This window comes from Pleuronectes platessa, chromosome 1 (genome assembly GCF_947347685.1).
Source record: "Pleuronectes platessa chromosome 1, fPlePla1.1, whole genome shotgun sequence".
NCBI lineage: Eukaryota > Metazoa > Chordata > Actinopteri > Pleuronectiformes > Pleuronectidae > Pleuronectes > Pleuronectes platessa.
This window is the reverse complement of record NC_070626.1, coordinates 19,541,450-19,829,807: the sequence shown is the minus strand read 5'-3', so window position 1 is coordinate 19,829,807 and position 288,358 is coordinate 19,541,450. Positions and strand designations below refer to the sequence as shown.

Sequence of the window (288,358 nt, the reverse complement as noted above, 5' to 3'; positions counted from 1 at the left end):
AGATGCGCCCCACCGGAGAGCGCGCGGAGCCTCTGGTGACACACGGGCTCTGTTTGCTCCGCACCACCCGCGCCTCTGCGCTCCGGGCTCCGTGGTTCGCCAGGGACACTTCGCTCTTCACCAGCACGAACTTCACGTTCTTCTGCTCGTCTCCCCACGCGACCCACAGCCGTAGCATCTTCGTTTTGTTCGGTAGAATCCTCTCGAAGCCCCTCCACTTCTCCACGATACAGCAGGACTGTGCCGCGGAGAGGCCGCGCAGGGAGTCCTGCTCCTCCACCAGCACCTTGACCACATCGGCGCAGGTCGTGCGCTTCGACAAGCCGAGGACGAGCTTCTCTTCTCGGCAGACCCACACTGATATCGTACTCTCCTCCATCGTGGGTTTATGTTAAACTTGAAAATAAAGAAAGTAAAAAGTCACTCCGAGGACATGTTTGAATCCACATGACTGGAGAAAAGCGCGGCGGTGTCCAAACACACTTCCTCCATGTGCGTAATGCGCAGTGCTGCTGCGTCCTGGGCGCGTGTGAGTGGTCTGGAGGTTTGCAGCTCCATGTGTCCTCCGGTGCACTTTGCTGGGACCCAGTCAAAGAAACACTTCTCCCTCATAAGTACTGCCTCTGGTCACATGACTCACACCAGTGACAGAGGAGCTGATAGTGTGGTGAAGACATGAGGGACTTTAGTAAACAATCAGTTTGTCTGACGTGTTGGTGATGAACTGCGGGAGTCTCAGTTCCTTAATGAAAAATAAAAATTCAACATTTTTTTCTTTCAATGGTACTGATCTGCATGATTACCACAATCACTTCCCCAAATTATACTCAAATGACTGATGAGTATTTGTATTAGCTGCATATTTATTCCTTGCATACTTGACACCAACAGTTGTGTTTTAGTTCATCCAGATCCTGATATAAATCCCATTTAATACATTTAGTATCTGGTTTGGTGATCCAGAAGAGGGAACCTGTGTTTTATACATTTAACATAGTAACAAGTTGGGATTTGTTTCACAAAATTTTAGTCAATGTGACAGCTTGAGTATTTGTTCAGTCCATAACCTGAGATTCTTTTGGAGCTAAATCTTTTCTTATAGTGGAAATGATTTCACCACCTCTGATTTAAGAGGTTTGTGGTGAAACTGAGTCGGGTCAAGACCCAACCATGTCTTAATCAGTGATGCAGCACTAAATGATAATAACATTGAAATTTAATAAAGGTAAAGTATATCACAATCAGAAATCTGAGCAGACTAGTGATCTGGATGTTCAGTCCTTTCTTATGAGTGAGAAAGCTCAGACTCTGGATTGTGTAAGTTATTTAAAGGTTTGTAATAATAATAATAATTATGATAATAATGATAAAATGTTTTATTTCACAGCGTCCAGACACCAAGAACACCTCACAATATATCAAAGATAAACGTGAATCATTAATAAAGGTAAACCAAGTGTTAAATTACAAATAGGAGACACAAATACTGTTCATTACAATATTTAGTTAAAAAGTAAAACCAAGGTAGACACTACATCATATGTGAACACATCAGTGAATGAAAGAAAAACCAATGGTTCAATTCAGGTTACATCTTATGATGCATGGCTGAGAATGTAATTAATGTCGTACAATGATGCTGTGAGTAAAACGTCACTGATATGTGGTGAAAGGTGTTGTCTTCTTTTGTCTTGGTTGGCGACGCTCCCGTTAATGAAAGATTTGACCTCATTAGCTTTTAGTTTCTCATCTTGTTTCTTCTCATTGTCTGTTGCCTGATTCACATTCAGATTTCATTTCAGCCATTATGCGTAATGGACTTTTGAGTCTTCGTTACAAAGCAAGAGAGAAAAGTGCATCATCTACTCACCACTATGCCGCTGGAGGGGTGGGGAAGTGTTTGAGTCCACGAAACACTTCTCACATAGCATGAACCGAGTTTCGAGTTAAATCTGAATGGCAGGACTTACACCATAGGATGACACCATAGAGGATTAATATGGAGGTATTTTCTTTTTCTTTTTAATTTTTTTTTACGTTTGATGAATCGGTTGGATTGGATTTGGCTGCAACACTATTTACCCCTGAAACCTGAAAAAAGTGTTTTGCGGACTCATACATTTCACCCACTCCTCCATTGGCATAGTGTTGAGTAGATAATGAGTGAATTTAAATTTTTGGGTGAACTATCCATTTAAAGTTTGTTACAGTTATGTTGAGTCAGTTCTCCCGATCAGGGGCCTCCACCTCCACCTCCACCTATCTGACTGTTTCGTTTGCAGAGGTAGAAACTGAGTGAGTGAGCAATAGGTCAGAATAATAATGGTGATCAAATTAAACAGTTAGTTTATGTAGTGGACACTGCTGCCGCCTGCTGTTCATATCTAGTATCAGCAACACACTTACCTTAAACAAAGCAGAGCCATAGTAATAAAAATACAGGTTAGATATTAAGACGTTCAACCTATAAAACCATCATAAATCACGAAACATTTATTAAACGCCTGCCCAGTACATAACCCTGATAATTCACTTGAATAAACTGTGATGTTATGAAGAATCTCGAACACTTGAAGTGAATTTTAACCTGGTGTCCGCCAGCTTTCAGTTAAATCACATTGTCTAGCACTTATAGTTGATATGCGCTCAAGATAAAAGCAGCCTTGAACCACAGAGCTGTTGTACCCCTCACAACTGTGAAGATGCAATATGCCTTAAGTGTCCACATGGTGGCGTAATGCACTACAAAATACTGAAACATCTTTTCACCGTAAAGGGGGAATCTATGCACTACACAAACATGGCTGAAAGTAAATCTTTTGGTGACACATGGTCAACAACATTAAATCATTTACACTTAATGTTGTAGATTTGAGATAATTTCTGACCTCAATAATCTGCTCCAGTTTCCTCCTGTAAACAGGGTCAGTGTTTCAGTGCAGGAACTTAATTGATTATATATGACATTATATTTTTTACAATGCTGTCAGTAATAAAGCACAACATTTGTACTTTTATTAGATAGTGATCAATCACTGAGATATCAGGCTGAATCAAACACCTGTAACTCAAATTGTCTCCAGCAAGGACTTTTACTTTTTTTAATCTAAACTATTATTGCTTTCATTATAAAATAATTGAAATGCCGCACCAGAGGTTTGATCTCAGATTATTAATGTGGTGACGCTTTCTTTTCAGCTGAGCAATATTTGAATTCTCAGATATTTAATGGTTTACATTTTCTTGCTTTTGTACAAATACACTTTGACTACAGTTATATATACATACAGACACATATAGAGTACATACTGGTATCTCATGTATTGACGTATACTTTGACAGTGTCTCCCTTTGGTGATGGTCCGTGTTTCAGTGGTCTACATGAAAAAGTGTTAAATAAGGACATGGACAGAAGAAACTGAAGTGACTGGCTCTACCTGCTGTTCATCTGAGGTGCTTGCAGATTGTGAGTTAACATGTTGCCTCCGTCCAGCATGAATCAACCAAAACAGTGTGTTGGAAAACGCTGAAACTTAAATGCTTCTTTACAATAATTATGTTTAAAGTTTTTTTCTGAAGTGACAACAAAAGCGCGACATGTTTCAAATTTATTTAACTTCAGTATTTGCATACATAGAAAGTATCTAGAAAGCTACAAAATAACTATATTATCAAGAAGGCATCATAATGTTACGGAGCAAAGACACGACCATATGCAGAACACAGAAACATAGCAGAGCTTCTTTCTCTCCTCCTGCTCCAACACTTTACTGTCATGGATATGAGAAGATATCACGCATCTGTACCAAGAAAAAGCTGAGATATTGTTTTGTACAAAGCCCCTTTTTACAAAGAATAAAAGTCTGCACACAAAACCCAAATGTGTGCATGACAACTATATGTGAGCCGTGTGAAGAATCACTTCAAAGTCACCGACGGAGAATGGTCATGAAACAGAAAGGTACCAGTACCTACAGAATTACAAAACACAAGAGCTAAACTGCTGATTTGTATGTAGCATGATTCCTCAACTTAGCAGATTTTTTTATTTGACATTTTTTGTGTCCATTTCCTCTTGGGATGGTCCACCTGACATTCACGCCACTGGAGGCCTCAGCCCTGCTGTTTCTTCTACGTGTTGGGACGACATGTGGAAATGTACCAGCAGTGCAGCAGTAACATCATTAACCATCTTATTGGGCTTGCAAAATACAGACAATGTCATCACAAAACCAAGTACAACTGTATACAAGTACAATAAGAACATCTCACTAAGTAATAATCAATAAATGTGAACAGATACACAGGGTAAACATAAGAAAAGGCCTGTTTAACACTCCAGTGTCCACGGGACTGTGGCAGAAATACTGAATGATTGATTTTATCTGCATCCACCAGAGACATCGTCTGCATTCATCCAGAGCTCGATTAAAACACATCAGATGATGAAGTTGTAAGAAACAGTGAGAGTCGGAGTATTTATAGTCCTTAACGGCGACACGCAGTTTAACCTTGACGGCCTCGTCCAAAAATTCAGATTTTGCCGCGTTGAAACAGATCCAAATTATTGTCTGGTAATTGTTCTACAGACTTACTGATAATAATTAATTATAATTATATATATGATAATAACGGCTCGTTGGTCCCTGCAGCGTTGACATCCCAGCTGTGTCTGCGTCGTCAAAGGTAACATTAAGAAGGTCGGATGTTTTCTGTGGTTTTCACATTGTGATCGCGGGAAAGAGGAATCTTTAAAGTTTCCAAAACACCTTTTTATTTCCTTATAAAATAAACAAAACACTTGAACCTGCAAGTGTGCGAGGAGCAGAGGGCTGCAGTGAACTAGAGCGGACATCCTGCGTGCAGTCAGCGGCTGTCTGTATCAGCAGGTCTCTCAGTCTTTGACCTCAAGCAAAGAAAAAAGGTTTCCTTCAAATACATCATCATGAGTGTGAAATCAATTGAAAATAAACTGTATAGATCCTTTACTTTACCAGTATCCAGCTCTCCCCTGCTGACATTACAATCAAAAGGCAATGTGGTGATCGGTCTCACTTGTGTCTCCCTTTTTGGTCTAGCAACATTAGAATTTTTGAAGTTTGTGTTTCGACTTTTTGAAGCTGTAAATTTCAAACCGAAGGCACTTCCTTGCTACCATGCAGGACAGGACAGAAGATTGACAGTATCTCTGTTTTTTTTTTTGGTCTGTTACAACAGGAAAGGCAGTTTAAAGTACACTCTCAGAAAAAGACTGAGATTTTAGGACACATATTACAGAGTTTAGAGAAAAATAGAACCTGTATCACAACAGATTTGGACCTTAAATTTCCGCAACCGGACTCACAATTGAAAAGTATTCTGCCTCTGGAAAGACCAACAATAAACAAAAGACTGGATTTTTTTCGGAGTGTACTGGTGAGCCTATTTTCCTGTCTCATCCACAAAATACATTTTTTCGACTTGAAACAGAGCAAAGGGTGATGTCAGGATATAATCTAAGGCACTGTACACTTACACTTTGGCTGTTTGTAATATGAATTGTCTTCCACGATGCAAACTTAGAAAGTGTCTTCCCACGTATAGAGATCACAGTATTTGTGGCATGTTTTGGAGTTCACACACAGCTAGAAGATGCTTAAGGCTCGGGATCAGTGTAGGCCACAGAAACATGTGAATATGAAGGAGTCATTACGCGGCAGTCTCAGAAGGGGGGAGGAGATTCTGAACAACGTCTGCTGTCTACAAGTGACTTACACTGTTACGATTATAGAAACCACAGATCTAAAAGAGAAAGATATATCAGTAAGGCGAATCCATGGAGGGGAACAAAGTGCTTTTGGACAAGTTGAGTCTGTTTGGAGGAATTTTTGCAGAGGAAATTCTCAGTTGTGGCAGAGGAAAGACTTGTTTGCAGCAAACAGATGAATAACAGGTGGAAAAGATTGACTTCCTTTATGTAATAGACTCAGGCAAAACATTTGTATTGTATTTTTTCTTTACAGTGCATTCATTCTGCTCGTAGTGTTTGACTTGGAGTGCTTCAGTGGGGATAAATATACGTCTGTTCTTTCAGAGACTGTGAATGTAGTGTGTTACTTTTGTTTCTTTGGAAAATCTATTGGCTGTGGGTGCATGTCTGTATATCTACAGTATATATGCTCACAAATCATAAACTACCGAAGTACGAAACACACGCAAACATCTTACACAGACCACATGAGGCTGCTGGTAGAAAAGGCCAGCATCCAGGGTTTTTCCGTTTTTTTCTTAGTCTACAAGACGAAGCAGAAGACGACGCACAGATTTCCATTTACCAAATGAATCAAGTAAATTCATTATGAACGGCCACATTTATGCCCAACAGAGACCAACTCAACATAGTTTAAACATCCCGTATTTAAACATAAAACAACTGTACCGCAATTCACAGCTGCAGTCAAATAACAAACACTTATATTCAAACAAAATTCATAGCGAACGACTTCACCCGATACCATGACCAGAAAGCGTTTTAGGTGTGACTTTCAGGTTGAGGCACTGCCACTTGTTTTTGAGGTTGGTAAGTCTGTGAAAAGAAGGGGCTTCTCATTCCTTCACCAGTCTGTAGATGTGATGCTGGGCGCCGTGCTCGCTGTTTGAAACCTCAAACACACACGCCATACAGAGCAGCGTCTCCTGGGTGTCCCTGTTCGTCACCACCTGCAACAGAAAGGGCCGTCAGGAGTGGAGTCAGTGTGGGCTGAAGTCAGGGCGAGAACAAGGACTTGACTTGTTCAAAACCATCAACATCTATAAAATCAAAAGGACCAGAGGTCAGGTGTACCTAAGGCTCAGTGCGTAGAATTTAGCGATATCTAGTGGTGAAGTTACATATTGCAGCTGAATATCCCTCACCTCAGCCTGTGGCAGCCTTCAGTTGTCATAAAAACTCAAAAGGTGTTTAGTTTGTCCAGTCTGGGCTACTGTTAAAAAACATGGCTGCCTCCATAGAGAAGACACACTTCTGAAGTAAATATAAAGTATTTAAAAACAAAGGGCCAGTTCAAGGGTAAAGAAACAATTTGTACAATTTAGATGAAACACAATAGTAAAAACATCACTAGGATTATTTTTATATTCAATCTCTGCCACTAGATCCCTTAACCCTAATCTTACACACTGAACCTTTGATAGCTCAAACTTTAACTTAAGTCAGAATTTTGCTTTCTTCTCGTAAGAGTTCAGCCTCAGTTCCATTGCAGTTTACATATTAATAATTTTGCCTGTGAGATCTGTCAGTGACAAAGAGGCACAATTTTACAGACTGTGTCATATCAGTGGGCTTCCTCTGAATTACATGCAATTACATCTTCTAACTTTGAACTTATATTGTATTTTTGTAAAATCATTAGAAAGAAAAGGATTCAGAGGAATCTGATGTGAATATCAAAACACACTTTTGTGTATATGTTTGTCTACCAGACCTTGCAGCACTGATATAGGTCGTTGCTTTGAGTCTCTCTCTCTCCAATAAAGGTTTAAACAACATGAAGTCATTGATTAATGAAACAAAGTGTAATGCTGAGTCCTCAGTCTGAGCGGTTGGCTCTCTGCCTGTATAATTCCTGGTAGTAAAGGATTAATTTATCCATGGAGACAATGATGACAGAAAATTGCAGACTGAGGGAGCAAATTGATGAAATACATTTTTGCTAATTCCTTCAAACATCATTTCTCACCTTATATTAAAAGTCACTTAGAGCATTAGCGGTTGATCAAAGTATAAACCTAAAATTGGACAAAAGCTTTTTTGCTTCCTCTTGCCGCTTTTGTTCCTTAGACACTCTTGACTTTCTCTGAGTCAGTCAAAAGAATTTGTTAATTTACACTAATTTAGGAGGAATCTCGTGTTGGTATTGTTCACAATCATCCTCGCCTTGTATACTTTTGAGAAATGGGGCCCGGTTGACATCCTGAGTGCACCCCCTTCCACATGGGGATCTAGGTCTTTCTTTTTTCTTTGTCAATAGTGGTGAATGACATTTTAAGACCCCATGTGATGGCTAATAACAAGGGGTTCCTCCTGCCACCTCCCTTTCCCCCTGTAGATAATGAGGCTCCACACACGGCGTTTCATCCTCTGTGGAATGAGAGGAATGTGAGACCAGTGAGAGGAACTCATCTCCACAGAACACCCCCTCTTTCTTTTTTTTAAAAAGCTAGCCGGAGCCACCAACACGTCCTGACAGCGGCGGGGAGAAGAAGAAGAATGAGGGTCCTGCAGAGGGACCTCACCCACTCAGGTCAGTGGAGTGATTACCAGTAAGATGGTGAAGTTCTCCAGCACACTGTTCATCATGTATTTCTCTGGTAGATGTTTTAGCTTATGGATGAAGTTGATCATGTATTCACACATGGGAGACCGGCTTATCCTGTAGACGAAGCGCCCGTTCTCAAACCGTGCGTACTCAGTCTGCGGAGCAAGAGATACAAATACACACGCTCAGAAACATGTACATGTAGTAGTGCACAATCACAGACTTTTAATCATCGCTCTGATTAAAATAATGTAAAGTCCGTACCTCAACTTTCTCGACGACCTGCTTGCCAAAGGAGCAGACCTTCGTAGAACATGTGATGGTCATGTTCTCTGCGCTCTCGTACTGGCTTGAGACGCCATAGAAAGAGCCGGTTTCATCCTGAATGTTGCAGTTCAAGTCGGCCTGAGGAGCAGAAGGGAAAAAGGACATTAAGTGTCAATGAAGATTACTTGTATAAAGTCCACATTAGAGGTTAAAACACACACAAAAAACAGCAAACAGATAAATAAAGTGTATAAAAGTGTATTCTGACCTGGCACATCTGTATACAATTGTTGTATAAAATACAATCTCTGTTTAACCAAAGGCAGACTGTAAACACCTTTAATAAATTTGTTTAACAAGACCAAACATATAAACACTTTCATGGTCCCCGGGTTTCATCAAATAATTAATTATTTCATATAAAACAAACCCTTGGAATGTAATGTTCCCACTTAAACCTTGAAGGTAAGATGATTTTTAAGATGAAATCTGTGAGCAGTGTCAATAAACCTAAAACCAAGAGCAAAATCGAATCAGTGGCCATAACAACAGGCATCCAAGCACTAACAAAAAAGCGAACAGTGCAAAGAATCCCCACGTCCAAACTCAAGTTAAATCAAAACCATATCTGGCCCTTTAGAAGCTGAATGCTCCACTAAGGTCCACATTGAGTCGCTAACTGTCTGTTTGGTGCAGAGTGGACAGTTTACAGTGGGTTTTTAGAGGGTTATTCTCTGTAAACAGTTGAACAGGTGAAGAAGATGCTCTGAGAGAAGTGAGTGAATCAAAACAGTGAAGCCAGAGAACAGACAGGGAAACGAGCTGAAACTGAGCAGATGGAAGCTGCAGATTCAAGCGATAACTGTCTGTGCATTTATCACTATGAAAAACACACACACACACACACACACACCATCGTCTTTTCACATTGTCCTTCTCATAAAAGTATTGATTATAGAAGCTTTGAGAGCAGCTTAGCTGACACTGGCCTTGTAAAGACTCACAACAAAGGCATTACAATTAGTTTAAAACACTTGTATCCACATACACAAGTGTCTGGATTTGTTTTATACTCAGTGTAGAAACATGAAGACAGAGTACATAGCTTAGTATTGATCTGGGGACAGTACATATCTGCACTTTCAGAGGAAGTCAGACTTTGGATTTAACATCGTAACCGTAAAATGTATCAAACTCAGCATTAAGAACTTCTGATCAAAGCGCTGTCGAGATGGAAAATCAAATTAGAAGATCTCAGGCAGCATCTGAATCAGTATGTTAATGCGTCCATATTGGAAACAAGATTGTAAGCAGGATTAAATGAAGTTACATTAAAAGACTGATTTATAATGTTGAACCGGTCTGCTCCCAGAGGGCAGCCTTTCTATGCCCTGAACATCCTGTTCATTATGGACACAAAGAGAGGAGACGTCCTCCTACAACATTCTCCTCCTTCATTAAGCAAAGCAGTTATACGTTCATTATTGTGCAGATTCTGTCTTTCATTTGAAATTTAGATTGGTCGCTCACTTCAAAAGGAATTTGAAGGGACTTGGTCCAAGTGCATGCGGTCTCTACTTTGTTGGCTGCCGCTAGTTAGCATTTTGCATCAAGGAGGAAATACATGCAATGTTTAAACAGCCATTAGGAGTGCAACTAGGTCACTCCATTGTTTGGAGATATTACACTGAATTAGTGAGTGCTTTGATCAAAAACTCTCCTGCTATGCAAGTCCAAATATAGCAGGGTGCATTCTGCAAACATTAAGAGAGCAGTCATGACTGTGTAGAGTGATAACACCCAGTAACTAAAGGTGAACCCTCAACAGGATTCTGCCGTCAAACATCCCACAATGTGCAAAACATTACTAATGATATCAAGGAATGAATCTGCAATGCTGACATATTGTATATTGCTTTGGCGAATCCATGACAGATAACACTCACCCAGAATTTTATAAGAAAGAAGGAGTTCTGTGGACCTTTCGCATACAGGTCCTTCAGTCCGCCTTTCTTTTCAGGGAATTTATCATAAATCTGACGGATGTCCACCGACTCCAGCAGGGCGTCGCTGTAGGAGTGGTTTGTCTGGCCGATATGTACAAATAGGTGCTTGTTGTACTGGAAAAGGAAACAAATAAATTACATTAGAACCAAATACTAAAATATGTATTTCAAGTTGTATTATTGTCATTTAGAAAAGCTAAATAAATATAAAAACATATTATAGCAACTTACTACCACCTATAGCCGGAGTTAGATTGGTAACAATATACTCTGATGATGTGAAAAAACCCTTAGAATAAAATAAGGCAAAATTATTCTGCTCACAAACAAAAAAAATCCCCTTATGTTAATCAAGGATGGGATGCTGGATATTAAAGTCTGATATTATTATGATAAGCAAGAAGATCAATCATGAGCTTTAAATTAGGTAAAATAATTCAGGCTGATGGTGGAGGAGTACAATTCAGTCTTCACTCACATGAAAAGCAACATTTCTGTATCAAAGCAACAATCATCTAAATTGACAATATGAAATAACACTGAGGTTGGATCTCTTGCTTTTAACATTTTTAACCGAGAATATTTGAATTATGTTTTTACAAAGTGAATAAAAACTGCTCTGTTCAGCCTAAAACCCATGATGCATTGCCACCAGCAGAAAGAGAAGCAGCAAATCAGAGAATAACATTTGATTTCCAGAGGTTTGTTGCCTTCACTGGGAGCATATGAAACTGTCATGTGGCAACTGTACTTCAGTCTAAAAGCTCACAGAGCAGCTGCTGTAGCGTGTGGCCTTCAGGGCACGGCTGCCTGTAAGATTAATGGCCGTTGTCATGACATATCGATACCAGAAGAGAGCGAGTGCACAGGAAAATGTAGACAAACATTAAGGCAAGTATGAAATGTGAGCTGCTGATATGTGAACTCATAGTGAGTCTGTGGATTATCCCGCTGAGCTGCAGTCTGCAGTTTAAATATAGTTTTGGCAGATCTTTTAAGGATCTGATTAATATACAGTATTCCTGCAGGTTTTCCTGCTGTGCGACTCTGCACGCCAGACGTTACCCTCCTCAGCTTGTCTTGGCCTCGTCTCGGCTGACCCGTCTGCCTGGGAAATTGTCCCAATGTATTCACAGAGGAACGGCCTGGACGATAAGAGGTGTGAATCAACACCACAAGATAGATTTCATGCTGTGGTTTGATGCTGTACTCACTGAGTCTGGGTCTCTCTGCTGCTCTAGGAAAGCGGAGAACTCCACCTGTCGGAGTTTAGATGTGCCGATGGAGCGGCCCTGCCATGCTGGTGCGGTGGGAGCTGGAGCTGCCGTGGACTCGTAACCTGAAGTAAAACCAGAGTAAGGTTCATCCTCTCACTGGATTGTTTTACAGCAGGAATTGGGTCATTTTAGAATAAATAAATCCTTTGTCCTATTAGATTAGATTAGTACAGTTTAATTAGGAACATCTGCTGGGAGTCAGGTTCAAGTGCACCAAAATAAGTAGTTAAGTTTCACTCATAGCAACACAACACTTTTTACCTCAATTTGATCTTTACTTGTTTGAAGCTTTGTGGGATTCGTCGGTACTTTCTGATTTTTAAAATGTTACTTCTGTTGTTTGTGCCAAGTTCAATGCAGAAAGTGTCAAAACACTGGGGCAAAACATTGATTATCCAAAAAGTTTAAACCCAACAACCTTGTCATGTTTATGATAATATTACATCATAGCACGAAGTCTCCAGCATCTCCAGGAGTTCTGTATCCACAGGCAACAGATGTTTTTCTCTACCAAGGAGGTTATGTTTTCACCCCGGTCCGTTGGTGGGTTGCTTTGTATGTTTGTTAAGATTACACAATAACATTCCTGGATTTCCTCCAAACATGGTGAGGGGAAGGAACATGGGCCAAGGAATCCATTAAATGATGGAGTGGGATCACAAAGGAAGGTTGAATGATCAGGCCATTTTACCATTTATGTCGATTTCCCAGAGAATAAACATGAATATTAATATTAAGAAAATCAGGCTCAAATCAGTGAAGATCCAAATAAAAATCTGGTTCTATTGAATTTAAGTGGTTTCATAATGGGACGGTTGGGCCTTGGTTGAGGTATGCAATTTAATAAGCAAGTTTCAAATGGCAAAAAAAAGAATTAGAACAAATGTTGCATAACAGGACATTTTGTTGATTTCTTTCTTGTGATAATGTTTGTGCAACATTCACTGATGAAAACCTTACAAGAAAAAATAAACCTTAAAAAGGTTATAGAAAGTAATGTAAAAAATGTTATATATATACAGCATATATACATAATATGGATTGGCTGAATCTGATTAGATTTTTAGTCTCAAACCAGATCCTCAAATCCTGATTGAGCAAAAAGTGACAACCAAAGAGGTTCCGAACTGCTTCCAATCAAGCAGGGAAAAGACAAAGCGACAAAGAGAGGTTCATTTTGGATAATTTTTCCTTGAACGTTTTTAAATTAAATAAATTCTTACTTGAAATGGCTGTTGTGACTGCTGGCTGCGTGGAGTAGGCTTGCTGGGTGAAAGGCTTAATACTGGAGCAGAGAAAGAGAAACAAGATGTAAAAAAAAAAAGAATTGTAGGCTGCAGTATTCTACTCCGAGGTCAACGTGTCATACTTACTCTTGTGACGATCCCGGCTGGCCGGTCGATATCATACCCTGCCATAACTAGAGAATAAGATGTATAAATAGATAACAAAGTACAAATTACAAACAACATCCAATTGTGAGCAGCTGTGAGCTACAAGATCAAACTGGCTTTTAGCTCCTTGTTCAGTGGATGTAGTTATCTTGACTACCACTTCTTTTGATCATCTGCTTATCTGATAGGCACAAATAAGATGCAGTGTGTAATGTGATTTGGCCTGGGTGTCGGTGTGTTTGGCCCCGTGGCTGCCGGGGGTGAAGCTGGCCTCAGGAGGATCAAAAGCGGGGGTGGAGTGGTGGGCGCTGCAGCCGACGAGGCTCTTACCCCTGCTCCGGGAAAGGCTGGGCGCGGGATGCCTGGCAGGCCGAGCTTGTTGTGAATCGCCGTGGCAGAGACGATCTGAGCCGAGGACATGGAGGCCATGCTCTGGAGGGCTTTGTCCTTCACGGCTTGGTCCTTTAACAGCAGTCACAAAAGGCTTAGCAGCCACACAGAGAGGGGGGGGGGGGGTGCAGAGGCAGCAACAACCCGACTAAACAACACACTGAAAGCACCACTGACCTCTCTCACAACAGCAAACAGCAAGCAGGTTAAAAAGAAGATGAATCAGCATTGCTATTTAAGTATAGGCTTTTTTTTTTATGGAATGTGTCAAACAAATACCATTGACTTCCGATATAAATACTGAGCCATGGTATGCACTTAAATGACAGTTTGCTTGTTGATCTACTTCTAAAATACTTTAAAAACACTAGTTCAGCAGCCGTACTATCAAGACTGCATTTATCTGTTTGTCAAAACATCGTAAGGAATTTTTCCTGCAACACCGAAGGACACTTATGACACTTTGAGAGTCTTACTGCAGGTCCGGTTAGGTTTTTTAATTATTATTGATTTAATTAGCCGGCTGTATACAAATCCATTAAAATTCGACATGCTAAATTAAGAGGATAGTAATTTAAGAAGAACCAAAGAAATCCTGTAGAAGTGCACTGGGACGTAGTCACTTGTTAAAGGTCGGGTTGCTACGAGATGTGCAGGTGTCTTTTGTATTTAGCTCTTCCAAATTTAACAAGCCTAGCTTTAATGTGCATTAATATAGTTATTTCATGTCGAGCTGAACTTGCAAAAAAACTAAAAGCTGCAGCAGAGTGCAAACACACACACACACACACACACACACACACACAAACACACTCACACACACAGACACATACACACACACACACACACACACACACACCAGTAAACACATGCATTCTTACTGGTGACAGAAGCTGAAGGTGAGCATGCTGGCAGAGCAGAGTTAAGCTGCACTATAACAATAGTATGATGAAAAACAGACGCCAATACACTGGGAAAAAACTGGGCAGCAGCTATTGTGTCACTATGAGCACAAACACATGACGAGCAGCTACAGGACAACAAATGAAGGAAGTGACTACTTACCATGGATGTAACCTAAACGCAAACAAACAGGGCTTTAGTGTTCATTCTGTAGCGTAATTCAAAAAATTTCAAAAATGCTTTTATCGGTAAAAAACTATTTTAATTTGAGTGTCCAGGCGTCTTTTCACAGTACAACTAACAAATGGGAAAAGAACATGTCATGACAAAGGATTATGACATTTGTATTTACAAATCATTCTTGGTTTCTGTGGCAAATGTCTTGTCCTTTATAAATTTCACAATCTGATCAGGGGTCTTCGCTCCAGACAGAACAACAGAGCAGTAACATAATGACTGTCAATTCACTAAAATGCCATTGACAGGGCCAGAAACAGCAGGTTTTCATTGATGCCCCCTGAAATGAGGGGCACACTTCTTGTACTTCTCTTTGCCACTGAACTCTAATTTGCTTTAAATGAGAAAAGACAGGGATTCATACAAAAGCTGTCTGTTTTTCTTCAGACTGCCGCCTGTGCCCCTGAAAGACCAGGCATTCATGTGGCTAGCAGCCTGTGTGACTCTGTCTCAACACAATCACACACACACACACTAACACACACATTAACACACACACACACACATGTTTGTACTTCTATCTTAGTGAGGACACTCATTGGCATAATGCATTCCCAGCCCCTTACACTAACCCTAACCATCCAAACTAAATGCCTAACCCTAACCCAAAAACCAAGTCTTAACCCCCAAACAGTCCATCAAAGGGGGGATCTCAAAATGAGGACTGGCCAAAAAGGTCCTCGGTTTCCCAAAATGTCCTCACTCCGTATGTTGTAGACTCAAACGGGTCCTCACAAAGATAGCTGTACAAGAGCACACCCACCCACACACCCAGTCATAGATCACTTTTGGGGACATTACATACACTTGCATTCATTTCCAGCAGAATTACGCTAACCCTTAACCACTACTTGCCTCACCCAAACCCTTAACCACTGTAAAAAATTATAATTTTCCCAACTGAGGTTTTTATTCTGAAGCTTTGTCCCCTTTTGTATGAGCAATCCCCAAATAACTGGTCTTTAAGTCTGAAATGTCCCCAAAGGTAGCCTAGGACAAACATACACACACAGAGATTAATGAGGCCTCATTAATTTGAGTTGAAGTGTGAAAGTCAAAATGCAAAATGTATAGCAGGCTTCCCGAGATGAGAAGACATGAGCAGGGCACATGGGTGAAGTATCTTTCATGTCTAAACATTACTTCATAGAATATCTTGAAATACAAATCAGAGTTATTCAAGAGTTCATTATTCACAGTGATTTCCATTTAATAAGCCTTTCTGAAAAACTTTTTACAGACGTCACTGTTGCTGTAATAACTGACAGGAACGCTCCGAACTGACGACATCTGAACCAGGAGGAAGCAAAGCGACAAACAGCCATGGCATTGTGAGGGTCGGAGTTATTAACAGACTGAAGGGAGAACAAGAAAGCAGAGAGGGCATTAAAAAGTTGGGTTACTTTGTCAAAGGAGATGGAAAAGTAATCACCTTTTTTCCTATTTAACACAGACCCCCCCCCCCCCCCCCCCCCCCCCCCCAGCTGTATCTACTGTCAATCTGTCCACTGCTTAGTTTGAGATCGCTCAATAAATTTTTAATGTGATACAAAATTTCATAATCTCCAGACGATGAGTCGCCCTGACCTTTAACTATATTTTTTAACTGTTAATATCTGTAATGGCTTTAAAAAAATGAAAATCCAGCCGCGGTCAGTTTGTTGTATAATGGAAAATCTAACTACCAGTACAATTTTTATTTAGATTGCTAACTATTTATGTATTAGATTAATTATAATCACCGGAGAGAACTCTCTATTCTGTCTATGTCACTATTTTCACAGCATAGTCGTTGAAATGATTAGCAGCCACGCTTAAAGCAAAGGGCCCATACAGAAAAGTGAATAAAAGAGATAAAGTCACGTAGACAGAAGGAGTGAGAGATGGAGCGAGAGGGTGGAGGGGGTTAAAAAATGTGAGATGGACACAGTCAGCAGAGGATTAGGGTTTAGGGGGGTAAATCAGAGCACCAGGCATTCACTCTGTCACCACAGGAAACAGGAAGTTAAGACGCACGGCAACCGACAAGCCCAAAAGCAGAAAAGCGCATACCTTCAGCTTGGAATGAAACTCACGAGATTTCCTTCTGGCAAGAACCTGAATGTGACTAGACACCTGCGGGGTAGGGGAGGGGAGGAAAACAAAGGAAGAGCCTGTAACCATGGCAATGAAAAGCCCCCTACAACTGGGGAAAGCCAGACGTACCTTAATGGCAGCGTGGATTTCTCGAACTTTCTTTCTCGCTAAGACCTGTATGTGACTAGACACCTCCATTAAAACAGAGAAGAGGGGGTATAAAAAAAACAGGCAAAAACAAAAGGAAAGTACAAAGTGGAATACACAGGTCTTTGTTTAGAAACACTTGAGGGAGATAAGGTGGGTAACAGAAGCATGTCCACACCACACACCAAGCTAACAGCAAGGAAAGCATTATGCTGTGTGTTGTCGTTACTTAAGTGAACTGATTAAGGAGGATGCAGGCCCCTTTAGCTCACATTAAGAAATACAGATGTGATCTGCTGTGTGCTGAATGAGAATCGGCTCGTCTTGTATTCTTTCGGGAGCCGAACGAGGCATTTCCCCAGCCAAGTTCACCGCTGGCGTTCCCACAGTTCAAAATGATTTCATGTTCTCTGGTTATTATGATCAGCATTGTATAAAAATTTAAGCAAAAATAATTCAAGAAGTTTTTTTAGAAAATATTTGTTAATATTATAAAAAATTGTAGATTAAAAGGAAATTGTAAGAAAATCCCAAAGTAAGACGTTTTCTAAAGCCGAAACTGAACTATTAAAAGAGTTTGTTTTCTCCAAGCAACATTAAAAAATCCAAAGGTTTTGATTTTAGAATCATAGAACACTCAGTGGACAAGGACAAATCAGAATTTTAGAGACTATGACTGGGGAATTGTTTTGAAAAGATATCTTATAAAATTATTTAAATGATGATTCAATCATCAAAAAGGTTGCGGACTAATTTAATCTCAGCTCTGATAAAAAAGGACTGCTTGTTGTCAGCATTAACATAAATAACACATACATTCAAACAGCAGAAACAAATGTGTAGGTGTTGCTGTAGGGCATCAATTCATTTGTCTTTCTCTCTCATTCTGATTGTGTGTTGTGGAGAAGAGTCACAGACTGATCAATCCACACAAACACACACACACACAGTGATCGAACGTCATTCTAGACGCTGGCCTGTTTATCATTGTTATTCAGGTCAGTGGTCAAGTCTTGGAATTTTCTGTTTAGAGGGAACATCACTCATTTGTTACTGAAGCCTGGCGGAGCTGGTCATAACCAGGTCATTTGAATACAAGAACTAGCATCCTTCTCATTCTTCTTAGTATATACACATAAGAGAAACACCGAGAGCCCTTAATTCTGATAGATTAACGTAAATTTTATGACGTATTACTGCACAGATGTATTTATCTATCTGAATCCGAGCTCATCTCTTTAGAAGGAGAAGCGTGATCCAGTGTGTTGCAGAAAGCAGGATGCACTCACTGCCCATACTCTTTGATCAGAGATGGTACCAATCCATTAAGGCTTCGACCTTCCTGTTAATAAAGGCCTCTCTTACTGCAAAGTGCATGACCTCTGTGATGTAGTCACAGAGGAATACTTGCAGTGTCAGGCTCCTCTCTCTTCACATAACAGCACTGATCTTAGACTTGTATGTACAGGACCTGCTTTACTGTAGATATCGGCAGGTTGCATTTCAGGTAAAAAGGTTGATAAACTGTATGAAAGCTTTTTAAAGGGAAAACTGCACAAACCTAGTAAAAGCTACATGTCATATCTATGCATATTTCGGAAATGTAATAATCCAGGGATTTCTGATTTCTGTCAGCTTCAGACGCGCCCTGGACAGCTTAGTATTGTGTTGCTCTCTGTCTATCTTTGTTGTTCTCCTGCAGTAACAAAGGCGACAGACTGCACACATTCACATCTGATAGAGACATCTCCTCTCTTGTCGTACCTGCTTCCGAGTCCTCGTCTTCCCTGTCCGAAGCTTGATGTATCTGGCTATCAGCTCATTTCGACCTGTGTAAACAAGAAAACAAAGGGAAATGTGTTAAATGTAAAAAAAAAAATGCCATCGGAGGAGTGGAAATTTAGAAAACATTCTGCAAAAAACCCACTATGGAGTTTACAGTTGTGTGTGTGTGTGCTCCAGATAATGTGTGCAAGTGTCTGTGATTCTTTAGGCTCAACATTCATAATCTTATTTTTTTATGTTGCTTCTGGGTTTGATTTTTAGTTTTTTAATTAAGAAAAACTCAAAAATGGTGATTGAGTTTATGACTTTAGGTAAATGTAGGGGCATTGATCATTCAGCAGCGCTGATAAGCTCCAGAAAAAGTCATATATAGATTATTTCCTTCAACTAAATTAATGAATACCTTTGTATGTAGGGTACACAACCCTGAACATACAAATTGTGAATGAGGAAAAAAATTAATTTTTTAGGTAGTGGTCATGGATTTATTTAGACAAAGCACCTATAGCGTGTGCAACCGTACAAAACAGAAGGTATGTATATCTTATAAGCAAACCAGTTCTAATTTCCCTATGAAAACAACATGTGATATTAGCATTATAAAAAAAACTGGCAGCAGCAGCAGCAGCAGCACAGCCTTTCAAATTAATCTAATTCAATCTCATTCTCTTCAAAGCCCGACACTTTGAAAGGAAACAGTCCTAGCTGTTCATACTATTACAGAAAATAATGGCTACTGAATATATTGGGTTTAAAACAGTGCAGCTCTGACTAAATTATAATTAAAGCATAGCTTTGTAGAGATTTCCAATTAACGACGGCTCCAAACATTCTTCTGCCCTCAGCTCTGCTCTTATTGCTGTAGCAATGCACATGACCCCAGCTTAGCCCTTTCATATGGTAATAACATGCCGACAACCAAAACTATTACACAAATTATAGGTAAGGAGGCTCTCTAATTATGTGTCCAGCTGTAGTCCACCAATGCCATGGATCCTGCTGCTCCTCTATGAAACGGACCAAACCCTCAACATAATGACACATTTTTCTACGTTCACTTCATTATCAATTAATGATCTTACTTTATTATTAAGACACAATGGGACCACAACGTGTTGCACATGTGCTAATAAGCTGTATCTCAGGTAATCAGAACAAAAGGCATCTTCTATCAATGGAGGCACAACAGGGATCAAAGAATGTGATGGAGAACAGAAACAGACACCTTTGATGGATCCATAGAAAAGAGAACAAAGGAAATGTAACTAGAACGGTACTCGGTATAGCGCATAACTCAGCCAAGAGCCAACAGTCACCTTTAAGCCTCACGACATTATACACCCTCGTGGATTTTTCAATATCATATGATTTTATTTTCAAGACCCATGATCCAAGTTTCAATAAAGTCGGACCAGTAGTTTTTGCATAATACTACTAACAGACAAATAGACAGAATAACATCAACTCCCTGGTGGAGGTAATCGCCCTTAAGCATCATCTTGTGTGGCACCAGCGATCTTATGTTCTACTCATGCTAGCAAGGTATAGCTAGCTTTCATCAAAAACCTAAAAACTGCTAATTCCATGTCTTGCAAGTGATGATTGATTGACCAATTATGATAAATTAATGGTTTCATTACCATAATAAATCCCTAAAAAACGTCATATTTGTTGGAGTTTTTTGAAGGTGGACCCGAGGCTCTTTTCACACTGAACATTTAAACCAGGCCAACCCACATGAACCAAGTCATGTGACCACACTGGACATATACACATCAACATCTGGCGAGTGACAGGTCCAACCACCTGCAGTGTACACTTTACTAGATGTAGTAGAGGAGGGGGAGGGCTGCACTATTTTCAATAATTCACACACTATGGAAACATGACATGACAATACAGGCATTCATGCAAACTCCTGATTCGTAGATCAAAGCACACAAATGGCCAGCTGAAAGCTTGCTTACTGTTGAATAATTCATTCTTTTCACCAGGCTGGAAAAAAGCTCAGTGGGTCCTGGCTGGCCCATGTTCTTTTTTTTTTTTCTTTCTTCTTGCCTGAGTTGGCTCTGCAAAACAACAATTTCCGGAAAAAAGATGTGGCGGTCCACATTCACGAATAAAACTCAGCTTTTCCTTCCTGAAATCCAGGTAGTACCACTCTGCTACATGACCAACTAATAAATCAATGATATTCCACAAAGAACAAATTGCCGACAGTTTTTGTAAAAAAGTAAGTCTACATGATAAGCGGATTTTGTTATTTTTGATTTAAATTTGTAGATGTATGTATTTCAACTCAACTGTGCTTCCCAAAACTAGTCATAAGACTATAACCATTTTCAAAGAAGAAGACTAGTACAAGAACAGTTTAATAAAAAAGTCTTCAGTTTTTCAGCTTTCATGTTTGGTTCAATGTGAGCTCACGTGCATTAAGGCTTGATTAAAGCATACCTTTATGAACTTTGTATACTGTATTAATGATTAAACTTTCAGAGCCAATCTGTTGAACAATTAACACAACTGAAATACAGAGTGACACTGATCTGATTTCAGTCGGGGCAGAGCTTAAGATCTAAACTTTGAATTTGGGAAAGTCATCTTCTTGTGAGTGCTGGCTATTTTTTTCAACAAAGCCCCGAAAGATTTTCTTCCCATTAGTTTTGAATGATCAACGTAGCTACAGCTGAGACAGGCGCTGAGGGTTAAATAAGGTCTTGCTGTCGAATCAGTGCCGGGAGAAGGCTAAGAAAATTAACTCTTTAAGGGGTGTTCCCGTCACTCAAAGCAGCAGGAAGGGGATTAAATATTTATAGTGTGACCCCTGAGCAGGTCTGTGTTTTTCAGCAGCTAGAGGAGCCCTCCACCTGGCCAGAGTAAACTCTCCTCTGAATTTCAATGAGTGTGGAGGATCGGCGACATGTGAATGGCACTCCAGCAGCAGCCCCACAAAGAGACGCTGGCTCGTCTTTCTCTAGACCGTCTCCAAGCAGCTGATTCCTCATTCAGTCAGAAATCCAATTTGGCCCTCAGCATCCTCTGTCTGAGGAACCTGGGACGGGCTCCCTCTGTTGTGAATGACAATGGAGTGAATTGTCCCCAGTCGACATGTGGACCAACCTCAGAGGTACCACACCCAGAGATAACTTCCCATTTCCTCCCATTAGACTTTCAATGTCGAAATCAACAGTTGATAATCCTGACTGAAGTTTATTGTCTTGATTATTTGATTATTGATTTGTTCCATTAACTAATGATGAAAAGATGCTGATGACAATTTCTTCAAGCCTATAATAGCTTGTTTTATTTGAGCAACAGTCCAAACTCGAAGACAAAAAAATGACCGAACAGCCTAAATTCCAAAGATTCTGTCTTTACGATAAGGCTATGACAACTAAAATCTTCAGGTCATCACATCTGAGAAACTGGAAAATTTGAGTGTGTTTTGCTTTAAAGGCTACCTAAAGATGATCGACAATTGTCAAAATAGACGCAGATTAATTTTCTGTGAAAGTTGTAGACAAGTATGTAGTTGGTTCAAAATCAATCCTGCATTGCTCATTTTCTGCTTCACTACGAACTCCTGCTAAAACCAGATTTTTTAAAGAGTGCAATCATCCTTTCTGCTGATAAATATGGGATTCCATGAACTTTGAAAAATACATGTGTACCCTTAAATTCTGCATTAGTCAGTTCAAGTTTAAGACCTATTTTGGGTACTACAGCGCTTTGTGCTACTTTAAAGAGCAGGAGAATGATATTTTCCAATAAAGGAAAAGTGAAGAGATAGTTTTGTCATTTACTCTGAGCACAACATATTTCAGGTTTATATTGTATTCTGGCTTTTAAAACCTTCTCACAGAAACTGGTATATCCCGACCTCTCTCTTGATGGATTACACCCTGTATGATTGTTGGAACATCAGTTTAAACCACGAGTGTAGATAACAAAGGATTCATCTTTAGGTTCATTTAAAAATGAATCAGTTTATTAGATGGATGAAAACACATATTGTCCTAGTAATAAATATCATCAATTTACTTTTAAATACATAAAATACCACTTATTCTTACAAACGGAAAGCTGAAACTAGTAAATATTTTTAGTGAATATAGATTGTTTTAGCTCTACAAATGATATCAAGAATGTTTTTTGAAATCATGCCGAGAGGCTAGAGACATTTAAAAAATGAATAAATCATCTTACAACTGTACGATACAGCATCTTAAATCTTATTTCTAGTAATGGGCTTCAGTGACAGTCCACAAGAACTCCTTGAACAGTGATTAAATGCAACACAAACAATCTACAATTTCTTCTGTACGTTCAAAGATGTTTTCTAAAATCAATGTAGTATAAAATAGAAGCAACATACAAGGCTAATAAATATGACATGACAATTAACATGGCTTGTATTTCATGTTTCCAATTTTCCACTTTACTAGAGTACCACTAAAACATTGTTGAATCTCAACTGGCATGCAAACCCAAATGCTTGTCATTGAATTCACTACCAATGCCTTTATACACCTGTGTAACACACACAGTCTAATTTAAGTAATGGTACATTAAACAATTTAACTGGCTTGGTTACATCCTCTGAGCAGCAAGAACAATACTCCTACTGCTCGGTGCAGTTTTTTTTCTTTTCCTCCTTTTAAAAGCATCCATTTCCTGTAACAGCACTTTTTCCTAATGCAGGCACAACCACAGTCACATCTGGCCCAGCACTCTGCCATGAGACAGTGAGACAGAGCCGGGCCTGGCCAAGAATCAGTCGGCAGATTGCCGACATGTGTGGCTCCTACCACTCAGCTCTGTGAGCAGGGCCTGACAGAACCGAGGACGAATCTGTGACACTGCCCAACACAGTATAAGGCACGTCTATCATCAACCCTTCATTCAATTCTTTGTTTTTTTTTAATGTTCACATTACAATACCTTTAAACTGTGGTTAGACCAGAGGTGGCTTTGGTACAACACGGTGGAAAGTATCATTCATTAATTTGTTCAAATCATTTTTCTAGCAGAACTGACAAATATTTGATAGTTCAAGTTTGTAAAATGTGAGGATCAGATTTTCCTGGTATTAATATTCCACAAAACTAAATATCCTTGGAAACTGTGCAAATTTCCATTGTTTTTCAGATATTTTGGGGGAATTTGTACATTTATTGTTTGGACCGTGTGTAAGCGTGACATGGTGAGAGCGAGCAGGGAAGACATGCTGCAAAAACTTATAGCTTCAGCCTCATATATTTCGGACATCTTATAGACCAGGCAATTAATCAAGAAAATTAAAGGCAGCTTAAATATATAGATATTTAATAGTAATTCAATGCAGCATTAGACTTCTAATTTATTAAGTAGAGAACTAATATATAAAATACTGTTGAAGCTACAATGTCATGCTCCTGTCAATCAACAGAAAATTAAGTTTGAATAGTTTCAGTAAAAAAACAACAAATATTTCCCAGTTTCATTTGAAATGTGAATTTTTGTTTTGTTATTGCAAACTGGTTATTTTTGTTCTAGAATGAAAATGCGACCTTGAGCTCCTGAGACTTGGGATGAATGCTTTTCACCATTACTTAAGACTGATTCATTATATAAAATATGATATTAAAATGATAAACAACTTAATCTACTATTTATATAACAGTTAGTTGAAGCCTAAATTGCAACTCTTCATATTAACCCAAACAATAATTCGATTTTAATCTGTTGATTCAAACCTTTCTTTTGGTTTACAGACCCTAGCCTGTTGTATGTTGATTTCTCTATGTGTGTGCACGTGTCTGTGCGTGTAGCAGGCCGACACAATGGCCCCAGCTTTCCTGTCATCCGTGATAGATGACTCAAGGGTCTCAGGCAGACATTAGCATCACAATAGACTCAACGAACAATATGAAGGCATTCGGCCCAGGTTTTTGGGAAGAGCAGGCAGAGCCAGGAAGCCTTTCACTCGCAGTATCAATGGGAAATCACTGCTTGCCAAGTGGGGAAGAAGCTGTGACTTGTGACTTGAAAGAAAACTGACAGTGGCATTTTTGGAAGGAAAACGCCACGCTCCCTGTTTAGCATTATTTAGCATTGTTAGCTGTGGGTAAAAGGCAAAAGGCTGCGCTGAGGACAAGGATCCTGTGGGATGAATCATTTTACACAGGACTAAATCACAACCAACTCTTGGAATAAAAAAAAAAAGTATGTCAGCTACATAAGCATAAACAATAACGACTAAACACAAAAGGTGTAAAGCTAGCCCTGCAGGTGATTTAGCACCAACATGTATAAGTCTCTTCTCTCTGTTCAACAGTGAAATCTCATGTTGGAGTTAGGAGGATAATCTCTGCTGATCATAACATCTGACTCCAAACCACCTGCTGCTTGTGACAAGTGCTTTAACTTCCAGTATTGTTGGGCCTTTGTACGAGAAGCGTGGGTCCATAAGAAAGACTCCAAGGCCGGTTGTATGAGCGACGCCACGATGATCACAAGCACTAATGCTTTTCTCTGAGAGACAATAGAAATCCCTCCTCCTCATTGTGCACACATACACACACACAGACACACATGCCTGCAGGCTGGAACAGAAAAGTTCATAGACCATATATCTTCTCGTTACTCTGGCTCTGTATTTATGTATCCTTTGTTCTATTCAGGCAGGAATGATTTCCAACCAGGAAGTAAAATGTACATAATAGAACTTGTCATTGTTATTGTATATGAGGTCATATTGTTTTAATGTGTAAAAGCTTCTACATTGTTGGAATTTCTCACTTTTTCGGACTCAGTGCTGATTCAGGATTTCCATACAGTGGCTCTCTAACCGTCACATTGAATTTTCTCAGCCTCTCTCAGTTCTGGGCTCACTTGCACATGGGTGTTCCTCCCGGATCCGCAGGAAACGGCTCTATTCACTTCTCACTTAGACAAGAAAGGCTGGGACATAAAATAAGAAAGACCTTCAATTAAGTGCAATTTCTTTATTTATAATCGTGAGAATTTTTGAACCGAAGACAGAGAGAGACGAGATGATGAGAGGGTTTTCAAACATGTCTCTATTTGATGAACGTGAAGGAACTGTCAAATGTTTTATTCTTTACAAGACTATATGTATTTATTTACACAGAAGGCCAATGTCAATGTCTCTTATGGTACTGAACTGGTTAGGAATGCAGAAGTGAATTTTTCTATTGTAATACCTGTGCTAAGAGTAGAGTCCGGTATGATCAGCTACAGTTTGCGCAAATGTAATAACAAAATTACAAAATCTCAAATGAATTTCCACGAAATAAAGTCATATAAACAATAACAATGTGAAAACTGTGATAAAAATATCATTCATGTCTGGTTATAGGGTCACTGGTGCTCACAGATCTCTACAGTGGAAGTAACACTCTTCATGTATGTTGCGATTAACACACCAGGTTTGCTTCCATAACACCTTGCTTAAATCAATACAACAACCTATCTTCCTAAACCAGGTGGATATAAATATTAAACTCATAACCTGTCAACATTTTCTATGGACAGAATGGAAATGTGCATCAAAGCAGGTGCACAAAAATATACTTAGTGCAACCAGAAATTGTATCCACTTCTGACCTAAGTCAAATTAGTATATTTTTTCATATAGCTTGACAGTATCTCAAATATATGTTCACACATATATAAAACATGTTTCGTGAAGTCAACTGAATGAAGCCCTGCTAACACACATTACAGCTTTCAAGATTTTAATTGATGACTGCAGGTATCACTCAGGGTTTAAAAATCCAGCCCGGGCTAAATTAAGTTCTCCAGATAATGCAGTGTGCAGCTGTAATTAACAGCTCTTTAAAAATCCATTTTTTCTCTGGACACCATAAGAAATCAATACTTAACTTCAAATGACCTTATCGAGCTGGATAAAAGGCTTTATCGCAAGGGCTGGGTCAGGAGCGGTTGAGCTAATGTGTTAGTTGAACAGTGGGGGATTAAAGGTGAGGTGTTCTCTCAAAATCTTACAAGACATCACAAAGCAGCAGGTCACTAACCTGAGCCTTCCTGGAGACACTGAGAGGATTACAGCAGCCAACCTCTGCTGAACTGTGCCTGTATTCAGACGGGGCTGAGCAGGCAAAGACAGCCTCTTTATCACTCAGCGGGGTCGGCCCCTTCTATTTCCTCTCTCTCTCCTCTCTACGTCTCTCAAACCACGCCAGAGCTGAAACCTGTTAGTCCCAACTCTTTGCAACGTACTCACAGGGGACCAATTTGCACAGCCAGAGCTTGTCTGAATCACTCTATCAATTAGGAGCCACTGTGTTTATCATCACATACATTATTGTAGAGGCCGGGCCTGGTCATTGTGCTGAGGTGTGCCTCTCAGGAGAGAGAAACAGCTGAAATAAATGACCAGGGAGTGAAGCCACAGTTGGACAGGCTGCTGGACTAATCTGAGAGGACGGCTGTGATTATGAGTCCCCCGAGGAACGGGCTGTGTGGCGAGTGCAATGTGTGAACGTTGGCTCCAACAGTCAGAAAGGTGCACTGCTTATGCCCCCCGCCTCCTCCACAACAAAGTAAGACACTGAGTCAAATCAATACTTTCAATCTCTCAGGATCAATTCAGCTTCCGAGCACAAAGGGAGAGATGTTGGCTGTGACCAATAAATGAAAAGTCAAACTTAGAGGACATGAAGGGCTCTATTGTCGCATTCTTCCGTAATCACGAGCACAAGCCGAGTGAGGCTGGACTGAAAAGTAAATCCAAATTTTTGGAGACACAGGAGGTTCTAAATAGTTAATGGGAATACTCCAGATAGTGAGAACGTCATAAACATGCACTTACTATTTGATTGCAAGATTAATAATAGCAATGATCATATACATGGCATGTTAAGGTCAGACCATGAGACAGCATTGAGTATGATCACTTTATGGTTCTGTCTGTCTGAGTTTAATGCCGTTCAGGGCTGAGGGACATTTCTCTTTTCCACAAACAGCACAGACACAAATGACAGTCTGTGTTCGCACTGCAGTGTCGTCCCTGTGTACTGGACGAGAGAATAACTCTGGCATTCAGATTCCATTCATATGTTGATTACACAAAATGGTTCCATCAGCATGAGATGATCTAGTCGGAATGGAATATGATGTAATCAGCACGAAACTGAGGATTTTTCCCTTGAGGAGAGCGCACACAAAAAAAGTGACACTGCATCTTTAAGAAGACGAGGGTCTCGCTGTGTTTTAGTCAAACAAAAGCAGCCAATTGGGAACATGCAACCTGAAACCAGAAGCCCGGCTCAGAGGGCCTCACACAGTCCTCAGAGCAGGGACACACCCCTCGCACTCCTGATTCAGGCAGGCACAGAACCACAGGCTGTTGTCCAACCAGGCAGTGCAAACACTTCCACACAGTCGGAAAATCACAAACACACACTCACGGATCAGTTTGTTTATCCTCTTTCCAGCGCTGATCTGGAAACACGAGCAGTAAAAATCTAAATGACAAATATGTCGCGCAACATTTTTAGGGTGATACATTATAATATTTGACAGTGAAAGCATTACTAGATCCTGTTTAGACTCTGTAAACTTGCTGCGTGAGATGTTCTTTCCATGTAATGTTGCAGTGCACATTTGATAAACATGAATATATCATAAACAATATGCAAAGCAACACACAGAATCTCTTTTTCAGACAGCCCACTTTCTGTTTTCAAATCTATCTCTCTCTCTCTCTCTCTACAGAGTCACACTCTGCTCTGAGCCCCTCTAGCACCACAGTTCATGATAAGCAGCCATGTGAGGCAAGAACAACCCAGACGAGGTGAGGTTGCGAGAGTGGAGATCTGACACGAGCGACAACATGTTATGCTTGGTCACCACAACATGGACACGAGCTGGAGCAGAAATCTGCCCCCTGGAAAGACTGCCATGAAATAATATGCACTTCAAAATCAATTCTGCTGCTCAGCAACAGAGGAGCATAAAAATGCAGAGCCATTTTGGCTCTCATTAATTGCTTGTTCCCCAAGCCACAGAAACACACGTGGATGATCAACTTAAGATATGTAGGAATTGATCGATGCAAAACAAGTGTGGTTAAAACAAATCACAGTGATGTTAAGGTAATCTTTTTTCTGGATGTTTTTGTCGGCTCCAGGTGCTCTGACTAGAGTCTACTGGGCATATTAAACCCATGAGTGCAGCTCATTGCTTTGCAAAACAACACGTGCAGAAGGATCATCCAGGCTCTTTTCAACACACATGAAGGGATCGTTAAATATATATGCATTCTATATAATCATGCATGCATCTATATATTACTATTTAAATTGCATCAGTCCAAATTAACTTTCACAACAGTGGAAGGACAGGAAGATAAAGTGATATACCCGACATGCCTCATGTATGAGACTGCTATCATAGGCTGGGACGAGGCAGGCTGGAGGTCTGCGAGTATTATTCCTCTCCATATTACTAGATAAAATGAGTACAAAACACAGCTAAGTGTCAGCTCCTGTCCACAGTACTGCAGAAGTTTTTGACCACATATTTTCCCCTTTGTTTTATATAAATATAAATATCTAAGTCCAGAAGAGAACACAAAACGACTACAAATGCTCAAACAAGTGGGCCGTACCAGTGGGCGGCGACAAAGTCTACATCAACGATCCATCAAATATCAAAGAAGAACGCTGCCATCCAAGTATTAGGATCGGCAGAAGCCTGTGATGCCGTCAAAGATGATTCAGCGACAAAGAGTGCTAACCAAACGTAGAGGAACCATTATACAGGCACCATTTCTTCTAGTTGTTTCTGGTCCATATTTATTGCACAAAGCAACACTGGACATGCATCTATTGTACGCTGAAACCGGAGTAAAAGAAAATCTGAACTTTGGAGGGCATTTGTAAGAATCTTAGTTTTAGTGATTAAAAAAGCTGTTCTCGTTTGGACGAGACTAAATGCAGAGGAAAAGGCAAAGTATAAAATATAACATTCACTTAATTTCCCATCCGTTATCCACGTTGAGGAGAGTAAAATGTGACCATTGATGCACCATGTTGGAGGGAAGCGTCATGAAACAAGGTTGATTTGTGGTTATTGACCCATTCACATCCACCGTGTTTGATCCCTTTCACTATCGAGCTGGAAGAAGTATGAGGCATCTTCATCGCTACTAGTGATAAAATAACCTGTTCGACACAACCCTATCTTCAACTATACCTCAAAATGGCTTCCTCCCTCCTCCATCATACCTGCATCAGGACTATTTACACGTTCTACACTTACCCCTTTTGAGGAAGACATAAAATAATTGGACTTTTTTCACTACCATGTGTGTGAAAACACTGCAGCCTTCCACTGACAATGGCAGGGGAACAAATGACGGATTATTCTGGAGGTGTGTGATGTCTCTCCTGCGATGAAGTTCCTCACACTCCATTCTGAGTGAATGCAGGTGACTCGGGGAGCCTGAGCTGATCCCAGAATTCCTCATTATCTGCCCAGCAGGGAGGATCAGATCCGCTCGCTCTGTCTCAGAGCATGCTCGGCCCGGTGAGACGAGACCCAGAGGAGCACAGTGCTGGGCCATCGGGGGCAAGCCAGGTCTGCTCATTATATCTAACTCATCCTTGGCATCTCTGCAAACCAAGTGCCACTTAGTTCCCACAGGAGGGGTCTGGGCTGGATCACTGACGAGATGGCAGAGCAAACAGCAGAATGGTAACAGGAAAAGCTTTACATCCAAAGTAACATGCAGCCACAGGCCAGCAGTATGCGTTTGCAACAGGAATATTACAACATGTATGTATTTTAATAATTTCTGGATTGTAAATATTATTTCAGGTTAAATATGAAACATTTGCAGTGTAATTATTGATATTTCTTTAGAACCAGACTTATAGTCCATCACAAAGTGCCATAAGGTGATTATGTCTCCATCTTTATTTAAATAGACTTTAAAGCTCACACAACAAATACAACTGGTCGCCTGAGCAAAAACACGAGATGGGAGTGGTATAGGCTAAGAAGAGTATGTATTTACATATTTATTTGTCAGTAGATGGAATAAAAAGCAGTTTGCTTTTTTATAGCCAGTAACTGCGAAAAATTCACCACTGTCATTTAGCGTTTGGGGCAAGTGCAAATACATAACTCAATGAATAAACATGCAATTTGAGAGAAACGTGTTGTTTCATTTATCAACTCTATTTCTGGGATAAATGAATGCAGCCTAGCACAGCAGGGGAATTATGCAAGTGCAGAATCTCGGGCCTGTGGCTGGGGGCCAGCGCCCTCCATTTCCCTTTACTTTTTAAAATATTCTAAATAACTGTGGGGCCGAGGAGAGTGCCGCGTGATGCAGTCTATGTAGATGTAGTGTCTTCCATTGCAGTCACAATTAGCCTCAGAGAAAGGGCACAGCGCCAGCCAATGCTGGTCTCAGCGTATCCGAAACACTTCAGGTAAACACAACAATAAGCTAAGAAGCAGAAATTAGAAATTGTTTTGTACCGCAACACAGTTGCTATAGAGACTGTTGCTAATTAACTGCACTCTACCCCAAGATAACAAAGGGCTTAAGGGCACTCAGGGCGGCTCCTCTTGTGATGAGCTCTGTGTATGGAACACTATGCCTTCCCCAGGGTCTCTCAACCACAAAATACCTGCCTCCTTGTATACAACTTTCATCTCAGATGCCATGAGAGTCTCTGTGTGATGTCAGTAGGTGCCTGTTATAAACCCTATGGACCTGGACCACAGCACCATATCAGCCTCACCGTGGTTAGCTGAACCCTTTTAAAAAGCCAGATCACTGGATGTTTTAGACAAATCAATCCCTTGTAACAGCACGGAGGACCATTTCAGCGGTATATCTCTGACGGTGTTTAAAGAAGCACGAACGGCATGGCCTGAGGCATCCTACAAAGAATTTATCTTTACATGGCAATGAGAGCGTCCATTTTTTCAGACGAGTTCTTTAAATAGCTAAATATATTTTACCTGTTTTTTAAATTATATTTTTAAACTACACATTCGCAGGATAACTGAATAGTATTTATGGTTACTAAAATGCATTGTTTTGTTTGCGACATTATAAATGCCTAACACTTACCATTGATTTATTATACGATATGTCACACATTTAAACATTAGCTGCAGTGACAGAGAGGAAGTAGTGACATTTTTCCTTCTTACAGGGACGCTCATGGGTTGAATGGACCAGACACAATCCTTTGTATTGAGCGGAACATGTACAGCTGCCTTTGCATAATACCGCCCTGCTTATAGCAGGTGTGGAAATTTAGTTGCTTATTTTCACACAAAGAGGAATAAGGACGTGAATCCTTTTGCCTCTAAATGTCCAAGTGCCCAATAGTAGCATGGGTTAGTGTTTATTCTGAAAATGCTGTGTTGCACCCATAACCATGACAACCCCATTGAATTATTCCTGGTCCAACTTTCATATTCGGTAAACAATGTATTTTAGTACTGAGCTGTCTCAATGCACTTTCAGAAGGACCCATGGCACCCTCCTGTCTTTGTGAGATTGTCATAGTTCATGGTATGATGGAATGGGCACTGGGACGCAGCACAGTTGCAGGACTGAGCAACAAGCACTGTCCCACGAAACACACCCATGTTAAGAAAGAGGGAGGAATCCACAATTCTGCCTGAAATCTCAGAAAAACAACAATAACCTCTGTAGCTGCCAATAACTGACAATGTACCTCCATTCTCTGCCACAATTTCACAACATATAATCATCTGTTGCATATTTTATCTGCTTCTACACTTGGAGTTGGGTAAATATGTAGTATTTATTTCAAATCTACCAGGTCTGAATTACTATGACTAGCCAGTGGAAGGATTCTGCCACTGGTGAGACAGCATGAAACCAGATATGGAACACATCTGGCAGGACGGACTTCTATTCCACCCTACAGTCGTCTCCTCAGCAGATTTGAAGGTGGATTCAACACCGCAAACACAAAACGTCTCGTCGGGTTCATTATTAGGGTTTTGAATCTCTCTTGAGTAACAATCATTGTAAAGTGCAGAGTAAGACAAGTTGAAACACAATATTCTCTATGACTTATATTTTTTGCCTATAAATCATTTTCACGAGGCAGATGTTGGTGGCTTGTCTTTTGTCATTGCATCAATGTCAGTTGTGATAATTATCATCTGCTTATCTTATTTGATAGTAATATTTGAAAGCGAGGCACCTTCAACAAACAGCTCATGTTTTACATTTGGCTGCTTGCAGTAAATCAACAAGTAGGACTAACTCTGAATTTTAACTTGCTCAATAACTTGTCAACTACATATATTCTTAATGTCAGTGTGACAGAAAGCTTAACATTTGCATGACATTGAGAACGTCCGCTGGGTAATGAGAGGTCTGCGGTTAGCAGTGCTCATTTAGAACTTTAAAAGAGCGAATCTTCATCCTTTAATTTAATGGGGACGGGGGAATCAGAGGAAGCAACAGTGGGGAGGGTCCTGTTGTCTGAGCTCACATCTTTGTACTGGCAGCCGAGGGGTTTCACTGCGACTCCTAGAATTTACATTTTGTTTGGCCGGAGGGGTCACATGACAGCTGCGAGCGAATGCTCTGAGGGGCTTTCTGCCTTCACTTGACACTGACAGGCTGTGAGACGGTCCAACACCGCAGAGAGAAAATATTCCCTCTTTCCATGACATCACCCAGCCAGGAATCGGAGGAAGAGGAGGGAGGAACGGGGGCACAGCTGGTGGCAGCCGCAGTACCATCTGCTACTGACTAATAGTTCATGCTGCTTTACTTATAAACTTGCACTTCTGTGAACCAGAGTCGTAGCTGTAAGGCCATCATCACAGCACACATCAGAGATACGAGACTGACATAAGACTAAACCATGTATCGAGTCTTTTTCTAGGAAAATGCATTTATTCACTCTTTCTGCCCAAATTATCAAATTAGATTAATATCATGTCTGATGCCAGGTTAAATATGAAACCACCAACTAGTTGAAAAAAGGGCTGCACATTGGCCAGGTGCCGTTATTTTCCTCACACCAAGAAATGACACCTGCAAAACCGCAAATAGATGTTTTTACACTTTAATTTTGTGTATTTATTCAGCATAAAAGGTATAAAAAGGTAGTTCTTGAGCCACCGGGTGATGGTTTCATAACCTTTTCCCCCTTTCGTTTTAAATATGGCGTTAAAAAGGAAAACAATCCCTGTCCAAATTAGTGTTTTAGCTCCACTTCACTAACAATCCCCATCCATACTTACACAACATATATCATCTGATCATTTAGGTATGTACTGTAAACAGGAAGGAGATTGTCTACTCTGCTGTCGGTGGCAAACTTGTTTGTTTTGGTCAGACGATGAGGTGGAACTGTGACTGACAGTAAGTGTTTACAACTGTTTGCCTTCACCGCTGATAGTCAGGTCGGGACTGATAAGAACCAACAATCAGGAAACGAATGCAGCCGATTGTGTCATCGTGTCCAAACGTCTTTGACCGTTCAGACCACAACGCAGCCCTGGATTTTTCGAACTAAAGCGGGGCCAACATTGCTAGTTTTAAAACTAAACTTAGTAACAGGATGTAGCCAAATGCAGGCTAGATGTTTTCAGTCGCTTTGCTAAGTTCAACTAACCAGCTTCTTATACTAGCTTCATATTTAAGGACAGACATGTGAGTGATATTGATTTTCTCATTCTAACTCTAGCAAGAAAGCAAATATTCACCAAAATTGCCTAATGATTCTTCAGTTCTAACCTCTTAGTAAAGTATGAAAAGCAGATATTGTTTGGGTTAAACCGCATCTGTACCTACCGTACATCTTTCCCTCATCAGAGAGGATGATCTTCCTGCGTCCACATGGAGGATAGATGGCCAGTGCCTCCTGGAAGCTCTGTTCAATGTCAGGGCTCCACACTCCCTCGGCATCATTGTCTGTCGGCTTGTCTGCCGAGTCGCTCATCCTCTCCAGGTCCTCGGCAGGGCTCTCGCTGCCGCTCCAGCTGCTGGGATCCATCTTGGCGGTTGGGCTCTCCAAGCTGAAGCTTGGAGCAGACTAGGGAGAGACCTGGAATTCCCAAATAAACAAACACAAGCAAACTGTCACTCTCCGCAACAGAACAGTGGAAAGAAAGTGCACGCTGTTAGTGGATAGCCAGATGTGGAACAAAAGGAGGCAAACTAAAATGGACAGGTGATATACATTTTAACAAATAAAATATTTAGAGCTGTGAAAAATAACGCGTTAACGCGTTATGATTAAATTACAGGATTAATTCGTTGTTTTTTTTTAACGCATTTAACGCATGCGCAGAAGGACCTTCCAATTCCGCCGCCTCTGCACTAGTTGCCGCTCGCCGGGTGACGCGGAAGCGACGCCGAAGCGAGGCGTAAGCGCAGCGCCAATCCTCTGGCTCCCATCCACTCCCATGTTAAACCGCAGCGCTGAACACACCGGAGGCTGAAGCGTAGCGTTGTGCCGCGGCTGCCTAGCGCCGTGAAGCGATCGTTTCGGCGTCGAGTCTATTTTTTCCGCTTGACGCGAGCGTATCGCGACAGGAAACACACTGAAAAATGATTTTAAACGATATAGATGACATATTTTATATGATATAAATGATCAAATATGCATCCCATACTTTGTATTCACGTTCTGTTGTCTTGGAGTTTTAATTTTACCACTTTTACCAACCACATTATTTAATGTCCCCCTCTGCCCATCCACTACAGCCACACAAGCAGTCATAAAGATAAAAAGAGAGGGGGGGGCTACGTATTCTCCACATAGGCTTGAGTGGAGAATACGTAATTTACCCTCGACACCCGACATTTACCGGAGCTAACAGCGGAGAAGTTCTTCAACATGGATGACATTAAATTAATCATTGAAGTGGAGAAGTAACTTGAGTTGTTGATTCTCAGCATATGTTGTATAAAGACAACACCAAAAGAGACACATGTTGGGATGCTGTTGCTTAATGTTGGAGCAACAAGTAAGTATATGCTTGAAAAAAATGATTAAATGCCGATTTTACTGCAGGCTGATAACAGCAGAAGTATGTGATATTATAAGTAATGCGCGGCGCTTCGGCGTCGCTACCGCGTCGCTACCGCGTCCGGTGTGACCAGCCAAGCGCCGGCGCGCCAGGGATTAGCGCTTACGCCACGCTTCGGCGTCGCTTCCGCGTCCGGTGTGAACCCGGCGTAACCACCGCAACGCGAAGCATGTGTTGGTCGGCGAGGGGCGTTCAAGTGCAATGCGCCAAACCAGACTCACTCGCAGGACACATTGTGCAAAAGAAGCGGTTAGCTTTACTGTCAGAGAATTTGAACAAGTTAGTTTGCCTCACCAACTGGCTAAAGAACGAGTAGCTAAGAGGGCCTTTAGAGGCATTAGATTGTATCATGGTGTGGTTAATGGTTGTGTGACAAAAAATATAAAAAATGTCAACCATCCTATGGCTAAGAAGCTCAAATAATTTCTGTTTGATTTAAAAAAAAAAAAGTTTTATTCAACCACACAATGGCTAAGGAGCCCGAATATTGTTTAGGATGAAGATTATATTAATGTTCCATATGGAAAAGCAATGATAACTGCTGAAGAACTGCTGAGTTGCAGCACAAAAGAAAAGTTAAATGTCATAAATCTTGTTTTCACAAAAATATTCCGAGAAAATCGGTAATGTGATTAATCATGATTAATCCATAGAAACCTGTGATTAATTTGATTAAAAATTGTAATCATTTCACAGCCCTAAAAATATTATCTCTCATCAACCTTTTGGTTCTTACTCCTCAATAAACGAGAGAAGTTGGGTTTGAAAAAGGTTTAAAAAGTAGATGTCAGATTAAATGAACCTGATGCCTGAAAACACTTTGCTCCTACACATAAAAAGGCCATGGAGAGATTAGCAGTTGGTCAACCATGACTTTTCAATAAAATGTGTCTGGCCTGGAGCCATAAATCTGGGACGGGAAATAAGAGAGAAGCTTTGGACACTGAGGTGCCCTTCAGCAAACACACTTGGTCACCAATGTAAACGCAAGTCACTCTGCAATATTAAAAGTGAAAGACATCAGACTACATAGAGACATTAGACATGTTCTTTTAAAAAGAGACTGGAGACCATCCACAGTTTGCAGACTATGACACGGTCCAAGAACTCAGTCCTCTTCGACCAAACTGCTCAAATAACAGGAGAATGTCTCACCAGCAACTACTGACAAGATCAACACGCTAAAGGGTAAATCTGCAGCTAAGAAACAGAGGACTGTGTCATTATGTGGTGGCGGCACCAGGAGCCGAAGAAAAAAAAAACAGAACATTATATTATAGGAAATAAGTATTACACAATGCGACTTCATGAATGCACAGATGTAACTGAAGCATGTGGGTGGTGAAATGAGATTCAGAGGGGCTGTGGTTGATGTACAGTGTTTGGCCTTCGTGAATGGAAAGCGTTCTGTGTACAGTGGCATTACAGTCCATCGCTGGACTTCAAGAGAGTTTTGATTAGATTAGATAAAGAGCAGACATCAGAACGTGCTTCGTAGGTTCTGTGTTGCGCATGGCCAGAGAGAAAATGCCTCATTAACGATGTAGAGGTTGAGTACATTGAGTACATGGCATTGAGGGCTGGATGAAACACAAGAAACCGACATAATCACCAGATCTACTATGTATGTACACTGACAAATTTTGGGAGACACAGACCCTCATGGTAATAGACGGATGAGGACAATTCTTTATGCAGTACTTTGTAGATTTAACTACGCAGATACAGAACCTATAGATTGGACGTTACAAGGTAATACTTGTTATTATGCTATAGAAATACTGAGAAGTTATTAGTTTTTCTTAGAACATGCCACTCCCAGATCTGTATGTCAAATGGGTTATCTCGCAAATGCAGATGAGCAGGTGTTGCAACAGGAAGTCAGTTAGTCAGTTAGTTATAGGTTAATAATGGTTGCATAATCATAACAGGAAATGTTTCAGATAAATCGCGCCAAGGTACTAGCCTGGATGCCAGACGAACTTAGCCCCGCCCACAACAGATTTGGTCAGGCAGTTCGGTCTGGGGTCGCTCCATTGGGAAAAAATTATGGCCGGACCGGGCCAATCAGATTGTCAGGGCGGGCTTTATACGATGATTGACAGATGATCAACGGTAACGTAATCAACCACGTCATCACAGTGCCCTCGGGTTGAATTCTTTTTCAACAAACATGCCTGCCGCTGGCGAGCTGAGATGTGTAGATGCTGCCATTGAGTCTGTTTTAGAAGACATCGACAGCGCATTCATTTTGAAAGAGGAACACAGAACGTGGAGGCGACGCCAAAGCACAGCGCTAATCCCTATCGCCCCGGCGCTTGGCTGTTCACAACGGACACTGAAGCGACGCTGAACCGCCGGGCAGCGCTAATAATATCACCCGTTGATCCAGTAGATCGCTGCACGGCTTTGTGCCAGTCACACCGGAGGCCTCGCGGTGCTTCAGCCTCCGGTGTGACCGGCACAAAGTTTTAACATGGGAGTGGATGGGAGCCAGCTGTTATTTAAGGCTTGGCGCTGCGCTGAAGCGTCCGGTGTGAACCCGGCGTTAGTAAATAACTCACAATGCGTTGCTTAGCATACGTCACATACTACGTTGCTCTGATTGGTTGTAGGTCTATCCAATTGAGCGAAGAGGAATTTTACTTCCTGGTCAGTTGAAACACGCCCCATAATTTTTTCATAACTGCCCGACCAAAATGTTGTGGGCGGGGCTAAGTTCGTCTGGCATCCAGGCTACCAAGGTACAGCACCTAGACACAAAGGTATGGAAGAAATTAAATACAGACACATCTTCTGAAAGTTCCCAGAGAGGAATATACAATAAAACTAGTGTTTTGTTTGGCTTTATGTTGTTTCTTCAACTTAAATATAGCTTGAACATGATTGTATATTGGGCACATGTCAAATGTACTGAAGCTGAGTTTTTCGAGGGTTCACGCTGGGACTCCAGCTGTTGTTGCTGAGATGCTGATGTGCTGATGTGCTGCTGTCACTGCAAAGGGTAATTTAGCCCAAGATGTAAAGAGACAAATCCACTCTTCAAAGTCACTATAACTTTGATGCTTCCTGTGTGTAGTTTTTATCTATCATCTCAGGACAAATCACAAATTGGACTGTCAGTAAAAAGTGTCTCAATCTTAAGAGTGAGTGTCAAACTGTCAGGCTTCTACTAGCTGTACCCTTAACTCACTATTTAAACTACAGTAGCTTGACGTTTTACTTCCTTTAGAGAAAAATCCTGGAGGTTTCTCTCTTTTCTTAATCTCTCTTCTCTTCCCAGACAACTGCTTCCTCCCTGAGCAAGATCCCATTCAAGCAGCACAAGCTGTCAGGAAGTGGGAATAGTAGCATATGTTTCTTCCAGCATGTCAGTTCATGAGGGGGAAAGGGGGGGATGGTAGCAAGCTGTTTGTGGGGGGGGGGGGGGGGGGGGTTGAATTCCGTGTTTGTGTGCCGACTGCTGACACTGCAGAACGAACTCACAAACTGATGAGGGAGGGGGAAAATAAATTCCCATTTCAACCACTAAAAGGCTGGGACTCTTTATAGCTGTGCTCTTCTCATCCCAACCAAATGATGAACTGTGCCGGTAATCATTTCCAGCTTACATTCTCATAGCAAGATGAAGAAAATAAAATCCTCCTCCTTTCCAAACCCTGAATTACAGAGGTTTCCAGAGGCCCACGTAAAGTAAGATAGATATTTTTGCTAAAGTTGTTTTCAGTATGTTTCAATAAAGCTTTATAATGTTTTATCTACTAAAACATCCTTTAAATTATAAGTCTAGTGCTTTTTAACAAACATTATTTGTAAATCCCTCTTAATCTCTTAAGAGACAAACAATTCTCTCTGAATTTCTATAAATGTTGGATGAGCACTGGTTCTGTTTTATTTCTATGGTATGTTAAAGTTGATAAAGTGGGACTAATGTAAGTAGTCCTCAGTGACTTGTGGCTCCGTCCATTACAGGAAATTGATTCTTACACATTCGGCTCTGTTTCCTTCCTCTGCAGGTGCTTTCCTCCAACACCACACCAGGACCATTATATCACTGTTACAGTCACATGCAATGAACTACATAAACTTCAGCTCCACCCACTAGCCTCTCTGACAAACATCGATATTAAGGAAAAGCTGCTGCTGCGGAAATGTGTTGCTTACAAGAATATCTTTAAAAATTAAATTTTGAATTGTTAGGTCAAGAATGATGAAGCCTCTACATCACCATGTCCCAAATCACGCTGCAACAGAAAAAACATCAATACTTTGCTTCTACGAAAATTTCTCCGGAAAAATGAAACAAATCAACCAAGTACAAATAACACAACAAACCCCACGACATAATACAAACCTGACTTTCAACTTCCGTCCCACTGACTGTTAAATGTATTCACCATCGCAAAATCTCAAAATTTTCCATCAATAATGTGAGAATGAGTCGTGAGGCAGAGCCATCGTGGCAGACCCCAGGTATTTAACCTTTCTAGATTGAACTGAAGCTTCACTCATAAATAAAACAGTACAAGTTAAACAATTCACATAAAACTTCTGAAAAGAAAATTATCCCATAGTCATGCATCAACTCATCAGTTCAGGTCATCCAGAACTCGTGACATAGGTTATATGCAAACTTACACCCAAACCTAACCTAAATAACTTCAAGGTTTTCTGGTTATTTAGAGTTACTTTAATCTCCTTTAGTGATCTGAATAATGTTTTCTATGAATATCTCCTTCATGTCTTTAGAAAAACTAACATAATTGAAAACTTATGTTACCAAAAATATTTTGGCCACAGATCCTTTGAATAAGCAGCACATGCGCATCTGCTTGTTATCACTTCAAGAATACACTACACTGACCAAATTAGAACTATATCGTGCAAATGTTGTCTTTGCTATAAAACACTGTTAAGATTCCTTTGATCTGTAAGACGCTGCACTGCACAGAACCTATCACCCAAACTCATTCAGCTCCCGTTCTTTGATGCTACTCTGTCAAAACTACACAGTTGTGTTTGAGTGTTAAACTATACCAAAATATGGTGCGATGTGGTAAATGAGAAAAGAAATTAGGTGTTTGGGGTTACATTTTTCATGCATGTGTATGAAATTAGTTTAAAGAAGGCAACAGATATCGATTTATAAAACTATGTCTGATCATATTTAGTTTTTTTACCAGACAGTCCAATAATTGAGCATAAAAACTAATCCCTGTGTTCAACAGAATTGTTTATTCGAATCCCATGACACCGATCGGATGTCTCTGCCATGTTCAGCATGTGAGTAACCCTGCAGAGCTGTCAATGAAGACAGTCTCTTAGTGCCTGAGAATCTGCGGACTAATTATGTCTGTCCAAAGAAGGTATGAATGTCACCCATAGACACACTTGTGGCTCACAGATAATTGCATACTTCTGTCTTTGCAGGGTGCACACCATAGAAATGGTCTTATTTGTGAGGTGCAGGGCGAAGATGGCTCACAATGCAATGAGTGAATGTGGTAGCTAAGCAGAGTAGTAGCTCTGACATGGCATTATGGGAAATTACACTTACCGTGAGATTACATAAATCACTCACCAAGCTGGAATCCAGCTCCTTAAATTAAGAGAACCCATTTCACCCATCAGAAAGAGCAAGGTAATGAAATAGCAGATGAGAGGTCTCAAATGTAATTTTCCACGTGGAGTTCTTTTGTGCCGTTATCTCAGAGGGCGCAATAATGATGCTGTGAATGACTTTTGTGCACCCCATAATGGCCCAGTAGTTAAGGCCACAGTGTGTAAAACTATAATTACCTTGTGATTTCCAAACTCCACATTTTCAGTGTGTTGTAAAGACATATCCTGGCTTTTGCATAATTACAACAGCGATGTCAAAAGTATTCGGTTTTGAGCCACGCATAACCAGCTATGAACATTTACAATGAAAGACGTTTCTGAAATTCCATTTAGTTTTTTATCATTAAAGCAAATTAATTACCTCGTGAAAAACATGTTTATGAAATGAGGGCTTTGGCAGCAGGTCTCTGGAGACCTTGAGTGTTACAAGGAACACACAAAAAAATTAAATTATCTACGGAGATACTTTTTGAGGTTATTTAGAAAGCTTTACCACTCAAGGTGGAGCGGAGGCATGCAGCCACTGTTTAAAAGAAATTAAAATCAACAAAACCTGCACAAGACTTTAATTGAAACACATTTTTGAAGCATACACTTAACCTCCTGCATTTCATTTAGGAAAAGGAAATGGGCTGGATAGCAGGGGAAATTTGAACTACCGCAGTCATGTCAAAAACATTTCCAAACTGAGGAGCATGTCTCTACACAATGCAAGAAATTCAGGACGTAACGATTGATGCTGTGTAAGATTTCCCTTTAGGTTTCATTTATAGTACGGCCGAATGCATAAACAAGGTTTTCAATACCCATTTCCAAAGGTCCGCTGGAGACGCGCGAAAGCGTACTTATGCTGCTTCTTATTATTGGCAGTGGCCTAGTATTTATTTCATGCCTCTTTGAACCAGAAGGCTTATGTGCCATGAATCTGTCTGATATCATCCCACTCAAATCCGAGGCCTGGATCCCACCACCCAGCAACCGACAGGCCACTGAGGGATCAATCTTTGTTTGCCAGAGAATGGGATTGATTTACAGGTTCTGTCAAAGCAGCCCCTTCTTTTTCTACCTGCCTCAGACCGAGAAACAGGTAGCAACAACATGACCTGGATAACATCAGACATGTGGGCAGTCCAGAAAAGAGGCATAGCTAAAGGTCTTCCACTTCGAACAACAGAGGGGAAAAAAATCACTGTAATCTCAGAGACAAAAATCTTTCCTTCTGAGGATACAATTTACCATTCAAACATGAAATGTAATGAAAGCTCGGGGGACATTTGCCTATCAAAAAATTTGCGGTGCATTCCAGACGGCGTTCGCCCATGTCACAGTGGTGTGGCGTGCGAGCGGAACACATAAAGCTCAGGAAATTAAAGCTGTAAATAAAGGTCCGTCAGATAAAGGATCTCCTGACAGTTATGAGAGCAGAGCAGGCCGAGGGCTGGCCACTGGCTCATTCAGGACGCGTGTGGACGGTCATGAAAAAACAAATCATGGTGATGAGCATGAAGGCCACTATTTGCATTTGGCTCTGCCAATTCACACCGACTTCCATCTTTTCTCTCCTGCATCTCTAGTCATCATTTATCCCCTTGTGTACTTCTTTCTTTCTTGTCTCGTCTCATTCTTCTTTTCCTCTCCTTTCTTTATTTTTCACCCTGGCAACTATTTCATACCATGGAATCATCTGCCATGAAACAGCCTCTTGAAAGGTGTTGTATCAACAGGTGTTATTAAAAACGTATAACGATATTTTCTTTTCTTATACTACAAACCAGTTTCTGTATTTATAATGAGACTTTAGCGATGACTGTGGGTGCATTGAGAATCTTTTTATACACAATTATTTGTACAAAATGATCAACAGTTACATAGGACAATTCTTCATTAATCTATAGACAGTAAAGACCAAGCCACCGCATGGATAATGCTAAATTTAATTTTTTTAATAATGTAAAAATTTAGAGAACTGACCATTTTCAAATGAAGAAAGTGAATATTCTTAATGTGTTTCAGAAATGTGAACACAAAGTGTAATAATTCTCCACTAAAACAAATTTTTTTACGGCTGGTTGCCTTTTCAACCTTTTAGCGATGTTCAGTTTCTTTCATTATTGTTTGGCAATGAAAGAAGATCAAGTAAGTTATGAAGGAAAAAATTAAAAAACGTTGGCTTATTTGTGTTAAAGCTACTATATTTAATATTAAGGCACACGTTCCGCTACACAACAGTACTGGTATGATCACAAAAACACAGGCCAAACGGAGCCAAATTAAAATTCTTCTAACACAACAAAAGAAAAGACATATTTTACCAATTTTCTCTTTCACCTAATTCAATGAAGGAGAGGCAGGCTCTACATGTGGGAGCAGGAAACACAGATGGATACAAAGATCCTGTAAAAGTAACAGAAATGTAATTCGACTTCCAACTTTTCATGACTACTTGTATGTCATCGCAAAAGAAAGAAATTCAATTTTGAAATGAATCTACAAATTAAACACAAATACTAGTTATCTTGACTGAGTTTTAGATACAAAGGAGAAATACGGATCCAAGGCGGATATTTTTGCAAGATACTAATTCTGGGCTGGGCTTTGGTAGTCAAACTATAAGAGGCAGATGAGTAAACGTTTTGCTTTACTACACAAAGAGCTGCAATCGTTTTACTTGTAATAGAATATTAGTGCATGCTAGCATTTTAAATTAATGTGTTTGGGTTTTGGAGCATTGGTTGGACAAAGTACATCACCTCTGGAATCAAAACATAATGGGTAGATTCATCAAAAATAATAGCTGGATGCAGCCCAAACTAACTTATTCTCTAAAAAAAATATAAAAAAAATAAAGATGATCATGCAATTATCAAAGAAAAGTGAGTCTATTGAACGGACTAAACAGAGAATTAAAGTTTAAGGTTCAACAATGTGAGCTTTTCACCAACAATTGTCTCTGAAAACAGATTGTTTTAACTTAAGCTGCAAAATGTCTGAAGTAGTTGTGAATAAAAGGCGTTGCAAAATTCTCCCCAAGCAGCCGTCATTTCTTCCCCTATAGAAATGTCAATAACACAACAACACTGACACGGTCACAGCGCCGAACCAATGTTCAACAACAGCAGTGAACCAGCAGTGAGACGACGAGATAGCTACAAATACCAAAACATACAAAAAGTATAAAGCCTGTTAGTCATTATATCCAAAGACTGAGAGAAGCACACAAACTTAAATCTCCGACATTACGACGACGTAACGTTACCTGAAGCCCCTGGAAGTTCATCCTGACCAATTTGGATTTTTGGGGCTTGATGTCGATACAGATAATAAAAATTGATAAATTTACCCCACCGGTAAATCAGCTGGCACAAACATTTTAAAGCATTTACCAATGATTCCCAAAAATAATCAAACATTTATGACAAATAGATGTAATTGAGACTTAATATTTAACAGTTTATCTTTATACTTTACTATAGAAACAAAACTACAAATACAAGAAGAAAACACAACCACCAACAAGTATACAGAACTTGGACTAGGAAATGAAAATATTCTAATAAATGCAAATCTTTTCTGCATGGTTTATTTTGTATAATAAAGGTTTTCATATAGGAAATTAGCGCTAAACATTAACAGTGATACCAATGTGTCGTGAAAGGCTCATGACGGCGGATCACTAAACCTGTCTCTATAAGGGTCTCCTCATATTCTTTGATTATAAATAAACATCTTATTTTTAAGCATTTAAGGTTCTTCATGCGTTCCTACAATGTTCTACTGTACAATGCCGCTCTCTGATGCCGTGTCCCAGCTCAGATCCCAAACTTATTTACCAGGCACAGCCTGCATATCACTGTTCGGAGCTCACCCTCAAATCAGTCTGAATCCAGGGCACCCTCAGGGCAGAGAGAGTCTGCCTGATCTGTGTCAGCCATGATCAAAAACACAACGACCATTGATAAAAGGTCTTGTGGGAATTTATTACAAGCAACGACTGAATACGTTGCCTGAGAGACTGAATATCCCACATTTGTATACGAGCCGCAAATTATACACACTTTCAGTAAATTAAGTGACTGTGAGCCTTTGTTCCCCGGTTTCTTTTCACCAGTGGAGAATCTGAACGCCACGGAGGCTCCTATGGCCACCAGAGACAGGAAGTTGTTGAAACCGAGATTTCCTGCTTTCATTGTGGTCAAGAGCTCCAAATGTTTATAGTGGTTTCAGAAAGTGACTCATGTAATGATTCATGGAGAAAATATTGCTTTTCATCTGTGAGTGATCATGAGGCCGCTCATTTATTTGTCTTTGTGTTCAAATAAAAGTAAGAAGAAAAAGTGCATGTCCCAGTGAACAGCTTCTAAGGCACAGCCCTTCAGTAGTAATGGGTTAGGACATTATACAGACATTATACTGTCTATATGCTCCTTTCTCCAGTGCAAATGATTGAAACTGCCATATGGTTCACATTAGAAAGGCTATATTAATGTGCTATGACTTCAAAGGGTGAGAGAAGCTGAGGGATTTGATGCGTTTATGAAAACCTGGAAAGGCTCAAACACGACTTGTCCTTATGAATGAAAAAGCCCCAGTCTGCTACTACAACAGAATGACACTAGACTTAAAAACAAAGCGTCTTTCATGAGTATGCACATGAAGAGAGAGAAGAAAAAAAAATTACAGTGTTGCACCACTAAGGTAGTTGACAAGGCCAAAGTGCATTCGGTAGCTGGCAGTCATTTTATGGCTGCAGCAGCGAAGCAGATTTACTTAGATGACGTCAGTGGCTTTGAGCCAGCTTTTCCTTTTTGGTGGCTCTCTCCACTGGCCTCAGTGGGCCCTGCTCAAACTGCTGAGCAGCAGCACACACTCTCAAATTCCCTTTCTAGATCAGAGTTTACCTCAGGGCACACACAGTCTGGACGCCTGCAGGAGTGTCCTCTTTTAAAAGCGCGCTTTGACCGTGAACAACACTGATGTTTTGATGTGATTCTAGCTCCGCCACATCTCACATCTAATTACACAATTAGTGAGCATGTGTCCAGATTCAATTAGAGATCACACATTGTTTTTCTACTCTGGAATTTTCAGAACAAAAACAAATAATAATATTGCGTATTGTTGTTTCAATTAAAATGTGGGACACATAATGTGTTGACATTCCCACAAGGGATTTAACAGGCCCATAAATAGAGAAGATGCCTCGTTACACATACGTTTATATTTTCAGGTGAAGCCTTTATTTCTACCATCAATGTGTCTATTCACACAATGTATGAAACGGATAAATGCCCGAACACTGTAAAAAACTTAGAGCTAACAAAGCCTTTATTCACCGACATCAAACAGCTTAGCAAATATTACCAAAAATATTGCATGGATTGAACACCTCATAATAATGTAATTCAAACCAATCCGGTTGGAATTTTATAAAACGTAGATAATTTGACCCTCAAGAAAGGATCGCATCACTCTAACACCTGTTGCAGAGAGCACCGAGGACTCAGGTGCTTCCTACTCGAGACTGTTGCTCTGAATGTGCTATAAATCAAAATACCATTAGAGGTTATTCTAAAAAATAATGGATTTTTGCAATGTTTTCATGTAAATCACAAAATGAGCAAATACAGCTTACAAATGGCCAAAACAATAGTGAGTATGGACATCCAAGGAAAGTACAGTCTCACTTAACTCCAAGAATTAACTAAGTCCACTGTGTCCTTCACAAAAGCACAATATTCTGTCCACACTCTGTAGTCCTGCCCTCAGACCTCAGCAGAGGAACATAAAGGAACAAAACCTGAGCCATCAAACCACTAAAGTTAGACATCGCCTGTGTTGTCTCTGACGAGCCGTGTACAAAACACAGTACGTCGCATCCAGATATTTATCGGCATCTACTTAAATGTACATCTCATTCCCATTTAAAAAAAGCATTTTCAAAGAAAAGCTACATTGGCTCAATACTAATTCTACATTATTTTAAAGAATAGACTAGTTATAGTAGAGTGCTCCATGTAATCACAGCAGTGAACACGTCTATGTAGTCTCTTAAACAAACTAGTTTGGAAACTGCTACTTGCAGAAGTGAAGTCTCATTGGGTCAAACAAAGACAACATCCTATTCTTGCTCAAATGTTATGCAGGCTTCCGTCCAACAGGTCCACTGGTTACATAAGCCGAAAACAAAGCATCTATTTCTACTCCTACTTTTTTTCTCCCAAGCAAGGAGATTTACACTGTGACATGTCTGGAGTTACGCCTGACTGCATTCAGACTGTTTCCTGTAACAGCCCGTTAATTACATGACAACGTTTTTTTTTTTTCAGCTATTTGTTCTTTACAAGGTTACACAAAAAATTTTAAGAGCAGTTTAACTGTAAGAATATGCATATTTAACATTATGAGAGCAGAAAGCTTCTGCACACTCAACATAAGCCGCTCATGCTTTCACATGAAAAACACAAGGCGGTAAGAGACTGTCGGTGCTGCAGCAAAAAGCTAAAGTGGATTTTGTTACAGAAACAACAGGTATTGTTTTTAACACAAAGCAGCAACTTTTGCAATAATTAATTTTCTTACGAGGCAATTTTGCTCTTGCAGAATGAATAAATAGCTGACAAAACCTTATAAATCAGGTAATGTGAACATTTTATAAAACTTGGCTTAATAAATGAAGTACATGCACACTTTAATTGAATCACAACAGCATATCTGAGCAATGTAAACAGTGCCCTGGTGACCTGACTGGCCTGTTGGTTCAAAGCAAACCAAATCTGACAATGTAGTGCAACAAATACTGAGGAGGTGGCCGGGAGTAACCAGAGTCTGTCACAAAGAGGAAATCTGTAAGTGTTTGAACAAACTTCTTAAGCTAAATCAACTGTAGCTAATGTGTGCGTTTGGCTTTGTCTCACCCCCTCCCTTTGCATAATAGAAGATGTCGTATCCAGGAAGTCCACAACAAGGTATGTGGCTAAAATAATTGAGAGGTGTAAAACTTCAGTGAGACATACACACACAACCTCACACACGCACACACACAAACACACACTGCTGGCCCACAGCTGGGGGACTGCAGTTTTAGCTGAGCAGGCATTTCCCAAAGCAGAGGGAGGAAAGGAAAACAATGAAGGAAACCCCAAATAAAAAGCTTCACAAACTCTACAAAGACACTCTTTACATAAATCAGCAAACTGTCCTTTGAATTAATAGCATGGTCTGCATTTACAGCTATTTTAAAAACCATGGAATAGGATACTTTAATTTCAGCTGGCTTTCATCCTCAACTCAAGGCTCAAGTTAAGCCCCTTTTAATACCATTTAGCTCCAGAAACTCTACACTTTTACATAAACCAGCAAACTGTCCTGTGAATCAAAGGCAATGTTTCAATTTGCAGCCATTTAAAAAAAAAAAGGTAATGTCAACATTTACATTTAAATATAATTTTCCTCCTCAACTTAAGGACCAGGTTAAACCCTCCCAATATTATTTAGTCCAACAAATTCTACAGTTTACATAAATCTGCTAAATTGTCCCTTTGAATTAAAGCAAATGTTTCAATTTGCAGCTATTTTAAAAACAAGGGAACAGCTAACTTAAATACAAGCTACTTCAACTTAAGGGTCATGTCATGGTCTTTTAATAAAACCCTGACAGCAAAACCACAGCAAATAAACACATTTGTTTTTGTTTCTGAATAACTCGTGTGTCATAGTGACATAGAGGAGCTTTAATAAAACAATCCTGAGTTATAACCGATCCCTCGGGTTCAGTCGGTGTGGTGAGAGTTTACAGTAACAACATGGAGACCGGCGAGAGAAGTAAGAAACAATACCCCAACAAAATAAAATCTACTTACACCAAACTTCGATGGAGATTTGGAAAATAAAAGCACCGTCAAAGTGCGCCGAAGCAACAAGTCTCTCCAGGAGGTTTTTTTTTTTCTTCCGAGTTGGGGCGAAAATGCTCCAGTGGAAGCTCCGGCAACAACTCCCGGCTGATCCAACTACGGAGAGGAAAACAGCAACGATTTGAACCGTCATCTTGTCCAAAAGGCTCTTATCGGTGCGGTGTAGTGGGGTTTTTTGGGGGCTGCTCCCGGATCCCCCCCAGCGGGATCTTTGACGAGGGTCTGACGGCGGACGAGCGGCTGCCGAGGCTTTTATACAGGGGCGTAGGAGCGGGCTTGTTTTCGGCGGAAAAATGTGAAAAATGTCAAAGATTTGTGTCGCTGCTATGTCAAAGCCGAGAGCTGCAACAGTGAGTGTTAGAAGTGAGCATCCTGTTGCAGCCAGCGGCCATGCAATGTGTGTGTGTCTGTGAGGAAACACACGACCTGACGCTACACGGGAGAAAGAGTGAGCACCGTCATTTTCCATCAATACCACAACAGAAGTCTACACTTCGAATACCTGCGACTGCCAACGAAACTTACCTCGTTATTGATATCTCATTTAAAAATGTCCCCTGCTCTAGGTTGTGTGATGTTACTGGGTATTTCTTTTTCTCTCTCTTTTTTTTAATACTATGTCAAGTTATTGTGGTGTTTCTGAAGCCAGCCCGGGGAGAGGATTTCAGGGTGAGTCGCTTCGCGCACTGACAAGAGATGCGAAGAATGCTCGGAATGAGGCGAGGAATGAAATGAACGCGAGGAAGCGAGTTTGTGCGCCGGGGCGGAGCGAGAGGTGGCGTCATCCCGAGCCCGGCGGCGGCGGCAGGCAGCCCGGGCAGCGGGCGGCGGGAGGCGGCGGGGAGGGACCAGGCGGCTCCGGGAGGGAGGGGAGGCACATCCCGGGGAACGGACGCCTTCAGGGGCCGGCCGCAAAGCTCAGAATTTACAGCTCCAGGAGGCTCTGAGTATCGATCCTGGCGACGCGCATCAATTTATGATATCAACACAGAGCCAAGTCCCCTTCTCGTTAACCTGAAGCAGGGGTTCCCAACATGTGGGTCAGGACATCCTAGAGAGTTTCCAGAAATGAAATAGAATTAAAAAAAAAAGATAATAAGTAGTAGGTACAGTTTTACATTTAAAGATCCAGTGTGTGAAATTGATCTATGGACAGAAATTGAATATAAAATAATCCTCTGGATGTTTTGTACACATTGTGGGTTTTTTTTACCCTAAAATGGGCCCTTTATATTTAAATACTATGTATTCCCTCTCCAGAGGCCGTCATGTTTGTTACAGTAGCCCAGACTGGACAAACTTAACCCCTTTTGAGTTTTTCTGACAACTGAAGGTTACCACAGGTTCTCTTCCATGTTTGGAAGGGGTATGGACATTCAGATGCAATTTGCAACTCACCACTAGATGTCACTTAATCTGACATACTGATCCTTTAAAGTGGAATCGTACACTCACTCAGCATCACATTTCAATTCAGTTTTAGCATCACATCACAATATACAGTATCTCAAGGCCCTTTACGTGGTCAGGTCAAGACCCTAAAGGGATAGTTCACCCAAAAATGGAAATTATGATGTAGGGGTGGGTGAAGTGTGTGAGTCCACAAAACACGTTTGCCGTTTCAGGGGTAAACTTTGTTGCAGCAGAATCCAATGTAATTGAAGTAACTTGGGGATAGACAAAAAATACTAAAAAATGCAAAGAATATTACAAGGAGAAACAAAAGGACCTAAATGAGACACAAAAAAACAACAACAAAATGAACTAGGTGACTAAAAAGAGATGAACAGTACCATGAAGAAATGCAAATAAATACAAAAAAAATACCAAAAATATCAGAGACACCGAATTGACATCATTAAGAAACAAAATTTCAATAATGTGACACAAAAATACTACAAATTGACGACAAATGATGATTAAACACAACGTCCACGACAAGATGCAAAGCGACTCAAAGGAGATGCAAAACTACCATGACAAAATGCAAAGCGACTACAAACAACCAGAAGAACATCTACAAAGGAACATTTCAAATGGCAACCAAGAACCACATTAAAGTTACATAACCTTTTATTTATTTATGTTCTTATTACGTATTCAGTTATTTACTTATTTAATAGTGAACTCTTTGAAACTTTTGTATGTCATAGCAGGATCACATGTCCTGTGCTTTAGATCAAATTCTGTTGCTTTCACACATGCAAGTTCAAACAGTTATAGACAGAGAGCCCACTACTGTGGTCCTGTCTGAACAAGTCATCCATTAGAATCCAGCGTTTGACACCAATCCTTTAAAAGAAAGGGATCTGCGAAGATGAACGACTGCTCCGCTGAGGACATCCATCAACACCTTCTACCACCTGTCTGTGCACGTTCATCTGAGAGAGAAACACAGGGAGGTGTGCGAGTTTATTACGCTTCGTACTGGCTCATCTTTCAGTACATTTTTTATACTTTCTGTCTTTTGGTTCCAAGATCTTGAAAATATACACCTCGTGCTAAAGCCACTTTCAAAACAGTCGTTGTCCTGACACTATTCGGCTGTTGCTCATACAAACAGCTGTGACATTAAAGTCTTTAATGTGAAATGTCTACATGTTGAACATACCAACAGCTCTCGCCCATGTGTCAGGAGTGAAAGAAAATGCTCCGACACGAGAAGCCTTCAGTGTCAGTGCATGCAGGGGAGACTGCGTTTTGTAGTTTACTGATCAGAATTATTACGGTTATAGATACATGAATTCCTGTGGGTCTGCACTGTGCAGATATTGTACGCCATCATTCCTTCAAGATGGGAAGGAGAAAAGCCTCCGAACAAATGACTCACACATCAAGACGGACCTGCGAACACACTATTAACCAACCGGTCCACACACCTGAATGACCATTTAGGTTGTTTGTCGCTAACCCGCCCCATAGAAGGGAACCAGTGGGTCTACAGCACATTCATTGCCATGGTAACATTATTAAAGGCACGGTTACGGTTGTGGAACATTCACAGTTTGGTTAAGTTTGGGCACAAAAATGTATAATAGTCTTGGCTTAAATATGTATAGACCATTGTGTTTCTCTATACATTTTTAAGGTCTTGACCTTCTATGAAAAATTCCTTGAGATAATGTTTATTATGATTTGGCGCTTTACCAATAAAATTGGATTGAATTGACTTGAATATGTGATTCCTTAAGGTTAAAGGATGTGCAGTGTTAAAAAGTAAATAGTCATGGTATGAGGCCCCTTCCTTTTGAAGGAAATTATCAATTGGATTTTTTGAGTAAATTTACCCACAGTGAAGACGTGGTGATAATCCAGCCATTGAAAAACTGACCTCTGATCTCAGGAGCTGCCTCCATGTCCTTTTCACAACCTGAACGTCAAACGTCCATAAAATATTCTTCAGATGGTCCCACTTATTTTTTTAAGTAAAACTTTTCAAAGTACTGCACTTTATTTGAAGGAAAATCTTCAAAAAGATAACGCTTTTGGCTGCACTGCATCAGTGTAACTCCTATGTAGGTTAACAATGTCAACTACATGCCAATACAGACTTCACTGGACTTGGCCTCATGTCAAAAGTGAAACCTTTTTGTCATACCTCTACTCTTACTACTCTGCTCTACACTATCCTGTACTTCGCTCATACTTCACCGTGTGCCCACCAGGAGACTGTTCTCCTCCCTAAATACTGAACAAGAACCGGCTAACTGACCCAGTTCTCAAATAGCTCTACAGTCGTTTAGAAATAACAGTAATAACAAACACTTTTCTATCTACACATCAGGCTATGTTCAGCAAAGATAATCTGTGCAAAGACCAACATCTGCATTAAAATGCTTTGTGCATTGACTGAACATATACCGTAAGTCCTGAGTGGTTTGCACAGACTATATAAATATGGACAACATGACAGTTTCCGCCTCCTCCATGTTAGTGGATGGGACATGGACCCCAAAAAAGTACACATCAAATACATTTTTAAAGAGGGTTTGTGTCATTTTAGGTCGTTCTGATCATACTGACTTATTTTTTAGGTAAATTTGGTTTCAATTTATTACTGGAGGTTTTAAAAACAGGATGAAAGCTCTTGATTGACAGCTGAGACTGACTCACGATTGGTCGAGGCCGTGTCTCGGCGGGACCTCTTTACGACAGCTCCATTCCCAGACTCTGGCTCCACATGCACCGGCAGCATGTGGGCAGCAACATATATCTGGGATGTTTCAGTTTAAATTCTGGATAGTGGGAGGAAGCGGCCACTGATGTTTAAACAACAGCTGTAGTTTGTACTGTTTTTTAATCTGACTCGTTATGTGTCGATGAGCTTTACCAGCCAAGCTTCTTTCTAATGCTTTTACAGACTTTTCACCATCATGCTATATGTGTAATGTGTCCCACTCTGTTTAGATTTTCCATCTTTTCCTAAAAAGTAAAAACAGATCAAAAAGAGTCAAATCCAAACCCTATTGCAATATTTTTTTCTGTGTTTAACTCTCTCGCTAATACCTTCACTCTACTGTGTCACTCTCAACATCGCCAGCTGAGATAAAATACATCTGAGGACTAATTTCATGAACCAATTTGGGAGCTTGGGGATATTATAGATAATAGGAGCCTAATCATTAAATGCATGCTTCAGAGAACGGCAATCAGCTGTTCCGAACCAGTGCAGCTATAGTCTCTTCACAGGGGTCTTAATTCCTGACTCCTGGCTTGATAAGGTTGTCCTGTGCTGTGGCATTAGTTTGATATGAGCGTGCTGCTCTAAGACCTCAGAGGGAGGCCACGGTGCAATAGAATTAACCTGCTTTAGTCCATTTTACGGATCTGCACGTCTGCTGCTGCCGCTGCTTGGCCTGGTCTGGTTCAGCATGGCCTGCAACGTCCTCTAATCAGACGGCTGTGTAAGGTCAGGTGCTCTCCCTGGCTCTCTGCTCCAACTGCTCAGCTGGCCACACTGATTCCCCCCATTCAGAGATAAGAGCAGGACCAGTGAGGGCCACTCACTGGTTAAAGGAAAAGTAGTAGGGAAGCCTGCATCCCAATTAATACCGATTCTGATACAATACACTGTGTTTGTGCATGTGTTTTTCTATACATATATTTAGTATGAAAAAGTGTGCCTGAACAAAGCTGAGTTTGAAATGGTTTAAAATATCTTTGGAAATGTATCTTCATGAAGGAGTACATATCAAGGAATTTGTTTAAACCACACTTTCAATTGAATTAAACAACTATATGCAATAATACAAAAAATGACACAAAGTACAACAAGATAAACAGTGTATATATCGATCAAATGTTATGTTTAACACACACTGTAAATACTGTGCCAGTGATGATTCAACTAAAGGTTTTACTTGTGATTTGATGAAAATGTTTTATAAGTATAAAATAAATCAATGTTGATTTAATCACTCTTAAATGCAAAGTATAAAAATAATTTAATGTAATGAATTGTACTTTTAAACTCAAGCTTACTTTTAGTGAGAAGGCAAGACAGACCTCACTGACTGAGACATTTAAACGGACAGAAATCAAAGACACATAGAAACATATGTTTATCAACTGTGTTATTCAGGCTGGACTCGAGTAAAGAGAATGGGGCACTAGTGCAGACCTCAGTGACACATCATCTCACTTCTTGGTCCTACTTTCTCATGTGACAGGATTTTCCTCCTATAGTCAAAGCCTCTGAGAAGGAAAACGAATACCAAAGGTAAGAAAACATCATACATTTTTAAACCAAAAACAAATAATTAAACTGTGATAAATGCGAGAGGTGCCGTGTAAAGAGGGGTAAACATTAGGAGGTCATAAAGGACAGAATGAGAGAAATGTGTCACCCGATAAAACTGAGTTCTAACAAACTATTATTTTTATTTATAGCAAATTCAGTTTCAGATGCCTCAGTGTCCTAATGCATTCACTCTGGTGTTCCCCCCCCCCCCCCCCCCACGGTATTAAACAGTTTGCATACCTGCTATAGTTGCCCACAAATCTCTTTATCTCAGCGACAGCTCATTTTCCTGTTCAGGAGAAAGTCGTGCCAGGAGGACACAGACATTAAAGACAGATTATTGCATAACCAATGTTTATAATGTGATTATGAGCAGATGTGCGCGCAGATTGTATCTGAGGCAGAGGATTTTGTGATATCGCACAGATGCATGTTTTTAGAGCAGAGCTTCATGTCCTGCCATCAAAAGAATCAGTGCACCGGCAAATTTCTGCCATCTGGCAAAAAATACTTGGACCTTCGGTATGACACAAAAAATCCAGGAAGGATTATTTCTGCAGGAACCAGGGTTTTAGCTACTGTTTTTGTATATACATATGACTATAAAGGCATAAGGTTTGTAAAATAAGAACTCCTGGCATACACTCTTAGCCTTGAAATTGTTGTGTTTAGAAAAAGCAGAACATAAGTGTGCATGTTCAAATAGCATGGATAATACGAAAGAACATTCAAGTAGAGAACATATGATTGGTTCTCCTTTTTTCCAAGGCCTTAGAACAAATCCATAATAAACATATATGAGTTCCGGAACCTCTAAGGGACATAAACTACTCATCCTTTGTGTCAGTCAGGCTAAAGTCTCCTCTTTGTGTTTATGTTGGGTGGTTTTCTTAAGTGCTGCCAGGACTTCTGTTGTTCCGTATGAGAGGCAGTCAGGACTGTGGCACATGCATGTGCACAGAGGCTTGTTTGGTATAATACAGAGGTTTATAAAGAAAAAAACAGGACTGCAATTATGCCTAATGGCTGGAAATGCTCCCGCTCAAAACATCTTGGCATATGGTGTCTGATTATGGGTGATCATTCTTCCTCTTTTTGGTGAAAAAGCACGAGCTTGCAGGTCCTGGGTTTCACTGATGATAGTGGTTCAGAACAATGGGCCATTGAAATTCATCGTCGCCGTCCCAGCTTAAATGTCAGAGGATAAGGCTGGGAAGAAATCCAGGGCTCAATTTACGGTGTCCTCAACCAAAACTAAGAGCAGCTGGGATGAGGCTATGAACTGGAACAACCCTCGAGGATCATTTCACCAGAGACTCCAACATAAAACATGCAGTATAGGATTCACATGCAAAGAGATGATTGTTTTCCTGTCACTGTTGTCCTAATTATGACCTGATAGTTTACAGAAGGGGTAACAAACTCAAGGGAGTATGAAAACAAACTAAAACTATCTCTATAAAAATTGACTAAAAGCAGAAAACAGTTAATAGCACACGGGGCAAAACATTGTGAATGACAGAACACGATTGTATCGGTGAGACTTTGCTCCCTTAGTTTCATCCCCCCCCAATCACCACTGTGCTACAAATTCACACGTTTCATTTCTGGACAGTGGTGACACGTCGTCCATCTTTATATATATTCTGTGGTGCAGCACCATGAACCACTTTGAAGAGAGATGGTCCCTGTTTGTACACGACTCTGCATTGTGACTATATCCAGACTCCCAGAAGAGGGATTTGAACGTGAGATCTTGGAGGTGGTTGGATGTAGTTGGTTAATATCATTGATGAAAAAACTATAAATCTCCCCAGCATTTTTCTGTCCTGTGCATTAATCCTGGGAATTGGTTTATATTCATGTGTTGCGTTAACTGTTGATTCAGTCCTAAACCACAGTGGTAAGTTAAAAATACCTAATAATCATAAAGAATGCTCTAAACTCTCAAAACATTTAAGAGCTGGATATGTGAAATATATTAGAACAAAAAAAGTACTGAGCATCCAATCTAAAATCTATCGCAATTAAATGATGCTACTACAGGCATGTTCTTTAAATTCAATACAGAAAGGAAACTCTGCGCGTAAAAAATATTATTGAAATAATGATCTGTGAGATTTTAAATGAAAGTTATTTCAGTTTCTGTATCTTTAATGAATTCACCAGAACAGTGATTGAGGTTTAACATGTGATTGTCATGTGCAGCTGCCTCACACTCACTGTGCAGCGAGTGTGTGTAACGTGTGTAACAAGAACAGTGTTGTCATTGTCTGGCATCATGTCGCACTCTACAAGGCTTAATTCACTTCTGGTTTCCAGACTCGCTGCTTTTCCTTTTTCACCCACTGGTTTGTTTGGTTTCCACTGATGAAACACAGACAGATCCACGTCCAGCGTCTCCTCATGACATTTGACAGAGCTCGGGCCAAACTCACTCTGAGATGTCTGAATGAAATTATCTGGATGGTTTTGAATTGAATGAGATTTGTCAATGGTGGCTTAGTGATCCTGCTAACACAATTAGAAAAATACACATAGAATCAGGCTAAAATATAGTTTGGGTTTTTTCTCCCGCAAGATTTTAGATTTCAGACCAGTGTAATGTTGGTGAATTAAACTCATGACTAAAAAGGCAGCGTATTATAAATTAAATTATGAAAATTCAACTAAATAGAAATGCACAAGATAAATCATTAAAGGTTATTTAAAACCTATAGCTAATAATCTGGACCATTGTCAGAACATCACACACAAACTCGGAGCACATTGAACAGACAGAGCTGCGGAGACTTGATTTGAGTGGGTCGATGGAATTTGGAGGTTCAGATAAAATCAAAATTTGAATTTGAGTCTCCACTCTGTGGATTTGAAGAAAAACAATTTCAAACTCTGAGGAACCAGTTAAAATTCTGAAAAGGCAGCGTGCAATGTGTTCAAGGAATTTCAATGAAATTTAATCAGTTCAGTTAATAAAATATGCACTGCTGATTTGAGAAATGATTGCTCAATATTTTTGTAGCTTATCGGCACCGATGCACAAATTCAGTGGAATGACATTTGAAACAAGCCTCTGGAAAAGAAAGAGAGGAAATCTGAAAATGTGTGTGCAGCCGTAGAACAATTCCAAAATCAGACATACTCTTAATAAATCCTACCGTTAAATGATAATACTGGAAGTGGAAAAGCTGCAACTGATTTTTAAAAGAGAAATAAAGTTATTTGGTCTTTAAAAGGTGGAAAAACCACAACCACAACAGTGTCATGTTCCACTGGTACTTTGAAGTTCCACTGGTACTTTGAAGTACCACAGGTACTTTGATGTTCCACTGGTACTTTGAAAACGTACAACATCATAGCCACCTATTCAGTCAGCTCACTCCACCGTCACTGCCTGGAGGAAGTCAGAGCATGGACACAGGCCTTCACAGAATTCACCAGTAATGTATCCACTATAGCTGCACTAAAAACTCTCTCTCCCCTCCTCCTGGATCTAAAACCTCAGAGGTTTGGATCTTTCTTTTATCTAAAAGTATCTTGTCTCTGTCGCAACCTTTCCAGATTCCATCACTGCAACAGCATTCTAATTTGCACAAACTTAAAACTTCCCCACTTATACCAGTATGTCCAAACTCCCCCTTAAAGTAGCCTCAAACCATTAGCTCGATCACTGATGCATTAACAAGAGAATATGCTTTTTTATCTTTCGATGTATTTGTACTTTTCTTCCTTTGTTTGCTCCCACCAACTTTCAATACTGTGTCGTTCCTGCTGCTTTGTTTTTACACACAACTCTTTCTCCTCATTTTATAGACATCATGCATTATACCATGTGGTTTTTATTTTCAAGAATTCGTCTAAGCCACTGATCCAAATGTGTTTTTGTGGGTTTGAATCAGTTTACTGTGTTTCAGTGTGTGTGTGTGTGAGTGTGTGTGTGTGTTCTTTTCCCTGCTTGTATTTATATTTGAAACTTTTATTTCATTGCTGCCTATTTGGCAATGAATCTCTAGCAGAAGATGTTAAATAAATAATATAAAGCAACCTTAAGTTTTTTTAAAAGCTATATTAGTGGTATTATCATTTGATCGTTTTTATTATATTCAATCTATCTTCCCCTCGCTCGTTTTACCCTGTTCCATTTCCCTCTTCTCTGCAGGTGACAAACATTTAATAATTCATCCAATTTCCCCCCAAAGCAGAAGACTTTATCATTTTTAACCAATGCAGCGGAAAAATAAATAGATTTTCTCAACTGTTTTATAAACTGATTGGATATTGAAGAACTGGTGTATTTAGTTATGTAACACCAGCTGGAGCTCCATGACACGTCTCTTCTAAATCAAGACGTATTTTAAAAGTCTTCTGTACTCACAGTCTTAATGTCATATGAGGAGCTTTTCTCTAACTGGTGCTCAGATTTGGTGAATGGGATTTCAACAATGTGCTTTTACACTGGTTGAATTTTCCTGCCCGGTGCTGGTGATCGAAGACATTTTAGAGAAGAGGTTTGGTTTATTGTTGCTGTAGACAGACAGGAGCCCCTCTGACCGGCAGCATCACCAGACTCCGCTTCACTCATTTGTCCAGCGGGAAACTAAGTGTATTTTTTTTCTGCGTTCTGTTATTTTGCATGAGATCCTCAGATGTGATTTGAACGTTGAGACTTATGATTCAATTTTAGTCGGTTTTATTTGTTTGGCGCTCGATCGTAACATACGTCACCTCAGGGCACTTTACATGGTGAGGGCGAGACCTTTCAATGCAACCCAGTCTCATCAGAAAATGTTCAATGGCAACGTTGGTCCACTTGGACCGACGTTACCATCTCACAATCTGGCCTCTCAGATTGTGAGATGGTAACATTTAGTCCTCCCATTGTTTTGCATTGGCGTGTTCTCACGTCACGTGACTCTCAAGCTCCCGTCTGCGGAGAGGAAAAAATGGCGGAGATTCCTTGTTTTTTCAGATAAAAATATAATTTTGTAACTTAGTTTGGGCATAAAAATACATTCTGACACCATTTCTAGCAAGAAATGTGGTCTTTGCTTCCACAGTCTTCAGCCAGTTCGTGCTTATGATAAATATTTTAATAGTTATCACGCATGTTTTTATCGTTGCTATGATGGTTGCCATGGCACCACGGGCGCAGCTTGGTGTTTAAATCACAGTCCCTGCGTGGTGTCCTTCAGTGATCGTGAATGTTATTCATGTTATATAATAGTAATATTTGAGGCTAGATTACATCTCTAATGAGAAGGATCATGCGAGTCTGTTTATACCGAGGCCGGCCCGAGTGCGCGACCGGCCCGAGTCCGCGAGCCGAGCGGCCCGAGCGGCGCGAGCCGAGCGGCCCGAGTGCGCGAGCGGACCGAGTGCGCGAGCGGACATGACGTGTGGCTGTCGTAAAAACCCTATTTGTAAACAACCAGCCCTTTAACTCGGGGCTGCGTCATAAACACGGCGCGCTTGGAAGACCACGATGTCATCTTCCTTCTGTCAGGTAAGTAGTTTATTGTTTTTAAAGATCGTTACGATCTAGGTTTACAGTCCGAGTGCGGAGAGAGTCCGTCAATCCACACTATGGACGCTGTTCATCAGCTAATACGCCATTGTTAGCCACATGCTTCAGCCCACGGTAGCCTGTGCTACCTGGGAGGTGAATACATGGTTGTTGAAAGCAGTTCAAGACGCTTAGCTCATCATTGAGGGACGCTACAATATAAATATAAACATGAATTTGATTTATGAATGCTTTAGATTAATAAGGAGTGTATTTGTCTACCATTACTCCACAATATCAGGTCAATTTGCTTTAATGTATAGTATGCACTATGACAATAATGTTTCCATGTTATGGAGTTGCGATTCATTTTATAAAACAATTGCTATGTTCTGTTTTTTAATCAAGGAGGATCCAAGTGAAGCTACAGGAGTTTCATTAACGTCAACAACTTGGACCAAACAGTTTGTTTTGCTTGATGAAGAGCAGGAAGGGCAGCCTGGAGAGAAAGAGAAGCCGGGTTGAGCCCACTACCATCATCCACGTACCACGAGGAAGATGAGGGAGAGAAATGATCCTACCATTAAAGAGGTACTTTTAAGTTACATACCAGAAAAAACATTTTATATAATTTGCCAAATATACATTTTTATTAAATCCCCAAAGTACACTTGCTGAAATACAAGTTAATATCACACTGAAAGAATTTTGATCAATCATGCTTCCCTGCTGTGATTGTTTAACTAGGAAAACAACTTTTTCCACAGGAAGGCAAGTAAATTTAAGGAATACATGTGCAAAGTTTTCCTCTGTTATGTATAATGATGACCCCCATCAAACATAATGTTAGCAATATTTACACCTTTTAATTTATACTGTTTATTTCTGTCTACATGTGTGAATTTGCCTTCATTAGTTTCAGAAAAGAGCGATGATGTATCGGTCAGTGGGCGGCAGCACGAGACTCCGCAAACTAGTCTGTAAGCAAAGTAGACCAAGGCATCGAGGTTGCGGCCTGCCATCATTGTTATTTTGCTTAAGGGACTGAATATGTTTCATGTAGAAATATTAGCATTTCCCTTATATCTACCAAAACTGCTTGTTTCACAGACTGCAGTTTTGTTTTGATCCGATGTGGTGTGCAAATACAACCGTATCTGCAATGGGTTGTGGGGCATTAACATTTGTAACTCTAATTTTGTTTTGACAGACTGAAAAGAACGTTGAGAACATCACCACTCTACAGGAAGACACAGTCCAGTAATGGGTGTCAGAAGTTCAGTAGTGAACGACAGGTACTGTGGAAAAATATGTGTCATTGTTGTACAATGTCCTTTGACTCTGTTTAAACAAGGTCAACACAAAAAGGTTTGATTGTAAACTGATATCGGTATGAATTCATGTTATTCTCCTCGTCGAAAGAAACAAACAATCCAAATTACCTGCAGAAAGCCCTTGATGGACGCTTCAGCTGCATCGTCAGACTGGTGAGACAGCAAGATGCCAACTTTAATGCCAATTTATTTGTGTAACATTCTGTGACCAAATGTATAGATAACTTTTTGTAGATTGTAAAAATAGATAACCCATTTATTACAAAAAAACTACACTAGAATTATCGCACTGCGTTGTATGACTCCGCTAACCAGAGCAGTGTCCGTCTACATATTTCTACATATTTTCTCTCATATAAATGACACTGTATCTCTTGACAACTGAAACCATAAGATGAGGTCAGTGTGGCCTTGACCTTTTTACTTTAAGACAAATACAAAGTTAGACAATCCGAAAACATGCAGTTATGCCTCCGGCGACTCGCTATTGCAGAGGCATTAAAACCGTAGTGTAGTAGATTGGATTTTATTGGTGTTACATTGGACATCTTGTATGGGTACACCAAAAAATATATTTGGTTTCACATTCTAGATGGCAATAAGCAGAGTCATCAACTCAGGAAAAATATTTCTGTAGAAAAGAAAGCCTTGTATGTGTGTATGTATACATACACACAAACGCACAATTGAGACGTTTTTGTCTTTTATCATATATTCTCAGGCAGTACTGATGCATTTACTGAGAGGGGACGTGAGGGCCTACTCTGCGTGCTCAGAGTTCAAGCCCAGCAGGCTGCAGCGGGCCTGACATATTCTGGAACAGCAGCACAGTCTTTGGATGACTCCTCTGAAGATGAAAACATGGCGAGGTACTTCTCCACTGATGAAGAACTGTGAGGGCTGTGATTAGCTACACTCTCTTGCTACAATGCTACTCATGCTACTCCCTGGCAGCCTTAGGAAGGCATTAGCTTGCTGTGTGGTAGCTGTTAGCTTCAGCATTTTTAGTTTTTAGTGGCCTGTCTGACGTTTATGTTAAAAAAAAATCAGAGGGAACCATCTTCATAATTTAACACTATGGTTTGTTTGTGTCCTTCAGTTCTTCTCAAGAGAAGCAGTACAGGTGTGCCTCAGCTCCACGGTCCCTCCTGCAGCCTCCGCTCCTGATGCTAACCTCATGTCTCCATCACACCAAGCAGCAGACCTGGATTGACAGACCTTTCTCCAGAGCTGCCCCCTCCCTCTGAAACCCCCCTCTCCAAAACACTATTTGTGTAGTTTTTAAAGTATTTTTTGCATGAGAATTGTTGATCATAACATTTCCAGCAGATGCCTTAATATAATGTTTGTGCACAATAAATGACATTGATCATAACATAATGGTATTTCCTTGCACTTCTACACCATGATATTGTCAGATAAGATGCTGATTACATTAAAGCAGTGAATGCTCTGCTTTAAGCAACATAAACACACAATGATTCAATGGATCTGAAGTAGAATGGGCACATTACATTCTGTAGAGAATGCCTCAGTTATGGAAGTCAGAAAATAACTTTCTTTATCTGAGGTTCCAGCCATTTATAGTCACAGCAAAGCACACAGGTCTGGTTGTCTAAGTGGCGCCCATATCATTGTTTAAGATGTGTAACATCAAGTTTGTGTTTCAGTGCAAAATTAGTCATTAGTCAAGAGTTCACCATCTTGTTTACACTAAAATTAGGTGACCCAGATGTTTCACAATGCAATCTGATAAGGTCTTATGAGAAACATTCTTAACATTAAAGAAATCAACACAGAGGATAGCAATATCTGTTGGACTTTAATCAGTAGCTGGTAATCGGCAGCCTGACCTTATTCAAACACATTAATACTACAATGAATGAGGCAGGGCCTTCTATCAGAAATCAACTATATCGTCACGTTATGTTTCTCTTGAGCACATGGAAATTACCTTCAGCTTCCACTTACTGTCACCTGAACCATACTGTTATTTCTGTATCTACAGTGACTTTTAGGAAAACATATACTAGAGGGCAATGTATAAACATTAATACATCTTATTTATATAGAGCTTTTCAAGAAGTGCAAGTACTAAACTGAGGGAAAGCTAATACAAACAATATATATATATCTTATTTCCATGTGCCAGGACAGCCTCACACTTGGATATAAACCAATTTTAGAATACATTTGCTTATACTGGAGATCTTTTAAATTAATGTCCCAGAAATGATTTCTGATGGAAAACCCCTGCCTTATTCATTGTAGTATTAATGTGTTTGAATAAGTCAGGCCGCTGATTATCAGCTACGGATTAAAGTCAAACAGATATTGCTATCCTCTGTGTTGATTTCTTTAATGTTAAGAATGTTTCTCATAAGACCTTATCAGATTGCATTGTGAAACATCTGGGTCACCTAATTTTAGTGTAAAGAAGAAGGTGAACTCTTGACTAATGACTAATTTTGCACTGAAACACAAACTTGATGTTACACATCTTAAACAATATGATATGGGCGCCACTTAGACAACCAGACCTGTGTGCTTTGCTGTGACTATAAATGACTGGAACCTCAGATAAAGAAAGTTATTTTCTGACTTCCATAACTGAGGCATTCTCTACAGAATGTAATGTGCCCATTCTACTTCAGATCCATTGAATCATTGTGTGTTTATGTTGCTTAAAGAAGAGCATTCACTGCTTTAATGTAATCAGCATCTTATCTGACAATATCATGGTGTAGAAGTGCAAGGAAATACCATTATGTTATGATCAATGTCATTTATTGTGCACAAACATTATATTAAGGCATCTGCTGGAAATGTTATGATCAACAATTCTCATGCAAAAAATACTTTAAAAACTACACAAATAGTGTTTTGGAGAGGGGGGTTTCAGAGGGAGGGGGCAGCTCTGGAGAAAGGTCTGTCAATCCAGGTCTGCTGCTTGGTGTGATGGAGACATGAGGTTAGCATCAGGAGCGGAGGCTGCAGGAGGGACCGTGGAGCTGAGGCACACCTGTACTGCTTCTCTTGAGAAGAACTGAAGGACACAAACAAACCATAGTGTTAAATTATGAAGATGGTTCCCTCTGATTTTTTTTTTAACATAAACGTCAGACAGGCCACTAAAAACTAAAAATGCTGAAGCTAACAGCTACCACACAGCAAGCTAATGCCTTCCTAAGGCTGCCAGGGAGTAGCATGAGTAGCCTTGTAGCAAGAGAGTGTAGCTAATCACAGCCCTCACAGTTCTTCATCAGTGGAGAAGTACCTCGCCATGTTTTCATCTTCAGAGGAGTCATCCAAAGACTGTGCTGCTGTTCCAGAATATGTCAGGCCCGCTGCAGCCTGCTGGGCTTGAACTCTGAGCACGCAGAGTAGGCCCTCACGTCCCGTCTCAGTAAATGCATCAGTACTGCCTGAGAATATATGATAAAAGACAAAAACGTCTCAATTGTGCGTTTGTGTGTATGTATACATACACACATACAAGGCTTTCTTTTCTACAGAAATATTTTTCCTGAGTTGATGACTCTGCTTATTGCCATCTAGAATGTGAAACCAAATATATTTTTTGGTGTACCCATACAAGATGTCCAATGTAACACCAATAAAATCCAATCTACTACACTACGGTTTTAATGCCTCTGCAATAGCGAGTCGCCGGAGGCATAACTGCATGTTTTCGGATTGTCTAACTTTGTATTTGTCTTAAAGTAAAAAGGTCAAGGCCACACTGACCTCATCTTATGGTTTCAGTTGTCAAGAGATACAGTGTCATTTATATGAGAGAAAATATGTAGAAATATGTAGACGGACACTGCTCTGGTTAGCGGAGTCATACAACGCAGTGCGATAATTCTAGTGTAGTTTTTTTGTAATAAATGGGTTATCTATTTTTACAATCTACAAAAAGTTATCTATACATTTGGTCACAGAATGTTACACAAATAAATTGGCATTAAAGTTGGCATCTTGCTGTCTCACCAGTCTGACGATGCAGCTGAAGCGTCCATCAAGGGCTTTCTGCAGGTAATTTGGATTGTTTGTTTCTTTTGACGAGGAGAATAACATGAATTCATACCGATATCAGTTTACAATCAAACCTTTTTGTGTTGACCTTGTTTAAACAGAGTCAAAGGACATTGTACAACAATGACACATATTTTTCCACAGTACCTGTCGTTCACTACTGAACTTCTGACACCCATTACTGGACTGTGTCTTCCTGTAGAGTGGTGATGTTCTCAACGTTCTTTTCAGTCTGTCAAAACAAAATTAGAGTTACAAATGTTAATGCCCCACAACCCATTGCAGATACGGTTGTATTTGCACACCACATCGGATCAAAACAAAACTGCAGTCTGTGAAACAAGCAGTTTTGGTAGATATAAGGGAAATGCTAATATTTCTACATGAAACATATTCAGTCCCTTAAGCAAAATAACAATGATGGCAGGCCGCAACCTCGATGCCTTGGTCTACTTTGCTTACAGACTAGTTTGCGGAGTCTCGTGCTGCCGCCCACTGACCGATACATCATCGCTCTTTTCTGAAACTAATGAAGGCAAATTCACACATGTAGACAGAAATAAACAGTATAAATTAAAAGGTGTAAATATTGCTAACATTATGTTTGATGGGGGTCATCATTATACATAACAGAGGAAAACTTTGCACATGTATTCCTTAAATTTACTTGCCTTCCTGTGGAAAAAGTTGTTTTCCTAGTTAAACAATCACAGCAGGGAAGCATGATTGATCAAAATTCTTTCAGTGTGATATTAACTTGTATTTCAGCAAGTGTACTTTGGGGATTTAATAAAAATGTATATTTGGCAAATTATATAAAATGTTTTTTCTGGTATGTAACTTAAAAGTACCTCTTTAATGGTAGGATCATTTCTCTCCCTCATCTTCCTCGTGGTACGTGGATGATGGTAGTGGGCTCAACCCGGCTTCTCTTTCTCTCCAGGCTGCCCTTCCTGCTCTTCATCAAGCAAAACAAACTGTTTGGTCCAAGTTGTTGACGTTAATGAAACTCCTGTAGCTTCACTTGGATCCTCCTTGATTAAAAAACAGAACATAGCAATTGTTTTATAAAATGAATCGCAACTCCATAACATGGAAACATTATTGTCATAGTGCATACTATACATTAAAGCAAATTGACCTGATATTGTGGAGTAATGGTAGACAAATACACTCCTTATTAATCTAAAGCATTCATAAATCAAATTCATGTTTATATTTATATTGTAGCGTCCCTCAATGATGAGCTAAGCGTCTTGAACTGCTTTCAACAACCATGTATTCACCTCCCAGGTAGCACAGGCTACCGTGGGCTGAAGCATGTGGCTAACAATGGCGTATTAGCTGATGAACAGCGTCCATAGTGTGGATTGACGGACTCTCTCCGCACTCGGACTGTAAACCTAGATCGTAACGATCTTTAAAAACAATAAACTACTTACCTGACAGAAGGAAGATGACATCGTGGTCTTCCAAGCGCGCCGTGTTTATGACGCAGCCCCGAGTTAAAGGGCTGGTTGTTTACAAATAGGGTTTTTACGACAGCCACACGTCATGTCCGCTCGCGCACTCGGTCCGCTCGCGCCGCTCGGGCCGCTCGGCTCGCGGACTCGGGCCGGTCGCGCACTCGGGCCGGCCTCGGTATAAACAGACTCGCATGATCCTTCTCATTAGAGATGTAATCTAGCCTCAAATATTACTATTATATAACATGAATAACATTCACGATCACTGAAGGACACCACGCAGGGACTGTGATTTAAACACCAAGCTGCGCCCGTGGTGCCATGGCAACCATCATAGCAACGATAAAAACATGCGTGATAACTATTAAAATATTTATCATAAGCACGAACTGGCTGAAGACTGTGGAAGCAAAGACCACATTTCTCGCTAGAAATGGTGTCAGAATGTATTTTTATGCCCAAACTAAGTTACAAAATTATATTTTTATCTGAAAAAACAAGGAATCTCCGCCATTTTTTCCTCTCCGCAGACGGGAGCTTGAGAGTCACGTGACGTGAGAACACGCCAATGCAAAACAATGGGAGGACTAAATGTTACCATCTCACAATCTGAGAGGCCAGATTGTGAGATGGTAACGTCGGTCCAAGTGGACCAACGTTGCCATTGAACATTTTCTGATGAGACTGGGTTGTTCAATGCACAGAAAAAAACTCAAAAGTTCCCACGGTGAGCAGGCTCTCTGTGACTGATCCTTGTCTTATGTTTGTCTGTGTGAAACTGCTGCAGAGCATCGGTCCACTTTCTACCGGTGTTATCATTTTTAATTCAATGTTATCTAACAATCTATTTTATAAGTATAATCTATATTCATGAATCACAATTAACCTTATATTAACCATCTGTAAAAGCTGCAAAATCTTCCGACTTTGCCCCTCGACTAGGGTGAGGAAGAAAAACCATTTCAATCAGGGGAAGAAAGGCTGAAACATAAATAAGAATATGAGAAAAGAAATAAATAGACACGTATACGATGTTTAGCATTTATGTAAAAAAAGAAAATGTCTGACAGTGTTTGTTACCTCCGTTAAGGAGATTATGTTTTCACACCCGTCCATCTGTATGTTGGTTTGTTTGTGTGTGAGCAAGATTACGCAAAAAGTACTGGATGGATTACCTTCCAACTTGATGGAGTTATGCAGTGTGGGTTATGGATGAAGCCACCAAAGGTTTTGGTGTGGATCCAAATTAAGGGGAAGATATTGCAAATGGGGCATTTGAAATTTTGGGGGGATTTTGATGAAACATAGGATGCACTCTATATGGTGATCCATTGATTTTGTTTGAATATTACCTTGATTGCAAAGTGCAGTGGTCAGCACTGTCTCACAGGAAGAAAGTTCCTGGTCCTGTTTGGCCTGGGCTGCGTGGAGTTCCCATGATCCCCCTCGAGTCGATGTTTTCTCCCAGTACTCCCACTGTCCAGCCTCATTCAGACTCGAGTTGGATTCAATTGAGGTTCTTAATTATTGTGTTGGCCAGTGTTGTGCAAGTTTACTACTCTCATGAACTAGTTCAAAGTTCAGTTCATACAAGTAAACATGAATAGTTCACGTTCATAGTTCACCATTTAAATTCTGAACTAGTTCATATTTCAGTTCATTTCATAGTTTTAAGGTGGACAGTGAGAATGAAAGACATAACTTGTTAAAGAAAACCTTATCCATCACTACCCCTTGCCTTTAGTGTCGGAATGTTTATCAGACAATGTGTAAAAATAAGGTGCATCGGATCTCGGATGTAGTTGCTGAGTCTGCGTCTCTGCTTTCTCTTGCCATCTGTATATGAGACCGAGAGCTGTTGTGTTGCAGGTATGGCCTGCCCCTTTAAGGAGAGTTTGTAGTGTGTGACGTAGTGCACCAGGGAATTGTGGGAAAATACGCTAAAAGTGTGTTTATAAGGAGAAGTGACGGAGCACCTAGAGGTGATGCGAGTGTTGCTCATGCTGTAGATCCGAGAAATAAAGTGGCCGCATTCCAGGTAAAGAAACATCTCCTCCTCCTTCTTCACGGAGCGGTCCGGACGGCTGGTTACCGGCCAGACAGCGAGCCAAGATAACCAGAGACAGGGGCGGCTCCTGGTACAGGCGACATATGAGACTGATTTATCATGACGTGACACATGCAATGTAAAACAATACATTAACGTCACACCATCATCCTCTAACCCCGGGGACTCACCGGAGGTAGAAGCGCTGTGAAAAGCGGTCCGCCTCCTTTCCTCGCCCATGTTAAATACTTTGGCTGTTCGCACCGGCAGCGTAGTGCCGGGAAGAACCAGGAAGCGCCGCAGACACACACACAAGCACATAATCTCCTGTTGGGGGGGTGGCGGCTACAGGTTTGCTTAGGTCAGTCAGCTGTGAAGACCAGCATCATTTACCCCTGAACCAGCGCGGAGAAATGATGATGAAATGTAATAAAAAAATTTAAATATAAAATTAAATATAGAAAAATTTAATTAAATTAAATATATATATTTTTTTAATTAAATTAAATGGGGGGAAAAAAAAACAAAACTGCGCGCGCACATCCTGCGCAGAAGCCCATTGCGCACATCCTGCGCAGATGCCCACTGCGCAGATTCTGCGCAGAAGCCCATTGCGCACATCCTGCGCAGAAGCCCATTGCGCACATCCTGCGCAGAAGCCCACTGCGCACATCCTGCGCAGAAGCCCACTGCGCACATTCTGCGCAGAAGCCCATTGCGCACATCCTGCGCAGAAGCCCATTGCGCACCTTTTTTTTTTAATAATTTTTTCTCCTGTTTATATATTTAATTAATTTAAATTAACATAGTGTAAGTTATTTTGCCATTAATAGGAGAAGTCCTGCCAATTTTAAGTGTAACATATTGCCAGCTTGAAAATGGGAATGAGTGGGATTCGAATCCGGGTCGCTCTTGTTTGAGACCGAACGCTTTACCGATTAGGCCATTTCAGCTAATGGTTTTCGCCAAGAACTAAGCACATTAAGACGATGTGTGTGTCGGTGTCATTTTATGCTGCTTTTGATAAACACTTCAGAGAAAATATTTTCTACTTTACTACATATATCTGACAGCCTTACTTAAAAGTTACTTTTACATTTTTGGCTTTTAGATACTGGATGAAACCTATTGTTAGAGAATAACCCAGTGGGGGGGGGGGGGGGGGGGGGGGGGGAATGTTTTTTGAGAGAAGATTCCAGATTCATTCACTATACGGTTCATCTCTGATCCATGAAGCTTCCTTCTACCAAGTTGTGTGGTACGGAGCCGAGACACTGGCCAGAGAAGAAAACACTTGGAATACGTTGCTTGTTTGGTCTGCATATGTGTGCCATGGGTGATGGGTAACGTAGTGATAAGTCTAGTTAGTTGGTTTCGGTTAGGCTAAATCACGGACATTTTACGGGGACTGAGCGAGGACATGGTGAAAGCATTCGATTTAGACAGCGTCTCTCCTGAGGAGAAAGTATTGAAATGTCCCGAGGGTCAGTGAACAGGTAACGGGTGGGGCACGTGAAAGTTCTAGGCCAATGGCTGTAGGGTTTTGTGGGATGCCAGGCTCTCATTGGCTGATGAGTTGGCGTCTCAAGGGTGAATGAGGAAGGGGAGTGAAGAATACAGTGGTGGATGAGAGGAGTGTCAGAGTTACGAACAAGAAGTGTGTCGTGTTCGCTGGACTTTAATAAAGTTGCACATAAAGAGAGAAGTTTCCTGTCGTCTATACGCGAGGACGCTACAATATGAACCTGTTCACCGTTCAAATTCATTATTTGTCATTGAGTTGCGTTCAGCTCATCGTTCTCATAAAAGTGAACGTGTTCATTGAACGCGTTCTTTTGCGTTCGTTCATGCACAACACTGGTGTTGGCCCTCTGATACAATGACATCGCTCCCAATGTCAGATGGGATTGGCTCCGGCTCCTCCCATGACCATTAAAAGATAAGTTGTATAGATAATGGATGGATAGATGGAATGGTCTCCTTGAAAGCTATTGTAAGAATGGAAGAAATCTGCTGAATTGCAGCTGTGTTCCCTACGTGTAGTTGTAAAGAGGATAATTTCCTCTTCAAAGGAAATGTAAATATTCATATAGATTCTAGATTATTTACTGCGTCAGCCCTGTCTCCTCCTCTGAGATTTGTGTCCTGCTGTTTAAAAGGGTGATTTGTGTGAAAGCGCTAAAATAATGACAATATATTTTTAGATTCATCTCGTCCCAGCTTTTCTATCTATTTGTTTTTATCATCAACTTCCACAGCTTCTGTAATTTCAATGCAATTTCAGGCTCTGATTGCTCTGTTGCATGAATGCCAATCATGTTACTGGACAACTTGTTTTTCTGTCCTGCTCTTTCTGCATGTAAGGAAAGGTAATTTAATAATGAAAAAAAGAGGTGAAATAGTTACATGGGGTCAGTAAACAGATTGCACACACACGCACAGATACACACACACACACACACACACACACACACACACACACACACACACACACACCACCACTAACAACAAAAACAACAACAATGTGAAGGGCTGGTGCTTCTGCGTGGCTGTGTTTTATAAGACGACTCTGTGCATCACGGCGGAAAAACCAAATCCAATTATTAATTACTATAATTTTTTTCTTTGAAAATATTCTGTTGTCATGACTGGTGACATTTTTCCTGAAATTACTGAAATAAACACAATCTTTGTGTTTAAATTCTCTCTCAAAAAATGATGTATGGAAGGATTATTTAATACCTTTAACGTTCAAGGCCCTAAGAGTCCAGTCACATATGTGTGTATGTGTGTGTGTGTGTGTGTGTGTGTGTGTGTCTGTCTGTGTGTGTGTGTGTGTGTGTGTGTGTGTGTGTCTGTGTGTGTGTGTGACTGATGGCTGATGAACAGCAGATGAGATTCGTCAGGATTTAAATTCCCAGCTGGCTTTGCTTCCTGTCTGCTCCCTCTCTCCGCTGATACTTGTCAAATGTGGGAAAACAACCTTTCTTTCTAGGACACTTCCCGAGGTTCCCCCCTTGCTCCTCTTTGCAGACACCTACTCCATCACCCGATGTGGAAACTTCTGAAATGAAGAGATTTACCTGCTGCTGAAGACCTTAATCGTTGTGTTAATACATCTTTCATAAAAAGTACCAGACTTTACAATTTAACAAACACTTCTGTATGAGAAGCCACGTAGCAGTGGTCACCTCTGAAGAGTCAGCTGACCGTGTGTGTGTGTGTGTGTGTGTGTGTGTGTCAGCTGACTTTCATAGACAGAGAAGTGCGACATTTGGTAAACGACAGAACAAAGCTGCTGCCTCCCTTCTGAAAAAAAGTCAGAGGAAAAATTTGAATTTAACACAGAAATCCCAACATTAGGGGGATTTTGTTTTTCTTATCATCTTATTGTGTTGGTGTGTGAGCTGATGACGCCTCCTCCCCTTGAAGGAAACAGCTCCTGAGTTTCTGTGAGGCTTCAGGTGGACACATTGTGAATTAATTCTCTGTAACAACATTCCAACAGTATAAACTACAGTATATAATAGTACGGAGTATAATGAACTGTAGTCAAGTCAGGTTCAGCTTATTTATAAAGCACATTTAAAACAACCAGACTTCACCAAAGTGCTGAGCAGCAAATGCAAACAAAGTGAAACACAAGAATGAATCACAATAAAAATAACACATCATAAAATAAATCATAAAAAGGTAAAACGCCTGAGAGAACATGTAAGTCTTCATCATCCATAGCTCTGCATGACACGATCTTTTCTTTCATCCTTTAACTGAAGCAGATATTCAACCATGACTCTCAAGCTGTATTTTATTTAGGGACGTCCAATCACAGAGCTTCAAAGTCTGTTCTGGGAAAAGTTCAATTAAAGGAAAAAGACATTTTGTGTGATATTTGTCGATTTGAATTTCAGACATTAATTTAAAATACCAGAGATTTCAATGGGGATTGTGAATTCAGGGAACTGCTGCAGACAAAATAACAGACACACACACACACACACACAGAGATATTCAGGCATAAAGTAGCCTATACACACTCCTGCCTTCATGATTAAACTGGGATATATTCACAGCGCCACCTGCTGGAATAAATTGGTAGTGGTGTTTTCCCGCGCACTTTCAACTGGAGCATCTCTCTTATCTGTGTTAGTCATAGTGAAACAAACACTCTGATAAACAGTTCATTCTATATTCAGATCTGCTGCTTTCTATGGTTTGTAATAAAACAATTTGTGATGAGCCCACACTGAAAGATATAGATCTATCCTATCTATTTTTGTTTTTCAAATAATGTTTTAGTTTGTATTCAGTTGCCTTCGTCAACAAAACAAGACACTAACAACATACATTTATTGATTTAGAAAACATCTTAATTATAAACGTCCTGTGTGATCACATCATTAACATGACTCAGTATTAACAGTTATTGTCAGTCCAGAGCAGATGAAGTTCTTCCTCTTGTGCGGCAGCTTCTGAGTGAAACACAAACATTAAAGAAACCTGAATATTTCTGTAGACATATACTCTCTCTCCACTGCACTCCATAGTTGTATATACAAACTTAGCATTGTCATTACTATTAAAAATTAAAATCAAGAAGGATCTTTGTGTTAGTGAAATTTTTTCCTAATAAAATACGCGTTAAGATTCATAAAAACATGAAGTATTGTCTAGAGAGGTAGATTTAATTTCACAATAAAAAAATTAAAGGTGAAAATTAATCAAAATAACCATAATGTGTCCTTGTGCCTCTGTTTGGACAATATGAGGTTGAAAGGAATTAATCGATTTGGGTTATGTTGTCCATCTATATACAAAGTCTGTGGTAAACATTATTTATTGATATTATATATAAATAATGCTATATATAATTGTGAGTGCATCAGTTTTATAAGATGAAATATTTGGTTTAGTACAGTGGGAATGTGAATGTGAATTTTTGATGTGTAATTAACCATCGGCATGTTCAGTCTTTTTAACAGGAATCGTCTGGTGCTGGCGAGTCAAGGACGTTTATTGAAGTAGAACCATGGAACATGATTTTTCTTTTTTAAGGTAAGTGGAGGTTCGGTCCTCTAAGTGCATTCCTGAACAGTCTCTAACACAATGTGGATGTACTTTTTCATTTTAACTTGGTGAAGAGGCGGCAGAGAAATTCGACTAATGTGTTTTATTCAGAAAGTCCTGTCATGAACTGAAAACGTAAAGTTACAGAGGTCAGTGAGCACACTCTCTTTTTATCGGTCGATTGAGAGAATCCTGAGACAGTCTCTCATTTATGGGAAACCAACGGAAGTAGTTGCTGTGGAAATTTAAGACTTTCTTTAAGTTCACACTGGAAAAAAGACATTTCAACATTAAAATAGATGTAATATCATAATCCTTATTCTATTACCTCCATCTACTGAGAATGAACAGACCTTGTGAAAATTGCTTAGTTGAATAAAATGCTTAGAACTGTCAATCACTTATTATTTGGACCGATTTAGAATAAAGCTGATGTTTGAGAGGAGAACATTCACCTCAAGTAAAATTACTGCTGAAATAAAACCTTATGTGAAGTCTTAACCTGTTTGTACTAGTCCCGCAAAACAGTTGTTTAATTCCATTTTATGCTTCATTAATTAATTCAATGTTCAAACTCTAAGATCTGGGCAGCAATCAAGAGGATTCAATCAGGCTATGTTAGTACTAGTTCATTCCCATAACAGCTCCAAGCTCAAAAACACATTATTCACGGGGCTAGATGTTACGTCAAATCAGATACTTGGGGTCAGTTATTTATCGTCATCCCAATTACGCCACACAACTCATGTGACCATGCAGGTGATCACCTTCAAACTGTCATTTGTCCTAACCCCTCCAGTTGTGTCACGGATCCTAAATCTAAAACACAGAGAACATACAGAGACATAAATAAAAACCACACAATGAACAAAGTAGAAAAAAGTTTATGAAAACAAAACAACAAAACTGACATTCACAATGAAGACATTTGCATGTTGGCAGCATTGTACATGTTACTGTGGTCTTGTTAAACAGAGGTGGAACTATTACAAGTCCAGTAAGTGACTATGTTGACACGGACACCAATAATCTGACTATTTCCCTTATTCTGAATAAGACATACATTATCTCAATTACGATGTTCACATGAGTTGTTAATAGAGTATTCCTGTTTTCAAGTTACACAGCAGAGAATCAGATTGTGACGCAGGCCATTACGACACTTGAACCCAGCGCACGGGTCGTCGAGTCGATGTTAACTGACGAATGTTGATGTTGCAAAACACTGAAATCTCCAATAAGACATTTCATGTTTGTGTAAGGTTGGAATACTCCAGGTCTTAATTAGATCATTGCTTATTCCTGTTTAATGTTGTTTACACAGCAGTTTCTTATTCCGACTTATGTCTTAATCTGGTTACAGAACACTGGTGTCCATGTTAACACGTCTAGTGTGTGTAAACACAGTTCTTTGGTATTTCAAAACACTGAAGTTGTCCACCTGCACTGCACAAATCATGTATCTCAGTTTTCCTGCAGATTCAGTCAAATCGACACGGAACACTAGGTAGCAGACAACAAACCACAAGCAACATATTGCATATCCAACACATCATGCTGTTAACACAACAAATGCCTGAAGTCTCTGCAAATATCATGTTCAAATGGTTATTTAAGTTAAACACACACTCTGCAACTCTTAAGTGCTTCACAAGCATCGTTGGACAAGAGATAGTGTGAATGCATAGGAAGCTTCGGTGAGGCTTCCAGTCAGAGGTTTGCAGTTGATCTTCCAACAACTTGCTTTAAAAAGTATGGCAAGCGTGGCAAGCACATTCAAACACATCACAGCAGGCTCACCATCTTCTACTGTCTACAGTAAATCTGAAAGTAATTCATCAATCTGTTAATTAAAACATAACGTTTGTCTCGTTATACGGTGGGGGTGGGGATGGGGGGGAGGAGGGGTTCATTTTGCCTTCATGCCTCATTTTCTCCGTCAACAGTAGATGGCAGCAAAGTAGAACCAAATACTCAGTCCCTAGTTTCGAATGCATTTGTGAGGTTTTTTAAGAGTCATCCATTAAAAAAGAAAAAAATCCACACAAACAGTTCATTAAAGTAAAGGTAAAAAATTGTGTTGCATATATACTGTATTAAAATAAAACATATGGCAGCAGCACATATGTGTAGTCAAAGGAAGACCTGACTGCGTTAACATGAGACCAGGCTTTTATCCACTGTGAGCGTTTCCTGCTCCGTCCACAAGGCAGTTCCCCAACATAAAGTGCATCAAGTCAGTCAGTCAGTCGTAAACCGAGTTCAGAAAACTTTCACTGCAGGCGCCTGGTTTTCAGGGCAGTTTGTAAAAGGTTAGATTCTACAGCAATGACGATCAGACATTTCAGCAGTCTCAAGTCTTTAAGGCACGGACTGGGCCGGTTTCATTTTGATTTGCCTTTTGATTACTAATTATCTAAAGAAGATCATCTATATTAAACCAGTGCACATCTAAACACTGCAAACATGTCTCTGCTTCCAGCTATGTGACACACTGCAGCAGCCTCCGGTAGTAAACTGCAAAAAGTTGTCTCTTCTTCGGCTGATGGCAAAGTACGTTCAACACACCGGGAGCAAATTAAACAATAGTAAACATTAAAAAGGTGCTTGTGTCCGGCTTTAAATGACAGCAAGACGAGAACAGTTCAGCTAAGGTGCAGCTCAGCCTCAGATTTGGTTTGGTGGTGATGTTCAGGGTTAGGGATTAACAGCTGGGCTCCACTGGGTGTCTAGATGAGGCTGGTGCCTACATGCTCCCGCAGCCACAGCAGTAGAGGCTGTAAAGAGCTTGGCCCGTAAGGCATGGCCTCTGTGTGCATCTGCAGCAGTACCTCTTGTAAAACAAACAGCAGGGGCAAACTCATGCTCAGTAGCTCAAAGAGGAATGTATAGTCCTGGGCGTTGGCCCTCATGTGGCCGGCGAGGGCCTGTGCCGTGCTACGCACACAGCGGGACAGATACCAGGGGGCGTTACACACCGTGCGAGTCACACTCAGGGGCCAGCTCAGCCGTTTCCTAATGAACGAGCTGAAGGTACCTGCTGCGGGTCGACTCGGCAGGTCTGCTGTGCTGCTGGACTGAGAGCTCTCTCCTTCAGCGGCACGTCGCTCCGGAACTCCAACTCCAGTAGGATTCTAACACAGAGGATGAAGGAAAGGAAAGTTAGATTTTTATAATAAATGCTTTTTAAAATCCGCTAAACACAAGGTACTCACAGAACGGAGAGATAAACTCCTGCGTAGATGTGTCCCGGTGTTGCGTTGATCAAAATGGAGTTTGCAGTACAATTTCCCTGTAAGATCAAAACACATGTCAGGATCAAAGTCAGTGAAACCACTTTGATGCTGATCTTTATATTTTAATTTGAAGACACAAACCCTGCTCAGAGTCGAAGGCGTGCGCTCCCTGTCGCAGAGCTGAGCTGCAGGTGGAACAGCGAAAACACTCCCTGTGGAAGAACAGCCCCTCGGCACTGACCCGCTCCACCATGTAAACACGCCGCTCGCATGAGTGACACTTGTCACCCGACTGGGGGAACGAGCGTCGAACGGAGCAGCTCTGCACACAGATGTAAACAGATACACTTTATATTTATAACATTAGATCACTGAAACAGCTGTCAGATATCAATGGGTTTTAACTGTTGATGGCTTATTTTTGCCGCTTGTTTCACTGAAGGCCTTTGTTTATAAGAAACCCTCAGTGAATATTTAATATGATTGATTAGGTCCTTCTCTCTATTTAGCTTTTTCTATCTTTGTTTCATTGTTTTACTTGAATTTGCTTTTAAGCTCTTATTTTCCCCTTGGAAAGCACTTTGAAATTATTAGTCTATTATCACATCATTCTTCTATTATTGCAGCATGGAACCTGAGAATGTAATTGGTCAGGTGACATTACTTTTTGCTAGAATTCTAAACTCTGTTAGTGACTCTTGGAAGTGCGGTCATGCTCAGAAACACAGGTGGCTATTTACATGCAGTGGCAGTGGCAGTGAGAGACGGAGCACATACAGACATGTTCATGAGGCTCTTTTCATACTGTGAATGACTGAGGTGAGGGTGAGCTGTATGACATTCTGTATCTGCCATCATTCTGTGAAACAGTAACCATCGTCCTCGCTTTAAAGCCTCAGAGTCGTCACAACATTCATTCGAAAGTAAGTGACATAATTATAGAAAGAGGATAATCACCAGGCTCCTTGTTCTAAGTAGATTCTCAGTTGCACTTCAAGAATGAAATTTGATCGAAACATGGATCATAATCATGTACCAGGATAATTATGCACTGGGAGTTCTTCCTTTGTATGAAACTGGTGTAAGTCCTGCTGTAACATCTGGCTGCTGAGTTGGCACCACAAGAACACACACTCCAGCTCTGACAACTGCTGCTCATTAAAAACATGAGGGGCAGAAACATCAGTCAAGAGAACAGCTCTCATGTGAAGCACGATTCTTGTGCATGAATTATAATTAAGATGATTTGAGTCAACTGTGTGAATTTTGAGCTAAAACGCCCAAACCCCCAAGCAGACATCGGGAGAACATGCAAACCACACAGAAAGACCCCGGCCAAACCGGGATTCAAACCAAGAACCCTCTCATCGTTAGGCGACCATTACACCTAGTAAAATAAAAGGGATCTCATTTAGTCCTGGCTAGTGAGTAAAAATTGGCTAAATCGTGAAAAACGTCAGGACAGTCCTTTAACACCACATTTACGTGATTGAAAGAATCCTATAGCCAGAGAATGATGTTATAATAATGTCCAACAATTTGACAAAACCCTGGATTATAATGAATGATAATTTTTGACGTTCATTACCAAATTCTTTATGACAAAACGGTGGGTAATTAAAGTTAAATTAAATAACGGAGAAAATAAAAAAGGCCCCAAATAAAAAATGGTTTTACAACGCACAAAATAATGGCTGCATGCAACACACAAACACACAGTGAGGGCTGTGAGTGGCAGGTGTTTGAAAACACACGGCGAGGGCGGGGTCACAGGTCAAGCTCGAGATAGTCACCTTGAGTTCAGCAGAACCGTCTCCTGAGAACAACCCTCTAAGATGCATGGCTTTGTCCTTTATACTCTTTGTGTGAAACTCTCTAGTCTGTTGTGTCTGAGCTTTTTTCTGCAGGACGACACGGGGCACAGAGGAACAAAGGAAGAACCATCAGCCTCACCTCCTCACCACAGTGAGACACATTCTCCCACCGTCAGCTAATGTGGAGCTCTCTAATATCCACTTAATAAGCTCTAGCCAGTTAAATGATGAAAGACCTTTCTGTTCTGCTTCTACAATAAGAAGTGGGATTTGACAGGTAAGCGTGGGCTGCCGGGAGCGGAACAATAACGTCATTGTGTGGAGCGAAGGCTGCCTTATTACATCAATATTACACCCCACTTGATGTGGTTACTCATACTACAGGAGAAAAGAAAACTGAGACAGCCACACAGTCGCCTGCACAGAAACATCTACAACATCGCGCCAGCCCGGAAAATATCTGCCTTATTAAATCACATAGTGAAGTGTTGAGGCCTTGAGGCTAAAGGGAGTCATCTTAAAATGAATCAAGAATTATCATTAAATTAAAATGGTGCGAATAGCAGCAACTTAAAGGAAGACTATGGAACATTTACTGAGCAATAGCGCCCTCTGTAACCACACATGGTGATTACATCTGTCACACAGGAGATCTGATCTGACAACAGTAAAATAACCCATCTTCACTCTTTTTTGTCTCTATCCTGTATTTCAAAAAGGAGAGAAACTGCATTTGAAAGGACACACATGACCATTTCTCAACAACAAACCTGAGCTCTACACTAAATGACTTGATAAGGTGAGTGGTTTTGGCGCGCTGATCTGAGCCAGTGCATACAGGCGAGCTCTTGGCAAATCTGAATAATCAAAATATCTTCTATGCAGATGTAATCTTGCGCCTGCAGCCCTGGCCGACCGGCTCCACACGGACTCAGACTGGCCAATAATCCGACTGTGTGTCTTCCTCAGCTTGTGCCAGCTCTGCAGGCCTGCTCTTTCCATTTCTGTCCGGCTGGATAATTAGGGGCTGACTTCACCATCTGACTGCACATTACACAAGCCTAAATGTATAATCAGGCCATAATGTATAATCAACATTTGCTCCGGGGACTTTTCGGAGATCAGAACGTGCAATCAAGACGTTTTAGCAAGACGACAGAGAAGGAAACAAGAGAAAGCAGATATGACGGAGGAGATAGTGTTCACCTCAGAGACGTGTTCATCCACCTCCCTGAGGCGCTGGAGGACTCTTGACATGAAATGGATGGCTGAGTGGCAAGAAGAAGAAGAAGAAGAAGAAGCAGGGGGGTCTGCACTCTCAGGCGGAGGCTCGGCCTTCGTCTCAGCGTGTGTTTGATCAACGTGTCTGAGCTTCACTGTGGAAAATGGATGCTGGGGCTGGAGCTGAGGTTCGGGCAGAGTCTTTGTCGGCAGGCGGACTAACTGCTCTGCAGCTCTTCTGATACTAAATTCAAACTGAAAGGGATCAACCACAGCAGTGCACACGTGAGCGGTGGTGTGTTTAGTTGCAGTTTGTAGTGGCTGTAGATCATTTGAAAAGAACAATCGGGTGGTTTTATACGTTTCCGTCCATTAACGGTAAATTACATGTACTTTAATATGCTGCTAGCTATTTTCAAACAATAGTGTGATTTCTTAGCCTCCTGGCAGGCGTTAGTCATGCCAGTGCAGCATGAGTATCAACTTGCATAGGTGATCCATTACAGTGGATTCTCTGGCTGCTTTATGAGTTACCAAAGTTACGTAACCATCACATGGTAATACAGTTGGGAGCAGGAAGCGTTTTTGGACATTTTCTTCTTGGGGCAGTTAAGAACTGAAGGGTCAGTGTGAAATCTGAGACCTGAACAGCCGACAGCCCCATTCGAATGTAATTCATATCATCTTTATGCTTCCTGACACTCGTATCTGCCTTTTGTTTGACTTGTGGGTATGACTTCACAAAATGTTTATCTAATGAATACAATGCTTTGACTTCAGCAATATGAGGAAGGGCTCTTTGTCTGGTTTGGTAAGGTTGTTGGGGAAAGATGATGTAAGCGTATATTTTATAAGTTTCCAATTGCCAGTCCTGGTTCATGCTATACAAAGCATGTGGGATGTACGATGTGAGCCTTGCAATAACAAAAACTCACATTTGTTTCTGTTGATAGCTGGAGCAGCACGTAAAGAATGTAAAACCACCAGTTTGGTCTGTTAAATATCCAAACTCCTACTTTAGGTCAATTATATATGAGCTTTACACATGGGAGTTGCATGTATTTGAGGTATTCTCTATATACATATATGCTATGTGATAGAAAAGGTGTGTTTATTTTAATTGAGAGTGTTTTTTTAAGTACTATGTGTATGGTTGTTGGGACAGAATTAGCCTACACACACTACATTGAGGACCGTTTGGGTGTCTTAGATGTTGTCTCCTGTCTACCTGTGTCTCAGGAGAAGGTTTGGGTGGAACCACAGGCCTGAGTTTAAGGCGCAGACTCTCAGTCAGGTCGAGAGTTTGCAGTGAGGAAGACGTCTCACAATCAAACTGAGATGTTGCAGAAAATGTTAGAAGAGAGTTTATAAAAAGACACAGACATAGAAAAAGCTGAAAAGATTGAAAACAGATGACAGAAGAGTCGTGCAGCAAAGGAAAGGTTTCAAGATGTTGGTCTTTACCTGTGTTCTGCGGACTGCGTGGCTGGGTTTGTTTTCAAATTTGGCAAGCAACTGAGTAGAAATGGAGCGCACTTTATTTTCCTTAGGTTCCTGCCCCTCTCGCACTGAGGAGCCATTACTGGACAGATTGGTGGCCTAAACAGAGACAGAAACAGATCTTAGTAAATATATCAGGTCCTACATATCGGCAACTTTTCAAATTGAAAGTTCTTTTAGTGACAAACCTCCTCGAAATAACTGAACTTTCGCCTCCTTTTGTAAGTGGGGTCTGTTCCGTCTGACCTCTTTTCATCCTGAAAATCACACGCGAGGAAAATCATGTAAGATTGAGCATCCAACAGTTCCAAGAGGAGGAGCTTAAAACCAATAAAACACTGAATGTATATAAAATAAATCAAACTTGAACTGGAAACGGAAGGCAGGAAGTGTGGAGTTACCTTTGGAACCCGTTTCCTAGGAACTGCCATATTGAGGACATTATTTTTACTTCTGACTTCTTTAGATGGATATTCTTCATTGTTTTCATCTACTGCTCTGGACCCTGCAGTACAACACATGATTCTGTTTTAGAGTTTCCACATTTCCCACCACACACAGCCATAAATGTCAGATAATATAAATGCATTATGCTTCTATAGACTAGGAGAGACATATGAATGGTGTGGGGGGGGGTTGCTACATTTGTGAAGAGGAAGGTTCCATAAAAATACAGCCTTAAAGACTTTATTGTTCACTTAGCCGAAAGTCAGAGGAAGGTAAGTTGTTGTCTGAGGTTAAAAAATTGGGAAAAAATATCGTTTTAAAGTAAAGAGTCAAATCAAGTACCTGATGCAGGTAGAGGTGTTCCACGGAACAGCTCGTAGAACTTGGACAGGTATGCGATCATCCGGGTCTTATCCAGCTCCTCACCAGCACTCTGCTCCTTCACAGACGTGAACGAGCAGATCCCGAACTCCCGCTCACTGATGTCGAAAGCCAGCTGGAGGTTTGCAGCATGGTATTCTTCATTTAATGAATCAAAATCTCTGGTGGAAGAAAGGGAAATGAAAAATGACTGTTAATGGGTCTATAAGGGTTTCATTGTCTACGATGATTTAGCCTTATATGCAGACTGATAAAGCAGACGTTAGCACAAAGGAAAGACGTCTCACAGAAACTTCTGTTGCTCAATTTTCAACCCTGCACAAGAACTTTTTTCCCTTAAATTGCAGGAGAAAATGGCTGCAAATTACCTCTAATGGGAGAAAAGAAAAGAGCTCTTACGTATTTGCCTACACTGACAGTGTGCAGTCGCGTTCGGTAATAAGGTGGATGAGAGCAGTAACCTAGCAGCAGCACACACAAACTTTGCTGCTACTCTAGAACTACTCTTTTTTTTTTCTCTCTCTCTCTCTCTTTCTTTCATTTGTACGAACCTGCTCCCCTCTCCGCTGTCTGACAGGCTTGCATATGGAGGAGGGAAGGCGGAAAATGCCAGTGGTTTTCGGGGAACTCAGGACCACATGAAATTGTAGTGGCATGTGGCGAGGTACGCAGGCAATAATTAAAGAGTGAGAGGATATAATTAGATTTGTAAATGCACTAATCTACAGTTCACCGAATAATTCCATGCAGTGCAGGGTAGTCTCAGCCGAAACTGTGGAAACTGAAGTGCAGTTTCTGCTCTTTAAGGAGGAATTTGTCCTGAAGTGCAACATGAGTTGTTTTCATCCACAGATCCAGATCAACACAATTAAGATTTAAATTAAAAAAAAAAAAAAAACTTTTTGTACAAGTAGTTTTAATTCTGTTACAAAAACTCAGGGACAAAACTGATATGTGTGAAATGTAAATGTCGTCACTCTGTGAAAACATCTATCAACCCTCTAAGAAAGGGTCAAGTTCTGTTTAAGTGTGAGAAGGAGGAGGAGGAGGCAGAGAAAGCAGAAAAAAAATGCACATCAAAAGACTTACTCTCATGCCGAGCATATTTTACAAACCCATAAGAAATGAATCTCCTCACAGCTGCTTGTTACAAAGAGGCTACAGAGCTCAATAAAAAAATGGTTTCTCCATGTGAATGTATGTATTAGACTTAAGAGATAATTCATAGAGATTTTGATCAGAAACTGTTATCATCTAATGGGAGAAAAGTTACGTACATCAGCTGAGGTTTGAACCTGTGGATGAGGGCACAGAGGGCGAGGCCGCTTTGCCAAGAAGACGTCAGGTCTGTGATCGTCACATTCCTGTAGCCCTCGGTCTGTTTCTGGCACCAGGTAAGAAGCCTTGCTGGTCTGATCTCCGACTCTGCAAAAGAAACATTCACAGACATGTTTTTCCATAAACAACCCCCAAAATATAACGTATTGTGTCACGACAGAGAAGGTGGGAGCCAGTGCTGAGGTATGTTGTACGTATGTATTGTATGTCTGTGCTGCCGTTGGCAAATGAGTCGAGTTACTTCCCTAAAACACACAGCGCAGTTCAACATTCCCACTATAGATCAAATCAGACTCACTCACTGGGAAGAGCAAGATATTTGTATTTGACGTTTTCCTGCCAAAACCCAGTGTTTCCTGCTCCCAGTGAATCCACATGTAAAAACAAACCTCAGATTGTAACGTATTCCCTCAAATGAGTTTAATTCTGGTTACCACTTCCGTTCAAAGGGAAAGGAAAGGAGGGATGTAAGCCACAGTGTTAATGTGAGGAAGAGAGGAAACCCTATCAACCAGTCAGATCGCTTCTGTGAATAACCTAGAGATGAGTCAGCAGAAGTCTTTACATAGACAGGAAATATGGTCAAAGTCTATCAATCTGTTCCTGAGCCGAATCATGGCCATATAAGTGTGTTTATAGATCATCATAAAGTCACAGAGAAGTCGACCTTTATCCTTTTGGAAGGAGTTTACTAGGTGTTCCTGAGATATCGTGTTCACGAGAATGAGTTGGGAGGAGAAGCTAAAATCAACATGTCTCTGGTCACGTCAGCAGTTTAGAGGAATAACAACAGGCACCCACACACAAACACAGGAATCGGTCACTTCCTGTCAAACGTACCTCGCCTGCTGAGATTGACAGGTCGTCGTATGGTGGCAGCCCGCTCCAGGGAGCAGGTATTCAGCTCTGCACTGATGTACAGGTGACGCACCTGAAGAAGGAATGAACAGATAACGATCAACAAGTTGTGTATATTTCTTCAAACTGATTTTTGCTTCTGGCAAAGTGAGCACTCCCTCTCACCTGGTGGGGTCTGACACAGGAGGAGTTGAGGTTGGGGTATCGCGTCCCAGGGTCGATGGTGTACTGGTCAAAGTTTTTGGCAATGTTTTCTGGTGTCGTCTGAGGAAGTAGTCTGTAAATACTCTCTCTACAGAAAAGCATTAAACCAGGCGTTATTTAAAACACAAAGTTTTTAAATTACATATGAACACTGCACAGAGACACTGTGAGCATAATACTGAGGTGTGTATGTGTACCTCTCTGCCAGCACCTCGAGGGCTGTCTGACCCTGAGCCCAGCTCTTTACCATCCACGCTGAGTCGAAGGCAGCCAGGAAGCCTCTAGCACAACCTGTCCCCATCGGCCAGAAGGGCTGCACAAGACCACACAACAAATACATTAATGTAATTGTGAGAATTCAAGGCATTAAAAAAAGCATTGCTGCTTCTGCCAGGTTTTGTAACAGCTCCTTCTCCCCGGCAATCAGGCTCCTAAAAACCCTGCCACCTCCCGAGACACTCTTACCTCTACGAGACTGTCGCCAACCAGCGCCTCCAGCAGCTGGTGTCCGAACCGCTCTCTGACCAGAGCGGCGTTCTCTGAGGCGTACATGCTTGTGAAGTCAAACATCGCCACGTCTGGCTGCCCGCAGTGGTTCATGGCAAAATCCAGCGTAGGAAGTTGGTAGTTGGTGCCAAAGTCAGCAGCCTCTCGGGCGTAGCACAGAAGTGCTTCCTGGTTGACATTCTCAGTGCTAAGCAGCATTTGGGTGTCTATGTAATCCTGTTGAACACAGACATGACCGTTATAGAGGTAGAGTTGTTTTTGAGAGGCCTAGATTTGTTTTTAGTGAGGATGCACACACGACACACAGAAGCCCTACTTGATTTTAGAATGTGTCAAATCATTCACATGATTAATACCAACAATTTATACAATAATTCTGATATCTAAAATCTGGATAATTGAGTAATATATAATCTTGAGCTCACATTAATGAGCACTCCCTTGTCCAGCAGACTCTGTTTCTTGGCAGTCATGACAAAGTAATGCGTGTTGTCCCTGTAGTAGACAATGTTCTCCAGATCGATACCTGCAAGAAACCATTTGTTTTCAATATGGTTATAACTTTTAAAACAAGGAGACGTCCCGTTGATCTCAGATGCTTCTGAATTTGTCCTACCCGTTTCTTCTTTGAGGTCAAGAAAGAACTTCTGGTTGAAGATGAAAGCCACGCCACTGATCTCCTCGACTTTGGCCTCTGCTGTGGTGTTCCTGTTGATGAAGTTAGCTGTGATGGCGATGGCCAGTTTACCCCTGAACTCCTTCCGTTTGAAACCTGGGACAAAGAAGGACACGTGAAGAGAGAGAATGACGCAGACAAACAGTGAAAAAGAAGAGATGTCTCTTTTCCCAAGCAAACCATTCCTGTTGACTTGTCAAAGGAAATCTGGGTTTAAACCAGAATTTCAAGGAAGTTATTAGTTAGGTTTAGAGGAGGCTCTCTGAGGCAAGCCGTCATAAAGCTAAGAAAACAAAAGAAGGACCAGGAGTTAAATGCTGACATCAAAGGTCAATACAATTGCTTAATTAACCACCAGAAGTGCAAGTGTAGCAGTAAAAGTCTGTAAAACCTTTATATCATTAAATCTGAAGCTTAATCCAAACAGATGAAACAGTGAAGTAGCTGAACAGCTCTTCTGATGTTCAGCTATTATAATTCAAAGAATCTCTAAATACTATTTTTATGTCCTAAACAAAACTAAAACCCTAAGATGACACCAAGCAAACTCAAATTAAAGTTCAACCTTTTACTGGTGCTTTATCATTTCAAAGCCTTAAAGAGATTCAATAAAAAGTCAGTCATGCAAGACATTTCCCCCCTCGTTTTCATTTCATAGCTCTTTACCAAAGGCAGCAGTCAACAAGTGCAAATCTGATTGTATTTAACTCTGTGTTACTGCAGCTATGTCATGAAATTACGCCGACTGCGGGGGGAAATCATTTCCCCGAGGCGTCTTCATAACTTGAGAATGAGCTCGACGTCTTGTCCAGCCCCGAAAATGCCCTTTTTAGGAATTAGCATCTGAAGTGAATTGGTTGTTAGATGACAACATTTTTAGTGGAGAGACCGAAACAGTGAGACACAGAGATGGAGAGAGTCCAACCCGCATGCATCAGCTGCTGCGCTGAGCCCCCAGCTCTGCTCTATTTATGTACACCAATTGGTTTCACGTGTTACCTTTCCCACTGGGAGAGATCAATGGCCTCACGTGTATACATTTTAAAAAAGTGAGTTTCATTTATGGCTGCACAACAGAGATAACGCAGCCCAAGTGGAGAATCCAGTAAAATGACTGAATGAAGGAATGGATGGAGGGATGGTTACTATAGCTACTGTTATGTAAAAGCATGTCAAACAAACTGACATCATCTTTTAACCCCGTGCGGAGTGAAGGGTAACTTTAGCATCAGCCTTGTTCCTTTATTCTTGGAATTTATTCTTGGACAGTTCATCCTTGAGGCCCCTCTACTGTTCATATCTGTTGTTTGCCGTCGTCTCACCTTCCAGAGTGTTCCTGCGTCCGTCAGCCCCCACAACGACATCAAAGTCAAAGCTAGCCACAGGGTGATCAGCAGGTCGTATTGCAGCCCTCCATCCAATCACTGAGAGAGGGGAACAGAGAGAAAGAGAGAGTGAGAGGGGCGAAATCCCTCGCCCAACCACCCTACGTGGAATGTGGGGAATGTGGAATGTCAGCAGATAAAGGGTTGGTGTTTTGCTCAAGGACACTTCAACAGTCTCCATCAAAACGTATCTCCACGCAGGACCACTCAGCCACCTGCCAGGCTCGTGCAGTGCTAAATTTGTCCGTACAGGGATAATAAATTGGGAAGAATGAATAAGCACACTTCAGCACGGTTGCTGTTTTGGGTTGCTACGTTGCTGTTTTCCAGGAAGACTGCTCTTACTGTGACGCCAGTGCAACCGGGACAAATATGGCTATTCATGACATGTAAAAAAAACACACCAGAGAATAAGTGTTTGTGATGCATGAAAACACAATAGAAAAGATTAAGCTGCTTCATATCTGTAAAAACCTCTGTGACTGCCTGCAGAGCCTCAATGTGTAATTGTTGTCCAAGTAAAACTATCATTTATTGAACATGAAACAACATCAGCCGTTTTAAGTGTCTGCTGCTGCAGAGGTGTGGGACCAGCACAGTGTCCGCCTGGCAGCCTGTTGTGTAATATCACTATGTGGAAAATGCATTCCCTGATGTCAAGGGCTCGGCTAAGTCCGTCACGGCAGAAAAGAAGTGTTAAGCCAACGTCTAAATTTAGGCGAGGCACTCGTTGTTATCAGTGTATTGATATAACATAAGGAGAGACGGCGCATGACAACGGGGTTTGAATCGTTCTCTCTCTCTTGAGGGTTTATAGCTCAACGTGGTGCTTGTGGGATCAGAGGATCATCGGCAGTACAATGTAAAAGAGTAGTAACATAACATTCTCAAACTAAATGGGATCATTAGAAAGTCAAGATATTTTTAAACAAGTTCTCAAATGTCATCAAAGTTGATTTACTGCACTCCAGAAAAACGTCATGATTTTAAACAAGGGAAAGAATGTTCAATCACTGGCATAGTTATGATAAATGTAAATATCGACTGACAGGACATGGTTTATCTTGACATAATTTTTGGCCATACCACCAGTCCCCAGGCCCCCATACTGGTTATCTAACCTCCAGGTTGACCTTCTCTGATCTAAGTTTAATAAAAAAACATGCTCAGTGCCAATATTAGTGTTGTGTTTATTGGTTGATGTCAAGGAAATTAAATACTGCTGGACGAGGAGTCTTTTGGTGCCTTGCCGGCCTGGAGGCACAGCCAGAGCAGCAGGAGTAGGAAGGTAAATATAGATCCTGAGCCAAATACCATCTTTTTTAACAAACTGACAGACGCAGCCTGATGTTTATATCAAGCTTTAAACGTGATTACACTTCTCAGATTTGTCCTAATAAACGTTCCAGTTGCACAGTTACCAAACTCATAAAACAACTGTCAGTGTAGGTGAATATAAAAGTGCTGTTAATCTGTTGTTTGGACATGCAGCTGAAGTGTGGATGAAGACCTTCTTTTTCCTGGTCCTCTGGAGGCTCCAGCAGCTTGACGAACTCCACGTTGACGTGAAACTCCACAGCGACGAGGAGCGCGACTTTCAGGAGCATCAGCTGCAGCTGCTGAATGCCTGTTGGACACACACAGACACTGATGTTTAGATACATGTGTAAAACGGCTGCCAAACTTTGTGTCTAGTGTTATGTTGTCTTGACACCATTGAGAACAAACCCCGACCTCAAATGCTTTCCCCTGTCTGTGCTCTTTCTCATGTTATGTTTGACATTTTAAAAAGAATCAATGATCAGATCAAATCAAAATGAACATCTGGGGTGAAAACATTTTGCCCAATAATTTAATATATAATAATTATAATTGTGTACTCATTCTTACTTTTTATCTCCACCAAGGAGGTTATGTTTTCACCCCTGTCTGTGTTTTTTTGGGTTAGTTGGTTTGTTAGTAAACAAGATTAAACAAAAACAACTAGATGGATTTACACAAAACTTGTTATAAGATTGCAGCATGGGTCAGTGAAGAACCCATTAAATTCTGGTATGGATCCAGATTAGGGGGCAAATCCAGGCATTTTTAAACATTTTCTCAGGGAATAAATAACGTAATGTAAGGGGACTTGGTGGAGGTACTGGTCTTTATGTTTTGGGTCTGTAAAGCCATGTATACTTACTGATGTGGTCAATGGCCCCGGCACAGAATTTGCCATAGAACTTTTTGGCTCCCAGGCCGCGCAGGTCATGGATGGTGTAGGGCCAAAGGTGCAGCACATTGTTCCTGGAGAACGAGTCCCTCTTCTCAATCACCACCACTTTAGCGCCCATCAAGGCGAGCTCGATGGCTGTCCGCAGGCCGCAGGGACCTCCTCCGATGATAAGGCACTGCATAAAAAGGGATGACAAGTTGACCTCAGAGAAAATGAGCCACACTGTGGTGATGAAATAAAAACAGAAGGCTGATTTTCTTGCAGAGGAATCTGAGATGATAGATGATTCGCATCCCACTTGTTTATTAACATACCGGTGGGAATTATAACATGAGCATAGATCATGAGGGGGAGGCAGCACTTTACTGCACCACTGGAGCATTTAGAGCCCGAGTGTCTCACTGAAGGACACTTCAGCAGCAGAGATTCTGACAATCAAGATCTCTTCGGTTTTGAGAGAACTTCTCCAGACCACCTCGCGTGAGTGAGGATTGTTAGTACGTCAAACACAAGGAAGAGAGTTTACAAGTCCGAACAACTTCCACCAGCCTGAACTGTTATTACAGCCATATCAAAGGTGTGATTCATGCAGTGGCCCAAATGCATCACACAAAAATGTATGAAGTCATTGAGGTTACACTGCCTGTCTGAGAATGTGGGGCTCAAACATGAAGTCATCCTGCTGAGTGATAGATGAAAGAAAAGAACGAATGCCGGTGTGCTGGCAAACTTTTCTCTCTTTTTTTCATCTTAACAGATAGAGACCTGGTGGTGTGTGTGTGTGTGTGTGTGTGTGTGTGTGTGTGTGTGTGTGTGTGTGTGTGTGTGTGTGTGGTCCAGGTATCAAATTGCTAAATTACCCTCTGGATCAATAAAGTATCTATCTATCTTTGTATCTATGTATATATCTATCCAGCCATCCATCTATTTACTCATGTCGACCTAAATCTTTACACTTCATCACATTGAGGACCTGTGTTCCTTATGGGGATTAAAATCAAGTCCCCACAACATAAATCAATACATTTCATGGTTTTAAGGTTCAGGTTAGCTCAAAGCTTAGGTTGCGGTTAAGCTAAAGGTTAAGGGTTAGGCAAGTAGTAACTCTGGTCAAGGTTAGTCTCCAAAAACTAAATTGAAGTCAACGTAATGTCCTCTGAAGTCATGGAGACACGGCTGCGTGTGTGTGTATATGTGCGTGCATGTGTGTTGATTCTTTTGAAATCTAATCCTGGACCAAACCACTTCTGAAGGTCGCCCCCGCTGTGCTCAACAAGCTGGACGGTCTCTCGTCTCGATAGCTTCAGCAAATTAGTGCTGAAAAACACTTTTTCTTCCACTTTTCCCGAAAACGACTTTAATGTCTTCCCCTACCATTTATTCAACACATTGCCCAAATCCCTACAGTAAGCCGACAAGGGTATTTGCCACATATTTGCACAGGAGGACTCACTTCCTGCCATCCTGCGTATCCACCAATGGTAAAAACATAAACAGGTGAGGGGGTTTCCCTCATGTTGGTTCTGCGAGACACAGACTGGGTGCTGTTTACAGAGCGCCCAGTGTCAGCAAACAAAAATCCCACATCATACCCTAAACAAAAAAAAGACGACTGTGAAGTCTTCTGTTCCATATTCTCGCTCTCTGAGACTGTGGTTAAGCTCCCCAGTGGTTACACAGGGCATCAGTGTTGTCATTGTGTGTTGCCTGATGTTGTCAGGATGAAGGATTCTCAGGTGTGAGACACACAAGGGTTGTGATGCCGGGACAAGCCTGCATTTGTGTCTCTCATCAAAGGGTGAGTAAGATTATCAACCAAAGACAGAGATGGCAGGACGTTGAGATTGTAATTGAAGTGAATTCAGTTTATACAGATGTGTGTTCACTATGTGCACATGTTTATCTTAAACATCATGTGACTCTTAGCATCCGTCTATCAGCCATTAGCACATACACGTTATTTGTGTAAGTACTTTTCCATTTACTGGTGTAATTGTCCAGATATGAGGCTTTTCCTGAGGTCCCGTTCCACATTTGCTGTATCAGGACACGCGCACTTCCTCTCAGCTTCCCACCTGTGACCTTGTTCTCAGCCAAGCTCCACCTCAGCCTGCTCCCGTCTGTCCCCTGCTATATTAATGAACCTGTTCAACTCAGTGGAGGAGCTTTTACTCTCCCTGCATTTTGACGGCACAGCCATCAGGGGCAATTTAGGGGTTCATGCCATAGGACACATGAAAAATGGAGGAGCCGGGGATCAAACCACAGAGCCTCTGGTTAGCGGACGACCCGCTCTATCTCCCGCCCATGTGCTGTCCATGTGTTGCAAGTATTGTTCAACCAAGAGTCAAATACTGTATATTTAGTTGTTTTTTTTTAACATATTTTACAATAAACAGCATCAAATTTTAGATGCACCAAATAAAAACATTATATGAAAAGTAAAAATCCATTCTGAAAACTGTTGGTCTACTTATGATTTGCATGGATCCAATACAGGTGAAGTTGTCTTCTCTTGAAATGACGTCTCAATCTTAAATAACATTACTGCACTTCTTTTATTGAATTGAAATGTGTTTTAAAATCTCAGAATTAAGAGCTCCCTGCCTCTCAGAGCTATGATGACATGCAGCTGAGAATGATTCACAACATCATATCGAGGATTTAATTATAAATCCATTTGTAAATTTCAAGCTCAGTAAAAGTTTATGAGAAAAAATAACAGCCTGTGGTTCCGTGTCAGTGTCGCTGCAGCCAGATGTTTAAAACCATAAAGCGTGGATGACATCACATCCTTTAAAGACGGCTGCTACATCGGGAATATAAAGCCGAGTGACATCACCTCTGTCACTGTTAAAGAGCCGAATCGCCATAAAAAAAATGAGTCGTCACCCATTGGTTCTCCCAGGGATCGGAGAAATTAGTCATCAAGTAGAAACAGATCGTCTGTGCTGCAAGTGACTAAAACAGTCTTCATACTGAGCTCATACTGAGCATGTGTGAGCAAGTAAAAGAAACAGACAGTGCCATACATCCACTTTAAGTTAATGTTTCAATAATAAACGCAATCCTCTGTTTATGACTTCGGTGCACTGTGCCAGTTTTTATTTCAAAAGGCAAACCATTCACACCGTCAGAATTATGATATTTGACCTAGAATACTTGGCTCTGAAGTTTTGGAGTCACACTTCATTTAGACCATTCACCTTATTTCTCATTTCTTATTTGGGAGTTGGCTTAAATCAGACGGAACCTATAAATGTGAGCTCCAGACTGAAGCATTTAAAAACACATTTTAATAACAATCTGGGCCCGTCTCCCAGCTGCTAGGACGAGGCTATAAAGAGCAGAGCACGTCCCCAGTATAACTGGGGCCAAATAATCAAAGTTGCTGAGTGATGCTGTCTGTTTCTCTGTGCAGTGTAACACTCGAGATGGGGACGGCCGGCTGACGCATTGTGTTTAATTCATTTCATCAATTTTCTGTCCCGTCTGTCCGGAGCTGTTGCAGTGACAGATTGAGTGTTAATGTAGTTGACAGGCGGGACGAGGTTAAAGTGATGACCCTGATATAGTCGGAACAAAAAGGCTTTGTTTTGTTCAGAAGGAACAAAGTTCAGATGACTTAAAAATGAAATAGGAACCACATGAGGTAAAGTTGGAACAGACACTTCCTGAATTATGACATCAGCTTTTTCGGATGTATGAACAAAGCCTTACGATATTTTGTTACATTTTTTTATACACATATATATTAACAAGCTTTACAGACTATAAACGTGTTTGAAGTGAACAAACAACTTAGTTCAACATGATAAACAAATGTTTCTCATGTTTATTATTTCGATTTTACTGTGGTTACAACAAATACCTAGTAAAAGCGTTGCATGTCTAAGATAAAGTATGATGTCAACTCATGAAGCCCGAGATCTTTGAATGAAAGAGCAAGCAGATGATTTTAAAACAGCTCCATAACCACACAAGTCTCTGAAAAGGTTGTGTAAACCGAATTACCCCATTATCATAATTTATTAAAAATAAGTGAAACATTTCCATGAGCTCTGGCCTGCGTATGACACAATAACTCTTTGTGGTAAAAAGTAGAGTTGCACAAAATAAGATTCAACTCACCTTGGTGCCCACACAGGCTTGGCCCTTCTGGTACTCTTTGTGGGACATCCTCTTGTCCAGCTTACTCCACAGTGCGTTGGCCTTCCAGGTGGTGACCTTTGCCCTCAGGCTGCTGTAGAAGGTGCTGTTGTCTGCAGGGTCGAGGTCTAGCCGTCTGCAGAGGACGTTGAAGGCTTGAATGGTTCCTTTACAGGTCGAGGCCTGAACAAAGTTCTCAAACTGCTTCCCCACATTGTCCGTCTCCTCCTTCGTCTCTCCCATCTTGCCCGCTGCAGTGGGTGCTTCGGTGTGCTGAGGGCTCCTGCTTGCTTCCGCGCTCGCTGCCAGATGTGGCTACACCCTCAGCTTGGCCCGCGCCGTCATGCCCAGTCTGAGGAGGCAAGACACGAGAAATGTGATGTCATCTCATAGCAAAGAATTTTCCACATTCTATAATAGGAAAGATCAAATTGGTTCTGCTTCATTACATCACTCCACCAAAATGGTGCATCGCTTAGAATGTTGAAGTAATTTAAATAAAGCTGACAACGCAGCTGTATTTGATCTGCTCTTTGACTCCACTTTACATTACTGAATCCTCCAGAGGGCTTACAGCGCCACTCCTCACTACGATTCACTGTCTGAAGATTAGACGCACACACTGGTGAGATAAGATTTCAAGTACAAACAAGGCTGTGAGAATAAAATGTGCGTTTCTGTCGCTGTAAGCACATTTACTGCTTGTGGTTCACAGAAGAGTTGATTGTGGTTCTTAACAGAACTTTAGAACCGCTTCGGGATTCAGTGACGGCTTTACAAGAGTTTGTAACAAGACTTTCAGTTTTTTACTAAGCTGTCCAATTCTTTGTTTGGAATTCAGTTGTATATTTTTGCACAGTCATGAACTCTAAGCAAATATATTTTTTATTAGGAAGCCAAAGTGTAAACCATAACGACTCCAGGGACTCATATGGACTGGAATAAATACAAAACTTTTCTTTGATTTAAAAGCACTTTAGGATGAGTCAAAGTCACAAACACAATTTTCTATCACACACCATTCATACACTGCCGGCACTTTGTGGGTTCAGGACACTTCGGCATGCAGACTGGAGGAGCCGAGGATCGAACCAATAACTTTCTGGTTAGTGGACAACCCACTCTTCCTCCTGAGCCACAGCTGCCCACACATGCACTAAAGCACACTACATTTGTCTGTCTATGGCAAACATGCATGCATGCATATAAATATAAATATAACTAACATCTCTCTCTCCATATATATATATATATATAGTTACTACTTTTGAGTCTTCAATAACTAACAATCCCACATGTTGCAGTTCTATAAAGAGTAAGTAACATTTCTACTATAAATACCGTCTTCATCATGGGTAAAAGTGGTTTCCCTTTTACTACAAACCAAAAAAACACTGTTTATTTCCCTTTCGCACCTTCCACACCTGGAGCGTAACACTCAACACGAATGAGTGGACAGGAACATTTTTTGTCTATAGTGGAATATTCACTACAGCTGAGAACCAGACCACGTTTTCAGGTCTTTGAAACTGCTACGCTCGCCCAGACAAACACAGATTGATTGGATGTGATTGGGTTTGCATGTTAAATAGTCCAGCATTGTACATTCAGTACCGACAGACATGCGTGCGTGTGAAAGACCAACAGAAAACAACATGGCTCTATTTTTCAAACATCCAACATCTTGAAAATCAAGAGCCAGAACTCGACATCAAAGCAGAGCGTGGATAGTTTCTGCATTAAGCGTGTGTGTGCTCATTTGGGTGGAGACCGTGGCTTCCGTGAGTTTTGGGAGAAGTCAGCCTTTGATATTTTAATGTCCCATGGAGCGGGATAGGCCGGTTGAGAGCAGAGGTCAGGGAGGACTCAAACAGTCCCCCCCACACTAATCCACTATTACTGTCACACACCCCCGCAACAGGGCCTCAGGTGGCAATGTGACTCTGCTATGAAACTGTTTATACAGAGCTTTGGCCCATGAATGGACAATCAGTCGCTGGGTCACAACATGTTTGATTGTGATTTGAATGTGGTGAGATTTTGAATGTTGTTCCCAGAGCAGCAAGCTAAAATTAGCATTTAAATTTACACAAAATCCTGTTTGGCTGGACGCGTGCATCCTGTTTTGACGCTGTTGTTTTTCATTTCAGAGAGAGATTCAGACAGGGAATAAAACACCAGGCAGTCCATGTTAATACAATACACTCAGGTGACCCTCAGTCTGCCTCATCCACCTTCTGAGCTCCAAAAAGCTCCTGTGGGAAGATACTAGGGACCCCTGAGGCCTTTCACAGCAAACATTCAGGCCCAGACTCGGTGAGCTGACATTCCTTTGCCACGTGGCTCGAGCGGCTCTGAACTGCTCCATCAGCAGGAGCCCAACACTGAGTTGGCCCTGTGGCTCCATCAGCCACCTAGTCACAGGACCACCTCCATGATATTGGGAGGAATGTGCTCTCTGCTAAACACACGTAAACGTCCACTTGTTAACTTCAGAGAAGTGGCTCTATTCTCAACAAGGATCACTGAGAATCATTTTATGTCTATATACTTATATTCTAAGCTATGGCCACTGTTAAACCCTTTAAACTCTAATGGCAGTGGTGGAAAGTTCAAGTCGAGACATGTTGACATGCACAATTTTTCACATTTCCGTCCAAATGGCAAAAAAGACACAATCATTGGAGCCATCTGTTGTGTGACTCTGCGAGAACGAAGGAAAAGGTACCACGTAGTGTCTCCCTCGCCAAGTCAGCGCTCAACACTCCGTCTCACACTGAGTCCCATGACTTCACCATCTCAGTCTGACAGAGTGGAAAGTCAATTGTGGGCAGACAGATTGAACCCACAGAGCGGCTGTAAAAATACAACTAATGACAGACAAAGCGGAAAGAATACACACTCGCACAGACGCACACACACATCACATATCACAACCAAACCATATAATACTTGAGGATCAGAGTTTAACAGCATGAAAGTCCCCTGTCCGTTCAGAAAATGGTCTGATGGAGTGAAAAACAGCTGCAGCTGATGGAGAAGACCAAAGCAGTGATTTGTTTCTTTATAAACAGAATCATTTATTAAGATATTTATAGTTTATGGGTTTTATTCAACAATATAAGCACTTCTGTCTACAGACACATTATATTTAATTTGACTATTATTCATGCAGTCACTTTAATGTACGGAGACGCATATGCCCAAAGAGAAAAGTGCATGTACACACAAGCAAGAGATGTGGCAAGATATCAGTTTCCAGTACGAGAGGGGGAATGTTAGGCATGTGAAAAATGTACCTGTAACACCTGGACGGAAGAAAAGAACAAGAACAGAGCCCCAACACACACACACACACACACACACACACCCCCCCCCCCCCCCCCCCCCCGTAGAATACATTTTTTTCTCTTTTCTTTTTTACACTGATGTATCTGATTATTAATATTCTACAACATGGATAAATGAAAATGTACATTGTGTATGAGACGGACAGTGTCTATGCTTAATGCCACCTTGCCAACACAGGCAAGATTTATTAGTACAGTCCGTTCAATGTTGGTTTATCTAAAACAATAAATAATTATAGAATATTGTGATTAGGGAAGCACCTAACAATTATCTTTAGTCACCAATTAATCTGCTGATTATTTTTTGTCTATGAAACGATGAAGACCTGATGTCTTAGAACTGAACCAACATTCCAAAACCCACATACAGTATGCCTACTTTTTAAATTGACATGTACAGTTTACAGTCTCATTTCAATCATTCAGCTCAACTCAGACACTGACAAAACTGTAAAGACACTGAACTGAAGTCAAACGTGTGACGTAACGCTCTTCATTTGTTTCTGCAGAGCACATAGCTGCAGGCTATCAGAACACAATGGGAAGCTGACAACACAAGGAAAACATTGGGAGTGCTGGGAAATGCACATACTGCAGCTTAGCCAGCCAGCGACAGTAATTACAGACTGGACCCAAGAAAACCAGGAAGGAACCCTCTGTGGGCCTGATAAGGAGGCAGCATGTCTCAGAAAACAGTGCATTCATGTGGACTTCAGCCTACAGGCTCTGCCCTCCTCCAGGCCCCAGAACGGTATTATCTCAACTCTCTGACATCTGGCTGTGTGTTCGGGCAGCGGTGCCAAGATAAAAGAAGATCTGCGAGGAGCCAGGCAGAAAAAAATGTTGACGTCTGTCAACTTCAGAGGGGAAAACGGTAAATGTACACAAACAGGAGCTGCCGCCTACAGGAGCATCTGGCCCATGATGTGTGTTCACCACACCACATGACTCCTTTTGAAAAGGTATTGAGACACTCGGACACAACACCGAACAATGCCTGAACAGCTACTGACACAAACTATTCACTTGAACAATTATTCGGAGCCTATTCCTTTGTGTGACAATAAATTAAGTAACCGAATTTGTTATCTTTGTCATAAGTAAACAAACACAACAAACACAAAGCCAAAATAGTAAATATTTAACATATTAAATCAATTTATAAGTAAAAATCTATACGTAAACTAGGCACTCACAGAGCACAGACCTCCGCCAAGGTCTAGCAGTCCATTTCAATTCAATCAGGCCACACCGAATTGTACACACTCATAGATATCATTCCAGTGAGTAGACCTGATGTTTTTCCAAAACATGGTTTGTGAGCCAATAGAGACCTTGTTGCGTTTAAATGTGTTTTGTGAGGTCACAGCAACCTTCACCTTCAGCCATCAAAATGTAATTCCCTCATCCATGAGTCCAGCTGAACGTTTGAACTTTATCTGAAGAAATTCCATCAACGTGCTGCTGAGATATCGCGTTCACAAGAAAGGGAGAGACAACCTGATAACATAAAGCATCCAGCTACTGCAACAAAGCCAAACTAAGGGTCAAAGTTCAGAGGGCATCTTCGGCTTATCCACATCACGGGGGGGGGGGCACAGTGAAGGTTAAGAGGACAGTGTTACTGTGCGGCAGGAGTAACAGAATCTGTAACAATCAGTAAAGCCAGACTCAGAATAGACAAGGGTCATATTGCAGAAGAACAACAGCACATGACCCGAGAAGATTTCAACACAGCTACAACCTGTAAACAAACCATGTCAACAAACTGCCTCGGACGAACACATACAAAAAGTTCTAAGTTTAACTCAATAACAGACAGACGTTCTGGGTTCACCTGCTTTCAACTTCAACAAACTGCCTGGTAGCCACAAAGAGTCACACTTCCTACAAAACTAAATATAAAAAATGACTGGATTTCCTGCAATACCAGGAAGGTTTTCACATCTAAACCAAATCAGGGAGATGCACTGAGAAAGAGAGATGACTCATTTTACATTTCAAAAGTGCGTGAGTCCCATCAGACGCCTCCCATCCCAACTCATCCTGCCGAGTGCGTCTGGTTTCCTGTCCTGATCAAAGCTGCCTCTGTCAAAATCCTCCTCTGTGATTTTAAAGCTCAACTCAGTTTTAAACCCATATCAGTGTGGCGGCCGCCTCTGCCAGAGGGAACCTGTTAGTGATATCCTGGGGTTCATTCCCTAAAGCCTCCCAGTGCCTCTTTCAGTGGCCCTATCTTTAGCCGCCGTGTGTTTACATGTGATGTGGTCCAATACTCTGATGTCGCAGGAGCTTTAAAGAAAGCAGAAATGTTTTTGCAGTTCCTAAAAATATGACATCCTATTTAAAGCCGAGCCAAGTTGGCAGAGAATGATTCTCACTAATAACACTGGTAGCTAAATTGTGTTAGTGTGTTTTTTTATACAGCAGTAAACTTTTTGTTTGAACGACGTGCCCCACCTATCTCTGAAAGTTCCTATCTCTTTTGTGTAGCAGCTGCCTGGCTGCATGCGTCCGTTTTTTTATGCTGTGGAACAAGGAAGGAAACATACTGTAAAGAGGAAGGAGAAAGTTCACAACAGCCCCCCCTTGGAAATTATGAGCACAAGTTACGATTCAACAGTGTATCGAGTGTTGTGAAACGTTTTTATCCACTGCACCAAGCCCTCACATATCTTTATCAGCCTGATTTCTTAGCTGACCAGTGGATTCATTCATTGATTTATTAATTTGATCTATGAATCTTGTCCTCAGCTATATTTCTGTAATATACAAGTTCCGTATTGTTTCACATTGTTTTTGTATCAATGGAACAGTGATGTCCCACATACCTGCTGGATTTGATCATATCTGATGCACAGACAGCTGGATGTTTGTGTTCTCTCAGCTCGACAGTAGCTTCACTCGTTGAAAGAAGGCAACCATGAATCAGAGTTAAACCTGTAATTATTGAGCATGTTCAGAACATAAGCCCTGCAGCTCTTTGGCTAAAAACACCAGTGTCTGTCTGAGGAAATGTCTGAAGAAATTACGACTCGTTTTATTAAGCAATGCACTGTTTACCGTGTACTTCCAAGGACTTTATATCACGGCACACGAATGACTCAAAAAAAGGCTTATTGGGCAGGAAACGCCAATCAAGGGAGAAAAGGGTTGGTGCACGTTCAATGTTTACATACAGGGATTTTGGTAAGCTCTACTGTTTAGATGTTAGCACGTCCTGCCCGTTGGATAGAGAAGGTATTGCTGCATGTTCCACACTCGTCACAGGAAGTGATTACTCACACAGCAATGGGAAAGAGAACTGTTACTGTTTGTTTGACTCCTTTTCGACCCTCCTTTAAAATGTTGCCGCATGTCCATGCATCATCTCCCAAGACTCATACCAGACTGAGTGCTCATGTTGAAACAAGGAAGAGGGAGAAACAGATAAGCTCCACAGTAAAGCCTCACATATCAGATCGTAAAATATTTTCTGTACGACTCCTGTTTTTGCCCAAATGTTTTGGAGCCTGACATTTTCCTGCTTGGTGAGGAATCCAGTGTTGACCCAAGGTTCTGTTGTGTGTTTGATCGGTAGCAGCTCCTCACTAACCTGACCTCACACCAGAAAACATTAACAGGCGGTTTCTGTCAGTCACAGAGCTTCAGACATTACAGCCTTTCAGCACCACACCTTTCTTTATCATGCAGTTTGTGTCTCTACAACCCAAAACACAGGTCTAGGTGTTTGCTGTCAAGATGCTGCCCAGCAGGTGGAGTCAGTCTGGGGGGGGGGGAATACCCAACAGACTAAAAGACCCCGTAGACTAATGGTGAGATTGAAGCATAAAGAAACTAGGTGAGGGGTGACTTTATCATGGGTTTACCTGTTCCTGCTCTTCTACACCATTGAATGAAAAGCTGTCAATCAAGTTGTATTTGCTTTAAGGCTTGTGTTGACAAGCAGCCACACAGGTTTATGATTTATGCACTTCAAGAAGTGATTTATGGTGCAAACATCAGCTTCTCAAAAAGGCAGGTTGCGCAAGTGGAGATAACTCTTTGTGTGATCAGAGAGGAAAGATGGGCCAAGAGGTCTGACCCCACTCTGACTCCAATCACGGCTTTCTTTCACAGTGAGCTAATGAGCACGTGTTGATAAAACTAGAAATAAATTCAAATCGAATCAGCTTTTCCTCACCGGTAACTTCCAAACGGCCACAGTGAGACTTCGTGTTGAATTCTCTCAGTAACCTCTGCTGCTTCGTTAGTGCGTGTTTTCATTCGCTGAGCCTTAACTTTTCAATAAAGTCAAATCTGACCCGGGGTCTGTTCGTTTTACAAACAGGTCCACACCTCTGTCAGGTGCCTCAGCCTCACACCAGCCGCTGGATCAGGAAACACATACAGACGCATGAGAACAATACAAGGTGTGAAACAAAGTCTCTGACCTCATGTCTCCAGCCCGAGTCCAGTATCTCCTTCCGTTCGGTGTGTTCCGTCACTCCTGGTCCTGAGTGGCCGTGTGGAGTTTGTCGGTCCTCGGTCAGTGTGACAGGCAGCAGCAGCTCCTCTGTGCAGCTGGAGGAGGAGGAGGAGGAGGAGGAGGAGGAGGGCGGTGCTCCGGAGCCGGACACATCCCCCGAGCTGCTGCCGCTGCTGTAACTCAGGAGGGTCCAGACCAGAGGAGCTCACAACTCAAGAGACAAAGTTCACCTCTTCACTACAGAGCACATGTCCAGTTATATAACTTCAGAATACAACGATGTCTGAGAGCAGGTATCATGAAGGGAGACCTGTGTTCCTCACTTTGCATCAGACCACCAGGCTGGTGTCGAGTTAGAAAACACAGTTTTACAACGTGTCAGCAGAAGCTGCAGTCGACAAAAGCACATGGACAAAACCTCTGGACAGACAAACGTGTGCGGTCAGGATGGGTTTACTCCAAAGAGAGAATGGCGCCACCTTGTGTCCAGACTAAGTAACTAAAGACACCGATCATCTGGTATAAAGGATTCGTTCACCTAATGTGATCCATGGCCATGCGTAGACGTCTCTGGCCCTTTCTTCCTCCACTAAGAAGGCCCTATTGTACCCCACATATGTGTCAACACAACAATAAATCATAATCCATAGCAGAATTTATCTCGAGTCATTTGTTTCTCTACTGCAGAACAAATGCCTGACAATGCACAATGTATTATACAATGGACATGAAGGGTAACGTATTACATAAGGAGCTAAGTGAAGCACTTTATTAGGTACACCAAGCTAAAACTAATACAATCCAACACAAACAGTCCTAAAGCATATCCTACCTTCATGAAATGTACAATATTTATATAATATATGGCATTTTGTATGGGACTGCATTAGTTCCACTCAGTGTACCTAGGCATTGGTTATTATGAATTGGAATTGAAGATCTCTCACTTAAGATGGAGTACAAAAATAAGGGAGCATCTAAATTCTATGAGTTGGAGGGCCTCAAAATATGTTGAGAAAGGGACTTTGATCAAAATGATCCCAGAAGATAACTGTAAGTATAATTCTTAGGAGGTTGATAATGTTTTTTTTTTGTTATGCTGTTAATTGTGTTTTGTATTTTTACATTTTTTGTTTTAGTTGTCTGGCAAGATTTGAATATTATTTGCCGGACTTCAGACTTTTCTTTCATGGTTGTTTAAAAAGAGGGGGAAAAAAAGGATGAAGAAATGTAATTAAGACATTTACAAATCTGTGTTAAGGATCAGGTAACTGATTACTGCCATCTACTGAGTTGGTGCACTGTTCCTAGAGGTACTGCAATACAAGGTCGATCCAAGTGGAAAGCGCAAGCACACGTATTGTCTTTGAAACAAAAGCCTAATACCAGACTAATGGATATAATAGTTCAATGTGTTATTTCTGTCTGCCTATTAACGGTTACTATGTTACAGTCAAAGTTGAGGGATGTGGCTTATTGTCACATCAGAGTTTCCATTGATCTATTAGTCCCATTATATTCCTTTATCCCCCTTTGCTTCAATTACTTTAACCCCCTTTGCTTCAATTACTTTAACTCCTTTTGCTTCAATTACTTTAACCCCTTTTGCATCTATTCCTTTAACCCCCTTTGCTTCAATTACTTTAAACTCATTGCTTCTATTCCTTTAACCCCCTTTGCTTCAATTCCTTTAAACTCCTTTGCTTCAATTCCTTTAAACTCCTTGCTTCTATTCCTTTAACCCCCTTTGCTTCAACTCCTTTAAACTCTTTTGCTTCAATTCCTTTAAACTCCTTGCTTCTATTCCTTTAAACTCCTTTGCTTCAATTCCTTTAAACTCCTTTGCTTCAATTACTTTAACCCCCTTTGCTTCAATTACTTTAAACCCTTTTGCTTCTATTCCTTTAACCCTCTTTGCTTCAATTCCTTTAATAAGAACTGAAGTGTCAGTCTGCACCAACCAGCCAACTGCTAGAACAAAGCAGATTGTTTTTGGAAAACACTTTCCGAACAGCGAAAATAACAATTCTTAACACACATTGAAACAAAGAACAGTCGCAATGGAATTCACTCGGAAAGTTAAAGAAATGGACATAAATGCAGAGACTGTCCGCCCGTACTTTAACAACTTTTTTACGAAGCTCACTGCAGAGCAGTGGGAGCTTTTGAAGTCATGCAAACCGGATGAAGCTACAACATTTATGTTGGCAGAACTTCTGCTGAACTTAATGACGTCTGTTTCAAATGCCATTATAAAGCGACGTCTCCGTGCACCCGTGTCTGAGGATAAAGTTCGGTCCATTCTGGGCGACACTCTCAGCAACAGTCTTTCACCAGGCAGCAAAAGAACGTCTGAGAGTTTGGATAAGCTCACAGACTTGGTTGTAGAGGAGGTGACGGAGACTGTCAACTCCACCTTGTCTGCAAGCTCCATCTGTGTGAGCTCTGACAAGCCTATACCAACCCGCCTCATTAGCCCCGCTAAAGTCGAGAAGATGATCTGTTATGCCTGCGAGTCGTTAAAGACAGACGAACGAATCAAACAATTGGTCAAGTGTCAACCGCGCAAGCAAAGTCGGGCCATTTCCTCAGAGGAACAGGACAATTCAGATGATCCCATTCTGGTGTCTAGGACTTCTTCAAGCTCCTCCTCTTCACGATTTAGCTCCAAGTCAGGTAGTTCCTCAGAGGGAGGTTCAACAACAAGCAGTGTAGACAGTGTGAAGAGGCTTGTCCAGGAAACAATCAACAACAGTTTGACTGACATCACAGACTTCTTTAATGTGTTTAATGACAGCCTCTCTCTCAATACATCGTTTTCTCCAGAGATTGATTTGGCTTTAGATGAAATAATTGAGTCAATCAGTGAGGAAGGCACACTTGGAAATGAATCTCCAGACACAAACTTCTCAATCGCTAAAGGAATGAGAAAGATCAATAGGCTTTTCATAAAGACTTTTGCCACAGCAGGGACGCTCCAAATCCTGTCACAGGTCGCGAAAAAATTCAATGAGAATCCCAAAGTCACTAGCAGGAAGGCGATACAGTCATTGATTGCTAGTATTGACGCTGTGCTTCTGGAGAAGGAGAAGCCAGGAGGTGGAAATGAAAGTTCTGCATTCCAAACACTGAAAAAGCCTCCATCTAAAAAGGTTATTGTATTAACAAAACGGCTTTCAGATGTCATCTTTTCGCAAATCGCACCTGGCAAGAAGTCAGACAAGGGTTCAGGTCCAGTGAAAAAGGTTTTTGTTCCTACTTCACAAATGGACATATATGCAGACATTCAGACCAGGGTGTTTTGTTTTCTGTCCTTGATAAGCTGGTGGCTGAACAACCAAGTTAACCGCCACACAACCAGAGTGTCCGACGCTTTAATGACCATCGACTCATCAAAGTCATCATCATTAGAGGTCAACAGCATTGAGGAGAAAAGATCAGAGCAGACTTCATCATCAGAGGTCAGCAGCGGAGGGACGAAAAGATCGAAGCAGTCAACACCTGCAGTGGTCAGCAGCATTGAAGAAAAAAGAGTGACGCAGACATCATCAAAGGTCACCAGCATTGAGGAGAAAAGATCAAAGCAGTCAACACCAGCAGTGGTCAGCACCAGAGGGAAGAAAAGATCAGAGCAGACTTCATCATCAAAGGTCAACAGCATTGAGGAGAAAAGATCAAAGCAGTCAACACCAGCAGTGGTCAGCACCAGAGGGAAGAAAAGATCGGAGCAGACTTCATCATCAGAGGTCAGCAGCGGAGGGAAGAAAAGATCGAAGCAGTCAACACCGGCAGTGGTCAGCAGCATTGAGGAAGAAAGATTGAAGCAGATTCCATCAAAGGTCACCAGCATTGAGGTGAAAAGATCGAAGCAGTCAACACCAGCAGTGGTCAACAGCAGAGGGAAGAAAAGATCAGAGCAGTCAACACCAAAAGTGGTCAGCAGCATTGAGGAAAAAAGATTGAAGCAGACATCATTAAAGGTCACCAACATTGAGGAGAAAAGATCGAAGCAGTCAACACCAGCAGTGGTCAGCAGCAGAGGGATCAAAAGTTCTAAGCAGACTTCATCATCAGAAGTCAGAAAAGAACGTGAGAACTCAGCATCATCAGGCAGGAGCGCCAGGGAGAAAACTGAAAAGATCCAGGCAGGGGTCAAATATAAAACGTATGTCAGTGTTCTCTTGGACAAGCTCATCACACAAATCTTTAAAAAGGCAAAGGTGACCTGTGCTGATGATGACACAAGGCGGCATCTGCTGGAGAGAATATGGGCCGAGGTCAAAGACATTGACTCAACTTTTATCCCGAAAAGAAGCCCTTACGAGGCCATTTTAAAGGACTTCTGTAAGAAGTGGCCTTGTCCAGAGATGCTAATGTGTTCCCTTCTTGGAAAAGATCCAGCACTTGATATATCATTAAGCTCCATTTTGAGAAGACACCTGTGCAAAAAGCCTGGCTTCTTCTCCTCCTTCAGAGCAGGCATCTCGTCCTTCTTCAAGAGAAAATAGGTGGATGATGTTACTCCAATAGCTTCACTTTCAAATGTCAGTGTGGCAGTGGTGCTTGCCATGGGGCTCTCCCAGCCGAAGCCAGAAACGGAATGATTGATTGTGACAGCTCTCACCTGAGCTGATCGATCCTCTGTGGTGCAGGTGAGGGTGCTCTCCCAGCCCCCTCACCTCCACATACCCCTTTCCCCACGGACCAGGAGAGGAAGCCAGCCCGCCCCCCCGAGGCTCTCCGGAGGCCGGGCAGGTGGGCTGCTGTCTACAATTGATATCACGTGTTAAAATAATTAGTGCAAATGGAAGTTATCTCAATAAATCTCAAGTTGCCAGTAAAAAGTCCTCAGGAATTCATATACTATTATGTCCTTGTTGAGCATTATTTCCATGTCTGATGTAGAACTGTTTATGTTTCACGTTATAAACACGGATGGTCTTGACTTTCAGCTGATCTGAAAGAGACATTATTCTGGTGATTTAAACACACACACACAAACACACACAGACACACACACACACACACACACACACACACACACTCAGACACGCACTGACCCACTTTCCTGAGATGAACTGGACTAACCATTACATTTGCATTACATTACATTTCATTTAGCTCGTACAAACCCAGAACAACAAGAATCAAGAAAGTACAATTTCTTCAAAAAATGAAGCAAAACTACAAAGTGCTATAAGTAAGTGCCATTTAAGTGCTACTAAATTGTTAGTTTCAAAAATTGTTGGTAAATATTTGTTTTATTCAAGATGTAGACGGAAGAGGTATGTTGTTAGTTTGCGGCGGAAGATGTGTAAACTTTCTGATGTCCGGATGTCGATGGAGAGCTCATTCCATCATTTAGGAGCAAGGACAGCAAACAGTCGTGATTTTGAAGAGTGTTTAGCTTGAAATGAAGGAGCAAAGAGTCGATTAGCCGAAGCAGAGCGGAGTGAACGGACTGGGGTGTAACGTTTAACCATGTCCTGGATGTAGACTGGACCTGATCCGTTCACAGCATGGTACGCAAGTACTCATATTTTGTAGAGGATGCCGGCAGCCACTGGTAGCCAGTGAAGGGAGCGGAGGAGCGGAGTAGTGTGAGTGAATTTAGGTTGGTTATGTAATGTAACAAGTAAAGAAAACTGTAGCCTCGCTGTACAAAAATTAATTTGCCTGAAGTTTTCTGTGTGTTTACTATTAAAGCACTTTGAAAAAGCACAACTTTTCAATGACCAAACTATAAAATAACAGTTAAAACGTTTTAAAGATAGATTTTGACACAAGGATACAAATGTACACAAATTACAGATTTGTAATTATTCAACAGAGTAAATATAACTCTAAATTTGGGCATTTAGCAAACCCAGGCCGGTTGGTGACTTTGCAGAGAGTACGTGTCTGATCAGTCTGACCTCTGACCCTTAGGGTTTTCACATGGACAACTTCTCTGCCTTAAGGTTGTTCTGATGTAAACAGATCTGTTATTTAGTACTGAAATCTTAACGTTTAACTTCTAAAAAACTTCTTAAAACACAATTTTATAGACTTGCTTTCGGACACATCCCCCGAGCTGCTGCCGCTGCTGTAACTCAGGAGGGTCCAGACCAGAGGAGCTCACAACTCAAGAGACAAAGTTCACCTCTTCACTAAAGAGCACATGTCCAGTTATATAACTTCAGAATACACCGATGTCTGAGAGCAGGTATCATGAAGGGAGAGCTGTGTTCCTCACTTTGCATCAGACCACCAGGCTGGTGTCGAGTTAGAAAACACAGTTTTACAACGTGTCAGCAGAAGCTGCAGTCGACAAAAGCACATGGACAAAACCTCTGGACAGACAAACGTGTGCGGTCAGGATGGGTTTACTCCAAAGAGAGAATGGCGCCACCTTGTGTCCAGACTAAGTAACTAAAGACACCGATCATCTGGTTTAAAGGATTCGTTCACCTAATGTGATCCATGGCCATGCGTAGACGTCTCTGGCCCTTTCTTCCTCCACTAAGAAGGCCCTATTGTACCCCACATATGTGTCAACACAACAATAAATCATAATCCATAGCAGAAATGATCAGTTTCTTAATCAATCAATTGATTGAAAAAAATGAAGTTGTCAATTGATTTTTAAGCAAACAATTCCCTGGTACCAAAGGCCATTTACCAAATGTGAATATTTGCTCGATTTTGGGGTTTTTCTATGACAGTTAACTCAAGAACTTACTAGTTTTGACTGTTGGTCAGATACTTGTCTCTGTGTTCATTGGGGTTTCAGGGAACGTTGATAGCCATTTATCACTATTTTCTGAGTGATAAGTATAATGTAAATAGTTATGGTACTTGCATTGGTATTTTGTACTAATGTAATTATTTGTCCATCTTTAAATCTAAATTTGGATGCTTAGGATACTGAATACCTGGCCAATAGAATGTCAAAAACCATAAAGGTTTATGGTTTAGAATGTACAGGCAGCATAACGTTCCCCATGTGTGCAGTGTGAACCTGCTCTTCAGCTTTTAGTCGGCTACTGTTTGGTACATATGCCACTACTGATATTTCTGTGAAGAGCTCGTATTGTTAAGGTTTTAACTTCTTGGCGTGTGTGCTGGTGCGCAAAATCAACTTGCAACACAATCAGAATCAAATTTAGTGTCACTTCTATAATATTCACTCAGCATACACAGGAATGATAAAGAAGAAAATGCCTTTCTCAGTCATACATAGTAAAAACTGACATTTGGAAAAAAGCAATAGAAAACAGGATTCAGAAGCCATTTGTTTTTGAAGTTGACAAAGTGCTTTGTTTAATACATGCTTAATACAAACTATAAAACCAAATTGCACATCCCAACATGGTGCCGACACAGATCAGACATTCATCACTTCTCCGAATGAAAAATATGTGAATTTTATCCACAATTTATCTCGAGTCATTTGTTTCTCTACTGCAGAACAAATGCCTGACAATGCACAATGTATTATACAATGGACATGAAGGGTAACGTATTACATAAGGAGCTAAGTGAAGCACTTTATTAGGTACACCAAGCTAAAACTAATACAATCCAACACAAACAGCCCTAAAGCATATCCTACCTTCATGAAATGTACAATATTTATATAATATATGGCATTTTGTATGGGACTGCATTAGTTCCACTCAGTGTACCTAGGCATTGGTTATTATGAATTGGAATTGAAGATCTCTCACTTAAGATGGAGTACAAAAATAAGGGAGCATCTAAATTCTATGAGTTGGAGGGCCTCAAAATATGTTGAGAAAGGGACTTTGATCAAAATGATCCCAGAAGATAACTGTAAGTATAATTCTTAGGAGGTTGATAATGTTTTTTTTTTGTTATGCTGTTAATTGTGTTTTGTATTTTTACATTTTTTGTTTTAGTTGTCTGGCAAGATTTGAATATTATTTGCCGGACTTCAGACTTTTCTTTCATGGTTGTTTAAAAAGAGGGGGAAAAAAAGGATGATGAAATGTAATTTAGACATTTACAAATCTGTGTTAAGGATCAGGTAACTGATTACTGCCATCTACTGAGTTGGTGCACTGTTCCTAGAGGTACTGCAATACAAGGTCGATCCAAGTGGAAAGCGCAAGCACACGTATTGTCTTTGAAACAAAAGCCTAATACCAGACTAATGGATATAATAGTTCAATGTGTTATTTCTGTCTGCCTATTAACGGTTACTATGTTACAGTCAAAGTTGAGGGATGTGGCTTATTGTCACATCAGAGTTTCCATTGATCTATTAGTCCCATTATATTCCTTTATCCCCCTTTGCTTCAATTACTTTAACCCCCTTTGCTTCAATTACTTTAACTCCTTTTGCTTCAATTACTTTAACCCCTTTTGCATCTATTCCTTTAACCCCCTTTGCTTCAATTACTTTAAACTCATTGCTTCTATTCCTTTAACCCCCTTTGCTTCAATTCCTTTAAACTCCTTTGCTTCAATTCCTTTAAACTCCTTGCTTCTATTCCTTTAACCCCCTTTGCTTCAACTCCTTTAAACTCCTTTGCTTCAATTCCTTTAAACTCCTTGCTTCTATTCCTTTAAACTCCTTTGCTTCAATTCCTTTAAACTCCTTTGCTTCAATTACTTTAACCCCCTTTGCTTCAATTACTTTAAACCCTTTTGCTTCTATTCCTTTAACCCTCTTTGCTTCAATTCCTTTAATAAGAACTGAAGTGTCAGTCTGCACCAACCAGCCAACTGCTAGAACAAAGCAGATTGTTTTTGGAAAACACTTTCCGAACAGCGAAAATAACAATTCTTAACACACATTGAAACAAAGAACAGTCGCAATGGAATTCACTCAGAAAGTTAAAGAAATGGACATAAATGCAGAGACTGTCCGCCCGTACTTTAACAACTTTTTTACGAAGCTCACTGCAGAGCAGTGGGAGCTTTTGAAGTCATGCAAACCGGATGAAGCTACAACATTTATGTTGGCAGAACTTCTGCTGAACTTAATGACGTCTGTTTCAAATGCCATTATAAAGCGACGTCTCCGTGCACCCGTGTCTGAGGATAAAGTTCGGTCCATTCTGGGCGACACTCTCAGCAACAGTCTTTCACCAGGCAGCAAAAGAACGTCTGAGAGTTTGGATAAGCTCACAGACTTGGTTGTAGAGGAGGTGACGGAGACTGTCAACTCCACCTTGTCTTCAAGCTCCATCTGTGTGAGCTCTGACAAGCCTATACCAACCCGCCTCATTAGCCCCGCTAAAGTCGAGAAGATGATCTGTTATGCCTGCGAGTCGTTAAAGACAGACGAACGAATCAAACAATTGCTCAAGTGTCAACCGCGCAAGCAAAGTCGGGCCATTTCCTCAGAGGAACAGGACAATTCAGATGATCCCATTCTGGTGTCTAGGACTTCTTCAAGCTCCTCCTCTTCACGATTTAGCTCCAAGTCAGGTAGTTCCTCAGAGGGAGGTTCAACAACAAGCAGTGTAGACAGTGTGAAGAGGCTTGTCCAGGAAACAATCAACAATAGTTTGACTGACATCACAGACTTCTTTAATGTGTTTAATGACAGCCTCTCTCTCAATACATCGTTTTCTCCAGAGATTGATTTGGCTTTAGATGAAATAATTGAGTCAATCAGTGAGGAAGGCACACATGGAAATGAATCTCCAGACACAAACTTCTCAATCGCTAAAGGAATGAGAAAGATCAATAGGCTTTTCATAAAGACTTTTGCCACAGCAGGGACGCTCCAAATCCTGTCACAGGTCGCGAAAAAATTCAATGAGAATCCCAAAGTCACTAGCAGGAAGGCGATACAGTCATTGATTGCTAGTATTGACGCTGTGCTTCTGGAGAAGGAGAAGCCAGGAGGTGGAAATGAAAGTTCTGCATTCCAAACACTGAAAAAGCCTCCATCTAAAAAGGTTATTGTATTAACAAAACGGCTTTCAGATGTCATCTTTTCGCAAATCGCACCTGGCAAGAAGTCAGACAAGGGTTCAGGTCCATTGAAAAAGGTTTTTGTTCCTACTTCACAAATGGACATATACGCAGACATCCAGACAAGGGTGTTTTGTTTTCTGTCCTTGATAAGCTGGTGGCTGAACAACCAAGTTAACCGCCACACAACCAGAGTGTCCGACGCTTTAATGACCATCGACTCATCAAAGTCATCATCATTAGAGGTCAACAGCATTGAGGAGAAAAGATCAGAGCAGACTTCATCATCAGAGGTCAGCAGCGGAGGGACGAAAATATCGAAGCAGTCAACACCCGCAGTGTTCAGCAGCATTGTGGAGAAAAGATCGAACAGTGGGAAGAAAAGATCGAAGCAGTCAACACCGGCAGTGGTCAGCAGCATTGAAGAAAAAAGAGTGACGCAGACATCATCAAAGGTCACCAGCATTGAGGAGAAAAGATCAAAGCAGTCAACACCAGCAGTGGTCAGCACCAGAGGGAAGAAAAGATCGGAGGAGACTTCATCATCAGAGGTCAGCAGCGGAGGGAAGAAAAGATCGAAGCAGTCAACACCGGCAGTGGTCAGCAGCATTGAGGAAAAAAGATTGAAGCAGATTCCATCAAAGGTCACCAGCATTGAGGTGAAAAGATCGAAGCAGTCAACACCAGCAGTGGTCAACAGCAGAGGGAAGAAAAGATCAGAGCAGTCAACACCAAAAGTGGTCAGCAGCATTGAGGAAAAAAGATTGAAGCAGACATCATTAAAGGTCACCAACATTGAGGAGAAAAGATCGAAGCAGTCAACACCAGCAGTGGTCAGCAGCAGAGGGATCAAAAGTTCTAAGCAGACTTCATCATCAGAAGTCAGAAAAGAACGTGAGAACTCAGCATCATCAGGCAGGAGCGCCAGGGAGAAAACTGAAAAGATCAAGGCAGGGGTCAAATATAAAACGTATGTCAGTGTTCTCTTGGACAAGCTCATCACACAAATCTGTAAAAAGGCAAAGGTGACCTGTGCTGATGATGACACAAGGCGGCATCTGCTGGAGAGAATATGGGCCGAGGTCAAAGACATTGACTCAACTTTTATCCCGAAAAGAAGCCCTTACGAGGCCATTTTAAAGGACTTCTGTAAGAAGTGGCCTTGTCCAGAGATGCTAATGTGTTCCCTTCTTGGAAAAGATCCAGCACTTGATATGTCATTAAGCTCCATTTTGAGAAGACACCTGTGCAAAAAGCCTGGCTTCTTCTCCTCTTTCAGAGCAGGCATCTCGTCCTTCTTCAAGAGAAAATAGGTGGATGATGTTACTCCAATAGCTTCACTTTCAAATGTCAGTGTGGCAGTGGTGCTTGCCATGGGGCTCTCCCAGCCGAAGCCAGAAACGGAATGATTGATTGTGACAGCTCTCACCTGAGCTGATCGATCCTCTGTGGTGCAGGTGAGGGTGCTGTCCCAGCCCCCTCACCTCCACATACCCTTTTCTCCACGGACCAGGAGAGGAAGCCAGCCCGCCCCCCCGGAGGCTCTCCGGAGGCCGGGCAGGTGGGCTGCTGTCTACAATGGATATCACATGTTAAAATAATTAGTGCAAATGGAAGTTATCTCAATAAATCTCAAGTTGCCAGTAAAAAGTCCTAAGGAATTCATATATTATTATGTCCTTGTTGGGCATTATTTCCATGTCTGATGTGGAACTGTTTATGTTTCACGTTATAAACACGGATGGTCTTGACTTTCAGCTGATCTGAAAGAGACATTATTCTGGTGATTTAAACACACACACACAAACACACACAGACACACACACACACACACACACACACACACACACACACACACTCAGACACGCACTGACCCACTTTCCTGAGATGAACTGGACCAACCATTACATTTGCATTACATTACATTTCATTTAGCTCGTACAAACCCAGAACAACAAGAATCAAGAAAGTACAATTTCTTCAAAAAATGAAGCAAAACTACAAAGTGCTATAAGTAAGTGCCATTTAAGTGCTACTAAATTGTTAGTTTCAAAAATTGTTGGTAAATATTTGTTTTATTCAAGATGTAGACGGAAGAGGTATGTTGTTAGTTTGCGGCGGAAGATGTGTAAACTTTCTGATGTCCGGATGTCGATGGAGAGCTCATTCCATCATTTAGGAGCAAGGACAGCAAACAGTCGTGATTTTGAAGAGTGTTTAGCTTGAAATGAAGGAGCAAAGAGTCGATTAGCCGAAGCAGAGCGGAGTGAACGGACTGGGGTGTAACGTTTAACCATGTCCTGGATGTAGACTGGACCTGATCCGTTCACAGCATGGTACGCAAGTACTCATATTTTGTAGCGGATGCGGGCAGCCACTGGTAGCCAGTGAAGGGAGCGGAGGAGCGGAGTAGTGTGAGTGAATTTAGGTTGGTTATGTAATGTAACAAGTAAACAAAACTGTAGCCTCACTGTACAAAAATTAATTTGCCTGAAGTTTTCTGTGTGTTTACTATTAAAGCACTTTGAAAAAGCACAACTTTTCAATGACCAAACTATAAAATAACAGTTAAAACGTTTTAAAGATAGATTTTGACACAAGGGTACAAATGTACACAAATTACAGATTTGTAATTATTCAACACAGTAAATATAACTCTAAATTTGGGCCTTTAGCAAACCCAGGCTGGTTGGTGACTTTGCAGAGAGTACGTGTCTGATCAGTCTGACCTCTGACCCTTAGGGTTTTCACATGGACAACTTCTCTGCCTTAAGGTTGTTCTGATGTAAACAGATCTGTTATTTAGTACTGAAATCTTAACGTTTAACTTCTAAAAAACTTCTTAAAACACAATTTTATAGACTTGCTTTCGTGTGATGTCGGGTTTTTACTTGTTCATTTTTTTTTATATTGTCATATTACTGCTTTTATGTGATCAAGTTTTCACGTGACACAGTTCGACATCTACTCATTTAATCTAAATATGACCACATCCTGCTGATGGCAATTTCTTTTGTAAATTCGTTTTTTCTAAAAGTGCTATATAAATTAATATTCATTTTCTATTCATCTGGCAAAGCGCAGGCCGGAAAAATTGGCTGGATTGGTATAATTAGCTCATATTACCAGTGAACTAAAGTTGAAATAACCTGTAAATTTGTCAACACAGTCACTTTCTAAACTTTCCAAATGAAGTTGATGAGAATGTGTTGTGGTCTCACCTTATCACACATGTAGAAACGATAGTTAACTTAGTTCCCTGTACTGTCAACCACTTAAAAGATAGTTTTACTACGAGTTAGCTCATGGCTAGTTAAGCAATTAGCTAGCTAGCATGAAGCGAGAGGATGCTACTGTTGCTATGGTTTCACCCGCGCACTAACTCAGAGCGGTGGTTAAACTTGACCGGAACTATGTTCGATGAATCCCGAACACATGTCCTTTAAACTTTACAAACACATTGAAGTGAACGGATACAACTCTATTTAAAAAATGTGCGGATTTACACGTGTTAGGTGACGGAGAACGCGTCCGCTGCTGAGGGGGGTGCTGACGCTGCCGCACCACACCCTCCTCACAGCGGCAGCAGCAGCAGCAGTGACCGGCGGCATGATGCGGATCTCCCTGCTGGTTCTGGCCCTCGCCGCGGTCTGCGACGGCATCCTCCCCGAGATCGTATACCCAGCAGTAGACCACATCCTGGAGGATCACCAGGTCCCAGGACTAACGGAACCGGGCCGGGCGCTGGTGGAGGTGGAGCAGCTGCAGGAGGCTCCGCAGAGAAACCCCCAGGATGCGACTCACCCAGTAGGCAGACATCCGCCTTTTAAGTGCAGCTGTGTTTACATCACATAGCATTATCTCACCACTTATAGGGAGAGCAGGTAGATGATAGACACAGATTATACATCGATTATTATCATGTTTAGTTTAGTTTAGAGACTGATCGTTGCTGCTGCAGTGAAGATTGTGCTTTAAACTCTTCTCAGAACATTTTACAAATCTGAGGTCACCATGCATAAGATAGATAGATGGATAGATGATGGATGGATGGATGGATGGATGGATAGATAGATAGATAGATAGATAGATAGATAGATAGATAGATAGATAGATAGATAGATAGATAGATAGATAGATAGATAGATAGATAGATTAGTGTGTTGCAGCAGCAGGTCAAGGGCATTGCAAATAGAATGAAGTGAATGTAACAAACATACAATGTACAAAAAACTGTACATACTCCCCAATGAGGTACTAGAATACACAGTAAAGTACTAAATATAATAGAACAACAACAATAAGCACTATATCGATAAATTGGACCTTTGTTGTATTGCTCCCACATATATATGAAGCTTTGATTCAGAGTCGACAGTGGAAAGAATAAGACTGACTTCTTAATGCATCTCTTCACTTCATATCTTTATATCCTTTTCCAGAAAGACGTCGACAGTGTGAGCCCCGATCCCAGTAACCTTCCTCCAGATCATCACAATGAATCCGCTTCTGATAAAGTGATTGATGATGAATCCGTCCACACATCATCGGTGGACCTGGTACGCTCATAAACAAGAAGTGACTATAGGGTTTGTTCCCCTTTGTGAATAAAGCTTAACAAACGTCTCACCTTCACACAGGAGAACCACAACGTGACCACCACAACCATCCCAGACAGTGAACTGGGCAACACCATCGATCATGTAAGTTATCATGCAGGTCCTGTACCTAGAGCCCAAGAGAAAATCCATCTTTAAACACAGCTTTCCTTATGGTCTACGACAGCTCACTGTAAAATATTTAACATGAAACACCTGGAATTTTGGTAGCAGATGTTAATGTTGACAATGTGCATTTCATGTCCTCAGTCCTCTTTGCATGTGCATACAATTAGGTGATTTGTGCATTGATTGAAATGAACACTGTAAAACTGTTGATATTTTTTTTTAAACTGAAATTCCCACTCAGTTCTTCTGGGTGTTGTTGATAACATAGAAGCAGTTGTTTTTACTGCCGTCTAGTTTAAAGAGCAGCTTTCTTATTACATCATTTAATTGACTTACAGTGTTAAAGATAAAGTCAAAACATTTATCAATGCGTGTGACACAATCTAAAAAGACATGGAGAGGTTAATAATTGTTTACATGTTAACTCTGAGACAAGAGTCTGTCCCCAAGAGGTAAAAAAGAACACTTCAGGTTTTCTGTCTGTCTTATTGCTACAAAGTTACTTTGTCAACAGCTTTATCTTTTTACTTCTTTATTTGCAATCAGGTCAAAATGCTGCTTATGTGTTTTAAATCCAGAGTGAATCCCATGTCAGGTCTCATAGAATGCGGATTGGTTGATTATAAGTAATGTTTGGAATACAGTCAAAGTCAAATTTATTTTCAATTCTGCCATATGTATAGGACATTGAAATGTTGTTTCTCTCTGATCCTAGGTGTAAACATATAATTAGACAGAACATACAAGTACGCGACATAATAAGTACTCAGAACATAGCACACGGTGAGAGAATTGCAACTGGAATAGTGCAAAAATGGATTGAGAGTTCAAAAATACTTCATGGGATACATGCAGCACCATTTGTGGATAAAAGTGTCAGACTATCAGGAGCCTGTCGTGTTTTCAAAACTGTAAATATTGTGATTCTTAATTCACATGATGACCTGACTGCTGGGATTTCTGGTTCCCTGAGAACTATGGGACAAAAACCCTGGTGTTATAAAAGTACCATGATGCACCCTGATGTCCTCCCTCCTCTCTCTTGTCTTTAGGGATGCATCAGTGATGAGGACTGTGGGAAGGGAAGGTATTGCTTTAATGTCATGCACGGCTCCAAGTGTTTGCCTTGCAAAGCAACCGATGTGGTGAGTGAACAATAGTTTTCTTTTTATATGGGCACCTTAGTCTTATTATGATTAGTTTTCTCTAGAAGGCGCTCATGCCCAGGTCTGTCACTCTCACACACACACTCCCAGAGACACGTCAGTCGGTAGCAGCTGGAGTTTCACCTCAGCTGCATTGCAGTGTGTCTACAAGTGTAATTGGAGTGTGTTGTGGTGAACGCTGAGTCCTATGAGCTTCATTTGAAAGGAGAGCACATGTCAAGGTTAAATCTCTCGAGCTTCCACTCCCTCTAGTCTCACTCACAGGATGTAAAAAACAAACCGCATTAGTAATGAGTCTTCTCTGTAGAGACTCAGCCATTGGTTTTTAATTCAGTCTTTTTTTTATTGCTGATTCTGTGGTTTTAACTCATCCGATTGGTCCCCGAGTATCAGAGTAAAGAGCAATGCAAAGGGTTAAGATGTTGGCAGTCTGACAAACAACAGTGAGGAGGGATAATAAAAACACAGAGGTCAGGATCTGTGTCTTATCAAAAGTGCTGCACAGGAAAACTCTGCATGGACATTATCAGTTCCCTGGAACTTTCTCTTCCTGCATTCAGAGACCCGCTGACCCTAAATATCATTAATATTTAACCGAAGAGAAAACAGGAGCTGTAACACTGAAATGTGTTTTTCTGCTGTAACCCCAGTCAGTTTCTTTTCAAATATAATTATTGGGGCAGATAAAGAGAGGGGGGGGGGGGGGGGGGGAGGCTGTGTATTCCTGGTGGTTATAATTGTAATTTATGCAGATTTAAATCAGCATTTGATGTGTTAAACCGTGGACTGTATATAAAGATGGATGACAGGTCTCCACTCCCTCCCACTATCCAGAAATGAAGTTAAAACATGCTGGATACGAACGCTGCCATCTTGCCACTTAGAGCCGGAGTGTGTGCAGCAGCAAGGCAGAGGGGTCCCTGTGATATACTGACATTCATCAGTGTGATACAAGTGACCTAAAATGATAGAGGCCGTCTTTGTGGAAAAAGTTATTTAACCTATAATTTGACTATACTGCAGCCAGCCACCAGGTGGGGATCGAGACTCTCTGGCTCCTCTGTTGGGGAGCAGTCATGTCGTCCATCTTTATACACAGTGTACGGGTTGGACATGGTGCAAACGCCACTGTTTCAAACCAGTTCTTAGCATTTTTCAGTTAGGCTCAGAGCTGAGGGGGGAAGTCAATGTGAGTTTCAGCCTTGTACAACTGGAGGTTCATCATTTAAAGTTACTTAAAGAGATTGCTGTCTGCTGAAATATGGAGATGGTTTCTTGTGCTTTCAGTCGTGCACTAAAGACGAGGAGTGCTGTGCTGATGAGCTGTGTGTGTGGGGTCAGTGCAGCCCGAATGTGACCAAAGGAGACGCTGGCAGCACTTGTCAGTACCAGACGGACTGCAGCCCAGACCTCTGCTGTGCTTTCCATAAAGGTACAACATCATACACATACTGCAGTATAATGGTGATAGCCTGTGAAGTCTTTTGATTTCCCCTCCATCTGTCCCATTGTTGTCAACGCAAGATCTCAGGAACACCCTTAGGGAATCTATTCAAATTTGGTTCAAATGTTCACTCAGACTTCAGGATGAACTGATTTAAATTAAGTGCGCCAAGGTCAAGGTCAGTGTGACCTCACAAAACATTTTTCGTCACTTGAATATGATATTTTTTGTGTCTGCCTTTAGGGAAATGCTTCAGATTTGTTGTTTCTCACAGATGAACTGATAAGATGTTCATGGTTAAAGGTCATGTAGACCTCATATGAGTCTGGGGAGAAGATGGTTTGTTTGGTGGAGGCCTACAACTACAGGGCAGTAATTCTAGTTCTTTGTGTGTTCAGCCCTGCTCTTCCCTGTATGCTTGGCCAAGCCCATTGAGCGTGAGCGCTGCTTCGCTGCCTCCAACCACCTGGCGGAGCTGTTGTCCTGGGACAGTCAGGACAAGGGACCACGGAAACACTGCCCCTGTTTAGGAGATCTCCACTGCCAGCAACTGGGGTACGTACCATCAATTTAATAGAGCAGAATGTTATGTTTATGTTTTTCTCTTTAACCACAATGCTGTGCTCTTCTCTTTCAACAGGAGAGGGTCCATGTGTCTGAAAGGAGAAGACTCTAGTGAAGAGGACATGGCAGACACACTATACTCAGAGATAGACTACATCATCTAGACACAGCTTCATTTGATTCACACTGCCTTGGCAACAACTAGACTGAGATCTCCTACACCTTAGAGCTTTGCACTTTCTGTTATCAAGCTCAATCCAAAGTCAAAAAGTAATACAGCACTGAAAGTAGAGAAAAACATATTTGATTTGCTGTAATTAAGACCTGAAGTTAATAATTCTGGTGTTCACGGTGAAAATGTAGATATAAAAGTCTCTAAGAAAAAGACAGGAAACTGTGTCAATAATAAACACCGGTTTCTTCTATTTACTGCAATTCTATATTTGATCATTACACTAAATTGATGCACATTGATGATAACTGTAACACTGATTACATGGAGATCATTCACCTCATTGTTTCACCTGCATGAAGCTTCAGTGCAACATGTGTAATTTCTAATCTGTTGAAAGGAATCTGTCAACACTAGGCTGCAGCGGCAAGTGACGACAGCAGTTTGTCTTTTTGTCATGAAGGAACTTTGCCCTCTTATTTTTCAGCATAAATCTAATTCTGGCTGCTTGTTGATGTGTAGTTTCCTTTTTTCTTTAACACTTTCTCCTGTTATTTATAAGTAACTATTTAGGCAAACTGTGCTGCTTGACCCTCGAAGAGCTGCTGTCAACAGCCAGTGGCCTGAGGCATTATGTTTTCAGGTTGTCCGTCTTTCTGTCCAATTCTATTGAGTGCCAAATCTCAAGAACGCCTTGAGGAAAGAACTTTGGATCTGGCACAAACATTTTCTTGGAGATGAATTGATTAGATTTTGGTGGCTGGGGGTCAAAGGTCAGGGTCACTGTGACCACTCAAAACATGTGATTTGAATGTAATATCTCAGGAAAAACTTTTGAGAGGAATCCTCTCAAAATTGGCACACATTTGATATATATCACAGATTAACTGATTTCAGTGGTCAAATGGCCAAACGTCTCTCCCTGTAGCTGTTATGTGCCATTTGTACAGTACCTGAATATAATTGTGCTGAATTTTAACACCTATTCTTGAAATTAGTATAAGTATTTATCATAAATTAACTTGAAGTTGGAAACAAGACAGAAAATTGTTATGAAAAAAAAAACACTTTAATACTCTAAAATCATTTTAAACTATTTCACACAATTTAAATCTCAAAAGAAACATAAAAAAAGAATTTCTTCAGATATTGGCATTTCTACAGTGAATAGTTGGTGACAGCATCAGCCGCCCAGACGGGTCGACATGCTGAGCTTCAGTCCCAGGAGCTGTTTCCCAGCTGGACTGATGGGTCCAGCGGGCTTTCTCCACCCTCTGGTGTCAGTCTGTCAAGCAGCAGCAGGTAGAAGCGCCATTTACGACCCCACGCTCTATGCCAAAAACCCAGAGAGCTCCCAACCCTCGGTAAAACACCACACATACACACACGTAGATGACACCAGAGACCTACACCCAGTTCATATGGTGCAAATAAAACCAAACAATGAAATCCACTTTCTAAATCAAAGGTTAATACAGACAACATATGATCATGAGACCTAATTGAATAATCACGTCTCGAGCAAAAATAATAATTTACAACAAACAAAAACAAGTATTACCTTAACATGGTTGACATGATTCATTGTACTTTGTGGTTAAGGATCATTAAACCAATGTCTCACTAAATCGTGCATGACCCCTGCATCGTAGGAGAGTCAGAGCGGTAGAAACAACCTCCAGTTTACAAAATTATTAATTGTTGCTTTTTTCTATTCATCAAATCTTGTATAAATGACACCTCAGCTGGTTGTAGAGTCACTGAGAGGTAGAGGTTTGCCTCAACCAGAGGAAGTAAGACTGGGGGAGGCTTGATAAGTAGTTCATGGATGTAAGTCCTGATCAGGACGGTTAAAGGAGGATATGAATGATTTCTCTGCATGAGCAAAGGGTGAGCGCAGTTGGACTTACAAGATGGTCACAGATGAATCAGTATCAACATTATGTCCAAAACAGGAAGAGGGATGTGGAGTGACGGTGGAGAGAGTGAAGGAGACTGAGGAAGATGAAAACAGGGCACTCAAATAGACAGGATGCGTGACTTCCTGCCCACGTTCACAGTCCTAACATCTCCGCACCCACCCCTCAAACTGATTTTTCTGTACAGTATTTGATTCTTCTGTGTCGAATAGCTTTTGTACTTCCCTTTAAACTTTACAGTACAATAGACTATAGTGCACCACCAGGTTTCTGAGCCAGTCCGGGGGCTGCGGGTGGAGGCTGAGAGCACGTCTCACAGCGCTGCTTGATGTTCAAGTCACTACCAGGCCCGACACTAGGACTGACACCCAGAGCCTGGTTGCAATGCCACAGCAGCCAGATGTAAAGTGAGTAACCGGAGGAGCGGTTCTCTGCACCTCAGTCCTGCCCCGGGTCTTTGGCAGGGCCTCCATCTAGGTAGATCTTGAGGGCTTTCTCCTTGCGTGGCGAGTAGCTGACACGGTGACCGGTCTTCAGCAGACGGCTGCTCTCCTTCTTCATCAACTCGTTGCGCTCGTCCTCAGACAGCTCCATCGGCTCCTCAGTGCTATCCCTGCACAGAGAAACGTCACAGTGAGGTTGGGCTCACGTCACAAATATTAAATAAAATTTTACAAACAGGTTTCGAGCTGGAAACCGTTCACAGTAGTTACGTTTCTTAATAATGTCTTTATCTAGTAGAGTAACGGTTCACATCTGTACGGATCGATGTGATGATCGCATTTGAACCACAGGTAAACGATTTCATGTTTACATATTGAAGGGAATATATTTAATTTTGTGTTGACTGAAAAGACGGAAACATAAACCCGTCTTTGAAAGTGCATAGTCGTTTATTTACCTGTAGAAGACAACAGCTCCGTCATCACAGATGTACAGAGGCCACACATTAAGAGTCGACACCTTGGGGTTCCAGTCCAAATCCTGATGAATCTCCAACACAGAAATATCACAAGGAAACGTTCCTCTACCCTGCACACAACAGACAGAAAGGTTAACTGAAATGTAACATGACAAGTTAATCTAGGTGATGTTTGAGATAAATAACTTCACAAACCTTTGCAAAATCCAGGTTTTCAAGAGGGATCGCACTCATTTCACTGAGCTGCAAAAAGAATAAAGAGATCAGTCACACTGAATAGTTTCCTCTACACTAAGGCAAATGTAATTTAAAATTAACAAAAAGGCAAAGGAATAAAACGCAGGAGGGCAGTTAATGAATATGAAAAAAAACTCTGCGAGAGACGTACCTTCTCCTTCAGTTCTTCTACGCTGCTGCTCTCAAGAATCACTTCCTGAAAAGGTCCCAGCTTCATCGTGGCCGGGCTCCATCTCCTGGTCAGAACAGCAAGCTGCGACATGGATTTCATCTTCTCTGGTTCTGATAAAAAGATAAGGGAGATCACAGATCACAGGCCTGAGGCTGGAAGTGGAAGAAGAGCACTGGTGGTCTCTTTTAGACATATATTGTATATATTTAGGTTTTGAGGAATTCTATTAATGTTGGTTGGACATAATCTTTGAAAGAGCAAATGTTACCATTAAGGACTTCCATGAAAACTTCCCAGTTAGAGGAGATGCTGATGTCCTCCTCGTAGACGTGGTAATCTAGAAACACTGTTCCTGGATTCTTCCACGTCTTTTTCCTGAGACGAACACTAAACAAACACAAAAATCATTAATGAATATTTCTTATAACCACAAACTGTTATATCCACTTTACTACGGATTTAGATTGTTCTCCATGTGGTCTATCAATAATCAATAGATTTATACAGGCTAGAACTACAATTCATTTAAAGATGAATGCCACACACTCAAGGTTTGTGATTCATTTAATTCCCTATAATCTCAAACACTCACCTGTCAATGCTGAGGTCCAGCTTGCAGTGCTCTCTCAACTGAGGGAGCAGCTCCTCCTTGGACTGTCTGACAGTCATGCCCTTGGCAAACACTGTGTCCACAAGGAACTTGCAGGGCTGAAGAGCAAAGAAAACACAATCATTAATATTATAATTGACATATTCATGCAACTTAAACCGAAACCCAGTCAATCATCATGACAGAAAATACATTATTATCTTACCTCTGCTTCATTTACTAGTAGTTGATACACTTTTACTCTGTATTCACCCTTTTTCAGTGCTCTACCCAGTCGAATGGTTATCTATGCAAATAAAAAAATTGGTATTAGTTCAATTATACACTTACTTTCAAAATCAAATAAATAAATTCTGAATATTTTATGGACCTTATTATCATCAGAGAACGATGACAGCGTTTCGTTTAGCCGCACACTCTCAAACTCCTGGTTGTTGGCATAAACCCGGAACACCTTGAACTGTGTCGTCGTCACGCCAACGTAGGGCTCCAGATTCTGTTTAAACGCTGCTAATGTTATTCTCTTGTCCACGTGAACGACTAAACCTGAAGAGGACCACAAGAAACAGCAATTACACATTTTGTCCCCATTATTCACCGTAGATAAGAAACAGATATGCTGAATTTGTTGGACACTCTCCCTCTTTGCCCTGATCATTAGAGGTGAGTATGGTTTGTTTTAAATGTAGAAGGAGGTTCGGCAAGAAAACTGTTAAAAATATCTTTAAAACAGATTTTACTAAATTTCATTCCAATTTCATGGTTCATGTTTGACCAGGTGAGCTACCGATTCTTACATTTTTGTGCATCCAACGACGGGTCATCCTGAGAACAAGGTTCTACTCTGAAGTACAGGTATTGAGATCCCGCCTTGCTCTTCCCGTTGTCGTCGTACTCGCTGTCAGTCCCAGAGTCTTCTTCAGCAGTGTCCCACGTCTCTTTTTTGCCCTCGTGAGCTTTGGAGCGCCGGCTACTTGTGATGCTGTGCGAGTCCAGGCCATTGGCCAACTGTAAGGGCCCGCTGTCTGCATTACAAAGTGTGTCACTACTGTGGCTGGAGCTGAGGATGTCGCTGTCCACTGAGCTGGTGCTGCGGTCATTGTTCACCTCAGAGTCTGAGCGTTCCTCACAGGGGTCAGAGGAGGCACCCCCGCTGCTGCCAGCTGTGGCCCTAGTCCGGTTCTCCAACTCTCTGTTGTCTGCGCCGATGCACAGCGAGGAGTTTGAGTCAGCCTCTTGGGTCGGAGACTCGATATGTTCAAAGTCACTGGTGTCCGAGCTTTTCTGGCTGTCGCTGTTGCTGTTGCTGGAGCCCTGCTGCTGCTGCTGCTGCCTCTGCAGAGACAGATTCTTTAACTTTTCAGTGCTCTCCTCCAGTATCGCCTCGACAGACTTCCTGTTACCATTGGACCCATCCAAGGGCACTTCAGAGTCATCTCCCACTTTTTGGCAAAGAGTTCTTTTGGCCAAGGTACCAGGGGACTGCTCAGGCAGCAAGACCACGAGTCGGATCGTGTTCCCGTGACGATCCAACAGTTTCCACAAGACTGAGTCAGTGAAAGCAACCTGATGATCCGTCGACTCTGAGCTCTCTACGAAAACCTGGATTAAAAAAAAGAATTAAAATAGATGAAAATCAACCTTAACAATGTCAAAAATGTAAAGTGTAATAACATTTTTAACATGGAATCACAAAAGCCAAAATTTTAAATAAATTTAGGAGACCTTGTTACTCCTGAAGAATCCCTCAGCTTTCAAGGTCTTGTTTGGAACATAGAGGAGCCGGAGGTCGTTGTAGCAGCGCTCAAGGACCAGGCGCATGGCTTCTGCTGATAGCCCTGCAGCCTATAAAGAAACACATAGATGAGGCTGCAAGGCTGTTCTCACACTCTGTTTACTTTAACACAAATGCTGGAGTTGATTTTAAGAATAGCTGAGATAAAGACAAAGAAAATACAATGTAGAAAAGAACAGAGTTGGAAACCTGTGCAATAAGCTGCTTGAATTCAGTGATTGTCTGGTTCAAGTATGCCCGAACGCTGATTGGAGAGGCAATGGTCTCACTCTTCAGATCCACAACATGGACCTTCACCATCACCTCTGTAGAAAATCAGAAACACACCCACTTAGAGATAAAGCATACGCACATCACTTTGCTTGATCTTCTGAGCAGCTGTACACAATTATCTGTGTAGCACTATGTAAAACAATGATAATCTCTATCACTGTAAGACATTCTCAGTGAAAAGTTTGGCTCCACAGTAGTAGGCTACTGACCTCCAGGTTTGTAAGGCTGGAACACTTGCTCAGGCCGGCGGGTCTCCAGTAGCAAGTCGAACATGTACGAGGACTTGACACCGCCCAACAGGAGACCCATCAGTGTGTCCTCCTCACCCTCATAAGAGCGCTCCAGGTACTCGTGGAACTCGTCATACTTGACCAGGCGACAACAGTCAAGAGCGGCGACCCCGTCCAGCTCCATCATCTGAGGTTCCGAATAAACAAATGTATAAAAAAGCATATATAGCAAGTATCATCTTTCTAAAAATGATAAGGCACTGACACTGTCTACTTAACATAAATATTTTCCCAAGCTTACCATGAATTTAAGAAGACCCTAATATTCATTTATCAATATTTTTACTATCGAAACACATTGACCAGATTGGCCATTTTATTGGAAAACCAGAAAGCTGACAAACCTTGTAGGCCATCTCTGTTGCTTCTCTGAGCGTTTTGTCCTTGTGAACTTCCAGCTTGCTCTCCATCATCAGCTTAACAGGATGCATACAGAACAGCTTGATCTGAAGGTCAAGAGAAAGACATTGAGAAAAGTTTTGTTTATTAAAAGATCGAAATACAGGCAGTTTATCAACTGATCCATGTTCAGAAGTAGGGCAGTGGATCTGAACAAGGTCAAATAACCACACACTGTACCTTGCAGGTATTGCGCTCAATCTCCCTCTGTCTCTTTTCCTGCTCTTCAGACTCTTTCTCCTTCTGAACCAAACTCTTGATGTGCCCTGGGAAGTCTTCCACAGTTAAATACTCTGCACACAAAAGAGAGCACACATTAAATCACATTACAGGAAAAGATCTACAATTGAGCACTAAACACATAAGAGTCACAATAATTTATGTTTTTTAGCCTTTTAAAGAAATGAAAACAGGGTGATCGTGTGCAAATAAAACATAAAAAAGTTAAATGCTATAACCAGCGCTTTCTTTTAACACTGACCAGAGTTGTTGCAGTTGCTTTTATGATTTAAGAAAACCAGCACAATGGACAAAGTATCATGTTTGAAACATTTTCTTACTTGCATTCCTTGAGGGATCTTTCAATCTATAAATCAGCATATATGCATTTGTGGAGCTGTTGAACGGGAAAAAAATGTATTGTTAATGAATATAGTGGAATATATATTTGTAGAAATAAAAATGTAGAGAGAAAGAGAAGATATTGTTTTGTCAGTCCTAAGAGTTGGAGCCTAACCCTTCAGCAGGAACAAGAAAGTACAATGAACAAAGAACAAACAAGAACCCTTTTGTTTCCCAGTTTGAACACAGATGTAAATGGTTATAGATTATTACTGTTCTATTCCCTAAGGGCAATGTACTCTAGGAATGCAATGAATGTTGGAGACCACTGACCTTGCAAAGGCACTAGAATAATAGCCTCTGTTCCCTGAGGAACCCCCATGTGTCTTTCTGATATCATCCTGGGTGATCTGCCCAACAGAAATGCAAAGACATATACTGACAATGATTCAACAGATACACGTTAATAATGATGATGTTAAAATGATGGTACTTGAGGGTTTAAGCTGACCTTGCTAACGTGCTGATCGTTGTAACTGTACCACTGGCCATCACTGAAGGATTTGATGCAGGCATAGTAATGGCCACCAGCAGCACTCCCCGAATGGACCATGACGGAGAACAGCTCAAAGGTCAGCATACTCTGAGAAGAAGACTGGATAATTCCAGTTGTTCAGATAAGATATAATAACAAGGTTGTATTGTGTTATAGCAATGACACAATATAATAAATATTATGCTCAGCTAAAGACTTTGACCCACAAAGCTTGTCATCTAGAAAGTGAAATACACATGAAACAATCAACTTGTGTCACCAGCGTCACTGTGACTGCCAGCTGCTCAATAACATAAAAGAAAATGTTGTTAATTTTGTCCCTGTCTGTAAGTTTGCGTTGCTCATATATATTTTCAGACAATTCAATTAGCAATGATATTAACAACAGGATCTATAGTGAGTTAAAAGAAACCTTGTATTAAACAACATTAATAGTCTATTTAAGGACTGTAGTATCAAAAACTTGATACAATTTCTCTCACCAACTTTTTTTGCACAGCGCTCATGTAGTAAGGGAATCAATTATATTAATGAGCGTCCACTCATTGATATAATGTTATCTTACCTCAACCATCAAGACATGCCTAACCCCCTGAAAGACGTGTCAGAAAGTGAGGACTAGCCAAAATGTTCCCACTCTATATGGTCTAATAGTCAATAGATAGATATACCAGTACACAAGCAGGTATGTTATGTATACTAGCAGCCTGAAGCTCAAACACAGAGTTAACATAATAATATGAACATGGGTTGAAGGTTAAGGAAATCATTAACCAGATGATGTTATGGGAGTGTTCATAAATTCTATCTGAAATGGATGTCACAAATCCAGTTTCAGTTTACTCTCAACGGGGCCAAATTTAATGATTTGAAAACAGAACCCATGATACCCATCAGTGAGTGGTGAAGATGGTCACCTTTGGCTTCAACACCCTCTCTGTGCTACCAGTGCTGTCCAAGCAGATGCCCTCATCCACACAATCATCAGTGGAAAAATCATTGCTCATCTGGTCGCTGTGGCAACTGCCTTCATTCTCCGCTCCACTGTCAGTGCAGCTCTCCGTCTGAGGCGACTTCTACCGGGGGACAATTTCAAAAACAGCAATAGACAATGGTTAAAAACATGTCAAGCTTGGCACAGTGGTTTTTGTAACTTATTTTGGAGAAAAATGTGTCACATAGCTCCACATGGATTATGACTCACTAAATAAAAAAACACATTGGATGCTAATGGCATGTGACACATTTATCTTTTTCCAACTAAAGCTTATAGTCATGTCAATTGATGGTGAACAGATTAATCAACAATATGTTCAATACTGTGTAGACCCATTGATTAAATGTCAATCTGGAATAGTGAAGGAAGCAAGTACCACTGATGCTGCTGCTGCCCTCACCTCGTCTTCCATATCAATGAATGGACTCATGTCAAGCTCCTCTGGGAAAGTCATGCGGTCATTAAGCTTGATGCGATGCATAGTGGTGTAGTCAAAATCAAACCGTTTCAGCTGCAGCGTCAGCAGGTAGGGAAAGTGCAGAAATCTTAGACCCTGTGCACAGAAGCATTCATTAGATGATCAGACAGGTCATAAGTGGAACACTGTATTTTCTGAACATGACTGCCATGTCGCATTTTTCGTCTGCTCACCTTTCGGGCATCACATTTCTTTTTGCAGCGTTCACAGAAGTACTGGTTGGCCCCATCCAGAGTTTCTGGTTGGACAAATGCCTGCAAAGCCTCCTCCTGTGGTAGGAAAATTATAAATCAGTTACATTTATAGAAAGTAAGTGTAAAAGCTAACCCTCAGGTTGGTTGTACAGTGCTGAGGTTTTACAGTGTGTTTTTATTTGTTTCCCTTAGTCTTAATGGGTTAAGAAGCTGTGGAGCCCAAAGAGTGAATGAATGTCAGATGCAGTCGGAGTCTTCGGTACCAGTGTGCTAAATTTTTTAAGGAATGAAATGGAGACAGAAACTCACCACACTGCCATAGGCCTGGCTGACTCCGAAGGGTCTGATCACAAGAGGGATATCCAGGTAAGTATCAATCCTCACACTCTCATAGCCACACTCCAGACAACGGACATAATCCTTTAGCTTCCCCTGGTAGAGCTGGTTGATCAGGTCAGCCTGAGGACAGGGATGTATGACAGTCAGGCCTCTTCAGCCACGTATCACTTGTAACAAAGCAGCATTTGTTTGGGGTTGTGAACTTTCCAATTTTGAAGAAAGGCAAAAAATCTGCAAGAGTTGGATTTACTCCTTTTTACTTAAAAAATAAAATAATCTACAAAATATGTAATTTAAACTTCTGCAGATGCACAGTAAGATGCTGAAGACAACATGGTACACATTAACATTTGAGGGGAGTCTCCTCATAACATCAATTCACTTGTCATAGGAGGCGCTACTTAAGAGTGAAAACAGCTGTATCGTGTCGTCAGTGGCTCAACAGAAGAGCTGTTTTCACAGGTTAGCAGAAGAACAATGTGGACGACACATGTATGTGCATCCCAGTTATAGATCAAGGTTTGAAGAATACTAAAACTTCATGTCATCTGGAGTTGATAAACAGTTCTACTTGATTGGTTTTATAAATTCCCTGTTTTATTGTAAATAAATAAAAAAACATTGTTCTATTATAATACTTGTGTTGTATTTAATGGATTCAATCTCATGCATTGATTTGGTCCAGACCAGGAGCTCATATGTACAGACAACATGGCTACATATGCGCAGACAGGCCTGAGTGTTTGCAGTTTATAACTCACTCTTGAGATAAGAAACAGCTGACCCTGGGGCTTACTTACTGGCCCGTTTCACTTTTCTCACAGTAGGTCTTTTGTTTTCAATGTGAGGGGTGAGACCTCGGATCAGCTGCAGATTTTTTGATGTTGAAATTCTAAGAAAATATTAGCTTTCTCGTACCTGCTCTGTCTGCTTCCACTTTTGTTCCAGGGCATCAAACATGACCCTGCACAGCTCCTGGATGTCATGCTGCTGCCAAGCTAAAAAAACAACACACAAAAAGTGTCATTACAGAGACAAATACAGAGACAAGCCATTGTGAGTCTAGTCACAGGAGAGCAAATAAAAGCTCACCCTCGCTGCTGTCCCAACCAAAGCTCCGGGTCACGTCAGTGGTCTCAATCGCCCGTTTCTTACTCGTCTGCAGCAGGACAAAAAGCCTTTGCAGCTGGAAGGGGATACTAGTGACTGGATCCTCCTCCAACTCCTCAAACTCCCAGCTGAAGTTGCACAGAAGACAATTTTAAAACACAATACATTGATTTCACAAGTAAAACGTCACAAAGATTATGAGCACGATTCCTCACTTGTAGAGAGCATTTCTGAACTCAGGGGTCATGAACAGTGTTTGTAGAAGACTGTTCAAATAGCAGGTCATTGCTTGGTTAACCAAGCCCACGTAACCTGCAGCGGAGGAAAGGGACAAGAAGAAAGAGTTCAGCTGAGGTTGTATAAAAGAAGTGATGTCACATGTTCAACAGCTCAACACCAAAACTCACCCGTCTCAGATTTGCTGAGGATAGATGAGTAGGAGTAAGATGGACTGCTGTAGTCACCACTGCAGCCTGCAGTGGCGTCTCTTGGTAGAGGCCCAATAAACCGCTCCTGCGAGCTATCATCCAGTCCACTGCTGTCTGCTGTTCCTGACTCATCCTGCACACAGACATTCAGGGGAAATAAAATACCTCTAGTTTCCAAACCCTAAATCTGTAAAGGCACTAACAACATACAAACATTTTCATATGGTCTAAGAAATTAGGAACTAGCTTTTCTCATCATGTACCACTCACCGATGCAATCTGGGGCTGCTCTCCATCTTTGTCTGTAAGCTGGAGGAAATTCCTCTTACCATCAGGCTCAAAACCAGAATCTGAGAGGGGCATCTCACTGTTGTGGTCTAGAGGTGCCTTGAAGGTAGCAGAGCAAAGAAACTTAGTCACATGAGCTTTACTTGGTGTACAGTGAACAGATCAGAAACAAGCCCTAGAAAATGCACAAAGGCAACAGGAGCAAATATTTCAAAAAATGACAAAACAACATGCTGGACAAACTCACAAGTCTCCAACTGAATTCATTTTCAGAAAATCCCCTGTATTGATGTGGTGTATGAGGAAAGTAGCTTGAAGCCAACATCTGAGCAATGCAACAGAGTTGTCTTTCTCCCAAACAAGCTGAGGACAAGCCAGCAAAGTGCTGCAGTGGAAACATGCAGAGGCTTAATCCACTGACCTACTCAGTGAGATAACAGACACAGCACCTGGGATTTGGCCTGGGTCAGCAGTGGGATTAGCCAGGGCTCATTTAAGAAAAGGGAATAGAATCTACATAAACAGACAATTGAGAACACACTCAAGTCAACACTGATAGCGCACATTAAGAATGAATTCCCTCTATGGATTTCTGTGATAAATACCTGCACTGCCATTCTGCCAGGATTTGGTTTTCTTTGAAAGAGAGAACAATGGCATGGAGAGTTCCATTTATGAACACTGGTAGCATAAAAAAAGAACTGCTGGCCATCTGACTTTCAAACATATCTTTAAAACAATCAGCTTCACTGAAGTCATGATATGGTGAAACTTCCCTTTTAAGTAGAAGGTGCAGGGGCTGTTGTATTGTCCGGACATACACTTAGAATGTGGAGGATAAGTGAATGGCACCAACAAAACAGGCTAGGAACCATTATTATGAGTCCCACTAGAGATCACCTGACACACTAACAAATCCAAATTGCCTTTGTTGATGGAAACAGGGGGCAGGGCATTCCATACCTCTCAGCTCTAGTGCTCCTCTTTGACCTCCTCTACTGCCATCACACGTGATTTGACTCTGTGCTATCAGGAGCCAGGCAGGAGAGGCACTCTATTGTCACTAGGATTTTAAAACAGAAATAGGACTCCATACATCTAATTTTGACTGAAAAAATAATCCTTGTTTGGGGACAGCCCTAGTGTTTATGATACCATTTTCCAGCTGCTAATCGTCTGAAAGACAATGAACTGCTCAATAGTGTTCATGATAATGCTCTGGAAGTTTATCACTACCAAGAACACCTGTACCCTTACACAGTCGCTTCATCCACTGTTAAAATAAAAACAGCAATCACTGCAGATTGAATCATGTCTAAGTCAAGAACCTAAACATCTTTAATCCTACACAAACTTAAGCTATCAAAGCTATTAAATAAATACAGGGATTTTCCTGCCAAGCTAGTTTAATATAACTTTTTTTATTTGAGCACTTAAGTAGGAGGGGAGGGGGAAAGACTCCAACTGCAAACACATTTTCAAATCATGAATCATCTATGCCTCCTCTACAACCTGTTAGCTGAAACCCTGAAATGCAACATTTATCAAGACTTAACCTTTTATAACAATGGGGGGATCACAGACCTGTAGCCAATATCCAAGTTGAGATGAGATTATACTGAGAACTTTGTATATTTATGTGGAAAACCATTGTCACATGTAAGCACAAACAAAAGAGACAAAATGAATGTTTCTAACCATGTCCGATGTATTTCCCCAGACAAGGGCTAATGTGCCACTGACGTATCCAGCTTTTTGGGCAACATCTTTATAAAGTGTGGAAAGGGTGGTGGAAGCCGGCAGGTTTAGGGTCAGCCTCTCATTGACTCGCTTTGCACAGGTGGTGTCCTGGATGATACACAACACTCTGGGCTCCTCAGCTGCATTTTGGATCTGAAAGTCAAGAGTGCCAGAAAAAGGTTAGTATTAGTTATATTGGATAATAACATTCTGTAAGGCACCGCCAGTCGGTTCTTACAGCTAAAAAAATACAGCTCTGTATTGGGTATGTGATAGTCTGGTCAGATTTTTAATCTATTTGAGGATCAAAAGCTTTTCTCCAAAAGGCTCAAAAGACAAAAGTTTATATTCCTCAATATAAGATATTGAAAAAATAGCTCTTCACAAAAAAAACGAAACTAATCTCGCAGACTGGTATTAATAACTACCCATCATAAAGGATTATTCTTTTATTTGAAAACTTTATTTATCACTAACTTAGTTTTCTTCAGCTAAAGTAAACCAATATTTAACTAACACCATCTAACTATCTATTTATTTCTCAATTTATCCTGTAACTGTCTTGATCAATTGTTTAATAAGGCTTATTAGGTATTTGATTTGTGCACTCTTTGTAAGTATGGTGCATGATGATTTTGTTATGTCAATGACAAAAACAGCAGAATCTTTCCTACACATGACTGGACAAACCCACTTGATGGAAAGCTGCTTGTCTTTGGTCGCAATTTTCAAAATCTAAAAACACAAACAAAAGGCCCAAACGATCCTAAATCTTTATTTTTTTTTAAAACCATTTAAACACAACAGGCCATGCACTAGCTAACTCATGCTTCATTTAACTGTAAAATACAAAGTGGAGTTTCAAGATGCAGCAAGTCACAGTCCCAGACGTTTGATTTGTGATTAGTCTGGTACGTTCTAAATCAAGTGAAAGCTAAAATACAAAGTATCAAATACTGTTGCCCACCAAGCATCGATGTCACAAACATATTAAGACTTATTTTGTCTTGAATTTGCATTCTTATTTGAATTTTCATTGATAAGATATATCTAAAGATTGTTTTTTTTTATTTGTGAGAAAAAGATGGAATAGCTATTTTTTAGTCAAAATTGAGGTGATAAAACGTTGATGCACAGACAAATCTAGTAGAAAAACAGCACTATATTAGTAGAAAGACGGCATTATATTCCAACTCGATATCTCGTTTTAAAATTTGAATGATACCCTGTGTTAAATGTGATTAGTTATGCCATTACCTGCAAATACATTTGTCTTCTGATTGTATTATTTAAATGTCCCTAATGTTGGATTAAAATTGGTGAAAGGGTTGCTTCGTGCATCTATTCAACAACACCATGCTTTACAATGAGCTCTTTCTCCCACACCCGACACACGTCTACCTGAGAAATCTTCTTCTTCATCTCCTCAAAAATACTTTGTCTGCAACTCCGAAAATCCCCCTAATAACACGTGGAGATAGTTGGGGAGGAACAACTTCAAAACAAACACAATAATGAAAGAAATAATCCAAACATTGGTGCGACACAATGCCAACGTGTAGGCCACACCTACCACTGCCTGGTTGGCCAATCAACCTCTTTGCTGACTATGGAGTGACAAACACAGGAATATATATATTCAAGTCATTCCAGTTGTTGCAACCACTTTGTAAGGTTTGTGATCTTGGAAATAAAGTGACTGACAGGTCGTATAAAGAAGCTACAGCTGACAACACACAAATGTATTATGAGATTAAAGGTGGTTTTTACCATGGATATAATCACAAGGTGCTAACATGAAGAAACAGGTTCTTGTAACTACTTCACACATACTTAAATGTGAAATACAATGATCCTATTAATACAATGTAATGCAACTATGACTGAACAAGCATTGCATTTGATGAACACAAAACCTTAAAGGCATAGAGGTGCTGGTAGCTACTTACACATTAGCAGGCTCAAATCTAATAAAACTAACTGTAGACTGCACATTTGTCAACTTGACCTTTAACTTGGCATTTAGACAGTTAAATCAGTTTGGATGTGACAGTTTGAAAGCATTAGAAATGCTGAAGATGTTGGTGTCCTCCCCCATGACAGTTTGAGCAATAATAACATCATGTACTTTGCTCTGGTTGTTTTTTTATGCGACAATTTTTTCCCTTTTCTTCATCAACCTATGCTAAATTAATTCTCTATTACTTTTAAATATTTATTCCAAATTATTCAAGTGAATGTTAAATTAATTCGTATTGATTATACACTCCTGGACTTAAACTCAAGAGATTTTCAGCAAAACTCCTGCTCATGCCTCTGTACATTCAAAACATATCATACATCTACAATTGTGATGATTTTCTTAGGAATCATGTGCATTACAAATGTTTGATACTTTCTGAGAAAGAAAAAAAATTCTCCTCCTTTTCCCTTCTGGCTCCTCCACATCCTCAACCTGCCTGCATGTACACAGCACCTGGAGTGAGGAGGAGGAGATGATACACTGCTGCTAACTGAAATCATAACAGTGTGTGCGTGTGTAATATTTTGAAAAGACCAATTGCTTGAGAAATAAATACCTGTATTTGCGAGAGGCATTGTTGTGTCCACCAGTATCAGAATGGTGTTACACTGGCTATAAATATTATTATTAAACAAGTCAGATATCAAAAAAGCTTGGAGCCATTTGGCTGCAATCTGATCCAAACCAGAGCAGGAAACTAACTGCTTTAACCTGTTCACACCAGAGAGGTGTTATGTTTGAAGAGCTGGCAGTAGAGTGATTCATAATAATACTAATGTATTTCCTCTTCACAAACACGAGTCATGCGTATTAATTAAAATACTCTATTCCCAGGCAGGCTGTTTAATCAGATGCATTCGTGAGTAGTGTATGTGAAGCCTGCATCTCTGAGCCGATTTTCCCACCGGCCCTTAATATCACCGAATGACGTCCTATGCTTGACGTGTGACTCGGTAGCTGACGTAGATGCAGCCAAAGTGCTACAAAAAAAAAAACCGCAGCCATGATCAAATATTGGTGTGAACAGATATCTTGTATTATCGCTGTGGGAAAACACGAGTAGTGTACAAGTGACGTGGGAACATGACTGACTGCCATGAGAATAATAATAATACAATTTAAAAAGCCCCGGAGACATTTGTGTTGCAATCGCACCGTTAAACCGAGCAAACAATTTACCATCTGCTAACCGATACTTCCGGTGACAGTGGATGGAGAAGACTCTTTTTCTGTTTTTGTGAAAACACGACGACTGCAAGATGTCAACACAGGTTCATAGATTATTATCTTAGGTCGCACACAGCGAACTGGGAGCCAACTAGCGAGCCTTAACGCAGCATGATAAACAAGCTAAGGCTAAATTACTTCTTATTGCAGCAACTGAGCTCGTTGAGGATCAACCGAATAACTAACATTAACGCCATCCGTGTCTAAAATGAGCAAAGCTAGCTAGCATTAGCGTGGTTGAAATGTGACAAGCTAGCGTTCACTGTTACACTACATGTTCCATTCAAAACAATATGCAAAAGGAAGAGAGAGGGGGAAGCAAGTGGAACTGTACGCTAGTGAAACTGGAGGAAACGTCGCTTACACAATGTCAGTCATGACCACTGGTTTATTTAAATCTGGTTTGGCAACTTCACAAACATGTCGTTAACCGGAGTTGTTGCCGTTGGCCAGACTTAAAGGGATAACAACATTTGCTAGCCGAGTTAGCTCGCTAATGTTGACAAATGTCGTCTCTGTTCAGGGGGGGGGGCTTCATGTCAGCAGCAGAAATTTCCAAAGGCTCAATACTTTATTTGATAACAAGAAAGCGTAATAACCTGGCTGGCTAACTTGGTGATAGTTATGCTAAAAAGCTTTAGCCATACACGTAAACTCACTTTGTCTGAGATGTAGCGAAACTAGCCGCTAACTGATGTCGGCTAATGCTAAGTTAGCCATGTCACGATAGGCCGACCAAGTCGTGTTTGGCTAACTGTTAGCAGCGGGGAGTTAGCCTCTGCGACGACACGCCAAGATCACAAAGTCGCAAAGTGGTGCTGAAGTTTTGCGGGTTTCCAAGTGCGTGTTCCGCAGGAGTGACAGCCGAGGGAGAGGCGCACTCCCCCCGCAACAACAAGCTCACCTCTTTGGATACGAACTGGTTCCCCTCGCTAGGCACCATCTCCATTTGGACGACCGTTTAGACGAGCATCTACCCGGACAGGGATGTCAGCGAAGAAACTTTGCGGGGCTACACGCAAGCATGGCCCGCGGTCCGTCCGTCGTCGCTTTGGAGGCTTGGGAGACAAAATGAAACTTGCCCAAACTTGTAGGCTCAAACCGAAAAGTGCTCGTCGGGCTCACTGAGGCACAAAGTGTCCTGCCGCTGCAGACGGAGAAAGATGGCCGGTGGTTTTACTCCGCGAGACTTCATGCACGGAGCCGTGGCGTCACATTCCACTCAGATAATCTTGCGTGATGTGTGCGGGAGGAGCACGTCGGTGGTGCCTGTTTGTTTCTGATTGTTTTTACTGGAGATGATGAAAACATCCGGGGCCCGTTTCACAAAGCAGGTTCAACAAACTCTGAGTTAAAACCTTAACTCTGGGTTGAGCAACTCTGAGCTGTCAAACTCTAAGTTTTCGGTTTCAGAACAGGTGATAACACTTAGTTCAATCAACTCAGAGTCAAGGTAACCCTGAGTGAAGCTTGTGCATGAGGATATAAAAAGCCTTCATCAATGGAACACAGATAACATGATTCACCATGGCAACAAGTGGTAAACAGCCTCGATCCTCCTACTTCTCCCCAGTGGAGTTGGAAATATTAATGACTGCGTATGCAGAAAGTGAGCATATATTTTTAAAAAGAAGCAATACTGTGGCAGCAGCAAAAGCGCGGGATCTTGCGTGGCAGGAATTGCTGACCGAGTCAATGCGTCAGTATTAATTTGAGAAAAAAAAGAAATGTTTTGTCTTGAATGTTCCACTTATTCAACAATTATATTCCATATGTGTGTCTGTGAGCACAGGTGCAACCCAACAGGCACCAAACGGACTTGGCAGCAGCTAAAGATGAAATATAAAAATGTAGTTCAAACAGGTAAGGTATAATAAAGTACAAGCAATTGTGATGTTGTTTAGCCTGCCCTCATTAAACAGCATTTAGTGGCTACATTCAACATGTGATGGATATATTTAAGTAATTAGGGAAATCTGCAAAAAAAAGAGAAATCCCAACACTGCCAGTATTTAATATTGTCTCTATGAAAGCAACACCTAAATGCCTTTTATACATACAAGTCTCCAAAGTTGTGTTTTCTGTATGTATTTAAATTTGACCTCCATTATAGCCAACAGAAAAAAGGCTGAGGCCCGCAAAACAGGTGGCGGTCCACCACCACCACCTCTCACAGAGGCTGAAAAGATGGCCCTCAGTCAGAACAGTGGACGACCCATTGCTGAGGGCATCTCTGGGGGGAGTTCATCGGACCCACCCACGCCCCAGGTCACAGGGGCCTACATAAGAGGTAAGTTATTCAAATGAATGGCATGTACGTTAATCCTTTTTCTAGTGTTCGCTCAGTAATGGCCACCCATTCATCTTAGACACAACTTAGTTGGCACACTGATTTTTCTTGTAGCAGTAAGCTACAGTTCTTTGCAATTGGCTGCTTTTGCTTTCAGATATCAATCTATTTTAAGGTGACTCAGAGTTTGAAAAATTGTGTTTAAATTAGGTGGGGCACTTTTCTGGGTAATCATCAACTGTCTAATCTTCATTTTCTACCAGTTACTGATGGTGTAATCTGTCTCGTTGAGCCTTCTGCCATAACAGACCTCCATGCTGTTGTAAGTACTCTTAATATTCCACAGATTTTTCATAATTGGTAGAATATAACACACACATTCTGTTTCATTACAGGAGGATGATGAAGAAACCTTATCAGCTGCCACAGAGAGGGAAGATGCAGAGAGGCCTGCTGAAGTATACACCTTTTTTTTTTTAAATAACTTTGGCTCAGTTAATAGTGTTGTTCCACAATACAACTTGCAACTTCTTTCTCTCTAACAGAGCCATGCTGGAAATTACAATGGGGAAGAAGGTCCATCAACCTCCACAGCACAGCTTACCTCAGTAAGATGTTGTTCAGCATTGACCCACAACTTACAATGACACTAAATAGACATGGCACTGAAATTCAATGTCATTTATGTTCCTATAGCTCCCTGTGAAACAACTTTACAAGGTATATTTAGAATCTCAAATAAACAAATCACACCTAGAAATGGAGCACATAAGGCTGCAGATCACCAAAACAGAAAAGGAAATACAACTGCTGGACCATCAGTTAAAGGTGGGTGACGTGCCCACAGGTGGATGTTTTTTAATTGTTTCAACAACAAAGGATTAACAACTGTACAAAATTTGTCCTTCTAGGAAATAAAGAAGACCTCATAAAATGAGATGCATATTGTCGTTCTTGAACATTGGGGAGGTGATGGGTCAGTTAGAAATGATTGACACATATCATGTCTCTAACAGCTCTTCCATCTCGTGTATCAGCAGGGGGGGTATGATTAATACCTGGATCACAGGGGGAAAGAGTAGGACATTGTTCTCCTCTAATAGTGGCAATGTTGTGGAGAACCACACATGCCACTATAATGTCACAAGCTCTCTCTGGGGTGACCCTGAGCCTACGAAGGCACTGGAACCGGGCCTTGAGTATCCCGATGGTCATCTCCACTCTGGCTCGTGTCCTGCAGTGAGCCAAGTTGTAGTGTCGCTGTGGGCCAGGCTCAGGGTCAGGGTAAGGGGTCAGCAGATAGCGCTGGCAGGGGTACCCTCTGTCTCCGAGTAGGTAACCATCGAACTCTACTATGATAATACAAGATACAGTTTGTTTCAGTTGCAATAGGAGGAAACAAAATATTTGATCATAGGATATAACTATATACTGTATATAAATTATATATATAAACTCACCACCGGCAAATCTGGCACTCAGTGTCGACTCACGAAACATTCGTGAGTCATGCACAGACCCAGGCCACTTCGCTTCCACATTGTTAATCATGTGGGCTCCATCACATATGATCTTCACAGTGGAGAACAGTAATTAGCTGTATGGTGTAGTGTATTTAATTTGGAATGTTAAAGGCTACTATTTAGGCCTACCTGCACATTAATGCTGTGGACAGATTTCCTATTCACATAATCTCCTTCATTTATTGAAGGAGCGATGATAGGAATGTGAGTGCCATCTATGCAGCCAATCACACCTGGAAACCCTAAAATATATCAAATTGACTGATTAGTGCTTCAAGTCTCAAAGCTTTATGACATAAATGAATTACTGCTTAGACTGATACCTGCAATTCTGTGGAACTCTTCTTTGAGAAGACTGGTGGGTCTGTGACTTGGGAACACTACAAACGTGCATAGTAGCCGTTTCAGTGCAAGTGTCACATTTCGGACAGCCCGACAGACAGTTGCCTTGGACACATGCTCTGCATCACCGACGTTATACAAAAAACTGCCGTTGGCAAAAAAACGAAGTGCAATACAAAGAATTTGCTCGGAACTGAGAGCATGTCCACGATGCGTCATGTGAGCGATGTGAGGGCTGAGAATATCGTTTATATAAATTATAGATGATGCAGAGAAACGGAAACGCTCAAACAGATCAGGGAATGATAAAACATCCAATCGGGGTCTAATAATCCTCTCCCGGTGGAGATGTCTGCGGAGTATCTGCGCCTCGACATCAACTGGCTCTTCAATAAAAGGACACGCCATGTCTGCCACTGCCTTCAGTCTGCAGGCTTCAACTTAAGAGCAGGAGAAACTCGGGGTTAGTTGAAGAAAACCTGCCAGCGAGCAGGTTAGGTTCACGGAGTATGTTGCCAGGGTAACTGACTCAGAGTAAAGCTGAACTGGCTTTGTGAAACTGAAAAACCAGAGTTTCCCTCATCTCAGGGTTAACTAACTCAGAGTTTTCACTAAACCTGCTTTGTGAAACGGGCCCCCGTTCATCTGTGAGAGAGTTTGGATGTTTACAAGCACAACAATGCTCGGATCTCAGTCACATCACAGATCAGCAAATTATAATTACCAGTAGTAAAAATGTACTTGAACCCTTTTCTGATTCATAACTTCAATTTATTTATTTTTATTAATTGAAAATACGAAACTTCAATATATCTTTTATTTAACTGTCACATTACCAACATTTTGTTAAAACATTTTTTTGGCTCTATTAGTTAAGTTTGTTGTGATGATCCTTATTAGAACCAACAGGTATAAAACATTAATTACTTCCTCAATGCACTCATAAATCTCTCTATACCCACATTTATTCATATCGATCTTCAGTTGTCACCACAACGTGTGTGGTTGTTTGTGTGTGTGTGTGTGTGTGTGTGTGTGTGTGTGTGTGTGTGTTCAGTTGTAGAAAATAATAACAAAGTACCTTCGTGCTGAAGACATTTGTAAATTTAATACAGAAAGATGATAACATTTTGAACTTCTGGAAAAATGGTGATAAGAAAAATCAGATTACATTTTTGGTTTATTTCCGTTGGCAGTCATCACCTGAAGCTTTGGGACTTAGGAAAGTATTCCTGTATTCAACCAAATATATAATCATTTTTTAATCAAAGAAATTTGGTTAGAAATGAAAAAGAACCAATAATAAGTTATGTTTTCATCATTAATTGCCAGAAATTTGACACCATGCTCAGTCTTAATCAATGACCAAGGTGAATGATGAACAAGCTGTCAACAACACTCCCTCCCTTAAAGATTCAGTGAGTAGAATTTAGTGACCTCTAGTGGTGAAGTTGCATGTTGCAGCCTAGTCCCCTTCACCTCACCCTCCCCTTCCAAACATGAGAGAGAACCTGTGGGAACTTTCAGTTGTCATAAAAACTAGAAGGCGTTTATTTTGTCCATTCTGGGTTACTGCAAAGAACATGGCGGCCTCCGTAGATAGGACCCGGCTCCAAATGTAAATGTAAACTAATTAAGTATAAAGGACCAATTCTAGGGTAAAGAAAATAAAAAACAATTCATAAATTTGAGATGAAACACACTAGTGAAAAAATCACTAGGATTATTTTATGCTCAAGTTCTGCCAAAAGATCCCTTTCATGTAAATCGTACACACTGGACCTTTAAGGAATGACATATTCACAGATGTACTTTTTCAGGTTGCGACACACCTCATCGTACCACTTTCCCTGTGCAGCCACTGACAGGGCAACACAGCTCTCCCTCTTGGTTCCTGTGGGTTGCTTCTTGGAGCGGTCCCAGTGTAAAAAGCTGACGGGCAAGCTGTTGACATCAACATACTGGCCTTCTTTCACTATGTCTGCCACGCCGATCCAGAAGTCCTTGGATCCCGGAGCACTCCTCTTTGCATAGTCCCACAGTTCATTGTTCTCCATCATGTCCCTTGGCGTAGCAAGGGTTCCCCCCTGGGCGATGCAATCTTCATTCGCCTCGTGGTAATGTTTGGGCTCCTCGATGGTTAGGTAACATTTCCTGTGAGCTTTGATGCCACGGAGACAGACTGAAAACACACAGCACTTACTTCATTAGCGACTACAAGTCACTATTAGTTATTTTAAGAGTCTGAAACTACAGCAATGTTTTTAATTCCCTCAGTAAATAAACATATTAAACAATCTTTACAATCCTTTACTTTGTGAATACCACTTTTTATGTCTGTAGAAAGTCACACATCCACATTCCTAAAACTTTTATTTTTTAGAGTTCACGGTCGTAACAGCTACCAATAACTCGCCAATAAAGGGAAAGGGGGAATTATGAAGATAATAAACATAACAATAAATCGATTCATTTGTTACCTTTTTGTATATGATAAAATATTTACTATTAGCACATTAGAGAAAGAAACAAATAGGAAAGATACTCAAAGTTATTAATATAAATGTTGGATAGTCCCTATGAATTGTTTCTCACATTCTTCCTCTTAGAATTCAGCCTTTTACTTATGTGAGTGCTGCTGCCCTCTGCTGGTGACACTGCATACCAAGAGATCTAGTTATCCCCTCAGCAGTTTCCTGCATGGGAGCTCAGTGGCCTAAATTACAGGCAACACTAAGAGGTCCAGAGTCATATGTATATCCAACACATTAACAATAGAACCTTGGTAATAACTGATATGTTCCTATCATTTTATTTCAGATTTAACTGTTTTTGGGGAGCAATATGTAAGGCAGTGATGCTTCTGAGTGTCTAAATCTCCTGTCAGTTGTTCCCTTTCTTTATGCAGTGAAAGCAGTACCTGTCTGCAACGCCTGCATCTCTTTCAGTGAGTTCACCTCCAGCCACAACCTCTCGAGCTGGGACGTCACATCATCTTCCTCTGCAGCTGCATCTCGACAACGACACCAACACAGGTCAGATACAAATCCCCATCCCAGTGAAACTGATGCATGATGTCTATAGTTACCTCCGGACTGACGAGCTGACACAGCCTTCCTGCTGCGAGACGGGCGGCTGGAGCCGAGGCGGAGCAGGGAGAAGCAGAGGAGGAGGAAGACGGGGAGGGCCAGACGTGCCATGTCTGAGACCAGTGGATCCTAGGGTACAGTGATACAGTGGCTCACCTTATGCTGCTCGGGAAGGAACCAAAAACACTGCAGGCTGCTCAATATATACTGACCCTCTGTACGGCTTCTCCTGCGTACTCCGCGTGCATTGGCCCCAACTCTGTTTGTTTTTGTCCAAACATCAGGAGGAGGTGTGGGAGGCATGAGGGTGGAGTGGCAAAATAATGATTTCCTTGTGTCTGGCGTTTGATAAATATTTACCTGGGACAGGGTGCACTAAGCTATGTTCCCTTTCATTTCACAAACAAACTGGAAATTCATTGACCGCTCCGCCATCACAGAGCGCTCTTCATCTCATCCCCCCTCACTCGTGTCACTTTTGGATGAGCTCAAGTAAAATGAATCTGTGAGAGAGAGGATAAAATGTATGCAGCTTATGAACTGTTGACAACTTTACAGTATTATGCAATCACAGACTCCAACTTGTATTTTATTTAAAAATAAACTGCTATCAGACCAGAGGAAGTGCTGCCCCCAACTCTGGTGAAGGGAAAGTTATTTATAGAGTGAGATGCTGTATACAGAAGGACTGGGGGTGAGACATATGAACTCAATATAGAAATACACCTCTCAAAGCCAGCTCAAGTAAGTTTTACGACTTTACAGCTTCAAAATGTTTAATTTCAGAGCATTATCTTTCAGTGAGGGCCGTACTTAATATTTCAGTGTACACAAAACTTCAATACTTTGTAGAGTAATTCTCTCTTAACTTCAATGCTAATAATATTAAACTGTGTTAGTTTTCATTATTAGATTTTCTCAACATGTGTTTTTTCTTGGCAGGTTATAGAAATGGTTTTCTTTAAAAATACAATAAAATTGAAATTGTTTTGGTCTTAGGTGTAAAAGGATGTAGAATAAAGTCTATTTACCAATTTGTGAAGTGTTAAGGTTAGGGTTGCAATTACGGTTAGAGTTAAGGCTAGGGTTAGGGTTAGGGTTATGGATAAGAAGGTCATAGAGACTTGCGAGTAGTGCGGGCACTCGCGATCGAATGGTCCCATCCCTGAGCTTCTACGACCTTCGGAAGGGGAAAACCCAATTTGTGAAGTGTTAGGGTTAGTGTTGCTATTAGGGTTAGGGTTAGGGGCTGGATTTAGGGTTACGGTTATGGATAAGAAGTTTGTGGAGACCTGCAAGTAGGCTCTACCCCCACTAATGTGGGCCCTCCCGATCCATTGGTCCCATCCCCAAGCTTCTACGACCTTGGGAAGGGAAAAACCCAATTTGTGAATTGTTAGGGTTAGTGTTGCTATTAGGGTTAGGGTTAAGGGCTAAGGGCTAGGGTTAGGGTTATGGATAAGAAGTTCGTAGAGACCTGCGAGTAGGCTCTCCCCCCACTAATGTGGGCACTCCCGATCCATTGGTCCCATCCCCTAGCTTCTATGACTTTCGGAAGGGAAAATCCCAATGTGTGAAGTGTTAAGGTTAGAGTTGCAATTAGGGTTAGGTTTATTGTTAGGGTTAAGGGCTAGGGTTAGGGTTATGGATAAGAAGGTCTTAGAGACTTGCGAGTAGGCTCTACCCCCACTAATGCGGGCACTCCCGATCCATTGGTCGGGAGTTTTTCACACAAAAACCCAATGTATGAAAAAAACACACATCTATGATTGAATTTACTTGGTGATGGAAACAGTTATTATCAAAAACAAAAAAGTTATTTATAAATGTTATCTACTTACTTTATGTAATTTACTTGATATCTCTTTATTTCTGTGACCGTGGATTGTTATTTGAAAAAATGTTCAGGTTTTTCATTTATCATTCATAAATTTTGCATGTTTGTTTTTGTGTTATATTTGATTTCATTTGAATCACATTTTTATTTATTGATCTTAACTATCTATATATTCTGTACATTTTTGTGCTTTGGGAATCAGTCACTCGGGGGGGGAAAAATCCAAATTACTTATACCGTGTGCAAATATATAGCGCATATTTGTCCAGGTATTACTCGAGCCGTATAATCAACCATGAGGACTTGAAAGAGGTGAATATTTTTATGTTTGAAGTTTTCCAGAAAAAGGCAGAAAAAGTGTGATGCTGTGTCAGAATTGACACTATAAACAGATTTTATTTCAAGGAACCATGCAATCTTGTTTTATTGAATTAAATCTGAATATCTGACTCTTGCAGCTGCTGAACACATTCATTGCGTACTTTCCGCAACTGAAACCAAATATTGTTCACAGTCAGTGTTCCCAACACAATCCCTGAAATTAATTGTTGACCTTAAGAAGCTAATAATGATCTGGGTATCGTCAGAGAGAGAGAGAGAGAGAGAGAGAAAGCACTCCAACCCTTTGTATTAAAGATTTATTTACAAAACAAACAGAATCACACTGATCCAATCCCAGTGGTTTATACATCTCAGAAAAAAATGTGTCCTAAGGGGGAAACAATATACATTTAGAGGCATGTACTAAACAGACTCAGGGAAGGGTAGTTACATTTACATTCCCCTCAGACATAAATGCATTTACAGACTTGCTCTAAAGATACTATATGCACTAGTAAAAACCCGTATGAAAAACCTATGACATAAAGAATATCTTAACACTTTAAGCCACACAAAGTAAACAAACCACATCTGAGGAAATATTCCCAGCACCACAGGGAACTTTTTTTCCCACTTAATGCAGAATAAAAAGGAGGCCGGGACATGGAACAAATAGGTGTACCTGCAGCCAAGACAATGTTTAGATATTTGTTTTACAGGCTGGCGCTCTGAACAAAGTTAAAAGTAAAACAATAAAATCGACTGTCCGTCCCACGTCCACTTTTGTTCCTTCTCTTTATGGAATGAGTTTTTTTTTTGATTTTATACTCATGTACTGCTGTATTCCTTAAAGTTGCTTTCTGTGTGTCAACATAGAACAATCTTTTAAGTTCACCCCTTAACCCCTGATAAAGTTTAGACAAATATTTCTGGCAGACATCAGGAATTTGCTTTTAATTATTTAATGATTTTCAGTGACAATGTATGTTTTCGATAATACAACCTCATATTCAATATAAATATAACAGCTTTCTTATTAGATCACAAAATAAATCTACACATTACATAATGATAGAAAACCAAAGATTCAAGAAAGATATAAATCTAAAACTTAAATCAAGTTACCAGCTCAAAACTGTCTGCGACAGAAATTGGGCTCAAACTACATCAAATGCAATATTATTTTGTGTAGTTTAAAGGAACGACAGAGATTTTAACTGAGAATGTTTGTCAGGGAAATTTGGCAGATTTGTCACATCATTGGCAAATGTGTTTTTTCATCTTTCTCAGTAAAACACATTGAAATCTGACACTGGGGATCAGGAGCAGAGCCCCATACTACCTACCATTCTTTAGCGGTTGGAGTTTCCTTAAGGATAGTAAGACTTTTAAAGAAATACAAACTGAATTTAAGTCAATGAGCAGCTGACAGAGGTCTACGATAGTCCAAAAATGCAGAATGATGTTTTCTAACCGTTTTCAGGGGCTAAACAAATTACAGGGGATGTTTTTATTTATTTATCTACATATATTTCAGCAAAAGGAAGGTCTACAGAGGAGATTAATATATTATCCAACTGTTGAAACTGACTTTCCTAATGTAGGAATCTGTAGTTGTAGTAAATACCTGCAGCCGGAGCATGTATGTTTGTAAAAAGAATGACAAAGCTGAGGTGTGGCTGATGAACTGGTTGTTTAGGAGGTCATAATTCTAGTTTGTTATGTGCATTGCTTTGTAATTGTGTTTCATTCGCATTTAATTTGCAGTTCCCCAGTCTCATGCTCAGGGACACCTGCGCTCTCTGAGTCACCCACTGGCTCATCTCCCACCGGCACATCGAAAGCCCCATCTGATGTCGGGGAAGACGAAGTCGGCGGTAATGTCGGCTTTCCATCTTCATCGAGACTTAATCCTGTGGAGCCCTTTTCCCGATCAACTGTTGGTAAAATTGGCTGTGGTTGATCAACAGCAGCTACAGTAAAACTTTTAGGTGAGACCTTTTCCTCTAGTTTGATGTCCGTTTCCTTTGGTGTCGGAGGAAAAGGTGTCGCCGTGAGGTACACGGTTTTTGGGGGCTGCTCCAAGACGTATTGCCTGCATAAAGAGGAGGGCGGTGTTAGTAAAAGCATATTTCAGTTTTACACACAATATGTTAACAAATATAAAACACAAGGGCTACTTGAACCATTTACTCATCACAGGGAGCCATATGTAAAATGTCCTCAAGATTGAATTTGAGCAAATGTCATTATTCATCATTGTGGTGTTCAATTTTCCTTTTTTCTATTATTTTCTTCAACGAGGTTACGTTTTTGTTTGTTTGTGTGTGTGTGTGTTTTTAGCTGGATTATATAAATACTACTCTACTGAATTCCATGAAATAGCCGGGAGGGTATAGACATGACCCAAGGAAGACCCAATACAATTTTAACGGCTCCAGATCAGTAGACAGATCCACATTTATCCTTTTATAAACATTGAGATGTTCCTAATTCATGGATCTGGATGACAAAAAAAACAAGGCATGTTTAGGGGACTGATATGCATGTGTGTTGGAAATTTGGTTAAGATCAAATAAAAATCTGGATCTGGTCAATTTAAATGTGTTTTCATGAGGGGGCTGTTGGACCTTGGCTGAGGTATCCTCTCTAACGAGATCCATTCTAGTATCTTTAATAATATCATAGATATTGTGCAACTTAATGGAAGTGTGACACTCAATCCATCAAGAAAGTATTTCTATTTATGCTCCTCTACAATGTCAAGTGTTCCTCTTAGATTTCAGATAATATGGTGAGCAGATGTAACGTGTGTATCCGTTTCTACTTACGCTCGATCTTTGTTTTTAACGTCTGCTGGGATAAAAATAGGAAACAGCCTTTGAGACACTTGCATCATCAAATACTGAACATGATTCAGCTGGAACTAACGGAAAAGAAACCTACCTTTCTCCTGAATGACTTTGCATATGTGATTTGGTCGATCATTTAAATGTTTGCTCATCAGGTCACCGCCAATCGATGCATCCATGAGGAGGTCGCAGTTGAGACAGACGATAGTTAATCTGGGAAAAAACAAAGAAATATTCTGTCATGTTCAATTTCAAATAGAAAACACTTTTTTTGTTGTACGAAACGCAAAGTGTTATTCATACGTACTTCAGTTTGGATGCATTTTTCTTACTTTCCTTCCTCAAAAATCTATTTTTGGTGATGGTGCTGTGGTACCTTCACGAGAGGAAAGGAAAGATTTGTCAGATAAACACTGAGAACATATAAGTATCACACAGACTAAAGATTCAATGGGATTTTTTACTCACCTGATCATGTGATTCCCGATGGCAACTTTGCAACTTGTCTGATATTTGCACGCACCACAATTGGAAACCATTGGGAAATGAGAAAATAGGTCGTTGATTTTTGCGTTGCACTCGATGCACGTGTGACTCCCCTGATTAATTCTGGAAAGTGGAAATGAGGAAAAAAGTTAATTGTGTTTATTTTTTAATATTTTAGGTTTCTCATTCATAGGTCAAGTGATATTTAAAGCGCCTCATTTTCATTAATCTGTGGATGAAAGCGGTAGTGTTTCCACTGTCCACCGTAGCATACTGATGACATTGCCTGCTACTGTTTTCGTCTCCCTCCGCCTAAACATAGGTTTTCTACCAAATATTTGACTCATTTATACCTGCAGTATCTTTAAAGCCTCTCCAATGAATGTGTCCGAATCAATTCTCTTTATTGATCGTCTGTAGAGATGTTCCTAATGTCATCTTAGTGCTGTGAACCACCTCATTATTCTTTGTCTTATTGGCTTAAAACAGCAAAGTAGTTTTGATTGTTTTGTCTAATTAGTCAAACATTACACTTTTTAAATTAAGAAATACCACTGTTTATAATACACATACTTATTTTTAGCCTGCTTAATGAAGTGTGTCTGAAAATTTAGCAATTGACTGCTTTGTGTGTTTCTAGGGTTTAACAGCATCTATTTATTTGCTGTCATAAATCCTCAGGAGGGGAGGCTCCTTACTAGTGGATGAGGGATTCTGAGTATTTTCAACATGATCAGCTCATGGGATCATGGATAATGTTTTTCAGAGGACCAGTTTATTGAGCTGCTCAAGGAGCAGTCCTGTTCATTTTAAATAATCTCCACAATGTTAAATGTAGTGCAAACATTTAATCAATTCATATAATTCGGACTAAAAGGGTCTTCATTTTTTGACTTGCATTAAAGGAGTAAGCCACTAAATTGATGTCAGTCTGTTTCTTATAACTCCATGCATTCTTCTCCCTACACATTAACATTATCCTTCATTTGTTTCAAACTAAATGCCTATAATAGCATAGATTTGACGCTTTGTGGATTTTTTGTTGCTGCATACATTTCCAGTTTGTGTTACCAGAGAAATGTGTGAAGGTAAATAGATAAAAGTGAAATGAGATGTTGCTGTAGAGTCTCTGACCTGAGATTCCTGAGGGCCACGTTGAGCTTGGAAGGTCGAGGCTCTTTCTTCTTGCTCTGAGTCATTTTGCCTTTTGCAAGTCCGGCCACGTTAGACTTTGCCTTGGATACACTGACTAGAGAGCCGGCAGGCGAAGTGACGCACGTTATTCCTGGAGTGACGGTAACGGTGGATCGCTCAGGGGAGGTGGATGCTAGAGGCGTCTTTCCTGAAACGGAGGCTCTAATGGTCACCTGGAAGGAAAACACAAGATATAATGACACTGAATTACAGAAAATTGGTTATAATCAGGTTAAAAGGTGTAAACATGAGGGTCTGAAATAAATGCTGTGCTGATCCTGTTATGTCAGACCTTGGTACCCGGAGGAAGACCCTCCAGGGCTTTAGGTTTTCTGAAAGTCTTGTGGAAGTGAGTCCTGTGCTCTAATTTCTCCTTGTAGGTGAGGAAGTTCAGTCTGCATTTTCCACAGCGATGGATCCCTTTTTTCTGGAAAACAAAAAACAGGAACTCAAAAATGTGAATAATAAGCAAAGTGATTACAGCCAATTGTCCTGCAATTTTTACGAGTCTGAGAAGCACTCTAGATCCACAGAAAAGGTCTAGAGAGAGCAAAAAGAGCGACTCTAATTTCTAAGAGCAATTCATTTTGATTGGCTTCTGATCTACCATATTTACTGCTCCTGTAAGTAAGACGTGGGAGATGGAGCTTGAAGAACAAATAAAAAGCAAATTCAAACTCTTGCAAACAGACCAATTACAGATTTAAGAATTTAAAGAATCAGTTGAATAAACATATTGACCTTAAATCTGAGTTCAAATTTTTAGAAACGTTTCACTGGTTTGACCACAGACTGGATGAAACGCAGCATCATACCTGATGTTTCATGTAGTGCTGCATGTACATATGACTCGTTTTGAGAACTCGGAGACAGAAGGGACAGAGCAGGTCTTTCGTGTTTTCGTGGACAGTTCGGAAATGTGTCTCCACATCGGAGAAGAAAGACGACCTGTAATTGCACACCTGAGGAAACAACGAATGAGAATGTCAGGATCTGAAAAGGTTTACTTCGAAACGTTAAACCCGACCACCTTTCGGTAACAAGCAGCAGACCTGGCAGACATAAGGCATTTCCCCGGGCTTGTGGTTATCCTTCATGTGTTCCAGGAGCACCTGCTCAGACTCAAACGCCAGCTCACATATTTTGCAAATGGCTGGAAAAGGAAAGAAGAAAATCACACATGAACACTGAGTGTCTGACCAAACTGTCCCGTGTGTAAGTGGAGCTGTGATGATCATGATATGTTTTACTTGAGGATTCCATGGAGCTGTGAGCGCTCTCGATGTGGCACTGCAGCTGGAACGGAGTCATGTACTGCCGGTAGCAGTGCTGGCAGGTCGTGTAACTTTCCCAGCTCTCACTGTTCTGCTTCTCCAGCTCCAGGTGATGTTTCATATGGTTCATGAACCTGCACAACAACGTGGACACACACAGCAAAGGAACGTCACACAACCCTATATTACAAAGGACCTGATAAGAAACTGGACAGCCTTGTCTCTTAGTAAATTGAATATCTTAAATCTTTGGACAGTTTGTTTTAGTCGGATAAAACAGACGTAGGAGGATATCACCTGAAAAGCTGATCAAATGTGATGAGCAAGATGTATTAATATCTAGAGGATATGTCTTTAAACATGATGATCTACAAAACATTAACAAGAAGATATTTTTTTCAGGATTTGATGATTTTCTTGGTCTTAGACAATATGATAACAACTTCCATATTGTTGGGTTATGGACGACTGGTGAGACAAAACAAATCAATTTGAAGATGCCAAACCCGTGATGGGCTTTTTGTCACTAAAAATATTATATTTAAAAACAAAAAATCTGTCTATTTTTAACTCAATCATCTGAACTTGAGGTTTTCATTCCTCAAAAATCTCCCATCTTACAAAAACTTAATGAAAGAAATTCAAAGAGGAATTTAGATTATCTTGGTTAAATCATGAAAAGGTCACTTATATTTATGCATTTGTGTGCACATGCAAATTTTGTCAACACACACTTGGCTCATGGTTGATTAAATTCGCCCCCCCCCCCCCCCCCAAAAGGATTCTGTGGCCTCTTAATCTACATATTCAGGAAATTTGACACATTAAAATGAAACTGATGTCAAGCAGTATAATTTTTATATTAATGGACTGTGTATTTTGTAGCAGTTATGGTCCAGGTCCCAAGGGTTTAAAGATAAATGAAGTAATCTCCTTGCGCCTCAATTTCTAAGCATGTATAATGGCCGTTATAATATCACCAATTACACACAGATCCTTGTTTTGCCTAATGATGTAGTGCTCAGCGGCAGCAGCTCCACAGCTTCCTGCCATGGCTGCCCTGGTGAGGCACAGCCCATTTTTCAGCCTGTACGTTCTGCTACCTCAGCTCCCCTAATAGAAATTTGTATGTGGACGAACTATGACCTCGACTGTCAGAGTGCAGTTGCAGTACAAATGTGTTTCCCCATTAAAAGCAGCTTACAGATGCTTTTTTCCCCGCTGTGTTCTGAAGCAAAGTTATTTAATCAAGGGAGCAGTTCTTCCACCAACTAAACCAGCACGCATTTTTCATCTTTAAACCCAAGAGGGAAAATGCTCACGATACCGTCATCCATCTGAGAAGAAAACTGCAGTGAGAGACAAAGAAGACGTCCACTGCTCCTGTACTGGCACCGGACAGATATATTTTCTGCCGGTACTTAAAGTCCCAATCTGCTACTTGAGAGAATATTAATGATAAGATGTAGACAGTTTTTCGGGAGTAATACCGTAGTAATATTACAGTGGCAACGAAATTCAGGAAGTGAACTGGTTCATTCACTTTCTCCAATCCAACGGAAACACTACTTTATTCAAGAAAAGTTAGCGAATACAAAAAAACACACCGATGTCGCCCATCAACAAACCAGTAAATGTCATGTCTAGACACAGCCAAACTAACCGGATCAAATGTAAACAATGTTACAGATATGAACCTTGGCTCAGATTTTCTGATGTGAAAACGTTTAGTTTTTCCTAAAATTTACTTGCAACAATTGATTTAAAAACAACACATGCAGGTTTTAATCCATATTAAGTTTCTACTCCTATTAAAAATATTGTCTGAAAAGCTTTGACAAATGAACATGTGAAATTTGATCGGGTTTATTACTCATTAAGCGTAATGTGAAACTAAATCTGTTGCTTATCTTGGCTTTACAGGGCTTTCTTGCAAGTTTTCACCCTAAATGTTCTGCTGGCCCGTGGCAACTCCTTATTTAGGTTCACACTCACTGCTCGAATTGCAAACATTTACAGCAGGAAGCTGTATAAAGAGAAAAGGCTTGAAGGTTTAAAACACACAACCTGGTGCAGACACCGTTAGAGACAAGCTGGTGAACATAGGGAAGCATTTAGCAGCTAAAGAAACAGATATTTCCCTTAAAGTGAGAGACCGCTGGAAGGAGAGTGAATATTAAACGTATTTTGTCAGGTAGCCAGACACACAACTCCAAGTGAATGAAAATGTTTCTTCAAAACGAAACATTCAGAGCTGCACTGTATCCTTGTTGTGTGTCAGCGGGTTGATTTAACAAAGAAAACCATAACAAATGGATGAAATTAATAATTAAACTGTTATTTTACTTAGGGTGTTTTTTTTTGCAAAACCATACCTGATATTGTTCTTGAGAGTTTTCAAACAGCTCTGGCACTTGAAAGTGCCGTTGGTCTTCTGCACCTCCATATTGCTCCCATCTCCCTCAAAGTGGCCGTAATAGAACTCAGAGACCAGCATGATGCGCTTGTTTACTCCCGAGTTCACGGTTGATGGAGCTGTACTTTCAACCTTTATACAGCAATTCTGAAATTAAGAGGCATTTAGAGGTTTAGAGCTTTTTCCTCCAAATGTGTTGATGACTAGGTGCACATTTTGATTTTCTATTTGAAAATCTCTTTTAAGCTACTTTACCGTTTTCAATAAGGGACTAATGTCAACAAAAGTTTTACTCACCATCATATGAAATTTCAAAGCTTCTGGCATTGTGAATTCTTCATGACACTTGGGGCATTTTGTATTGATGCCGTTTTCCAGTGTGCCTGATGCATCTGTTGGATGTGACAAATAGTAAGATACAAACATGAGAGGATCGCAGATTAGGTTTAGGTTTTGTTTACAGTGATGAGATGACAAAACAGTGTCACTTACCCAAATTGAGCTTTGCTTTTTTTCCTACACTGTCAGTTTGCTGCAGTATCAATCCGCGTTTGACTGGTATTTGATCTGTATGAAATCAAAGAGCATTTACATTTGAATCACTGCCAGCACATTGAGATGAAAATATGTTTAAATTAATCTAAAGCCCCTTGTCCACTCGTCAAAATAAACACTAACATGTGGCTTGAGTCTGCAATGGGAATATGTTCAATCTGCATCCACTCCCAGGTGTAATGACTCAACAGTAGACACAGGGGTTTGGTTGGCTCCGATCGGCAGTGATCGAAACAGGACCCCCGGGTGTACAACAACTAATATTGATGTAAAAGAGGAATGAAAAATATACCTGTGTTATTGGCCTTTGTAGGCACAGAGAAGGTCTGAAGAGCGATCTGCTGGTTGGGTTTCAGTTGATTTAGTTGTGTTGAGTACACAGTGGGACTCTGGACATTAGACAACGTCACAATGTTGTTGCTGATTTGTTGCACCTGAGGCCTGTGGACAGCACTGGGTATGATTGTGCCTTGACTGACCTGCTGAAAGATCTGCTGCTGACCAGCTGGAAACAGAGAAAACAAATTCTCAAGACCAATTTGACATGAAAACAATAAAAAGTATTAACTTCATAATAAACCTTTACTTATATTACACTATTACACTCAGGTTTACCTGCTACGATTGCAAATGAAGTCCCAGGGGGGTACTGCCGACCAAGAGAGGCAATGAACCCAGGGTTGTTCACTAATTGCGGAGAAGTGACAATAAAGCCCTGGGAAAAGTTTAAATCCATAATTAAACAAAGTCAAACTTCATCATGCATCAAGCACATTAATTAACATAAAAATATCTTCACTCCATAGAAAACAAGATTACAGTAAACTAAGAGTTGCTCTTTGCCAAATATTTTGAATGTTAATAGAATGATACCTGGTTATTTACAATGACAGGTTGTTGCGTGGCAGGTGCCAGAGTGGGTGTTGCAGTAGTCACTGTATTTCCAGTGATATTCAGTGGCACCATTATTCGTGAGGAGCTAATGGAAGGCTGAGGATCAGGACGCTTCATTTCTTGTATTCCTGCACTGCTCGCCTGACGAGGTTGGGGCAGCGGCTTACTGCTCTTTTGGTTGTTAGCTGTAAGAACAAGGAAATGGACCAAAATAAGCTCTGCATCAACAAAACTAGGCGTTACAATTATTCACATTAATATATAAAAAATGTGCTAGAACATACAGAGCACTCCGACGAAGATGGGTTCATCATCATCATCATCCTCAATCATTTGAACTTCATGAGCTTGTTTCTGCCACGGCTCCAGTTCCTCCTCGACACACTCCATAAAAAGTTCAGACATTGTGGAGCTGCAACAGAAAAACACTATTAGTCGACTTGATACAAGGAACTGCAGAATTTAAATAACATTACACTTTAAAACTACTACTATTGCAAAGCAGTGAAGAGGAATATGCTAAAACTAAAAGCTCAAACACCGGCTAGTTTAAAGATCAATAGCTTAAAAATGTAATTACCAGCAAAAACACTGCCAAAAAAATCTATGATGGCGGAATTAAATTCTATTAGTTTGGCCGAGGACTTTGTGTTTTCGACTGTGCTTGTTTTTGTATTAGCAGGATCCGCAAAATTCCCAATCACTCCATTTCCAAGGCATATTGTGGAGGACTTGGGGCATGGCCCAAGGAAGAACCATACAATTTGGATGTGGATCCAGATCAGGGGGCCTAAGTAAAATGCTCTGTGGGGGTGACCGGACTGCAAAGAGTGGTAATAATAACAATCTGTGTTTCAAATTAAAACCTTCATGGTCCTTTTGGCAGCAACCAACCAATTGCATGTGCAACCATTACAACCGTGCATACAACTGTGGCAGTGTGACTGGGACCCCAGTACTTACGGTGGCTATTTGTAACTTGAACCTGAATTACATAAATCCCATTTTAAGATGGCGACAGTATTGGTTGCCATAGGAGACTGCTGATGCTGATGTGTAGGACAGAAGGAACAGGGGCCCGAGGTGTTACATGAACAACACTTTGCTAAAATGACGTGAGGTTGTAAACATGATGTTTTGGTTAAGATCCAATTATGGCGTGTGTGCTTCTATTGTTCCCTGTACAACTACATCTTACAACTACTCACAATTCAATCAGTGAGACGAAGAGAAATCTGCTAGCAACGCTCTCCCGATCCCCACTGGCTAACGTTAGCATGGGTTAGCTCAGGGGCTGTTTTGTTATTAGCTGGTCGGAGCTAATGCTAACCAGCTAGCGTCCGTGGATGCGCTGCTGTAGTCTGAGGTGGGATTACAAATACTTTGATGCTTCAAGACTTCGATATATTTGTGTCAATCCCCGATTCAAAGTGCCACGGTACCAGGGGTATCAGTTATCGATCACCGCGCCATGACATTAGCGAGGCTAATGATGGTATTACCTGAGCGGTGGAGGCTGGGACAAAGACTGTGGGAGCTCCGGCTGCCTCCTCTCTCACACACAGCTCCACAGCCGGGTCGAGACAACCGAACCTCGGATAAGTCCTTTTCCACGGGACGACAGAGTTCAGGCAGTGCGGGACTATTTCACACAGGGAGAGGGGGAGAGGTCTTTCTGATGGCCCGAGGCGGCGGAAACACTCCGTTCGCACCAATCACATAGGACCTTTTTGCGCCTGTCTTCTTCTTCTTCTTCTCCATGTGCTTCTTCTTCCTTTTTCTTTAATGCTCGGTGACAGCTGATGTGTATGGCGCATTACCGCCACCTGGCTACTGGAGAGTGCGCGACACTTCTCTGCAGGCACATCTCTGTTCAGTCTGTTCCATTTCCTTTCACCTTTCCTTTCCTCTCCCCTCCTCTCTTATTGTTTCCTTCACTTTCCTCTCCCCATTTTCTTTCTTTTCCTCTCCTTTTATCCCTTTTTGTTTAATTTCCTTTCCCCCTTTCCTTTTCTTTATTGTCCTCTCCTCTCCTCTTTTCCCCCTTTCCTACCCCTCCTTTCCTTTCTTTTCTTGTCATCTCCGCTCCTCTCCCCCTTTTCTTTTCCTTTCCGTTTTTCTCCCCTCCCTTCCTTTTCTTTGTTATAAACTTTCATTCTAAAGACTTAAATTTAACCCTGCAGATGCCTCATGTTGTAAAGTGCTAAAAGTAAAATCTCACGTATGATTTATCTTATTTCCAAAAAGTACAATTCCCTAAAACGTTCACTGTAAAACAACTACACTAATTCATTCAATTACAACAACTTTTGAATCAGAATCAGTAATAACTTTAATCATGCCCACAGGGAGAATATGTCACAAAGTAAAGGAAAAGTAAAAACTAGTGATACACAGTAAACCAAGTGAAAAGAAAAAAAATCATCTGCCCAAGTTCATGTGTGAGGTGGAATCTGCCTCTCTATGGCACACAGCAGGTCCCGGGTCCTTTCCTCCCTGGTGGTGCAGTCCAGAACTGAATAAACATGGGGAGTGTTTTTGAACTGAGGTCCCTGGAGATCATGTAGAGTCTGGAGTCTGGAGTCTGGCTGTAAATCAAAGAATACCACTCGCAAAGCAAAAAGAGGGGAATTAGTTGCAGAGTGAAGGTGCACTGGCAGAGGTGGGATAAAACTACTGTCTCAGGGCCTTTACGCAAGTTTAAATTCAAGGTAGTTTTTCCATGTGATACCATTTATACATTCTCGTCTACATGACTGTTTAATATGGCTGCTTGATTTAAGTGCAAACAGTTTGCATGGGACTGGTGGCTTCTGATGAGGCAACATAAGAGTTTAGGAATCACAGATTTAGACCAACGTTTATAAAAACAGCCATGGTGAGTAAACTAAACACTGACGTGCTCCTTCACAGCAAGACGTTTATCTTTGTATCAGATTCATCTCTTCTCAATCCTTGTAAACATTAGGGCATTATAGAGAAACTATGAACTAATAAAATGCATTTAAATATAAATAGATGTGGACTTTTTTTTTTTACAAAATATTACAATAAAACCTTTGACTGACAGGTTGTTACCTATGTTTCAACCGTTTTATTCTGTATATCTTACAAACGTATAAGTAATCCCCATGTGTAAGATAAGTAGAGAAAGCATAAAGGAAAAGAGGTTCAGCACATCAACTGTGATAATGAAGATGTGCAGCAGATGTGTAGCTATCCATCCATTAGCTATACCACAGTGGATATGGAGCCAATCACAGCTGACATTGGACAAGAGGTGGGGTACACCCTGGACACGTTGCCAGCGTATCACAGAGCCCTCATACAGGGGCTTAACCCAATGTGGGACGAAGCCCCCACAGAAGGAGCAAACATGTAAACTCGACACACAGGGATTCGAACAAAAAACTTTCTTGCGATGAGTAAATACTGCTACCTACTGCTCCAGCGTCCAGTCCCCTGTATAGCTATAGTGACTCAATTAAATTATATATTTACTATACTTACTCATAAAAAAATACCAAGCTTCTGTTAAGTAACTAATGAATCAGCTATTTTATTTTGGTCTTGTTGCAGGTTTTCGGGCCATCTTTCAGGTACCTCTGAATACAAATTAGTGGAATGTAGACATCCTCGTCGTCATCAGCTCCTGCTGCTCTCTGTTCAGTCATGTTTTTGACATGATTATCCAAGTCAGATCTAAAAAAAATGCATGATGATAGAATCAAATGAAACACACAACCACAAATTATCATGCAATATAAGCTGGATGATATTGTGTAAAATGACATGCTGATCTCTTGAATGGTACATTCATCCTTGTCAATGGTGACCCCATCTCCACAGCACTGAAAATGACATTACAATGGGGACATCTGTCCTGACTTTGATCTTTCCCATGCGTCCTGTCTGTCCTGGCTTTAGATTGAGTAAATGCAAATGTATGTTTTATGATTTATTAAGTCATGGTCAGGGAGCCCTGGGCCTAGGTGAAACATACTAGAGGGAATGGGTGAGTGACATTTTATAGTTAGACATTATAAAAAATATATGCATGGCCAAAACAATGGCAATGGCAATACTTAGTCAGTGCAAGTGAGGTGTTAAAAACAAGGCAAAGATATGACTTATTAGCTTTCAGGGGCAGATTCATTTCCAGGACTCGATAATGTTTTTTCATAGCTGTAATAGAATAGATATAATCATTTGTAACAACAGATGTAGATAATTTTGGAAGATCTGTGTTTGTCCAACAGGTGGCAGTCTGGAATTAATAATAGAGGGTACAGGTGCCTCCCATGGATTCATGCTTTGAATATATTAGAAAAACTGATTTAGATGAAAAATCTTCCTTAATTTCCTACTGTTGGGCTTTTTGATTCTGATTTTAAAGTGAAAAAATTCAGTTGACTAATAAAATATGTCTGTCACTGTGGTCCACATCTGAACATTTAATCATAATAATTAATAACTCCAACCTTGTGGAGAGCAGGGTCACCAAAATCAATACCGACATTAATGGTATCGTACCTGTAAGACTAAAACCCTCACTCCCCATGGGTGAGTTATTAATTGTTATCAATAATTAAAAAACATCTAAAAACTATGCTAAGGCATATTTTTCCATAATGAGGGTTCTAGTGAAATCCACATCTGTGAATATCTTTCCTACTTCAAGTAGTACATTAAGAATAGTTTATTTTAAAAGAGGCAACATGTATTTGTTTAAGATCGTCCCCTTTGCTTTTGTTTTTATTCAGTATTAAAAATTTGGGATCAATAAAGTTAATCTATCTAAAGAGGCAGCACAATAAAATGAGACCATTTCATAACCAGTTAAAAACTCCTTATAGCATGTTGCTGTGTTTTCTCCTAATTCTGATCTTACTGGATATTTGAAAGATTTTATGTTTTACTTCTTCTTTTTTCTTTTTTCTCAGGTGTAACTTATTTTTAAATGTCATCGCTGTATTGCTCTGTGGTCTCCTTAAATAGTTTCTTGCTTTTGAACTGTTTCCTATTGTTTCACCTTGTAACTGTGTTGCAGAGGGCTGCATAAATAAAGATTATTATTATCGTAATATTATTATATGTGGAATGCATTTAATGCGAAACACGTTGTTGTTTTAAACGTGTTATATCAAATGTAGACTTATTAATTAATTATTTCTTTTCAGGCGAATGAATTGGCTTTTTGAGGGCTTTAACATGTTCAAATTCGCACCTCCTGCGGAGAAGTGAACCACGCACCTCCTGCGCAGAAGTGTACTGCGCAGGATTGATTTAATAAAAAAAAAAATTTGTTCTCTTTGCCCACAAAAATATGTTATCATGTAATATAACGACAGAGTTTAAAGATGTCTGTAAGCATGTGGGAGTAGAAGAACAAAGGGAAACATGGGAGCAGTGAGATGAAATAATTCACTTGTTTTTATCCAATGCAACAGCTCATTAGCTCAAGTGGTAACAAATACCTAGTTATTATTGTGATTATGGAATCAATACACTGCGTTGCTTTCTTTCAGGCATATAATAGGTGTGTCTAAGTAAACTGAATGCTGTGGTGATGAAAGTGTGTTTATAATGTTGACAGTTGAGTTATTTACGTCTTAATGTTTACTTTCCACCTGACGACTGTAATGATAATCTGATGGTCGGTGTGTCAGTGAACGTGAGCGCGCGCCGAGTCCCGCAGCATGTCCCGCTGTGCAGGACCAGCATGTCACTGCGCTCGGCGGAGGGATACAATAACCAGTTCCATCGTGGTGCTGAGGCTTTCGCAAAAAGCAAAAATGTCTGCCTAAGGGAAACTCGTAACTGACACATATAGAGGATATTTTCACAGGTGCCGCCGTTTAAAGCCGCGTTTCGCAGTTTCGAGGCGTGTCGCAGCAAAGCGAGCCGCCGCCAGAGCACCCTAGTTGGGATTTCAATCGGGAAAAGGTAAAACATTTTGCAGGAGTTAGTGGGAAGCTGTCGGACCTGTGAAAGAAGTTGGGAGTTGAGAAAGAGCCTAATTGGGGTTTTGTGTGGTGGAGCTGGGAACTGGTGTAGTCATGTGCACTGTTTGTTTGTGTGTGTTACTTATCGGGCTGTGATTTGTGTTGCGGTCCGCTCTCCACTATAATATAATGTCCTCATGGACTGACACCACTAGCTGTCTTCCACCCAGACGGACCCGTGCGTGCGGCTAGCTAGCCGCTCCGCTAAGTGACGCGGGGCGCCTCCGCTCACATCAGCCGTCGGTACGTCCAGAAAACCAGTCTGATAAACCACTGACGTTCAATTCGTCCGTGTTAAGTGAACCAGTCACTTGTGTAAACGTGTCAGCGGCAGCGCGCGGAGTGCGAGGCTGCAGGTTAACACGCTGCAGTTCACCAGCAGCGGGCACTTCTCCTTTCAATCAGACGAAAGAACTGAATGAGTGCAAATAAATCCCTGCGCCGTGTGATCGATCGCTGCGTGGCAGCTCTGTCACTGTCTCTACGCGAGGCTCCGCCACAGCCAACTTTACTCCACTGTGATGCTCCTTATTCCGCAGCCACTACAAATCACTCTCCGAGGCACTAAATAGTCCCCGAAGATGTGACCTGATGCACTGTGTTTCCTCCAGGTTTCTAGATCGCCAGGATGAATCCTCAGCAGCGGATTGCCGCTCTCGGAACAGACAAGGAATTAAGTGACCTGCTGGATTTCAGTGCGGTATGATGGCTTTTCACTCTTTCTTTCTTTCTTCCAGCTCTGGGGTCTTATAGGTGTGAGGACTTTCATAGACTTACTGATCAACATTGGCTGATAGGATTCTATAAGCTGTCTTTGATTTTATTGAAACTGTGAGCTGCTTTCAGGATGATTACAAGTGACAGTTTTCCTTGACACAGTTGAGTCTTTGCTCTAATGTAGACACGTGTCCCTGTTATTCCCTTCAGATGTTCTCTCCACCTGTAAGCAGAGGGAAAAACAGGCCCACCACACTTGGAAGCAGTCAGTTCAGTGCATCAGGTAGGAGCCATTCACTCAGCAAACCCTCCTCTCTCTATTCCTGCTTGCATGCATTGATCGATCTGCACACAAAAATCATTTTTATTGACTAATTCATTTAAAATATATATATATATTGTTTGGTTTTATTTCTAAATGGAAGGCAGAAGGAAAATGGTCTTAGTTTCTTGCATGTGATTCTTGTTTGTGCTGTGCACATCTGGTGCTTGAAACATGAGCTTCCCACCTGGAATTGTAGAGGAGCACTGTAGTAAAGATGTGGAACAAAGCACTATGTAGGCCATATACATTTATAGATGTTTTATTTAGCTTATTAACATGCAGGTGTAACACAGTGAAAGTCCGTTACCTTCAGATGTGTTAATAAGGCGTTATCGGCTGCTTGGATCGAGGTGTGTTGTGTCGGTGCAGCAAGTGTTCACGGAAACATTGCCTGTGCTCTTATCACGGTTTGTGGGGCGTGTGAGGAGTGTTGCAGGCACATATTCAATCAGATGTATTAATGTCTGTAGTTTAATGGGAATGTGAGGCATCTTCTCATTGAGTTATGTTTGTTTTTCATTGACACATTTGTTTGATAATTGTTCATTCTCATCCTCATACTCACACACACTGGTGTTTCTTCTCACCCCTCGCTGTTTTTTGGGGGGAGATTATCTTTGATCATCTTTGTTGTTGACCAAGTTGGTGGATGGTTTTGGTTGTGTTAACCAGAGTTTGGATTCCCTGCTTCTGGATCACTTCCTGGCTACAAACGCGACAGGACATTAATCCGAAGCGCATCTATTGTCTGAAAAAAAGTCAACAATCGGGCATTATGTCCTCTGTGAGCATCGACAAAGCTTCGTTGTTGTCAGTTATCTGTGAAACGAAAGACACATGTAGTGGAAACTGAACAAAAACACAAAGGAACAAGAACAGAGCTGTTACACATGAACTGTGGAGTTGTGAGCATTGCTTTTAGAAAACCTAATCATTCAAGTGGGGAGTGGGTGTGCTCTCTTCAGTAAAACAAATGACAAAGAAAATCCCAAACGGAACTCATTTTATGTACAGATGACACAAAAGGTTCAGGTGATCATTGTTCTAGTGTCTTTTTTAGCGTATCTCAGGTGTTTTTATTAACTTGTGGACTAAATATAAATCAACAGTTTAATGTTCAGTCCAGCAGAACAACAGCTCTGTGTTTATTATCCAATTGTGGGTTATGAAATGTTGTTACAAGTCAACTTGTTGTGTCATATATAAAACACCCTAATGATGCATAATGAAACCTTTGATACCTGCTTTGCGAACGAGTACATAGGATTTTTCAGAGCCAGAATGCATCAACCATAAACGAGCAAAATAACAGGACTGCCACGAGTGCCATCTCCAACATTGGGTCCAGCCATGTCTTGTATTGAGCATTGATGTGTGTTTTATGATTTGATAGAGTCAGATGTTTTCATCATGTTGACAGCAACCTTTAGGCTGGGCCTTGCACTCTGTGGCTTTTAAAATAGAAGAGCATCAGCATGGTGCTTGTTGTGAAACAGAAAAGAATTGGAGACTGTCAGGAGAAATGTGTGTCACAGCCAAAGCCTGTTGTCGGAGCTGCTTGTTCTCTGGACACCAGCCTCATCCTTTAGAAACGTATCAGTCTAAATGTGGACTGCGGATTCCTACCACTTCCAGCTAAAATTATCCCAAAATGTATACATGACTTACAAGATACTTTTCTTTATATTGCTATATCTAGGACATTTTTTTTTTTTTTTTTTTTTTTTTTCATGAGGCAAGCACATGCACAACTTTGACTGTGTCTCCTGAGGTGGATTATATTAACACGAAGCAACCTTTAGTCTACAGCTGCATGCATACATTATGTGAGCTTATTGGCATTCCAGGTAGTTGTCGTTTATTTCTTGACAAATATTGCAAAACTCATCATATTTTAGATAATGTTGTCAAAAGGATCTCCAGTACCTTGAGGTGTGTCAGGTCTATAACGGGTAAATCCATCCTCTTCAGCCGGTAGTGTGGACTCCCGGGTCTCTGATCCCCACAGCAGAGGAAGGAGCATGTTCATAAGCGATTGTGAACATAAGGCAAGTGAGTGTGCAGACACAAGTGTGGAAATTGCAGGGAATGAGAGTTTGGATTATTGTATCTCAGCTGGGTATAGCCAGATAATTGAGACAGAGTGGGACCAGCGAGACCCTTCAGAAGTGAGCCAGAGAAAGATGGATTGGAAAAAATAGCCAGCGTGGCTCAAACAGAGACTCATCACTTCTCCCTTCCAGCTGTGTTGATGATGTAGATTTGATGAGGCTATTTAGTGTAGTGGGGCAGTAGATGGCGGTTGTTAGATGGGTAAATTTCATTTAGGTTACACCAACGATAATAATTTTTTATTTTCATCTCTTTCACTAAGTGTACGCCTGGTCCTCATATTACTCAGGAGTTTTCGAGCCCCTTAAAAAAAAAAAAAAGCCATGCTCGCTTCCTGATGACCATTCACAACATATCCTTCCCTGATTTGTCGCGCTCCTGTCACATGACTCTTTTCCAGAAGACAACAAACGGAGTTAGCTTTGTATTGTGACTAATGTCCTGCTGCAGAGTAGAGATTCAGCTTCCTGTTTATACTGGCACTCGCATGCCCAGTGTATGCAAGTGGTCATTCGTTTTCAGGTGTGTTATTCCAGGAAGAGATTATAATGCTTGTCTGAATTGAGCCGTTTTAAACATAACATATATTAGTGTGGATATATTGTTGGTGTAATGAAGTGGTGCATTAGTTAGCAGTGACCAGCAGCTGGAGCTGGTTGGTTTGTCATCAGTCGAGTCCTAAATCAAAACAAAGAAAACAGTTTTTGTTGTTGTTGCTGAAAGCAGCTACAGAGAGCCCCCCCCCCCCCCCCCGCAGCTCACTGTGTGATCAGTTTTAATGGTAAAATCAACTGCCAATCACAACAGAGAGCATGAGGTGCAGTCATTTGAGTCAATTCATATTCTGAAATTATAACTATTTAGATAATAGTTTTGATTAAGCAAAAATAAAATCCTTACTTGCAGTGAGATAAAAAATTGTCTCATATGAAAATTCTTCTTTTACATTAATGGATGAATAATAATAGTCGACCTCCTCCATTTGTAATTGATGATCATAATCATGGTTGTGAAAATGTGATATTTTCTAAGATGGTTACACTGAGTACATTTCATATCGTTTAAACCTAATAGACAATCATTTTCTGACCTGTCGGCGTTTGTGTGTTTTTGTGTTCTTATTTAATCCTGTTAATAGTATAACAGTCCCAGGGGACGTTGACATTTTAAGCTAGGATGGCACTCAATAGAGCACATACCTCCGCCAAGGCCCAACAGTTCCCTTATGAAACCAAATTTAAATCCACAACCAATCTCAGGAACCAGCAAATGTAAAAACAGACAGGGGTGAAATCACAACCTCCTTGGCAGAGGTAAAACAATTATAAAAAAATAAAAAAATAGTCACGTATGTAACCTCAAACAAGGAGGTCACGATTTCACCTCTGTCGATGGTTTTGTTTGTTTGTTTGTCAACAGGATTACACAAAAACTACTGGAGGAATTTCCACAAAACTGGATGAAAGGATGGGACATGGGCCAATGAAATAAAAAGACAAAACTCTTGTGCAGATCTGAGACAAAGGCTGATAAAGGAATTTTCTGTAGGGAATAATTTGATGGATCTTGATGAAAAAAACTAAACAAATCTGTGTTATTTAGGGCACTAGCTGATGTAATTTACAGTTTTACAATCTTCAACGATATCAACTCTCTCTCTCGCTCTCTCTCTCTCTCTCTCTCTCTCTCACTTTTACTCTTACTCTTAATACAAGTTAATATAATTTTACAGTGAAACGGAATCTGGGCTAAAACCTCATTTTACCCTCTCTGACCCGGTCGAAACTGTTAATTTAATCTCCGTCCAGCTTTTTCTCCACAGTGTTTATTTGTAAACATGCAGTTGATGCATTCTCGTTTTCAACATTTGTGCTGCTCTCAGTTAATTTATACAACAAACCTTCTTTTCCCCACATAGAGCCAGAAGCTCTCTGCGAGTCTACAAAACAGGACTGTAGTTTGGATTTGTGTACATTAACATGACACAAATCATACATTAAAACTGGTGAGATACTGAGGCATGAACCCAATAGATTTATACATTCATGTACATTTAATACATGATTTCCTTCAGGTGGCTGGTCTTGAATTATTAGACTTTTCCAGGATTTCCAGGTACCAGGAATTTTCAGGAATAATCAGAATATAGGGAGGGTGTTTGAACATAGGGATGATACATTTATCCTGGGTCATAGGAAATAATACGTGAGTCTGTGCTGGGAATCAGGTTAACTGGTTTTTAAATGACTGATATTTCTCATTTCATTCAAGATGCTGCCTGGACCAGACGTTTTTCTCTTTTTTCTTTTCAGCCAGAAGATACCAGAAGGATTTGGATTTGATAGTTTACTCAGGTGTTCATAGATGAATCTGATCTATTTGTCCGAAGATATTAAATAATATTTGAGAGTATATGTTGGAAGGTTATCAAATTTGTATTTTGTTAGTTGTTGTTTTACTTCGCTGTATATCCAGGGTGAAAAAGTTTAAATTACATATTGTAAATATATTATGCTTTGTATTGCTTGATTCACATGTTTTCTTTCAGAAGGAATCCAGCATTTTGAGAGCTTTAATATCCTTAAAGCTTCATTTCAAGATACATTTCTGTTAATCCAGGGCTCATTTGGTTTTGTCTGTAATTTTTCTGTCTGTACAATTCAACTTTCAAATGAATAAAACATCCTCCGAGGATTTTTGTGGCAAATCATAATCAGATGCAGATTTCATGAATTAATTGACAAAGAAAAACAAAAAATCGTGTCGGTACAAAGACATGATGAAGAAGTAACTGATGAGCATTGATAGTATTCTTAGACTGTATGTTGACTGCATGTGATGAACAAATAATTGTCTTGTATAGTATTAAAACAATGGCAGGATTACTACATAAATATTTAACTCACAAGCCCAAGTGAGCTGTACAACACTAAATGTGTAAACTCACCAGAGTTTGCTTTGACCAAACCATTCAGCTTCCATGCGAAAACATTTTAAATGGAGAAAATAGATGTTCTCCTCAGTGTGGGACTGAGTGTCCTTGCTTATTCAGTGGATACAGGGGTGAGGCAGCACTACTTAGAAATTATTACCCTCTGTTTGCCAAGCTGACACTTTACAATGCTTCAGGCTTTTGGCATGATCTTACAACAGAAGTGGGGGAAATTTCTCTACTGAAAAAAACAACAACCCTGTCTTCCTGTTGGATAAGTTTTGTAATGAACTGGGGGCTTGGGAAGGGTGTAGCTGTTTTATGAATGACTCAATAGAGAGTTGTGATCGCCAACATCTGTGCTTACTCTGTCAGCCCTCCACATTCTCACCATAGGTTTACAGAAAAGTTAACTCTGTATATACCTTATAATGTAATATCTTATTTGTAAGTCATTCTCATTATTTCCCTGATATATTCTTTTCTTTGCCACATCTATAGACTTTATTTGGAGAATGCTGCACAGCAGAGATCACGTTTATGAATTATTCCTGTGCTAATTGTGTTGTTTAGGGAGATGTGTTCCACTCAGCAATCGGTTTTATCTTGTGCCAAAGAGAAGCATAATTAGTATCAGGTCAGCTTGATGATAATACAGTTGCTGAATATACTTACTTACGCCTGCTAGTGTATCTTTCAATAAAGGAGTTTACATTGGGAATTTAACAGTGACATCCTTTACTTCTACAAATCTATATAAATTCACCACTATTTGTTGTTTAAAATCAAATAAAACCCATCAGATGTTTCAATTCAATGTCTATATTTCCAGTGACTATCCTACTAAATGTTCCAGAATAACCACAATTGAATTGCGTTTCTAATCCTCACTGGTTTAAATGTTTAGGTCAACTGTATAAACACCTCTCTAACAGTTCAACAGCACCACAAGCTACATCCTCAAATATTACCATGAGATGTTCCAGCATGGTCTACATGCATTGGGCTGAGTTAGCAGAGCTGAAACCAGCTGCTTGATGCTGCTCGTCATATGTGACTTAAATTTGCAGCTAAAAGACGCCAAAAACATCAGTTGATTCAGTTTTTGATTCATGTGTGTGTGTCACTGCCAGCCCCTTGAAACGTATTGGAATCACTGTGAAAATACAATAATGTAGATTATTGGAGCTTTGAACAAACTGTCCGAAAGGCTTGATAGTGTACGTCAGACAGACTATTGAACAGTAAAGCATCGGGTCTCCTGATTCATTATCTTTATGCTTCAGCCAGTGAATTCTTTTTTTTTTTTTTACTTTAGCTTCTTGTGTCAGTGAGTAATCTTATTGTGCTGGCTGTCTGTGCAGGGAGAAGAGAGGGGACCCTTGAGCGCTGGTAAGAGATGGTAATCAGACGAGATGACAGCCAGTGGCCCGGAGAGCAAACACGGCCCATTGTTACATCCACTGCGTGAAAGGCCTCAGTTGGGCTACAATATGTCACACTGGTGTTGTCACACAAAGTAAACCCATGTGCCTTTAGGAACACAGGCAGTAGTTACTGCAGAGGTAGTTCAATTATTGTTGCCTCCACTAGGGAGGTTATTTATTTCCCCCTGTCCATTTATTGTTTGTAAGCAAGATTACACAAAAATTACCAAACAGAATACCACAAAACTCTGTTGGAGGATGTGTTCTGGGTCAGGGAAGAATATATAAAATGTTGGTGCAGATTCAGATCAGGGGGCGTGTACTGTTTTCCCCCACTTTATCAACACTGTTTTTTTTTTTAGAGAATAAGTCATAGATTTTGATGAAAAAGTTGTGTGCAATTCGATGCAGCTCCCAATTTCTTAGGGGCACTGTTGGGCTTTTGTGCAGGTATATGCATTCTCTGAGTGCCCTGAACACAAGTATCACTGTTATGAATGAATAGGAATGATACACCATGGTAAACCACCTGAATCACGAGTTTGAGGCAAATTAACTATATATTTTATTCCAGAAAGGGCTTTTAAGAAAGAGAAATAATCGTGCTGTGTTTTAACAGCAAAACAAACAATATGTTGATAAAACTCATCTATTTCTCTGTTTACTGGAGCATGAAGTCTGGTAAGAGACTCCCTGGTTAAGTATATAACTAGATTATTGACATAAGTTTCTGAGAAAGAATGTATTGGCAGCAACACAGTAGAAAATAAATATTTTATAAAAACACAGAATATAAATATAAGATGAGTAAAAACTGTGACAGTGATCATATACATTATCGTACCACCCTTCCATCATGTCTCTTTAGCACTGAAGAGCTTTATTGGAAAAAAATAATCACAAGTAGAGTTTAATTAAAACCCAGATAAGTCAAAATGTTTTTGATAAATTGCTATTGTCTTTATCTAGAGCAACATGATGAGCCATATTTGAACTTTTTGAATCAGAGTCCAGTGGTTTTGATTAATGACTACAGACTCGTTCTTTTATTGGAGTTGTTTATTCTACCCTCGTTGCGCGGAGGCAGCTCACTGAAAATCATTTGTTAAATTACAAGGTTAAAAATATTATTTTTGTTTGTGTCTTGCCATATTATTATATTCCTGAGAATACACAATATCTTTCAACCTCATATTTCCTTTATTTGAAGTTGAAAGTGAACAAATGATATTGCATTTTACTGCGACAGATGAAATTACCACAGGGACAATCAATAACTTGGACAATGTTGATGCTTTACCCGCGCTACAATTATGTCTTGTTTGTGGGGACTTTGGCTGTTTCTGCTGCACAATATTGTCTCAAACAGCAGGGACAATTGAGGCATCACATTTTTCTCCACTGACTGTATCACTAAAATTAGATTGCAAAGATCAGATATTATATTTTTCAACATATGCCAGATGGTCCAGCTTTGCAGTTTGGTTGGATTTACTGATTTTATTTGTTTGACTCCTTGGCTTTTTAAGCATACAGATTTTCTTTAACTTAAAAACAAGTTGTATTAAGTTTCAGTGTACATCAATGCTGAATCATAGTTATAAGTTCCTGTTCTGTTTACAATGAGGTATACAAAGAAATGCTTATTTTGGCTCATGATTCATGTTAAGCTAAATAAATGACACTATTAAAAGAGTTAAAACACACGGAAGTTATAATATAACATCCCAGTTATTATGCATATGTTTAAAACAATTGTCTCAACACTGATTTTTACTCTCTGGCTTTTAAATCAGTTTAAAACAAGTAGATGAGATTTATTTATGCAGTTTTATCTTATTATCTTCAATCTTACTGTTTTTTTTTTCATTTGTTAAATCAATGTCCTTTTCCCCCTCCGCTTGGCTGTTTGTTTTATAGTTGTATGTATCTTCCCTATTTTAGCTTTACGGTGCTTTGGTCAACATCTATTTTTGCACAATATATTTTTGCATTGCATATAAATTGCTTTGACCTCACTTAAACGGACGACCTCTTGGAGATGATGTTTATTTTTGTGCTTCAGTTGTGTGAGTGAGTGAGTGAGTGAGAGAGGGATACAGAGAATGAAGATATGCTCCCTGGACGATCAGCTGTAAGAGTAATCTCGTCTTGCTGACTGAGTTGTGCATCTCTCGCTCTGACAGGTATGGATGAGCGGACCAGCCAAGCATCCTGGGCCCCAGGTGGCGAGTCAAGTCCTTCCTGTGAGACCTCCCGGGTAAGATGACCCTCACCTCCTCGCCTCTGAATGGCCTTTATGCTCCACAGCACATCATTTAACACTCATTACATCAAACTGGTACAATCACGATGCCATGTTGTATGACCTGTAATGGACATATTTCTCTGTGACTATACTGATGGCAGGTGAAATAGATTTTGTGGCAGAAAAAAAACAAGTACCTGGATCTAATATTATTGATAGATTGAGTTCCTTTATAAAGATTTGTTAAAATATCTCAACTCAAGTATAGGCTAATGGTGCTCACCATGTACCTCAAGGGACATCACTGAAAAGAGTGAAAATGTTTAATGTCCCTGGGTATTTTTCTTCGGCAGTTTTATTTGATCACCTGTTTTGCTACTGTGGAAATAATGATAAATCATCTTTTGATTGGCGCCATAGCAAGGACAAATAATAGAAAACACCCCAAATGTCATCCCTGCACACTTTTGATGTTTTGAAACTACATCAACTGTGTTTACTTTAATTTCTATAAATCTTCAAAAATGTGTTAAAAAAGCCCAGGCAACATCTTTGAAAATATTTGGTATTTTTGTCCCTTATGAGTTGTGGAAATAGTTGCCAGTTCATTTTCTAACTGTATATTCAACTAATCGTTTTAGCTCTTATTAGAAGGGTTTCTGTTGAGCAGGCAGCATGAGCAGTATTAGGGTTGACAGTGATGTGACATGCCCTTAGTGACAGTGCAGCCAATTCATGATCTTAAGACGTTTGATGGGATTTACTGACTTGTATTTCCCAAACCTCCAAGACTTAGGTTAGCTCCTCTGCCTGCCTCGTCTTCTGTAAATATGTTCAACCTGTTTGAAACTGCGGTGAAATATATGATGACTGAAAGCTCTGTGTTCAAATAGCTCCTCCTGATCTCCCCAAGGGTTAATGGTATTTATATGCAAGTGTCAACTATCTATTTATGATGCATGTGAGGAAATGTGACCCTCTGCCCTGAAGCAGCCACCCTTAATTTGAACCAAACTCAACCAAATTATACACAGCCATATTGAAAAAAGAATCATACTTCCTGTGCTAGAATTGTAAAATTCTTTTTTGTTTTGTCGTACGTCCAAATTGATATTTGAAGCAAACATTTTTTTGTCTTGCACTTAATTGTGCACTCTGCAGGGAAGGTCAGCAACTGAGCAGTTAGTTCAATATATCAAGCTGTAAAATGCCATTTTATTAAAGATCACAGATCTACAATGTAGTGAAAATAAGAATTTCATTAGAATTTGTCTTTGGTCGCCTTGAAACTGACAAATATATACATTTGAGTTAGACATGAATTGTTATTCCAATATTTAGATTTTAGGGGTAGTCATCCTGGTCATAGTTATTTTCTAGTGTGTATTATTTGTATAATGATAATTTAAAAAGGCTGCTCCTCTGTGTTTGAGTTTAAGTGAGAAGATCTCACTGTTTGTGAGAGCAAGTGTGAGCAGCTCTCCCCCCTGTTTGTTTGTCCCTCACACATTGGTTTGTTCTTGATGCCCTGTATGAATTTCATATAATGTCAATCTCCTGTCACTTTATATTAGACCACAGCTAAATGTCAAAGCCACTCGGTCTGAGTTACCTTGTTTATTCCTCTGTGCCCTTCCCGAATGAACATCTACAGGCTATGGTAACATAGGCAGCTTGATTTGAATTATAAGACTGAGACGCTTGAGATATCTTTGCTCCAGGTGCATATAAATGAGTGTTTCTGACATTGCAAGGCACAGCATCAGCCAGCAGACAGCTGTTTGCGTCTCCATAAAGCGTGCACACAAACACTCCAATGCCACTCTCTCCACACTAACACGCAGCTGTGGACGTGCCACGTATTGATACAGACTTGATCTATATAACCTTTGATATATTATATTTATTCTGCTCTGAGAAGTGAGTGACATCACTCTTGAACCTCGGTAGCCTACAATCGGTAAAAGGATTTCTATATGTATTTCCAATTTTTGCCATACTTAACCATGTGAATGTTGGCACAATGATTTTCAGATAAATTAGCATGTTCCAGTTATAGATGACAATCAATCATTGATGATCATTAAGTATTCCAGTCATTCATCAGTGAGTGAGTAAAAATTGAGTCATGAGGGGTGAAGACAAATCTGTGGCAAATTAAAAAGAGTGAAAAATAAAAGAATTATCTAATAGCAGAATTACATGATGAAAAATGGCAACATCTCTTTAGTAAATGTTGGAAATCATAATAAAAAAACCCTGCAATAAATGCCACTGGTTCTTACTGACACAATGTCCGATAGATGTTAAAACATCTTAAACCATCTAGAACAATTTCTTTCCTGTTTGAATCTGGTATCAATATTTTGGTCAATATTCGATCATCTGTTTTATCAATGAGGTGTAAAATCATTCTTTATTAGAGCTCTGTGCTGTTTCAGCTCTTAAACATCTTTCTAGATCACATCACTGTCAGGGTCGGCGTCCTCCAAACTGAACTTTCATTCATATCACATTAGTAATTTACACAGATTTTTCGATCAAGAAGCTTTTAAGAAGTAAAATATCTGATACATAGGATGTTTAATCCCCATCTAAATAATGCATATATCGAAGAACTTTGATCTAGATCTGGGCTAAACACACATACTTTTTCTCACGGAATAAAACCATTTTCCCCCCTTAATGTCTCATTGTATCCTTTTATCAAAACTAAATGTTTAACACAGAATATGTGTTCTTTGGTAAAGAAGCGTCGAGCCCTGGAGCAAGTTTACCTGATAACTGACGTAGAATTCACTCTCTCTTTTCACAACTAGACGCATAGTTAGTTAGTTCCACTTTGTCCTCTTATTGAAGTCGTTAACATTGACATGGGCCTAAGAGAATTCCCTCGATACTTGTGTATAGTGCTGCCTGACTGTCACAAAAACACACAGGTTCCTTGAGCCGAACAATTGGAGACAGTTGTCAAACGGAGCTAGTTCTGGATTCCTATACCATATGTGCATTTCTGAGATTTTAAGACGCCTACTGTGTTGACAAGACCGGAAACCAGCATTTCTCGCAGCAATCTTCCACTGTTGAACAGACTCCAGTTTGTTAAATTGTTTCATAACTTTAAGCTTTGCCAATGGTAAAAAAATGTTTTTACAAAGTGACTAGTTTAATTTCTTTCTTTTTTTTGTTGAACAAGAATTTTTTGATTGAAAAAATAGATTTTCTTAAATGTCTGGATTTGTGCCGTATTCCCTGTGTTTGTCCAAGGTCCTTGGAAGAAAGTGCTTCATCTCTCAGTCTGTTACAGGGGGAGTTCAGTCTTGTCCCTGAGCTTGTTTGAGCTGCTCCACTACGAGTGTGTGAGCAGTCGACTGTGACCAGTCCCGAGCTCTGCCGTGCTGACCTTGGCTCCCAGCCAGCCTCTGTATCCTGGGCAGCTGTGGCTGTAGGCTGGCGGTCTGACAGTCAGGGCTGTGCCCACCGTCACTGCACTGCAACCCCCACTTCCCAAGTGCCCTGCCCCGGCTTGATACTCGACCCCACACACATCCATCATGAGCATATCATAGCTTTCCAAGCTGCCACTTGCAGCCACACGTTCACCTGGGATGCGGCACAGAGTGTCGAAGAGATGACTTTTAAACACTGTGTCGAGGGATTGGGGGACAGGGCGTGAGCTCCGGCCTGCATGCTGCCACGATGATCTGACAGTTTTCTAGCCAGTACTACTAATGTAGCCCCGTGGCAGCCATGACAGCGTGTGTTAGTGTCTCACAGAGATGTAGGCCACCAGTGTTTGGGAATGATGAGGGGTCTGTGATTGATGATCTTATGTTCCCAGAGGAGCAAACATAGTGTGGTTACATTGACAGACAAACATAAACTGTGAACCTGGACTGACCATTACCCCCTTCCACTTTTTCTACTCTGCTAATTTACCCTGTTAGCCGTAATTATAACAATCGAAGAAAGCTCCAAGTGTTGGTCCCAGGTGCTTTCTAAGATTTATTGCAATAACAATTGCTTGATCATTTTGGGAAATACTTATTGTTTTTTATGGCACAGATTTAGATGATGATATCATCACCACTCATTTCTTTCCTCTAAATATTAGGCAACGTTGAGCTAGCTCAAACAGCTAGTTCTGAAGCAGGGGTGGGGATCCTCTTTCCTCTCAAGGGTCATTTCAATTTTTATAACATCCTCTGTGGGCCATACTAAATGATTGAACACATATCACACTAACCTCTCTAATGTGATGGCTGGGATGATTTGGCTGATATCGGGCGGTAGGGACGGCGATGCTTCTCACAGCTGGTTTTACAAAGACTGGATTTCCACTGGATTTTTTTTTTTTATTTATCTTGGAAAGCGCAACATTCAGCATCTCCTTTTGTTTTCTTGATAGTCTCTATAGATGCCTGTCAGCCACGAGACTTAACAACTACGTATGTTTTTCGTTTCACCCTGACTGGGACTTGATGGTAACTTAAACTGAGTTTATCTGGGTTTTTCATCTTTGGGCAGATTAAGGACAATTGTCTCCTTCTGCTTTGATGCTTCATGCTAAGATAATCTAACATTTCCATCATATTTAATGGACAATATAAGAGGGTATCAACCCTTTTTAAATAACCATTGCCAAAATATATGTGTTTACCAGAACTTTGAACTCTTCTTTTAAGGGTTCAGTGTGACGCACTTTCCTCGTTTCGGTGTAGAACAGAGCAAATGTCTTAGGTTAGGTGTGTATGTATAAGTCTGTGTGTGTGCGTATGTGCTAGTGCTTCTCACGCGGCCGTTGTTGTTATTGAGTCTGTTCATGGTGTGATTAACAGTGTGTGCGGCCTGGCAGGAGCACAATAGGGAATCTCTGAGGATTCCCTCTACACAGCGCAGCACTCCACTGCCTTTGAAATTACTCCATCACCATCCACTCACAAAAAAAAAAGATGGATAATAAGATTTACTTTTTTTTTTACTGTATGTTGAATGCAAAGGTTATGAGTTGGAGAAAATAGCTTTATAGAAATTCAAGCCCATTGCTGCTCGGTCTCTCCGGTGGGAGTTAATGTAGTTTGGGGAGATGTATTTGACTGGAGCACAGTAGGATTTTCACAGGGCTTGGGATTAGCACTGTAACGGAATATCTTTTATTACATGGGACCCAGAGTTTTCAAAAACCATACTGTGACCGATATTTAGACCTAAGCCCTGGAAGCTGATAACTGTCATGAAAAGGCACTGTTAAGCTGCAGGAGAAAAAGGCAATTTTTTTAAGCTGCAGGTACCTGGGAATGATGTAGGATTGCATCTCTCTGTTTCTTCCTACTCTACAAAACGATGTCGTCTTATAAACCATGTGCAAGAGATGGCATAGAAACCTGTTATCATTAAACCCTTGACAGTAATAATATTGGTTTGGATGCTTGTTTTAAAGACGTTTTTTAGCATCAACACACATCGGAAATAGAGTTAACATTAATAGAAATTGTTTCAGCTGAAATTACCGATTTACTTAATGGCAATGGAATATTTTTTAAAGAGCCTGATTATGAAAAAGGTGGCCATGATGTGAGCTTTGCATCAACTGACATCTCATGTCTACAGTCTACAGTTAGCATGGCACATTGGCACGTAAGCCGATAATGTTGTGTGAAACTGGGATTGATTGTTGTCCTTATGCAGATCGTGCCAGCCCCCAGCGTCAGGTATGCCCACCATCAACCATTAAAGCAACGCATACATGTGAGTGCTCAGTCAGAGACTGTGTGGGAGATGTCATGCCTTTTACCCAGAGGCCTCCTAATCAGCTGGAAACGATCAAATTAACAAATAGGTAAACATGTTGTCTCGTGACATAGATGCCCTGTGGATAAAAAACCGGGATGAATACAAGGTGTTCCAGGCACTTGATGAGGAGGGTTGTCTGTAAGACAGATGGACTTTCTGTGATGTAGACTTTGGCCTTTCAGTCGAAGCCTCCCAGATCTCGTGGATATCAAACATGTTTGATATTTACGATAGTCGTCTCTGCCAGAAACCCGCAATAGCCAATTATTAAAAGCTGACCGGATGTTGAGTACTTGTACAGCTGCAAATAAAAACAACAATAAATTATCTAACTCACCTGCAGCTCGTGCTACAAAATCTTATTACGCTCTCTCAGCCATTGTGTTATTTTCATTCTCTTATTTTTCGCTGCAAATCAAAGCACAGGACGTCAGCCCTCCTCCATGGAGAAGAACTTTCTTTTTTTAAAGAAAATGTAGAAGTATGAATGTAGCCTAAGCACACTTTTAACATGCACAGAAAGCTAAATACCATTCAAGGAAAGGGAAAAAACTGACAATCATGTAGGCCCTTTAAAATTAAATAATTTAAATGCCAGTTACAGACACAAAGATCTTGATTTTTATTTTTTTTTAATTTCTTTTAGCAATTATGCACAAGAGATTGGACAGTTTATTGGCATAGGCGACCATTTGTGCTCTCCTCTTCCTAATTAGTGGTGTGTCAGAGCACTCAATTAGTGAAGTTGCCCAATAAAGTGGCTAATATTCTGATCTCTTCCCCCAGGGTTTCCCAGACAGCCCTCATTACGGCGATCATTTGAGTGACAGTCGATTAGTGTCCCATGAAGGATTGTCTCCAACACCTTTTATGAACTCGAACGTAATGGGTAAGTAAATGATTCTCTTCAGTTCTCTCGTCACATGCCCTTTGGTAGTAGATATATATATATATAAAAAAATTGTCTGATTGAGGTTAAGGCACTTCATACATCTGGAAGTAGCACCACTGAAAGACTTACCAGGCTACAGGGCAGTTTTGATCAGCTCCTGCTGTCTTTATTCTCGCCCTCAATCCCCCTCCCCTTTCTATATCTCCCTCTTCCTCCTCCTGCGATGACCCTCCCCCAGGCTAGAAGTCACGCCATCAGTGTAGCTTTCCGTCATAAGAAGCTGTCCCTGAGACATCAAAACTGCCATCAGCATCTTCCATTTGCAGCAGGGCTCTGTGTTTTTTAAGTTGCAAAGATAAACAGACAGTTATATCAAACATTATCTCACAGAAACATCAAACATTTAGAATTTCATTTATATAATTTCATTTTGACTGTTTTTGTAGTAATTTCCTTTGGATTTGTAAAATCATGCTTTAGTCCACGTCCTTTGATTTATTTTTTTTGTTTAAATTTTTTTAGAGACCAGTGATTTTTAACCTTTGTCATCTGATATGCACACAAAGCCCTATCATAGTAGTTGAATTCCCCTGTTATCAACACCACTCGCCATGTTCCAAGACGTTATGTAACATGTAAATTTAGCTAATTTAAAGGGTTCCTCTATCCAGTAAAGTAGGTGTGGTCAACTAGCAGAAGCTGGATCTTTCAGCTGTCTATCAATCACAATCAGTTTTGTATTTTATTGTTTTTTGTGACACAAAAGAGAGATCGCCCTCACACAACTATATACTCTTATTATCGACTGGCAAATTGTTATTCCATTGTAACATTAGAGCTGGCCTCATTGCGATGTGTAACCATCAACAGTTTTATGGCTAAGATCATTAAGTTAAGCTCATTGCATAAGGACCCTGGAGACTGGTTTCCAAGCAAAGTTCATGGATGGGTGCTGCTGAATTGAAGTGTAATGTTATCTTTCTTGAAGTTGATCACGTGACTGTTTTACATACAGTGTGTATCTCTCCCCACGCTAACTGCGTCTGTAATTATGCGAATGAGCTGCAGAATATGGATGCGATTTGATGCAGTGATATGTCAGATGTTGACAGTATGATTGTAAACTGGAATTGCTTGTGCTTATCTCAATCGTGGAATTCAAGATGAGTCTGGCCTCATTCAATAGTTTTTTCAACAGCAATATCTGGGCGTTATACGGGTTTATGAAGATTTCAGCACCTTCATTGAATCATGTCTGGAGGGTTATTCCTCATCACTGAACAATCCCACAACCATGATGTTTAGAGGTAGAGCCTCAATTTATCTGGTTGTAGGGATGGTAACAGTCCCCCATGACCCTGGAAGAATAAGCGGTATATCTGATAAATGGATAGAGGGTTGAAAGAAGTAGTAATGGTTGAATCAGTCGGTCTCTACAAGTTCTGAACTGCTGAATGTTTTTTTTTTCAAGTCAGGCTTCGTGTCAACATTCCGAGTTGTCTGTAATTCTGAGTTGGCCAACAGTCCTCCTGTCAGGTGTGCAAAATGCTTGAGCAAATGGCTAGCCTGAGGACGTACCCAGATAGTTAAATCACTCTAATGGACAATACAATATTGCTAAGTGGATGGCGTGTGGCCAAGGCACAGACTGCAACTTAAGAGAGATTGCATTAAAGTGGTGTAATCAGTGGTTAACTTGGCTGAAAGGTGAGTCAGAGAGCTTTGTCTCAGTGATGTCCTCCACTGTTAATTCATCATGCTGAGTTGGCCCAAACTGCTGCTGCGAGGTCTGACCAGAGACTGTAAGTGAATCATGAACTGGATCGCAGAAATGACAATGAAAGGCTGCAGACGTTCAGAGAAGACGCAGCGGAGGCACCAGTTTGCTTATTCGTGCAAGCTGGGAATTGTTTTTTCACCGCTGTTTGGGTCTGAACCTAATAACTAAACAACACATTGAATGATTTCACCAATCTTATTACTTTGGAGGGTTTCTCAAGCCTAGATGATCAACTGTCAAGGTCAAGATCAACAGAAATATTGTTGATAAACACATTTTTGGGTATGTCTAAGATAAACTGAAGCTGATATCATAAGATCACCCGCATGTTATAATACATTGTTAGTAACGTCATGTATCTCTGCATCATATGGGACTACATACACAACCCAGGACTTTTTTGAACAGAAAATAATTTGAAGTCAGAAAATTACATTATGTCATATAGTAATGCATTAAGTTTGCAACCAATACAATTTGAGACACAAGATAAATCTTATTTAGCTGGTATGAATGTCATGATGATGCTATTATGAAATTACATTATTACAACATAAAAACTTATGGAAATGTTAAGTCTTGTTTATCAGCAGAGGGGATCTAAACTGCTTTGTTATAGAAAATGCAGCAGAGACAATGATTTTCCTACAGGAAAGATATCTGAAAAAAAAAATTGTTTCGCTATTACAAATAATATCAGTCTTCATTGTTGTCAAGTAATTTCTCTCCTGTTGCCCATTCACTGAGCTGAACAGTCTCGGCTTCACCAAATAGCTGCAAATGTAATTTAATGGTATTTTAAGATCTCTAGAGTTTGAAGACAATGAGGACCATCAATCTGGAGGAAAAAGAACGCTCATCTGATTAAGAAAAAACAGGCCACTCCACTGCACTATCCGCTGTGAACGTCTGATCTTCTGCAACCTCTGTGTAATACGCTGCTGCTGTTTCATGTGTCCACCAAATGTCAAAATAACAGTAATATTGTAGATCAAAGAAACCAGAGACAAACAAAAGTCGACCATGTTTTATGTCATGTTCTAACCTTGTATAATCACGAGTTGCATGTGGTTGAAATTAGTTCTGCATGTCGAGGAGAAAGTACTGACGTATATTTCCTGGATTTTATTACATGGCTCAGAATTTTTTATTCTAACCAAATTTGTCAATCATGAAGAAATCCCCCCCCCCCCCCCCCCCCCCCCAGCGCTAGTGTATATCTGACTTTAATAAAAAGTCCTCTCTAAAGACATTGGAGCAATAGGCCTCTGTACTACAGATACTGCAACTATACCTGATTACAAAACACACTGTGTTGTACCACATGCAGCATGAGGTGCAGAGTAAATACGTCATATACTGTCTGTATTTCTAAATGTTCACAGAATCAAATGAATCACATTGTGCAGGAATTCCTTTTTACGCAGTGAGAGAATGAAAAACATTAATCATGTCAGTTTGTCTGCAGTTCAATAAACATTGCCCTTGGAGATACCTGTTGATTAGAAAATGTCAGCAATGGGTTCTGTGAATTTGAGTCAGAGTTGAATTTAAACAGTCACAGTGCGTATTGGACAGCAGCTTTGTTTTTACGTAAACTTGCATCAGCTGAAAAATCCCCCCATTTACATGTCTGATCATATGTTTTTCACCATGAACATTATCTATGCCTGTAACAAGTCATTATAAAACAGATTAGACCTGTGCAATGGCACCGTCTTATCCCGGTCTCACAGGAGAAGTGAATGGGGATTTGAGGCTGAAGAATGGGGGGTTTTGGTTGAATGCAGGGGAGCAACTGACTGCTTAACGATGACTATGTTCCCCCTGGGGGCCGGCTCCCATGTTAGAGCAGTGCATGGATCAGCTGGTCTGGGTCTCACGTGCCTCCTAGCCCCACCCCCTCTGGCTACAATCCTCTTACTAACCCTCACACCATCCACTAGCATGCTGCCCGACAGGTGGTAGGTGGCCGCCGCATTGTTTACACTGGTCAAACTTATTCAGTCTCAGCCATGTGAGACATTTTGACTCAACCGCTCGTCACATGTGCGGAAAGTGACTAGACTGCTGACATGTCGTTGGTAGAGATTTGTGGCTATATGATGTGTGAGTCCCAAAGACTACTGATAGTATAGATTTTCACACAGATATGATGACCATTTGCTTGATAATGAATTACAGTAGTTCATTTGATGGATTGTTTGTTTACCCTAATGGACGTAAGTATGTCTGTTTCAAATGATTTCTAGAACACTTCGGTACAAGTAGGGCTTTTCTTTTCAATGTGAGAGTTTAGGCTGAACATCTCACTTTTAGGAAGTGCCTGTGTCCCTCGAGTTCTGTGTTTTCATTGTCATGTTCCTGTGGCTCTTGCGTTTCATTATCTGTCATTCTTTGTAATTATTATAAATGGTGTTTTTCTGTACAGTCCTGTACTCCTGTAGAGAAGCTGCCTCACATTAAACTAATATATGTGACTCCTGACAACTCTGTCAGTCAGTCAGTCAGTCAGTCAGTCTCATTAGACAGCACTTGGAGAGATTGGCGTATAGTGTCTGGTGGTTTAGATAATTTTGAGATAAGACACACCACATAAAAGTTTCTAGCCTTCAATTATGTATATTTTTTGGCCGTTCATTTTAATAAATTGAATTGATAGGTGGTAACCACAGTTACTCATTTATATAGACTGTCCTACCTAGTCTTTCATTTGAGCAGTTACAACACCATTAACTTTTATTAGGGTTGCATGTAGAATAAATCAGCATACAGCTTTGAGGTAAAGTTAGCTTTGTGGTAGTTTGGACAGCTCTGATGATGTTACTTCAACCAAATCATCTGTAATTTTTACGACATTCTTGAAGGTATTTGGCAATTTCAATTATCATTTAATTTGTCTTAAGGATGTGAAGATCATTTATGATCTGAAACTATGAGGTAGTTGGGAATCTAACACAAAAATTGTTTTATCCTGCAACAATTATCTTTTTAAACGTACTTAGTTGTTGTTCCTGATTTTCTCATGTTCCTGTGCAGCTGATAAGCTCAATGAGTGTAATTCACTCAACCTCGCTTCCTTCTCCATGTGACTCAAAGCTTCTGCAGGTCTTGCGGTGGAGGGTTGTTAGCCAACAGCCCATAGCCCTGACAAGGGATGGTTAGATTTAATTACCTGCTGAGATTTTTTCTTGTGGTGTCAGCTCGATGAGGAGAAGTCAGTGGGGGATGTTGATTTCAAGCAATCTGGGCAATTACCAGGTGATGAGCTACATTTGAGAGAGCTGCACCCTGCTCCTTTATTTCACGCTGTATTGTGATTGTAGATGTGTTTGTGTGTGTGTATATCCGCTTCTTAATGTTTGCTTTTTTGTTATTATTAACTTAATGGACTGGTACTGATTTCCACCAAGTGTTGAAAGCCTTTGATTCTCAGACCTAACTTGATATAAAGCTTTGAAGCCACTGGGATGATTAGTAAGACCGGGTTGATGTTGCTGTTCACTATGTTATGATAAATTTTTCTCTCCTTGATACCGATGCCGATGCCTGGACTTTGCACATCAGCCAATACCAAGTACCGATCCGTAAAAAAATAACTATTTAGAAAATGTATTTTAACAGCAGTATGCTACCAACCCTGTATGGAAGCGATGATTGCTAAAGCATACATATATAGAATTAATGTTTTTTATTATTATCTAGGGTGAGGGTTAATACAGATAAATATATCTAGGAATACACAGCAATTTCTGGCTTTAAAAAATTGCTGATGTTTATCTAACTCTGGCTACACTACCAGAAATCACTTCTTCTCCACAGCCCAAAAGACAGTTCCTCTGTATACAGCAGTATAATGACCATGTTAATAACTTAATATCTTACTTGTATGTATTTAAAAACTAAGATGGGTTTGATGTTGGCTCTAGCTTGGTAGCCATGGTGACGACTGCTTTGCATCAGCTCTTTCCAGTCATGTGCCTGAGGACGTGATATCCCAACTGCTGAGTTGTAATATTGGGCTCACGTTCCTCTGGTGTGTGCTCCATGCATATTACTCATCCAGCTTTAGCCCTGCATAAAAATTAATCAGCTTAATGATGTCATCAACCCACGCATACAGCCGCATGCACCCTGCCCCCACCCCACCCTGTGACTACCTGAGTGGGATCGAGGTGTTAGTTCAATAGCTGCCCTGTTTAGTCTCTGTACTGTGAACTGTCACAGGCTTGTCTAAACAAAACATTTGAAGTAAGGACGAGCTACTAATGTTTAACATCTAACAATTTTTTTTTGGTTTTCCAAAGACAACATTCCTCCCAGACCTGGTGAGACAGTAATACGCAACAGATTTATTTTTGACAGCCACTAAAGATTTGAATTTTTTGTTGTTCTGTTACAAATTATCAACTTGAGAACATAGCAAAAAACATATTAGTAAAATCAAAGAACAACCTAACAATCTACTGAGGCTTCTGAAATGATAGTGACCTGTACTAGAAGTGAAGTTTCCTTCTTTCAACTCTGTTCTCCCATTCAAGAGAGCGAGAGATACAGTTCCACTGATAATCCCTGATTAATATGCAGTCTCAACATTCCTGTTGTTGACGGTTCATCGAGCAAAGTTTATCCAGCATTTTTGCATTATTGTCTTTTTGTATGATATGACCTTTTGTAGCTTTAGTGACATGTATGATAATGATAATGAAGTTTCTTTCCTCAAGTTAAGTTGTGCCAGTACATATTTGAAAATACTTAAAAATACATTATGCAACCACTCTGCGTTGCGTTTCCGTTGGGGGACTCAATCTCTTCCAGTCTTTCACTTTTCCATATCTAATCGTTCCTCAATGCTTTTTGTCAAGTGTCAAATCCCACATCACGCTGGCATCCCCATTGTGTTTTTACTGGGGCAGGTGTCATGTGCTAATGCTCGGTCCCATGGGAGACCCTCCTCAGACCCCGGCTGCGATGTTAGCCAGGTGCCGTTCAGGTGTGTTTCTACTGCTGCGTGGGTCACAGGTGCTGCCAATGCTGCTCCCTCTTCCCACTCTCACTGTCATTTATACACACGCTCGCACAAACGTACACACACTACACTGTTAGCTTTCCCTGTTAGAGCTGAATACGCTGAACACAAAATTAACTCCAACAATTGTTTTGCAGGATCATCTTATCAACAGTGATCCCTGCAAACTATACATATATGTATATAGCAGAGAGTAGAGATGGGAAGAAGAAGCTTGGTGCAGTACAGTTTAGTGGATGTAGCTGGTCATTATGCAGAGCTGCAGGGTGCGCTTATCTATTACTGCGGTCGGTGGAGCATGAAGAGCTGAAGACGAGCTGAAAGGGGCGCAAATCCTTTTTCTCTTTCCCCATGCCGCCCACATCTCCCCCACTCATCCCAGCCCTCCTTGCCCTCATCTCTCTCTCAGCCCGTCTTGGCCCTGGCTGGCCCCTGCCTTGTCATCCTGAGGCCCTGGCCCCCAGCATGCGACTGGTGAGGCTGCCCAGCTGCAGAGGATCAGCTGTAGCCTCAGTACGCCTGGAGGGCTGTCTCTCTTAAGAGGAATAAGAAAGGCCAAGGTATGAAGACACAAGTCTCGAGGAACTAGCTGCAAGGGGTCAGACCCCCGAGACTGTATTTATAATAAGTGTAAAGATGTCCTCATGTAGCATGTTTCTGTCACTTCACTGCAGTTCGTGCGAGAGAATGATTGTTATGCATGTTGAGGTGGAAAGACTGAGGACAGGCAGCTAGGATGGTCAAAAGGCCTCAAGTGACTTGTGCATTTCTACAGTCGGTGTCTGCAAATGTTTGCACCACATGAAGAGTTGATTTAAGGTTTAAAAATAAAAAAAAAACATATCCAAAGTCTTTGGTTAAGACCCATTTTGCCTTTTATTTTTTTTTTAAATCTCACTGTATCTTCTACTATATATCTCTTCTCCCCTCCCCCCCTGTTCTGTCGTTTCCTTCTCACCTCCTGTTTCCTTTGGCTGATGGCAAGAATAACATTAATCGTGATTTACAAGTGCAAAGCTAAAAGGAGATGATCCATTCAAAGGATTCCCTTTTAGCGGAACAGTTTTAACCTCGGCTGACTTAAGCCCTCAATGTTGCTTCGCTAATAACGCTGAGTAAACAAAGCTAAACTTGGTGTATAATTTAGATGGTATCACACACTAATAATTTGGATGGCTGGTCACGTGCTAACTGGATTTGAACATTTAGTCATGGTTAATTTCCGAGATATTATAATTACATAGAGCATTTTACCCGCAGTGGTCATCATGTTGAATCGCTTCGTCTGTCTGTAAAGCATTCAACAATTTATGTCTACCAATTTATGTTTTAAGGGGGGTCCTGAATATACTACGGTTGAATTGGTGTTTGGAGGGCTAGATGGCCACTACCCTACATCATATAGAGAAATGGGGCAACACTACCCCTTCGTGGCCACGTGCAAAACGAAGGGGTAGGGCTTAGGGGTGAATTGGGACAGGGCATAAGAATGCAGCGGCCTGCTTGTGTAACTTACAACCTCCCCGGCTGATTTCAGTAAAATCCCCTCAGGAGAATCCTTGTATGAACCCAGCCATTCTAGTCCTCCTTCCCTCCTACTTTCCTTCCTTCCTTGCTTCCTTTCTTTTTTTTAAACCAATTGCTACAGGAGAAGGCATGTTATTAACCCCTGATTGACAGGACGTTTGAAACATTGTCGAATTAGGTTGTAGGTGAACATTGAAAGTTTCACATCAGATTTTGAGTTCTTCTGGAGATTAGCCACAGAAATCCTGGCTCTCATTTGCTGGTTAATTCTTATGCCCACCTCTCCCAACTCCCTTCTCCATCTGTTGCCCCACAGTCACAACTGCACACATAATATTGCCCTCTTCTCTTGCTGGACTCTAGAGGATTGTGGTAGGAGCGGTTGTGGCTGAGGAGGAAGAGCTGTTGTGCCATGCCGAAGTGTCCTTGGGAAAGATACTGTACCCCAAATTGTCCCTAACTTTGTCTCACAAAGTGCTAGATGCACTTTGTGAATGTGTGTGAATGGCAAAAAACTGTACTTTAAAGCGCTTTGAGTGGCCATCAAGACTAGAAAATATCTTTGTAAATACAAACCATTTAGAATGCAAACATTTGTTTCGCCTTTACTCCCACTTGACGATGCCTGACATTTTCTCCTGCACTGGCACAGCCCTGAGAGTGGGAAGTGTGGGAAGTGTAGAGACAAACACGGCTCAGTAAGACTTTTTCTCCACTTACAGAAATATGGGGGTGGGAAGCTACTTTTTTGTCAACTTGAAATAAAATAATCTCTTAAATGGCTGCCACAGTTTTTGCCCACATACAATGCCATGCCCCCGGAGCTCCCTCATCGAATGATCTGTCCTCTTGACGCAGCTTTGGTGTTTTATTTAGTGCAGGCTTGTGTTCTTTAACTGAAGAAGGAAATATGCCCCCAGTGCTTGGAGCTGGATCGGCATTCCTGGCCCATATGTGTATCCTTCCTTGTCCTTCACCTCGGCTCTTTGTTGTTTCACTGCTCAACAGTTGTTTGGCATCTAATACCAAACATCTACTCCTACTTTGATGTTACACACTGACTTCATTCTAAAACCTAACTGGGGGAGGAGGGGGGGGGCAATTGTTCTTCTTGTTAAATGTGCTCATGTTCTCCCGGACAGTTGCTCTTGCAACCTGACAGGGACGATGGCAGGAAGCTCACGTGAATGTGTGTGATGAAGGGGGGGGGGGGGGGGGGGGACAGACTCCTACCTAAGCAGCATCTATTACAGTGTTGGTGTTCACATGGGGGGAGACGTTATTAGGCAGCTCATCGCATTTCTCCTCTGAGAGAATGGATGTGTGATTATGAAGTCATCAGCCATGAACCAGTGAGGCTGCGAAGAAGCACCCGTCCTCATGGGTCCTCGGGGTGCCATTGATTGGTGACCATGTGTTTGTGCCTGATAGACTGTGAAATGGTGTGTTGCTGCACGGCTGTGTCACACCTGCGTCCCACCGAGGTGATTGATTGGTTTGGTCATGTGGAATGTTCCCATCTGGTCCTCAGTAATGCATTTTTTTCCTCATTTGTGAATAACAAGCACTGGCAGGAGAATAGTTGGACGAGGAGAAAGGCAAAGGCCAAGCGAAAACATTTCCCCCTTTACACCTCCCCCTTTTTCCTTTTTAGCAAGTTAGAAAAAATTCAAATAGACCGAGCCATGGCACCTGATTATCCTGGGAGGAGATAAATGTGATCCACATCTCCTCTCTCACACAGAGGTGGATTATACGACAAACTGTTGGGCAGCGGCTCCTGATTGTCACTCATATCTTGAGGGCTTAAAAATCGTGTTGTACAATGAGTGATTTAAACCCTATTTTTTTCATTTGTTGTCTTAACGCAAGGGAGGTAACCTTTCTATCCCCAGTGTTTCTCATCCCTGTTTTCCTCCTTTGATTTCTCTTTATTTCTTGATCCCGGTCTCTCGCCTTTTAATTGATCTGTTCATTCCACCTAACGGCTAATTACACATCAGGCTGCATGAGCAGATGCATTTATCATCATAGTACGTAATAATCAGTGACATTTCAACAAAGAAAAAAATAAATATGCAAATAAGAACTCATTAACATTTGCTCTTGCTGTTTTGAATAATGTCAGTGCTGACAAGGCTGCACGCAGAAATTGATGTTGAGCTCAGGGCAAAGGGAGGAACGATTCCTCAGTGTTTTGTGGCTCCATCATGTTTCTCTGTCATGCTGTCGTCCCTCAAGCTGGACTGTAGATATCCCCCCCCCCCCCCGGTCGCGGAAGACACGGATTTTGTACACTACCTCACGGCCATGTCCCCTCATCAACACCTGGTAGAAGCATCAGACAGCTTTCACAGGATGAATGTACACAAACTATCTTGAGAAGGACACAAAAGAAGGCATTTTAAAAGCATCGGGGGGGGGGGGGGGGGGGGATTTGTCCTTGTCTGTTGATATAGAATTGCATAAGGTAGAGCGTCACGTTGGCAGTTTATTTATTAATCTGTCACAAATCCTGATCATTTAATTCCCCTGCTTTTCATTGAATTCAACAATAAGAGATTGGAAAATGTTGTGTTTCTTTTTGCCTTGAGTTGGTCCAGCTAACATTCTGATATGACGAAATGGTCATTAACTTGATAGGAGTAAAGTTTTGTGGTTAGGTGGCATGGAAGTCGTAACATGGTAACACGAGCAAGGAAAAACGGGGATAGCATCAGCATACACGTGTGCTGTCAGAGAAACAAAAACAAGCCGAGTGAGCTGGTGTGTGAGAAGTTCATTTGGTTTCTACAATAACAACATTTCCCCGTCACGTATTCTGTGTTTGTTTTCATGGTCTTTTCTTCGGGGCACGGAAAATGGACTCTTGGAATGCGTCGGAGAGGCAGTGAAGCACGCTCACTAATTGGCTGTTTTTTCGGCAAGGGTTTTGAATTGATCCCTGGAGACGCTTAGGTCACTACCTTTCACATTATTAGAATAAGGGGCTGCACACATTGCGTAGTGCTGTGCTTTGCTGCAGCCCTGTGATCAATAAGGAGGCACATCGTGAATGAGTGGCCAGTTTGCCTTTTTCTCCAGCACATGTTGTGGAGAAAAACAGTGTTTATTCACTTAATCAGCTCAGCATGGAGGTGGCTGACTTTGAACTGGATGAAAACATTTATTGCAAATTTCAGTCTATTAAATATCTGCCAGTTTTTCTAATTATACAAAGTCAAATGTTGAGTATATAAACACTGGCCAATAAAATCAAGGTGTTTTTTTGTCTTGGCAAGAAATCGGGAAATGCCCTGACCTCATGAAGTTATAATTTTATTTCACATTTTAACTGATGAAGAGCCAGACACATTTCTTTTTCAATTTGTAACCACTAATTAATTATTAAATTATGTTTTGTTTTACTATCTTAATACAGTATGCACTAAGTCCACATTAACAACTTGACTGCTGTCGTCGAAGAGGGATGATTAGAAAATGACCACTGCACATATCGTCAATCTCAATGTCATTGATCATGTGGTCAACACCACTCATTCTGTGGTTATTGCAGAATTGTGTGTAAATCAGAACAGTTTGTGACCAATCTCATATGTGTAAGGCAGCTGGTTTAAACTTGTATACCAGTAGAGAACATCTGGCCTAAGGAAAGAGAAGCAATCCTTATTTCAATTAAGTTAAATTCTCTTAACCACCATCTTGGGTAAGGCAGCAATGTAAAAGCCAGCAGGATAACGCCTGTGTGGGACAGTGGAGACAATGTATGTCAGTGTAATGCAAGAGCACAGCAGGTTTCAATGTTAGCAATTAAGAAAATGGAATTAGAGACGCAGAGATTCTCATCCCAACCAACCTGAGCAACCAGGCAAGGAGACTGAGAATATTAGTTGTTAAAGAACTTTCCAATTCCCTAACTCCAATCAGAGACCCTGCTTGAAAAATGAGATACAAGTGTATACCTAAAAACTGGGCTGTAGGACAAATTGACCAACCACTTTGTATAAGTCACAGGACAACAGCCTGGAGTATGAAAAGAAACCACAGTTGTAATGAGTTGTAACACAAAGTGCTATATTTAGCAGAGACTGGGCCCGGATGACACGTTCGTACTACAAAGCATGATGGAAGTACAGCCAGGTTGAGAGGAGCCAACTCATTTGGTAGATAAGGGCAAACAAATAAGATTATCCTGCCTCACTGTGACAACAATGTTACAGTGGCACAGTCATCTATGTTTATGTTGTATGATGATAATTTATGTATTTTCTGACAAAACACTGAGCTCCGCCATGTTCAACTTTCAGCTGAAGCAACACTGGAGTGACTTGTATAAAATCTAGACAAAGGTTTCATGAGAGTTGTCCATAGATGCTTCGATGACTTAATTTATTGATGTCTATCAGGAAGTGGAGAGGATTTCAACAAATAAGATTACAAGTGTTCGAGAAACCAATGACCCTTAAGGCAGATAATGAAGTTCGCATCTTGTCAATCATTGTACTGTACATCTTGTTAGTAGGTATTAGTGACACACACAACACACAGCCCTTCCTAATGTAGTTCCCGCTCAGAACAAATGGGCATACTGAAGAAATACTAGTAATAACAGCGTTAGTAGCTGTTGTTGTGGGGCTGTGATCATGCAGAGCTGCTCAGAGGAGGGAAAACAAAGCATCACAAAAACAAACAGGCCTGGTACTCATGTGAAATGGATGAGTAGTGCCTCTGCTGGTTCCTCCTTTTCCTCTTTGAAGTAAAGGTGTTTTAATTTATAAACTAGTGCTTCGAACTTAACCGGACTTATTTCAGGGAACATGAAAAAAGGAACTGACTGTGTTGAGTTGAGTTTTTTTCCTGCAACTAAAATATTACACTGACCTGTTTTCTTTAAAATCCGTTACAGTATTTGTGCGTGTGACAAGAGATTGTGTCAGTGCCTGTTCAGGAGATATTTTATTCAGCTAATTTAGGCTCCTGGCTGTAGAACTGGCCAACCCAGCAATATGTTCCACATGATATATCACTTTGTTCTACTTTACCTCATCATCATGAATATGTGTTCTCCTGAAATCTGAATAGTAAGCCTCAAGCCACATGGTTCCAAAATGTAAATTTTACATTTGTAAATCTTTCGTATCCAGGAGCTACTCTCTGCTTGTTGCGAGGCTTAAGAGGGTACAATGGGATTTAACCTGAGTCTCTGTGCACCATGGCATAAAGGATTGACTTCCAAAGTGATGAGAAGCATTTGTCAATATACAGTGTGAATAACCAATGGCCATTTGAACCTTTTGACCCCGAGGGTGGGGACTTCTGAGTTTATTTAATATCTAGTGAGGAAGATGGAGGAGAGCAGAAAGGCATACATAGTTCCTAATCAAGGCGTCAAGCTAATGTATCACCTTCGAGGGCAGAGAGGATGAGATGAAGTGGTTGGAGCTGCTGCATCTTAAGCAGCACAGTCTGAATGAACTCAGAGACCTGTTCATCCATGACCTCTGTACATGTTAATCCCCAACGCTGCCACGTGGCCTGTCCCCTGAGCTCTGTACTGCATCCTTCTCTTGCTGGCTGATTCAGGTCATGGGAGGTGGAGTAAGGTCTGAATAGGGGATGGAGCGAGGGAGGGAGGGACAGCCTGCCATGCCCAGTGCTCCCACCGATCTAACTGGCTACTTCCTGGATGCAAATGTTGTCTAGAACTGTGGTCCCCCTTTCAGACACCCCCTCACCATGCCTCAGAGTACTTGCTGTGTCTCTTGAAGACATTTCACCTCTCATCCAAGAAGAAGACTCAGTTCTACGTGATGTCCCTCCGATAACCAATGAAATTACAAGTGTAACAGTTTTTAAACTCCATTTACTGTGCCTTGTCTGAAACTGAATCCCCCCCCCCCTCCCTCTCCAAAGGAGGCCCACCTCCTGGTTTAAGATGATGCCAAAGAATCTGATCATTTCAAACCAAAGTTTTCCCACAGTAACAAGTACTCCCCGCATAAACACTCAGAGGAGCTGTGAGGCTGCATCTGTGTGTCCCGGTGGGGCCTGAAACTCAAGCAATGAGCATTAATTATTCACATCAGACGCAGTATGTTTGACAAAACACATGCTGCCACTAAATATTTAACTTTAGCACTTGACCGCACCTTTCACTCAGAGGACTTTTCTTGGGGGAATGAAAATGGATTTCACTAAACCACCATAAGATGTTAGACAGAAAATATAGAAATTAAAATTCTTCTTGATCATCATGCCGTGATGCTGAACGTCGGTGGTAGTCGACAACTTAATCCTATTTCCTTTTGTAAGAGAGTCGGCTCAGAACGGTATCACATTATTGTTAGATGAGAAGCAGCTTTGCCAGTTAAACCATCTTGCGTGATGTTCTCAGCTTCTTTAAGTCCCTGGAGAGAGTCGGCACAGATGCAGAACAACTGTCTCCTGCAGGAACGCTCAGATAAGCACAAGTGGATTCTCTTAGATGTGCCTCTGTTCACCTGCGCTCGTGAAAGCAGAGCACAGATCAGTCATCATTGTGTTCCAAAAGATCCCGGCTATGCAAGTTTTAAACTCACAAAAAAATATTTACCTTTTCCCCAGAGTAAACAGAATTTAGTTCCAACGCGTGTGTCTGTGCTTGTAATATTTGGAGGTCTGACAAAAATAATGTACGATGCCGTTAAAGTTATTCATCATTCTCCCCGTGGAGCTCTCATTTGTTTGTTTGTTTGTTTTTCCAGGGGAGTAAAAGCGCTGAGTCTGGATATTGTGATGTGTATGATTCATGCGTGCCAGAGGTCTTATTTTCCCCTGAAGGGTGCTCGTGGCTTTTTCTTTGAGAGTTGCACACTGGATGTGACAAAGACAAAAAGACACAATTATCACTCTGTCAGTAATTAACCCACTGAAAACAAACCTTGCATCGTAAAAAATCTGTGGCACACGCACCATTTCAAGTCATCAAACTATAGGAACCATTCTGCTACAATTTATACAACTGAAGGTCTGTCTGGTCTAAACTACTGTGTGTCTGTCAAATAGTTCATATAGTTTATATTTGATAGGCTATATATAGTTCATTATAACAGAACCTGAGGGTGTCACATTTAAATGAAATGTATTGATGGAAGTCTGAGTTAATTTGATATGACGGTTTTAAAAGCTAATGTAGCAACGGCAGCAAAATATAGTACATCAAATGATGTCTTTTTTTATAGGTATAATTACTTGGGGAGTGAGAGTCCAAATGCAGAACATTTATGTCCAGTAATGTCAATGTAGTCAGTTGATTCCTCCGTCCACTGATCTTTCCTCTTTATCCCTCTTTGCTTCCAGTCTGCACCAGATTATATCAAACATGACTGTGCTGTACATTTTTCCATTGTTATATTTTATTACTGTACTGCTAAAAACACTCCTGTCATTGTCCTTGAGTAGAAATCATTATTTTTTCCAATATGTTCTCTCTGTCATACATGCACATACACACGCATGCATTCATGCAAGCACACACACACACACACACACACACACACAGACACACACACGTAATATTTGCAATATGTGAAGACATTTGTGCATTGTGTATGTATTGTAATGTATGTTATTACATATTATGTCATCATACTACAGTATTTAGAATTGTTTCCTTGTTTCCTGATGACAAAAATATGAGTCACATCATATCCATTTATAATACTTGTCAATCTCCACTTTTCAAGCTTTCAGTTTTTCTTAATATGTCCCTGTTTAGACATCAATATAGTAGCAGACCTGGTGTTAAAGATGTGCGTTTGAGATTGTAAATATTAAATTAATTCCCGAGATTAGCTGATACATGTTTGTGGAAACTATTCTCCTTTAACTTTCATTGACTGCTTGGAATTACAGCGATTCACAGCTTTAGTGGCCCCAATGCAGCTGTTCAACACTCTGCAATGTGGCTGTCTGTTCTTGAAAGCCTCCATGTGAAGTTAGCCTCACTGTACAATGTTAAAAATAACCGAATCCTAACTTGTGTGAACTAAATCAACAAAGTCAGGATACCAAATGTATTCTATTGTCTGGTAATAATCAATATGTGTTTTACAGGTAAATCCGAGAGGGCTTCATCTCTTGGCTTTGGGAGGGAACCCGGAGCATCTGGCTCCCAGGTGAGTTTCTTAGGTTTTATTGTTGTTCCTGTTTGCTCCAATGGTTTTATCAAATGATTGCTATATACAGGATATGATATCATATAACAACCTCCACTGAACAAACATTGTTCTCTTATAAACAAGTCAAACTAAATCTTGGAAACAATAGAGTAGCTGTAACATCTGTACATTTAGGAATAGTGAGATGGGGATATTAGGGAGCTAGTTTTTATTTCTAATACTTGTAAACCCCCCTCCACATTAATCTTTTGTTCCTGACAGCTAGAAGGAAAAACATTAATTTATCTTTGATATTTGATTCTTGGATATGAAAGATTTATTTCAGCTTTGACCAACTTAAAAATGTGGCAAGAATTACACCCTGTCCTCTTCCATTGGTTTTATAAAGGGAACCTTATTATTATTTAATCTAGACTGGATTAATGTAAATCCCTCTTTTCCTGTCTAAATAAAGGCTCCAGTCACTATAATTACCACAAACACAGCAGTCAGGTTTAACCAGGATCGAGAGATGAGACCCTTTAACTTTTCTTTGCTTTACCGCACATTTTTCTTTGCATGTTTGACTCAGATCCTCAAATGAAACTTACTTGACTCTGCACAATCATGCTGGAGAGACAGACCATTTAAGAAACACATTTTGTGAAGAGTCTGTACAGACACACCTGCAGCTGCTGAAATCTGAGAATAAAGATTTTCTCTGTTCAAAGAACAGAAACAGGACGACTTGATCAAAAACTGCAAAGAATTCAGGAACATCAATAAAACATTATAAAAATGAATAACAATAACCGTTACATTACACAACACATTTTGAAACCCACTATTGATTCATATCCTGCTTTTCTGTCCGATATATAATGGTGCAGTCAGTGTGTGTCAATTGGTTAAGCCTCATAGTTTAATAAGGCAATTAATCTTACGATCTACTTGCCATCTGACAAGTTGCCATGTGTAGCCTACCACTGCACATCATGACACACAAATAACCCAATTTGTCATGTGATGTCCGAGGCCACAAAAAGAGCATCTCTAGGTTATAAGTCAGATGTTCTCATTCCCTTAGTTCTGACTGTCAGTGCTCAGACGCCTTCACATGAGCTGCAAATTATTTTGTTTCAGATGACAATTTCTGGATCTTTGTGTCACGAACGATAAAAAAAATCATTCAATCTTCAGGAATTCGATTTTCTGATTTATTTCATGACAGACTTCAGAATCAAGTGCAACCACCTTACTTAATTCATTATTGGCTAATAAAACTAATTCACTAATGTGTTCTTAGTCTACGTCAGAGACAGTCAGTCAAGTTTTCATGACACCTTGTTGCTTCCTGTCTGAACAGCTTATATAAAAAAAGGATGCTGTGCTGCTGCAGGGCTTCATTTTCGATTGCAAAGATTACATTTGTAAAACGTTGACTCTGACCCCAAAAAAATGGATATACTATATTTAGATTTTATGTGCACACTCACTGAGCACTTTATTAGAGATTTTTCACAAAACAGCCTCAATTCTGTGTGGTGTGGATTCCACAACATTTCTGTTCCATGTTGAAATGATTGCATCACACATCACTGCAGTTTCGTGCTGCCTGTCTCTCATTACTACATCTCAGAGGTGCTGTATTGGATTCAGATCTCGTGATTGGGGAGGCGGCTAATGTTCACTGAACTTGTCATGTTCTAGAAACCAGTTTGAGAGTCACATTCTGCTCTGTGACATAGAGCATTATCTTGTTGGAAGTATAAAAGAAAGTAACGTGTGGCCTAAAGAGAATGCATATGGTCAGCCTGTCTGCCCCACACCGTTACGCCACCACCAGCCTAGACTGTTGACACAAGGCAGGTTGAATTCACCATCTGCAGCCTCAGCAGAAATCCAGGTTCACCAGACAAGGCTGCATTTTCCCAGTCTTTAACTGTCCGGGGTCCTGAGCCTGTGTCCACTGCAGCCTGTGACTTCTATTCTTGGCTGACAGATGTAGAATCTGACATGTTCTTCTTCCGTTGTAGCTCGTCTGCCTCAAGGGTCAATGTGTTGTGCTTTCGGAGATGTTTTTCTGCTCATCATACAAATAGTGGTTAGAAGTCACTTCAGTTTCTCTGTTTGGTCACTCTCCTCTGAGCTCTCTCATCAAAAAGTTTTCATCTGCCCACTGACAGCTCAATGGTCGCTTTTTGTTTTCAACAAAAGAGTACTCAACGATGTCATGTTGAAGTCATTCTGAAGTTTGACGTGAACATCTACTGAAGATCAGACATCTGCTGGAAAGGTCTCAGTGGTCACTGTGTCAAACCTGAGGTTTTAAAAGGGCACGTTAGGGGAGTTTCTGAGCCAAGTACTACTCATCGCTCACATGATCCCTGCTCTGTGGGTCTGCAGCCGATCACTCTAATTAGACCAAGCTCTTAATTGGCCTCTTAACCCAGTTGGTTGGGGTTGTAGAGGTCAAATAGATATTGGTGATATAAGGACAAGGTAAACTTTCAAAGGTTGGCAAAAGTGACGCAGAATTTACATGCATGTAACATATCACATTTGTACATTAATAACAACAAATTTTTGTTTAATTTTCATGTACTGTTTTATAGGACATTAGGATATTTGTTATTAACAGAAAGTACACTGCTTGTATGATTTTCAGTATTTTGCAATATTTAGGAAACAAATGTTCTGACTTACCAGCTTAAAATTGCCAGCTGTTATTTTCTTATCACAGTCAAGTGAAGAAGAAAAAAAGATTATTTATTTTCTTTTAGTTTAAAGCAGCTGTTTGTGTGTGTGTGTTATTTCTCCTGCAGTCTTCTCTAAGGTCGAACGTTGGTTTGGCGAGTCCTAGATCCGTTGCTCCATCGGGGAAGTCAGCTGCTCCGTTCTACTCCTTCACTGGGGCCAATCCCAGAAGACGATCACTACAAGTGCCACCACCCATTGGTCAGTTCCTTTCCAATGAAAGTGTTGACAACACTTCTTAATTTCTTTTTTCTATTTTTACATTTTTCTCTGCAGTGTCTCTAGGAATGAGTGTAAACTTTTAATTGTTTAGAAAAGGTTATCTTATGTAATGTAGCATTATGTTGCTTAACCCATTGTTTCAGATGGGAATGCAAAATTTGGGAAAAATTAGTTTTTCATTTTTAAACATGATTCTAAAGTCAATTAAAAATTTTAAAACAAAAAAGTAGAAGGAGAAGAAATAGTAAGAAGAAGAAAAGCTTTAAGGATGTCGCTCTGGAAGACACCGTATTTAGATCACGAGTAAATCTTCTAAAATAGGTAATTAAAGATTTTTTTTTAACTGATGTGCTTTCTAGACAGGATTAAAATCACTGACCACAGCCAAGACCAACCCACCTGCCCTAGAGAAATAAATCTACTCTGAATGGGACCTAAGGCTAAACAAATAATGAAAATTTGAATCATAAAAAAAAATCCTCCTGCCAGCTCCTTTCATCCTTTTACATTGTGTTCAGTGCTGAGCTCTTTTCGTTTAAAATTAATTAAAAATGGAATAAAAGAGCTGAAATGTAACATTATTGTTAAAGCAAACACTTCTGGAGAGATGCAGTTGTTTATTTGGGGGAGTCATAATGTATTCACCAAGTTTCTTCTTTTTCTTTTGCTGTGTTGTGGGGGAAACAGAATCAGGGCTTGTTTAGTGCACATTGACAGTCGCTTCCTTTTCGCCTGTGAATGAGTGGCTGTGCTTTCATCTCTCCACAGATCCTCTACAAACAAAAAAGGTTCGCAAGGTCCCTCCTGGCCTGCCTTCATCTGTGAGTGGAAGATCATCTACCTCTCATATAAATAGATTTCACAGTGAGCTTACTTAAGCAGACACACACACACATCTTTGCTCCTCACACTCACCCCCTCTCGTACAAAGATCGCTCTTGACATCACTAACCACTCCTCTTGGAGGGGAATTCGGTTGTGTTGTTTTTCTTGGATCTTTGAAAAAGTGACACCAGTGATGCTTGTTGATTTAAAATTATTTCGTGTTTGTTGTAAACATGCTTGTAGTTATAACATTGTATGTAACAGTGTTAGTGAGGTACATCGTAGTGTACAGTTCTGTAGTTGTGTGTGTGTACACATGCACGAGTGAGCGTGTGCGTGCGTACACATGTGTACCTCGAGGTGATTGATTTTCAGTGCTGCGCTGTCACAGTCTAGCCTCCTCTCAGCCTCTCCTGGGAGAAAGAGAGGCTGTCAGAGCGGATCCCCAGCTCTGCTCTTTTGATGTTTAATTAGTCATTACGTAGCCGAACAGGAGGACAGACAGAGATTAATAGCACAGAATATCTGAAATTTCAATTGGTAATGGTCCCGGTGGAGCAGAAACCATTAGGATGCAGGAAAGTGTGGAGCTCAGCTTGCATTTGCTTAGACAGGGGTGTTGGAGTTCATTAATATGCATAAATCACTAAGTCAGATGTTCATTGTTAAAACCGTGGCGGATTGGCAACGGTTTTATGAAGCCCTGGCTTAAATTCCTCAAACTAGCACCAGACAATGATATATATTTTTTCATTTTTAATGATAAGCAACTGGTTTACCAAAGTCCCAGCCTTTTGTTTCCTTAAACAATGAAAAGGTTTCTCTGTCTCTTTTTTGTGGTGAGGGAGTCTGAGACCGGATTTGCCTTCAAGAGCTTTGATAATCGTCACCTCTGCTGCTGTTTCTCTGAAATCAAATATGGAACAGGCCGGGGAACATAAAAGGCTGGCATGTGTTTTGTTTCTGGATTTGTATTTGAAAAGAAGTTTGTCAGAGCATGAGGGAGACAAGCAGGCCCTGGCAGCAGCAGCAGGAACGTGCGCTGCCTTCCTCTTAAGTAAGTGATATATTTGAGGTCTTGTCAGGCGGAGGGGGGGAGGCAAGGAATGGCTGCTTCGCGGGTTACATCTCTTTGTTGTGTAAATGGACGCTGGGCTTTTATTTGTCAGTACTTAACACATGGGCGCAGGTGCGGTTCTGTGACTCATAAGAGTACAATCAAGCGGTACAATGCTAGATGGGAAAAAACAGTGACAGAGCATGGGATAAAATACAGCTTCTTCTTGTCACTCAGTACTTCTCAGAAGATAAAGCCTGCGGCTTGGGGGAATTATCCCAGTTAGTCTTTGATCCCATTTGAAAGAATGAAGATGGCAGTGTTGAATAAAGGGCTGTAGGTCTCTTATAACCTGCTGACAGGGGAAGGAAAACATGAACCCAGTTTTTTTTGATAGGTGCTATATGTGGAATATGTTGAGTGGGAGTTTGTCTGGCAGCTTTTAGGAGGTTCGAGGATAGAGGTATTAGGCTAATGGGAGTCATAGGTGAGGTACCCATGCCTGAACTATTAAATGGTGTTAAGGGCTACTTGAAATGTGTGTTGTGACAGCTGTAGAGGGTGATCACTGTATGTCCGAGGATGGTCATCAGCCCAGACCCATGTTTGTGTTGCTCTCAGCGAGGGTGGTGTTGAGAGGTGTCGGGGCGAAGGCGCACCTGGAGCCAGAGCCACTTTCCCGGAGGCAGCTGTGTGAGGAGCCTGCAGCGTACCTGTAAAGCTTGAATGCAGCTGCAGATGCCACTGAAAGCTTTTGCCTGTGTAAGCAAGCACGAGAGCCTCACCAGAGACCTGAATAGCTGCTTGATTTGGAGCAAAAAAAAAAACTCAACACAGTGCTTCCTATCATTATGTCTACTGCTGGGAATTTTCTTATTTATTTATTTCATTTTCAAATCCCTTTTTTCCTGCAGCTTGTATTCTCCACACTCAGTCTAAAAATAAATGTAGGAGTTTTAAATCAGATGGGCGCTGCAAGTTGCAAGTCCAATGATGTGATGTGATGTGTGTGTGTGTGTGTGTGTGTGTGTGTGTGTGTGTGTGTACACGACATGATGGAGCTGAATCAAAATATTTACGGGAGCACATCCTCTGTGCATTTAGGTCTTGACACTGCAGTGCACCAGGATGTGAAGGCTATCTAGACGGGCCAGCTGGTGATTGCAAACATTTAAATGTTTATAAGGCTTTTTCATCTCATATACAGACGCCCTCCTCCTTCAGCCACACACATACGCTCCTCTGTGCTCTGCTGGATGTGTGCTGGCAGACATGGGATCCTGCAGATGTGGTTGTAATTGTGTGATGCATATACCTAATAAATCATCGTTATATGTAGCATTATTGTAAGTAGTGTTTCTCGCTTGCCAAATGCCAGGGTAGAACGTTGAAACTCTTTAAAGCATTCATGCATCAAAGCTTTTCCATTCATTTACCTTACAATACAAACCTTGGCTACACTTGTCCGCCTGCATTACTTGACTGTATGAACTCTGTACTGGGAGTGAAGGACAGAGCATGTTGCAATTGGTCAGACAGGACGAGATGCTGAGGGATGCTGATGGGCAGCTGTGTGGGCACCTGATAGAGGGAGGCGGTGGTGGGAGGTTGTTGCTCGTGGTGGAAAGTTGAATCTCTTAGGATATTTATGGCAAGCTGCAAGGGCATTGTGTGTGTCTGTGTGGTTGTGTCTGTGTGTGTGTGTGTCTGTCTGTCTGTGTGTGTGTGTGTGTGTGTGTGTGTGTGTGTGTGTGTGTGTGTGTGTGTGTGTCAGTTTGTGTATATAGTGTGTTTTTTTGCCCCCTGTCTACGAACCCCTTGTCAGAGGCACAGCGGCTTGATGTGACACTTCGTCCCTGGCTCTGGAGACGGTGACTTCAGGAGGAGAGAGGGAAAGTGGTGGGCTGAGACTCTGCTCCCCTCAGGGACTTGTGCAAGCGAGAACCCTGTGTGTGGATGACAAAAAAGATTGACATTTGATTTTGACAGATCACTCACACACCCTTGTTTCTGAGAGATTTTTACTGTGTGAGCTGCAAGAAGGGAAGTGGGCTCGAGGCTTTGAATCTGAAGACCCAGAGATGCTCCTTGCGGCGCTGTCTGGTGCATGACATTCAGAAGATATATCTTCTCTCTCTATCTCTGTGTGTGTTTCTCTCTCCATCTGTCTTTAACAGCTCAAAGACAAGAGATCATTGTACTACAGCAGCGACTTAATGTTCCTGGTGCTAAGAGAGCAGCTCCTTTTTGTTTCTTCTTTTTGAGCAATGGCAGTGAGAACTCTCAGTAAAAAGGACCTGATGAACAGACTGCGACTGAAATGCATCAATGCAGCCTAATGTAAACAGCCAGGATCGATAATGGCCTTCATAAGTCCCTGGGCAAAATTGGATTTTAGGTCTACCCAGCTGAATATAAAAATAAAATGCGATTTTAATAGTTTGTCAAAATGCAATTTGCTTTTACACTGATGGGGTTAAATGAAATTAATAAATATACGAATATTTTCCATTACATCCTTGACTGTTCACAGATTTTTCACATTTTTAGCGAGTCGCGAGCCAGAGCACTGTTCCCCCAGTCCACTGTTATTATTTCTTGGTGCAGCCAATCCAAAGACAAGCATAATGAACTAAAACAGGCCAGTGGAGGTGACTAACAAGGCCAAACTGTGATCTGCATGTCATTACTCAAGCCAGCAGAGGGAATGTTCACAGTTTTTTAGTCTTGAAAACTACAATTAATCATGCGATAACATTATTTTAAGTGTGTGATATAAAGAGAAATGACACATGTATCAGTGCTTATCATGTTCTTATTGAAGTGGAATCTCTGTATGTCCAAAAATGACTACAACAGTTACAGCATAATAGGGCAAACATTTAAATACAGAGCAAATGGCAATAATCAGCGAATAGTACAAATATCAGAATCGAATTTAGTTTACTAACCGTCATTTTAACGTTTAAGATCAATAACTTGATTACAATTATAATTTTTTTAATTGTAAGCCTTTCTCAGAAATATATTTTCTTGATGTCTACAAGTTTATTGGCTTTTAAAACATTAATCACAACTGCCTCATTTGATTGAAATAAGCACAAAACATACAATCAGTAAAATAACGTTTGAAAATTGAGAATAAGAAGAATTGTATATTTGACATTTAGACATCTTGTATGTCTGCCAATGTTAATTGCTCAGGAGCTTGATATTAACATTGGAACAAATACTATACATGATATGTAAGGGTTGTTCACACTTCACACTGACAAACCCACTGAAGACAAGAAACCATCTCTGCAGCTCTAAGCTTCTGCCTTTAGATGTTTGTTTCATTCCTCTGTTGTTTTTCAAATATAGTTCTCATCCATATAAAAGCAGCTTAATCAAGCAAACAAGCTCAGACAAACCCAGTGTATGCTGCCCAGCTCAAATTGGTACCGACAGTCAAGTGAATGTTTCAGTGAATGGTTTATCTGCTGTCATCAAGTGGAGACTTCAGTGGGATGCCCATGTGCCGCCGAAAAGATTTTGATGTTGTTTTAGGTGGAAGATAAGAGGTGAGGTGAGTGATCTATATCAATATAAATAGGCATGTATCCAAAATATACTGTGGGGTTAGTTTTACAGTAGAAGCATGACAGAATGGGACTAATGTGTATTAGTATTCCCAGATGTCAGGGTTGTTGGTTCTGGCCGTGTGTGTTTTTTGCAGGTGATAACATTGTTCAGCTCTTTGGGCTGCCAGGGAAGAACAGTTTAGACTCTGCCCTGACCCCAGCTCCCCAGAGAAGGCCTCATCAGATGGCTGATTAGATAGACACCCGTGGTTTGACATGGATGATGCTGAACAGTCGCTGCCATCCCTGGGTTCCTGGGCTTGGCTTTTATCTTTGTTTAGTTTGCTGAAATTTACCACTGACGTTAGAGGCTGCAGATAATGGAGCAGGCAGACGAACCGGTGGCCTGACCTCTTTCATGTGGAGGGAGAGCAAGGAGTTAAAACGAGAATAAAAATAATGCACAGATTAAAGTCATTACTCACATTCTGGCCTGTTGTAAATTGGTGAAAATCTCAACAACAACAAAAAAACTCCCTTTCATAATCTCAAAGGAAAAATTCCTGGATCTGCCCCCTGATCTGGACCCACACCAAAATGTTACTCTTTTTTTTTGCCTTTGTCCCATCCGTTCACCAAGTGGAGGAAATCCTTTATGTAGTTTTTGCGTAATCCCTCTAGCAAACAAAACACAAATAATCCGACGAACAAACAGACAGGGACAGAAACACAACCTCCTTGGTGGAGGTAATCATATTATTTTCTAAACGGTGAAATTGTGCCGTCATATGTTCTTTTATTGAATCAACCTGGTCGTCACTTTCCTTTATCTCTCGCCTTTATTTCTTCACATCTCTTTTCAACTTCTTATTTTCATTGTAACGTTTATTCTAAGTGCGAAACAATACAAATCTGTTTGTGTGAAACTGAGAATGTAAACAAAGCGAGCTGTGTTTCAGGAAGAACAATATTTTTAGATTTCAGGACTTTTAGTTTTCCTAGTGAACAGTTTAGAGCAGATGTCAAACAAATGTAGCGTGTTACATTTTTTTGTTTTATTTCTGTGAGCTCGGTGGATGGATGTAGTTAGTAGAGAACATTCATTTACAGCTGTCAGACACACTTTTGTAATAGCTGTTGTTTGAAGACTGCTGTGCCCAATCATTATGGTGTGTATAGCCTTTTGCAGGCTTGAAGGCATGAGTGTTGATTGAATGCAACATACACATGAATAAAATGATAATGAGCAGGAATTGTAACGTTTTGCTGCCAAATGCCATACTGTTATAACTAGGAAATGATTTAGATGAGATATTGTCCAAAGCATGAATATTAATGACTGTTCTTTATATATTCAAACAACAATGTTTAAAACAAGGCATTTTTGTGACAAATATAATTTTAAGTTAAAGATTAAACAGATATCAGCAGCTAAAGGTATAAATCAACCGGTTTTATGGGTCAATTTTAGTATATTAGTATTTAGTATAAATTTTAGTCTAATATAGTAAAATTAGAATTGACCACTTTATTAAAATTTTCTACAACTCAACAGCGGTATTTACTTGTTAAATAATGTTTTTTTTTTTTTTTTAATTTTGAGACTTTGATGTGCACAATTTTTATAGCCAGTATAATGATAGAGGACAGGATAATCTGCAAGTGATGGCATTATTTACCTCTGCTTCATTTAGTTTAAATATGAAAAAATGCAAATCAGTTAAATAAGATTCCTAAAGTGATAATGATACATTTTTTATTAATGACAGTCAGAGGAATTTTACTGCTACAAATGTTACTGCTTAAATCAAGCAAAATGCGCTAAATAAAAAAAAAAAACGTTTCCACAGCTTAAACCCAACATTTATCCTTAAAAATTAAACACATTCACATGGCAAACTGCAGTGTCTCTTGTTATATGACATTTAAAGAGAAAAATGCTAAATAAACAAATGAATGGTCACAACAGAACCAGATACAATGGATAAAGCGCAAGTAAATTGTTTACATTCATTTGTTAAAATAAATATGTTTGAAATATTTCCCCCCCTTTTTAAAAATAATTGCAAGCCTATTATTAAGCTTATCATTTAAGTTCAAACATTGGCACAACATCCAAGTATCTTCTGTTTTCTGCTTAATGTCTTTATTCTGTGGGTGGCCGAGCTAATTGGCTGGGCCTGCCCGATGAGAGCTGAGGAATTCTCACAGAGAGCAAAGACACTGCTTGGTTGGACGACAGTTTCTAAATCTGAAGTAGGAGGCAGTCAATCAAGTTCATGATGTTTCTTCACTTACTCTTCCTGAGTGGATCCGAACAAGCCCAACGCTCTCTTTGTGTGCACTATATGAGGAAGTCTTTATAAAACTTTGTGACAGCTGTGGGTAAATAGGTTTCATCAGTATGAACAGAAAAAAAGAAAGTAAAGCACTATGTCCGTTCTGATCGTTGTACTCATGTTGATCACCTTAGATACAGAAAGATAGAGAAAGAACTTTAACACGGATTAGCACAAATTAATTCTCTGTAAGACGCTTATGAAACTGCTATTAACTGATGACACCGAATGACTTATTGCAAATCCCTGTGTCTCTTATATCATATTTGCTTAAAGACAGGAAAGTAGAATTTGTGCAGTCGTAAAACACGGATTGAAGATTTATTTGTGGATTATGAGTAGCTGATTATTGTGTTACACAAACGGACATTAACTAGTAAACAGGAGGAGAAACAGGAAAAGCAATAATAGGATTGCATAGCATTGAATTAAAACAAGAACCCTGATAAGCCTGAAATCCAAAACATGAACAATACAGAGTATGCATTTACTTTGGATACAGAGCCTAACCTGTATTGAGCTGTATATATACTGATATAAATATACTGATATATGTACTCATTGATATTTGTTATTAAACTGTAAATGACTTTCCATCATACTTGTATACCCGGTCAATATGACCATTAACTGAGATTAAATTGCATTAAATGTTGTGTTATTAAGGTCCTAAACTTAGCAGTGTGTTGAAATCAATACATTGATGAAACAGTCGAGCGTTTCATGTGTGTGCCCCCCCCCCCCCTCGCTTGCAGCGCTTCCCCTAATTAGAAGCAGAGCAGGAAACAATCTTCCTGTCTGATGACATCATCTCTAAATCCGTGAGTGAGACAGGGGTGACCTCAGCCCCATGGCTTTGCTCTGCATTTCTCGACACCCAAACAAAATCCAACAAAAGCACCTTGTGACGACTCGATTATCTTTAGAGACGGTGGTGTGAACAGGTGGGTGGCGGCCAACTTTAATGTACCAACGCTGACTGTTTTTTTCCACAACATCAAGGCTTTGACCTGTGTGCTCGGGACGCCATTCACAGGGTTTCATGAGGCAAAACCCTTGCATATCTATTAAAAGTATTCAGAGAAATAGGCCATGATGTGTGCGAGCATCAGTTCCCAAATTATTGCCAATTTCTGCCTGCTTTCATGTGTTTCTCCCTCGCAACACTGTTGCTGCGTGTCTGGACTTGTTTTAAAGCCCCTTCAAACGCTTCTATCGTGACCATTTCCCTCAGAGCATCATCTTGAAACGGTGCCAGATATAAAGCGCTAACAGCACGTCCAGCCAGTGTTTCTGGATGAGTTTTAAAGAGTCCCGGAGAAGAAAGGGGGGATAAATAATAACAGCACTGAAAGGAAAAGCGTAATAAAGGCCTCGTTTTCTTAGGGAAGTGGGAGCTTTCATCTTTCTATAACAATGATGTTCTCAATGAGTCCACAGGCCTGTGTTTAGTCCAGGAAGCTATGAGTGGTCCACATGAAAGGCTCCAGTCGGACTGTACAGACCGGCCTCTCGCTGGAATATGCTATCTGGCCTCTCCTTTCTTCTCCTCTCCTTTGCTCTCCCCTCCTCCTCCTCCTCCCACATGATAAAGGTAATGGGGAGCTGTGTGGCGTGCAGTGACAGTAAACTATAGTAAAATGGTTGTCTATGATTTGCCTCTCCAGTGCTTTCCCCTGTCTGAGGCCCCCAGGGTTTTGGAAATGGAGCATATTTTTTTCCGGCCAGCTCTGATGTCACAAGCCGGCCTGTTTGCAGCTGTTGCATGCTTTACAACTCTGTGTTTACAGGCACTTCTCAGCTTAAGGTCTGCCAACACCATAACTCTCATATTCCACATTTCATAAATACTTAGTCCATCTCTCTTTTCCTTCCTCTCTCTCCCCCTCCCTCTCTTTTTCTCTCTCATTACCTGGATTTGGATTCAGTCTTTCCTGAGCCGCTCTGGTTCTCTCACTAATGACTCTTAATTGGTGTGTGAGCTGTATGTGGGAACAGGTAAAATGTGTTGGGTTAGGGTTAGGGTTAACCCTTTCCCAAAAGCCATATTTCCCCACGCCGCCTGCCTGTCGACGTGTTAAATCATCACAAAAACAAAAAGATTAGACGCTCTGGATTAGAAGGTTGAAGGGAACAGGCCTCACTGTGCTCACTTATGCATTAATTTGGCCGTCTCTGAATCACACATATTAATGAACTCCTGCTTAGAATGAAATTATTTTAGTTCCAGTTTGTTCGGTTTCCCATGCAGAAAATCGTCATGTATTTTTTTTGTTGCCCGGAATAAAATTTTTTTTTCTCTCTCTGTGTCTAAATCCGCTCACACATTTGTTTTCCGTCCCACCCACTTGCCTTTATCTTTTTCATACCCACCCCCCCCCTCCCTTCCCCCTCGTCCTTTTCCTCTGTGCCTCAGCACTTAGAGGCTTAAGAGAGGGATGTACCACGCGAGCCACTCCCTTCTGACAGCCTCCCCTTCCCACAGTGTGGAATGGTAGACTCCTGCTTTGCATAAGTTTCCTTTGAGTGGGCTGTGTGTGTGGAGGCCAGTACTGAAAGAATTATTACTCCCTTTTGAACCATTTGGATGTATGTCTAGAGAGGAAGCCAGTGTGCTGCTGTAGTGTTACCTCTATTGCTTATAAATAAGCTACAATGTATTGCGCCTACCCTGTCCCTGGAATGGGCAGTAACTCTTTAATGTATTACTACAACGGGAAATCGGTGAGTAGTCTCTTTGGGAATGTGTGTGTTTTGGACTGAGTGTATGAGTGTGTGTGTGTGTTTGTGTGTGTGTGAGAGAGAGAGAGAGAGAGACTGTTGGTGTCTGCTTGTCAATCTGACTGTCCTTATTCTATCTATTTAAAATGAAAGCACTGTGTTCCCTATGTCTGTGCGAGTGTATGTGTGTGTCTCTGTGTGTGTGTGTGTGTGTGTGTCAGAGTCAGAGTCAGAGTGTGGGTGCATGTACCCAAGGCTCCTCTTACGGCTTTTCCATTACATCAGTTAAAGCTGCAGTTCCAGTCTCTTTACTGTGTTATAAACTTATTTAAGCGTGCTTCTATATTCTTTTTTGTACCACAGCTAAACAAGTATCACTCTGTGCTACACTCAAAAAGAAGTTATGACATTTAGAAGAAAAGAAAGTTCTCTCACACTCAGAATCAAACTGTGCAGAATGAAAAAGTTGTTTGCAGCCTTGAATTTATTTTCACTGGCTGGTTGCTGCAGCTCCGAGGCTGGGTTGAAATAATAACAAGTGGGAGTCTGGGAATGATTAAGGCAAAGAGGCAGCCTGTTGAGGTTAGACTTTCCTGTTTGCAGATTGAGCTCCAAGCACCAATGTTGCTCTTATTCCATCTGTTGTGAATCATTTTGGCCTTCTTGATGCCACAGGGAGCCTAATGTGATTTCTGTACTTCTCTGTAATGACCTCTTTGATTTTTGTTACTCTGAAAACGTTTTCTGTGTGTGCACGTTTATTTTCGGGGTAAATACATGCATCTTTTCCTGTAAGTCTGTGCATGCGTGTCTTTCCTGCACTTGGACTTGAAGGCGCTGAGTTGACACTGTTGTTTTGAGTAGAGTTAGTGGTCGTGCTTGTGGTGCAGGAAGTTTTAAGAAGGCGATCAGTCTGCTTTTTTTTAAAGTTTTTGTAAAAAACAATTCTGTGGGATGATGTATCTGCTCAAGGACATGGTCTCACAGTAGTGAGATAAGCTCTCTCGTGCATTTCAGTAATCCTGAAGTAATGATCCTGTCATAAGCAAATTAGACTGGCAGATTTCCACCTGTCATTGCATGTGCTGTTTCTGCTATTACACAAAGGGCATTTGCAACTAACGGAACAATAAAGACATTAGGTTTTTAATGATGTTCTATTGAAAAGGTCATCTTACTCAAGCTTGTGTTTCAACTTTCCTTATGAGCCATTACAGCATTTCCTCTTTGTTCGCTCTGCACAAAAGACAACTTTGATCTTTTTCATAATTATTAACAGGCTTGTGTTACAGTTGGTGATGGGGAGAAAATTGATAGCATGTGGAACGAATAGGCAAAATGTATGATCAAAAGCACTTGTTAAATAACCGGCATCAAATTTTTTTGGTGTCCCTGCAAGGGGAAAATAAATGTGGCACTCATTCTTTGCATTAACTTGATCCACATTAATTTGTTGTAAGGCAGAATCGCACAGCAATCTCACCATCTGGAGCACTGGGAGAATTCACAGTGGGCCGTTGGCTTGTGAGCTGGTGGCACAGAACTGATCTTTCTTCCGTTGCCTATAAGGGAAAAATAATAAAAATGAAGCGAGAGACCTGCAGCGCCACCACGACAAGTGGAATGTCATCAGATTTTTGTCTTAAATAATAAAACCCAACATGTCTTCATTTAGATGTGACATTCCTGCTGTTGTTGTTATTGTTTTCGCAGGGCAACAGGTTATTTCACGCTTACATTAAGGGTAAGAGGGTGTGTGTCTGTGTGTTGAACTATCATAGTGTCTATACAATATGTATAAGACACATAGATCATGAGGTTGCATTGATGCCAAAACAACATTTTTGTGGCTTTAGCAACTGGAAGGTATTCTGCTGTGTTGTTACTCTATTTTTAGAGAAGCAGACGCCCAGAAGGCTGCTCTTCTTTCACTATGTGCACTTCGATTAAAGATTTTCGTACAAGGAGAAAAGCAAATATATTCAATGACTTGTTTTGCTTACATAACAAACTAAAGTCATGCATTAATTTACGTATTAATGCAGATACAACATTACATGCTTTGACCTGAATGTTGTGGGGTGCGTCACTGGTGTGTATGGTAGATTGGAGATAGCTAGATTTCTTATCCATTTTCTTCTGTTACATTTAGAATTGTATTTAGCTGTGATTATTTGTTGTGTTGCTACATATGTAACACATTCATTTGTTTCTTTGTGAGAGGATTTACTTGTTCCTTGAGAGTAAATTAATGTTTAAAATTAGATTTTTTTTTTTACATTTATATAACTTATTCAGTATTTATTATTATTATTAGTTGTATAAGCTTTCATGTGTCTTTTTTGCAAACTAAACCAGAGAAGTGTGTTGGACTTAGACTTGAAACGAAATGCCCCAGAGATATGGTTCGATTCCAAGTAATGACATACAGCTCAGAAACAGGACAGCCCATTAAGGGTGCGTTTGAACTTCTCTCTTTGAGCTTCTTGGCTAATAGCCTGATGTGTGTTTTTTACCCAAGTTTGTATTTTTTTTATATTTTCCTTCCCTTCCTGTTATTGCCCTCAGTACTGGCTGACAGATTGTTGTTTTGACATGGGATATTTTGATTGACGTGGCACAAACTTCAAAGGTGGGGGTACCGCAAGGATAAAGTGTCACTGAAGTCGGATGATTCAGGATACAGGATTGAGCCAATAACTCAAAACAGTGTCTTTTATTTGAAGCAAGGTATTATCACCAAAATATAAAGTTTTCTCTTTTAAGAGTTTAAAGTTCAACTTGTTCTTCTTACTGTCTTTTATAATTAGATTTAAATATGTATATTGTCGTATATTTGATAGCAGTGCAATCATTACCACTAGTGAAATGTATCTCAGAGCCAACTCAAGTTTAAAAAGTGGTACCATAAATATAGTATAGTTGGCAGAAATTTTTTACGGTGGCAGTAATTACTTTTAAAAAGCTATATGTCCATTGCTAAAGAGGAATATAATCTGCTTATTTTTCTTCACAGATGTAGCTTAATATTAAATTGGCGCAGATGTATAGTTGTGTATTTGTTTTACCTTTATAAACCATGCCCGCTGCAGCTCAAACAGCTTATGTAGGTCTGTGTTGCTGTGCTGAACCGTGTGAGTGACGGCTTTTAATTAATGGTCTTGTAAAAGGAAACCCAGGCGGGCCCTCTCCTCCATAGGCTGGCGGAATGAGGCACCCAGTGTTTGAGATGGTTTATTAATGTCTTGACTGGTTAGCCCAGGGTGAAAAGGACAATTAGCATTATCCGCTACCATATGCTGCCCATTGAGCGTCTGACAGAGGCGGAGGACAAAAGCCTGGGCTCCCGTGTGGGAGGCTAACCTGAGATCTCCATGGATCTCCTATCAGCCCTGGTCACATGTGTAAGCCAGAGGACCCAGGAGAGCTCCACCTCTCCCAGAGCACTTTAATTACACACCCAGACAACATCCCACTGGAGTTCTGCTCACTCAGCAGAGCCAACAGCCCAGAGTCCCCCTTAAGCTGCGGTCCACACAGATATAATGAGCGAGTGATTGAACTGAATTTATAAAACTTGGTTGTGATGCCTTTTTTCCACCAGCGCTGTGTCATAAAACAACTTAAACAAGTAAACAACCCTTGTAGCCGCCATCCCACCTGCAGGCATTAGTAGAGGAGGGAGCTGTGCCAACAGCTGAGTGTGATGTTAGGACACTGGAGGAGGGATGGGCTCGGACTGGAAACGTGCAGGTGGAACCTTGCTGGCACGTCTGCCTCTGATTAGTGTTACACTACGGCGGGGTCATTGAGTCTTGCCTCTCCACTCCGACTCACTCCCTCATGAAGTCAGTCACCACATCACTGGTGTTTGGCGTCCACTGTCTTTGATCCTCCCACCTAGCTTGGCACACACACACACACACACACACACACACACACACACACTGTACAACAGCGTGACCATTATGCCTCCCCTTTCCCTCTACCACCAGCTTGCAGGCCCAAAATATAAAGAAAGTAAAGCAGGCTGTTTTTGAAACACTTATTTGATTTCCGCCTCTTTGGAAATTCTGTAATTTGCCAGGCATTTAGTCTACGCAAGTAAGCGGGTATCATTATTTTTCCATTAGAGGCTGAGTTGATCTGAAATGCAAATACCCCTGATAATCCACTCCTCCCTTCATGAGCTTGACTGCTTGCTAGTCATTAAAGAGTGTGTGTTTGTGTGTTTGTGGGTGTTTGTGTGTTCAGAGCCACATCTTCAGTACATGTGTTGTTCAGTACATGTGTTGTTACTTACTCTGTGGGACTTTTATGTGACAAAATTCTTAATTGGAATTTTACTTTGCATTTATCATAAGAAATCTTTGTTTCATTTCAACAACCTTATGTACAAAAGCTACGCCTCTGTACTCCACACTTGGAGATATATCCCACAATGCTTTACAGCTTGTTAATACTTATTTTTCTCCCGGCAGGTGTACGCACCATCTCCAACTTCAGAAGACTACAACAGAGATTCACCGTCTTATTCTTCTCCTAAACCCTCCGGCAGTATGTTTGCAAGCACTTTCTTTGGTAAGTTTAAAAGACAAAGACCTATCTGAAGTTGCACTTGAACGGAATTTAACATGATGTCTTTATTTCGAATGTCATCTTACACCACACGCCTTTCAAAATGTGTTCCCTACGTTTATTTTTGTGTACAATTGTTGCTGTGTGTTAATGTTTTATTTCCAATGGACTTGTTTTGCTTACAAGAATGTAGTTTGTTAATTCATCACCAGTTTTCACTGACAAAAAGAAGCAAAAATATTGGACCGAAATACTTCAATTCAAATATTTGGATGTTACCAGACTCTGTTGTTTTGACAGTATTCAGTAACATTTAGTCTGTAGTCAGTCTTTATTTCAGTTTGACTGACTCACACATCTAGACGTGGGAGCAGCGTTCTTTGTTGGTTTCAGCTTTGTGTTATGTCAGCTGTGTCCAAGACAAGGTTCATGTTTCATTCCCATGAGTAAAAAAAAATTGAAATTAAGAAGGCCTTGGATGACCCCCCCCCCCCTCCTGGAATGTTATAAGGGTATAGTTGAAGGTTAGCCTCTGTCCGGCTCTGGGTCACAACTAAACTATGAATTCTGGCCGTCAATTCCATGAATTTTATACTAAAATGATGTATCATTATATTATTATTATTCTTTTTAGATGGTACCCACAGTTCATCTGACCCGTGGAACTCGTCCAATGGGATCAGCCAGTCTGGTTATGGGGGAATGCTCGCAGGATCTTCATCTCACATGCCACAGTCAGGAAACTTCACCAGCCTGCACTCACACGACCGTTTGGTAAGCAGCACCGCTCGGCACGTGATAAAGAAGCGTATATATGATCAATGATTGCTACAAGCCTGTTTTGCAGTCACACTTACAAAAGGTATCCGATGAGTACTGTTCAGCACATGTCGCTTGTAAATAATTTTTTCAGTCTTGCAGCCCCACAGCAGAGCTCCATCAGTGGGAGTGTGTGTCTTAAGTTGTTTTCTGGTTATTATCAGTCAGGGCACCGCTGACTCTCTTTGTGTCGGCGTTTGATTTGAACTTGTCTGCCTGCCTGCTTCAGCTCTCTGGGCATCACAGGGAGCCTCTCTTCAGCTCAAATTGAGAGAAAATTATTTTCTTTCCTTCACACATACAAAAGCAAATTTTTGACCCAAATCTGTGCTTTTCTGCTCTTTTTTTAATCTTCCAGAATTACCCCACACACTCCGTCTCTCCAGAAATCAACTCCAGTCTTCCTCCCATGTCCAGCTTCCATCGGAGCAACACCAGCACTTCGCCGTTCGTCAACCCAGCGCACACCGCATCCGTCAACACAGCCGATGGGGTCATGGGTACGTTCTCCTGTTAACAGTTCTGCTACCTGCTCGATCCAGTCGCTGAACGTGCATTCTGTAAAGGTAGCAAGTCAAGCAGTCGGACAGCTGCTTTGTGTACCGTGGCTACTCTTCATTTGTCTGAGTTTGCTGTTACAGTGTCTCTGTCTGTGTTTTCTTAGCTGCTGCAAATCGAGGGAACGCCACTGGAAGCTCGCAGACTGGAGACGCACTGGGCAAGGCTTTAGCCTCGGTGAGTCAAAACTCCCTGATCTAACAGCATTTGGATTTTAAACAACTATCATTCATTCTTTTAATCTGAAAATGAATATTTTTTGTGTTGCATCAACGTGGCCTCGCTTTCAGCCACCACAGAAGTCCCTTTTCATCCCCTCAAGTTTGACATCCAACCTCAACTCACCCATATACTCAAACCAAAAACAGAATAATGGTGCGTCTCAGCCTCTAAAGAAGGTGACCTTAATAATCACACCAAGAATTAACTGCTCTGCTGAATGCTGATTAAAAAAGCCCAGAGGAGTTGTTTGGAGTTGTTTTTTGGCCTAAGCCTGGATAATTGTGGGCTTAAACTAAGAGCATTCAAGAAAGAGAATTGTACATAAAAAATACCTCTAAACCAATGGATTACTTTGCAAAACCATCCACGGGTATCTGTTGCAGCCTGTATGGTACAATAACAGGTGTTTGTCCCACTGTAGGTTCATTAGAGAAGGTAACTGATCACATAGCACATCAACTGATTATAAATTATAATAAATTATGGTTGGATTCTGTCTTCTGTATCGAAGGGTCCTATGCAGCTCTATTGTAGGAGATACAGTGGAGAACATGGGGGAGAAGGGGGATTTGTCATTTAAATGAAACTAGAGATTTGAGAGTAACCAGTCACTCCATTAACATTTAACCTTGAACATGAACCTTTATGGTATTTATACTGTTCCATTATATAATTATGACACAAGCAGATAAAGAGTATTGAGAACAAAATTTAAGACAAAAGTCGAATTTAACGATACTGGACCAAATTGAATTGTAACAGTATAAATTAAATTGAGCATAATAGGTTATTTCTTATCTTCTTTAAGTCTTATCCTTCACTGCTCAATATAATGTCCAACTGGAAAAAAGTGTGTCAGGAGCTGCTTTTACTTTTTGCTTTTGTCATATATTTTGCCAAACCTTATCAATATAGTCTTTTACACGTCACAAAGACACAATGTGTGGACTAATATACTGACATTAGACGTATGAAGCAACAGTTTAATTTCACACATCCTGGCCACAGCTGGACGTTTTAGGGGGGGGAATATTCCTCACTGGTGCGAATCCAAAGTATGAGATTTGGGGTTTGGTAATAACAAATTAAGTCCTTTATATTTGCAGACTCAGTTCTATTAGCATGACAAAGCTCAAGTGAAATGGACACGGTTGGACTGTGGATGGGGGGAGGGTGTTTGGAGCAGGGGGCACAGGGGAGTTTATAACTGCTGTGGCTCGTCTCCACGGGCCGCACATTTTGGCGCTTTTGTTCTCCGCCCTTATAAATTGGCCGTGCTTATTGGCGCGGTGCCGCCTGTGGGAGCGTAACTGATGACGAGGCGGAGCTTCATTTATTCCAGTAAAATGAGCCATGTTTCACTTTGAATGCAAACGTCAGCGGCCAGTGGGGAAGAAGAATAGAAAGTCATATATTGTCGGGTCAGAAGTCACAGTTATAAGGGGCTTTCCTTTGAGAAAGTACAGAATATTTGTTTTGAGGCTCATTGGTCAACGGCTCAGTGGTGACCACATTAATAATCCCTCTTAGTTTATGATTGAATTGCGTGTGTGAGAGTGACGATGCTCAGCAGAGAGAAACACTAAGATTGTAGAAAAGCATAAATAGTCACATCCTCCCATTAGGCATGGGCCGCTCTCTCCTCCTCCTCCACACGTCCATGAAACCTTTATCCTGATTCTCCAAGTTGATTGAAAAACTAAAGCCCAGAGATCAAGATTGAATGAGGAGATTATTAATAATGAGTGGGTTCTGTCATCCCCACACAAGTCAAATGGTTTCCTGCAAGCTCAATTTGATTTTAACTTGGAGGAGAAATCTCTGTGGATCTGCCCGGGGTTTTTTCTTCGCTAATTAGTCAGGATCCACACATAATACCCGGAGTTCTCTGAGACATGTTCCATTATGGCGCAATATCCTCTTATTAAAGAGGGCGGGGAATCAGGGATGTGTTTGTGCTTTAATCCAGCATTTGTTTAAACAAATGCAATCCCAGTAGAAGTTCTGAAGATGTAATCTCCTCGTTCCCTTGTGATTGACATGTCATCCTTAAACTCAGTGACCCCAGTGTAACCTAGCAGAGGAGACACCTACACAATAACATTGCTGTGATTATCACAGCAGTACAACTGAAGTAAATTTGACTCTGTTTGTTGGGTCAGGGACTGAATCGATAAGGAATAGATGAGTAAACAACGTTGAAATACTGCTAGATTTTGATCTATGGCTCACCATAGAATCTAGTGCAGGCTGACACGCAGCCCATGAGATATTCTGCTGTTGGCTTAACAGGGTTTCCAGGTTGGCCGTCTGCGCTTCCTTAAACCACAGTCGAATAATAACTGGAGTCACTCGAAGAGGGACTGAGCTCGTGTGCAAGTGAAAAACAAACTGCCTCTATAAACCTGCAAGTTTTTGTATGGGTTTCTTTATGAGTAAAACAGTGACCTTTCAGCCCTGGGTCATGTTCAGACTGTCAGACTTAATTCAACCAATTGTGCTTTGTCAATTATTCAAATGAATTAAATATTTCAAATGACTGCAAAAGTGTCCAGATTAAAATCGGCTAGATATGGATTTTTATTTAGATAATAACCAAATTGCACAGACTTATATATATGTATCAATCCCCTAAATATTGCTAATCAGGGTCCATAAATTAAACCCTGAGAAAGCAATGAAAATAAAAAAACTGCAGTGTAATCTCGCAATATAAAAGAATGAGATAAACAAAATCCTGGATACGCTCCTCTGTCCACATCCATTGCAAAATGGAATGGTTTGGCCCATGTCCCATGCTCCCACCAAGTTTCCAGGAAATCAGTTCTGTTGTTTTTCTGTAATCCTGCTGACAAATCAACTGACCAACAAATAACCCAACCAACATACGAACAGGGGTAGAAACATAACCTCCTTGGTGGAAGTATAAAGCAAACAGCGACCTGTGATGTTTTATTACTTACTTACTCTCTATCTGTCTTTCTGTCTGTTTCCACAGATTTACTCACCTGACCACACTAGCAGTAGTTTCCCCTCCAACCCGTCAACACCAGTGGGTTCTCCTTCACCTCTGACAGCCACAGCAGGAGCTGCCTCAGCTGGCAGCGTGGGGACTGCAGCCGGCGCCCCCTCTGGACGGCCAGGTACATTGCCACTCCTCTGATTTTAATATCATACACACCTCGTGCAAACTTAAATGCCAGCTGTAGGATAAAAAAATATCCATCTTTGAAACTGCTTTGTAAAGCCAGTGACAGACACACATCACATTACTAGAATTAAGCCTTGTCCTGGAAGAGGCGAGCTAATTAGGAGGCCTTCATGAATATGACTTAAATTCATTTAATTACTTTATCTACATGCTGCATTAGTCGGAATAAAGCCCAAGCAGAATGAAGTGGAAAACTTTCCCAAAAACTTAATTTAATACCCCTTTTAGCTTTAGAGCAGGTGTAATCATTTGGTACTCATCCTCATGCTTTATCTATTGCTGGGCAGTTAATGCCATTTTTACATTAATCCATTCTAAAAGACAGCTTAGTTCATTCTGGGATGAGGCTGCACATTCGTGGAAACAACAGTTATGAGTAAGTATTTCAGATCATACCAAGACAACTTTTATTAAACGTGTTTCTCATGAGTTACATCAAACATTAGTCTCAAGGCCAACAAAGAGAAGTGGTTCTTTGTACCATATTTAGCTAGCAGCTGCTTCCTATCAGCAATGTCTGACCACACAAAGATATGTGACTTTCCCTAAAGGAAAATCCTTGATAATAAATCAGTTTTGCAAACTTGTTATGATTTTAACAAACCACTTTCACCTTAAAGCACCATGACTCGCAGATCCAGTGTCCACAACATTAGCTTTGATGTACCTCATGCTGACTCCTGGTGAAATCACTTACTAGTTTTGTTTCTCAGCTTTGTTTTAGAGGGGGCTTTGTTCATGTTGGTAAACTCACATCTAGTATGAAGACAAGTTTTGCCTTAGATTTTATTTTAAACTGTTTGAAATATACCATCACCTGAAATGACAGTGTAAATTTACAAAACGACCGGGGCTCTGGTTTTGAGGGTGCGCAGGGATTTGAAAATCTTGTAATGAAAGCGTTTAAACCTTTTTCATATTTTCCTCTTTAGTAAAACTGTTATCCATATTTTTAGGATTCATAACAGTGGCTCATGGCACTCATCCTACTTTGGACTAATACACATAACATTTTTTTTTTACATAATCCTATTTTTCCACACGTGCTTCGTAGTTTATGCTTTTATGTCAGGCTGCTTTTTGAGGACAGGCAGACTTACCTCTCTGAACCCCTGTCTCTTCTAACCTACACAGCTATACAACTATTGAAGGTTCCTGTTTGTAATATACTGTGTTATTTAGTACATAAAAACAAAACAAGAGACATGTGTCTTTGAGGAATTTGCGTTTTCTGATGTGGTGACAGAGACGTGGAGAGAGTAATGGAAAGTAAATGAGTCGAGACAGTAAGGGAAAGCCCGGTGTGTTGCTTTAGTGGACAGTTGTGTCATGTGTGGTAATGGAGTGGCGGCAGCTGTCTCTATGTGTGCCCCCTTCATCCTCAGCTGTTGCCCTGCCCCATGGACAGCTGTTCCCTCCAACACACACTGAGACACACACACACACACAAACACACACACACGAACCAGGCTGCAAAAGGCCTTGTTTATGAGCCAGTGGGTGAAGGAGGGTGGCTGTGACTCAGCTGATGAGGAGGTCTATGAGGGCCCCGCACAGGGAGATCTCCCTCTTGACCTCTTTACAGTACAACACACCTCACAGCATAACAATGGCACGTATAGACTTTTTACAATGTAATGTTATAATACCTGGAAATACAGTTTTTATGATAAGAAAATGTAATGCAGTGTCAGTTTTTATTAATGGCCGTCATTTTATATAGAATAAATCAACAGCAGCACCCGAAAATAAATACATGTGGAATTTTGGGGGAAATGGATATTGTGTCACTGGCTGTGCTTCTGGGTTTACAACTTTAAAACTGGCACAAAATTTGTGAGCCACCAAATCCATTCATCATTAGGATTACACCAATGTACAGCACATTACTCACCACTGGTTTGTTCAATTAGCCCTCTCCGGTGCACGTGGGGACTGAAGCCCCAGGCTAATTTTTCACGGCCGCCAACCAGTATAGACTCATGTGGAGTATCTGTCTCATTCACCTGGGAGAAGGCTGAGACAGAGAGACTTTTTCATTTCCTCTCCCAAAGTCACTTATAATAGTCTTTTAATTAAAGTCTGCTTTCTCCTCAGCCTGTTCTGCATTTTTCACTGGCTTGCTTTTAGAAGAAGTTGAGAACAGTACAGAGTGGGATTTTAGAGTTACACTAAATGATAGATACCCAAAACAAAGTCTCCATCTGTAGTTTGTGCTACAGTGGACTCCATTCAGCAGGATGTAGGCTGGGTTTGGCATCTTTTCACCAATAATGGACACCAGAAGAGCTCTGAGTGCTGCGAGCTGGAAAGGTCCACGGACATCCAATCCTGTAAATAACCCTGAAAGGTTAATTTTTTGTCAAATTCCATTAAGGTTATTTGATTTTGTAATGCTTTGCCTCCTCTTGCACGCGGCAGGCAGATTAGTTGGAAGATTTCGCTTCAGAAAGAGGAAAGAAAGAAATGTTGCACTGCAGTTGGAAATGTGATCAGCAGATGTGGATTCCTTTTCCTTTGCTCTAATTGACACCAGATCAAATTAGCTTGATTCGCTTCCCTGCACTGGCCTGCAGATTAACTTTTTCTGGCTCACATAAATGTATTATATCCAGTGTGAACTTCTTCCAGATAAAGGTAAATTGTAATCCCTCTGATCTTAAATTTCTCTATTTAGATTATGTGACTAAATTGCATGATTTTTCGTGTGGAATGAAAATGAATCTGCCAAAGTAGATTTGGCTTCATGAGACAAATTAGTAGAAATGAAGCAGTGATACTCCCAATGTAAATCCTGTCAAATACACACTGAGAAACAGAGTGTGTAGCTACTATACACCATTCAAATAAGTGTCGGACGAAAACCTAATGAGGAACATAACTCAACAATACCAGCCGACTGAATCCAGATGTTTCGCATATTTTCTTCATCAAAAAATCCCTGATGAAGGCCATGTGTCGAAACGCTGTTCAAACAACTGCATTTTCTATCACACTGTGTTTATATCAACTTTAAGTTTCCACAAAGGAGTGTGAAGGAAAACGAGTGTCAGATTAGTCAGTGGTCACATTGTTCTCCAGGCTCTCATAGCAATGCTTATTAATGTGCAGATGCAGCGTACATCTGCCAAGTGTGGAAGTGGGCGGTAAATGAACAAACTCTCCGCTGGCTCGTGTTTTCAGGATGCAGTCCAGCCATCAGGAAGTGATGCCGTTGAGTCCAGAAAGATAAAAATATCTCATGTGGAACAAAAAGAAACCAGAAAATCTGGATGTCAGTGTGTGATGGCTGCATGTTATTGTGTGTGTCAGTTAGCAGTGTATCGGTGCACCCAGTGAGGAAGGATACAGCTATCAGCCATGATGATGTGTAACGGAATAAGGGGATTTCCAAACCTTGACCTCTGCTACATCTCTTTTGTTTCTCCCTAGGTAACCACCAGTGGCCCCGTGCTAGCGGACAGACCCCCTCCTCTCCGAATTATGAGAACTCCCTTCACTCATTGGTAAGATCGCTGTCCTCTGTATCAGTGAGCCCACGTTATGATGGATGCTCACTTTGGATCGGTTACCCATGAAGGACCCGGCTAGCATTTCAGGGAGATTCCTGTCCGACAAATGTTTTGCTGGGGGAAGGGGGGGGTAGAGGAATAACCAAACTGAACAATACCTGTCTCTTGGGGCTTGCCATCTGTCCTCTTTTCCGAGCGCCGGGGCGGGGATGACAGTTGGGGGGTTGGGTTTTGTTGAGGGGGCTGGTGTGGGGGTGACAGCTGTTTGCTGAACCACATCTCCAGGATTCCTCTGCTGCCACGCGGCCAGAGCCACAGATCATCTTTCATGTAACCTGCTACCTGATGCATGTCATGTATTTACATCCCCTGCTTTTTAGAGTATTTAATTATGGAGCTCAGATAACAGAAGTAAAAAAACATTTTGTGGTCTTAACCAGTGTTAATTGTGCTGTTAAAATAATTGTTATCGTTTACATATTGTCCAGTTTTGTTTTGAACCCACAGAAATGTCTGGCATTTTCAAAAGCTGCTTGGTGTTAGTTACTCTGCTGCTCTGCTGCACGTCCTCGGAGCTGTAAGCTTTGGTGATTCCTACAAATCAATAAAGGGAGGATGCAGAGAGATACTGCTGCAAAATCCACATATTACTCACATTTATTGTTAAATCCCAAAGCTGTTAATAATAATTGCACATGACTTTATAAGGCCACAGTCCAGCTGCAGTCTTATCACATACAGTGCCTTGCATAAGTATTCACCCCCCTTGGACTTTTTCCCATTATGTACTGTTACTAACTGGAATTCAAATAGACTTAAATAAACTTTTTCCCGTTTGATCAACAAAACATGCATAGTACTTTGGAGGTGCAAAATAAATTTTATTGTGACACAAACAATAATGAGAACAAAAAAGTTGACATCTGTTGGGTGCATAAGTATTCACCCCCCTGTGTCAATACTTGGTAGAACCCCCTTTCGCTGCAATTACAGCTGCAAGTCTTTTGGGGTATGTCTCTACCAGCTTTGCACATCTAGAGATGGAAAGGTTTGTCCATTCTTCTTGGCAAAAAAGATGAAGCTCAGTCAGATTGGATGGAGACCGTCTGTGAACCGCAATCTTCAAGTCTTGCCATAGATTCTCTATTGGATTGAGGTCTGGGCTTTGACTGGGCCATTTTAAGACATTAACATTCTTTAATCCAAACCATTCCTTTGTAGCTCTGGCTGTATGTTTAGGGTCATTGTCCTGCTGGAAGATGAACCTCCGCCCCAGTCTCAAGTCTTTTGCAGACTGCATCAGATTTTCTTCAAGGATTTCCCTGTATTTGGCTCCATCCATCTTTCCCTCTATTCTGACCAGTTTCCCTGTACCTGCTGAAGAGAAGCATCCCCACAGCATGATGCTACCACCACCATGTTTCACTGTTGGGATGGTGTGCTCAGGGTGATGGGCAGTGTTGGGTTTTCGCCACACATAGCGTTTTGCATTGAGGCCATAAAGTTCAATTTTGGTCTCATCTGACCAGAGCACCTTCTTCCACATGTTTGCTGTGTCTCCCACATGGCTTCTGGCAAACTCCAAACGGGATTTTTTATGGATCCCTTTCAACAATGGCTTTCTCCTTGCCACTCTTCCATAAAGGCCAGATTTGTGGAGTAGACGACTAATAGTTGTCCTGTGGACAGATTCTCCCACCTCAGCTGTGGATCTCTGCAACTCCTCCAGAGTAACCATGGGCCTCCTGGTTGCTTCTCTGATTAATTTTCTCCTTGTCCGACTCTTCAGTTTGGGTGGACGGCCTCCTCTTGGTAGGTTTGCGGTTGTGCCATATTCTTTCCATTTTGTTATGATGGATTTTATGGTGCTCAGAGAGATGTTCAAAGCTCTGGATATTTTTTTATAACCTAACCCTGCTTCATATTTCTCCACAACTTTATCCCTGACCTGTTTGGTGAGCTCCTTGGTCTTCATGATGCTGTTTGTTCAGTAATGATCTCCAACAAACTCTGAGTCCGTCACAGAACAGGTGTATTTATACTGAGATTAAATTGCAGACAGGTGGACCCTATTTACTAATTATGTGACTTGCAAATGTGACTTGTGAATGCAATTGGTCGCACCAGATCTTTGTTAGGGGTTTCACAGTAAAGGGGGTGAATACATATGCACTCAACACTTTTCAGATTTTTATTTGTAAATAATTGTGAAATCCATGTAATATTTCCCCCCACTTCCAAATGATGCACTATTTTGTGTTGGTCCATTACATAAACTCACGATGAAATAAATTTTAATCTGTGGTTATACCATGACAAAATGTAGAAAAGTCCAAAGGGGGTGAATACTTATGCAAGGCACTGTAGTTCCCTTCATTCAGCTGACAGCTTGTGAAGAGTACACTGAACATAAACCACGTAGATGTTTCCTCACACTCTGACACAAGCTTTGTTTTGTTTCTTCATGGCCACCATTGATAAGTCAAGGTGACGATTAAAGTGAATAGCGTTAGATAACCTGAAAATGATCTGCTGATGAAAGCGCCATGAAAGCAACTGCCGTTCACGTGCTTTATGACACGTATGAAGTTAATTCAGCAGCACAATCAGCCATGTTATGTCACTATGTGTCACTACTTAAAACAGCTGATTTTTGTGTTGAGGAGGAAACAACAGACCTGCAGTAAATCGCAGTAGCTTCTCACAGTGTCAGATTCATTCCACTTCTCAGTGGCGAAAGGACAAAATAAAAAGGAGTGGCCACCTGACGTCATCTCACAGGCTGTTGACAACCTGTGGGCCATAATGGAAAAAATGTGCAACCCCAAATTTGAATCGTAACTGCATGACTAATGGAATTAAATAGTATTCCAATATTCCAGAGTCATTTAGCTTTAGTGGTTTAAAATGACTTATATTACTGTTTTAATGTTGTCAGGATTGTTTGGGGGGCGTGTACTGTAGAAAAAGCAAGGATCACAGTTAGGTAGTTGAGTCAGAACTATTTGGGACATTAGAAAGTCTTAGTAGTTCTAGGAACAGTCAAGCCAGTCAACAATTTGATTCCAGACAAAATAACTGATCTTGTTAGTGGTTTAGGCCAATGACACTAGTTTATATTAGATTGGACTTCTGTATTATGAAAAGTAGCCACAAATCTTTCTTGTAAAGTGGTCAACTGCTTCATATTGTTTAGATTTATTGGAAAGCATGGCTTGATTTTAGAGATATAACCACGAGAGTTGCAGTATATTTATGTCGTAAGGTAACTCGGACAATGGAGAACACAGGAATTACATATATTCCAAAAGAGAATTCAAAACACAACTGGCTTTGAAGCCAGTTGTGCAAATAAACGTTACGCACGATAGTGAATGTAAAGTTGAAGATGTGACCTGTAATGTTTAATGTTTTAAAATCTCCATAGAGTGAATGGTTGGATGCAGCATGCTTGCTTATTGTCTGCGTCTTTACAAAAACAATCTGTCCACAGTGTGTTTCTCGTATTTATAGATTCTGATCTTTTCTCATAATCCTCTCTCATTCTTATTTGACTTTGCCAGAAAAACCGAGTTCATCAGCAGTTGCATGAGCATCTCCATGATGCCATGTCTTTCTTAAAGGATGTCTGCGAGGTACTCTTCAGATAGAGCCTTTAATCACTACATGTTTCATACATCTTTGCGTTCCTCATTTTGCTCGACCTGCAATCCATAACCCTGACAGAGAAATGCAGTTTTATTTAATTTTTTTATTTGTTGCCATATTGTCATGTTATGTTGTATTTTGAGCTTCTCCAGCTTGAAGTAATCATCTTAGGTGCAGTTAAATTCTAAATAATTGTTGAAGCACCTCAATTGGCTGTAGCGATCTGTCTGTTATTCAGTTAAAATACATGATGACTTCTAAACCTCAAGCTGGAATGGCTCTGTTGATCTTGCATTTGAATTGCCTTCTTTATCTTATGTTTCAGTTTTTTGTTGTTGTTTCCAAGTCCACACCACACAATCAGTGTTTTCAATTTGAGTCCTAATGTGCTTATACTAAGCTGCTCTGTCCTTCTTTTCCTCTCTTCTCCCTCTCCCTAACCCTGCGCCCCTCAATCCCTCCGGTCCCTCCAGTCTCGAATGGAGGACCGTCTGGACAGATTGGATGATGCAATCCTAGTTCTGAGGAACCATGCAGTGGGCTCCACTACCAGTCTGCCCAGCGACATACACAGTCTGCTGGGACAGGCGCAAAACGGGCCAATAGCAGGCATTGGAGCTAACTTTCCCGCCTCGGCATTGGTTCGGACAGCAGCGATGGTATGAGAATCAAAGTTTTCTGTGTGTTTAGAGTGTTGCATGAGGCAAGAGAGAAAACTCATTTTTTTATTGGTATTTTTGTGACTCATCAACAAATGAAGCCTCACCCACCTGTTAAAAACAGATTTCCCAGCATGAGTAAAAACTACACATTTTCCCACACATGAACAGTCGAATATATCCTGACATATTTTCCATAAGTGTAATAGCTGGCCGAAGGCTCACCCTCCTCTCAAGAGCGGCTGTATACACAAGGGTGGAAGAGAAATGAGAAAAACAGGCGTAATGGAGTGAAGTTGGGCTTTGGTGTAAGAAGTGTTTGTGTGTTGCAGTCTTTTTAGAGTTAAAGTCAAAGCCTTTGGAGACTCAGGGGAGAGCAGGACTCAGTATGAATCAGGATGTGTTCACTCATCCTCCATCTGAGGTATTTCACTTTAAAAAGCCAAGAGATTTGAAGACATCTGCAGTCGAAGTTAAAACGTTACGGCTCGTCCAACGGTAATCTGGAGGTGTTTGAAAATAATATAGGTCACATACAGTAATACAAAAAGAAACAATGCTCATTCACTTTTAATGGGTAGATGATCAGATTACTTTTAAAATCTCCAACTATGCTATTATTGTCATTATCAATTAATTGCTTAGTTTGCAAAGTTTCAAAATATTAAATGCTCATTCAATTTTTTTACGATTATGATATTGTCAAATTGCTTCTTTGTTATCAGATTAGAGAAAGAAGAGCAGCAACTCTTCACAGTCAAGAAGCTGAAGCTAAAGAATGTTTGGTTTTTTGCTTGTAAGGAGAATTAGATAATCACTAAGCACACACAAGATATTCCCTTCTGATGCTCAGCTATAAGTTGTTTTTAAATAAAATAGATATTTAATGCATTTCAACTGTCACTTGGGCATTTCGTGATCACTAAAGGTGAACTGTTTTTGTTCCCTCTTCTTATCAGGCTTTTCACTTCCTGTCTCTGGTCCAGTGTTGCCAGTATGAATGTATTAGAAAAGCCTCTGAAGTCTCGGTTTGTTGGAGTTCAGTGTGTTTTCTGTCTCTGCTTGTCTGGACATTGGTGCTGAAGCTGCTGGATCTTTCAGAGAAGCTTGGTTTGTCCCTGAACAAGAATTTGTCTGTGGTTGTCAGAAGAGCTAAGTTTGATGTATTTGTTAAGGAGAGCTGGGCTGTGGCAGTGATGTTGACCGACTGCGACTGTGAGATAGAACATACTGTGTCTGCACTAACACAGGACTTCCTGTGTGGAGAGAGGTCCCGTCAGTCGGGACTGACCAGCACAGCCCAAGGCTTTTTACTCCGACTGACACTCCACCCTCTACCCCTTCCTCCCTTTCTCATTGCTTCTTATTAACAACTGAGGAGATCTGAATCGTTGGAAACGTGTGTCTGAACCCGCGGCCTCCACCCAAATAGAGATCCTCAGCTGTATGCTAATCAGGTCCAGCCATGAAAATGGCAGCTTTCTTTTCTTGCCAGAGCCCCAGTTTTTCCCTCCTCCTTCACCAGACAAAGAGTTGTTTGGACACCTGTTGAGAGCACCGCAAAGATTAGCGTAGCGCTGAGGAAGGGGAGGGGCTGGGGGCTGGTGGGGTTAACAGAGGCCAACAGTGACTGGGGATCACATTCCACAAGAAACAGGGAAGATTCCCTCCACCCTCTGTGAGGATTCCCCGCCTCTCCCCGGTTTACCAAAGAGGGAATCAAATAGCTGGAGAACATGTGGCAAACCTCGGGAACTAGGAGGGTATAACAGGGTGGGAGCTGACCAGTTTTATGTTGTGATTGTGGATGAAATAAAAAGGAAATGGTCGGACTGAGTGGGATGAGCTTGAGGATTTGTCTCATTGGAGACATGAGAAACAGACTTGTTCTCTGTTGTGGTCCCAGAGACTGAGAACATCACAACAGTGAAGTATAATGTAACATAAAAGGGAACATTTTCCATAATGTGTAATAAAGTATATTTTCTTTGAAGCTATTGTTACATGGGTCTTTTATTTGCTTTTATTGTTATGTTTTCCATTCATGGTTATTCATGGCACAGCTTTCTGCTTTGAAACAATTCACTAAAGCACCCCCAAGTGTTGAGAAGGATAGATTGGTATGACTCAGTAGACCCTGCACTTTTCATATGAAGAGATACAGACTGCAAAGAGCATCCAATCTGAATCTTATCAACATTTCAAAAGCCATTAGTTGTTATTTAATGTTGAAAGTTAAATCCTTGACCTATGTGGATGGACCATGTCACTGACGATTCTTTTTTTGTGTTTAGAACAAGTGAATCTTTTAGTTTTGGCTGTTCTCTCCACTCTTGACTATTTTGTGCCCCATCTCCTGAGCCTGTCTTCTTCCTGTCCCATGTCCCTCCTGTCTGTGTTGCAGCAGGGTGGTGCCCACGCTGACGATGCTGCCAGCCTGAACAACAGCCATGGAGGCCTGCCCAGTGCCGGCTCCACGTCCAGCGCAGAACTCAACCACCAGTTGGAAACATTCAGAGGTCTGGTGCAACCCTGCAGACTAATTGTGTCTCAGACATAACATTATATAGACACTGATGAGTTTATTTCTTTATGTCTATGTTTACATTGTCTTCAGCAGGTCTTGCTTCGGCCCTGGCTGGCCAGCTGCCCAGCGGCCTGGAGCTGAAGATGGAGAAACAGGACAAGGACGACATGAACGACGGCCTCTCCGCAGACGACAAGTCGGATGACGAGAGCGATAGAAGAGATATGAATACCCCCCGATCATGCACACGCTCGAGGTACCAGCATGTCGAGATGCAAAAACTAAATATTTTTTAAGTAAAACAGTTAAAAATTATCTAATGTTTGGTTTGGTGGCAGAAAATTATTATTTGAACTGAAACCTTGAGGATTGATCCTGCAATTTTATTTTCAGTCAACAAGTCACTGTGATGTTTTCTAAAGCAGTCACACTGCAGAAAGTGGTGATAAAGCCTGGGCAGGAGAGTGTCAAGTTAATTTATCTTTGTTGATGGTCTTTACTAATATTCCACTTTCAGTCAGAGGGAGAGAGGGGAAGACTTCTATGTTCGTTACTCTCAATCTACAGCTTATCTATAGTTTGTTTTGTGCATTTAGTTATAAACCAGATGTGCCATTCAGCTGGATTTCTCCTCTTCCCACAGTATCAATGAAGATGAAGGGCTGAATCCGGAGCAGAAGGCTGAACGTGAGCGTGAGAGAAGGATGGCTAACAACGCCCGTGAACGGCTGAGGGTGCGAGACATCAACGGGGCCTTCAAGGAGCTGGGGCGCATGTGCCAACTGCACCTGAAGAGCGAGAAGCCCCAAACTAAACTGCTCATCCTCCATCAGGCTGTGGCTGTCATACTCAGCTTGGAGCAGCAAGTCAGGGGTCAGTGTCCAGCTAGCTCACGCTTTGTCACAGCTTCAAATGCTGATCCTTCAACAACGCTTAACGTCCTTGCATGTGGTAATTTGTGGGTCACATCCTCAAAGTTTGAATCCTGTCCCCATACACTTACAGAGCGGAATCTGAACCCCAAAGCAGCCTGCCTGAAGAGAAGGGAGGAGGAGAAGGTGAGTGGGGGCTCCAGTGACTCCCATCAAGGCCACATAGGAGGTCATCCAGGCCTGAGTGACGCATCCAACCCAATGGGCCACATCTGAGCAGCAGACAGGTAACTCTCACTTCCTGCAACTCACCATTACTTTCAGTATTAATTCACCTGGCGACTGTTCATTCATTAATTGATTAATCTGAGAATCTTAGGCAAAGTAAGTATCTTATATTGTGTTTTCTGAAAACTCATTTTATTTTTTATATTTGTATCTTTTTAAATGTGGTTTTAATTCATTTGCAGACCTCATTGAACTGTAAAGTAATTTTATTCATTTATTTGTTTTATTTGTTTGTTTATTTTTCCTGATTCCACAGTAGCCACAACTAAACAGATTGTTGAATGATTAATGATTTTATCATTTAGTTCCTGATTATGTCAGACAGTATTGGTAGCATATTGATACAAATATTGATGATATTTATGAATGTAGTTAGTGTGATTATTGACGATCACCTCTAATTAGTGTATTTCTCGTCTCCTCTCTCCAGATCAAAGTGATCCACCTCATTTCTGTCCTGTTTGGAGTCGGCAACCTTTCTTCCCAGCGACAGACGGGACTCACAGAGTTTTCGACACCAATTGGAGGAGATAGACCACTTGAAGCAAAACCACAAGACTTAACAGAATCCAGTCCTATTAGACAGAGAAAGAACCAAGCTTCCAGCTCCCTGTGACCAGTTTCCATTCGCAAAAAACTCTCCCCACAAAAAAATCATCAGCAGATATCACTGTCTGCAAGAAGTGTGTTGCTTCTGAACAATCAGAGACTCGCAATCTCTTCAAGCCGTGTGTGGAAATTGCCTCGTGCCTAAACTGAATTGACGAATGCATTGTAACAGCAATTGTTTTTTGTTTGTCTGTTTCTTTTTTTTCTATTTATTATGTTATTGAGCTATAAAGTGTGTGTCTAAAGGGAAAGTTAAGTACATCAAAGAAGTATGCAGCTTTTCAGTCTATAGTTTGCCAGTGTCACCATTAAAATGGAGCACTCCACCCTGCTAGATCTTTGGCGAGTCCGGGTTGAATGACGGGAAAATATTTGGGCACTTATGAGATTGACATTAATTTATTGGCCGGTTTAGAGTGATGACTAAAAATTATTATTAGCTTTTAGAACTGAAAGACTAAAGCACCCCCATTCAAAAAAAAAGAAAAGAGACTATATTATTTATGTTTATATTTTATTCGTTCTGCCACCAAAACGACCCTGTTTATTTCTGCATAGGTTAGATGGCTTTCTGTGCTGCTGACCAGTGGAGTAATAGGCCCGACTGCATTGGCATCAACAATATTGTAGGGCCCAGACAAGTGGCAAACTCTAGTTTGACTGAAAGCTCAGATTAAGCCTGTCTCTTTTCCTCTGTAGTGAGCAGTGAGAATACAGAACCTTAGCATTCCCTGCATATTGTTAGTGTCTTAACTAAAGGACAAGTGGACTTCACCGCCCTTCAGCTTCCGTCGCCATTTAGTGTTAAATGTAAACAATAACACATTTCCTCTGATTCACGTCTTTGTTCAGCCTCCTGACAGTTACACGCTCCTGACGTCAGCACACAGGAGGCTTTTTTGTTTTTTTTCTACATTTTTTCCGCCACTAGCTGTAGAAAGATTGCTTAATGAAGAAGTGAAGACGAATTTAAACAAATCAAAAACGACGACCACACTTTATCCTGGCCTGATGAAGATAGATCCACTTTTTCAGTTTTCTTCTCTGTTAATATCGCAAGACATACAATTTTAAAAGTAGTTAAAGTTTGTTATACTTGTTTGTGTTTTAACCGGTCCTTTTTTTGAGGCTTCCAGCTTTATAATACAGAGAAAACATCTAAGTTATTTTTCAGTGTTTTGATCCAAGCCGTGATATACTCGATACAGTAAACCAGACTCTACACTTCATATGTTTTTGATAAATATCATAGTGTAGCATAATATTGAACAAAAACAGTTATCAGGATTTTTTTTATGTTTCAAGACATTGCTCATGGCTTTCTTTAGTTTTTTCCTATGAGTGTGCATGCTTTTCGTTTCTCCTTTTATTAAGTCTTTGGTCTTAAGACTTGCTTTATATTCCATTTATTTCTTTGTATATTGTCTCCTATCATTATCATTATCTACACCTTAAACAAGGCTGCCACATTCAGAATAAGTATTCTGCACAAATAAGGGACTTAAATTACAAAAGATGCCACAACAAGAGTTTACATGACATATCTACCGTTTAACAAATGTTTTGTTTTTGTAAAACAAACCTAAGCCGTTCTTTTTTGTATATCATCAGACTGAATATGGCCTTGTTCTTCATTTCAGTATTCAAAAGCTTGTATTCATGTTGGCAGACGTTGATTGAGGGTATAATGTTCGTCACTTCCTGCTCTCTTTCCTTCATTTTTTTGTTATTTCCTGTCCTTCATTTATTTGCTTTTGTCTGCCAAGTTAGACTTTGCTGTATTCCCAGATGCTTTCCCTTGTATAATATATAAAAAATGAAATCAAAAAATGAAAAAAAAAAACATTTGGCTTATTTTTCACTGTAGTTAGTCTTTTATACAATAATACTGTAAGAATATTTCTTGAATTCTAAATATTACTCTTTCTAGATTTTTGAAAGCAAAAGTTTTGAGTAAAAAGTTTCTTACTTTATTTTACTATATTAGATAGTAAAATGTACAGTTATTTACCATAACCTGTCCATTATTATAAGAAAATAAAATAGCATCTCAAGAGCATGAAATTAATTGTTGCTCATAGTCTTGAACTTAAAAAGGCTTCGTACGAGATCCAGATTCCTAAAAGTGCGACTTGCATCTAATTCTTCTGTCTCGTTAAAGATTCGAATGATAAAAGAAATGTTCTTGTGTCAAATGTCAAAGGTATTGTCGATGCACATTCAAAACAAAACTGAAAATTCGAATTTTATGTCTTTTCAACAGAAAAACAATGTATATAACATTTATGTTGCAATAAATGTGCCATCTTTTTTTAAACTCAGTTGTATGTGCATTTATTTCTCTCACTGAACAAACATGTTTGTTTCTGTCATCTATTCTTCATGTGTAAATGATCTCCTCGCCATAAAGTTTTATTTTATGAAAATAAACAGGAAGGATAAAGCAGGGTGTGCTCAGAAACGCGGGGGCGGATTTAGCACTTCATATTATTTTTTGTTTTATTTTTTAGAAGACATTTCTACAGTGGATTTAGGCCAAATAAGTGTTTCATAGTACGTGACTCATTTTTGAAAATAATGCCAGTGGACCATTGTAGTCTGTATGAAAAGTAATATGAATATATATGTTTCTATTTTTAATAAAATGTGTTAGCAGTATACTGTACATGCGCCATGCTCCTTTGTTGTTCATATTCATATCCATGCAGGATGAAGACAAATATCTGTATGAAAGCCATTCCAGCAAAAGGCAAAGAATATGAATATTTATCAACAGTAGAATATAGATAGATATAGAATAGATATTTAGGGACCAGTTGATTTTTTACTTTTCAGTGGGACGTTATTCACATTTTTATACTCGCAGCCGTAAACTTCCTCACTGAATCTGCTAGTCAATCCCAACAGTGTTGTGAGAATGCTGCTCTGAACCTGCAGGACTGTTGAGCTGTAAATCTCAGCCTCTTGTACATCTGCACGGAATTATGCTGCCGCAGATGCGAGCGTGAGATCGCTCATCACATCCTGAGGGGTCTGATCCCAGTTCAGTTTCCTGTCAGAGGGGACACTCGGAGGAAAACTGCTGACTGCTGTTCTGTCGGTGGTGAGCACAGTGAAGCAGCGTAAATCACGACTGTCATCTCTCAAAAAGAAACAGAGGAGATGTGAGTGCGTCGGGCCAATGGTGACGGTGGTGGGTGTGCATGTGTTCTGTAGGAGTGGGACCACCAAGTCTGAAGGCTGACTTCCTGTCATGGCTGCTGGGCCAACTGAAATGGCTCGCGTCCTTGAAGCGTGACCAAGAAGCTTCCTGCTCCTTCTGCTCCGAACAGTTAGATCATCCACTTCTCTGCCACCAGACGTGCTTCATGTTTTCTGTCCTCTCTGTTGTTTCAATTTCTAATCATAGCTTAAAGATTCAACACTCAATCTATAGTGTCGTAAAACAGTAAAATCACATCAACCATAAAGCATATATGTATAAGAGAGTGTAATAAAGGGATAAATAATTACGATAGGCATCCTCCCATGGTGGATGCTCTAAGACCACAGAGTTACAATCATTGTTAACAAACTATAACATTTACAAGACCAACACAGGACATTGATAATTTAGGAATTAAAGGACAGGTTCACATTGTTCAGGTTGGTTTGAAAACAAAGCTCACATGTGATCATCATTGATCTCTTGAAAGTGATGGGGAACAAACTCCAGAGTCCCTATTCTGTATAACGTACATGTGCGTTCTGCTAGAGCCAATAGGAGGCTTCATACGTCTCCTTCAGACAAAACAAGTAGTTATACATTCATAGACTGAACAGTTAAGGTCTTGTTGAGCTGTGGTAACACAAAGAGGGAATTTCATAATAGAAAGACTGAGCTGAAATAGTATCTTCACATGACGGCAGTGCTGGATCTTGGATTTGGAATCTGGGGCCACAATTTGCACAGAGGGGCCGATGATGTGACGGACGTCCATGCACGAGTCCTGATTCAGTTAAATGCATATTTAAGTCACTCCTTGTTCACTGTTTGCTCTACAGCTTTGAGCAAAGCCCCACATCATCGAATATACATTAAAAAAAAATCCTTGCCCAAGAAGAGTGTTTTTTAAATAGCTTAGAAAATTAAAATTCTTAATTTATTGCTAGTCATGTTTGCAAGTGACCATTTTTGAAAGACCAACAGGACAGGGGCACTTTAGGGCCAATCTGATTTCAGATGGGGCCAGAGCCCCCTGGCCCTGCCCCTGGATCCGCCCCTGCACGATGGAGAACAGGTGTCTCTGAAATGTTCTCTGCTGAGTTAGCCTCCCTTGGAAGAAGAGGAAACTGTTACACACCAAATTTGTAATTCTCCACCTGTTGAATTACTTTTGCCATGTATGACCAGAGCTAGATACCAACTAACTAACTAACTGCCTGACTGACTGACTGACTGACTACCTGACTGACTAATTGAAAAAACTTGGAAGACCATGAGGGAAGGGGCCATGTGTTCACCACATTGTTTTCAGTGGTGACTTTTGCCTCCCACTAAGGTTCAGCGACAGATTTTTTCCATTACGTTGTTTTTAAGAAAATCACAACAATGGAAAAATAATAAATGCAGCAAACTCAATATGAACACGTCAGCTCGGTTCCCTGTGACCTTTCTTGCTGTTTGACCAGAATAAGAGCGAGCAGCGTACTGGTCATGCCCAGAGGTCCCAGCTGTGGCACGTCTGCAGAGAACAGAGCTCTCATTGTGTGCTGCTGTAAATCAACACAGTGGCACAGAGCTCGGATTAAAGGCTGTGGTGCCGCACGGCCTCTCTGCGGACACAAATATAAACAGAGGGCCGCGACAAAGGCCAGTGACCTGCAGGGCCTTCTTTCTGCTGCAGTTCAATACAGCATTATTGTGTGATCATTTCTTTACAATGCTGCTTTTCAGGAACTGCAAAATCTTTAGAAAAGTTGTGTCATTCAAAGTATTCTTTGTGAAGTTGGAGATACTTATGCTGAAAATTATACTGAGTGTAAAGTATGATAGGATTGTGAAATATTAAAACTGTGTGCCGGTAATGTTTATAAAGGAAAACTGCCTTTGTGTTAATGTGGTATTTATTGTATATGTGATTTTTCATGGAAATGAATTAATAGAAACCTCTTTGGGACAGCTTTTCAAAATCAAGAAAACGAAAAAAAAAAAATACTTCCTCCTGTTTTTTATTGTTGCTGTACTGGACTCTCACCATTTACCTGAACACCCCAGGTCTATCTGTTGTGATGGTTTACTGTTATGGTGTGTGTCCGTGTGTGTGTGAGTGTGTGTGTGTGTGTGTTTGTGTGTGTGTGTGTGTGTGTGAGTGTGTGTATGTGTGTGTGTGTGTGTGTGTGTGTGTGTGTGTGTGTGTGCGCAGCAGCCCCACCCGCAGCAGAGTTTCTCATTAACTGACCTCACTCAGGTCACCTACTAACCACTAGATGACGCTCTCGCTTTTAAAGACATGCAGCTGCATTTATGCATTTATGCAGAGTGCAAATAATTAATGTTACATCCTGCATGAGGCGAGCAAACTCATGTATAAAAGCCCCTTGGGAATTAAATAATTTATAAAATCATTACTTTGCACAAGAAATTAACATGAAATCAAGAGGTTAAAGTGTGTTACTTATTATTTCATTCTCCCAAATATTTTAATAATTCAAAATATTCCTGTTTTCCTATTTTTTTTTAACAACCAAATAGCAATAATAACCTGTTGGGCCTGCTTCTTCTGAACGCACACTTTGTATTACTTTCTCAGTCGGTCTGTAGTTTAATATTTAGTTTATATAGTTCAAAGAACATAAAAAGTTAATAAACATATAGTGAGTGTCAGATCCCACATACAGCCTGTGTCCTGCAGCCTGTACAGACTCTGCAGGTCTGAACCGAGCCGTGCCAAGGTTTATCTATTGATTTGTTATTTGAATACTTCTTTGGTCTCATGTTTACTCTTTATAAGTGAAGTATTGTTGTAACAACACTTTATGGCAGTTCAATAGAGCCATATACATGCTCCAGACAGGAGTTAGTACATATATATGAGTTAAGCTATATAAAAGTAATGTTTATTGTGTGAAGTGTCTCTGATCTAGGACCCACCGACTGGTTTGGGGTTTGTTTGGGTGGGCGGGATGGTTTGGTGCGCTTGATTCAGGAGGCGGAGCGGCCCGGTCGGTCGGACGTCCTTCGGAAACAGCCATTCTGAGAGTGTCCCAGAAAACAAGAGAGCAGCGGATAAGTTGGACAACTGTGCCGAGGCCGCTGCGCACAACTGTTCGTCTGTTCCTCTCTTAACCAAAACACTTTCAAACAAACCTGTGAAATCTTACGAGAAGAGAAGCGGAGGGACAAACGACGCCGGTGAGTAAACTAGCACACAGTGTTGATTGTAGATGCTCCGTCTGTCGCGTAACTCCACAGAAGCTCCACTCTGAACGTGTGAATGTGACACACGAGCCGTGAGAAGAGGTGAAGTGAGCGCACTGAGTTTTACACTGACTCCGGGGTTCTGTCCACCTGTTGCTCACAAACTGCGTCAACTCGAACTGCGCCGATTCTCCACTTTGCTTCACCTGCTGCTGTTTTAGTGCACTTTTCCCCCGGTGCCATGTTTGTAGTTTTTTGTTGTTATATTCAACACATCAGCGGTGGTGATTTTTTTAACGCGAGCACTCTTGCTGCTGCTGCTGCTGCTGCTGCTGCGCGCTCACGTCGGCTCCACATCAGTGAACTCTTGCGTAACTTTACGATATTTTCCCACAGAGTAAATCCTGCAGAGCGACTGACCTCCTGTCAGTTCTCACCTTCTCCCGCCCTGTCCTCAGCTGATCTGCCCTGCTCGTGGAGTCATGTGAGCAGCTCCACACTCAATGTCAGGACTGACGAGCGGATGCAACCTCTGCTTTGTTCATTATCTGCCTCGACACCTTAACCTGTGCTGCAGCACTGACCTTTCCGGAGGCAGTGAAGGCCACACGGCCTCTGGAGACAGTGGGGGGGGGGGGGGGGGGGTAACTCACTGAGCGTTTCCTCCATTTGCAGTTGAAAACCAATTCAAAACAATGGCAGGGAAATGGTTGCACCTTGTGCTGGAGTCCCTGTGAGTCATATGCACAAGAAACTATGAGGATGGAAGAGTCTGCTGTGCCACCTGAAGCTTGAACCGGTCCCTGACAACACCCGTACACCCTTGTTTGTTATGAGAACACCGTGCTATGACTAAATCACAAGATCTACTACACGTCGTCTTAGTTTTTACTTCAAGCTCTTTCACTTCAGGGTTTTTCCCTCAGCAGGAAGTTGCTTTGCAAAAAAGTGTCGGCCAAATGATTAAGTTTAATTGAAGCGCCAGGACCAACCCCAAGCAGGGGTAGGATCATGTTGTCCTAGGTGTTTCTTACATTTATCCAATAATAGGTTTTAGGCTCTATGGTGTTTCATACGAGGCAGCCGATCCGACCTGAGACAAAGATGACCTCTGTCACTAAAGATAATCCACTTTAATGAAATAACATGTCCACCCCCCGTTGGGAAACAACAGAGGTGCTATTTCATACAGCAAATTCCAGATGTTAAAACAAATCTGTCTGTTTCGCCATCATGCACAGACTAAATCGATTATGATACAGAGAACATGATCTGAGGATCTCAGTGGCTTTCTACCTTGGTGGCAAATCCTGTAATGTTCTGTATTGATAAACTTATTAATAAATTCCAGAAAGGCGATTTAGAAGTGGATACAATAGGGTTCAAAAGTCTGAGGTTGCTTTCCTGTTCACGCAGATCACACATTGATGAAATATCAATACAATCACGAGAGGGATGTCTGTTGAATGCCTTATAAATCATTATTCTTCTAAACGTCAACAAATGATGGAGCAAAGCATTCTGTAACACTTCAAATCTATTCTGCTTGATTTGCAATTGGCATCTTTACCCACAATGCAACCAGAGGCAAAGAGTGTGACGTGGTCTGTGTCAGCTGACAGATCTTCTCCACAGCCGTCCATAGGTCTGGGTTTACCTTTTTCCATCTTTATGCCCTACATCCTGCTTTTACCTTTGTTGTCAGGGTTATCAGTGTCCTTCCTCCTGGCCCATCTCAGTGCGTCTTTGTATTGTAACACCAGGTAGAATGGGACTTTATCAGCAAGGCAAACAGGAACCTGTGAGAAGCCCATTGTCTGGTGGAACACATGTTGGCTGCTGATGGCTTTGTCTTCAACCACTTCCCAGATATAAATTTGTCTCATGAACATTTAACAGCTCGGCTTGATATTAACAGTTTTATATTTATTACCAGGTGCGTTCTCACACTGCGACGGAAAATCTGTCAACTCCAACAACCCTGACTGCCCTATAAATTATTACGATACAGAGTTGAGTCTAATAGGTTTTGTTGATCTTTTTCCCATGTGTGTGTAGAGACTACAAGTGCAAGGATCAGCTACACTGCGTATTCACACATACACAGCACATCCACTCTAAACCTCAGACTCTCCAACATTGACAGACCTCTCACATTTTCTCTCAGGCCTGACTCAGTGCTTTCTATCTGTTGATACCTTTGTCTTTAACCTGTTTAAGCCACATTCTCTGTCACGCACAGTAAACAGTCATTTTCTTGTACCATACCTGTTAGTCACTTACCTGTGAGGCCTTTCTAAACAGTGTTTGTCATTAAAATGAATGTGGCTCAAGCTGAGTCATATTTTTTTCTGCGATGTTATGGCCTCTGATTTGTTTCAGGCAACACAGGGAGCTTATTGTCCCGTTTGGCCAGAGCAGATTAAATGAGAGGTTAGACAACAAAGATCTCCCTGGAGACAAATCAGAGCATTAAGAATGCAAAACAAAAAAAGAAAAAATGAAATTTGATGACATAATTAAATGCAGCAAGGGGTTTAATGTTTCATTATAGGCTGATTGTGGAGCCGTCAATCAATTGTTGATTTTACTCAATTATGCAGTGTCTCATTTCTGACTGTCAATCTTTGCTTCCAGAGGTGGGCCACCTGATCCAGGGAGAGGGATTTATTTTCCTCCTGTCTTCCTGATGGAGTCGTACAGAGTGACTGGCATTCCCGACAATGGAACGCAGCGGTCCCGCTCCTCCAGGCCCCAAAGTAATGGAGCTGGGAAATACGGTCTCAGCATCCGAGTCCAGGGTATAGACGGACACCCCTATGTAGTCCTCAACAACCAGGAAAAGGGTCCTCAACCCTATATCGACCCGAACAGTAATGGGTACATTGACGCAGAGGGCTCTTTTATTGAGAACTACCAGGAGTATGATTTCAAAGGAGGCAAGGAGGCTGGATCCGACAGCCCCTTCATTGAGTACAGGTCTCAGAAGATGATGCATAATGCTGATACTCAAAATGGTGTCTCTGATTCACAAGGAAAGAAATCCTCCGCCCTTCTGAACTTCCAGAAGCACCCTGAGCTCCTGCAGCCTTATGATCCAGATAGGAACTCCCTCAACATTGAAGGTATCCACAGCCTGACTTCAAAGCCTGTGGTTGAGACTGGGAAGGAACCCCGCAGTCTCTCCTCTAAATCCATTGAACCTGCTCCGTCCAACACCAGGTCATCGAGCATGGATCGTAATAAAGCTCCTGCTTCGCAAGAGAAAAGACAACCAGCATCCCAGAGTCTGAGTGAGAGAGCGCCTCCAAAGCCAAGAGCACAGCCTCAGTCTGTGCCTCTGGACCAGCCTCAGACCAAGCCACAATCACAAGCAGCTCAGCCCCAGTCAAGATCTCGTGTCCCCAACGTGAATCCACCTCAGTCCAAGCCGGCCCCCAAAACTCAGCACCAGTCTGTGCTTCCAGCCCAGCCTCACCCCTCCGCTCTGTCAAGTCCCACGAGTGATGGTGGACAGAGCAAGACCTCATGCAGATCTCCCAGTTCCATGAGCAGCACCAACTCCAGCCTGGAGCGGGCCCGCCGTGAGCCTGATGTCCTTCCTCTACGCAGGACGGACTCCAGTGGCCCAGTTCTCCAGTCCTCTTCCCGTTCCCGTCACTCCTCCTCATCCTCCAGCTCTAAGGCTCTGGTGGATGAACAGATGGAGGCTCTGTATGCAGACAGCATCAACCGCCATGAGAACCGACGCTACATCCCCTTCCTCCCTGGATCAGGCAGAGACATCGACACAGGCTCCATCCCTGCCGTTGATGAACTCATTGAGAAGTTTGATGGCAAAGACGGCAGCCACCACCACAGGGGCAGGGCGGGGCGCCGGAACAGGATCAATCCAGAGGACCGCAAACGCTCCCGCAGTGTTGATAGTGCCTTTGGCCCGCGTGCAGGCTCAAGCTACATGGACGAGTTTAGCCGCAGTCCAGGCACATCAGTGGAGCACGTCCTGAGGCCTTCGCAGCTCCGGCTGCAGAAAACGGCGGGCAGTCAGGACTCCTGGACCACGACTGTAGATGGTAAGGTCGACTCCAGGGCTTCATCTCACGTCACCAGCGCGCCCGGCTCACCACAGAGCACCACCACTAAAGGTCTGGGCTACATCCAGGGCTACAAAAAGCCACAGACCCGCTCCTCTTCATTACCATTCAACAGTAAAGAGAGTGAGGACAGTGCCTCTTCAGCTAGAAAGATGTTGACGACATCAGCGTCAGCGTCGCTATCCAGACCTTCTGCTACCAGTGCAGACAAGAAACCCAGTGCAGATGTTCAGGTATGAGGCCATTGATTGCTGTCTTTCTTTTACCTCCTCAGATCCCCTAACCCTGAACCTCCTCAGTCCAACACATCTTTGTATGTTAACTCCTTTTAATGAAGACGTGTGAGAGGCGAACCCTCCTTTTGCTTTGTTAAGATCTCTTTCATTTCCTCTCATATCCAGGCGACACCTGATCTTCTGAAAGGTCAACAAGAGCTGTCACAACAAACACATGAAGAAACAGCCAAACAAATTCTGTTCAGTTACCTTAAGGATGGGTGAGTTATTTTAGCTTTTCTGATCTTAGGCTCTAAATTTACTCATACTTGATTTGTGTTTTGAAAATGTTTTGGATGTTAGTTGAATCATGAACTGAGCATTTTGTTCCAGCTGAAGCATTTAATCATCATGTTGCACCATACGCCCATGCGTCATGAAGGTAGAGCTGGTTGCGTGGGGGAGCACATATATGTGGTTTTTATCAGAGCTCAACTGTTTGTGATAAAAGTGAAGGAATGTGCTCCTCTGAATTCCCCCCCCCTCCTCGCATCTAGGGCTGTGAGGGATCCAGCTGTCTGGAGTATGTTTTCTTACCCAATCCCACTTTCTCTCTCTGCTGTCTTTTTAGCTGCAGTGTGAGCATTCTGTTTGTTTCTGTAATCAGACGCTAACTGTCTGTAAGGCATTTAAAAAGGGTTAAAAGGTCAAAGAAGAGGCCATATAAGAAGATCTGTGCATACTGTACACCTTTTATTTAAGTTATCAAGTCAAACAATTCTTTTTGGATAAGTAGGTTGAATTCAAACGCTATTTAAGTCATATTCTGCATTAGTTGCACATGATTATAAAGTGAGAGACAGTTTGAAGGTTTCCACAGTTTTTGCATTTGCTACAGGCTTGGGGTAAAGTATAGAAGAACAGGAAACTCCTTGGGTGTGTCTGGCCACAGGTCAGGAGTCACAGGACAAAGGAAAGGAAGCACAGATGGAAGTGCAGGGGCTGAAACAGACCTACATTCCCAAGGCCCAGAAGACATTTCGCCACCAGGGGTTATAAAGATTTAATGGAAATCATCTGTATGAGGAGATGGGAGTTTTTGTGGGGGTTGGTTTGGCTTTTTGTGTCAGCCTTGTAATTTATTGAAGTAATATCTAACTTCTGGCATATGAAAGGGCTGAAATTCCAGTTGTGTTGAATCTGATTCTTCACTTAAACCAAAGGATTAAATGTTGTTTTTTTTCTCTGTGGGTGGAGAACATCATCTATTGTTTCAAACATCTGTTGATAAACTCAGAAATGCCTGCTGTTCACCAGCAAAGACAAAAAAAAAATTGATGTGTAGGGAAGTTTTTACTGACTAGAACAACTGTTATTTGTTACTTTTTTAAGAATAAGAAAAACAGTGTTTCCATTTGAGAGAATAGGCCTGAAGTAATGTATGGGTGTGGCCAGTATGAGACCAAGTGCTGTGAATCCAGGCTTCTTTAGAAAACATCAAAAGGTCTGTTAATAATAAAGTGTTTGTTCCAGCAATTTAATGATAATTTGAAACAAACTCCTTCTTGCGTTTCAGTGTTTATTTAACATCAGGAGTGAACAATATGATTATGTCTAATTTGAAATGACTTGAAATTGTTATGTTTCTTAAGCACAGTTGCTCCATCATTATTATCTGGTTCCTAATCAGCCAGGTGATGGAATGTGACTCTTCAACAATTGTTAACAGCGTGTACATTTGATTGTTCCACTCTCGTGCCTCCTACTTTATTAGACGGGTATCATGAGGTGGTTTGTGCTGTGAGGTTACACTTCAAAGCAGCTCCAGCCTTCATGACCCAACAGTCTGGTGTTTATTCTTGACCCCCAACCACTGTGAGAGGGCTGCTTTCAACCTAAAGTAAACAGTGTGCATTAATGTGTGTGTGTGTGTGTGTGTGTGTGTGTGTGTGTGTCTCTGTAGAAGCAGCGATAACGATGAAACGACAAAGAGAAAGGTCAACCTGGTCTTTGAGAAGATACAGACGTTGAAGTCTCGGGCCACTACGAGTGCACCAGGCGACAACAAAGTGAGAAATTGTCCACTACATATCAGAGGGGATCTTTGCATATATTTATATTCAAATCATAGACTTTGGGATTGTTAAATTACACCTTCATGATTTTACAATAACTGGGTGGGAGATGTTTTGGCCTCTTAAAATGTTGACTGGTTGAATGTTTTAATATCGAACAGGTAGATAAATGCAACAAATATATTAGAAATGTCAAAGTAAACATTGAATGCTATCCTAACATCCGGGTTTGCTTTAAAGCCCTGAAGACATTTGTTGTTTCAGATCCATTTTATGAGAACCTGTAAAACTGTGCATATTATCTCAGCCTCCAAGCGTTTGGCAGTGGGGCTGTGTACTTTGAATATCAGAATATCACATCACTATTTAGCTTTTTAATATTTACCTTTTACTTAAATCGCTGAGTGCCAGGGTCGAAATAATCTGTATTTTTATTCCTAATCAACAAAGAAGAAATAACCAGTTCTTAAATCTCTGTGATCTTCTCTCAGTCGCTGGACGTCTCGGCACAGGCCAAAGCTCTGCAGGAACAAAACGCTGAACTGGAGAAACAAATGGTCCAAGTCAAGAGACAACTTGAGGATCAAACCACGGTAACAGCCGTCTGACTCTGCCTCCTAACTCCAGCTTGTTTATGTTGGCCTGTCAGTTTATTACTGAACTTGTTGTTTGAGCAGCATATCCTCTAATCGTGGTTGGAAAAGAGGTTTAAGGGATTACTGTGCAACTTGTTGAATTTAGAGAGACATTTTGGGACTATTGGTTGGAGTTATGATTGGCTAAGCTTAACACAAAGGCACATTTTCATCAACTGAAAAAGAAAGCGAATGGGCGATGGTTTTATTTGTTTTTGATTTCCATACTGAGTGCTAGGATAAAGGCAGAGGAAAACCTCCAGTAATAATAAGTCCTCAGGTTATGCTACTTATTGATCTAGAAGAAATGATGCCAACCCAGTGCAGAGCTCGCTCAAGCCCTGGAGCTGAAGTGAATCTAGAATCTACTGGAATGAATGCCTGTTCACTCTGGCTTTGCTTATTTTCACTTTTCCTCTTCATTGCCTTATTTGCCCTTCCTGCTTTGGTTGGGACATGACAGATCCACTTTCTTTGTGCTGTAAATCAAACCTTTATTTTTCCCAGAGATATTGTATCCAGTGCCAGACAGATTTCCAAACCAAAGCTAGGCTTACAGTGGGCCAATCTAAATGCCAGTGGTGTCTTTCTTCTCTAACAATGATATTGTGCAATCCACTTTCACGTCAGAATGATTATATAAACAAAAAAATTCTATTGCAACTTCAAATACAGTAAACACAAATTTCAAAACACTGTTGTTTGTGCTGCATCAAAAGTAAGTTAAAGTGTCTGGAATCCATTTGACTTGGGGATGAAACCATTTTCAATTGTCAATTATTATAACATGCACATTTTATAAACTGCACTTTCATAGAGATGAAAGTTTCTTTTTATGATGCAATTACTTATGCTGATATTGTCATGATTCTATTTACATTTGCTCATCACTCTATTTGTCTTTATGATTTTCTGTTTTATTTAGCTATCGGCTTAAGACTTGGCTTTCACTGATCATCTTACTTTTGTTACTGTGTACTTTCTTTTAATCACTTTACCATATTTTATATATTTATATATAAGTCTAGTTAATTTTATCCTGTCCTGTCATTTGTAATATTTAAAACAAATTTTGCTAAGTAAAATGTATTTAATCTTCATTGAGGTGGTCTGATCCATTCAGTCCAAATGCCAAAAAGTAATTTATTTAATATTTCACCATCAGAAGAGTCAGGGGGACAGGAGGACAGCAGCACGGTTGAAGGATCTGCAACAGGAACTGGAGTGGAGCTTAGAGGAGTGCAAGCGTCTGAAGGCAAAACTGACCAAAGCTGAGACTGAGCTGCAGAACACAGTCGAAGAGTAAGTGAAAACCACACTGGAGAGAGGCCGGGCAGTAATGAGCAGCATAGATGCATCCCTAGATTAGCTATATTTGGCATTTCCAGAATGTTTTGCTGACTTTTTGAATTATCAGTAAAATAATAAAATAAATCTAGCTTGAAGAAGGTTGGTGGATTGGAGGCAGAACATCTGAGTTCAGCTCTCTTTAGTGACATCTCTATCCTGGTTGTTTTGTTTGTATGCAGCCTCAATGAACACATCTGGTGATGTTTGTGTTGGGAAACTTGGGAGGGATCGGGCTCTTGTTGCTTTACTATTGATTCCAACTGATTTGTAGAGGATCGTCCACAGAAGGAATAACATGAATCCCTTTTAGTTTACAGTCTCCTGTGAAACTCCTTGTTTGGAGATGAAATGAAGAACCTGCTGCTACTGTTAACATCAACATGTCATATAATAATAATAATTAGCTTAGGGTGTTATTCATTAGCTGCTGATTTAGACCTTATTTTCCACACGTTATCTCACTGATCAGTGTAGGACGTCTTGTTTAATTATACAGACCTTTGTGTCTTCTCTGGTTTGTAAGGTTTATCTTTGACCCTTCTCATTAATATGAGTTAGGTGATTCATTTACTATTCAAAGTGTCAACTCTAACACGTAGCTCAGTTTCCACCCCCTTTATGTATATCATGCACCGGTTGTTCGGTTAGTGTTGATCTCTTGAATCCAGGATCAAAGGTTTGAGGAAACATTCAACTCTAATTTTCTCACTATTATTGAGAGCTTTTTTGTATTTTATTGGACACTAGATATTGAAAAAGGCAGAAGGAGGACACAGGGCTAGAACCAGATTTATATTTAACAAGGGACAGTTGTATTGCATGAGCTGTAGCCATTCAGCTGCTGGTCGCTCCCCTCTATAGATCGTCCTCTTCAGTAAACATCACCGTGTGGTGAGTTGTTTGAGGTGCTGCACATCACTTATCACCTTCTCCCCTGGTGTTGTCGTGTAGAGGCATTTTACACATTATTGGTTTGCCCTGGGTCAGGTGTTCATGTTAACCTCGGCAGTATGTATGCCTCGCTTTCAGACCCAGTGCAGGTGTTCCCATATGTATGTGGGAATTGAGGTGCAGGTGTGTGGGTGTGTAGGTGCAGATGTAAAGTATGTAGGGTTCCTGCCCTGTGATGTGACGTGTTCTGTGGTGTGCCAGACTGTTCCAGGTGAAGATGGAGAGGGAGCAGTACCAGACGGAGATCAGAGACCTGCAGGACCAGCTGTCGGAGATGCATGATGAGCTCGACTCGGCCAAGAAGTCAGCTGACGATGGAGAGAAAGACATGATGATGGCGGTAATGCTCAGTGTTCATTGTTCTGTCACATTGAAGAAACACAAATCATCATGTTCTCATGTCAGTTTAGTGCTTTTACAAAGTACGTTTGCAGAAAACCTTTGTGAAAAACCGAAACAATTCTATGGAGAAGGCTGTTTCAAACGATTTCTTTCTGGAGACACTACGGAATAAACCGTCTTATTGAACAAACAAGGAAGGGACTACAATATTGAAACATATCTAAAAAATGATTTAACTGATATTGATTATTTCCAAATAGTTACATTCTCTCTTGTCTTAAATTGTAATACTGCATTTTTTATCTTTAATAACAGTCATACTTGGCTGATCAACTCTGGTCTGATTCTGCAGATTCAGCCGTAATGAAAAGACACCAAACCGCCCTTGTTTTCCACAGGACATGATGCAGCTGAAGGTGGACGTGCAGGAAGTTCTCCTGGCCAAGGAGGAGCAGGAGGAAGTGCTGAGGAGGCGAGAGAGGGAGCTGACAGCGCTGAAAGGAGCCCTGAAGGAGGAAGTTGCTGCTCATGATCAGGAGATAGACAAGATGAGGGACCAGTATGAGAAGGAAATGAGCAAGCTGCAGACGTCTTTGGAGGAGGCCAAGCAGGTAATCAGCCTCCTCCCCTTGTCTCTCTACCTCCCCTCTTCCTCATTTCCTTCGCTCTCCGGCCCTCCCCCATTCCCGGAACACACCCAGTCACATAGGAGTGTTGAGATAAGCATCTCATCATGGGGAGCTATAACTGTTTCTGTTTGTGTTTGCATATCTGTCATGCACGTTGTGCTGTAGGTGCATTAGAGAGCACCAGAACTGCTGTTCTTCTGTGGAATGGATTCTCACAAAGATAAGGACAGGGAGCCAAAAGCCAAAAGATCAGTGTGAAAGAAATTCCAAATTATTACTTGAATTTCCGGTATTATAAAACCAGCAATTAATAATATTATCATTCAACAACATAATGTCCCAGACCTGTAATTAGGTAATTAACATGTTGTACGTATCATCAGTGAGCCCATGATTTGATTTAGCTGGTTTGCTCAAAGACTGATGACAAATAACAACGATGATAAAATAGCACACAAAGTTCTCTAAACACTGACTGGATAGAATCCACTGCTCTAGAGTGTTAGACGTTTGTCAAATGAATGGAAATTAAACTCTACTCGAGTTCACACACTTAAGCTGCATAAATATAACAAACAGTGAAATGTAGCTAGTCATCATTTTTCTTTCAAACCGGTCAAATGTGGACATGGTGTCCTCTCTCAGCTTGTTGCTCTATGGGGGAACATTGTTCATGAAGTTTGATAATAACATTTAGAGACATTTATCTGTACTTTCCTGATAAGGTCACTGTAGCTCAATGAAAGGCCCTGACAGACTTGGAAACACCCAGTTCTGTTTTCACATCTGCAAAAAAGACATCCCTGAAAAGCTGCACATGAAAATTGAGATATTAGGAGAACAGTACCAGTGATGAACTAGCCATTGATTTAAAGTAAATAAATATAAATATTGTTTTTAGAAAAAGCAGTGAGGCTCTATGAGCTAATGTTTTGGAAACTGTGGGAGGTTAGTTAAGATAAGTCGAGCAGCGGTGCATGGCAGGACACGGCACACTGAAAGGACTGAGGACACAATGTTTTGTCGGTCAGTGTGTGACTCACGTGTGTCCTGTTTGTCCCAAAGAGTGGAAGTCGTCCTTGTTCTCGGCTTCCTGTCGACTCATTGGGGGTCCACATGCAGCAGGTCTCTGCAGCAAGAGTCTATTAGAACATTTCCCTTTGTTAAACAGATGAACTGCTCCCCCAAGGGAGTATGTCATCAGGGGTTTACCCTCCGTGGTTTGTAAACACTTGGGGAGATGAAGTCTTTGTTTGTTTCTCTTTTAAGATATAAAAGACTTCTCAAGCACTGGAGCCTTTTCTTCTTTGTCCTTGAGTTGATGTTCTGTCCTCGGGTAAGACTTTGTGAGACTTTTTGTAGATTAAAAGACTGAGCATATCAGTTATTATGAAAAACATCAACTCAATGTAATCTCTACAGACACCGTTTGTGCTTTATGTATTTATATATGCTGATTGTGTTGGGACAGTGTGCAAACTGATGATAAGATCTTATAAATCTGCATTTAAAAGACACTCAGGTTATCTAATTTTGAAGGAGATAAGCATGATTTTGTTATGTAAGTAACAAACACCATGTAATTCAAGATATTATGCATTATCGTTCTCTGTCTAATGAAAATACACTGTGTGATGGACACAGATACCAAAACAAACCATGCAGAGTAATGAGATAAGTTCAACCATGGAACTTAAATCTTTTTTGAAATCCAACGTTGACAGTCTGAGCTACCGGTTCTCAGAAGGTCTCACATACGTTTCCACTTTGTGTCAGGGTGAAAAATTAGAGCCAGAGTGAACTGTACATCTTTTCATTATTTTTGCCCCATCTCCAACCAAAGTGTTGCTTCTGGTCTTTGTGTGGCCCTGACATTTTGCGCTGACCAGAGCAGCCCATGCGGAGAAGAATGCTGGAAACTGGAGCACTAAATTGCTCTGTATACTAGTTAATTGCAGTGGCAAGCCATCACTAATCTAATGAGCTGCCATTTTCGAGTTGCGTCGTGTCCCCTCTTCTTTTTGTGCCCTGAAAGAGCGGGGGTAATTGTGGACCTCAGTCGACGATGAATGATGAGTTTGTTTCGCACAATAATAGCAGTGGGGGTTGCTGAATAAGTGGGTCAGTATGTTGTAGAATAGGGGATGCGTGGCCAACCCAGTTGAAAGGAGTAGGGGGCCTGTTTTGTGTCTTAAATTGAAAGCTGCATTGTGTTTTTCACTCAACTGAAATAATTGGAATTTTATTAAGATAAAAAAAATCTCTAGTCATTCTTTCTATCGAAGATATTACTTTGTTTATTCGAACAACTATTACCAACTGAGACCTCAGCACTTTTGGAAGTAGATTTCATCTTTTGTTCACTGTCAGCATGTGCTACTATGCAAAAAATGCTGAAAGATGAGGTGTGGTGAGTCGTGAGAGGGGTTTGTTTCAGGAATGTCGGGGTCAAAGTGGAGAATGTGCTCCCTGGAGACCTCCTTCTCCCCTCCGCTCCAGCTCTGTTACACTGTACCCGCTCTGACCTGCGGGAGAGACTCCAATCTTTTTCGTTTTTTGCCTCTTCATGGTGCTGCAGTTTGCATCTCCATCTCTGCAGCGTTCCAGATTCTCAGTGTTTGAGGCTTTAATTGGTCTCGGCCGTGCACCCCCTCACCCGACTGTAAAGACAGAGCTTTGTGCTTATCTCCCTGTTTCCAGCTCTGGTTGTGTTTCACCTACTGCCTCAGTGTGCAACACGGCCACATTGTTATCACGCTCTCATCTGTAACCTCAATCCCAACGCTGTATTTTTTCATTAGCTTACTCCACAGTATCCACACAAGACTCTGCAGTGATCTCCCACTCGCCCGTTCAGTTTCTGGCCCGTGCCGTTCTCATCCATATCTCAGCCTGCCTCTCAACTAATCTCTGCCGGCGTGTGAACTGAAGTCTCACTGTCTGATCATCAAACTTACAGTACGTAGCCGGAGAAGAGTTCCCCCTCGGGCTTGTTTTGAAAGTAAGGACTCCTGCGTGAGTCTGTGTGTTTGATGATAGCGCTCTATTTCCCAGCATAGCTTTGGGAGCTGATTTAGCAGGTGGCTGGAGAAGCGTGGATGGAAACGGAGGGCAGCGAGCGTGGAAGGAAATGATGGAGAGCGTTTCTGGATCTTGACAGAGACGGCAAGGAAACAGTTATCTATCCTTGCAGAAATACTGCTTCTTCAAATGGCTTTAATGATAACTTTATAGACTGATGACATCAAACAGGGAAAAGCATGAAGTGAATATGCCGCAGTTGCGAAAGTGGCTGCACCAGATCGGGGTCAGGTGTGTGTGAGATGTTTCTGTTTGTTTCTCCTTCATTTCGCTGCCTCTGAGAGCTGAAGTGGTGAAAGCCTACTCTGCCGAAACCTCTGTCAGGAGTCAGGTTGAACACGCGCCCCTGTTGAGATGAAAAAGAACATCTGAGGCTTCTAAAGGTTGTCAGGGTGTAGTTGTTCATTTTTCACATCGTTCACATTGTTCTTATTTGTTGTTTTACAATGTTCTGTCGGATCAAGATGAAAATGAATCTGAATGTTTTTTCCAAAATATTGACTTACTTAATTGTAAATGTGTACAGCGTGGGTTAAGAGCTCTGTTTGTGCTGCGAGTCTTCAAGCTGTTGTGTGGGATGTGGATCTTGGGCGGTTCCTTCTCGCCCAGGTTTATACAAACCTTGTCTTCTTTGGCCTTTGGCCTGGAAAACTTGAACATGGATTTTTTCTGTCCTCTTTGTTTTTCTGCTAAGACTTTGCTTGAGTTAGATTTAGTTGGTTCTGATCCATGATTCAGTTTTATGTTGTAACAATTAAGGATTTTGCTGAATATTTTCCCCAAAAAATCTAGAAACCCTAAAGTAGTAAATATACACATATATTCAATGTCTGCAGTTACTGATCATGATGATTGAAGCCATAGTTGAGATGCATGTGGGGTCAACAGCTAAATTCCAAAGAGTAAAATTTGGTTCTTTGTGAAGGATTTAGGATTTTTCACACAAACGTTCTTAAATGTGATTTGTATGATTATTTTTTAATTAACTTCAAAGAATCTCAGTACAGTTTTTTATCACTGATCTGTCTGTGATTTCCTGTTATACACCCTGGAGAACATGCAGCTTAGATTTGCACTGAGTTTTAAAAGCAGGTTTTTGTTTCCATTCTTCTGAGGACAAGACAAGATTTGATTCCTTTCACCAAAGAAATGCCAAAGCTTCTCAGCCGTCACCTTTTCATTCCAACCTCAGTCTTTCCTTTCAGACCATGACAGGCCCTCTGTTCCAGTTAACCTCAGGTCCAGGCACAGCTTTTAATGAGTGAAGCTGTTGTATGTGTAACTCATACTTTGTGCTGGCAACCACAATCAAGGCATCTACACTGCCAACGTAGGTCTTTCTTTAATTTGATGCTGGAAGTTACCTGTACTTTGAACAGCCATGGTCAGTTTTATTTCACTAACTCATTTTTGGTTATAGATAAACCTTTTCCAGAGCCAAAAGCATTTTTTCTAAGTAGTCAATAACCGACTGTCTAATGACATAAAAAACACAATTACAACTCTCAACTTGATGTTTTTGAATCCAGTATACCTGATATAGGGATGAGTCCTATATTCCTATATTGATATATATATATATATGATGGATATAACTGCGAGCCAAGATTTCACCACAGCACACGACCACGGGACACATGCTCCACTTTCATGCCTCGCTTCAAAGACCCAAAGTTAGTTAATGTGCAACTTTAGACAAACAGTGTGAACACACAGAAAGACCCAAGTCAAACTTTGAGTTAAGGCAAAGGAAACAGAAATATACAAGTGGTGTGATATTACCACATATTCTTCATTGGTTGTGTACTTGTAGAGTGACGTCTGCTTGAGTTGTTAGTCTCTTTGTTAAATCACTGTGTTTAAAGAACTGATGACGAATTCTAATAAATAGACGAATGAACAAACTATTGTCTAATAGCTGATGAAGTGATTTGTTTTGTTAGTGCTAATCCATAGGTGATTGTTTGGTCAACTTTAAGAAGGACTTAACTCTTAAAATGAATTTTCACTCTTTTTGTAGTTAATAATCCATTTGTGAAGATTTACATGAAACTGAAACACTAGTGTAAACTTAGTTAGCTAATGTGTGGTTCTAATGGTCTTCATGCACAGGATTGTAAATTACGTGTAAAAGAGGCTGAAGTCACTGGATTCTTCGCACGTCCTTTTTTTTTTTAACGCAGCAGTGTCTCCCTCTCTGTGGTGGAGGTGTTTTTAACTCATATGACCCAGTGTGGGAAGTGGGACAGGCAGAGAAGTGTGAAGGCTGAACTTTATGTGTATGTTGCTAAAATGGAGCACTGGCACAATGCAGACACACACTATCTAAGCTTTATTATTGTAGTGAAAGCTGTGTTTAGCCCCACGTCCCACCCAACCCCCTTTACCAACCCAACCACGTATAATCAAACCATACGATGACATCTTCTTACACTTTTGTCTGTTTGTTTATTCTTCAGCATAGTTTTCACAAGAGTACTGAAGCAATGTGCACCAAACATGGAGGGATGAGGCCTTAACCAGGGAACATTTTTTGGTGCAGTTCCATAAACAGATTTAGCAATCATCAGAATTTCAAAACAAATGAGGAATCTGCTGTAACACAAAATAACTCAAGCCACACGGTGTTCTGTTACCAAACTAGATATGCCTCAATTCAGAAAACTGCAAATGTGGGTTTCATTTGCAAACTGTTAACACTGTTCGCATTTTGGCTTTTAGTTTGTCAAATTGCCATTCCATGTTTTGTTCTTATTGTTTTGTTCTTATTGTTTATGTGAAAGCCATCCTTATTCTCTCTGGCTACAGATCAGCTTTATTATGCTGCCCTTGTTAATGACATCCCCAGTACCTATGACGTCTGTGGTATCTTTCCTCTGTAACTATGGCAGATTACTGTAGAAGAACAAGTACGTCAAACTTGGCACCGACACTCTAGTCCAGACGTCATCAGCATTAGTTGTTTTGGTAAAAACATAGACGTCATGTCTACGTAACTACCATCACTTTGCATTTGACAATGTCGTTGTGTGTTGCGTTGAATTTATACTTGAGCATTTGAGATACACACACACACACACCGGTCCAAATGAAATATCAAACTCTCCAAATGTGGTTTGGATCTGATTTGCAAAAAATATGTTTCATATGTTGTTTTTTTAACTTTCTAGACTTTGTCAAATCAATCTGGAGATAATCTGGATAGGCCAAAGCCTGGTTTTGAGTTGCTAGTGTGAACAAGTGTAAATCACCCAGAGAGACAGAGATGAGGCAGCTCTGTGGTGACAGGGAAAACAGGTCTGACTGGCCTGCCAGCACTGAAACAGGGAGGCCCCGGTTACCCTTCTGCACAGGAGGTGTAAGGATGCAGTGTTGTTTTTAGCCAATCTGACAATGTAAGACAGGTTTACTGTCAATCTGTGTATGTGTGGGTGGGCGAATCAATGCGTTGCACGCCGGATGTGGTTTGACTCATTGGATCACAAACGAGTCATCTGGTCATGTCTGAATACTTCAAATAAACATTGAGCGTTTAAGTTTTTCAGCTTTTTCAGTTGTGTAACATTGTAAAGCTGGGACTGATGACTCCAACAGAGACGTACGATGACAAAGATGTCTTCTCTGCTCCTCTGCTTGACAGCAGCTTCCTGTCCCCTGTCCAAAACAGGAAATTGACAAACCAGTTTCCTAACATTCCACCTCCATGCTCCAAACAAACTTTTGCAAGATGGTTGTCAACCAAGGTCGCGGTTCACGGGACGGATGTAACTCTCCGCCGAAACCTGTTATCTGTCGTGAAGACTGAGTCACCTGGTTGTTGTCAGGTTTCTTTTCGCCTTCCCTCGCAGACTTATACTTCCGTCTCTCCAACCTCAATTTCAGACAAAGCCGACACTTCATTCATAAATTTGGGCACAGGGATATCTCTGATCACTCTGCATTAACTCTGTCTCTGCCAAACATGCAGACTAACACTTTAAAACCTGTTGAATTGGTCACAAACTGTCTAAAAAATGATTTTCCCAGCAAAATATCACAATAGTGACACAGGAGATGAGCAGGTCTGCCTTGCTTGTCTGCTGACTTAGCCTCATCAGAGGCTAAACCAAGCTCTGATTTAGTTAGTTTAGCCATTACTTGGTCAGTTATGAAATGTTGGAGAATTACAGAGGGAGACTTTATTCTGTGTCTCCACAGAATGAAAAGCTCAGTGAGAAAGCTACAACAGCTTTTTGTTGCCTGAGACATTTGAGAGAGTCTCAAATGTTCCATCATGCATCGCTCCACTTTATGTCGAGTGTCACAGACTCCTGCTTCCTTTGTACTGAAGCCTTGTGCCTCGCTCTGATCTGCAGAGCAGCGCAGCAGTGGTCCGTGAGAAGGCTGAAGTGGAGGCAGCCAAGGGTGCAGTGGAGGGCCAGGCAGGGCGGCTGACCCAGGAGTCCGAACGGCTGCGCAGGCGAGCACAGGAGCTGGAAAACGAGGTGGCCAAACTCAACCGCATCATCGATGAATCCAAGCTACATGAGAGCAGGCTGGGAGACAGAGCCAGCAGGCTGGAGGTGAGGGGTCAAGATGAATGGAGAGGGAGTCAGTAACTCAGAACGGCTGGTTCAGTTGTACACTGTCACATGTTATTTTGAATGAAATTTTTAATTATATCTAACCTTGTCCATTTAACAGAGAGAGAAAAAGCAATTTGAAGAGTCACTGGCAGAAATTAAGGAGCAAGAAGAGGAGATGTCGCGTGCCAACCGGGCACTGACCCTGCGGCTGGAGGATGTTCAGGTGAGATGAGCAGCACGAAACTACACTGCATATAGAGGAATGTGTGTTAATGCCATGAGCATGGTTTCACACCTTCAATACTGTGCTCTGCTGCAGAGGAACCTGACAAAACTGAGCGGCGAACACAAGGAGTTGGAGGAGCGGTTACAAGAGGAGAAGACTCAGAAGGAGCAGTTCAAGAACATGAAGAACAACATAGAGGATGAGAGGAGGCTGCTGGACCGAACAGTGGACAAACTTCAGAAGGAGGTGAGTGCTCTTCAACCTGTAACCACCAGTCACCTCATGAGTGGCCGTCTTGACTTGGTGAGTTTTATTACAAATACTTTTAACCCGACGGAGGACATGGTGTCACTCAGGAAGACCAACGACAAACCAATGATACTGTTTGACCTCATAGGTTCTGCATTAGGGTTGAAATAGACAGTTTTCATCTATAAGCATTCAATTATTTAACTTTTGTTATTAAGACCAGGGTGTGCTAAAGGTGGCAGCACGTTGGTGCAGTGATAAGCACTGTTGCACCACAGCAAGGTTTGAATCCCGGTTTGGCTGGGGTCTCTCTGTGTGGAGTTGGCCTGTTCTCCCTGGGTTTCCTCCAGGTGCTCCGGCCTCCTCCCACAGTCAGGACATGCACACTGGGGTTAGGTTGATTGGAAACTTTATAATTGAAATCAATTCAATGTGGTAATGAGTTTTGCTATGAAAATCCTAAACTTACTCTTGAGCCACTTCAGTGTCATTGCAGCTCTCTTCCTCTCTCACAATTCTCTCTCTCTCTCTCTCTCTCTCTCTCTCTCTCTCTCTCTCTCTCTCTCTCTCTCTCTCTCTCTCTCTCTCTGTCCGCCTGTAGATGAATGATATTGTGGATGCGTCCCAGTCGTCCACTCGGGAGCTGCAGGAGCAGATTGATATTTATAAAGAGAAGAACCGCCGGGAGCTGACGGAGCTGCAGAGGCTGCTGAAGGAGCGAGGGCAGGAGCTGGACAAGTACCTGTTGGTGACCAAAGCCCTGCAGGAAGAGGTAACAGTGGGTTTACACCAGCCTCCTCTAACGTTGTGGGCACTCACAGCAGAAACACACATTTGAATGCTGACACTGCTGTCTTGGTGAGAGTGGTCAATTCAAGGCCATCATTAGTCAGGCCAACTGAGCCCTCCCATGCAGAGCAGCAGATGACGAGCCATTGTTCCTACTCAACCAGTTTATCTCCTCCCACGCACATCATCCCCTGCTTTCAGAGAGCGGTGTCATCACTTTGGTATTTTCTGCTCCCCGCCGTCCTCTCCAACCCAAAACATGGTATTAAAATGAAGTCGGTGAGCCGAGTCAGGGCTCAGAAAGATCTCTGGTCTTTATTGAAATGAATGTTTATGTTTTGTGGTAGAATTCAAATGGAAATGTGCCGAATCCCTTTGTGAGGACGTCACGTCATAATTGTGAAACCACTCTGTCTGAGTCAATTTATTCCTATCAGTACTTTGGAATTTGAAGAATGTTTTGGTTGAAAAGGGGACTTGATGAATGTTGATAATATAGGTCAGAAAGGGGGTGGCTCAGATTACTCTTAATCATTTATCAGCATTAATTTAAGGCAGTAATATTAAAACAATGGTATTTGAGACTTTATTTAGGATGGCCACACAGACACAGTTTTGTGGTTATCCTAAATAAAGTCTCAAATACCATTTGTTTTTATTTGATTAAATTTCATTACAAAGTGCTGTCTATTATCTAAGCAGGCTACCAAAACATTTCTCTTAAAAAAACAAAAAGGTTACGGAACAAGGAAGTTGCTTTAAAAATAATTCAAACATAATAAAGACCTGTAAGACTGTATTTGAAACCTAGTACATAACATTTTAATGTTTTAAAACTTATTTAAGGCCTTAAAATTCAGATTATTAAATATTAGACCCAGCAGAAACCCTGAAGATTTGACATGAACATTTTAAGATATAATTGATCATGACTTGGTGGCTGTTTTTAGTTATTTCTGTTTTCCAGTGGTGCAGAGCAAATATCACTCTTGGATACGTTTTTAATGAATTCAAATGTCCTGTTTTAGACAGGAAGAGAAACTAAAACAGATGGTTGTTCCTGTCTTGTGTTCTAGTCGCCTGTTCATAAGGCAGCAATGTGGCATTAAATGAGGAGAATTTGACTGTAAATGTAATGTAGGTCGATGTTAACAATGAAGATGTCAATACATTTAAAAAAGACATTTTCAAGTCTTTTGTGAGATTTAAAAAAAGCATCAATCAGGCCTTTAAGGATACACACAATGCCCCTTCCCTCTACACTTGATAACACAAAGGTCTGTTTATAATGAGAGCTTAACTGGGCACATTTTTAACAAAGACTTTTTTTGATTTTAACACTTTTCCTCACATTTCCTTCTCCGGGAGGAACTAACTTCTGGAACCTGTTGTCATAAGCTACTAAATCCATCACGCATAATGAGCTGCCACTCTATTTCACAGTTATTACAGCTGGAGACATGTCATGTGGTAGTAAAGTGTATATGTCAGGATGAGGTCAGTATCCTCCAGGTTCTTCCTTTTTTCCTCTCTATGTCCAAGCTAATGTATTTTGGTGCAGCTGCTGCTCAGGAAGGGGAGGATGTCATTGTTGTGATATCATTGTTGTGAAAGCTGTGCTGGCTCCATTCACATCCTCCTCCACCGCCTCTGCCGAGAAACTGATTGCTCTGGATTTGGCCTAGTGAGTCCACTTTTCCAGTTTCTCTGAAATGCCCAGTAGATCTCCACCCATGTGAACTTGGGATTCCTTCAGTAAAATAACAAGTGTAGGCTGAACACATTCTTCTTCTTTTTTTACTTTATTAAACCAAGTAGATGTTGAGATCAGGACAAGAAGGCAGAATAAAAGCAGCGATAAATAATTTTCATTCCCTGAACCTATTTCATTGAATGATCATCACATTAATTCACTTAAATTCTTACAAGCATAGATATCCAGGGCCCGAGGGAGACTGTGCCATTATCCCATTACACTTATTAATAAGTCCTTGCATGCTCTGCTTCAGCTCCGTTGCTTAAATTAGCTTTAACCCAAGTATTTACAAGATGAAATATGTAATAATTCCGAGCTAATGGGCAGATATTTGTTTGGGCGAGAAATTAGGCCAGATGATTAATTTTCATTGTATAAGCATGATGGAGTGGGGGCAGGTCTGTAGCTCTGGGGGCTCTGCTGCTGAGGTAAACAGTACAGTAGCTATGTTGGATTCATTAGTCACTCCGGAGAACCATGTAATCATTTAGCTAAGCAGCAGCTAAATTGTCAATCATCACTACATAATAAGACTTGATATGAAGTAGGCGTCATGTATAACAGTGACATGGAGGTTCAACATGAGTGCACAGTTTAATACATCCTAACTGCAGTGGTACTTAAAGAATGCTGCGGGTCCTTTAATGACACACTGAGGCCCAACGAGTTCTACTGATCTTCAGGGATCAAATGTGTCACAATTAGGAACAGTTATTATTATTTTTATAATTATTATTATCAATAAGAAATGACGAAAGCAAAGTTATTTTTTATGTTTTGAATAATGTGGATTTATTTTGTTTTAGCTGTCCCGCCGTGAGGAGGAAATCCGTCAGTGTGAGAGGGAACGAGATGAGGCTGAGCTCCGGGCGAAGACGCTGGAGAACCAGGTTCACGATCTGGAGGCGAAAACCGAGACCAACGCTCACGCTAAAGACGACAAGACGCGACACATCAAAATCTTGGAGGTAAAATCATGATGCCAAGTAAAGCCACCGATACAGGGTTTGTCCTTAGCAGATATCGTAACTAATGTCAAATTGTGAAAAAATAAGCCTCTGATAATCATTTAGGATATATGAACTCACTAGAAGACATTAATGGTCAACGATTAAGCTACAGTTTTTTTTTAAGTATTTAAATGGCAACACTTACTTCATTCATTTTGCAGGAAAGGGTTTCTCAGCTGGAGTTGGACCTGGCTGAAGAGCATCAAAGTGGAGACCAGCTGATGAACAGGATCGACCGAGGAAGAGAACAGGTAACACACACAAACACACAAACACACACACACACACGCACACACACATTCTCATAATCAGTGTTCACCTGTGTCACGACCTGCTGTTCATATCCTAACATAGAAGTGTCTCTGTTCCATCTCAATCTGTGAATTATATCCAGACCTCCTGTTACTTTGTCTTCCATCTCTAACATCATAACTGCAACTGCTAATCTCTACATACGAGGAGCAAGTGACCTGTGCCGAACAAATTCAGGCGTCAAATACAGTCGTGCAAGAGCCAGTTCACATTATTCATACGCAGGTTGGTGTGTTGCATCAGTGCTTTGGTGCTTGAGAACACTCTGGAGTTTACGTTCTTTTTACACATAATATCCACACTCCCAGTTTATTTCTTTTCTGGGTGAAGTGGACGGTTATTGCTTTGTAAGATGATCTTGCATGATCGGTCAGGTTGGTGGCCTGCCAGCGTGGTCTCAGCTCCGTCTATCCAATCTTTGTCACGAAAGACTCTTCTTAATGCAGCGCCCGAGCCAAAATACCTGAGCTGCCAAATGTCTCAAGTTTTCAGGTTGGGGAGTTCACTTGGAAATTTGTCTCTGTAACTTCATCTCGAAAGCAAATCCACTTATTGGGCTTGAATTTTTTTTTTAATCCTTGCTCCACTTTTCCTTCCTGTGTGATAAAGCTGCTGACGGAGAAACTGTGAAGTAAGATTTTGATAAAGTACAGTGACCTGTAGGACTGTTGTTTGAATGCTTACTAATCAGCGGGAGGATGTTGATCCTGTAGTTTTTGAAATGTTTTGAATGTTATGCTAATGTTTTTATCCAGTAGTTAGTGTCATGGCAACTTTAAAGGCTCCATCACATGTGAAACTATGGTGTGATTCGTTTTGCTTACAGGTTCCTCTCGGTCTGGAACTGACACTGATTCAAAGGTTCTGACCAAATTCTAGTGACGGCCACAGAAGCTTGGTTTGGATGAGTGAAGTTTTTCTTTTTTCTTTTTTATCTCCCTAAATGGTTTCCGTCTTAAAAAATGTTTGGCCCAGAGAAGAAGAGTGGCTTTGTGACCAAGTGGCATTGGTTCAGCATGAGGCTGAGGTCGGTTGTCAAGGCAACGCTGGAGCTTTGTGCAGTCAGGATGGAGTAGGGTTGAGTGGTGCACACACGCACACACCAACACAGACACACACAGGCGCACACGTGGGTATGTGCCGGTGTGTGCGCTCTCTTGTCTGCGGGGAGGCGAGGTGGGGGTGGGGGTGGTGAATGGCGACGGGGTGGTGGGGGGGGTTGCGGCGGAGGCAGCAGGAAGAACACCTGCGTCTCTCCTGGCACCAGGTGCTCCTCTCCTGTCTAAATGAGAGTAATCTCCCCTCTCCTCTCCTGCCGTCTCTCACAAAGCAGATTAGTTTCGCTCTATGTTCCAGTCTGCTGATTCAGCTCCCTCAAGCACTGTGCTGGGTGCACCAGTTATAGGGGCCATCGTTCATCAGAGCAGCCCACTGTCACCCACTAATTGGCATAAAATATCACCAATTCCTAGCTCCTCTCACAAAGAAAGAAGCATCACCCACTGTATCGATCTGTTCTCATCCTCCCTCCTTTTGAGCTGGGATGTCACTGAGCAGTCAGGCCTCTCTGAGCTGATTTAACGTGTGGGGACGACACCTGCATTAAAGAAATGATTTGACGTTTTAGAAAATACACTTATAAGCATTCTTACTGAAAATGATATGAGATCTAATGTCTCATATCACGTAAAGGGTTAACTTAAGACAGGATTCAGGGGTAAGAAGGTAGCCTGGTAACAAACTCTGCCTATCAGCCTCTACAGCTTACAATACACACATAAGCACAACATGTCATTGAGCTTAAGTTTTTACACAAACAAGTTATGATGTGTTAATCTGTGAGTTTTAGAAATACTGGTAGGTGGATTTCATCAGCATGGGACAGAGCTGCTGGTAGTTACTTATTCACTCTTTGCACACCAGTGGTGTAGAAGGTACTCAAACCTAAAACTGAAGTAAAAGTACAAACAAATAGACCAAAAAGTACTCATGGGAAACTAAAATACCGTCTTAATTTGTTTCACTTAAAAGTAAGTAGGTACTTGCTTTAGAGAAAAATAACTTAAAAGTATTAACAGTAAAAGTACTTGCTGTTGCTGCAGGAGGCGGGGTCTAAGGCTTCCTGTCCACATTGGATCAGTGAACCAGTTAACCTTACGTTATTGATTACTCTTAGAAATATAAAAGGTTATGTGAACATGTAACGCAATGCATTGTAACATAATGGAGTAGAAAGTACAAATATTTGCTTATATATGTAGTGGAGTGAAAGTTAAAAGTATACCAGGAAAATAATCTACTTAAATAAAGTACCAATACTTAAAAAATTTACTTAAATACATCTTACCAATTTCCATACAGACGCCACGGATCTTGATGTTATCTGTTGGTAAGAAAGTGAACTTGAATTAAAAATTAACATTTCTTCACAGTTTGAAAGCCAACAGCCATTTAGTATACTACAGTCTTTGGTGACTCTTTCAACTCCAACCAGTTTTCACAGAGAGTTGAGGATCTCAACTAAAGGTGGAATGCATCTAAACAAGAAAATCCAGATCACCAATTAACTGCAGGTCTTTCCGCATTAAGTTTCGTGTTGTTTAGCGTTTTGACTCACTGCGAGCTACAGTGGTTCCTGTTGCGGGTGAGACTCAGACAGTGTCTGATAATAATTGTCATCCGAGTGTGTGTGTGGGTGTGTGGGGGCGTAGCAATGACAGTGTCTGGACTCGGCTTGACAGGTGGAGCAGATGAGGAATGAACTCCTGCAGGAGAGAGCTAGCAGACAGGACCTGGAGTGTGACAAGATGGCTCTGGAGAGACAGGTACACACTCTCCTGTCGGGAGGACAACAACTACACACAGTGTTTCTCTACAAACTCAGTTCAAAGCACACACTCCTTCAATTCATTCATGCATTTCACCATTTTCATTTTAATTGTATCCATCCTCACATCTTATTTTCTTATTTTTTTTACACACGGATATAATTGTGGTTTAAAAACACTTCAAACACTTCACAACTTGTGTCTCTCCGACCTCTCCAGAATAAAGACCTGAAGAGTCGAGTGGCTCATATGGAGAACTCCCAGAAGTCCAACAAAGAGGGCGTGGTAGCACAGCTGGAGGATCGCGTACAGGAGCTGGAGGAGAGACTGGAGGGAGAGGAAAGGTGAGAGGGAGACCACAACTGGGAGTAAAGATGAGGTGGTGGAGAAAGAGAGAGAGAGGTTTGATTGAAAAGTAGGTTCAGGTTTAGTTTGGAGATGACCTCGAGACGGGTTGGTTTTAAAAAGATCACAACTAGATGATTTATTTAAGTTCAGATCTGCTGGTAATGGAGCATTTCAGGGTCGTTTTTTAAGATCTCACTCATTTGTGTTTGTGTCAGTCTGTGTGGTAACGTGTCTGCGTGTGTTACAGGGAGCGTGCCAACCTGCAGCTGGTCAACCGGCGACTAGAGAGGAAGGTTAAAGAGATGATGATGAGTGTGGAAGAAGAGCATAACTCGATGCAAGATCAGAAAGACCAGGTATGTACACATTCACACTCCAACACCTTGAATTCAATAATAGGTCCAATATTTGTTTGCCGATCTTTAACCATTTTGTAATGTGTGCTCCATGTTTGCTTCTCGAAGCTGAATCTGCGTCTCAAGGCCCTGAAGAGGCAGATGGACGAGGCCGAGGAGGAGATCGACCGACTGGAGCACGGCAAGAAGAAGCTGCAGAGGGACCTGGACGAGCAGCAGGAGTCCAACGAGCAGCTCCAGAGTCAGCTCAAAGCTCTGAGGAGCGACATCAGGTAAAGCACACACAAAATACAGTCTTAGGATTTTTCTCACAGACCTTTTCAGTTTCATAGTTGTAATATTGTTCCCTGTCATCCAGGCGCAAGAGCAGCTCTGCTCCGCTGCTCAACGCTCTGGACGACGATGATGATGACGACACCAGCACCGACGGGGAGACTTACTTCAGCTCGTCGTCCGGGTACAAACGTTCCTCCAGTCAGGACAACATCCTGTCCACCTACACTTTGTAAACAAGCCCTGAGGGGGAGAACCAAGCTGCTTTATATGCATCGCTGTCGGGCCAAACATCTGGAGAACAGCTGGAACTGTAGATCACACTAGAAAATCTGCCTGAATATTCCGAGACTTTCCAGCTAAGTGAGATGATTTGAAACATTGTTTGCTAAATTCTCCTGGTATCAGATCTGCGCACAGTCTCCACGTCCATACATTCACTCAGTATTATTTGAGCGGCTCTGAGTCTCGGTGTGTTATTCTGTCCAGTAGAAATGAAATGTACATACTGATTCATTTGATAATTTTACATTCAGTCAGTGGCTTTCCCTTTTGTTAATTAATTGGAAGGACACACGCTTGTCAGTGATTATTTTAGCCTTAGTAGACTTGAACGCGCTCCCTGTAATGCACTGTAATACAACAAGATCACTTCTGCCTTTATGAACAATATGAAGATATTAACATTTACTTTTTTATGCCTTTCAACTATTTTGAATTTACACACAGTATCTGAATATACATTTTTGTATCATTTTTGCTTAGATAAAATATATTTAGCTTTTTTAATGAATGAAGAGCAAATCCAAAAATATGAAGTGAGGACCAGGATGTTTGTTTTTATTTATTCATGGTTGAAAACAGCTCTGTGAGGTTTTTTAGGGAGAGAAAATTGAGGGACTTTGTACACATGCATTTTTATACAGTTGTATATGATTGATATAATACTGGAGCTCCATTCAGTTGTTATCAACAGAAATGATTTGTAATCTACCACACAGGCCACTCCTGATATCAGTCACACAACAGGATTGTTTATACATCTACTGGAAAAGTCTGCTTCATGTGGCTGACTTCACTTTTTTTTTTATGATGGAATTAACAGTTACAACACTGAACAAAGCTGCAAACATCTCAACCATTTCATCCCTGATGGCCTTTTTTATACTGGACACACATTTTAATGTAACTTGTATCTCTGGTGATTCCTGTCCTGGATGGATGGAGTTTTAATACTCGTAAGTCTTTAACCTCTGGTGTATGTTTGAGCTGTGCCACTCTGTACATATCCCAAGACCTTACGCAATGTGGACCTCCTCACATTTATTCTTTTCAACAGACTGAGGGAATGTTCTTCAGATGAGATAAACTGACAATCGATGTTTTGCTCCGATGTGATGATTTGCACTCTCTGTTCTCGATTCAGACGTCACGTCTGATGCCTGCGGGGGGGGGGGGGGGGGGAGAGAGAGAGAATTGAAACAAATCCCTGCCGCTACCTCTCTTTACACATTTGTTCATAAATGTTCCTAAATCCTGCTGAGACTAAAATAAAGTTACTTTCATTTACTCTCATGTGCTCTTTTTCCTTGGTGAAACATTCCTGACTGACTGCTCCTGATATTCAACACTCATAAATCCCCTCCAGAAATAAATATGCTAATAACATAAAGAGAAACTTTCCTGTAGCACATGACTGTTGAAACAGCCTATGAAAGAGCATGTACACGTGTGCACACTGATGTAACTAACTATTGACTTCGATAGCATAACTTAGAAATTTACTTAAATAAATAGTTTCTCTTTAATGGGGGATCTTTTCTTCCTCCTTTATATAAAACTCAGCTTTCAACACATGTCACCTCATACAAGAAAGGATGATTTACAGGTTGATGTTATCTCCTCCAATGTCAGATTTTTTCATAATTCAAAGGACAAACATAGTTTTTACATGATTATATCAATATATTGTAATGTTTGCCCCCTGCCAAAGATTAATCTACAAAGAAACTCAAACAATCAGTTAAATGTGGAATGTAAAGTATAAAAATTCTATAACTTATAAGAACAAAGTGTTTAATCAGTGACTTCACCTATCGTCACTTCACATCTCTGCAGGGTCAAAGCAGCTGTGTCAATAGCAGCTCTTTATCTTCACTCTCATGCTCAGCAGGTCAGTGTTTTTCCTGCTGGAACATATGAAGCATGTGCATCCTGTGATGGGGTCGGATCTCCACTCAACACAGAGTCCCTCAGTCTCTGAGATAGTATATATCATCTAAATGCTCAAGATAGAATGGCAGATATATATTCACATTCACACATTTAAAGGGATGGTTTCCACATTCTCACCACGTATGCAGACTCGGGACAGGCTCCATTATTCTTCTACAGGAAGTCCCCTGAAGTCAAATGTTTTTCTTTGCACAGAACGTCAGGACAGTCACAGCAGTAATGTGCTCAGAAGGAGAAGATATACTGGGTCCAGTGCACACAGTTCAAATGCATTTGTTTGAATAGAGTAGATAAAATCTTACTGTGATCAGTGTTCACCTCTATGTAAAAACTTTTCTTCCAGACTCAGATCCTCGGCTGATCACATGCAGCGGTCAGAGGTGCACAACCGAAGCTTTGTTGCTGCAGTGTGATTGGATGCTGTCGGGGTGTGACCTCGATTTGTTGCTGTTCTGTGTGGAACAGACAAATCGACCTCTTAGCTGCTGCAGCATGATCTGCCTGTGTGTCGGGCCGGGCAGTAACACGGGCCTGCAGGCTGCAGGGCTTAAGAGGGAAAGGTTGTGTGTGCTTAACAAGGTGATCATTCCTGGGATTCCTTCATGTGCTTGAGTGAGTCCAGCCAGAGAGACTGCTGGGAAATGAAAGGCCCATCAGCTGAGGACAGACAGATGTATGGAGCTGTGCAGGGGTTTCTCCTGTGAGGAGCTTCTCTGCTTCACACGGATCTCTCTGTTTCACCGATTCACAGAGAAAACAAGTTCTACGAGTCTTACAAGGATCCAGAAACAACTCAGACATGAAAAGTATTGACTGCTGCTGATTATGTGCGTGTGTGTCGCAGTACTGTGCTGCCCCCTAGCTGCAGTAATGGTCATTGTTCATGCGATGGATGGATGGATGGATGGATGGATGGATGGATGCATGGATGGATGGATGGATGGATAGATAGATAGATAGATAGATAGATAGATAGATAGATAGATGGATGGAAAAAATGTAAATGTGGTTAAAAAAAGAATCATTTAAAATCTCATAGATATTTGAAAAGTATTACATTTAATATAATTTAGCTGACGCTTTTATCCAAAGCGACTTACAATAAGTGCAAAAAAGCTAAACTACAAAGTGCTATAAGGAGGTGCCATTTAAGTGCAAGTAGACCTACGTGGAGTAAAAAGAGAATGTGTGTTGTCTGACTGATCACTTACAGGCACGTCTGTGTTTCATTAGTTTTCTCCTGGTAGGAGGATTTGATTGATTTGAGGATTGATTCGAAATCTGAGGATTTCTAATGAAGAAGTGATCATGGCATGGTTTGTGTGTGGGAGTGGAGACTGGTTTCTATCCCCAGTCAGGCCGTCAGTGCTCTGCAGACCCACAGCAACATGAGGGAGTCAAAGTCTATCAACCTGTTTACCTCTGAAACGCTTTCATTTTGACGCTGGGGAGATTATGGTAAGTGACCTGTAGTAAATGACCTGTTAGTACATTCAGACCCCTTCACATCCTAGGGCTCTACTGTCTGAATTCAACAGTCACATTCTTATGCTTGTGTTTAGACCAACACCCACAAGAGTCGACTATGTTTTTGTTGTTGTGATACTTACATTATGAATCAGGCTCAGAAACACAAACACAAACGAAACAGCCAGTGGACGCCTGAGGCAGTGAATGTGTCGGAGCAGCAGGATGAACCTGCTTTCAGCTGCTGTTTCACTGGAGGCCCTGTCAGTGACAGAGGAAGGTTTTACATATTTCACTTGAGTAAATGTAGAAAGAAATCCACTCCAAGTTTAAGTCCTGCTGTCAAGTAAACTTAATGATGTTTAATTTGCAAAAAGTACTGAGAGTATTGAAAGTGGAAGTATATACCTGCATGTTATATAAGTAATTATTAGATATAATGTTACTTGATGTTACCATTTTTAAAATAGTAAAAAACAAATGTTGTAAGTCATCAGCTTTTCAAATGTTTTCTTTGTAAATCAGTTTTATCACAGCTGAGTCATTTGATGTAAAGTTTCAAATCTATTGATATTTTATAACATATGTGTTTTCAGAACAGCCTTTCAGAAATGAGAGTTTATTATTATTAGTTTATTATCCTCAGATTCAGATGAAATAGAAAATCATCAGATTTGTGTCGCATCAGTTAGCGATACGTTTTCATAATAAGTTACGTTTCTTAAGCATTTTAACAATTATCATAGATCTGAATCACAAGAGACACAGAGGGAGAAAAGGATCATGGATCCCTCACACAGCGGACATGTTCCCCTCAAATAAATTCAGCCAAATCCACTCCGGATACATTTTACACAGAAACATCAGGAGGTTTTTCACTGGTGCAACTTAAGACTCAAGAAAGTGGTCCATCAACTTAAAGTCCAAGGTTTCACAAACAATGTTGACTTAACCAATCTGTGAGGTGTATTTGAAGTTTGTCACATGTTTCTGAAAACAGTGGATCTTTGTGAGGTTGTGTCATTGTACTACAGCAGCCCATATATCTGTCAACAGTTGTGATGGCTCTTCTCTGTGAAGCAGTCACTACAACACTGGCCGAACTAAATTCCACAGCTGCAGGGACACGGAGCAGAAAAATGCTGTTGTTGTTGCTCTCTTCACCTTTTTCATTGTGAAACAACTGGTCCCAGACAAGGGAGAAGCTCAGGTAGTTGCACTGCAACGTGCACGCGGCAAATACACAATCTTAATCCTGGGACAACATGAAGTCATATTTATCTCGGTAAGCAGATACTAAACTTTAAACTGCAGATCAAAAACCCTCCATTAAAACTACTTTAATTGTAAGAGCTTTACTTTTATTACAAATGTGTAAATGCATAAAATTCTCAGAGTTAAGAAACTGGAATCATGAAACATCTGTTGTGTTTACATGAAAAACAACTGATACGACTGAAACTGAGTTACCTAACCAGTACTGATCAAATAAGCGACTGTCTTACTCATCGTTTCAGCTCTAATAAGACCCAAGTGGAAGTTTGACTTGTTAAAAAAAGCAACATCTTATAATAAACTTATATGTTTAATACGTTAACTTGAGGAGTAACAAAAATACTTGCTGACACTCCATTATTGTCGTGTACATGTTGTTTATTTGCTTCTTGGTTTCCAATGTTAATATACAGGAGCTCTGTTAGGGAGCAAAGTGTATGAGTTTGAATTAAGTCATATGTGATGATTAAAGCTGCTTATCTTGTAAAACCACAGGGGAATGAATCAAATACTGAATCCAGACCGATTGAGAGATAATACATGTAAATATGAGAGTTGGTTTCCACATGGGTTTCCATGAGATTGGCTTTGACAGAGGCCTGACTGAGAGACTCTCTCTCTGATTGCAGAAGCAAAGAAACACTATTTGTTTGAGGTCTGGTTACTCATTAACTCCTCGGCCCAGTAAAAGTACCTTTTAAATTGTCCCGAGAATTTTTCTTTTCTTTATACACTGACGTATTTTGACGATATAACAGCCGAGCTCTGTTGAAGGACACTTTACAACTGGCCGACCTTCTTAACAGGCAACTTGAGTCTCTCCCTGCTCTGCGTCTCTGGTTTCTATGAGAAGGGAGTGACTGCAGGTCATTCATACGAGGAATGTGATCTGCCTGTCATTATTGTGTGTCGGCTTCTTTAAGGTATTTGACAGGATGAGGAGGTTTAAACGGATGTGTATGAATAAAAGTGTCGTTTTCATAGAGTAGAATTAAACGCATTCTTCCTTTTTATGTTTGCTATCTAACGTCAACAATATCAATAATATATTGGCCATAGACACCTCCTGCAGCTTTAGTAGGAACATGTTCCACACTTTCTAGTGGAAAATGTAGGATTCAAACCATCACCTAAATAAAAGTATCGCATAAAAAGTTCCCTACAACAAAAGTCCTGCCATAAAAATTGTTGAATCTAAAAAAACTATTTTATTTATATTTGTATATAATAAGATCATAATTACCTCCATGATTGATTTATGATTTCACCCCTGTCCGTTTGATTGTTAGCTAAATTACAAAAAAAATGACTTATTAACGAATTTCCATGACACATCCATGACACTAGCAGATCGGGATCAGGGGGCAGATCCAGGAGTTCCTCTTTCACTCTCTCTAGCATGGTGGAATATGCTGTTATTTGGACAATTTTGTTGGTTTCACATTTGTTTATTCATGGATCTTGATCAGAGATGTTTAGGGAACTGCTATCTATGAGTTTGTGGAATAGGTGGAGGTATGTGCTCTGCTCAGTGCCATGATGTAATAATATGCTAAATGTACATAAAACCACATTATATTTAATAAAAACGTTTGATACTTTCATCTGTAATAATTCATTATAGGTCACATTTTTATGTAGTAACTGTTACTGTCAAGTAAATATATATAAAAAGATGTTCCACACTAGCAGTATCAAGTAGCATATGGAAATACTAAAGTAAAGTACAAAAAACTCCCATTTAAATTCTTAAGTATCTAATATTTAGTTACTTTCCACCACTGCAAAGTAGGAGACCAATCTTTTGATAAAAGAACAAAAGTCATATATTTATTGCCCGTGACCAAGTAGTAGAAATACAATTTGCAGTAATCAGAAACATGCAAAACAGGGAGATACTGTCCAGCTCCTTCAGTGTGAAGTTCCCAGTGAGACGCAGCCCCGCCTCTCCCCCACCCATGTTGATAAGAAGTGCTCCACCTGTCTCAGGACCCGCCCTCTGACCAGGGAGGCAGGTGAAATGTGGCCCAACAGGTCTGATGAGAGAACTGAATGACACAGGGAGAGTCGAGAGTCAGGCAGAGAGCTCGCTGAGTGACTGACAAGCCTGTCAGCCCAGTGGATTAGATGAGCAGTCTGCTTGGAATCAAGACAATGGCATTTCTTTGTTTGTTTTGCTGAGTGTGGGTCTGGATTGTACCTCAGGGTCCTGTGGACTCCCACCACCAAAGCTACACCAGCAGCACTCCCAGCACTTCCAGCACCACCAGCAGCAGCAGCAGGTTAGACAGAGTGGAATTTCCCTCCTCTCTCCCCACGGCTGGGGCTGGGGGCATATGGTCGCTCTCAGACTTTGAGCAGGACACAGGAAGGAGAGTGAGAGGAGAGGAAGGGTGGGAGGAGGGCTGGACAGGGGGAGAGTAAGAGAAGTGAGGAGTGGACAGAAGAGGAGACATGCTTCGCTACGGTTCAGGACGAACTGTTTCCACCACCACAACAGAGGAATCTCCCGACTCGGAGGTAAGAAGTTGTCCCAGAGAAGTCAGGACACTGAAACTCTCCCTGTGTCTCTTTCTTTCTCCTCCTCTGTGTTTTGAAAACAGTTCAGTGGTTCCCCCCCCCCCCCTCCTCCTGCTCTGTTTGTCCCCTGTTGTACGGACACTGTGGATTTTCTCATCTGTAAACTGTGGATAATATTTTCTGTTCCCTGATCCTGTGAAAGTTCATGTTTGTTATGGGATGTGTTCACTAACAGGAGCGTGTAATGGGAGCTGAGTGTGCAGGAGGCTGTCATGTTTATTTGAACAGCTCTCTCATAAAACCGGCCTTTGTACTTTCAAGTTACCACCATTGTTTGTAAATGAAGACAGAACCTGTTCATATTTCTAAACTGGGAATGATATGAGTATAATGCAGTCATTCTAAATAATGTCTTGAAATGAGATATTTCAAAATACATAACTGTAAAAGTGTTTTTGCATAGTACAGAACCAAACACGTCTCACAGTTTCCGAGCATTTGCATGAAGTTTGTTTGCAGCTCTGTCACTATTTTCTATAAATAAAACACAATTGTGCTGCTGTTTCTCACAGCAACACAACAAAAAAAAAATGTGAATGTGCTCCCATATCATTTATTTGCCTTTTGTGTGTTTGTTGTTCTCAGAGGAGGATCAGACGTCTCAGGCTGACTCTCCATGCGGGAGACAATGGGAGCAACGAGCCAAAAACAACCAACTCAGACACAGTAAGTCACTTATCTCGCTCCTATTGAAACGCTGCTATTAATCAAGCTGCATCCTGCACATAAATCCTGCTCGACAGCTCTCCTCAGATATGTACACGATTGATGCAACCAGTTCCACCTTAGGCTACATCTCGGTAAACTGAATTCAACTCAACAGACCAGGTGAATTTGTGTGTCTCTCAAAAATAACGCACACATTCATGATACCTGGAAAGAGAGACGGTGCAGCATCTGAGATTCATGTGTTTTCATCATCTGGTGCAGTTACATAATCATGACAGGAGGGCGTGTGTGTGTGTGGGTGTGTGTGTGTGTGTGTGTGTGGGTGTGTGTGTGTGTGTGTGTGTGAGAGAGACAATGCACATACAGCTGTTTCAAATTTACTTCAAAGCTCCTCCATGACTGTGTGTTTTAAATCTATTCCATAGAAAATATAAAAAAATACCTGACAGTCCAGCTGTAACTGTAAAAACACACTCTGGTAACTTATCAAACAAAGCTCACCGGCTTTTGCTCAAAGTCAAGAATATGTCAGACAGTATCCATGTTTGTTGTTGCACATTGTTGCTGTGTGAAATGATAACTATGAGTCCACGCTGCAGGGTGTTTGCTGTAGGTGGCTCTGCCCCGCTCTTTGTTTGTGTTAAGGATCTGTGGTCCACAGGCTGATGCCAGAGTTTCTCAGTCAGAGTGTGAGAACTGAGTGTGATACCACACTTGTTCTTGGCCCTGAGGAGTTGCTTCTGGTGCTTGCAATAACGCAGGATCCTGACAGACGGATCCTGGTGGCATGTTTTCAATGAACCTTGGCCAAGGAGTGTGGTGTTCGTCAAGTTATCTCTCCTCAGATAGCACGCTGTCCTTATCTCTGACAGGGAGGGCGTGCCCACTACTACTGGAACTGATGACAGAGGACAGTCCGGTCAAGTGTGCACACAAAAGTGGAGAGTATTGCATGTGCTCGGCGATGACGTGTACTTCAGTGTGTGTTCAGTGAGGAGGCAGCTCTCGGCCCTGTGCAGACAGTGTGTCTCTGACAGTCAGCCCCCCCCCCGATCAATCAGCAGCAGAGAGGCTGGTTTTACAGACAGTCAGTCGCCTCAGGTGAAGAGAAAATAAAAAGTGTAAATAGAAATGTTGCTTTGAAAATGAAAACCGAATGGTAAGAAAGGGCTTACGAGGAAAAAATACCACTTTGGTACATTTGTGTAATAACTTTGTTCACGAGAACATCAACGCCATCAGCTTGTTAGCATGCGTCTTAGAATAAAGAAACCATCGAGTAAAGATGGACGACGTGACTGCTTCACCAAAAGTGAAGCCAAAAAACCCCACCTCCACCGTGGTAGCAGATGAGACATGGACTAAGATAAAGAGTCGAAAAACAGGTCAAATAAACTGATCTCAGAGATCGTTTCCGTCATGTTAAGTTATTCTAATCATAGTGATGATTGTTCAAGAGAATTTGTTGTGATAAAAACAGGCTGAAACATCATGATTGACAGCTGACACTGTCTCGAAAATATATTTACAAAAATATTTCACATGAAAATATTCACATAGTGATTCAAAATATAACTACAGAAATGTAGGAAAACCCCCTACAGATGAATTTACAGAGGAATATCAGAGTTCAGTTTTCTGAAGGTGCTCCTGTTATTGCAACTCGTTCAATTCAAATACTCACACAGTGTTTAAACACGATTTAACAATCCAATTTGTATTGCATTTATTTACTCACTGAGTTTCCATTTTGTCTTTAAATACAGATTTAATTATACTTTATATATAGATTTCACACAAGCTGTTCAATCTTGAATCGTACATTGGATTTTTAGCGAAGGTCAAACATAGGTCACTTGGGTTGAAGTAAACAAAAATGGGAAAGCGGAAGTTAATCAAGGAGGAAGGAAGATGCTGATACATCCTCTGATGGAGATAAGCAGAGAGATTGTGTGTCAGTAGAAACGCTGGTTAACACGGTTCTCAGAAAGGAGAAAGGGTGTGTCCCTGCATCTGAAAGATCAGGGACACAATCCAGCCAGTGACGATGGCCTGGATGAGACGCTCTACGCCATGACACCCAGGAGTGAAAAGCACAGCGGATGCATTTACATGTTTCTCCACCTGCAGTATTAGCTTTCGTCCGTACAATGGCTGAATGTCTCTTCGATGTGAACACGACTCATCTCAAGGAGCTGCACGAGAGGGTCTTTGTGTTTTGACTGCAAATACAACCCTTGTGTGTTTGTGTTGGAAATCAGGAGCTAATCCAGTCAGTGGACGCCTTCACAATGAAGTCATTGGACGGGGCAGTTAGTTCAAAATAAGACACCGAGAAACGTTTGACAATGCACTGACAGGTGATTATTACAAAGGGACGTCTTTCAGGTGCATCATTCAGGTAGTTGGTGATGGTTATGAAATACACAAAAGGAACCCTTTGTGCTCTTCACACCAAAATTACTATGCTGCAGTTTGCACGACAAAAACCTGGTCAACATTCTCCCACAGTTTAGTCAAACACTGTAAAATCCAAAGCTGAAGCGAAAGAACGGAGAGCTTTTAAAATTCTGAGCTCTCAGAGAAGTGCGCCGCAGTGTTGTTAAAACTTAAATATGACTGTGGAGAGGTTCCTCCCTCCAATCGGCCGGAACTCACGTCCACATATCAGCGTCTCTCTGCAGAATGTCCTCTGTAGATTGAGCGGTGCCGAAATGTGAGGCTCAGCTCAGCCCAGACAACACTGGCGTCTTTGTTCTGGTTTCTCCTCATTCTTATCTCTGAGAGATGTGGAGGCGGACGCCTGTTTCTCTGGTAATAGATCTGAACATTTAGTCTGAGCAGAGGCTTTTAAAAGTGTCAGTCTGTCTCTCTATCTATCTATCTATCTATCTATCTATCTATCTATCCATCCATCCATCCATCCATCCATCCATCCATCCATCCAAAAGCAAATCATTCACATACATTTACAGTATACATAACAAATTTATATTACTGCAGGATGGAGGAGGGAAAAACAAACATGCAAAGGAGAAATGAATAATAAGATGAAGAGAACAAACATGATGGAAACTGTTTGCATGATTTCTGAGTCTTTGCTATGTGTAACACGACACACTCGAAGACATTATCACGACAAAGGCTTTGCTAATGACAAGGTGTCTGTGGTGTGGAATGCTTACACAAAATGATGAAGGAGTTTAGAGTATTTTTTTACTTTGTAGCGTCTGCACACGACACCAGTGATGAACATTTGTTGTTGTTGTTTTGTGTGCAGGCTCAGAGAGAGAAAGACGTCAGTGGCGCCTTGAAGAAGAAGAATGGGCTGATCCAAAGAGGGAGGCCAGCTGGCAGGGAGTCACCTCAGCAGGTAGGCAGCCTCATCCACCACATGAGTAATAGGCCCAACGCCGCGACACAAGTGTGTCACTGACATGCCTCTGTAAAACACGACTCGGTGCATGTACTCCCAGACTGTCATTAATAATCTTCTCGAAGATATTCAGAATGAACAGATGTTGGTGGAGGTTTTTGAGTTTGAGACTTTAAATATTCATCCTCAGCGGTTCAGGAAAATGAGTGAAAATGAAGAACAGAAAAAAAAATGTGTCATCAGATGTCATCAATCATCAGGCCCCTGTTTCTAAAATGTAAATATTTGTTTTTTGTTTGTCTTCTATTGTCCAGTAAATGTTTATGTTTTTGGCTGTTTGTTGGACAACTCAGAAAATTTGAATAAGTCAACTTAGGAAGTATTGGATGCAGCCGTGATAAATAGTTCTAATAGTTCTAATCATAATTCCCTTATTATTTCAAAATAAATCCTTCTGCCTCTGGGATTATAATTGAAGTATATATTCTTACAGATTAAACTCCTAGGCCAAAGTCATTCATCTGTGTCATGATAATAATTGTCATTTGTTGTTTAGTTTCATTGTGTAAAGTGCTGCTCTGCTCCTGGGCTGCCCTGCATCTGTTTCCACCGGGGTCTAGGCTGTCAGAGGCACAATAGGCAGAAACGGCAGCAGCTTGTGTACTGGGTTGCAGAAACATGACACCTTCAATACACCCTGTACTTCTATAAGCTGTTTGTTGCCAACCTCCTGTTTCCTGTGCTCAGCAGCAGTAGGGCTTGAAATACCTGATCACGTTTACATATGCAGGCATGAGCATCTGTACACAAACACGTGATGCGCCTGCAAGTCTGTACAGTAAAAGCATAAACACACAGATACTCAGACACCGTGACAGTCCTGGTGTGGTGGAAGGGGTGGCTACAGAAACCTGACCGGTGCTATCCTGTCTCCCTCAGCACCCTGGAGACACGACCAATGGGGTGCCAGAGTCCTCGACGCAGCATCATGGGCCCAAAGTGTACGGCGTGGTGCAGCGGGCGGGCGCCGACAGACAGGAGGAGGTGATGGCGCGAGAGTGGACGGTCACTCACCTGAACGATGAGATGAAGTACATCAAGGAGGTGAGTGGAGACTAACACAACAACAACAACAAGAGCTTAGGCGACGAATCATCGTGTCAGCATCACACCAACAATGCAAGGCTGTGTGGGTTGATGCATTGATAATATTTGTCTGTTTTGTGTGTACACAGGTGAGAGATTCTCTGGAGAAGGTGAGAGAGAGGATGTACGGTCAGTTTGGAGGAATGCAGCAATCCATGCAGAAGCTTTCACAGGAAATCAGGGTAATGAGTTACGCAGCATCATAACAACCCATAACTCCCTCATCGAACTCTCTCTGTCTGTGAGCTGTGAATAAATCTGCATCATTTGTTTGTGCAGTCTGCAAACTCACATCGCAGGAGTCTGGAGTCAGAGGTGAGGGTCCGGACGGAGGCCATGGACAGCTTCGATCAGATGAACAGCTCCCTCATCACTGACAACATCACCCTGCAGGTAACAAATCAATGTGGCCGAGCCAGTGAAGACTTCCTGGATGACGGCTGCGTTCCATCACCAGTGGGTTGGCTTGATGAGTAAAAGAAGTCTCCTTTGCAGAAATCCATTCTGGAGAACTGTCAGAGCCGACTGGACACCAGAGAGGAGGTGAAGAGCTTGCGGAGCAACTGTGAGAAAACACAAGAGAAGCTCAGGGACAAAGAGAGGGAGCTGGCCGCTGCGCAGGTGGAAAACCAGACTCTGAGGCTGCAGGTCAGACTGAGGACACACTCACTCGTTCACACAGACACACACATGCATTCACAAATGTCAAAACATTCCCATGGGAGAACCGGCTCCAGTGAATACTCAAATGACCTGTGACAAAGTGGTCTGATGAGTCAGTAACAGCGGAAAGGTGTAGTTACTAAATGATGGGAAATACCCGTCACATGTAGAAACTAGACTCAGTACTTATTTTTCATAAATATAATAAGTACATACCTTTTATAATACCTTTTATTATCAATAACTACAATTGCACTCAGTTGGGCGCATATCTCCACTAAGTTCCGACAGTCCCATTCGATTCAAACAAGCTGCACCAAGTTTCCATAAATCAATATGACATAAAGTAAAAGACTTGGTAATGTGCACAGAAGACAATGCAATTGGAATGCTAACAAAAAAGCTGGCTAACGATATGCCTAGACCTGAGTAAAGAGTATATATCTATACTATACAGTGTGACCTCATTCATGTATTCACATATTAATAATGTCACTTAATCCTAAATTCTGCAGACCAAGGAAAAATACTTTGCCTGAAAGAAGACAAACAAGTCAATGAATCAATCAGATGCAGAGCTTTGATAAACTCAGAGTGTGAGACAACCAGCTGGAAACACACTGAAGTCCAGCTGCCTAATTCATCATTATACATTATTATATATGATAAAACCTGGACTGAATGATTGTGCACATTCCCACCGTGTCACCACCTGACTCATTGTCATCCTCCTGATACAGATGCAGCCAGAAAACCAATGTAATTCTTTTTGAATTGTTACATATTTCAACACACACATGCAAGCACAATTGATTTTGTTTCATATTTAAAGAAGAGAGCTAGAGAGAGGCTGGAGTAGTGGAGAAAGCTGTTTGTGTTGATCCAGCAGATCCTCTCACTGCAGTACAGCAGCACATCAGCTGCATCTGCTCTCCTGTTCTACCATCAATGTGACACGATCAGCCGAGCTCAGTCTTATTTCTGCTGCGCTGTGAATCATCCAGGTGGAGTCTTCGCAGGAGGCCAACGTTCAGGCGCTGCAGGAGCTCTCCGAGAAGCTGCAGAGGGAGCACGATGAGAAGCTTCTGGAAGAACAACGGAGGCACAGGGAGGAGATTGAAAACCTACAGGTCTGCATTCTTGACTCCTCATGTCATAGGAGCGCATCAGTTTCAATGCTGATAGAAACCAGAACTTACTGTATGCGTCATAAGAACAGGTTAGATGTGGAGTAACCAATCAAGATGATTTATCGATTTTTACACATTTTACAGAGACAGAGTCAAATAAAAAATAACTTCAAAGTAAGATAAATGACTAAATTCGAATCCGAAACTAAAATATATTTCTGTTCCCACAGGCGCAACTGGATGAGTACATCAGGCGACTGGAGGACGCAGAGAGACACATCAGGACTGCAGAGGCCAAGATCAGTGAGAGGGACCAGAGGATCATTGAGCTGGAGCGTCTGCTGGACTGTATGAGCAAGGTACGATTCAACAGGACAAATGAGAAATCATTCTTCAGAATAGGAAGAGGAAGGGTCTTGGTGGGAATCTCAGCTGGGGTAGATCTGTCTGTGAGGAGTTTGCATGTTTGCCAAAGTTTAGTCCAGATGTTCCTGCTTCTGAAATTCCTGCTTCTAAAGACATGCAGATTGGGGTTAGGTTGATTGGAGACTCTAAATTGTCTCTTGGTGTGAATGGTGTTTGCCTCTGTATGTTAGCTCTTGGCTAATAACAGCCGGGATTGACTCTGGGCTGGGTCATGATCTGAGGCTGTGGTACCTGCGTTAAACTACTCAAACTTACATAAAGATCCATGTGGTATCAGATGTGTTAAAAGCATTACCTACCATCCATCCATCCATCCAGGTCACCCGTGTACTGCAGACCTTAATGCTATCACCAGATTAATGAAATTCATGAAATGTTTAGAAAATAAACTGTGGATTTAGAATGTTACGTTGTTTGGAGAATCGTGATTTGTTTCCTCACAACAACTGAGAGAAACGGAATAATCCTCTCCACAGGAAAAGAGTCAACTCAACAAGAAGCTTCAGGAGTGTGAACAGTGCCTCCGCCTGGTGGAGCTGAAAGACACAACTGACTCGACTGTGTCTAAGAGGTACAAATTAAACTTAAGGAACAAACAGTTAATAAGCTTTATCGTTAGTGGGCTGTCAATCATATGATGTTTCTCAGTCAGTGACGTTTGCTCACTTGTGGTAGTGTTGTATATAAGGCTCCTCATCTTCAAGTTGAGATTCTTTGGTCAAACTGTTATTTCTAAAGTCAAGAACAACCTTCCATTATAAGAGGCTGCAGATGCATTAGGGTGCTGTAGTTCCTTTTTCCTCCTGAGGTTTTTCATGACCTAATCTGAGAAGTATCTGACTTGGCTGCACATTTCTGTAAAACAAAAAAAAGAACCCCTCCCTGTCCTGAGCTCATCCCGTCTGTGGGACTAACTGGTCGCTGCTCGTGTTCAGGTCCAAAGAGCTGCAGGACGAAGCAGGGGATCTCCGAGAGAGAATCAAACACTTGAACGACATGGTGTTCTGCCAGCAGAGGAAAGTCAAAGGAATGATCGAGGAGGTGAGGAGGGTTTGTTTTTCCTCTGTTCTGCTGTGTGATTCGATGATGAGTGCGGATATTAACTTTGGCTGAAGCAGGAGATCATTTACTAAAGCAACAGAGTGCAGATGAAGTCAGTGTGCAGCAGGAATGTATTTAACTCCAGGCCTCAGAGTCGACAAAAGCTGAATGGTTAAGATGCTTGCGAGTCTCTATGTATTTCTATTGTGCATATTGTTTATTAACTGTGAGAAATGACTTGTTTAAAGCACACATTTACAATAAGAACTTAATAATTAATAAATATTAAGTTTGGTTTAGAATTGAGCTTTTATTTCCATTATTGTTCGGCCTATAATTTCTCTGTAATTTGTACCAAGTTGTTTCAAGTTACTGCTTCATTTCTCCAGATTACTGGTTATTTGTATAAGCACCAAATTTCACAAACTAAATATCTAACAATGTTAAAGAAGGTTTAAACTGCCAACGCTCCATATAAGATCACAACAATGTATTGAATTAGCAGAGATGAGATCTGCCTGAAAACACCCTAACCCTTCTTGAATTTGTGAAGGTTCAAACTCTACGAGCTCAAGTCGCCCAGAAGGACATGTTCATCTCCGAGCTTCTGGACAGAATAGCAATAGTGGAGTGTGAGGTAAGAAGTCAAACGGTGTGATTACTGCGTGTTCACTGCGTGTTGTGATTTTGGTGTGGTGTGGTTATCTAATGCATGGCTACAGTGGATTTGCCTGGGTTGCTATAAGCGCTGGATGTCCTGAACATTCAGCAGCGTCTGTGTGTTTGCCTCACGCCACTGCACCTATCAATTCCCTGCAGGCCCTTGCATGTGTCTGACCTGACAGTGTTGTTTCCTTTCTTTTCTTTTCCTAGAATAATGAGTTAGAAGACAAGCTGAAGTATTTTATGTCCACACAGAATAGGCCTCGAGAGGCTTTGGAAACCAGGGAGATCGGAGTAGGCTGCGATCTGCTCCCCAGGTAAGACGCCCACATGCTGGAGAAACATGTGTAGTAGCTTCAGGTTGTATTTGGTTGGTTTGTTTGGTTTGGTGGTGATTTCTCACCCTGATGTCTGACTGTGCATCTGCAGACGTGAAGTACAGAGTCATGACACGCTCCAACCAACTCATCTCCATCCAAATCAACTCCCACCACTCGCTCTGCCGCCGCCATCAATGAAACCTCCATCAGCCACAAACCCCTTATTACCCTCACAACCTCTGTCACCCTTCCAACCTCTGTCACCAACACAACCTCTGTCACCCTTCCAACCTCTGTCACCAACACAACCTCTGTCACCCACACAACCTCTGTCACCAACACAACCTCTCTCACCCTTTCAACCTCTGTCACCAACACAACCTCCATCACCCACACAACCTCTGTCACCCACACAGCTTCCACCCCCCCTCCAGCCCTCATCCTCAACACAACCTCTGCCCTCCACGCAACCTTTACCCCCTCCACCTCCCGTTCAGCATCCATCGTTCTATCTGACAATGCCCTCCCGACCGAGGACGTTCAGGCCTAGTAACCCTCCGCCCAGCAGGCTGGAGTCTAGTTTACTGAGATACACTCCTGTCGAATACAGCCGCACCCTGGTGTCCTCCCCCCCGGCGCAGAGTGGGACGTACCCCTACAACCGCCCAGCTGAGCCTGAGACGCCGGTGAGCCCCGGGAGAGACGAGGTGGACACTACAACGAACACAGACGCAAGCTCCAGTCCGGAGGAATCCACGTCCTCCCAGCCGTCTCCTAGAGCTCGATCGAAAGCATCTGGAGTTTATACACCGTTCATGAGACTGATGGAAATCACAGCAAATATAAAAATAGAACCATCTTAAAACGATAGTAATATTTATATAAGTTTGGGGAAATAGCCTTTACCTCTTGCTTCGCTGAGTTACATAAGAAGATTGAGACCACTCCCGTTTTTATAATACCGATGATGCAGTAAATTAGCTTAGCTTAGCAATAATGCTGAAGAAAAGGAAAACAGCTGCAGCTACGTTCTCACTACAGGCTCAACTGGCCTAAATCACAGTTTTTTGTTCAGATATGATGCATGGCAGTTTTTCAGGACAGTCATATTAATCAGTTGGTTCAGGACAGAGACCAGTTCACAAGGATGTCTGATCCCGATCTCCAGCATCTTTAAAGCTGATTGGAGGCAGTGAAGTGTAAAGTTATCAGTTAAACAGGAGTTATCTCTGTTGCCATTGCTCTCAATCAATAATTAGTCCCCATCAAACAGTATGTCTATGAATTAAAAAAACAATTTTGTTGAATTTGGAGATTTAGACCTGTTTTGGATACGTCTGGACAGAGATTTGTCGAATCAGTACATTTTGAACAAGTGCATTAAATATGTTTCTGTGGTTAACACTAAGCAAACTGCAGTTAGACATATGAACGTGGTACTGATCCTCTCTTCTATTCCTCAGCAAAGAAAGATAATAAGAGCAGTTTAACTTTTAAAATGTTAAACTCCTCCCTTAAAGCTGAGTTGGCTTCGGTCCGATAGTTTTGAAATGACCTTGTGACCACTGATCTCACTTTTACCAGTAAGAAGCAGACACATTAATGAGTTATACTGTGTAGAATGGGAATCTGGTCGATAATGAAAAGTCTATATTTTCTATTACATTCAGATTCTCTGTGTGCACATAGCACTATTAATTGTGATACATGTTGTAGGGTGTAAATAATCTAATGCTCTGTAAAAAAACTTTTTGTAAATAACATATTGAAGGATTATATTTGTTTTGTTTACAGTGAACGTCTATGAAGGTTATATAGTATACTATCATTTTTTATTGGCTCTGTACAAATTAAATGAATATTTTTTTGTTACTGTCACATTATGTACATTATATTTATTTACATGCTTCGTGCCTTTGTGAGCAGCTGTTATCTGATACTGGTGGTGGAGATGATTCTCAACAGGGTAATATAATAACAACGATAATAACTGTACATTTATGTGGTGATGATAAAACTGATAAATTACTTTTAAATGTATTTACCGTGATGAGGTGACTGCCATTTCTGAGCCACTGGCACACGTGTTATCCAGCTGTTGTCTGCACTGCCACGACTGTGATTGGAAAATACTTCATGATGTGCCTTTACCTTAATGCTACATATCCAACTGCAACTAATGAGATGAGGCCGGCAGATGGTTGGCTAATAAAGACTTTACTGTACAGGTATCCTGACTGTGACCCTGTCAATGGACGCCAACACGCAGCCATACATTAACAGATGTCTGAAGCCATGTCGCTCTATGGCTGCCTCATTTTTCGGTGATCTGGGTTGATCTGTCGGAAATAGTTGTGACTAGTGAGAAACACAAAAGCCTTTTTATTATTGGTTTGTAGAACTCGCATCCTGGATGTTTAAGCTTTAAACTCAAGATAGATTCTAAGTAAATGTGCAGAAACAAAAATCCACTGTCTCTATTGCCCTTTCCTATTCCTATTGTTTATTGCAGTTCACAGGAAATTATGTACAAAGGCCTCACAATGGAAATCTGTAGTTGTATAGTGCCAAATCACAACCTGGTAAAGTCCAGACCTTACAACACAAAGAAAGCCAACACGGTCTTTTAACAGGAAGAAACCTCTGGCAGAACCCGACTCAGTGTGGGCGACCATCTGATTCCATAGTTGGGTTGAAAAATGGGGGAGGTGATGTAAGGTGGGTGGAAAAGGGGAATAAAAGAGAGAAAGGGACCGGGAACAGTTGTGAAACCATCATATTTAAGCTCTGTCATACTGGGGGTTTCAATGAAAAATAATTATAGTGTTACTTATAGATGCAATGCAGGCACTATACAATTCAAATCAAAACAACTTTATTAGTCCCCGGAGGGCAATTCTGAGGCACAAGTTAAAACAGGAAACATCAGTCCAGTCTACTCAAATAGTAAAGTGAGAGTTAGTGTATATATGATTGTAGAAGGACAGTGAACAGGATAACGACTGTGAAAACTGATTGTAAGAACATGGATAAAACTGAATGACTAAAGTGATTGGAGTGCAATGAGGTGAGGAATGATATTAATAAGGTCGTGTCAGATCTGGATCCTGCAGCTCTGGAGCTCATTGAGATTTGGACTTTGTGTGCAGCTGCACCGAGAGTCAGACCAACCTTGAATGGTGGGAGAGGACAGAGAGGACACAGCTGTAACGTCCTGGGTTCAAGTTCAGGTCATTGTCTGCTGAGCTGAGGGAGAAACAGGTGGCTGGGAAACATCCAAGCAGGAAGAGCAGAGATGAAAAATCTGCTCACACTGACTGCACTGTCTACAGAGAGGAAAGAATCAGCTTGAATGGAGGAGTGGCACAACAGGCGCACACACTGTAAAGGTCACGACAAGCTGGAGTGACAGACTCCTCTTTGACGTCTCTGTCCGAGGCTGATGACGACACTTGACCAGCAGGGGGCAGCAAATCACCGCCACCAGTTGGGCTGTGGCATGGAGAGGAGGTGCACTTCACCAGCCTGTACGCTGGGGGGCGAGAGAGCTCCGCCTCTCGTGTCTAATTTCCGGTCCAGAGAGGGAAGCCAACTTTGAAACTGATGTTGAAGACAACAAGCTGCGGCTCCAGGAGTTTTCTGAAGCTGTTTAACCCCCCAAAAGTCGCTTAAATGGCGAATGTTAGACTCGGTTAACGTACACACTCAGTTTTATTTTAATGCCGCGTGTTAAACGCCAGCTCCTGCTGCTGTGAATGTCTGTCGCTAGCTGTCAGTAGTTAGCTGTCAGTAGCTAGCTAGCAGTGATGTCGCGGACAGAGCGCCAGGGTCAGGTGGGAGACCTGACGCAGAAGAGAAGAGAGGAGCTAGAGGATCTGCTGCTGCGACAGGAGAAGATACTGTCCAACCAGTGAGTTCACACCAGTAACCAGTCAGTCTGTGTCCTCCATGTTCAGCTCTCACATGCTGAGACACACGTGGACCACTGTGGAGGACCACTCCTGCCTCAGTGACAGTAAAGACGAAGGAGACATTAACTACACTAATATATACTGAGATGTGCTGTTTTCCATCAGTACAGTCAATATGTCAGTTTCTCTCCCTGTAGTGTGTGTCTGAAGTTTGTTAAAGCATCTGGGTTCAATAGCATCATGTTTATCTGTTGACATGTCGCCATGGAGTGAAATACTTTCATCCCAAGGTGGGATGTTGTATTTTAGAGATTTCCACTGTGGCCTCAGTCTGTCTCAGTGACCTCTGACTCTTCATTGGATCCTAAACTGACTCCATGTGACACAGATTCAAGATTCAAAACATTATTGTCCTCTAATGCTGGATCAGTTGATATTTATCCTTCACTGAATATAATACAATATATAAGAAGACTATCCTGATGTTTCATTTTATTTTGAAGGATTACAAGTTTTCAACTAAGTAAAAGTTGACCTGTGGCAATTTAAAAAAAAAAAAAAAAAAGTGTAGTACTAAATATAATAGTGCTGTGTGGCTGCTCTCCTCAATGAATTTAACTTGTCAAAGCTGTAGAGAACAACAGAGAAGTAAAATACAGAGAATGCAAGATACACAGTGATGTACATCAAAGTGAGTAGTCCCCAGACGGTTAAATGACATCACTGCTCTGCTGCAGGATTTTGTTTTCATTTCAGCAAGGAAGATATTACTTCATGACTCTGGCTGTATGTTTTGGATAGTTGTTGTTCCGTAGAGTGAACATGAGACCAAGCAGACGCCTCACTGATGGTCAGGAATCTAAACATTTGAAGTTTCTAAAGGCTTCGGACAGTATTGTAGATGTCAACATCCAATGTAGCTTCAAATGTGACGGATCAAATTTTTTGTATCAATGGAAAAAATTCACTGCGGCCAAATAGTTCAGCACTGTTATATTATACAGAAATATTAGATTAAATAGTAATAGAATTTTTTTTTTATAGAATTATGTAATGATTTGAATTTGGCATATAGATTATTTCATTCCAAAATACAGATGTATAAAAAAAAAATGAGTAGAGAAACATGAATGCAGATCATCTTAGATTTTGAAGGTTTTATTTAACATGAAAATTATGAAAAAGTTATGGCCTTCCATTCACCAGAGCCTAGCCCACCTAATACAATAATACAAATATCAAGGTAGAATATATTTTTTGTAAGAATGGTGTCTACCTCTCCTATAGAGTTCGACAGACTTGTAAAATCCCTTGATTTACATTTAATTTTGGCTTATCTCCAACTAGGTTGCACCTAGAATGTAATGATGGGTTCATCTTGTCCACAGGAAGTTATTGCAGTCTCTTCCTGATAAAGGTAAAAGGATATCGGAGTTTGCTGAGAAAGTGCGTCTTGCCATTGAACACCACGATGAAGAGGACAGGAGACAGAGCTTGGTGTCTGCTGCCAGGATGGAGTTACAGTCCAAGTACCAGCAGGCTTTCTCTCTGCAGAAATGTGTTGTACCCAACACACCAGTAGCACAGCCGAACAGACAAAGTGAAACTGCAGCAGGAAGTGTGGTACATGAGAGGGAGACCTCACCTGTCTCCGCTCACGTACAGGAAAAGACCACTTTGGACAAGCGACAGGACCAGTTAGTCTCCAGAGTAGCTGCCGGTGAAACCATGGAGACGGCTGCTGCTGGGGCCTCTCTGAACTCTGAAGAGACAAAAGAGGGCGACCTTGTGGAGGCCTTGGAAAGGGTCAGACTGTCTGAATCTGGTACTGGTTTCAGCAGCAAGTCCAAAGAGAGAGACAATCCTTTTCTCAGAATGCACACAGAAAGAAAGCCTCACTATTTAACTGTCCTGGAAAGAACAGAGAAGACTTCAGCTCCTATGAGGCAGAAATTTAAAACAAATCAGTAAGTGGATTTTGTTTAATAATGTGATGATGTATTTTGCAAACATCAAACATCAAAAAAGTAAATAATTGTGTAGATCTCATTCAGTAACAATTTGACAACATTAGTTATTTGATGGTAAATAATTGTTTTTTCCAGGCTGCTGGACAGAGGTGACATTTCTTCATCAGGGTCCTCGTCACCCGGCCAGGCCACAGAAGGCTTGGTGCAGCTCTCTGTCCAGCAGCGGAAGGAGAGAGACAGAAAACACTTGGACGACATCACTGCTGCCAGAATGCCCCCACTCCACTACAGCCCAGCTCAGCTTCTGTCTCTGGATGAGTCGGCCGTCCTTTTGAATGACCAAACCAAGAAGCATAAGGTTTGTGCAGCTGAGCCCTTCACGCACTCCTCTTATACATGCACTGTATATACTAAAATGAAGAAATTATGACGGGGTCAGGAATTTCCACTTGCTGAAACATATTTAGTCTTTGTATGAGCAAATATTACGCCCTCACAGCGAGTGGAAACATGCTGAGGTAACTGTATGTGAATGCTTCGGTTACAATCAGCCATGGTGAATTTCAAACATTACAAACAGGCTGTAGAGACAAAAAACCGCCCTGTGCTCGACAACTTCAATTCAATTTGATTTCACAATCACAATAAACATTATCGCAAGACACTGAACATAGAAAGGCCGAGACTGCAAGAGTTTGCCTTGGTGCTCGTGTGCTGCGTCAGATACTGATGAGACATGCAATTACGAATCTATGAAATTCACTTTGAGTTACATTTGATTGAAAACTTATCAGTCTGCAATAAACTGAATTATGTTTTGTATTCTGGTAAAGCATTTTACTGCTCTCTCACCCACTCCAGTTTTATTAATCTTTCAACGCGGTGATCAAGATGTGGAGAATAAAAATCTGGTCTGAATGTTACAAAGTAATAATATAATAATTATAATATAATATTTATATTCACTTGCATGAACTTTTTTGTTGAAGGACCCTAAATTTTTGTTTTCCTGCTGGAGCCACTTGCGTCAGCAGCCCTGGTCTGACCTCATTTAAATGAATGAGAGGGCTGTTTTTTCACACGGTGCTGAAGTAGCCCTGAACACAGCCTTGATTTGAAGGACTTCCTTTGAAAATATAGGTTATTACATTTATGAATACATTTAAAAATATGTTGACCATCAAATGTTATTGAAGTGCATTCTTTATTTATTTTGGTGCCTTCTTTAAAATAGTAGAATTTACATTACTCCAATTATAGGATGATAATGGAACTCAGTAGAGTCTCTTAAACGTGCCAGATTTTGTTTCATCAAGATCAATGAATTATCCGAGAAATCAACAAATGTTTTAATAAATCATAAAATTCACCCAAACTGTCATGCATCAACATTTGATGGATTCCACCCAAGTATAAGATGAAGGTAGAAACTTTTAAAATTCTTCCAACAAAATGCTGAGTTGAACCTTGAATGAAACAAATTGAGCTCATACAGTTGTAATATGTCATATTTTCTGATCTAATTAAATTTGTCAGTTATTTTTATTGCAACCAAGTGTGAGGTCCCTCCTCAAGCTCTAGAGGGCAGTGTTCAGACAGTGTGAGTACTGTGTGTGACTTCACATCCAATTACTGATGGTAGAGCCAAACGTCAAACAGTGTGCTGCTGTCAACTGTTAAGCTTATAATCAGTCCTACTTTTCTTAAGGGTTTAATAGCTAGGTCTCTGCTGCTTTATAATAATGTGCTTGTTTACTATTTACCAGCCTATTCATGTCAACTTTTTTGTTATTTTGTGTTTAATTTCAGGAGTTGCAGGCCAAGCTGGCAGCCCAGAAACTGTCTGAGGGATTGAAGATCTCTATGGGGAGCTACTCTCCTCACGATGGCCCCATGGCTGCCTACAGAGAGGTTCATGATGAAGGAGCCCTGCCCTCCTCAGAGGAAGACTGATCCTGGAAGGCTGGAGCTGGGGAAACCAGTGTGACCTTGGCCCTGAGGAAAACAGGCTTTGGACCCTGCAATCAGGACCCATCAAACAGGACTTTCACTCCAAGGACAGGAATTCTTAACAGAGAAAAAGGGGTCTTTGCATGTTGTGCAGGCATAGTGAGTATCCCAGACTAGGGAAGTTGAGTGGCAGGTTGGGAAACAAGCTCTCTAAATAGTCATTCAGGTCGTTTGGTGTCCTGCAGAAATAATAATACCTGTGGTCGGCCTGGAGTCTTAAATGCTGAATTTGAAGCATGTGCATTATTTTGTGGGAAGTGCCTCTCGTCAGTAGACTTAAACCAATTATGTGACTCTGAGCCTCAGAGTATTGTTCATTGAAATTTATATTTTGATGTGTTTATAATGACATGCTTTTAAAGCTCATCTACAGATGGATCAGACTGGGCCAATTAGGACTGCTAGTTCACTCACATTTAATTACCAAAGAATGTGCAACTGAATTTAATAAACACGTCTGATTCCTTCAATTATTATGTTTGTCTCAATCAGCTGAGAATCCAGTGTTTAATAAATGTGTAACAGCTTTTTAAACTGAATGAAAAAAGGGCTTAACGAGAATTTCTTTCATTTCCCTTCACTGATGAAAGTTTCATGTTCGTGACGATCTAGTCTTTACCTTGATTTATCTACTTGCTACCATCATAAATTTGGTTTAATGAGAAGAGAAACCACATAACAATGTGATAATGTGCAGAATAATTGTGTTGTATTTTGTGGACTCAGCAAACCTCCTAGTTACACATTTTTTTTAAATGTAAAAATCTGTGTACCACAAAGCTCTGCAGATATCCAAGTCTTGTGGTTTTTTACCTTCCACATATGGATGAGATGAGATCAAGTTAAACATCCCCTCACATGTGATCCACTTTCAATAAACGCAACATCTGTGAGGTCAAGCGTTCCAGGTTGACATTCTAACCACTTTGTGTTTACGTTCTGATAAAATAAGACCCTGTTTCCTACAGTCGGATTATTTTAGTTTCACAATTTTTTTATTTAATTCTTTATGTGCTAAATAAATCTGCTAGGTGATATCCGTTTCAGTTTCTAGTGGAGCTGTGGTCGGCCCCGATTTTCAAAAATCCTGTGCGATGTTATCAAGCAGG

At 41.0% G+C, this 288,358-nt stretch overlaps 13 protein-coding genes and 2 long non-coding RNA genes across 28 annotated transcripts in view; 7 read left to right on the top strand and 8 right to left on the bottom strand.

The window, feature by feature from the left end:
• The window catches only part of rassf10b (Ras association domain family member 10b), a 2,110-nt gene extending 1,535 nt beyond the window's left edge, over nt 1-575 (bottom strand). The window contains exon 1 of the mRNA XM_053422848.1: nt 1-575. This exon is cut by the window's left edge and continues 1,535 nt beyond it. Coding sequence (XP_053278823.1) covers nt 1-379 — 379 coding nt within the window. The 5' untranslated portion in view covers nt 380-575.
• Nucleotides 576-3,595: 3,020 nt separating this feature from the next.
• tead1b (TEA domain family member 1b) lies at nt 3,596-34,850 on the bottom strand. Its single transcript, XM_053420005.1, has 13 exons — nt 34,618-34,850; nt 18,759-18,823; nt 16,977-17,039; nt 16,824-16,886; nt 14,697-14,708; nt 13,572-13,703; nt 13,221-13,267; nt 13,071-13,132; nt 11,785-11,909; nt 10,511-10,684; nt 8,562-8,702; nt 8,300-8,452; nt 3,596-6,699 (listed from the first exon to the last, which is right to left on the bottom strand). The coding sequence occupies exons 1-13, from the start codon at nt 34,817-34,819 to the stop codon at nt 6,586-6,588; spliced, it is 1,353 nt and encodes a 450-aa protein (XP_053275980.1). The 5' UTR covers nt 34,820-34,850; the 3' UTR covers nt 3,596-6,585.
• A 25,675-nt stretch (nt 34,851-60,525) lies between these two features.
• Nucleotides 60,526-63,347, top strand: LOC128444918 (uncharacterized). Of its 3 annotated transcripts, XR_008339205.1 has the most exons (6): nt 60,526-60,633; nt 61,042-61,224; nt 61,844-61,928; nt 62,056-62,120; nt 62,689-62,836; nt 63,067-63,347. It is a non-coding gene; the product is annotated as an uncharacterized LOC128444918 (long non-coding RNA). The 3 variants fall into 3 exon arrangements; XR_008339206.1 differs by lacking the exon at nt 62,056-62,120; XR_008339204.1 differs by having other exon boundaries at nt 61,844-62,836.
• Nucleotides 63,348-75,451: 12,104 nt separating this feature from the next.
• mical2a (microtubule associated monooxygenase, calponin and LIM domain containing 2a) lies at nt 75,452-102,468 on the bottom strand. 2 transcript variants are annotated; one of them, XM_053427573.1, is made up of 22 exons: nt 102,303-102,468; nt 94,502-94,871; nt 90,338-90,545; nt 89,663-89,779; nt 88,090-88,191; nt 86,708-86,863; nt 86,517-86,617; nt 86,050-86,307; nt 85,782-85,897; nt 85,546-85,672; nt 85,363-85,453; nt 84,462-84,609; nt 83,146-83,345; nt 82,758-82,861; nt 82,545-82,613; nt 82,321-82,455; nt 82,085-82,189; nt 80,842-81,111; nt 79,615-79,722; nt 77,963-78,143; nt 77,801-77,877; nt 75,452-77,719 (listed from the first exon to the last, which is right to left on the bottom strand). In XM_053427573.1, the coding sequence occupies exons 2-22, from the start codon at nt 94,760-94,762 to the stop codon at nt 77,315-77,317; spliced, it is 3,339 nt and encodes a 1,112-aa protein (XP_053283548.1). In that variant the 5' UTR covers nt 94,763-94,871; nt 102,303-102,468; the 3' UTR covers nt 75,452-77,314. The 2 variants fall into 2 exon arrangements, with proteins under 2 accessions (XP_053283548.1, XP_053283541.1); XM_053427566.1 differs by lacking the exons at nt 79,615-79,722; nt 80,842-81,111; nt 82,085-82,189 and having other exon boundaries at nt 102,303-102,462.
• Nucleotides 102,469-111,327: 8,859 nt separating this feature from the next.
• On the top strand, nt 111,328-120,839 carry dkk3a (dickkopf WNT signaling pathway inhibitor 3a). Its single transcript, XM_053422374.1, has 8 exons — nt 111,328-112,198; nt 115,848-116,074; nt 116,710-116,826; nt 116,908-116,970; nt 118,047-118,139; nt 119,448-119,592; nt 120,003-120,159; nt 120,245-120,839. Exons 1-8 carry the CDS (start codon nt 111,328-111,330, stop codon nt 120,330-120,332), a joined length of 1,761 nt encoding a protein of 586 aa, XP_053278349.1. The 3' UTR covers nt 120,333-120,839.
• Nucleotides 120,840-121,396: 557 nt separating this feature from the next.
• usp47 (ubiquitin specific peptidase 47) lies at nt 121,397-138,129 on the bottom strand. Of its 2 annotated transcripts, none has more exons than XM_053427546.1 (28): nt 137,803-138,129; nt 133,607-133,801; nt 131,891-132,007; nt 131,600-131,753; nt 131,408-131,504; nt 131,175-131,320; nt 131,001-131,080; nt 130,053-130,202; nt 129,723-129,818; nt 129,472-129,624; nt 128,992-129,150; nt 128,030-128,173; nt 127,852-127,928; nt 127,518-127,573; nt 127,138-127,250; nt 126,903-127,004; nt 126,478-126,685; nt 126,185-126,300; nt 125,926-126,045; nt 124,998-125,802; nt 124,571-124,746; nt 124,406-124,486; nt 124,183-124,298; nt 123,859-123,977; nt 123,570-123,700; nt 123,377-123,424; nt 123,161-123,291; nt 121,397-122,872 (listed from the first exon to the last, which is right to left on the bottom strand). In XM_053427546.1, exons 1-28 carry the CDS (start codon nt 137,845-137,847, stop codon nt 122,698-122,700), a joined length of 4,110 nt encoding a protein of 1,369 aa, XP_053283521.1. In that variant the 5' UTR covers nt 137,848-138,129; the 3' UTR covers nt 121,397-122,697. The 2 variants fall into 2 exon arrangements, with proteins under 2 accessions (XP_053283521.1, XP_053283530.1); XM_053427555.1 differs by lacking the exon at nt 137,803-138,129 and adding an exon at nt 135,050-135,096.
• A 91-nt stretch (nt 138,130-138,220) lies between these two features.
• LOC128444908 (uncharacterized) lies at nt 138,221-140,125 on the top strand. Of its 2 annotated transcripts, XM_053427610.1 has the most exons (8): nt 138,221-138,438; nt 138,691-138,761; nt 139,012-139,188; nt 139,452-139,510; nt 139,584-139,646; nt 139,734-139,796; nt 139,885-140,016; nt 140,100-140,125. In XM_053427610.1, the coding sequence occupies exons 1-8, from the start codon at nt 138,416-138,418 to the stop codon at nt 140,118-140,120; spliced, it is 609 nt and encodes a 202-aa protein (XP_053283585.1). In that variant the 5' UTR covers nt 138,221-138,415; the 3' UTR covers nt 140,121-140,125. The 2 variants fall into 2 exon arrangements, with proteins under 2 accessions (XP_053283585.1, XP_053283577.1); XM_053427602.1 differs by having other exon boundaries at nt 139,885-140,125.
• On the bottom strand, nt 140,011-141,343 carry LOC128444896 (putative nuclease HARBI1). 2 transcript variants are annotated; one of them, XM_053427585.1, is made up of 4 exons: nt 141,035-141,343; nt 140,841-140,953; nt 140,649-140,760; nt 140,011-140,540 (listed from the first exon to the last, which is right to left on the bottom strand). In XM_053427585.1, the coding sequence occupies exons 1-4, from the start codon at nt 141,270-141,272 to the stop codon at nt 140,170-140,172; spliced, it is 834 nt and encodes a 277-aa protein (XP_053283560.1). In that variant the 5' UTR covers nt 141,273-141,343; the 3' UTR covers nt 140,011-140,169. The 2 variants fall into 2 exon arrangements, with proteins under 2 accessions (XP_053283560.1, XP_053283568.1); XM_053427593.1 differs by having other exon boundaries at nt 140,011-140,537.
• A 799-nt stretch (nt 141,344-142,142) lies between these two features.
• Nucleotides 142,143-144,356, bottom strand: clec3a (C-type lectin domain family 3, member A). Of its 2 annotated transcripts, none has more exons than XM_053419605.1 (3): nt 144,142-144,356; nt 143,974-144,066; nt 142,143-143,235 (listed from the first exon to the last, which is right to left on the bottom strand). In XM_053419605.1, the coding sequence occupies exons 1-3, from the start codon at nt 144,251-144,253 to the stop codon at nt 142,838-142,840; spliced, it is 603 nt and encodes a 200-aa protein (XP_053275580.1). In that variant the 5' UTR covers nt 144,254-144,356; the 3' UTR covers nt 142,143-142,837. The 2 variants fall into 2 exon arrangements, with proteins under 2 accessions (XP_053275580.1, XP_053275590.1); XM_053419615.1 differs by having other exon boundaries at nt 143,974-144,060; nt 144,142-144,354.
• Nucleotides 144,357-146,599: 2,243 nt separating this feature from the next.
• znf280d (zinc finger protein 280D) lies at nt 146,600-157,740 on the bottom strand. Of its 4 annotated transcripts, XM_053423742.1 has the most exons (19): nt 157,474-157,740; nt 156,256-156,383; nt 155,951-156,156; nt 155,693-155,792; nt 155,557-155,582; nt 155,370-155,466; nt 155,015-155,089; nt 154,820-154,914; nt 154,482-154,669; nt 152,083-152,240; nt 151,885-151,985; nt 151,648-151,794; nt 151,125-151,259; nt 150,773-151,005; nt 149,621-149,761; nt 149,460-149,528; nt 149,247-149,365; nt 149,132-149,156; nt 146,600-148,395 (listed from the first exon to the last, which is right to left on the bottom strand). In XM_053423742.1, the coding sequence occupies exons 2-19, from the start codon at nt 156,374-156,376 to the stop codon at nt 148,047-148,049; spliced, it is 2,385 nt and encodes a 794-aa protein (XP_053279717.1). In that variant the 5' UTR covers nt 156,377-156,383; nt 157,474-157,740; the 3' UTR covers nt 146,600-148,046. The 4 variants fall into 4 exon arrangements, with proteins under 4 accessions (XP_053279717.1, XP_053279714.1, XP_053279715.1 ...); XM_053423739.1 differs by having other exon boundaries at nt 155,370-155,582; XM_053423740.1 differs by having other exon boundaries at nt 149,132-149,153; nt 155,370-155,582.
• A 3,981-nt stretch (nt 157,741-161,721) lies between these two features.
• tcf12 (transcription factor 12) lies at nt 161,722-232,200 on the top strand. Of its 2 annotated transcripts, none has more exons than XM_053414756.1 (20): nt 161,722-161,917; nt 162,588-162,676; nt 162,904-162,976; nt 171,676-171,749; nt 178,317-178,419; nt 194,853-194,914; nt 197,722-197,854; nt 198,644-198,696; nt 212,862-212,961; nt 213,593-213,732; nt 214,136-214,277; nt 214,442-214,512; nt 217,556-217,700; nt 221,201-221,274; nt 225,402-225,587; nt 227,992-228,106; nt 228,208-228,370; nt 228,758-228,987; nt 229,120-229,273; nt 229,705-232,200. In XM_053414756.1, the coding sequence occupies exons 2-19, from the start codon at nt 162,605-162,607 to the stop codon at nt 229,260-229,262; spliced, it is 2,079 nt and encodes a 692-aa protein (XP_053270731.1). In that variant the 5' UTR covers nt 161,722-161,917; nt 162,588-162,604; the 3' UTR covers nt 229,263-229,273; nt 229,705-232,200. The 2 variants fall into 2 exon arrangements, with proteins under 2 accessions (XP_053270731.1, XP_053270655.1); XM_053414680.1 differs by having other exon boundaries at nt 228,205-228,370.
• On the bottom strand, nt 209,878-217,620 carry LOC128428608 (uncharacterized). The gene is made up of 3 exons (XR_008333815.1): nt 217,566-217,620; nt 212,041-212,280; nt 209,878-209,942 (listed from the first exon to the last, which is right to left on the bottom strand). It is a non-coding gene; the product is annotated as an uncharacterized LOC128428608 (long non-coding RNA).
• Nucleotides 232,201-236,082: 3,882 nt separating the features above from the next.
• cgnl1 (cingulin-like 1) lies at nt 236,083-263,828 on the top strand. Its single transcript, XM_053426529.1, has 19 exons — nt 236,083-236,277; nt 238,921-240,610; nt 240,779-240,873; nt 242,556-242,661; nt 243,159-243,260; nt 244,468-244,604; nt 245,805-245,943; nt 246,344-246,556; nt 254,011-254,217; nt 254,339-254,443; nt 254,540-254,692; nt 255,297-255,467; nt 258,047-258,208; nt 258,412-258,501; nt 261,304-261,387; nt 261,610-261,734; nt 261,986-262,094; nt 262,203-262,366; nt 262,453-263,828. Exons 2-19 carry the CDS (start codon nt 238,973-238,975, stop codon nt 262,601-262,603), a joined length of 3,951 nt encoding a protein of 1,316 aa, XP_053282504.1. The 5' UTR covers nt 236,083-236,277; nt 238,921-238,972; the 3' UTR covers nt 262,604-263,828.
• A 5,502-nt stretch (nt 263,829-269,330) lies between these two features.
• On the top strand, nt 269,331-281,589 carry myzap (myocardial zonula adherens protein). 3 transcript variants are annotated; one of them, XM_053426500.1, is made up of 14 exons: nt 269,331-269,864; nt 270,510-270,590; nt 273,874-273,966; nt 274,909-275,073; nt 275,205-275,297; nt 275,395-275,508; nt 275,611-275,763; nt 276,783-276,908; nt 277,139-277,267; nt 277,811-277,905; nt 278,270-278,375; nt 278,929-279,012; nt 279,249-279,355; nt 279,468-281,589. In XM_053426500.1, exons 1-14 carry the CDS (start codon nt 269,799-269,801, stop codon nt 280,219-280,221), a joined length of 2,166 nt encoding a protein of 721 aa, XP_053282475.1. In that variant the 5' UTR covers nt 269,331-269,798; the 3' UTR covers nt 280,222-281,589. The 3 variants fall into 3 exon arrangements, with proteins under 3 accessions (XP_053282475.1, XP_053282483.1, XP_053282467.1); XM_053426508.1 differs by having other exon boundaries at nt 275,599-275,763; nt 279,294-279,355; XM_053426492.1 differs by having other exon boundaries at nt 275,599-275,763.
• Nucleotides 281,590-282,928: 1,339 nt separating this feature from the next.
• On the top strand, nt 282,929-287,719 carry polr2m (RNA polymerase II subunit M). Its single transcript, XM_053426517.1, has 4 exons — nt 282,929-283,268; nt 284,658-285,236; nt 285,375-285,597; nt 287,049-287,719. Exons 1-4 carry the CDS (start codon nt 283,165-283,167, stop codon nt 287,190-287,192), a joined length of 1,050 nt encoding a protein of 349 aa, XP_053282492.1. The 5' UTR covers nt 282,929-283,164; the 3' UTR covers nt 287,193-287,719.
• Nucleotides 287,720-288,358: the final 639 nt, after the last annotated feature.

Excerpts from the sequence above, each read along its gene's own strand:
- myzap (XM_053426492.1), top strand. The coding sequence starts at position 269,799 with ATGCTTCGCTACGGTTCAGGACGAACTGTTTCCACCACCACAACAGAG. Across the intron at positions 269,865-270,509 it reads AGGAATCTCCCGACTCGGAG|AGGAGGATCAGACGTCTCAG; the intron begins GTAAGAAGTTGT and ends TGTTGTTCTCAG. Across the intron at positions 273,967-274,908 it reads GCAGGGAGTCACCTCAGCAG|CACCCTGGAGACACGACCAA; the intron begins GTAGGCAGCCTC and ends TGTCTCCCTCAG.
- LOC128444896 (XM_053427585.1), bottom strand. The coding sequence starts at position 141,272 with ATGACGCATCGTGGACATGCTCTCAGTTCCGAGCAAATTCTTTGTATT. Across the intron at positions 140,761-140,840 it reads TCCACAGCATTAATGTGCAG|ATCATATGTGATGGAGCCCA; the intron begins GTAGGCCTAAAT and ends TCCACTGTGAAG. Across the intron at positions 140,541-140,648 it reads GAGTGCCAGATTTGCCGGTG|TAGAGTTCGATGGTTACCTA; the intron begins GTGAGTTTATAT and ends GTATTATCATAG.
- mical2a (XM_053427573.1), bottom strand. The coding sequence starts at position 94,762 with ATGGGAGAGACGAAGGAGGAGACGGACAATGTGGGGAAGCAGTTTGAG. Across the intron at positions 89,780-90,337 it reads CGGGGCCATTGACCACATCA|GCATTCAGCAGCTGCAGCTG; the intron begins GTAAGTATACAT and ends TGTGTCCAACAG. Across the intron at positions 85,898-86,049 it reads TTGGCGACAGTCTCGTAGAG|CCCTTCTGGCCGATGGGGAC; the intron begins GTAAGAGTGTCT and ends GGTCTTGTGCAG.
- clec3a (XM_053419605.1), bottom strand. The coding sequence starts at position 144,253 with ATGGCACGTCTGGCCCTCCCCGTCTTCCTCCTCCTCTGCTTCTCCCTG. Across the intron at positions 144,067-144,141 it reads GTCAGCTCGTCAGTCCGGAG|ATGCAGCTGCAGAGGAAGAT; the intron begins GTAACTATAGAC and ends GTCGTTGTCGAG. Across the intron at positions 143,236-143,973 it reads GATGCAGGCGTTGCAGACAG|TCTGTCTCCGTGGCATCAAA; the intron begins GTACTGCTTTCA and ends GTGTGTTTTCAG.
- usp47 (XM_053427546.1), bottom strand. The coding sequence starts at position 137,847 with ATGGAGATGGTGCCTAGCGAGGGGAACCAGTTCGTATCCAAAGAG. Across the intron at positions 131,754-131,890 it reads AGCAGCCCCAGATTGCATCG|GATGAGTCAGGAACAGCAGA; the intron begins GTGAGTGGTACA and ends GTCTGTGTGCAG. Across the intron at positions 126,046-126,184 it reads TCAAGCAGCTTATTGCACAG|GCTGCAGGGCTATCAGCAGA; the intron begins GTTTCCAACTCT and ends GTTTCTTTATAG.
- znf280d (XM_053423739.1), bottom strand. The coding sequence starts at position 156,376 with ATGTCTGAACTTTTTATGGAGTGTGTCGAGGAGGAACTGGAGCCGTGG. Across the intron at positions 152,241-154,481 it reads ACTCTCAAGAACAATATCAG|GTTCATGAACCATATGAAAC; the intron begins GTATGGTTTTGC and ends GTTGTTGTGCAG. Across the intron at positions 149,762-150,772 it reads GTGGCCCTCAGGAATCTCAG|AATTAATCAGGGGAGTCACA; the intron begins GTCAGAGACTCT and ends TCCACTTTCCAG.
- polr2m (XM_053426517.1), top strand. The coding sequence starts at position 283,165 with ATGTCGCGGACAGAGCGCCAGGGTCAGGTGGGAGACCTGACGCAGAAG. Across the intron at positions 283,269-284,657 it reads GAGAAGATACTGTCCAACCA|GAAGTTATTGCAGTCTCTTC; the intron begins GTGAGTTCACAC and ends TCTTGTCCACAG. Across the intron at positions 285,598-287,048 it reads ACCAAACCAAGAAGCATAAG|GAGTTGCAGGCCAAGCTGGC; the intron begins GTTTGTGCAGCT and ends GTTTAATTTCAG.
- LOC128444908 (XM_053427602.1), top strand. The coding sequence starts at position 138,416 with ATGATTCACCATGGCAACAAGTG. Across the intron at positions 138,439-138,690 it reads ATTCACCATGGCAACAAGTG|GTGCAACCCAACAGGCACCA; the intron begins GTAAACAGCCTC and ends CTGTGAGCACAG. Across the intron at positions 139,647-139,733 it reads ATGCAGAGAGGCCTGCTGAA|AGCCATGCTGGAAATTACAA; the intron begins GTATACACCTTT and ends TCTCTCTAACAG.
- dkk3a (XM_053422374.1), top strand. The coding sequence starts at position 111,328 with ATGACGTCTGTTTCAAATGCCATTATAAAGCGACGTCTCCGTGCACCC. Across the intron at positions 116,075-116,709 it reads CCCAGGATGCGACTCACCCA|AAAGACGTCGACAGTGTGAG; the intron begins GTAGGCAGACAT and ends ATCCTTTTCCAG. Across the intron at positions 116,971-118,046 it reads TGGGCAACACCATCGATCAT|GGATGCATCAGTGATGAGGA; the intron begins GTAAGTTATCAT and ends TCTTGTCTTTAG.
- tcf12 (XM_053414680.1), top strand. The coding sequence starts at position 162,605 with ATGAATCCTCAGCAGCGGATTGCCGCTCTCGGAACAGACAAGGAATTA. Across the intron at positions 212,962-213,592 it reads GTTTGCAAGCACTTTCTTTG|ATGGTACCCACAGTTCATCT; the intron begins GTAAGTTTAAAA and ends TATTCTTTTTAG. Across the intron at positions 225,588-227,991 it reads TGGTTCGGACAGCAGCGATG|CAGGGTGGTGCCCACGCTGA; the intron begins GTATGAGAATCA and ends TCTGTGTTGCAG.
- cgnl1 (XM_053426529.1), top strand. The coding sequence starts at position 238,973 with ATGGAGTCGTACAGAGTGACTGGCATTCCCGACAATGGAACGCAGCGG. Across the intron at positions 240,874-242,555 it reads TTCAGTTACCTTAAGGATGG|AAGCAGCGATAACGATGAAA; the intron begins GTGAGTTATTTT and ends GTGTCTCTGTAG. Across the intron at positions 254,693-255,296 it reads TGGACAAACTTCAGAAGGAG|ATGAATGATATTGTGGATGC; the intron begins GTGAGTGCTCTT and ends GTCCGCCTGTAG.
- tead1b (XM_053420005.1), bottom strand. The coding sequence starts at position 34,819 with ATGGATCCCAGCAGCTGGAGCGGCAGCGAGAGCCCTGCCGAGGACCTG. Across the intron at positions 13,133-13,220 it reads CAGCCGGGATCGTCACAAGA|TATTAAGCCTTTCACCCAGC; the intron begins GTAAGTATGACA and ends TCTCTGCTCCAG. Across the intron at positions 8,703-10,510 it reads TCTTTCTTATAAAATTCTGG|GCCGACTTGAACTGCAACAT; the intron begins GTGAGTGTTATC and ends TCTGCTCCTCAG.